This window comes from Pleurodeles waltl, chromosome 1_2 (assembly GCF_031143425.1).
Source record: "Pleurodeles waltl isolate 20211129_DDA chromosome 1_2, aPleWal1.hap1.20221129, whole genome shotgun sequence".
NCBI classification, from domain to species: domain Eukaryota; kingdom Metazoa; phylum Chordata; class Amphibia; order Caudata; family Salamandridae; genus Pleurodeles; species Pleurodeles waltl.
In genome coordinates this window covers 1,350,780,251-1,351,068,608 of record NC_090437.1, presented here as the reverse complement: position 1 = coordinate 1,351,068,608, position 288,358 = coordinate 1,350,780,251, and the positions used below count along the sequence as shown (strand labels likewise).

The 288,358-nt window shown below is 49.7% G+C and overlaps 1 protein-coding gene across 1 annotated transcript; it reads left to right on the top strand.

The window, feature by feature from the left end:
* The first annotated feature begins 120,919 nt into the window (after positions 1-120,919).
* Positions 120,920-259,619, top strand: LOC138252828 (uncharacterized). Its single transcript, XM_069205770.1, has 10 exons — positions 120,920-121,030; positions 137,282-137,437; positions 172,579-172,819; positions 206,962-207,299; positions 214,261-219,722; positions 225,702-225,921; positions 227,368-227,639; positions 248,688-248,924; positions 252,477-252,583; positions 258,570-259,619. The coding sequence occupies exons 2-10, from the start codon at positions 137,348-137,350 to the stop codon at positions 258,797-258,799; spliced, it is 7,197 nt and encodes a 2,398-aa protein (XP_069061871.1). The 5' UTR covers positions 120,920-121,030; positions 137,282-137,347; the 3' UTR covers positions 258,800-259,619.
* The last annotated feature ends 28,739 nt before the right edge of the window (positions 259,620-288,358 follow it).

The window sequence follows — 288,358 nt, the reverse complement described above, 5'->3', positions numbered from 1 at the left end:
GGTTCACTCTTCTACTAAGTGCCAGTTGGGGTACTTCTTTGGGTGCTGCCTGCTTTTGTGAGGGCTCTCTCAGTTGCTGAGTGCCCCCTCTGTCTCCTCCTCCAAAAGGCGACATCCTGGTCTTTCCTGGTCCTCAGCAGCACCCAAAAACCTCTATCATAACCCTTGCCACTAACAAGGCTTTGTAGTATTTCAGCGCGGGAACACCTCTGCAAGCTTCATCGCGACGTGGGACATCCATCTTCCAAAGGAGAAGTTCCTAGTCCTCTTCTTTCTTGCAGAACTCCAAGCTTCTTCCATCCGGCGGCAGCTTCCTTGTACCTTCATCAGGGGTTTTCTGGGATCCTGCCCCCCCCGGACACTGTCGCGACTATTCTACTTGGTCCCCTTGCCTTGCAGGTCCTCAGGTCCAGAAATCCGTTGTCAGTGCACTGCTGGTGTTTGTTGTTCTTGCAAAATACACCTATCACGACTATTGTGCTCTTTTGGGGTAGTAGGTGTACTTTACTCCTACTTTTCAGGGTCTTGGGGTGGGATATCTTGGACACCCTGACTGTTTTCTTACAGTCCCAGTGACCCTCTACAAGCTCACATAGGTCTAGGGTCCATTTGTGATTCGCATTCCACTTTTGGAGTATACGGTTTGTGTTGCCCCTATACCTATGCTTGCCTATTGCAACCTAATGTAATTCTACACTGTTTGCATTACTTTTCTTGCTCTTACTTACCTGATTTTGGTTTGAGTACATATAACTTGTGTATATTACTTACCGAGGGTACTCACTGAGATACTTGTGGCATATTGTCATAAAAATAAAGTACCTTTATTTTTAATAACTCTGGCCCTCATTACAACAGTGGCGGTAAAAGCCGCTTACCGCCGTGCAGAAGACCGCCAACAAACCGCTGCGGCAGCGGAATTCCGTCACGGTCATTATGACCCACTGCTCGGAAATCCGCCAAAATTCAGACACCCACAGAAGTCCGCCACACCAACGGTCAGTGATAAACTGGCGAAAACAAAACCTCCACCGTCACGCCAACAGAAATATGCCCACACTATCACGACACACGAATCCACGCAGCGGTCTTTCAACCGCGGTATTCCATTTGCGGTACACACCGTCGCGCTCAAAATACACACACATTTACAAAACACTACCACATTGGACAATTTGAAATACACACACCTGATACACATACACACACCACTCCCACACACCAATTACAAGATAAAACACACACCCACATCACCCACAAACCCCTACGACAAAATTACAGGGAGAAGGCCAGAGAGGGACACTACAAACAACTACCAAGCATCCACAGGCACACAAAACCATCACCCACATAACTACCACGCACCTCACACAACACACCACTACATATCACCCCACTTATCTCTACACACACCACCCCACACATCACCCACACCACCCCATGGCACGGCAAAGACACCCCAGGTTCTCTGAGGAGGAGCTCAGGGTCATGGTGGAGGAAATCTTCCGGGTAGAGCCTCAGCTATTCAGATCACAGGTGCAGCACACCTCCATGGCTAGGAAGATGGAGCTATGGTGAAGAATAGTGGACAGGGTCAACGCAGTGGGACAGCAACCAAGAAATAGGGATGACATCAGAAAGAGGTGGAACGACCTACGGGGAAAGGTGCATTCCGTGGTCTCAAGACACCACCTTGCGGTTCAGCGGACTGGCGGCGGACCCCCACCTCCTCCCCCACAACTAACAACATGGGAGGAGCAGGTCTTGGCGATTCTGCATCCTGAGGACCTCGCAGGAGTAGATGGAGGAAAGGACTCTGGTAAGTCAAATCTTAACTATTACATCCCCCACCCTACTTCCATGCTATCACATACGCCCACCCCCATCACTCCAACTCCTCACAAATGTCCCACTATCACAAACCACACATCCTAACACCAAGCCCTGCATGCAACAACAAAGCATGGACACCCATCACCAAAGCATGGCCACTGCACATACCCATACACACCCCTAAACCACCATCACACAAGGACCCACACAGGAATGCAAGCACTGGGGTACACGGTCACCAACCCATTGCACACCATGGCACACACAGATGTAATAAACATCATTTTGTACCCCTGCAGGACCCCTACCCAACGTCACCGGACAGGAGGGTCCACACATGTCCACACCACCAACAGAAGAGGCCCACAGTGATGACAGCAGCTCTGTCCAACTGGATCTAGATGGCCAGCCCGGCCCATCGGGGACCTCTAGTCAAAGGCCACCACAGAGCTTCCCTCCTCTGGAAACACCAGCACAGCACCCACCCAGGTGTCCCATACCTCTGTCCCCAGGACATGTCAATCAGCAATGTGTCCACCACTACAGGGAACCCAGGCTAACCCACCACCCCAACAACAACAGGGACTTGGGGGCAATGGCAGTGGGCACATGGTCCAGGGGACGGAGGCCCAGGAACACAGGGGAACTGGGAGGGCTGCTGTGCGACGGGGAGGACAGGCCAAGGGAACCCATGCTCCACAAGGCCCTCTCCAACATCATGGGAGCCTACCACCATTTCCAGGAGACGATGGCAACGGTACTGGCCAAGTTTCAGGAGACCCAGCGCCTGCAGGAGGAACAGTAGTTAGGCTTCAGGGAGGAACTCAGATCCCTCAATTCCACCCTGGGCACCATCATAGGGGTGCTGAAGGAAGTCCTCAACACCAGGAGGGACACTGTGGCACAACAAGGGGCCCCTGACACTAGCTTGGACGATGAACTGCCCACCACCTCCACAGGCACTAGTGGACAGGAGGCACCGCCACAGGACCACCAAACCAGCACCCCACCCCCTGCTGAGGGTGAACCACCCCTCAAACGGTCCCTGAGATCCAGGACAAAGACAGAGAACGGTGGCAAGACCCCCGCCAAGAAATGAGACCACCCTGAATGTCATTCTTCTGTCCCACTTTGTCACCCTGTCCATCCTCAAACTGCCCCAGCTCCACTTCCTATGCCCATTTGGGCAATGCACCTGTGAGACTAATAGACTGGACTCTGACATGGGCATTCCTCCACCATCACCCCTTACCATTTTACAACCCCCTCCAATATTTAGCACTTAAATAAACACCCTTTAAGCACAAAACAATCTGGAGTCAGTCTGTGATTTCAAAATAGTATATTAGCAATTTCAGTGTCAAAATGCTCTTTCAAATGTAATGTCAACATACCTATGTCACACAGCTCTAGTCCATGAGGAAACAAAGCAGATGTCACACAGTGGGACACACATCTGTGAAATCGTAAGGGAAAGTGACAACTCAGTGACCATGCACTGGGTGAAAACGACAGACAGTTGAGAATTAGTAGTGTTAAAGTACATGTATTAAGCAGGTTTGTATTTTTACCTGTGTCTTGCTGGAAATATTGCAGGATCACAGAGTTCCTGTTGTCGATGTCCTCTTCTTCTGCTTCCTCATCTTCCCTGTCCACAGGCTCCACAGCTGTAACAACACTGCCATCTGGACCATCCTCCTGCAGAAAAGGCACCTGTTGTCGCAAAGCTAAGTTGTGAAGCATACAGCAGTCCATGATGATCTGGCACACCTTCTTTGGTGAGTAGAATAGGGATCCATGAAACACAAAAGGAGAGTACTGGGAGTATTAGCTAACCCACACCACCTCCCAAAAGAAATCTATAGAACCACTAAGGGTGTGGGGTAGTAGAGGTTGAGGGTGGAACTTAACCAGTGTTTCCTCAAAGGGCGGTATCAATTAGGTCGCCTTAACGTACGGGTTGTAGAAGGCATGAGCAAAGAGTGCCCCAGGAATGAGAAACTGTGTTGTCCTGGGGGGGAGAGAGAAAGGGGGGAGTCCCCTTACAAACTAGGTGGTCTCACACACATAATAGTGTCTTGCTTCATCATTTGACCACCTATCCCCACCCAAGTAAGATGATACTACTTGGGCGGACTCCACCTCTTGGTTAAAAGAACCAGAGGGAGTGCTGAAATTAAACTAGCTGGATAAATACGGGGATCCAGATGAGGTGGAGATAAAATTCCCATACATGTCACCAATTAATACTAGTTAAATTTTAATGGAGGTGCATGTTGGTAAGGTTAAAAAATAGGGGGGAGGCTCACTGGAGAATAAAGTCTCCTAGAGTCTAAAAAGGAATACGTACAACCAAAATGTTTCTGCCCTCTCAAAGTGCTGGTAGGTGAGGGTCAGCACCCACTGCCGTAAGAGATAGGAGGACATTCCGCTGGAGCAAGAAGACGGCGGAGGCCCAGCTGGGGATGGCCTCCCAATGTGGAAGGGGTGCCGTCACACCATGACCCCCCTGATGTTCAGGATCCTGGCGGTGGCGTACCTGGAGTTAGATGGGCGCTTGAGGGCATCACAGCAGCCATAAGGGGGTGAGTACACTCTCATTCTGCTGATTTTGCGCGCAATGGAGGTGTCTGGGTGGGTGAGGTGGACTGTGGGTTTCCCTGGGTCAGGGCGAGTCTGCTAGATAGGTCCCTTTGTTCTGGCAGACCCTGTGGCACCCCAACCCACCTGTGTACAGTGCCAAGTACACCTAGTCAGTCCCCTGTGTCATCCATGTGTGCAGATGTCGGCCTTAGCCTTGTAGGCCATGTCCCAGGGATTGAACAGTGGAGCCCAAATGCGCGGTGTAGTGCAGGGTGTCTATCGTGTCCGCCAACGGTAGCGGTAATGCATGCACTCAACATGTCTTTCTTCTGTCGTCCCCCCCTTTTTGTGGTCTCCCTGTTCTTGTGTGCATTAGCATCATCAGGCGGAGGAGCAGTGGCACCAGAGCACGAGGGAGCTGCATCCCACATGGCCATGAAGGGGCACACTACAGACTCGGACTTCACCAGTGGGACGGAGGGCGACGGGAGCTCCACGGCGGGGACAGGAGCTGAGACCATCAACACGGACTCGTCCTCTGATGGGAGCTCCCTTGTGGTGGTGGCAACATCTGTGCCCCCGCAACTACAGGTACAGCCACCCCTATCAGCACCGCCCTCCCAGCAACCCCTCAGCCTTTATCCCGTGCCAGCTCACCCAGGAGGGTGGGCATCACCTTCACCCCAGGCACATCAGCCCCTGCCCCAGTCACCCCTGCTGCCCTTAGTGAGGAGGTTATTGAACTCATCAGGTCCCTCACTGGTGGGCAGTCTACCATTTTGAATGCCATCCAGGGTGTAGAAAGGCAGTTGCAACAAACAAATGCATTCCTGGAGGGCATTCATTCTGGTCAGGCGGCCCTTCAGCGAGCTTTTCAGACTCTGGCCTCAGCACTGATGGCAGCAATTGTACCTGTCTCTAGCCTCCCCCTCCAACTTCCTCCACCCAGACCCAATCCCCTCTACCTCAGCCTATCCCAAGCACACCTTCAGACCAGCATGCACACACATCAACACACAAGGGAAGCTCAGGAAAACATAAGCACCACACATCCCACAGGCACTCACGCAAGCATCACACACATGCAGACACACCAACATCCACTGCCTCCACTGTGTCCCCCTCCTCCTCGTCTCCCTCCTCCCTCCCAGTCTCATCTACACTCACACCTGCATGCACTACATCTACAGCCACTACTTCTATCACCAGCACACACACCACCACACCCCGCTCACGTGCAGTCACCACCCCCACTGCCATTCACATGTCCCCTGTGTCCTCTCCCAGTGTGTCTGTGACGCCACCTCCCAAGATACACAAACATAGGCACACACCCACCCAACAGCCATCCACCTCATGACAGCCTCCAGCGCATGCACCTTCACCCAAAGTCACCAAACGAACACCTCCTACAACCACAACCTCTTCCTTCACTCCCAAACCCCCTCCAGCTACCCGTCCCAGTGTTCCCAAGAAACTTTTCCTGTCCAACCTTGACGTCTTTCTCTCACCTCCCCCACCCCGTCAGTCTCCTAGGGCCCGACTCTCCAGGTCCCAACCTAGCACCTCAGCCACAACATCTCCGGAACCAGTGGTGCCTGTAGTCACTGGAATCTGGAGTGCACGGCCACCAGGGCAGCCAGTGTGGCACGGAGCCACAGCACGGACAGTCCCCCACCTGTCAAGCATCAAAAGATGGCCAGTGCCCGGCGGGAGAGGGGGAAGACTCCAGCCACTAAAGCCGCTCCCAGGGGTTACAGGTGGGAGTGTGGAGTCAGCTGCGACACCTTCCAAGGTGGGGAAGGGTCACAAGAAAGTCAGCAAGTGTGGGAAGAGCAGCACGTCGGAGAAGACCACCATCATCCCCGCTACCCAGGAGGCCCCTGCCATCAGCCCTGCTGCCCAGGAGGCCACCGCCAGCATCCTCGCTGCCCAGGAGGCCACCACCATCATCCCCGCTGCCCAGGAGGCCACCGCCACCAGCCCTGCTGCCCAGGAGGCCACCGCCAGCACCAGCCCTACAGGGCCCCTCCCATCTCCACACTAGTGTCCCTCCCATCTCCACACTAGGGTTCCTCCCTTCTCCACACTAGATTCCCTCCCATATCCACATTAAGGTCCCTCCCATTGCCACGCTAGGGTTCCTCCCTTCTCCACACTAGTGCCCCTCCCATATCCACACTAGGGCCCCTCCCATTCCCACACTAGGATTCCTCATTTCTCCACACTAGTGTCCCTCCCAACTTTGCACTAGGGTCCCTCCCTTCTCCACAGTAGGATCCCTCCCATCTCCACACTAGGGTCCCTCCCGTCTCCACCCCAGGGAGACTCCCATCTCTACATTAGGGTCTCTCCACTCTTCACAGTAGGGACCCTCTCTCCTCCAGACTAGGATCTCTCCATTTTTCACACTAGGGTCCTTCCCCTCTCCACACAAGGGTCCCTCAGCATCTTCACACTACAGAGTCTTCCCTCTCCACACTAGGGATCCCCACATCTCCACACTAGTGTCCCTCCAATTTCCACACTAGAGATCCTCCCATCTCCACACTAGTGTCTCTCCCATCTCCACACCAGTGTCCCTCCCATTTCTAGGGTTCCTCCCTTCTCCACACTAGGGTTCCTCCTGTCTCCACACTAGAGTTCCTCCCATCTCCACACTAGGGTCCCTCACCACTCCACACTTCAGAGTCTCCTCTCACCACACTAGGGTCCCTCTTATCTCCGCACTAGTGTCCCTCCCATCTCCACACCAGAGATCCTCCCATCTCGACACTAGTGTCCCTCCCATCTCCACACTAGTGACCCTCCCATTTCTAGAGTTCCTCCCTTCTCCACACTAGTGTCCCTCCCATCTCAACACTAGCGTCCCTCCCATCTGCACACTAGTGTCCCTCCCATCTTCACTCTAGGGTCCTCCCTCTCCACACTAGTGTCCCTCCCATCTCCACACTAATGTCTCTCCCATTTCCACACTAGGGTTCCTCCGTTTTCCACACTAGGGTTCCTCCCATCTCCACACTATGGTCTCTCCCATCTTCACACTAGTGTCTCCCCATCTCTACACTAGTGTCCCTCCCTTCTCACACCAGTGTCCCTCCCATCTCCACACTAGGGTTCCTCCGTTTTCCACACTAAGGTCCCTCCCATCTCCACACTAGGGTCCCTCCCATCTCCACAATAGGATCCCTCCCTTCTCCACACTAGGGTCCCTCCATTCTCCACACTAGTGTCCCTCCCATTTCCACACTAAAGTCCCTCCCATTTCCACACTAGGATTTCCCCCTTCTCCACACTAGGGTCCCTCGCATCTCCACACTAGGGTTAATCCCTTCTCCACACTAGTGTCCCTCCCATCTCCACACTAGGGATCCTCACATCTCCACAGTAGGGTCCCTCCCATCTCCACACTAGTGTCCCTCCCATCTCCACACTAGGGTCACTCCCATCTCCACACTAGTGTCCCTCCCATTTCTAGGGTTCCTCCCTTCTCCACACTAGTGTCCCTCCCATCTCCACACTAGTGTCCCTCCCATCTGCACACTGGTGTACCTCCCATCTTCACTCTAGGGTCCCTCCCATCTCCACACTAGTGTCCCTCCCATCTCCCCACTAATGTCTCTCTCATTTCCACACTAGGGTTCCTCCGTTTTCCACACTAGGGTTCCTCCCATCTCCACACTAGGGTCCCTCCCATCTTCACAATAGTGTCCCCCCATCTCCACACTAGTGTCCCTCCCATCTCCACACTAGGGTTCCTCTCTTCTCCACGTTAGGGTACTTCCCACCTCCTCACTAGGGTTCCTCCCATCTCCACACTAGGGTTCCTCCCTTCTCACACTAGTGTCCCTCCCATCTCCACACTAGGGTTCCTCCCTTATCCACACTAGTGTCCCTCCCATCTCCACACTAGGGATCCTCACATCTCCACACTATGGTCCCTCCCATCTCCACACTAGGGTTCCTCCCATCTCCACACTAGGGTCCCTCCCATCTCCACACTAATGTTCCTCCCATCTCCACACTAGTGTCCCTCCCATCTCCACAATAGGGTTCCTCTCTTCTCCACGTTAGGGTCCTTCCCACCTCCTCACTAGGGTTCCTCCCATCTCCACACTAGGGTTCCTCCCTTCTCACACTACTGTCCCTCCCATCTCCACACTAGGGTTCCTCCCTTCTCCACAGTTGGGTCCCTACCCTCTCCACATTAGGGATCCTCCCATCTCCACACTAGGGTCCCTCCCCTCTCCACACTAGAGTTCCTCCTATCTCCACACCAGGGTTCCTCCCATCTCCACACTAGTGTCCCTCTTATCTCCACAAAGTCTCCCTCCCTTCTCCACACTTGTGTCCCTCTCATCTCCACACTAGGGTCCCTCCCATCCACATTAAGCTTCCTCCCTTCTCCACACTAGTGTCCATCCCATCTCCACACTAGTGTCCCTCCCTTCTCCACATTAGTGTCCCTCCCATCTCCGCACTAGTGTCCCTCCCATCTCCACACTAGTGTGCCTCCCATCTCCACACTAGTGTCCCTCCCTTCTCCACACTAGTGTCCCTCCCATCTGCACACTAGTGTCCCTCCCATCTCCTCACTAATGTCCCCCCCATCTCCACACTAGGGTTTCTCCATGTTCCACAGTAGGGTTCCTCCCTTCTCCACAGTAGGGTTCCTCCCTTCGCCACACTGGGGTCCCTCCCACCTCCACACTGGAGTCTCCCCTCTCCACACTAGGGTTCCTCTATTATCCAAACTAGGGTCCCTCCCATCTCCACACTAGGGTTCCTCCCTTCCCCACTCTAGGGTTCCTCTGTTCTCCACACTAGGGTCTTCCCTCTCCCCACTAGGGTCCCTCCCATCTCCACACTAGAGTCTCCCCTCTACACACTACGGTTCCTCCCTTCTCCACACTAGGGTCACTCCCCATCTCCACACTAGAGTCTCCCCTCTCCACACTAGGGTTCCTCCCTTCTCCACACTAGGGTCCCTCCCTTCTCCACACTAGGGTCCCTCCCAATTCCACACTAGGGTTCCTCCCTTCCCCACTCTAGGGTTCCTCTGTTCTCCACACTAGGGTCTCCCCTCTCCACACTAGGGTCCCTCCCATCTCCACACTAGAGTCTCCCCTCTCCACACTAGGGTTCCTCCCTTCTCCACACTAGGGTCCCTCCCATCTCCACACTAGAGTCTCCCCTTTCCACACTAGGGTTCCTCCGTTTTCCACACTAAGGTCCCTCCCATCTCCACACTAGGGTCCCTCCATTCCCACTCTAGGGCTCCTCTGTTCTCCACACTAGGGTCTCCCCTCTCTACACTAGGGTCCCTCCCATTTCCACACTAGAGTCTCCCCTCTCCACACTAGGGTTCATCCCTTCTCCACATTAGGGTCCCTCCATTCCCACTCTAGGGTTCCTCTGTTCTCCACACTAGGGTCTCCCCTCTCTACACTAGGGTCCCTCCCATTTCCACACTAGAGTCTCCCCTCTCCACACTAGGGTTCATCCCTTCTCCACACTAGGGTCCCTCCCTTCCCCACACTAGAGTCTCCCCTCTCCACACTAGGGTTCCTCCGTTCTCCACAATAGGGTCTCTCCATCTCCACACTAGGGTTCCTCCCCTCCCTACTCTGGGGTTCCTCCGTTCTCCACACTAGGGTCTCCCCTCTCCACACAAGGGTCTTTTCCTCTCTCTTAACTAGTATCCCTTCCCCTCTTAACAGTAGGGTTCATTCCATCCCCACACTAGGGTATCTCTCCTCCTCACACTAAGGTTTTTTCCCATCTCCACACTATGGAGGCTCCCATCCCCACAAAAGGGTCCCTCCCCTCTCCATTTGAGTCCCTCTCCTCTCCAAAATAAAGTCTCTCCACTTTCCACACTAGGGTCTCTCCAACCTTCAAACTAGGGTCCCTCCCCTCTCCACACTAGAGGCCCTCCCTTCTCCACTGTAGGGTCTCCCTTCTCCACACTAGGGTCTCTCCCCTCGCTACACTAATGTCCCTACTCTTTCTACCCTAGGGCCTCCCCACTCCACACTAGGGTTCCTCCCTTCTTCACACTAGGGTTCCTCCCTTCTTCACACTAGTGTCCCTCCCATATCCACACTAGGGTCCCTCTCATTTCCACACTATGGTCCCTCCCTTCTCCACACTAGTGTCCCTCCCATCTCCACACTAGGGTTCCTCCCTTCAAGTACACACTAGTGTCCCTCCCATATCCGTACTAGGGTCCCTCCCTTCTCCACAGTAGAATCCCTCCCATCACCACACTAGGGTCTCTCCCATCTCCACCCTAGGGAGACTCCCATATCCACACTAGGGTCCCTCCCATCTCCACACTAGGGTCTCTCCACTCTTCACACTAGGGACCCTCTCTTCTCCACACTAGGGTCTCTCCACTCTCCACACTACGGGTCGTCCCATCTCCACACTAGTGTCCTTTGCCTCTCCACACTACAGAGTCTCCCCTCTCCACACTAGGGTCCCTCACATCTCTACACTAGTGTCCCTCCCATCTCCACACTAGAGACACTCCCATCTCCACACTAGTGTCCCTTCCATCTCCACACTAGTGTCCCTCCCATTTCTAGGGTTCCTCCCTTCTCCACACTAGGGTTCCTCCCGTCTCCACACTAGAGTTCATCCCATCTCCACAATAGGCTCCTTCCCGTCTCCACACTAGTGTGCCTCCCATCTCCACACTAGGGTCCCTCCCTTCTCCACACCAGTGTCCCTCCCATCTCCAATCTAGGGTCCCTCCTGTCTCCACACTAGTGTCCCTCCCATCTCCACACTAATGTCCCTCCCAACTCCACTCTAGGGTTTCTCCATTTTCGCACACTAGGGTTCCTTCCATCTCCACACTAGGGTCCCTCCCATCTTCACACTAGTGTCCCTCCCATCTCCACACTAGGGTAACTCCCATCTCCACACTAGGGTTCCTCCATTCTCCACACTAGGGTCCCGCCCATCTCCTCACTAGGGTTCCTCCCATCTCCACATTAGGGTTCCTCCCTTCTCCACACTAGTGTCCCTCCTGTAGGAGGCTGGCCTGGCTTGTAGTGGGTACCAAAGGTACTTACACCTTGTGCCAGGTCCAGTTATCCCTTATTAGTGTAGAAGAGGTGTTTCTAGCAGCTTAGGCTGATAGAAGGTAGCTATGGCAAAGCAGCTTAGGCTGAACTAGGAGACATTCAAAGCTCCTACTATACCACTTATATCATCTGCACAATATCATAAGAAAACACAATACACAGAGTTACTAGAAATAAAGGTACTTTATTTTCATGACAATATGCCACAAGTATCTTAGTGAGTACCCTCAGTAAGAAGGTACATAATATACACAACTGATATGTACACAAACCAAAATCAGGTAAGTAAGAGCAAGAAAAGTAATACAAACAGGGGCAAAACAAACCATATACTCCAAAAGTGGAATGCGAATCACGAATGGACCCCAGACCTACGTGAGCTTGTAGAGGGTCGCTGGGACTGTAAGAAAACAGTCAGGGTGTCCAAGATACCCCACCCCAAAACCCTGATAAGTAGGAGTAAAGTACACCTACTACCCCAAAAGGGCACAATAGTCATGATAGGGGGATTTTGCAAGAACAACAAACACCAGCAGTACACTGACGACGGATTTCCGGACCGGAGGACCTGCAAGGCAAGGGGACCAAATCCAATAGTCGCGACAGTGTACAGGGGGGCAGGAGCCCAGAAAACCACAGATGAAGGTGCAAGGAAGCTGCCTCCAGATGGAAGAAGGTTGGAGTTGTGCAAGAAAGAAGAGGACTTGGAACTTCTCCTTTGGATGGAAGATGTCCCACATAGCGATGAAGCTTGCAGAGGTGTTCCACGCAGAAATACCGCAAACAAACCTTGCTAGCGGCAAGGTTCGTTGTAGAGGTTTTTGGGTGCTGCTGAGGACCAGGAAGGACCAGGATGTCGCCTTTTGGAGGTGGAGACAGAGGGGATACCCAGCAACTCAGAAAGCCCTCAAAGAACCAGGCAGCACCTGCAGAAGTACCCCAACAGACATTTAAAAGAAGAGTGAACCGGAGTCCACACGAAGTTACAAAAGAGGGTCCCACGATGTCAGAGGCCAACTCAGAGGGTTGTGCACTGCAGGACAGAGTGCTGGGGACACAGGCTAGACTGTGCACGAAGGAAATCCTGGAAGAGTGCACAGGAGCCAGAGCAGCTGCAAATCACGCAGTACACAGTTTTGCAGTCTCGCGTGGGGAGGCAGGGACTTACCTCCACCAAACTTGGACTGAAGAGTCACTGGACTGTGGGAGTCACTTGGAAAGAGTTGCTGAGTTCCAGGGACCACACTTGTCAGGATGAGAGGGGACCCAGAGGACGGGTGATGCAGTCTTTTGGTGCCTGCGTTAGCAGGGGGAAGCTTCCGTCGACCCACAGATTTCTTCGGAACTTCTGGTGCAGGGTGAAGGCAGGCAACCCCCAGAGCATGCACCACCTGGAAACAGTTGAGAAAGCCGGCAGGATTAGGTGCTACAATGTTGCTGGTAGTTGTCTTGCTACTTTGTTGCGGTTTCACAGGCGTCCTGGAGCAGTCATCAGTCGATCCTTGGTAGAAGATGAAGAGGGAGATGCAGATGAACTCTGGTGAGCTCTGGCATTCGTTATCTGAAGAATTCCCCAAAGCAGAGACCCTAAATAGCCAGAAAAGGAGGTTTGGCTACCAAGAAAGGAGGATTGGCTACGAAGACAGGTAAGAGCCTATCAGAAGGTGTCTCTGACATCACCTGATGGCACTGGCCACTCAGAGCAGTCCAGTGTGCCCCAACACCTCTGTTTCCAAGATGGCAGAGGTCTGGAGCACACTGGAGGAGCTCTGGACACCTCCCAGGGGAGGTGCAGGTTAGGGGAGTGGTCACTCCCCTTTCCTTTGTCCAGTTTCGCGCCAGAGCAGGGCTGGGAGATCCCTGAACTGGTGTAGACTGGCTTATGCAGAGATGGGCACCATCTGTACACATTAAAGCATTTCCAGAGGCTGGGGGAGGCTACTCCTCCCCAGCCCTTCATACCTATTTCCAAAGGGAGAGGGTGTAACACCCTCTCTCAGAGGAAGTCCTTTGTTCTGCCTTCCTGGGCCATTGCTGCCTGGACCCCAGGGGGGCAGAACCTGTCTGAGGGGTTGGCAGCAGCAGCAGCTGCAGTGGAAACCCCAAAAAGGCAGTTTGGCAGTAGCCGGGTTCTGTGCTAGAGACCGGGGGGATCATGGAATTATCCCCCTAATACCAGAATGGTATTGGGGTGACAATTCAATGATCTTAGACATATTACATGGCCATGTTTGGAGTTACCATTGTGACGCTATACATAGGTAGTGACCTATGTATAGTGGACGCATGTAATGGTGTCCCCGCACTCAAGTCCGGGAAATTTGCCCTGAACGATGTGGGGGCACCTTGGCTAGTGCCAGCGTGCCCATATACTAAGTAACTTTGCACCCAACCTTCACTAAGTGAAGGTTAGACATATAGGTGACTTATAAGTTACTTATGTGCAGTGGTAAATGCCTGTGAAATAATGTGGGCAATATTTCACGCAGGCTGCAGTGGCAGGCCTGTGTAAGAATTCTCAGAGCTCCCTATGGGTGGCAAAAGAAATGCTGCAGCCCATAGGGATCTCCTGGAACCCAAATACCCTGGGTACCTCAGTACCATATACAAGGGAATTATATGGGTGTGCCAGTATGCCAATGTGAATTGGTTAATTTAGTCACTAGCCTGTAAGTGACAAATTTGGAAAGCAGAGAGAGCATAACCACTGAGGTTCTGGTTAGCAGAGCCTCAGTGAGACAGTTAGGCATCACACAGGGAACACATACAGGGCACATACTTATGAGCACTGGGACCCTGCCTGGCAGGGTCCCAGTGAAGCATAGACTAAAACAACATATATACAGATAGATAGTGAAATATGGGGGTAACATGCCAGGCAAGATGGTACTTTCCTACACAACACCCACCCAAACGAAGGACAATAAGACTATCCATGACCTGATGAGTCATCATTGTCTAAGTGGAAATATCTGGAGAGACCATCTGCATTGGAGTGGGTACTCCCAGGTCTATGTTCCACTGTATAGTCCATTCCCTGTAGAGATATGGACCACCTCAACAATTTAGGGTTTTCACTTTTCATTTGTTTTAGCCAAAGTAGAGGTTTGTGGTCTGTCTGAACAATAAAGTGAGTGCCAAACAGGTATGGCCTCAACTTTTTCAGTGCCCGGACCACAGCAAAGGCCTCCCTCTCTATGGCAGACCAACACTTTTCTCTAGGGGTCAACCTTCTACTGATAAAAGCAACTGGTTGATCCTGGCCCTTCGAATTCAGTTGTGATAAGACTGCACCTCCCCCTAATTCAGATGCATCAATTTGAACAATGAATTTCTTGGAGTAACATGGGCTTTTTAGGACAGGTGCAGAGCACATGGCCTGTTTGAGATCCTCAAAAGCTTTCTGACAGCTAGCTGTCCATAGTACCTTTTTAGGCATTTTCTCACTTGTTAGATCTTTAAGAGGGGCTGCTATGGAGCCATAGTTTTTAATGAATCTCCTGTAATACCCTGTGAGGCCTAAGAAGGCTCTCACCCGGGTCTGTGTTGTAGGGGGAACTCAATCCATGATTGTCTGGATTTTCCCCTGAAGTGGTGCAATCTGTTCTCCACCTACCAGGTTTCCCAGATAATCCACCTTACCCTGCCCTATCTGGCACTTTGAGGCCTTGATAGTGAGGCCTGCCTTTTGCAGGGCCTCTAAAACTTTCCAAAGGTGGACCAGGTGCTCGTCCCAGGTGGAGCTAAATACAGCAATATCATCTAGATATGCTGCACTAAAAGCCTCCAACCCCTGCAGGACTGTGTTCACCAACCTCTGAAAAGTTGCAGGTGCATTTTTCAAACCAAAGGGCATCACTATAAATTGGTAGTGCCCTCCTATAGTTGAAAATGCAGTCTTGAGTTTAGCATCTTCGACCAATTTGATCTGCCAATACCCTGCAGTCAAATCAAAAGTGCTAAGATACTTGGCAGATGCCAGTGTATCAATGAGCTCATCTGCCCTGGGTATAGGGTGAGCATCAGTTTTGTGGGTACCAGAGGTACTTACACCTTGTGCCAGGTCCAGTTATCCCTTATTAGTGTAGAAGAGGTGTTTCTAGCAGCTTAGACTGATAGAAGGTGGCTATGGCAAAGCAGCTTAGGCTGAACTGGGAGACATGCAGAGCTCCTACTATACCACTTATATCATATGCACAATATCATAAGAAAACACAATACACAGAGTTACAAAAAATAAAGGTACTTTATTTTTATGAAAATATGCCAAGAGTATCTCAGTGAGTACCCTCAGTAAGAAGGTAAGTACTATACACAAGTTATATGTACCCAAACCCAAATTAAGTAAGTAAGAACAAGAAAATGAATTCAAACAGTGTAGAATTACAATAGGTTGCAATAGGAGCACATAGGGATAGGGGCAACACAAACCATATACTCCAAAAGTGGAATGCGAACCACGAATGGACCCCAGACCTATGTGAGCTTGTAGAGTGTCGCTGGGACTGTAAGAAAATAGTGAGGGTTAGAAAAATACCCCGCACCAAAACCCTGAAAAGTAGGAGTAAAGTACACCTACTACCCCCAGAGAGCACAGATGACGTGAGAGGGGGTTTCTGCAGGAAGAACAAACACCAGCAGTGCACTGACAACGGATTTCCGGACCCTCAAAAGCTTTCTGACAGCTAGCTGTCCATATACCTTGTTAGGCATTTTCTTACTTGTGAGATCATTAAGATGGGCTGCTATGGAGCCATAGTTTTTAATGAATCTCCTGTAATACCCAGTGAGGCCTACGAAGGCTCTCACCTGGGTCTGTGTTGTAGGGGGAACCCAATCCATGATTGTCTGGATTTTCCCCTGAAGTGGTGCAATCTGTTCTCCACCTACCAGTTGTCCCAGATAAACCAGCTTATCCTGCCCTATCTGGCACTTTGAGGCCTCGATAGTGAGGCCTGCCTTTTGCAGGGCTTCTAAAACCTTCCAAAGATGGTCCCGTTCCTCGTCCCAGGTGGAGCTAAAGACAGCAATATCATCTAGACATGCTGCACTAAAAGCCTCCAACCCCTGCAGGACTGTGTTCACCAACCTCTGAAAAGTGGCAGGTGCATTTTTCAAACCAAAGGGCATCACTGTAAATTGGTTGTGCCCTCCTATAGTTGAAAATGCAGTCTTGGGTTTAGCATCTTCTGCCAAGATGATCTGCCAATACCCTGCAGTCAAATGAAAACTGCTAAGGTACTTGACAGATGCCAGTGTAGCAATGGGCTCATCTGCCCTGGTGTAGGAGGCTGGCCTGGCTTGTAGTGGGTACCAAGGGGTACTTACACTCTGTACCAGGTGCAGTTATCCCTTATTAGTGTAGAAGAGGTGTTTCTAGCAGCGTAGGCTGATAGAAGGTAGCTATAGCAGAGCAGCTTAGGCTGAACTAGGAGACGTGCAAAGCTCCTACTATACCACTGGTGTCATATGCACAATATCATAAGAAAACACAATACACAGATATACTAAAAATAAAGGTACTTTCTTTTTATGACAATATGCCAAAAGTATCTCAGTGAGTACCCTCATTATGAGGATGACAAATATACACAAGATATATGTACACAATACCAAAAATATGCAGTAATAGCAAAAGGAAGTAATGCAAGCAATGTAAAGTTACAGTAGATTGCAATAGGAGCACATACGTATAGGGGCAACACAAACCATATACTCCAAAAGTGGAATGCGAACCACGAATGGACCCCAAACCTATGTGAGCTTGTAGAGGGTCGCTGGGACTGTAAGAAAACAGTGAGGGTTAGAAAAATAGCCCACCCCAAGACCCTGAAAAGTAGGTGTAAAGTGCACCTATATTCCCCAGAGAGCACAGAAGTCGTGATAGGGGGTTTCTGCAAGGAAGACCAACACCAGCAATGCAACCAAAGTGGATTTCCAGACCTGAGTACCTGTGGAACATGGGGACCAAGTCCAAGAGTTGCGACAATGTCGAGAGTGGGCAGATGCCCAGGAAATGCCAGCTGAGGGTGCAAAGAAGCTGCCACCGGATGGTAGAAGCTGTGGATTCTGCAAGAACGAAGAGTGCTAGAAACTTCCCCTTTGGAGGATGGATGACCCACGTCGTGAAGAAGCTTGCAGAGGTGTTCCCATGCAGAGAGACCGCAAACACGCCTTGCTAGCTGCAAGGGTTGCGGTTAGGGTTTTTGGATGCTGCTGTGGCCCAGGAGGGACCAGGATGCCGCCACTTGGATGAGGAGACAGAGGGGGCATCCAGCAAGTCAGGGAGCCCTCACAGAAGCAGGCAGCACCCACAGAAGAACCGGAACAGGCACTTGGAAGAGGAGTGAACCGGAGTCCACCCGAAGACACAAAAGGGATTCCCATGACGCCGGAGGACAACTCAGAAGGTTGTGAACTGCAGGTTAGAGTGTCGGGGATGCAGGCTTGGCTGTGTATGAAGGAAATCCTGGAAGAGTGCACAGGAGCCGGAGCAGCTGCAAATCACGCGGTATCCAGCAATGCAGTCTAGCATGGGGAGGTGTAGGAGGCTGAACTGGCTTGTAGTGAGTACCAAGGGGTACTTACACCTTGCACCAGGCCCAGGTATCCCTTATTAGTGTATAGGGTGTCTAGCAGCTTAGGCTGATAGATAATGGTAGCTTAGCAGAGCAGCTTAGGCTGAACTAGGAGACGAGTGAAGCTCCTACAGTACCACTGGTGTCACTTGCACAATATCATAAGAAAACACAATACACAGATATACTAAAAATAAAGGTACTTTATTTTTATGACAATATGCCAAAGTATCTCAGAGTGTACCCTCAGTAAGAGGATAGCAAATAAACACAAGATATATGTACACAATACCAAAAATATGCAGTATAGTCTTAGAAAACAGTGCAAACAATGTATAGTTACAATAGGATGCAATGGAGACACATAGGGATAGGGGCAACACAAACCATATACTCCAAAAGTGGAATGCGAACCACGAATGGACCCAAACCTATGTGACCTTGTAGAGAGTCGCTGGGACTATTAGAAAATAGTAAGGGTTAGAAAAATAGCCCAGCCAAAGACCCTGAAAAGTGAGTGCAAAGAGCACTAAAGTTCCCCAAAGGACATAGAAGTCGTGATAGGGGAATTCTGCAGGAAAGACACACACCAGCAATGCAACAACGATGGATTTTCAGTCGAGGGTACCTGTGGAACAAGGGGACCAAGTCCAAAAGTCACAAGCAAGTCGGAGATGGGCAGATGCCCAGGAAATGCCAGCTGTGGGTGCAAAGAAGCTGCTACTGGACAGTAGAAGCTGAGGATTCTGCAGGAACGACAAGGGCTATAGATTTCCCCTTTGGAGGATGGATCCCACACGCCGTGGAGAGTTGTGCAGAAGTGTTTTCCCGCCGAAAGACCGCCAACAAGCCTTGCTAGCTGCAAATCGTGCAGTAAGGGTTTTTGGATGCTGCTGTGGCCCAGGAGGGATCAGGATGTCGCCAATTGCGTCTGGGGACAGAGGGGGCGTCGGGCAAGAAAATGAGCCCTCTCAAAAGCAGGCAGCACCCGCAGAAGTGCCAGAACAGGCACTACAAAGAGGAGTGAAACGGTGCTCACCCGAAGTTGCACAAAGGAGTCCCACGTCGCCGGAGACCAACTTAGAAAGTCGTGCAATGCAGGTCACAGTGCCGTGGACCCAGGCTTGGCTGTGCACAAAGTATTTCCACCGGAAGTGCACAGAGGCCGGAGTAGCTGCAAAAGTCGCGGATCCCAGCAATGCAGTCTGGCGTGGGGAGGCAAGGACTTACCTCCACCAAACTTGGACTGAAGAGTCACTGGACTGTGGGAGTCACTTGAACAGAGTTGCTGGAATCAAGGGACCTCGCTCGTCGTGCTGAGAGGAGACCCAGGGGACCGGTAATGCAGTTCTTTGGTGCCTGCGGTTGCAGGGGGAAGATTCCGTCGACCCACAGGAGATTTCTTCAGAGCTTCTAGTGCAGAGAGGAGGCAGACTACCCCCACAGCATGCACCACCAGGAAAACAGTTGAGAAGGCGGCAGGATCAGCATTACAGAGTTGCAGTAGTCGTCTTAGCTACTTTGTTGCAGTTTTGCAGGCTTCCAGCGCGGTCAGCAGTCGATTCCTTGGCAGAAGGTGAAGAGAGAGATGCAGAGGAACTCTGATGAGCTCTTGCATTCGGTATCTGAAGAATTCCCCAAAGCAGAGACCCTAAATAGCCAGAAAAGGAGGTTTGGCTACCTAGGAAGGAGGATAGGCTAGTAACACATGTAAGAGCCTATCAGAAGGAGTCTCTGACATCACCTGCTGGCACTGGCCACTCAGAGCAGTCCAGTGTGCCAGCACACCTCTGTTTCCAAGATGGCAGAGGTCTGGAGCACACTGGAGGAGCTCTGGGCACCTCCCCTGGGAGGTGCAGGTCAGGGGAGTGGTCTCTCCCCTTTCCTTTGTCCAGTTTCGTGCCAGAGCAGGGCTGGGGGATCCCTGAACCGGTGTAGACTGGCTTATGCAGAGATGGGCACCATCTGTGCCCATCAAAAATTTCCAGAGGCTGGGGGAGGCAACTCCTCCCCATCCCTGACACCTTTTTCCAAAGGGAGAGGGTGTAACCCCCTGTCTCTGAGGAAGTCCTTTGTTCTGCCTTCCTGAGCCAGGCCTGGCTGGACCCCAGGAGGGCAGAAACCTGTCTGAGCGGTTTGCAGCAGCTGCAGTGAAACCCCGGGAAAGGCAGTTTGGCAGTACCCGGGTCTGTGCAAGAGACTCGGGGATCATGGAATTTTTCTCCCCAATGCCAGAATGGCATTGGGGTGACAATTCCATGATCTTAGACATGTTACATGGCCATGTTCGGAGTTACCTTTGTGACGCTATACATAGGTAGTGACCTATGTATAGTGCACGCATGAAATGGTGTCCCCGCACTCACAAAGTCCAGGGAATTTGCCCTGATCGATGTGGGGGCACCTTGGCTAGTGCCAGGGTGCCCACACACTAAGTAACTTAGCACCCAACCTTCACCAGGTGAAGGTTAGACATATAGGTGACTTATAAGTTACTTAAGTGCAGTGGTAAATGGATGTGAAATAACATGAACGTTATTTCACTCAGGCTGCAGTGGCAGGCCTGTGCAAGAATTGTCAGAGCTCCCTATGGGTGGCAAAAGAAATGCTGCAGCCCATAGGGATCTCCTGGAACCCCAATACCCTGGTATCTCAGTACCATATACTAGGGAATTATAAGGGTGTTCCAGTATGCCAATGTGAATTGGTGAAATCGGTCACTAGCCTGTTAGTGAAAATTTGGAAAGCAGAGAGAGCATAACCACTGAGGTTCTGATTAGCAGAGCCTCAGTGAGACAGTTAGGCATCACACAGGGAACACATACAGGGCACATACTTATGAGCACTGGGGCCCTGTCTGGCAGGGTCCCGGTGACACATAGACTAAAACAACATATATACAGTGAAATATGGGGGTAACATGCCAGGCAAGATGGTACTTTCCTACAGTGTTCCAGTATGCCAATGTAAATTGGTGAAATTGGTCACTAGCCTGTTAGTGACAATTTGGAAAGCAAAGAGAGAGCATAACCACTGAGGTTCTGGTTAGCAGAACCTCAGTGAGACAGTTAGTTATCACACAGGGAACACATACAGGGCACACTTATGAGCACTGGGGCCCTGGCTGGCAGGGTCCCAGTGACACATACACTAAAACAACATACATACAGTGAAATATGGGGGTAACATGCCAGGCAAGAAGGTACTCTCCTACATATGGGTGTACCAGTATGCCAATGTGAATTGGTAAATTTAGTCACTAGCCTGTTAGTGACAATTTGGAAAGTAAAGAGAGAGCATAACCACTGAGGTTCTGGTTAGCAGAGCCTCAGTGAGACAGTTAGGCTTCACACATGGGAACACATACAGGGCACATACTTATGAGCACTGGGGCCCTGCCTGGTAGGGTCCCAGTGACACATACACTAAAACAACACATATACGGTGAAATATGGGGGTAACATGCCAGGCAAGATGGTACTTTCGTACACAACCCACCCCCCAAACGAAAGACAATAAGACTAGCCATGACCTGATAAGACTTCATTGTCTAAGTGGAAATATCTGGAGAGTCCATCTGCATTGGAGTAGGTACTCCAAGGTCTATGTACCACTGTATAGTCCATTCCCTGTAGAGATATGGACCACCTCAACAATTTAGGGTTTTCACCTTTCATTTGTTTTAGCCAAAGTAGAGGTTTGTGGTCTGTCTGAACAATAAAGTGAGTGCCAAACAGGTATGGCCTCAACTTTTTCAGTGCCTAGACCACAGTAAAGGCCTCCCTCTCTATGGCAGGCCAATGCTTTTCTCGAAGGATAAACCTTCTGCTGATAAAAGCAACTGGTTGACCTTGGCCCTCAGAATTCAGTTGTGATAAGACTACCCGTACCCCTAATTCAGATGCATCAGTTTGAACAATTAATTTCTTGGAGTAGCATGGGCTTTTTAGGACAGGTGCAGAGCACATGGCCTGTTTGAGCTCCTCAAAAGCTTTCTGACAGCTAGCTGTCAATAACACCTTCCTAGGCATTTTCTTACTTGTGAGATCATTAAGAGGGGCTGCTATGGAGCCATAGTTTTTAATGAATCTCCTGTAATACCCTGTGAGGCCTAAAAAGGCTCTCACCTGGGTCTGAGTAGAAGGGGAACCCAATCCATGATTGTCTGGATTTTCCCCTGTAGTGGTGCAATCTGTTCTCCACCTACCAGGTGTCCCATATAAACCACCTTACCCTGCCGTATCTGGCACTTTGAGGCCTTGATAGCGAGGCCTGCCTTTTGCAGGGCCACCAAAACTTTCCAAAGGCGGACCAGGTGCTCATACCAGGTTGAGCTAAAGACAGCAATATCATCAATATATGCTGCACTGAAAGCCTTCAACCCTTGCAGGACTGTGTTCACCAACCTCTGAAAAGTGGCAGGTGCATTTTTCAAACAAAGAGCATCACTGTAAATTTGTAGTGCCCTCCTATAGTTGAAAATGCAGTCTTTGGTTTAGCATCTTCTGCCAATTTGATCTGCCAATACCCTGCAGTCAAATCAAAAGTGCTAAGATACCTGGCAGATGCCAGTGTATCAATGAGCTCATCTGCCCTGGGTATAGAGTGAGCATCAGTTTTTTTTACATGATTGAGACCTCTGTAGTCTACACAAAACCTCATCTACCTTTTTCCATCTTTTGTGTGAGGCTTTGGTACAAGCACCACTGGGCTAGCCCATGCGCTTTTAGAAGGCTCAATCACTCCCAGATCCAACATCTTCTGTACCTCTTGTTTAATGCAGTCCCTGACATGGCCAGGCTGCCTATAAATCTTACTTTTGACAGGCAGGCTGTCTCCAGTATCAATTGTGTGTTCACACCAGGATGTTGTACCTAGCACAATTGAAAAGAGGTCAGAAAATTGTCCTAGGAGACTGATGCAGTTGTCTTTCTGTTCTGCAGTCAGACAATCTGCCAAAACTACTCCCTCCACTAAGGCATCTGCTTCAGTGGTGGAGAAGAGATCAGTTAGAGGGTCACTCTCTTCTTTCTGTCCCTCGTCTGTTACCATGAGCAGGGTGATATCAGCCCTGTCATAGTAGGGTTTCAGGCGGATGACATGAATCACCCTAAGGGGACTCCTGGCAGTGCCCAGGTCTACCAAATAGGCAACCTTACCCTTTTTATCAACAATTAGATGGGGTCCACTCCATTTGTCCTGGAGTGCTCTTGGGGCCACAGGCTCCAATACCCACACCTTCTGTCCTGGTTGGTACTGGATCAGAACAGCCTTCTGGTCATGCCATTGCTTTTTGCAGCTCCTGGCTGGCCTGAAGGTTTTTACTGGCCTTTTTCATGTACTCAGCCATTCTGGATCTTAGGCCAAGTACATAAACCACTATGTCCTACTTAGAAACGTTTAAAGGTTGTTCCCAACCCTCCATCACAAGAGTAAGTGGACCTCTTACAGGGTGTCCAAAGAGGAGTTCAAAGGGGCTGAAGCCCACTCCTTTCTGGGGTACCTCCCTGTAAGCAAAAAGGAGGCAAGGTAACAGGACATCCTGTAGGAGGATGGCCTGGCTTGTAGTGGGTACCAGAGGTACTTACACCTTGTGCCGGGTCCAGTTATCCCTTATTAGTGTAGAAGAGGTGTTTCTAGCAGCTTAGGCTGATAGAAGGTAGCTATAGCAGAGCAGGTTAGGCTGAACTAGGAGACATGCAAAGCTCCTACTATACCACTGGTGTCATATGCACAATATCATAAGAAAACACAATACACAGATATACTAAAAATAAAGGTACTTTATTTTTATGACAATATGCCAAAAGTATCTCAGTGAGTACCCTCAGTATGAGGATGCCAAATATACACAAGATATATGTACACAATAGGATGCAATGGAGACACATAGGGATAGGGGCAACACAAACCATATACTCCAAAAGTGGAATGCGAACCACGAATGGACCCCAAACCTATGTGAGCTTGTAGAGGGTCGCTGGGACTGTAAGAAAACAGTGAGGGTTAGAAAAATAGCCCACCCCAAGACCCTGTAAGGTAGGTGTAAAGTGCACCTTCAACCCCCAGAGAGCACAGAAGTCGTGATAGGGGGATTCTGCAAGGAAAACCAACACCAGCAAAGCAACAACAGTGGATTTCCGGACCTGAGTACCTGTGAAACAAGGGGACTATGTCCAAAAGTCGCGACAGTGTCGACAGTGGGCAGATGCCCAGGAAATGCCAGCTGAGGGTGCAAAGGAGCTGCCACTGGATGGTAGAAGCTTGGTGTTTTGCAAGAACAAAGAGGACTAGAAATTCCCCTTTGGAGGATGGATGTCCCACGTCGTGAAGAAGATGGAAGAGGCATTCCCACACAGAAAGACTGCAAACAAGCCTTGCTAGCAGCAAGGGTCGTGGTTAGGGTTTTTGGATGTTGCTGTGGCCCAGGAGGGACCAGGATGTCGCCACTTGGATGAGGACACAGAGGCTCGCCCAGCAAGTTAGGGAGCCCTCACAGAAGCAGGCAGCACCCGCAGAAGTACCAGAACAGGCACTTAGAAGAGAAGTGAACCGGAGTCCACCCGAAGTCACAAAAGGGACTCCCACGACGGCGGAGGACAACTCAGAAGGTTGTGCACTGCAGGTTAGAGTGTCCGGGACCCAGGCTTGGCTGTGCACGAAGTAAATCCTGGAAGAGTGCACAGGAGCCGGAGCAGCTGCAAATCACGCGGTACCCAGCAATGCAGTCTAGCGTGGGGAGGCAAGGACTTACCTCCACCAAACTTGGACTGAAGAGTCACTGGACTGTGGGAGTCACTTGGACAGAGTTGCTGGATTCAAGGGACCTCGCTCGTCGTGCTGAAAGGAGACCCAGGGGACCGGTAATGCAGTCTTTTGTTGCCTGCGGTTGCAGGGGGAAGATTCCGTCAACCCACGGGAGATTTCTTCAGAGCTCCTGGTGCAAGAAGGAGGCAGGCTACCCCCAGAGCATGCACCACCAGGAAACAGGCGAGAAAGCCGTCAGGATGAAGCGATACAAGGTTGCAGTAGTCGTCTTTGCTACTTTGTTGCGGTTTTGCAGGCGTCCTGAGCAGTCAGCGGTCAATCCTTTGGCAGAAGGTGAAGAGGGAAATGCAGAGGAACTCTGGTGAGCTCTTGCATTCGGTATCTGAAGAATTCCCCAAAGCAGAGACCCTAAATAGCCAGAAAAGGAGGTTTGGCTACCTAGGAAGGAGGATAGACTAGTAAGACAGGTAAGAGCCTATCAGAAGGAGTCTCTGACGTCACCTGCTGGCCCTGGCCACTCAGAGCAGTCCAGTGTGCCAGCACCCCTCTAAATCTAAGATGGCAGAGGTCTGGGGCACGCTGGAGGAGCTCTGGGCACCTCCCCTGGGAGGTGCAGGTCAGCGGAGTGGTCACTCCCCTTTCCTTTGTCCAGTTTCGCGCCCGAGCAGGGCTGGGGGATCCCTGAACCGGTGTAGACTCGCTTATGCAGAGATGGGCACCACCGGTGCCCATCAGCGCATTTCCAGAGGCTGGGGGAGGCTACTCCTCCCCAGCCCTGACACCTTTTTCCAAAGGGAGAGGGTGTAACACCCTCTCTCTGAGGAAGTCCTTTGTTCTGCCTTCCTGGGCCAGGCCTGGCTGGACCCCAGGTGGGCAGAAACCTTTCTGAGAGGTTGGCAGCAGCAGCAGCTACAGTGAAACCCCGGGAAAGGCAGTTTGGCAGTACCCGGGTCTGTGCTAGAGACTGGGGGGATCATGGAATTGTCTCCCCAATGCCAGAATGGCATTGGGGTGACAATTCCATTATCTTAGACATGTTACATGGCCATGTTCGGAGTGACCTATGTATAGTGCACGTGTGAAATGGTGTCCCCGCACTCACAAAGTCTGGGGAATTTGCCCTGAACGATGTGGGACCACCTTGGCTAGTGCCAGGGTGCCCACACACTAAGTAACTTTGCACCCAACCTTCACCAGGTGAAGGTTAGACATATAGGTGACTTAAAAGTTACTTAAGTGCAGTGGTAAATGGCTGTGAAATAACGTGGACGTTATTTCACTCAGGCTGCAGTGGCAGGCCTGTGTAAGAATTGTCAGAGCTCCCTATGGGTAGCAAAAGAAATTCTGCAGCCATAGGGATCTCCTGGAACCCCAATACCTTGGGTACCTCAGTACCATATACTAGGGAATTACAAGGGTGTTCCAGTATGCCAATGTGAATTGGTGAAATTGGTCACTATCCTGTTAGTGACAATTTGGAAAGCAGAGAGAGCATAACCACTGAGCTTCTGGTTAGCAGAGCCTCAGTGAGACAGTTAGTCATCACACAGAGAACCCATACAGGGCACACTTATGAGCACTGGGGCCCTGGCTGGCAGGGTCCCAATGACACATAACAAACACACTGAAAACATAGGGTTTTCACTATGAACACTGGGCCCTAGCTAGCAGGATCCCAATGAGACAGTGAAAACACCCTGACATATACTCACAAACAGGCCAAAAGTGGGGTAACAAGGCTAGAAAGAGGCTACTTTCTCACACTTACGTCCAGCTTTAAAGGACTCCATTGCGCACAGCTCCTGGAGCACCAACTCGCCCTGCATCAGGCCGCCCTGTGCCATGCAACGAGGAACCAGCTGTGCCCCACCGTTCCGTTACCCTTTGCAACCTTGACAGCCCAAGGGGACCCCAAGGCATCACCTTTAAGTCTTCAAACCCCCATCTCCTTTTCCAGGTGTCCCCTCCAAGTGGCCCTGTGCCTGTGCCAAGAGACTTTGCAGCTCTGCTTATGCCAGAGCAGGGAACCGGGCGAGGCTATTCACTGGCACAACATGCCCACTGACTGCTTCAACCATCCTGCAAAAGAAGAGACTGGTAACCCAACTGCACTATTTTTAATGCATTTTAAAAAGTGACTACCTACTGATTCCTATGGTGCATAATTATGCACAGAAAGACTAACTTTATTAAAAGTTTGAAGAATCATAACTCAAAAAGTACGTATTTTGATCATCTTGGTCCTAAAAATTATATTTATTTATTTAAGTATTTGTATAGAATTGGTCTCGAGTTATTCCTTGAGTGTGTGTGGTGCACGATTGATGCTGTGAGTACAACAAATACTTAGCACATTTCCTGGTTTGGCCTAACTGCTCGACCAAGGTACCTCAGAAATGTGAGCATCAGGTGATCTGATTTTTGCCTCTGGAAACCAACATGTGGTTGCCCGGACCCCCTGCACAGTGCCCTAGCTTAGCACACTACGTAGGCCAGCCTCCTACAGCAGGTGGCATGATGCATGCTTTTGACCCTACCCCAGATTTACAAGGAATCGTAAATCTGAGGCAGCGCCAAGTACTAATGCCACCCCAGGGGTGGGGATAGAATGGCGTAATAAGTAGAAATACTTTTATTCCTCCTTGCTTTTGCTTTTTTTATGTGCGCTGCGTTCTGCAGCATGCATTGAAAGAGCACATGAACGATTGTTTATGTACAGGAAGTGTGCTTTCCTGCGCATAAACAATCATTCAAGAAGGACGATTTGCTTTGTGCAGAGCCCATGGAAGTAACAAATCGCCATTGTAGATTGTTAGGGAAACCTTCTGTGAGAAGGTAGCCTCTTTCTAGCCTTGTTACCCCCACTTTTGGCCTGTTTGTGAGTGTATGTCAGGATGTTTGTCACTGTTTTCACTGTCTCACTGGGATCCTGATAGCCAGGCCTCAGTGCTCATAGTGAAAACACTATGTTTTCAGTATGGTTGTTATGTGTCACTGGGATCCTGCTGGTCAGGACCCCAGTGCTCATAGGTTTGTGGCCTATATGTATGTGTCACTTGGACCCTGTCACACAGGGCCCCAGTGCTCATAGGTGTGCATGTATATGTTCCCTGTGTGGTGCCTAACTGTCTCACTGAGGCTCTGCTAACCAGAACCTCAGTGGTTATGCTCTCTCATTACTTTCAAATTGTCACTAACAGGCTAGTGACCATTTTTACCAATTTACATTGGCTTACTGGAACACCCTTATAATTCCCTAGTATATGGTACTGAGGTACCCAGGGTATTGGGGTTCCAGGAGATCCCTATGGGCTGCAGCATTTCTTTTGCCACCCATAGGGAGCTCTGACAATTCTTACACCGGCCTGCCACTGCAGCCTGAGTGAAATAACGTCCACGTTATTTCACAGCCATTTTACACTGCACTTAAGTAACTTATAAGTCACCTATATGTCTAACCTTTACCTGGTAAAGGTTAGGTGCAAAGTTACTTAGTGTGAGGGCACCCTGGCACTAGCCAAGGTGCCCCCACATTGTTCAGAGCCAATTCACTGAACTTTGTGAGTGCGGGGACACCATTACACGCGTGCACTACATATAGGTCACTACCTATATGTAGCTTCACCATGGTAACTCCGAATATGGCCATGTAACATGTCTATGATCATGGAATTGCCCCCTCTATGCCATCCTGGCATTGTTGGTACAATTCCATGATCCCAGTGGTCTGTAGCACAGACCCTGGTACTGCCAGACTGCCCTTCCTGGGGTTTCACTGCAGCTGCTGCTGCTGCCAACCCCTCAGACAGGCAGCTGCCCTCCTGGGGTCCAGCCAGGCCTGGCCCAGGATGGCAGAACAAAGAACTTCCTCTGAGAGAGGGTGTGACACCCTCTCCCTTTGGAAAATGGTGTGAAGGCAGGGGAGGAGTAGCCTCCCCCAGCCTCTGGAAATGCTTTGTTGGGCACAGATGTGCCCAATTCTGCATAAGCCAGTCTACACCGGTTCAGGGACCCCTTAGCCCCTGCTCTGGCGCGAAACTGGACAAAGGAAAGGGGAGTGACCACTCCCCTGACCTGCACCTCCCCTGGGAGGTGTCCAGAGCTCCTCCAGTGTGCTCCAGACCTCTGCCATCTTGGAAACAGAGGTGCTGCTGGCACACTGGACTGCTCTGAGTGGCCAGTGCCACCAGGTGACGTCAGAGACTCCTGCTGATAGGCTCCTTCAGGTGTTAGTAGCCTTTCCTCTCTCCTAGGTAGCCAAACCCTCTTTTCTGGCTATTTAGGGTCTCTGTCTCTGGGGAAACTTTAGATAACGAATGCATGAGCTCAGCCGAGTTCCTCTGCATCTCTCTCTTCACCTTCTGATAAGGAATCGACCGCTGACCGCGCTGGAAGCCTGCAAACCTGCAACATAGTAGCAAAGACGACTACTGCAACTCTGTAACGCTGATCCTGCCGCCTTCTCGACTGTTTTCCTGCTTGTGCATGCTGTGGGGGTAGTCTGCCTCCTCTCTGCACCAGAAGCTCAGAAGAAATCTCCCGTGGGTCGACGGAATCTATCCCCTGCAACCGCAGGCACCAAAAAGCTGCATTACCGGTCCCTTGGGTCTCCTCTCAGCACGACGAGCGAGGTCCCTCGAATCCAGCGACACCGTCCAAGTGACCCCCACAGTCCAGTGACTCTTCAGCCCAAGTTTGGTGGAGGTAAGTCCTTGCCTCACCTCGCTGGGCTGCATTGCTGGGAACTGCGACTTTGCAAGCTACTCCGGCCCCCGTGCACTTCCGGCGGAAATCCTTCGTGCACAGCCAAGCCTGGGTCCACGGCACTCTAACCTGTATTGCACGACTTTCTAAGTTGGTCTCCGGCGACGTGGGACTCCTTTGTGCAACTTCGGCGAGCACCGTTTCACGCATCCTCGTAGTGCCTGTTTCTGGCACTTCTCCGGGTGCTACCTGCTTCAGTGAGGGCTCTTTGTATTGCTCGTCGTCCCCTCTCTCTGCAGGTCCAACTTGCGACCTCCTGGTCCCTCCTGGGCCCCAGCAGCGTCCAAAAACGCCAAACGCACGATTTGCGTGTAGCAAGGCTTGTTGGCGTCCATCCGGCGGAAAAACACTTCTGCCCAACTCTCCAAGGCGTGGGGGATCCATCCTCCAAAGGGGAAGTCTCTAGCCCTTGTTGTTCCTGCAGTATTCACAGTTCTTCAGCCTAGTAAGAGCTTCTTTGCACCAACCGCTGGCATTTCTTGGGCATCTGCCCATCTCCGAGTTGCTTGTGACTTTTGGACTTGGTCCCCTTGTTCCACAGGTACCCTCAGTCAGGAGTCCATCGTTGTTGCATTGCTGATTTGTGTTTTCCTTGCATTTTCCCTCTAACACGACTATTTTGTCCTTAGGGGAACTTTAGTGCACTTTGCACTCACTTTTCAGGGTCTTGGGGAGGGTTATTTTTCTAACTCTCACTATTTTCTAATAGTCCCAGCGACCCTCTACAAGGTCACATAGGTTTGGGGTCCATTCGTGGTTCACATTCCACTTTTGGAGTATATGGTTTTTGTTGCCCCTATCCCTATGTTTCCCCATTGCATCCTATTGTAACTATACATTGTTTGCACTGTTTTCTAAGACTATACTGCATATTTTTGCTATTGTGTATATATATCTTGTGTATATTTCCTATCCTCTCACTGAGGGTACACTCTAAGATACTTTGGCATATTGTCATAAAAATAAAGTACCTTTATTTTTAGTATAACTGTGTATTGTGTTTTCTTATGATATTGTGCATATGACACTAAGTGGTACTGTAGTAGCTTCACACGTCTCCTAGTTCAGCCTAAGCTGCTCTGCTAAGCTACCATTATCTATCAGCCTAAGCTGCTAGACACCCTATACACTAATAAGGGATAACTGGGCCTGGTGCAAAGTGCAAGTACCCCTTGGTACTCACTACAAACCAGTCCAGCCTCCTACATTGGTTGTGCAGTGGTGGGATAAGTGCTTGAGACTACTTACCACTCTTGTCATTGTACTTTTCATAAGAGAAAAATATACAAAACAAGGTCAGTGTATATACACATAGCCAAAAAGTTTTGCATTTCCTCTTTTCACTCTTTTCTAAGTGCTGAAAAGTACTTCTAAACTTTCAAAAAGTTCTTAAAAGTTTAAAAAGTTTTTTTCTGTCTTTCCAAAAAGTTCTGAAAACTTTTTTCTCTTTTTCTATCACTTTAACTCTCTCTAAAAAATGTCTGGCACAGGAAAAAATGTTGAACTGTCCAAACTTGCATATGATCACCTTAGCTGGAAAGGAGCAAGGAGTCTCTGCATAGAGAGAGGTTTGAGTGTAGGGAAGAATCCTTCCTTAGAACTGTTAATTAATATGCTTAGAGTACAGGATAAGGCCATAAGTGCCCAATCTGTAGAAAAAGTAGCTAATGGTTCTCAATCTGATCCAGGGACTCCCCCAGGAAAAGGTTCAGGAAAGAAACTTCTCAGCCTGCCCATTACTAGACAGTCTAGCATAGTTGGTACAGAGGTTGAATCACACCATACTAATGGTGTGCTCTCACATTATACTGGTAGCCAAGCTGTTAGGGTGCCCTCTGTAAGGGACAGGTCTCCTTCTGTTCATTCCCATCATACCTCTGTATCTAGAAATGTCCCTCCCACCCACCCTGATGACAGATTGTTAGAAAGGGAGCTCAATAGATTGAGAGTGGAACAAACCAGACTGAAGCTCAAGAAGCAACAGCTGGATTTGGATAGACAGTCTTTAGAAATAGAGAGGGAAAGACAGAAGTTGGGTTTAGAAACCCATGGTGGCAGCAGCAGTATTCCCCATAGTCATCCTGCAAAAGAGCATGATTCCAGGAATCTGCACAAGATAGTTCCCCCTTATAAGGAGGGGGATGACATTAACAAGTGGTTTGCTGCACTTGAGAGGGCCTGTGCTGTACAGGATGTCCCTCAAAAGCAGTGGGCTGCTATCCTATGGCTATCATTTAGTGGAAAAGGTAGGGATAGGCTCCTTACTGTGAAAGAAAATGATGCCAATAATTTTACAGTTCTTAAGAATGCACTCCTGGATGGTTATGGCTTAACCACTGAACAGTACAGGATAAAGTTCAGAGAGACCAAAAAGGAGTCTTCACAAGACTGGGTTGATTTCATTGACCAGGCAGTGAAGGCCTTGGAGGGGTGGTTACATGGCAGTAAAGTTACTGATTATGAAAGCCTGTATAACACAATCCTGAGAGAGCATATACTTAATAATTGTGTGTCTGATTTGTTGCACCAGTACCTGGTAGACTCTGATCTGACCTCTCCCCAAGAATTGGGAAAGAAGGCAGACAAATGGGTCAGAACAAGGGTGAACAGAAAAGTTCATACAGGGGGTGACAAAGATGGCAATAAGAAGAAAGATGGTGAAAAATCTCAAGATAAGCATGGGGATAAGGGTAAAACCAAAGATCCCACTTCAAATCTTAAACACTCTTCAGAGGGTGGGGATAAAACAAATTCTTCCTCTTCTTCCCAACCTGCACACATTAAAAAGCCTTGGTGCTTTGTGTGTAAAAACAGAGGCCATAGGCCAGGGGATAAGTCCTGTCCAGGTAAACCCCCTGAGCCTACCACCACTAATACATCAAGCTCTAGTGCCCCTAGCAGTAGTGGTACTAGTGGTGGGACTGCTGGCAACAGTCAAGCAAAGGGTGTAGTTGGGTTCACTTATGGGTCCATAGTGGAAACTGATGTCATCAGTCCCAAGACAGTTTCTGTCACACCTAGTGGCATTGGCCTTGCCACACTTGCTGCTTGTCCCCTTACAATGGATAAGTACAGGCAGACAGTTTCAATAAATGGTGTCGAGGCCTTGGCCTACAGGGACACAGGTGCCAGTTTCACTTTGGTGACTGAAAACCTAGTGCCTCCTGAACAACACATCATTGGACAACAGTATAAGATTATTGATGTCCATAACTCCACTAGCCTTAGCTATAATTCAGTTTAGTTGGGGTGGAGTTACTGGCCCTAAGCAGGTGGTGGTATCACCTAGCTTACCTGTAGACTGTCTCTTAGGTAATGACCTAAAGGCCTCAGGGTGGGCTGATGTAGAGTTTTATGCCCATGCAGCCATGCTGGGCATCCCTGAGGAATTGTTCCCTCTCATTTCTACTGAAATGAAAAAGCAAAGGAGAGAAGGCCTGAAAACTCAGGATCCCTCTCCATCAACAGGTAAAAAGGGTATCACAGTATCCCCTAACCACCCTACCATTCAGGATACCATTCCTGTGGTGGGAGAAACCTCTCCTGGGGTGGCACCTGTTCCAAGGGAATCATCAGCTGGCATAGCTGGACTCCCTGAGGTAGAAGTACCTCTCTGTGGGATAACTAACATTGGTGACAAAAAGAGCACCATTTTAGTTAACATGGAGCATCCCTCCAACCCTCCCAGAGAAACTTTAGTGCAGAAACCCTGCACTGCCTCACAACACTTAGGACAGCATCCCTGCCCTAGTGTGGAGCTCATAGGACAGCATCCCTGCCCTGCTCCAACTCAAGAGAAACAGCATCCCTGTTCTCTCTTCCAGCCATATGGACAAAGTTTTTGCCCATCTATGGCTTTATTGAGACAGCATCCCTGTCTGGCATTTCCATCACTACAAATAGGTTCAGTGGACAATTCCCACTGCTCTAAACTAAAACTTACTGATAGAAACTCTGAAAATACATCTTCACATTGTTGGTTAGCTAAAAAACTTCAAACAGGGTGGTTTACATCCCCACAGGGAAGTAACCATATAGTGGATGATAAAGGGAGTAACCAGTCTATTGTAGAGCTACTCTCTACTTATCACCACTTAGACAATAAAGTCTCAACTGGCCAAGGTTAGCCTTATTGTCCTTCGTTTGGGGGGGGGGTTGTGTGAGAAGGTAGCCTCTTTCTAGCCTTGTTACCCCCACTTTTGGCCTGTTTGTGAGTGTATGTCAGGATGTTTGTCACTGTTTTCACTGTCTCACTGGGATCCTGATAGCCAGGCCTCAGTGCTCATAGTGAAAACACTATGTTTTCAGTATGGTTGTTATGTGTCACTGGGATCCTGCTGGTCAGGACCCCAGTGCTCATAGGTTTGTGGCCTATATGTATGTGTCACTGGGACCCTGTCACACAGGGCCCCAGTGCTCATAGGTGTGCATGTATATGTTCCCTGTGTGGTGCCTAACTGTCTCACTGAGGCTCTGCTAACCAGAACCTCAGTGGTTATGCTCTCTCATTACTTTCAAATTGTCACTAACAGGCTAGTGACCATTTTTACCAATTTACATTGGCTTACTGGAACACCCTTATAATTCCCTAGTATATGGTACTGAGGTACCCAGGGTATTGGGGTTCCAGGAGATCCCTATGGGCTGCAGCATTTCTTTTGCCACCCATAGGGAGCTCTGACAATTCTTACACCGGCCTGCCACTGCAGCCTGAGTGAAATAACGTCCACGTTATTTCACAGCCATTTTACACTGCACTTAAGTAACTTATAAGTCACCTATATGTCTAACTTTTACCTGGTAAAGGTTAGGTGCAAAGTTACTTAGTGTGAGGGCACCCTGGCACTAGCCAAGGTGCCCCCACATTGTTCAGAGCCAATTCACTGAACTTTGTGAGTGCGGGGACACCATTACACGCGTGCACTACATATAGGTCACTACCTATATGTAGCTTCACCATGGTAACTCCGAATATGGCCATGTAACATGTCTATGATCATGGAATTGCCCCCTCTATGCCATCCTGGCATTGTTGGTACAATTCCATGATCCCAGTGGTCTGTAGCACAGACCCTGGTACTGCCAGACTGCCCTTCCTGGGGTTTCACTGCAGCTGCTGCTGCTGCCAACCCCTCAGACAGGCAGCTGCCCTCCTGGGGTCCAGCCAGGCCTGGCCCAGGATGGCAGAACAAAGAACTTCCTCTGAGAGAGGGTGTGACACCCTCTCCCTTTGGAAAATGGTGTGAAGGCAGGGGAGGAGTAGCCTCCCCCAGCCTCTGGAAATGCTTTGTTGGGCACAGATGTGCCCAATTCTGCATAAGCCAGTCTACACCGGTTCAGGGACCCCTTAGCCCCTGCTCTGGCGCGAAACTGGACAAAGGAAAGGGGAATGACCACTCCCCTGACCTGCACCTCCCCTGGGAGGTGTCCAGAGCTCCTCCAGTGTGCTCCAGACCTCTGCCATCTTGGAAACAGAGGTGCTGCTGGCACACTGGACTGCTCTGAGTGGCCAGTGCCACCAGGTGACGTCAGAGACTCCTGCTGATAGGCTCCTTCAGGTGTTAGTAGCCTTTCCTCTCTCCTAGGTAGCCAAACCCTCTTTTCTGGCTATTTAGGGTCTCTGTCTCTGGGGAAACTTTAGATAACGAATGCATGAGCTCAGCCGAGTTCCTCTGCATCTCTCTCTTCACCTTCTGATAAGGAATCGACCGCTGACCGCGCTGGAAGCCTGCAAACCTGCAACATAGTAGCAAAGACGACTACTGCAACTCTGTAACGCTGATCCTGCCGCCTTCTCGACTGTTTTCCTGCTTGTGCATGCTGTGGGGGTAGTCTGCCTCCTCTCTGCACCAGAAGCTCAGAAGAAATCTCCCGTGGGTCGACGGAATCTATCCCCTGCAACCGCAGGCACCAAAAAGCTGCATTACCGGTCCCTTGGGTCTCCTCTCAGCACGACGAGCGAGGTCCCTCGAATCCAGCGACACCGTCCAAGTGACCCCCACAGTCCAGTGACTCTTCAGCCCAAGTTTGGTGGAGGTAAGTCCTTGCCTCACCTCGCTGGGCTGCATTGCTGGGAACCGCGACTTTGCAAGCTACTCCGGCCCCCGTGCACTTCCGGCGGAAATCCTTCGTGCACAGCCAAGCCTGGGTCCACGGCACTCTAACCTGTATTGCACGACTTTCTAAGTTGGTCTCTGGCGACGTGGGACTCCTTTGTGCAACTTCGGCGAGCACCGTTTCACGCATCCTCGTAGTGCCTGTTTCTGGCACTTCTCCGGGTGCTACCTGCTTCAGTGAGGGCTCTTTGTCTTGCTCGTCGTCCCTTCTCTCTGCAGGTCCAATTTGCGACCTCCTGGTCCCTCCTGGGCCCCAGCAGCGTCCAAAAACGCCAAACGCACGATTTGCGTGTAGCAAGGCTTGTTGGCGTCCATCCGGCGGGAAAACACTTCTGCCCAACTCTCCAAGGCGTGTGGGATCCATCCTCCAAAGGGGAAGTCTCTAGCCCTTGTTGTTCCTGCAGTATTCACAGTTCTTCAGCCTAGTAAGAGCTTCTTTGCACCAACCGCTGGCATTTCTTGGGCATCTGCCCATCTCCGAGTTGCTTGTGACTTTTGGACTTGGTCCCCTTGTTCCACAGGTACCCTCAGTCAGGAGTCCATCGTTGTTGCATTGCTGATTTGTGTTTTCCTTGCATTTTCCCTCTAACACGACTCTTTTGTCCTTAGGGGAACTTCAGTGCACTTTGCACTCACTTTTCAGGGTCTTGGGGAGGGTTATTTTTCTAACTCTCACTATTTTCTAATAGTCCCAGCGACCCTCTACAAGGTCACATAGGTTTGGGGTCCATTCGTGGTTCACATTCCACTTTTGGAGTATATGGTTTGTGTTGCCCCTATCCCTATGTTTCCCCATTGCATCCTATTGTAACTATACATTGTTTGCACTGTTTTCTAAGACTATACTGCATATTTTTGCTATTGTGTATATATATCTTGTGTATATTTCCTATCCTCTCACTGAGGGTACACTCTAAGATACTTTGGCATATTGTCATAAAAATAAAGTACCTTTATTTTTAGTATAACTGTGTATTGTGTTTTCTTATGATATTGTGCATATGACACTAAGTGGTACTGTAGTAGCTTCACACGTCTCCTAGTTCAGCCTGAGCTGCTTTGCTAAGCTACCATTATCTATCAGCCTAAGCTGCTAGACACCCTATACACTAATAAGGGATAACTGGGCCTGGTGCAAGGTGCAAGTACCCCTTGGTACTCACTACAAACCAGTCCAGCCTCCTACACCTTCCTGCACATAAACAATCATTCTCTTCTAAGCAGACACCCCTGTGCTATGATGCCAGGGTGCCTGCATTGGCGTTGGCAGCTAACTATGATGCCAGGATGCCTGCGTTGTCATTGACAGCTAACTATGGTGCCAGGATGCCTGCGTTGGCAGCTAACCATGATGCCAGGATGCCTGCGCTGGCAGCTAACTATGGTGCCAGGATGCTTGCGTTGTCATTGACAGCTAACTATGGTGCCAGGATGCCTGAGTTGGCATTGGCAGCTAACTATGGTGCCAGGATGCCTGCATTGGCGTTGGCAGCTAACTATGGTGCAAAGATGTCTACGTTGGCAGCTAACTATGGTGCCAGGATGCCTGCGTTGGCAGCTAACTATGGTGCATGAATGCCTGCGTTGGCAGCTAACTATGGTGCATACATGTCTGCGTTGGCAGCTAACTATGCTGCCAGGATGCCTGCGTTGGCGTTGGCAGCTAACTATGGTGCATAGATGTCTGTGTTGGCAGCTAACTATGGTGCCAGGATGCCTGCGTTGACAGCTAACTATGGTGCCAGGATGCCTGCGTTGGTGTTGGCAGCTAACTATGGTGCCAGGATGCCTGCGTTGACAGCTAACTATGGTGCCAGGATGCCTGCGTTGGCAGCTAACTATGGTGCCAGGATGCCTGAGTTGACATTGGCAGCTAACTATGGTGCCAGGATGCCTGCGTTTGCATTGGCAGCTAACTATGGTGCCCGGATGCCTGCGCTGGCAGCTAACTATGGTGCCAGGATGCCTGCGTTGGTGTTGGTAGCTAACTATGGTGCCAGGATGCATGCGTTGGCGTTGGCAGCTAACTATGGTGCCAGGATGCCTGCATTGGCAGCAAACTATGGTGCCAGGATGCCTGCGTTGGCAGCTAACTATGGTGCCAGGATGCCTGCGTTGGCATTAGCAGCTAACTATTGTGCCAGGATGCCTGCGCTGGCAGCTAACTATGGTGCCAGGATGCGTGCGTTGGTGTTGGCAGGTAATTATGGTGCCAGGATGCCTGCGTTGACAGCTAACTATGGTGCCAGGATGCCTGCGTTGGCAGCTATGGTGCCAGGATGCCTGCGTTGACAGCTAACTATGGTGCCAGGATGCCTGGGTTGGCAGCTAATTTTAGTGCAGGGGTACTACGGCGCATCCCTGTGTTAGTGAACTGGCGCAGCGCAGGACCGCTGCCTCGTAAATCTGTCCCAAAGTCCACAGAAACGTTAGGACGGGGCTGGGTGGCACCTGCGCCGCCCTACATTCCCATGGAGCAGTGAATGCCAAGTAAACAAGCCTTGACAAGGCCAACAGGAGTGGCTTTAGTGTGGTAGGTGAAGTAAGCAGCACTCAGTGTGCCTGTGTTTGCACAGCTCGCTCAGTAACCTCAGGGCTGTTTGCACTGGGGGGGGTGGCGGGGGGGGGGGGTATCTCGGCACTGCACACACAGCACTTACGCACACACAGCACTTACGCACTTACCCTCTCTAGAGCGCACTGCTGGACGGCAGGTGTACCCGGGAGAGCCCCTGTGAGGCCCCGAGGGGAGTGACCGGCCCCAGACACTGATAGCACCACAGGTGCAGGCAGGGTCACTAATTCCCACAGCGCTCCTTCTCACCGGGGAGGCCTCCAGGCGCTAGGACTCTCCCCGAAGGGAGTGACCGGGTCCAAGCAGAGATAACATCACAGGTGCAGACAGGGTCGCTCACTCCCACAGCGCTAATTGTCCCCTGACGCCTCCAGGCGCTACGGCGCGCCCTCTAAGGCAGAGGTCTTCAAACTGCGGGGCGGGCCCCCCTTGGGGGGGCCTCAAGTGATCCCAGGGGGGCGCCAGGCTCTGGACAAAGGAAGCCTTATGCTGATGTCAGTGTTTTGTTTTAGTGAGGGGCAGTAGGCAGCTCTGAAATGGGCCATCAATGACCCCCCATGTCATCTACATTCTGGGCCCTAGAAGGTGTCACAAGAGAAGGGGCTTCAAACATTCTCCAAACCCCTCACCCCAATCTCCAATAATCACACTGTGGATACCTTCGCACAGTTAGTGAAGCTTGCCTGACCAGAATAATAAGTTTGCCAATCATGTATTTGATTGCATTTCTAAATCGGTAACAGAACCCAACCGCAAGGTTTACATATGTCTAGACCTATTTAAACTTTGCAGTTTAATAAAATAATTGTGAAAAATGTTGCGGGGGGTCCCCATGTCCGGGGGGAGGGGGGAGGGGGGTGGGGGTCGCCATTGGGGCGTGACATGCACTTTGACCTGGGGGGCTGAGGTGGGCTTCATACACGTGTCCAGATTCCAGCGGGAGACTCCCGAGGTTTGAAGCCAAAAGTGGCTTCTTCTAGATGTCTCACGCCTAAATCTGCATTTGTTTCAAACTAATTCAGTGAGGAAAATCTATGCTCTTGATTTTTAGAGTTCTGTCCCTTCTGTGGTTGTTATCTCGAAATGACGTCGGAAGGCGGCCCCGCCATAATATTTCTCACACTCGCTTATTCACTTTAGGTTTTCTGTGGTGACCTTTCTACAGCCGCGGTTCAATACGCTCCATATTATATATGAATAACCGCTATCCCTGAGGTTAAATCTTTAGTTTTGATAGCGCCTTGATTCCCGGCTCACATGGCATGCAGTCATCAGCTACGTCCGGCAAGCCTTTAATGTAGGTTTCTGGGGTGTTGCCTTTAATGTAGGTTTCTGGGGTGTTGCCTTTAATGAAGGTTCCTGGGGTGTTGTCTTTTAATGTAGGTTTCTGGGGTGTTGCTTTTAACGTAGGTTTCTGGGGTGTTACCTTTAATGAAGGTTCCTGGGGTGTTGTCTTTTAATGTAGGTTTCTGGGGTGTTGCCTTTAATGAAGGTTTCTGGGGTGTTGCCTTTTAATGTAGGTTTCTGGGGTGTTGCCTTTAATGTAGGTTTCTGGGGTGTTGTCTTTTAATGTAGGATTCTGGGGTGTTGCCTTTAATGTAGCTTTCTGGGGTGTTGTCTTTTAATGAAGGTTTCTGGGGTGTTGCCTTTAATGAAGGTTTCTGGGGTGTTGTCTTTAATGTAGGTTTCTGGGGTGTTGCCTTTTATTTAAGGTTTCTGGGGTGTTGCCTTTAATGAAGGTTTCTGGGGTGTTGTCTTTTAATGAAGGTTTCTGGGGTGTTGCTTTTAATGTAGGTTTCTGGGGTGTTGCCTTTTATTTAAGGTTTCTGGGGTGTTGCTTTTAATGAAGGCTTCTGAGGTGTTGCCTTTTAATGAAGGTTTCTGGGGTGTTGCCTTTAATGAAGGTTTCTGGGGTGTTGCCTTTTAATGAAGGTTTCTGGGGTGTTGCCTTTTAATGAAGGTTTCTGAGGTGTTGCCTTTTAATGAAGGTTTCTGGGGTGTTGCCTTTAATGAAGGTTTCTGGGGTGTTGCTTTTAATGTAGGTTTCTGGGGTGTTGCCTTTTATTTAAGGTTTCTGGGGTGTTGCTTTTAATGAAGGCTTCTGAGGTGTTGCCTTTTAATGAAGGTTTCTGGGGTGTTGCCTTTAATGAAGGTTTCTGGGGTGTTGTCTTTTAATGTAGGTTTCTGGGGTGTTGTCTTTTAATGTAGGTTTCTAGGGTGTTGCCTTTAATGTAGGTTTCTGGGGTGTTGCCTTTGATGTAGGTTTCTGGGGTGTTGAGTTTAATGTAGGTTTCTGGGGTGTTGCCTTTAATGTAGGTTTCTGGGGTGTTGCCTTTAATGTAACTTTCTGGGGTGTTGAGTTTAATGAAGGTTTCTGGGGTGTTGCCTTTAATGTAGGTTTCTGGGGTGTTGCCTTTGATGTAGGTTTCTGGGGTGTTGAGTTTAATGTAGGTTTCTGGGGTGTTGCCTTTAATGTAGGTTTCTGGGGTGTTGCCTTTAATGTAAGTTTCTGGGGTGTTGAGTTTAATGAAGGTTTCTGGGGTGTTGCCTTTAATGTAGGTTTCTAGGGTGTTGCCTTTAATGTAGGTTTCTGGGGTGTTGTCTTTTAATGAAGGTTTCTGGGGTGTTGCTTTTAATGTAGGTTTCTGGTGTGTTGCCTTTAAATTAAGGTTTCTGGGGTGTTGAGTTTAATGTAGGTTTCTGGGGTGTTGCCTTTAATGTAGGTTTCTAGCGTGTTGAGGTTAATGTATGTTTCTGGGGTATTGAGGTTAGTGTAGGTTTCTGGGGTGTTGCCTTTAATGTAGGTTTCTGAGGTGTTGCCATTAATGTAGGTTTCTAGGGTGTTGCCTTTAATGTACGTTTCTGGGGTGTTGAGTTTAATGTAGGTTTCTGGGGTGTTGCCTTTAATGTAGGTTTCTGGGGTGTTGAGTTTAATGTAGGTTTCTGGGGTGTTGCCTTTAATGTAGGTTTCTGGGGTGCTGCCTTTAATGTAGGTTTCTGGGGTGTTGTCTTTAATGTAGGTTTCTGGGGTGTTGCTTTTAATGTAGGTTTCTAGTGTGTTGCCTTTTATTTAAGGTTTCTGAGGTGCTGCCTTTAATGTAGGTTCCTGGGGTGTTGCCTTTAATGTAGGTTTCTGGGGTGTTGTCTTTAATGTAGGTTTCTGGGGTGTTGTCTTTTAATGTAGGTTTCTGGGGTGTTGCCTTTAATGTAGGTTTCTGGGGTGTTGTCTTTTAATGAAGGTTTCTGGGGTGTTGCCTTTAATGTAGGTTTCTGAGGTGTTGTAGGAGGCTGGACTGGCTTGAAGTGAGTACCAAGGGGTACTTGCACCTTGCACCAGGCCCAGTTATCCCTTATTAGTGAATAGGGTGTCTAGCAGCTTAGGCTGATAGATAATGGTAGCTTAGCAGAGCAGCTTAGGCTGAACTAGGAGACGGGTGAAGCTACTACAGTACCACAAGTGTCACTTGCACAATATCATAAGAAAACACAATACACAGTTATACTAAAAATAAAGGTACTTTATTTTTATGACAATATGCCAAAGTATCTTAGAGTGTACACTTAGTGAGAGGATAGCAAATATACACAAGATATATGTACACAATACCAAAAATATGCAGTATAGTCTTAGAAAACAGTGCAAACAATGTATAGTTACAATAGGATGCAATGGGGACACATAGGGATAGGGGCAACACAAACCATATACTCCAAAAGTGGAATGCGAACCACGAATGGACCCCAAACCTATGTGACCTTGTAGAGGGTCGCTGGGACTATTAGAAAATAGTGAGAGTTAGAAAATTAGCCCTCCCCAAGACCCTGAAAAGTGAGTGCAAAGTGCACTAAAGTTCCCCCAAAGACAAAGAAGTCGTGATAGAGGAATAATGCAGGAAAGACACAAACCAACAATGCAACAACTGTGGATTTCCAATCTAGGGTACCTGTGGAACAAGGGGACCAAGTCCAAAAGTCACAAGCAAGTCGGAGATGGGCATATGCCCAGGAAATGCCAGCTGTGGATGCAAAGTAGCTTCTACTGGACAGAAGAAGCTGATGTTTCTGTAGGAACGAAAAGGGCTAGAGACTTCCCCTTTGGTGGACGGATCCCTCTTGCCGTGGAGAGTCGTGCAAAAGTGTTTTCCCGCCGAAAGAATGCCAACAAGCCTTGCTAGCTGCAAATCGTGCGGTTAGCGTTTTTGGACGCTACTGTGGGCCAGGAGGGACCAGGAGGTCGCAAATTGAACCAGGAGAGAGAGGGAACGTCGAGCAAGACAAGGAGCCCTCTCAGCAGCAGGTAGCACCCAGAAAAGTGCCAGAAACAGGCACTACAAGGATGCGTGAAACGGTGCTCACCCGAAGTTACACAAAGGAGTCCCACGTCGCCGGAGACCAACTTAGAAAGTCGTGCAATGCAGGTTAGAGTGCCGTGGACCCAGGCTTGGCTGTTCACAAAGGATTTCCGCCGGAAGTGCACAGGGGCCGGAGTAGCTGCAAAAGTCGCGGTTCCCAGCAATGCAGTCTCGCGAGGTGAGGCAAGGACTTACCTCCACCAAACTTGGACTGAAGAGTCACTGGACTGTGGGGGCCACTTGAACAGAGATGCTGGATTCGAGGGACCTCGCTCGTCGTGCTGAGAGGAGACCCAAGGGACCGGTAATGCAGCTTTTTGGTGCCTGCGGTTGCAGGGGGAAGATTCCGTCGACCCACGGGAGATTTCTTCGGAGCTTCTAGTGCAGAGAGGAGGCAGACTACCCCCACAGCATGCACCACCAGGAAAACAGTCGAGAAGGCGGCAGGATCAGCGTTACAGAGTTGCAGTAGTCGTCTTTGCTACTTTGTTGCAGTGTTGCAGGCTTCCAGCGCGGTCAGCAGTCGATTCCTTGGCAGAAGGTGAAGAGAGAGATGCAGAGGAACTCTGATGAGCTCTTGCATTCGTTATCTAAAGTTTCCCCAGAGACAGAGACCCTAAATAGCCAGAAAAGAGGGTTTGGCTACCTAGGAGAGAGGATAGGCTACTAACACCTGAAGGAGCCTATCAGAAGGAGTCTCTGACGTCACCTGGTGGCACTGGCCACTCAGAGCAGTCCAGTGTGCCAGCAGCACCTCTGTTTCCAAGATGGCAGAGGTCTGGAGCACACTGGAGGAGCTCTGGACACTTCCCAGGGGAGGTGCAGGTCAGGGGAGTGGTCACTCCCCTTTCCTTTGTCCAGTTTCGCGCCAGAGCAGGGCTAAGGGGTCCCTGAACCGGTGTAGACTGGCTTATGCAGAAATGGGCACATCTGTGCCCATGAAAGCATTTCCAGAGGCTGGGGGAGGCTACTCCTCCCCTGCCTTCACACCATTTTCCAAAGTGGGAGGGTGTAACACCCTCTCTCAGAGGAAGTCCTTTGTTCTGCCATCCTGGGACAAGCCTGGCTTGACCCCAGGGGGGCAGAAACCTGTCTGAGGGGTTGGCAGCAGCAGCAGCTGCAGTGAAACCCCTGAAAAGGCAGTTTGGCAGTACCAGGGTCTGTGCTACAGACCACTGGGATCATGGGATTGTGCCAACTATGCCAGGATGGCATAGAGGGGGCAATTCCATGATCTTAGACATGTTACATGGCCATATTCGGAGTTACCATTGTGAAGCTACATATAGGTAGTGACCTATATGTAGTGCACGCGTGTAATGGTGTCCCCGCACTCACAAAGTCCGGGGAATTGGCCCTGAACAATGTGGGGGCACCTTGGCTAGTGCCAGGGTGCCCTCACACTAAGTAACATTGCACCTAACCTTTACCAGGTAAAGGTTAGACATATAGGTGACTTATAAGTTACTTAAGTGCAGTGAAAATGGCTGTGAAATAATGTGTGCATTATTTCACTCAGGCTGCAGTGGCAGGCCTGTGTAAGAATTGTCAGAGATCCCTATGGGTGGCAAAAGAAATGCTGCAGCCCATAGGGATCTCCTGGAACCCCAATACCCTGGGTACCTCAGTACCATATACTAGGGAATTATAAGGGTGTTCCAGTAAGCCAATGTAAATTGGTAAAATTGGTCACTAGCCTGTTAGTGACAATTTGAAAGAAATGAGAGAGCATAACCACTGAGGTTCTGGTTAGCAGAGCCTCAGTGAGACAGTTAGGCACCACACAGGGAACACATACATATAGGCCACAAACTTATGAGCACTGGGGTCCTGACTAGCAGGGTCCCAGTGACACATAACAAACATACTGAAAACATAGGGTTTTCACTATGAGCACTGGGCCCTGGCTAGCAGGATCCCAGTGAGACAGTGAAAACACCCTGACATACACTCACAAACAGGCCAAAAGAGGGGGGAACAAGGTTAGAAAGAGGCTACTTTCTCACACCCCCCCCCCCCCCAAACGAAGGACAATAAGGCTAACCTTGGCCAGTTGAGACTTTATTGTCTAAGTGGTGATAAGTAGAGAGAATCTCTGCAATAGACTGGTTACTCCCTTTATCATCCACTATATGGTTATTTCCCTGTGGGGATGTAAACCACCCTGTTTGAAGTTTTTTAGCTAAGCAACAATGTGAAGATGTATTTTCAGAGTTTCTACCAGTAAGTTTTAGTTTTGAGCAGTGGGAATTGTCCACTGAACCTATTTGTAGTGATGGAAATGCCAGACAGGGATGCTGTCTCAGTAAAGCCATAGCTGGGCAAAAACTTTGTCCATATGGCTGGAAGAGAGAACAGGGATGCTGTTTCTCTTGAGTTGGAGCAGGGCAGGGATGCTGTCCTATGAGCTCCACACTAGGGCAGGGATGCTGTCCTAAGTGTTGTGAGGCAGTGCAGAGTTTCTGCACTAAAGTTTCTCTGGGAGGGTTGGAGGGATGCTCCATGTTAACTAAAATGGTGCTATTTTTCTCACCAATGTTAGTTATCCCACATAGAGGTACTTCTACCTCAGGGAGTACAGCTTTGCCAGCTGATGATTCCCTTGGAACAGGTGCCACCCCAGGAGAGGTTTCTCCCACCACAGGAATGGTATCCTGAATGGTAGGGTGGTTAGGGGATACTGTGATACCCTTTTTACCTGTTGATGGAGAGGGATCCTGAGTTTTCAGGCCTTCTCTCCTTTGCTTTTTCATTTCAGTAGAAATGAGAGGGAACAATTCCTCAGGGATGCCCAGCATGGCTGCATGGGCATAAAACTCTACATCAGCCCAACCTGAGGCCTCTAGGTCATTACCTAAGAGACAGTCTACAGGTAAGCTAGGTGATACCACCACCTGCTTAGGGCCAGTGACTCCACCCCAACTAAACTGAATTATAGCTAAGGGAAGAAACTTTGTGGAGTTATGGACATCAATAATCTTATACTGTTGTCCAATGATGTGTTGTTCAGGATGCACTAGGTTTTCAGTCACCAAAGTGATACTGGCACCTGTGTCCCTGTAGGCCAAGGCCTCAACACCATTTATTGAAACTGTCTGCCTGTACTTATCCATTGTAAGGGGACAAGCAGCCAGTGTGGCAAGGCCAATGCCACTAGGTGTGACAGAAACTGTCTTGGGACTGATTACATCAGTTTCCACTATGGACCCATAAGTGAACCCAACTACACCCTTAACTTGACTGTTGCCAGCAGTCCCACCACTAGTACCACTACTGCTAGGGGCACTAGAGCTTGATGTATTAGTGGTGGTAGGCTCAGGGGGTTTACCTGGACAGGACTTATCCCCTGGCCTATGGCCTCTATTTTTACACACAAAGCACCAAGGCTTTTTAAATTGTGTAGGTTGAGAAGAAGAGGAATAATTTGTTTTATCCCCACCCCCTGAAGAGTGTTTAAGATTTGAAGTGGGATCTTTGGTTTTACCCTTATCCCCATGCTTATCTTGAGATTTTTCACCATCTTTCTTCTTAGTGTTCTCTTTGTCACCCCCTGTATGAACTTTTCTGTTCACCCTTGTTCTGACCCATTTGTCTGCCTTCTTTCCCAATTCTTGGGGAGAGGTCAGATCAGAGTCCACCAAGTACTGGTGCAACAAATCAGACACACAATTATTAAGAATATGCTCTCTCAGGATGAAGTTATACAGGCTGTCATAATCAGTAACTTTACTGCCATGTAACCACCCCTCCAAGGCCTTCACTGAATGGTCAATGAAATCAACCCAGTCTTGTGAAGACTCCTTTTTGGTCTCTCTGAACTTTATCCTGTATTGTTCAGTGGTTAAGCCATAACCATCCAGGAGTGCATTCTTAAGAACTGTAACATTATTGGCATCACTTTCTTTCACAGTAAGGAGCCTATCCCTACCTTTTCCACTAAATGATAGCCATAGGATAGCAGCCCACTGCCTTTGAGGGACATCCTGTACAACACAGGCCCTCTCAAGTGCAGCAAACCACTTGTTAATGTCATCCCCCTCCTTATAAGGGGGAACTATCTTGTGCAGATTCCTGGAATCATGCTCTCTTGCAGGATGACTATTGGGAATACTGCTGCTGCCACCATGGGTTTCTAAACCCAACTTCTGTCTTTCCTTCTCTAGTTCTAAAGACTGTCTATCCAAATCCAGCTGTTGCTTTTTAAGCTTCAGTCTGGTTTGTTCCACCCTCAACTTATTGAGTTCCCTTTCTAACAATCTGTCATCAGGGTTGGTGGGAGGGACATTCCTAGATACAGAGGTATGATGGGAATGAACAGAAGGAGACCTGTCCCTTACAGAGGGCACCCTAACAGCTTGGCTGACAGTGTAATGTGAGAGCACATGATCTGTATGATGTGACTCCACCTCAGTAACAACTATGCTAGACTGTCTTGTAATGGGCAGGCTAAGAAGTTTCTTTCCTGAACCTTTTCCTGGGGAGTCCCTGGATCAGATTGAGAACCATTAGCTACTTTTTCAACAGATGGGGCACTTATAGCCTTATCTTGTTCTCTAAGCATGATAATTAACAGTTCCAAGGAAGGATTCTTCCCTATACTCAAACCTCTCTCTATGCAGAGACTCCTTGCTCCTTTCCAGCTAAGGTGATCATATGCAATCTTAGACAGGTCAACATTTTGGCCTGTGCCAGACATTTTTTTTTAGAGAGAGTTAAAGTGATAGAAAAAGAGACAAAAGTTTTCAGAACTTTTTAGAAAGACAGAAAAAAAAACTTTAAAAACTTTTAAGAACTTTTTGAAAGTTTAGAAGTACTTTTCAGCACTTTAGAAAAGAGTGAAAAGAGGAAATGCAAAACTTTTTAGCTATGTGTACACACACTGAACTTGTTTTGTATATTTTTCTCTTATGAAAAGTACAATGACAAGAGTGGTAAGTAGTCTCAAAGCACTTATCCCACCGCTGCACAACCAATGTAGGAGGCTGGACTAGCTTGTAGTGAGTACCAAGGGGTACTTGCACCTTGCACCAGGCCCAGTTATCCCTTATTAGTGTATAGGGTGTCTAGCAGCTTAGGCTGATAGATAATGGTAGCTTAGCAGAGCAGCTTAGGCTGAACTAGGAGACGGGTGAAGCTACTACAGTACCACAAGTGTCACTTGCACAATATCATAAGAAAACACAATACACAGTTATACTAAAAATAAAGGTACTTTATTTTTATGACAATATGCCAAAGTATCTTAGAGTGTACCCTCAGTGAGAGGATAGCAAATATACACAAGATATATGTACACAATACCAAAAATATGCAGTATAGTCTTAGAAAACAGTGCAAACAATGTAAAGTTACAACAGGATGCAATGGGGACACATAGGGATAGGGGCAACACAAACCATATACTCCAAAAGTGGAATGCGAACCACGAATGGACCCCAAACCTATGTGACCTTGTAGAGGGTCGCTGGGACTATTAGAAAATAGTGAGAGTTAGAAAATTAGCCCTCCCAAGACCCTGAAAAGTGAGTGCAAAGTGCACTAAAGTTCCCCCAAAGACAAAGAAGTCGTGATAGAGGAATAATGCAGGAAAGACACAAACCAACAATGCAACAACTGTGGATTTCCAATCTAGGGTACCTGTGGAACAAGGGGACCAAGTCCAAAAGTCACAAGCAAGTCGGAGATGGGCATATGCCCAGGAAATGCCAGCTGTGGATGCAAAGAAGCTTCTACTGGACAGAAGAAGCTGAGGTTTCTGCAGGAACGAAAAGGGCTAGAGACTTCCCCTTTGGTGGACAGATCCGACTTGCCGTGGAGAGTCATGCAGAAGTGTTTTCCTGCCAAAAGAACGCCAACAAGCCTTGCTAGCTGCAAATCATGCAGTTAGCGTTTTTGGATGCTGCTGTGGGCCAGGAGAGACCAGGAGGTCGCAAATTGGACCAGGTGAGAGAGGGGACGTCGAGCAAGACAAGGAGCCCTCTCAGCAGCAGGTAGCACCCGGAGAAGTGCTGAAACAGGCACTACAAGGATGCGTGAAACGGTGCTCACCCGAAGTTACACAACGGAGTCCCACGTCGCCGGAGACCAACTTAGAAAGTCGTGCAATGCAGGTTAGAGTGCCGTGTACCCAGGCTTGGCTGTGCACAAAGGATTCCCGCCGAAAGTGCACAGGGGCCGGAGTAGCTGCAAAAGTCGCGGTTCCCAGCAATGCAGTCTAGTGAGGTGAGGCAAGGACTTACCTCCACCAAACTTGGACTGAAGAGTCACTGGACTGTGGGGGCCACTTGAACAGAGTTGCTGGATTCGAGGGACCTAGCTCGTCGTGCTGAGAGGAGACCCAAGGGACCGGTAATGCAGCTTTTTGGTGCCTGCGGTTGCAGGGGGAAGATTCCGTCGACCCACGGGAGATTTCTTCGGAGCTTCTAGTGCAGAGAGGAGGCAGACTACCCCCACAGCATGCACCACCAGGAAAACCGTCGAGAAGGCGGCAGGATCAGCGTTACAGAGTTGCAGTAGTCGTCTTTGCTACTTTGTTGCAGTGTTGCAGGCTTCCAGCGCGGTCAGCAGTCGATTCCTTGGCAGAAGGTGAAGAGAGAGATGCAGAGGAACTCTGATGAGCTCTTGCATTCGTTATCTAAAGTTTCCCCAGAGACAGAGACCCTAATTAGCCAGAAAAGAGGGTTTGGCTACCTAGGAGAGAGGATAGGCTACTAACACCTGAAGGAGCCTATCAGAAGGAGTCTCTGACGTCACCTGGTGGCACTGGCCACTCAGAGCAGTCCAGTGTGCCATCATCACCTCTGTTTCCAAGATGGCAGAGGTCTGGAGCACACTGGAGGAGCTCTGGACACCTCCCAGGGAAGGTGCAGGTCAGGGGAGTGGTCACTCCCCTTTCCTTTGTCCAGTTTCGCGCCAGAGCAGGGCTAACGGGTCCCTGAACCGGTGTAGACTGGCTTATGCAGAAATGGGCACATCTGTGCCCATGAAAGCATTTCCAGAGGCTGGGGGAGGCTACTCCTCCCCTGCCTTCACACCATTTTCCAAAGGGAGAGGGTGTAACACCCTCTCTCAGAGGAAGTCCTTTGTTCTGCCATCCTGGGACAAGCCTGGCTTGACCCCAGGGGGGCAGAAACCTGTCTGAGGGGTTGGCAGCAGCTGCAGTGAAACCCCTGAAAAGGCAGTTTGGCAGTACCAGGGTCTGTGCTACAGACCACTGGGATCATGGGATTGTACCAACTATGCATGGATGGCGTAGAGGGGGCAATTCCATGATCATAGACATGTTACATGGCCATATTCGGAGTTACCATTGTGAAACTACACATAGGTAGTGACCTATGTGTAGTGCACGCGTGTAATGGTGTCCCCGCACTCACAAAGTCCGGGGAATTTGCCCTGAACAATGTGGGGGCACCTTGGCTAGTGCCAGGGTGCCCCCACACTAAGTAACTTTGCACCTAACCTTTACCAGGTAAAGGTTAGACATATAGGTGACTTATAAGTTACTTAAGTGCAGTGGTAAATGGCTGTGAAATAACGTGGACGTTATTTCACTCAGGCTGCAGTGGCAGGCCTGTGTAAGAATTGTCAGAGCTCCCTATGGGTGGCAAAAGAAATGCTGCAGCCCAGAGGGATCTCCTGGAACCCCAATACCCTGGGTACCTTAGTACCATATACTAGGGAATTCTAAGGGTTTTCCAGTAAGCCAATGTAAATTGGTAAAATTGGTCACTAGCCTGTTAGTGACAATTTGAAAGAAATGAGAGAGCATAACCACTGAGGTTCTGGATAGCAGAGCCTCAGTGAGACAGTTAGTCATAACACAGGTAACACAGTCAGGCACACTTATGAGCACTGGGGCCCTGGCTGGCAGGGTCCCAGTGACACATACAACTAAAACAACATATATACAGTGAAAAATGGGGGTAACATGCCAGGCAAGATGGTACTGATGGTTTGTTGGTTTGTGTCTTTCCTGCATTATTCCTCTATCACGACTTCTTTGTCTTTTGGGGAACTTCAGTGCACTTTGCACTCACTTTCCAGGGTCTTGGGGAGGGCTATTTTTCTAACCCTCACTATTTTCTAATAGTCCCAGCGACCCTCTACAAGGTCACATAGGTTTGGGGTCCATTCGTGGTTCGCATTCCACTTTTGGAGTATATGGTTTGTGTTGCCCCTATCCCTATGTGTCCCCATTGTATCCTATTGTAACTATACATTGTTTGCACTGTTTTCTAAGACTATACTGCATATTTTTGGTATGGTGTACATATATCTTGTGTATATTTCCTATCCTCTCACTGAGGGTACACTCTGAGATACTTTGGCATATTGTCATAAAAATAAAGTACCTTTATTTTTAGTATAACTGTGTATTGTGTTTTCTTATGATATTGTGCAAGTGACACTAGCGGGACTGTAGGAGCTTCACTCGTCTCCTAGTTCAGCCTAAGCTGCTCTGCTAAGCTACCATTATCTATCAGCCTATGCTGCTAGACACCCTATACACTAATAAGGGATAACTGGGCCTGGTGCAAGGTGCAAGTACCCCTTGGTACTCACTACAAGCCAGTCCAGCCTCCTACACTGGGACCCTGCCAGCCAGGGCCCCAGTGCTCATAAGTGTGCCCTGTATATGTTCCCTGTGTGATGACTAACTGTCTCACTGAGGCTCTGCTAACCAGAACCTCAGTGGTTATGCTCTCTCTTTGCTTTCCAAATTGTCACTAACAGGTTAGTGACCAATTTCACCAATTCACATTGGCATACTGGAACACCCTTATAATTCCCTAGTATATGGTACTGAGGTACCCAGGGTATTGGGGTTCCAGGAGATCCCTATGGGCTGCAGCATTTCTTTTGCCACCAATAGGGAGCTCTGACAATTCTTACACAGGCCTGCCACTGCTGCCTGAGTGAAATAACGTCCACGTTATTTCACAGCCATTTACCACTGCACTTAAGTAACTTATAAGTCACCTATATGTCTAACCTTTACCTGGTAAAGGTTGGGTGCTAAGTTGCTTAGTGTGTGAGCACCCTGGCACTAGCCAAAGTGCCCCCACATTTTTCAGGGCAAATTCCCCGGACTTTGTGAGTGCGGGGATACCATTACCGCGTGCACTATACATATGTCACTACATGTGTGTAGTGTCACAATGGTAAGTTCGAACATGGCCATGTAACATGTCTAAGATCATGGAATTGTCACCCCAAATGCCATTCTGGCATTGGGGAGACAAATCCATGATCCCTTGATTCTCTAGCACAGACCCGGGTACTGCCAAACTACCTTTCCCTGGGTTTCACTGCAGCTGCTGCTGCTGCCAACCCCTCAGATGGGTTTCTGCCCTCCTGGGGTCCAGCCAGGCTTGGCCCAGGAAGGCAGAACAAAGGACTTCCTCAGAGAGAGGGTGTTACACCCTCTCCCTTTGGAAAAAGGTGTCAGGGCTGGGGAGGAGTAGCCTCCCCCAGCCTCTGGAAATGCTTTGATGGGCACAGATGGTGCCCATTTCTGCATAAGCCAGTCTACACCGGTTCAGGTATCCCCCAGCCCTGCTTTGGCGCGAAACTGGACAAAGGGAAGGGGAGTGACCACTCCCGTGACCTGCACCTCCCAGGGGAGGTGCCCAGAGCTTCTCCAGTATGCTCCAGACCTCTGCCATCTTGGAAACAGAGGTGCTGCTGGCACACTGGACTGCTCTGAGTGGCCAGGGCCAGCAGGTGATGTCAGAGACTCCTTCTGATAGGCTCTTACCTGTGTTGCTAGTCTATCCTCCTTCCTAGGTAGCCAAACCTTCTTTTCTGGCTATTTAGGGTCTCTGCTTTGGGGAATTCTTTAGATAAGGAATGCAAGAGCTCATCAGAGTTCCTCTGCATCTCTCTCTTCAGCTTCTGCCAAGGAATCGACCGCTGACTGCTGTTGACGCCTGCAAAACCGCAACAAAGTATCAAAGACGACTACTGCAACCTTGTATCGCTGATCCTGCGGCCTTCTCGACTGTTTTCCTGGTGGTGCATGCTGTGCGGGTAGTCTGCCTCCTCTCTGCACTAGAAGCTCCAAAGAAATCTCCAGTGGGACGACGGAATCCTCCCCCTGCAATCGCAGGCACCAAAAAGACTGGATCACCGGTGTAGGAAAGTACCATCTTGCCTGGCATGTTACCCCCATTTTTCACTGTATATATGTTGTTTTAGTTGTATGTGTCACTGGGACCCTGTTCTCCAGGGCCCCAGTGCTCATAAGTGTGCCTGAATGTGTTACCTGTGTAGTGACTAACTGTCTCACTGAGGCTCTGCTAATCAGAACCTCAGTGGTTATGCTCTCTCATTTCTTTCAAATTGACACTGACAGGCTAGTGACCAATTTTACCAATTTACATTGGCTTACTGGAACACCCTTATAATTCCCTAGTATATGGTACTGAGGTACCCAGGGTATTGGGGTTCCAGGAGATCCCTATGGGCTGCAGCATTTCTTTTGCCACCCATAGGGAGCTCTGACAATTCTTACACAGGCCTGCCACTGCAGCCTGAGTGAAATAACGTCCACGTTATTTCACAGCCATTTTACACTGCACTTAAGTAACTTATAAGTCACCTATATGTCTAACCTTTACCTGGTAAAGGTTAGGTGCAAAGTTACTTAGTGTGAGGGCACCCTGGCACTAGCCAAGGTGCCCCCACATTGTTCAGGGCCAATTCCCCGGACTTTGTGAGTGCGGGGACACCATTACACGCGTGCACTACATATAGGTCACTACCTATATGTAGCTTCACAATGGTAACTCCGAATATGGCCATGTAACATGTCTATGATCATGGAATTGCCCCCTCTATGCCATCCTGGCATAGTTGGCACAATCCCATGATCCCAGTGGTCTGTAGCACAGACCCTGGTACTGCCAAACTGCCCTTCCTGGGGTTTCACTGCAGCTGCTGCTGCTGCCAACCCCTCAGACAGGCATCTGCCCTCCTGGGGTCCAGCCAGGCCTGGCCCAGGATGGCAGAACAAAGGACTTCCTCTGAGAGAGGGTGTTACACCCTCTCCCTTTGGAAAATGGTGTGAAGGCAGGGGAGGAGTAGCCTCCCTCAGCCTCTGGAAATGCTTTCTTGGGCACAGATGTGCCCAATTCTGCATAAGCCAGTCTACACCAGTTCAGGGGACCCCTTAGCCCTGCTCTGGTGCGAAACTGGACAAAGGAAAGGGGAGTGACCACTCCCCTGACCTGCACCTCCCCTGGGAGGTGCCCAGAGCTCCTCCAGTGTGCTCCAGACCTCTGCCATCTTGGAAACAGAGGTGCTGCTGGCACACTGGACTGCTCTGAGTGGCCAGTGCCACCAGGTGACGTCAGAGACTCCTTCTGATAGGCTCCTTCAGGTGTTGCTAGCCTATCCTCTCTCCTAAGTAGCCAAACCCTCTTTTCTGGCTATTTAGGGTCTCTGTCTCTGGGGAAACTTTAGATAACGAATGCAAGAGCTCATCCGAGTTCCTCTGCATCTCTCTCTTCACCTCCTGCCAAGGAATCGATTGCTGACCGCGCTGGAAGCCTGCAAACCTGCAACATATTAGCAAAGACGACTACTGCAACTCTGTGACGCTGATCCTGCCGCCTTCTCGACTGTTTTCCTGGTGGTGCATGCTGTGGGGGTAGTCTGCCTCCTCTCTGCACTAGAAGCTCCGAAGAAATCTCCAGTGGGTCGACGGAATCTTCCCCCTGCAACCGCAGGCACCAAAAAGCTGCATTACCGGTCTTACAATTCTTACACAGGCCTGCCACTGCAGCCTGAGTGAAATAACGTCCACGATTGTGTCTTTCCTGCATTATTCCTCTAACACGACTACTTTGTCCTTAGGGAAACTTTAGTGCACTTTGCACTCACTTTTCAGGGTCTTGGGGAGGGTTAGTGCCAGGGTGCCCTCACACTAAGTAACTTTGCACCTAACCTTTACCAGGTAAAGGTTAGACATATAGGTGACTTATAAGTTACTTAAGTGCAGTGTAAAATGGCTGTGAAATAACGTGGACGTTATTTCACTCAGGCTGCAGTGGCAGGCCTGTGTAAGAATTGTCAGAGCTCCCTATGGGTGGCAAAAGAAATGCTGCAGCCCATAGGGATCTCCTGGAACCCCAATACCCTGGGTACCTCAGAACCATATACTAGGGAATTATAAGGGTGTTCCAGTAAGCCAATGTAAATTGGTAAAAATGGTCACTAGCCTGTTAGTGACAATTTGGAAAGAAATGAGAGAGCATAACCACTGAGGTTCTGGTTAGCAGAGCCTCAGTGAGACAGTTAGTCACTACACAGGTAACACATTCAGGCACACTTATGAGCACTGGGGCCCTGGGTTACCAGGGTCCCAGTGACACATACAACTAAAACAACATATATACAGTGAAAAATGGGGGTAACATGCCAGGCAAGATGGTACTTTCCTACACAACCCCCCCCCCAAACGAAGGACAATAAGACTAGCCATGACCTGATGAGTCTTCATTGTCTAAGTGGAAATATCTGGAGAGTCCATCTGCATTGGAGTGGCTACTCCCAGGTCTATGTTCCACTGTATAGTCCATTCCCTGTAGGGATATGGACCACCTCAACAATTTAGGATTTTCACCTTTCATTTGTTTTAGCCAAAGTAGAGGTTTGTGGTCTGTCTGAACAATGAAGTGAGTGCCAAACAGGTATGGCCTCAACTTCTTCAGTGCCCACACCACAGCAAAGGCCTCCCTCTCTATGGCAGACCAACGCTTTTCTCTAGGGGTCAACCTCCTACTAATAAAAGCAACAGGTTGATCCTGGCCCTCAGAATTAAGTTGTGATAGGACTGCCCCTACTCCTAATTCAGATGCATCAGTTTGGACATATAATTTTTTAGAGTAACAAGGGCTTTTCAGGACAGGTGCAGAGCACATGGCCTGCTTCAGCTCCTCAAAAGCTTTCTGACAGTTTGCTGTCCATAATACCTTTTTAAGCATTTTCTTGGATGTGAGGTCATTAAGAGGGGCTGCAATGGAGCCATAGTTCTTAATGAACCTCCTGTAATACCCAGTGAGGCCTAGGAAGGCTCTCACCTGAGTCTGAGTGGTAGGGGGAACCCAATCAATAATAGTTTGGATTTTCCCCTGAAGTGGTGCAATCTGTTCCCCACCAACAAGGTGTCCCAGATAAACCACCTTACCCTGCCCTATCTGGCACTTTGAAGCCTTGATAGTGAGGCCTGCCTTTTGCAGGGCCTCCAAAACTTTCCATAGGTGGACCAGGTGATCATCCCAGCTGGAGCTAAAGACAGCTATATCGTCCAAATATGCTGCACTGAAAGCTTCCAGCCCTTGCAGGACTGTGTTCACCAACCTCTGAAAAGTGGCAGGTGCATTTTTCAAACCAAAAGGCATTACAGTAAACTGGTAATGTCCTCCAATGGTAGAAAATGCACTCTTAGGTTTAGCATCTTTTGACAATTTGATCTGCCAATACCCTGCAGTCAAATCAAAAGTGCTTAGATACTTGGCAGATGCCAGTGTATCTATAAGCTCATCTGCCCTGGGTATAGGGTGAGCATCAGTTTTGGTTACCAAGTTGAGACCTCTATAGTCTACACAAAACCGCATTTCCTTCTTTCCATCTTTAGAATTGGGTTTTGGTACCAGTACCACAGGAGAAGCCCATGGACTGTCAGAGTGCTCAACCACTCCTAGTTCCAACATTTTCTGAACTTCATGCTTTATGCAGTCCCTGACATGGTCAGGCTGCCTATAGATCTTAATTTTGACAGGTAAACTGTCTCCAGTATCTATAGTGTGCTCACACCAAGAAGTGGTGCCTGGCACAGTAGAGAAGAGTTCTGAAAATTGTCCTAGGAGATTTATGCAATGGTCTTTCTGCTCAGCAGTAAGACAATCTGCCAAAACTACACCTTCCACAAGAGCATCTTGTTCTGTGGAAGAGAAGAGATCAGGTAGAGGATCACTGTCTTCTTCCTGTCCCTCATCAGTTGCCATGAGCAGGGTGAGATCAGCCCAGTCATAGTAGGGTTTCAGGCGGTTGACATGGAGCACCCTAAGGGGACTCCTGGCAGTGCCTAAGTCAACTAAATAGGTGACTTCTCCCTTCTTTTCAACAATTGTGTGGGGACCACTCCATTTATCTTGGAGTGCTCTTGGGGCCACAGGCTCCAAGACCCACACTTTCTGCCCTGGTTGGTACTGAACCAAAACAGCCTTCTGATCATGCCATTGCTTCTGGAGCTCTTGGCTGGCCTGAAGGTTTTTACTGGCCTTTTTCATGTACTCAGCCATCCTTGATCTGAGGCCAAGTACATAGTCCACAATATCCTGCTTAGGAGCTTTTAAAGGTTGTTCCCAACCCTCCTTTACAAGTGTGAGTGGACCCCTAACAGGGTGTCCAAAAAGAAGTTCAAAGGGGCTGAAGCCCACTCCTTTCTGGGGTACCTCCCTGTAGGCAAAAAGGAGGCATGGTAGAAGGATATCCCATCTCCTGCGGAGTTTTTCAGGGAGACCCATAATCATGCCTTTGAGAGTTTTATTACATCTCTCCACCAGTCCATTTGTTTGTGGATAATAGGGTGTTGTGAACTTGTACGTTACACCACACTCCTTCCACATGGCCTTTAAGTATGCAGACATGAAATTCCTTCCTCTGTCTGATACTACTTCCTTTGGGAAGCCCACCCTGGAAAATATTCCCAGGAGGGCCTTTGCCACTGCAGGAGCTGTAGTGGTCCTTAAAGGAATTGCTTCAGGATATCTTGTGGCATGGTCCACTACCACCAAGATAAACCTATTGCCTGAAGCAGTAGGAGGGTCAAGGGGGCCAACTATGTCAACCCCTACCCTTTCAAAGGGAACCCCAACCACAGGCAGTGGGATAAGGGGTGCCTTTGGGGTGCCACCTGTCTTGCCACTGGCTTGACAGGTTTCACAGGACTTACAAAATTCCTTTGTGTCCTCAGACATCCTAGGCCAATGAAACAGGGGAACAAGCCTGTCCCAAGTTTTCATTTGTCCTAGGTGCCCAGCTAAGGGAATATCATGTGCCAGTGTTAGGAGGAACTTTCGGTACTCCTGAGGAATCACTAATCTCCTGGCAGCTCCAGGTTTAGGATCCCTATTCTCAGTGTACAAGAGGTTGTCCTCCCAGTAAACTCTGTGAGAGTCACTGACATCCCCATTAGCCTGTTTGACAGCTTGCTGTCTGAGACCCTCTAATGTGGGACAGGTTTGCTGTGCCACACTCAGCTCCTCTCTGGCAGGCCCCCCTTCACCCAAAAGCTCAGCAGTGTCTGCTTCCTCTGGTGTAGGTTCTGCACAGGGAGGGAATTCTTCTTCCTCAAAAGTAGAATCCACTGTAGAGGGAGGGATAGTAGGAAGTGGTTTGCTTCTACTACCCCTAGCTTTAGGGAGCACTTGGTCCATTGTTCCAGGATCCAAGCTTCCCTGTCCTTTTTGCTTTTTGGCCTGAGCCCTTGTCAAAGCAAAAATATGCCCTGGGATGCCCAGCATTGCTGCATGGGCCTCCAACTCCACATCTGACCAAGCTGATGTCTCCAAATCATTCCCTAATAGACAGTCTACAGGTAAATCTGAAGCTACCACAACTTTCTTTGGACCAGTTACCCCCCCCCCCCCAGTTGAGATTTACAACAGCCATGGGGTGGCTTTGTGTTATGTTGTGAGCATTGGTTACTTGGTACTGGTGTCCAAGTATGTGTTGTTCAGGGTGCACCAGTCTCACAATCTCCATTGTGACACTGGCACCTGTGTCCCTGTAGGCCTGGACCTCAACACCATTTATTAGGGTTAGTTGCTTGTACTTCTCCAAGTTATGGGGGCAAGCAACCAAAGTGGCTAAATCAATAGCCCCTTCAGAGACTAAAGTAGCCTCTGTGGTCTCCCTAATCAGACCAACCCCAACTAAGTTACCAAAAGTGAGCCCAGCTACTCCCTTGGATTGGCTATTAGTAGGTTTCCTCCCACCACCACTGCTATTAGTAGGGACACTAGGTGTAGCAGTAGGGGTTGTAGTGGTAGGAGCTGTGGTGCCTTTCTTTGGACAACTGGGATCTGTTGTCCAATGGCCTTTTATTTTACATAAATAGCACCATGGTTTCTTTTCCTTGTTCTGATTAAAGGAGGATTTGGACCCACCACCCCCACCAAAGTGTTTTTGTGGGCCTGATGAAGACTCATTTTTAGATTTGTCCCCACCCTTGTCAGAAGACTTACCATCCTTCTTTTTGTTGCCATCTTTGTCACCCCCTGTATGAACTTTTCTGTTCACTCTTGTTCTGACCCATTTGTCTGCCTTCTTTCCCAATTCTTGGGGAGAGGTCAGATCAGAGTCCACCAAGTACTGGTGCAACAAATCAGACACACAATTATTAAGAATATGATCTCTCAGGATCAAGTTATACAGGCTGTCATAATCAGTAACTTTACTGCCATGTAACCACCCCTCCAAGGCCTTCACTGAATGGTCAATGAAATCAACCCAGTCTTGTGAAGACTCCTTTTTGGTCTCTCTGAACTTTATCCTGTACTGTTCAGTGGTTAAGCCATAACCATCCAGGAGTGCATTCTTAAGAACTTGGAAATTATTAGCATCATTTTCTTTCACAGTAAGGAGCCTATCCCTACCTTTTCCACTAAATGATAGCCATAGGATAGCAGCCCACTGCCTTTGAGGGACATCCTGTACAACACAGGCCCTCTCAAGTGCAGCAAACCACTTGTTAATGTCATCCCCCTCCTTATAAGGGGGAACTATCTTGTGCAGATTCCTGGAATCATGCTCTTTTGCAGGATGACTATGGGGAATACTGCTGCTGCCACCATGGGTATCTAAACCCAACTTCTGTCTTTCCTTCTCTAATTCAAAAGACTGTCTATCTAAATCCAGCTGTTGCTTTTTAAGCTTCAGTCTGGTTTGTTCCACCCTCAACTTATTGAGTTCCCTCTCTAACATTCTGTCATCAGGGTTGGTGGGAGGGACATTTCTAGAAACAGAGCTATGATGGAAATGAACAGAAGGAGACCTGTCCCTTACAGAAGCCACCCTAACAGCTTGGTTTACAGAAACATTACTACCAGTATGGTGAGAATAAATGCTTTTGCTATGATGTGAGACAACACTATTTATTTGGTGTGGCTCATCATCATTACCATCTATGCTAGATTGTCTAGTAATGGGCAGGCTAGGAAGTTTCTTTCCTGAATCTTTTCCTGGGGGAGTCCCTGAATCAGATTGGGAACTATTAGGTACTTTTTCAACAGATGGGGCACCTATGGCCTTATCCTGTTCTCTAAGCATGTTAAGTAACAGTTCCAAGGAAGGATTTTTCCCTACACTCAAACCTCTCTCTATACAGAGACTCCTTGCTCTTTTCCAGCTAAGGTTGTCATATGCAAGTTTGGACAGATCAACAGTTTGGCCTGTGCCAGACATTTTTTTGAGAGAGTTAAAGTGATAGAAAAAGAGAAAAAAGTTTTCAGAACTTTTTGGAAAGACAGAAAAAAACTTTTTAAACTTTTAAGAACTTTTTAGAAAGTTAGAAGTACTTTTCAGCACTTAGAAAAGAGTGCAAAGAGGAAATGCTAAACTTTTTGGCTATGTGTATATACACTGACCTTGTTTTGTATATTTTTCTCTTATGAAAAGTACAATGACAAGAGTGGTAAGTAGTCTCAAGCACTTATCCCACCACTGCACAACCAATGTAGGAGGCTGGACTGGCTTGTAGTGAGTACCAAGGGGTACTTGCACCTTGCACCAGGCCCAGTTATCCCTTATTAGTGTATAGGGTGTCTAGCAGCTTAGGCTGATAGATAATGGTAGCTTAGCAGAGCAGCTTAGGCTGAACTAGGAGACGTGTGAAGCTACTACAGTACCACTTAGTGTCATATGCACAATATCATAAGAAAACACAATACACAGTTATACTAAAAATAAAGGTACTTTATTTTTATGACAATATGCCAAAGTATCTTAGAGTGTACCCTCAGTGAGAGGATAGGAAATATACACAAGATATATATACACAATAGCCAAAATATGCAGTATAGTCTTAGAAAACAGTGCAAACAATGTATAGTTACAATAGGATGCAATGGGGAAACATAGGGATAGGGGCAACACAAACCATATACTCCAAAAGTGGAATGCGAACCACGAATGGACCCCAAACCTATGTGACCTTGTAGAGGGTCGCTGGGACTATTAGAAAATAGTGAGAGTTAGAAAAATAACCCTCCCCAAGACCCTGAAAAGTGAGTGCAAAGTGCACTAAAGTTCCCCTAAGGACAAAAGAGTCGTGTTAGAGGAATAATGCAGGAAAGACACAAACCAGCAATGCAACAACTGTGGATTTCCAATCTAGGGTACCTGTGGAACAAGGGGACCAAGTCCAAAAGTCACAAGCAAGTCGGAGATGGGCAGATGCCCAGGAAATGCCAGCTGCGGGTGCAAAGAAGCTTCGACTGGACAGAAGAAGCTGAGGTTTCTGCAGGAACGAAAAGGGCTAGAGACTTCCCCTTTGGTGGACGGATCCCTCTCGCCGTGGAGAGTCGTGCACAAGTATTTTCCCGCCAAAAGAACGCCAACAAGCCTTGCTAGCTGCAAATCGTGCATTTGGCGTTTTTGGACGCTGCTGGGACCCAGGAGGGACCAGGAGGTCGCAAATTGGACCTGAAGAGAGAGGGGACATCGTGCAAGACAAAGAGCCCTCACTAAAGCAGATAGCACCCGGAGAAGTGCCAGAAACAGGCACTACAATGATGCGTGAAACGGTGCTCACCGAAGTTGCACAAAGGAGTCCCACGTCGCCGGAGACCAACTTAGAAAGTCGTGCAATGCAGGTTAGAGTGCCGTGGACCCAGGCTTGGCTGTGCACAAAGGATTTCCGCCGGAAGTGCACAGGGGCCGGAGTAGCTGCAAAGTTGCGGTTCCCAGCAATGCAGCCCAGCGAGGTGAGGCAAGGACTTACCTCCACCAAACTTGGGCTGAAGAGTCACTGGACTGTGGGGGTCACTTGGACAGAGTCGCTGGATTCGAGGGACCTCGCTCGTCGTGCTGAGAGGAGACCCAAGGGACCGGTAATGCAGATTTTTGGTGCCTGCGGTTGCAGGGGGAAGATTCCGTCGACCCACGGGAGATTTCTTCGGAGCTTCTGGTGCAGAGAGGAGGCAGGCTACCCCCACAGCATGCACAAGCAGGAAAACAGTCGAGAAGGCGGCAGGATCAGCGTTACAGAGTTGCAGTAGTAGTCTTTGCTACTATGTTGCAGGTTTGCAGGCTTCCATCGCGGTCAGCAGTCGATTCCTTATCAGAAGGTGAAGAGAGAGATGCAGAGGAACTCGGCTGAGCTCATGCATTCGTTATCTAAAGTTTCCCCAGAGGCAGAGACCCTAAATAGCCAGAACAGAGGGTTTGGCTACCTAGGAGAGAGGATAGGCTAGCAACACCTGAAGGAGCCTATCACAAGGAGTCTCTGACGTCACCTGATGGCACTGGCCACTCAGAGCAGTCCAGTGTGCCAGCAGCACCTCTGTTTCCAAGATGGCAGAGGTCTGGAGCACACTGGAGGAGCTCTGGACACCTCCCAGGGGAGGTGCAGGTCAGGGGAGTGGTCACTCCCCTTTCCTTTGTCCAGTTTCGCGCCAGAGCAGGGGCTAAGGGGTCCCTGAACCGGTGTAGACTGGCTTATGCAGAATTGGGCACATCTGTGCCCAACAAAGAATTTCCAGAGGCTGGGGGAGGCTACTCCTCCCCTGCCTTCACACCATTTTCCAAAGGGAGAGGGTGTCACACCCTCTCTCAGAGGAAGTTCTTTGTTCTGCCATCCTGGGCCAGGCCTGGCGGGACCCCAGGAGGGCAGCTGCCTGTCTGAGGGGTTGGCAGCAGCAGCAGCTGCAGTGAAACCCCAGGAAGGGCAGTTTGGCAGTACCAGGGTCTGTGCTACAGACCACTGGGATCATGGGATTGTGCCAACTATGCCAGGATGGCATAGAGGGGGTAATTCCATGATCATAGACATGTTACATGGCCATATTCGGAGTTGCCATTGTGAAGCTACATATAGGTAGTGACCTATATGTAGTGCACGAGTGTAATGGTGTCCCCGCCCTCACAAAGTTCAGGGAATTGGCTCTGAACCATGTGGGGGCACCTTGGCTAGTGCCCGGGTGCCCTCACACTAAGTAACTTTGCACCTAACCTTTACCAGGTAAAGGTTAGACATATAGGTGACTTATAAGTTACTTAAGTGCAGTGTAAAATGGCTGTGAAATAACGTGGACGTTATTTCACTCAGGCTGCAGTGGCAGGCCTGTGTAAGAATTGTCAGAGCTCCCTATGGGTGGCAAAAGAAATGCTGCAGCCCATAGGGATCTCCTGGAACCCCAATACCCTGGGTACCTCAGTACCATATACTAGGGAATTATAAGGGTGTTCCAGTAAGCCAATGTAAATTGGTAAAAATGGTCACTAGCCTGTTAGTGACAATTTGGAAAGAAATGAGAGAGCATAACCACTGAGGTTCTGGTTAGCAGAGCCTCAGTGAGACAGTTAGTCACTACACAGGTAACACATTCAGGCACACTTATGAGCACTGGGGCCCTGGGTTACCAGGGTCCCAGTGACACATACAACTAAAACAACATATATACAGTGAAAAATGGGGGTAACATGCCAGGCAAGATGGTACTTTCCTACACATCCTGTGTAGGAATGTACCATCTTTCTTGGCATGTTACCCCCATATTTCACTGTGTATATGTTGTTTTAGTCTATGTGTCACTGGGACCCTGCCAGGCAGGGCCGCAGTGCTCATAAGTGTGCCCTGTATGTGTTCCCTGTGTGATGACTAACTGTCTCACTGAGGCTCTGCTAACCAGAACCTCAGTGGTTATGCTCTCTCTGCTTTCCAAATTGTCACTAACAGGCTAGTGACCAATTTCACCAATTCACATTGGCATGCTGGAACATCCTTATAATTCCCTAGTATATGGTACTGAGGTACCCAGGGTATTGGGTTCCAGGAGATCCCTATGGGCTGCAGCATTTCTTTTGCCACCCATAGGGAGATCTGACTATTCTTACACAGGCCTGCCACTGCAGCCTGAGTGAAATAACGTTCACGTTATTTCACAGCCATTTACCACTGCACTTAAGTAACTTATAAGTCAACTGTATGTCTAACCGTCACCTGGTGAAGGTTGGGTGCAAAGTTACTTAGTGTGTGGACACCCTGGCACTAGCCAAGGTGCCCCCACATCGTTCAGGGAAAATTCCCCGGACTTTGTGAGTGCGGGGACACCATTACACGCGTGCACTATACATAGGTCACTACCTATGTACAGTGTCACAATGGTAACTCCGAACATGGCCATGTAACATGTCTAAGATCATGGAATTGTCACCCCAATGCCATTCTGGAATTTGGGGGGACAATTGCATGATCCCCGAGTCTCTAGCACAGAACCCGGATACTGCCAAACTGCCTTTCCGGGGTCTCCACTGCAGCTGCTGCTGCTGCCAACCCCCCAGACAGGTTTCTGCCCTCCTGGGGTCCAGGCAGCCCTGGCCCAGGAAGGCAGAACAAAGGATTTGCTCTGAGAGAGTGTGTAACACCCTCTCCCTTTGGAAATAGCTGTGAAGGCTAGGCAGGAGTAGCCTCCCCCAGCCTCTGGAAATGCTTTGATGGGCACAGATGGTGCCCATTTCTGCATAAGCCAGTCTACACCGGTTCAGAGATCCCCCAGCCCTGCTCTGGCGTGAAACTGGACAAAGGAAAGGGGAGTGACCACTCCCCTGACCTGCACCTCCCTTGGGAGGTGCCCAGAGCTCCCCCAGTGTGTCCCAGACCTCTGCCATCTTGGAAACAGAGGTGTCTGTGGCACACTGGTCTGCTCTTATTGGCCAGTGCCAGCAGGTGACGTCAGAGGCTCATTCTGATAGGCTCTTACCTCTCTTGGTAGCCAATCCTCCTTCCTAGGTAGCCAAACCTCCTTTTCTGGCTATTTAGGGTCTCTGCTTTGGGGAATTCTTTAGATAACGAATGCAAGAGCTCATCAGAGTTCCTCTGCATCTCTCTCTTCACCTTCTGCCAAAGGATCGACCACTGACTGCCCAGGACACCTGCAAAACCGCAACAAAGTAGCAAAGATGACTACTGCAACCTTGTATCGCTGATCCTGCCGCTTTATCACCTGTTTCCTGGTGGTGCATGCTCTGGGGGTAGCCTGCCTCCTTCTTGCTCCAGGAGCTCTGAAGAAATCTCCTGTGGGTCGACGGAATCTCCCCCCGGCAACCGCAGGCAACACAAGACTGCATCACCGGTCCTCTGGGTCCCCTCTCAGCACGACGAGCGTGGTCCCTGGAACTCAGCAACTCTGTCCAAGTGACTCCCACAGTCCAGTGACTCTTCAGTCCAAGTTTGGTGGAGGTTAGTCCTTGCCTCCCCACGCTAGACTGCATTGCTGGGTACTGTGTGATTTTCAGCTGCTCCTGTGCACTCTTACAGGATTTCCTTCATGCACAGCCAAGCCTGGGTCCCCGCCACACTAGCCTGCAGTGCACAACCATCTGAGTTGTCCTCCAGCGTCGTGGGACCCCCTTTTGTGACTTTGGGTGGACTCTGGTTCACTTTTATTCTATTTGCCTGTTCAGGTACTTCTGCGGGTCTGTCTGCTTCTGTGAGGGCTCCCTACGTTGCGGGCGCCCCCTCTGTCTCCTCATTCAAATGGCGACATCCTGGTCCCTCCTGGGCCACAGCAGTATCCAAAAACCCTAACCGCAACCTTTGCAGCTAGCAAGGTTTGTTTGCAGTCTTTCTGCGTGGGAATACCTCTGCAAGCTTCTTCACGACATGGGACATGCATCCTCCAAAGGGGAAGTTCCTAGCCCTCTTCGTTCTTGCAGAACTCCAAACTTCTTCCAACAGGTGGCAGCTTCATTTCACCCTCAGCTGGCATTTCCTGGGCTCCTGCCCACTCTCGACACTGTCGCAACTATTGGACTTGGTCCCCTTTTCTTACAGGTACTCAGGTCCGGAAATCCACTGTTGTTGCATTGCTGGTGTTTGTTCTTCCTGCAGAAACCCCCTATCATGACTTCTGTGCTCTCTGGGAGTAGTAGGTGCACTTTACACCTACCTTTCAGGGTCTTGGGGTGGGCTATTTTTCTAACCCTCACTGTTTTCTTACAGTCCCAGCGACCCTCTACAAGCTCACATAGGTTTGGGGTCCATTTGTGGTTCGCATTCCACTTTTGGAGTATATGGTTTGTGTTGCCCCTATCCCTATGTGCTCCTATTGCAATCTACTGTAACTTTACATTGCTTGCATTACTTCCTTTTGCTATTATCTGCATCATTTTGGTTTGTGTATATATCTTGTGTATATAACTTATCCTCATACTGAGGGTACTCACTGAGAAACTTTTGGCATATTGTCATAAAAATAAAGTACCTTTATTTTTAGTACTTCTGTGTATTGTGTTTTCTTATGATATTGTGCATATGACACCAGTGGTATGGTAGGAGCTTTACATGTCTCCTAGTTCAGCCTTTGCAACTTTGTTGCAGTTTTGTAGGCTTCCAGCGCGGTCAGCAGTCAATTCCTTGGCAGAGGTGAAGAGAGAGATGCAGAGGAACGCTGATGAGCTCTTGCATTCGTTATCTAAGGAATTCCCCAAAGCAGAGACCCTAAATAGCCAGAAAAGGAGGTTTGGCTACTTAGGAGAGAGAATAGGCTAGCAACACCTGAAGGAGCCTATCAGAAGGAGTCTCTGACGTCACCTGCTGGCCTTAGCCACTCAGAGCAGTCCAGTGTGCCAGCAGCACCTCTGTTTCCAAGATGGCAGAGGTCTGGAGCACACTGGAGGAGCTCTGGACACCTCCCAGGGGAGGTGCAGGTCAGGGGGGTGGTCACTCCCCTTTCCTTTGTCCAGTTTCGCGCCAGAGCAGGGCTGGGGGATCCCTAAACCGGTGTAGACTGGCTTATGCAGAGACTGGGGCTACTCCTCCCCAGCCCTGACACCTTATTCCAAAGGGAGAGGGTGTAACACCCTCTCTCTGAGTAAGTCCTTTGTTCTGCCTTCCTGGGCCAAGCCTGGCTGGACCCCAGGAGGGCAGAAACCTGTCTGAGGGGTTGGCAGCAGCTGCAGTGAAACCCCGGGAAAGGCAGTTTGGCAGTACCCGGGTCTGTGCTAGAGACTCGGGGAATCATGGGATTGTCTCCCCAATAGCAGGATGGCATTGGTGGGGCAATTCCATGATCTTAGACATGTTACATGGCCATATTCGGGTTACCATTGTAAAGCTACACATAGGTAGTGACCTATGTGTAGTGCACGCGTGTAATGGTGTCCCCGCACTCACAAAGTCTGGGGAATTGGCCCTGAACAATGTTGGGGCACCTTTGCTAGTGCCAGGGTGCCCTCACACTAAGTAACGTAGCACCCAACCTTTACCAGGTAAAGGTTAGACATATAGGTGACTTATAAGTTACTTAAGTGCAGTGTAAAATGGCTGTGAAATAACGTGGACGTTATTTCACTCAGGCTGCAGTGGCAGGCCTGTGTAAGAATTGTCAGAGCTCCCTATGGGTGGCAAAAGAAATGCTGCAGCCCATAGGGATCTCCTGGAACCCCAATACCCTGGGTACCTCAGTACCATATACTAGGGAATTATAAGGGTGTTCCAGCATGCCAATGTAAATTGGTGAAATTGGTCACTAGCCTGTTAGTGACAATTTGTACAGAGAGAGCATAACCACTGAGGTTCTGGTTAGCAGAGCCTCAGTGAGACAGTTAGGCATCACACAGGGAACACATACATATAGGTCACAAACGTATGAGCACTGGGGTCCTGGCTAGCAGGGTCCCAGTGACACATAACAACCATACTGAAAACATAGGGTTTTCACTATGAGCACTGGGCCCTGACTAGCAGGATCCCAGTGAGACAGTGAAAACACCCTGACATACACTCACAAACAGGCCAAAAGTAGGGGCAACAAGGCTAGAAAGAGGCTACTTTCTCACACAACCCCCCCCCCCCCAAACGAAGGACAATAAGGCTAACTTTGGCCAGTTGAGACTTTATTGTCTAAGTGGTGATAAGTAGAGAGTAGCTCTGCAATAGACTGGTTACTCCCTTTATCATCCATTATATGGTTACTTCCCTGTGGGGATGTAAACCACCCTGTTTGAAGTTTTTTTGGTAAGCAACAATGTGAAGATGTATTTTCAGAGTTTTTATCAGTAAGTTTTAGTTTAGAGCAGTGGGAATTGTCCACTGAACCTATTTGTAGTGATGGAAATGCCAGACAGGGATGCTGTCTCAGTAAAGCCATAGCTGGGCAAAAACGTTGTCCATATGGCTGGAAGAGAGAACAGGAATGATGTTTCTCTTGAGTTGGAGCAGGGCAGGGATGCTGTCCTATGAGCTCCACACTAGGGCAGGGATGCTGTCCTGAGTGTTGTGAGGCAGTGCAGAGTTTCTGCACTAAAGTTTCTCTGGGAGGGTTGGTGGGATGCTCCATGTTAACTAAAATGGTGCTCTTTTTCTCACCAATGTTAGTTATCCCACAGAGAGGTACTTCTACCTCAGGGAGTACAGCTTTGCCAGCTGATGATTCCCTTGGAACAGGTGCCACCCCAGGAGAGGCTTCTCCCACCACAGGAATGATATCCTGATTGGCAGGGTGGTTAGGGGATACTGTGATTCCCTTTTTACCTGTTGTTGGAGAGGGATCCTGAGTTTTCAGGCCTTCTCTCCTTTGCTTTTTCATTTCAGTAGAAATGAGAGGGAACAATTCCTCTGGGATGCCCAGCATGGCTGCATGGGCATAAAACTCGACATCAGCCCAACCTGAGGCCTCTAGGTCATTACCTAAGAGACAATCTACAGGTAAGCTAGGTGATACTACCACCTGCTTAGTAACTCCACCCCAACTAAACTGAATTATAGCTAAGGGAAGAAACTTAGTGGAGTTATGGACATCAATAAACGTATACTGTTGTCCAATGATGTGTTGTTCAGGAGCCACAAGGTTTTCAGTCACCAAAGTGATACTGGCACCTGTGTCCCTGTAGGCCTGAGCTTCAACAGCATTTATTGAAACTGTCTGCCTGTACTTATCCATTGTAAGGGGACAAGCAGCCAGTGTGGCAAGGCCAATGCCACTAGGTGTGACAGAAACTGTCTTGGGACTGACTACCCCAGTTTCTATTATGGACCCATAAGTGAACCCAACTACACCCTTAACTTGATTGTTGCCAGCAGTCCCACCACTAGTACCACTACTGCTAGGGGCACTAGAGCTTGATGTATTAGTGGTGGTAGGCTCAGGGGGTCTACCTGGACAGGACTTATCCCCTGGCCTATGGCCTCTGTTTTTACACACAAAGCACCAAGGCTTTTTAAATTGTGTAGGTTGAGAAGAAGAGGAAGAATTTGTTTTATCCCCACCCCCTGAAGAGTGTTTAAGATTTGAAGGAGGATCTTTGGTTTTACCCTTATCCCCATGCTTATTTTGGGATTTCTCACCATCTTTCTTCTTGCCATCCTTGTCACCACCTGTATGAACTTTTCTGTTCACTCTTGTTCTGACCCATTTGTCTGCCTTATTTCCCAATTCTTGAGAAGAGGTCAGATCAGAATCCACTAGATACTGGTGCAACAAATCAGACACACAATTATTAAGAATATGCTCTCTCAGGATTATGTTATACAGGCTTTCATAATCAGAAACTTTACTGCCATGTAACCACCCCTCCAAGGCCTTCACTGAATGGTCAACAAAGTCTACCCAGTCTTGTGAAGACTCCTTTTTGGTTTCTCTGAACTTCATCCTGTACTGTTCAGTGGTTAAGCCATAACCATCTAGGAGTGCATTCTTAAGAACTGTAAAATTATTGGCATCACTTTCTTTAACAGTAAGGAGCCTATCCCTACCCTTTCCACTGAAAGATAGCCATAGGATAGCAGCCCACTGCCTTTGAGGGACCTCCTGTACAACACAGGCCCTCTCAAGTGCAGCAAACCACTTGTTAATGTCATCCCCCTCCTTGTAAGGGGGAACTATCTTGTGCAGATTCCTAGAATCATGCTCTTTTGCAGGATGACTATTTGGAATACTGCTGCTGCCACCATGGGTTTCAACACCCAATTTCTGTCTTTCTCTTTCTATTTCCAAGGACTGTCTATCTAAATCCAGCTTTTGCTTCCTGAGCTTCAGCCTGGATTCTTCCACTCTCAATCTATTGAGCTCCCTTTCTAACACTCTGTCATCAGGGTGGGTGGGTGGGACATTGTAGGAGGCTGGACTGGCTTGTAGTGAGTACCAAGGGGTACTTACACCTTGCAAAAGGCCCAGGTATCCCTTATTAGTGTATAGGGTGTCTAGCAGCTTAGGCTGATAGATAATGGTAGCTTAGCAGAGCAGCTTCGGCTGAACTAGGAGACGAGTGAAGCTCCTACAGTACCACTAGTGTCACTTGCACAATATCATAAGAAAACACAATACACAGATATACTAAAAATAAAGGTACTTTATTTTTATGACAACATGCCAAAGTATCTCAGTGAGTACCCTCAGTATGAGGATAGCCAATATACACAAGATATATGTACACAATACCAAAAATATGCAGTATAGCAATAGAAAACAGCGCAAACAATGTATAGTTACAATAGGATACAATGGGGGCACATAGGGATAGGGTGTAGGAGGCTGGACTGGCTTGTAGTGAGTACCAAGGGGTACTTGCACCTTGCACCATGCCTAGTTATCCCTTATTAGTGTATAGGATGTCTAGCAGCTTAGGCTGATAGATAATGGTAGCTTAGCAGAGCAGCTTAGGCTGAACTAGGAGACGTGTGAAGCTACTACAGTACCACAAGTGTCACTTGCACAATATCATAAGAAAACACAATACACAGTTATACTAAAAATAAAGGTACTTTATTTTTATGACAATATGCCAAAGTATCTTAGAGTGTACCCTCAGTGAGAGGATAGGAAATATACACAAGATATATGTACACAATACCAAAAATATGCAGTATAGTCTTAGAAAACAGTGCAAACAATGTATAGTTACAATAGGATGCAATGGGGACACATAGGGATAGGGGCAACACAAACCATATACTCCAAAAGTGGAATGCGAACCACGAATGGACCCCAAACCTATGTGACCTTGTAGAGGGTCGCTGGGACTATTAGAAAATAGTGAGAGTTAGAAAATTAGCCCTCCCCAAGACCCTGAAAAGTGAGTGCAAAGTGCACTAAAGTTCCCCCAAAGACAAAGAAGTCGTGATAGAGGAATAATGCAGGAAAGACACAAACCAGCAATGCAACAACTGTGGATTTCCAATCTAGGGTACCTGTGGAACAAGGGGACCAAGTCCAAAAGTCACAAGCAAGTCGGAGATGGGCATATGCCCAGGAAATGCCAGCTGTGGGTGCAAAGAAGCTTCAACTGGACAGAAGAAGCTGAGGTTTCTGCAGGAACGAAAAGGGCTAGAGACTTCCCCTTTGGTGGACGGATCATACCCGCCGTGGAAAGTCGTGCAGAAGTGTTTTCCCGCCGAAAGAACGCCAACAAGACTTGCTAGCTGCAAATCGTGCAGGTAGTGTGTTTGGATGCTGCTGTGGCCCAGGAGGGACCAGGAGGTCGCAAATTGGACCAGAAGAGAGAAGGGACGTCGAGCAAGACAAGGAGCCCTCTCAGGAGCCGGTAGCACCTAGAGAAGTGCCAGAAACAGGCACTTCAACGATGCGTGAAACGTGCTCACCCGAAGTTACACAAAGGAGTCCCACGTCGCCGGAGACCAACTTAGAAAGTCGTGCAATGCAGGTTAGAGTGCCGTGGACCCAGGCTTGGCTGTGCACAAAGGATTTCCACCGGAAGTGCACAGGGGCCGGAGAAGTTGCAAAAGTCGCGGTTACCAACAATGCAGTCTGGCGTGGGGAGGCAAGGACTTACCTCCACCAAACTTGGACTGAAGAGTCACTGGACTGTGGGAGTCACTTGAACACAGTTGCTGGATTCAAGGGACCTCGCTCGTTGTGCTGAGAGGAGACCCAAGGGACCGGTAATGCAGCTTTTTGGTGCCTGCGGTTGCAGGGGGAAGATTCCGTCGACCCACGGGAGATTTCTTCGGAGCTTCTAGTGCAGAGAGGAGGCAGACTACCCCCACAGCATGCACCACCAGGAAAACAGTCGAGAAGGCGGCAGGATCAGCGTTACAGAGTTGCAGTAGTCGTCTTTGCTACTTTGTTGCAGTGTTGCAGGCTTCCAGCGCGGTCAGCAGTCGATTCCTTGGCAGAAGGTGAAGAGAGAGATGCAGAGGAACTCGGATGAGCTCTTGCATTCGTTATCTAAAGTTTCCCCAGAGACAGAGACCCTAAATAGCCAGAAAAGAGGGTTTGGCTACTTAGGAGAGAGGATAGGCTACTAACACCTGAAGGAGCCTATCAGAAGGAGTCTCTGACGTCACCTGGTGGCACTGGCCACTCAGAGCAGTCCAGTGTGCCAGCAGCACCTCTGTTTCCAAGATGGCAGAGGTCTGGAGCACACTGGAGGAGCTCTGGACACCTCCCAGGGGAGGTGCAGGTCAGGGGAGTGGTCACTCCCCTTTCCTTTGTCCAGTTTCGCGCCAGAGCAGGGCTAAGGGGTCCCCTGAACCGGTTTAGACTGGCTTATGCAGAATTGGGCACATCTGTGCCCATGAAAGCATTTCCAGAGGCTGGGGGAGGCTACTCCTCCCCTGCCTTCACACCATTTTCCAAAGGGAGAGGGTGTAACACCCTCTCTCAGAGGAAGTCCTTTGTTCTGCCATCCTGGGACAAGCCTGGCTTGACCCCAGGAGGGCAGAAACCTGTCTGAGGGGTTGGCAGCAGCAGCAGCTGCAGTGAAACCCCAGGAAAGGCAGTTTGGCAGTACCAGGGTCTGTGCTACAGACCACTGGGATCATGGAATTGTGCCAACAATGCCAGTATGGCATAGAGGGGGCAATTCCATGATCTTAGACATGTTACATGGCCATATTCGGAGTTACCATTGTGAAGCTACATATAGGTAGTGACCTACATGTAGTGCACGCGTGTAATGGTGTCCCCGCACTCACAAAGTCCGGGGAATTGGCCCTGAACAATGTGGGGGCACCTTGGCTAGTGCCAGGGTGCCCTCACACTAAGTAACTTTGCACCTAACCTTTACCAGGTAAAGGTTAGACATATAGGTGACTTATAAGTTACTTAAGTGCAGTGTAAAATGGCTGTGAAATAACGTGGACGTTATTTCACTCAGGCTGCAGTGGCAGGCCTGTGTAAGAATTGTCAGAGCTCCCTATGGGTGGCAAAAGAAATGCTGCAGCCCATAGGGATCTCCTGGAACCTCAACACCCTGGGTACCTCAGTACCATATACTAGGGAATTATAAGGGTGTTCCAGTATGCCAATGTAAATTGTTGAAATTGGTCACTAGCCTGTGTAGGAGGCTGGACTGGCTTGTAGTGAGTACCAAGGAGTACTTGCACCTTGCACCAGGCCCAGTTATCCCTTATTAGTGTATAGGGTGTCTAGCAGCTTAGGCTGATAGATAATGGTAGCTTAGCAGAGCAGCTTAGGCTGAACTAGGAGACGTGTGAATCTACTACAGTACCACAAGTGTCACTTGCACAATATCATAAGAAAACACAATACACAGTTATACTAAAAATAAAGGTACTTTATTTTTATGACAATATGCCAAAGTATCTTAGAGTGTACCCTCAGTGAGAGGATAGGAAATATACACAAGATATATGTACACAATAGCAAAAATATGCAGTATAGTCTTAGAAAACAGTGCAAACAATGTATAGTTACAATAGGATGCAATGGGGACACATAGGGATAGGGGCAACACAAACCATATACTCCAAAAGTGGAATGCGAACCACGAATGGACCCCAAACCTATGTGACCTTGTAGAGGGTCGCTGGGACTATTAGAAAATAGTGAGAGTTAGAAAATTAGCCCTCCCCAAGACCCTGAAAAGTGAGTGCAAAGTGCACTAAAGTTCCCCAAAAGACAAAGAAGTCGTGATAGAGGAATAATGCAGGAAAGACACAAACCAACAATGCAACAACTGTGGATTTCCAATCTAGGGTACCTGTGGAACAAGGGGACCAAGTCCAAAAGTCACAAGCAAGTCGGAGATGGGCATATGCCCAGGAAATGCCAGCTGTGGATGCAAAGAAGCTTCTACTGGACAGAAGAAGCTGAGGTTTCTGCAGGAACGAAAAGGGCTAGAGACGTCCCCTTTGGTGAACGGATCTCTCTCGCTGTGGAGAGTCGTGCAGAAGTGTTTTCCCACCGAAAGAATGCCGACAAACCTTGCTAGCTGCAAATCGTGCGGTTAGCGTTTTTGGACGCTGCTGTGGCCCAGGAGGGACCAGGAGGTCGCAAATTGGACCAGGAGAGAGAGGGGACGTAGCGCAAGACAAGGAGCCCTCTCAGAAGCAGGTAGCACCCTGAGAAGTGCCAGAAACAGGCACTACGAGAATGCGTGAAACGGTGCTCGCCTGAAGTTACACAAAGGAGTCTCACGTCGCCGGAGACCAACTTAGAAAGTCGTGCAATGCAGGTTAGAGTGCCGTGGACCCAGGCTTGGCTGTGCACAAAGGATTTCCGCCGGAAGTGCACAGAGGCCAGAGTAGCTGCAAAAGTCGCGGTTCCCAGCAATGCAGCCCAGCGAGGTGAGGCAAGGACTTACCTCCACCAAACTTGGACTGAAGAGTCACTGGACTGTGGGGGCCACTTGGACACAGTTGCTGGATTCGAGGGACCTCACTCGTCGTGCTGAGAGGAGACCCAAGGGACCGGTAATGCAGCTTTTTGGTGCCTGCGGTTGCAGGGGGAAGATTCCGTCAACCCACGGGAGATTTCTTCGGAGCTTCTGGTGCAGAGAGGAGGCAGGCTACCCCCACAGCATGCACAAGCAGGAAAACAGTCGAGAAGGCGGCAGGATCAGCGTTACAGAGTTGCAGTAGTCGTCTTTGCTACTATGTTACAGGTTTGCAGGCTTCCAGCGCGGTCAGCAGTCGATTCCTTATCAGAAGGTGAAGAGAGAGATGCAGAGGAACTCGGATGAGCTCTTGCATTCGTTATCTAAAGTTTCCCCAGAGACAGAGAACCTAAATAGCCAGAAAAGAGGGTTTGGCTACCTAGGAGAGAGGATGGGCTACTAACACCTGAAGGAGCCTATCAGAAGGAGTCTCTGACGTCACCTGGTGGCACTGGCCACTCAGAGCAGTCCAGTGTGCCAGCAGCACCTCTGTTTCCAAGATGGCAGAGGTCTGGAGCACACTGGAGGAGCTCTGGACACCTCCCAGGGGAGGTGCAGGTCAGGGGAGTGGTCACTCCCCTTTCCTTTGTCCAGTTTCGTGCCAGAGCAGGGCTAAGGGGTCCCTGAACCGGTGTAGACTGGCTTATGCAGAATTGGGCACATCTGTGCCCAAGAAAGCATTTCCAGAGGCTGGGGGAGGCTACCCCTCCCCTGCCTTCACACCATTTTCCAAAGGGAGAGGGTGTAACACCCTCTCTCAGAGGAAGTCCTTTGTTCTGCCATCTTGGGACAAGCCTGGCTTGACCCCAGGGGGGCAGAAACCTGTCTGAGGGGTTGGCAGCAGCAGCAGCTGCAGTGAAATCCCAGGAAAGGCAGTTTGGCAGTACCAGAGTCTGTGCTACAGACCACTGGGATCATGGGATTGTGCCAACTATGCTAGGATGGCATAGAGGGGGCAATTCCATGATCATAGACATGTTACATGGCCATATTCGGAGTTACCATTGTGAAGCTACATATAGGTAGTGACATATATGTAGTGCACGCGTGTAATGGTGTCCCCGCACTCACAAAGTCCAGGGAATTGGCCCTGAACAATGTGGGGGCACCTTGGCTAGTGCCAGGGTGCCCTCACACTAAGTAACTTTGCACCTAACCTTTACCAGGTAAAGGTTAGACATATAGGTGACTTATAAGTTACTTAAGTGCAGTGTAAAATGGCTGTGAAATAACGTGGACGTTATTTCACTCAGGCTGCAGTGGCAGGCCTGTGTAAGAATTGTCAGAGCTCCCTATGGGTGGCAAAAGAAATGCTGCAGCCCATAGGGATCTCCTGGAACCCCAATACCCTGGGTACCTCAGTACCATATACTAGGAAATTATAAGGATGTTCCAGTAAGCCAATGTAAATTGGTAAAATTGGTCACTAGCCTGTCAGTGACAATTTGAAAGAAATGAGAGAGCATAACCACTGAGGTTCTGATTAGCAGAGCCTCAGTGAGACAGTTAGGCACTACACAGGGAACACATACATATAGGCCACAAACTTATGAGCACTGGGGTCCTGACTAGCAGGGTCCCAGTGACACATAACAAACATACTGAAAACATAGGGTTTTCACTATGAGCACTGGGCCCTGGCTAGCAGGATCCCAGGGAGACAGTGAAAACACCCTGACATACACTCACAAACAGGCCAAAAGTGGGGGTAACAAGGCTAGAAAGAGGCTACTTTCTCACAGCCTGTTAGTGACAATTTGTACAGAGAGAGCATAACCACTGAGGTTCTGGTTAGCAGAGCCTCAGTGAGACAGTTAGGCACCACACAGGGAACACATACATATAGGCCACAAACTTATGAGCACTGGGGTCCTGACTAGCAGGGTCCCAGTGACACATAACAAACATACTGAAAACATAGGGTTTTCACTATGAGCACTGGGCCCTGGCTAGCAGGATCCCAGTGAGACAGTGAAAACACCCTGACATACACTCACAAACGGGCCAAAAGTGGGGGCAACAAGGCTAGAAAGAGGCTACTTTCTCACACAACCCCCCCCCCAAACGAAGGACAATAAGGCTAACCTTGGCCAGTTGGGACTTTATTGTCTAAGTGGTGATAAGTAGAGAGTAGCTCTGCAATAGACTGGTTACTCCCTTTATCATCCATTATATGGTTACTTCCCTGTGGGGATGTAAACCACCCTGTTTGAAGTTTTTTAGCTAAACAACAATGTGAAGATGTATTTTCAGAGTTTTTATCAGTAAGTTTTAGTTTAGAGCAGTGGGAATTGTCCACTGAACCTATTTGTAGTGATGGAAATGCCAGACAGGGATGCTGTCTCAGTAAAGCCATAGCTGGGCAAAAACTTTGTCCATATGGCTGGAAGAGAGAACAGGAATGATGTTTCTCTTGAGTTGGAGCAGGGCAGGGATGCTGTCCTATGAGCTCCACACTAGGGCAGGGATGCTGTCCTGAGTGTTGTGAGGCAGTGCAGAGTTTCTGCACTAAAGTTTCTCTGGGAGGGTTGGTGGGATGCTCCATGTTAACTAAAATGGTGCTCTTTTTCTCACCAATGTTAGTTATCCCACAGAGAGGTACTTCTACCTCAGGGAGTACAGCTTTGCCAGCTGATGATTCCCTTGGAACAGGTGCCACCCCAGGAGAGGTTTCTCCCACCACAGGAATGGTATCCTGAATGGTAGGGTGGTTACGGGATACTGTGATACCCTTTTTACCTGTTGTTGGAGAGGGATCCTGAGTTTTCAGGCCTTCTCTCCTTTGCTTTTTCATTTCAGTAGAAATGAGAGGGAACAATTCCTCTGGGATGCCCAGCATGGCTGCATGGGCATAAAACTCGACATCAGCCCAACCTGAGGCCTCTAGGTCATTACCTAAGAGACAATCTACAGGTAAGCTAGGTGATACTACCACCTGCTTAGGGCCAGTAACTCCACCCCAACTAAACTGAATTATAGCTAAGGGAAGAAACTTAGTGGAGTTATGGACATCAATAATCTTATACTGTTGTCCAATGTTGTGTTGTTCAGGAGCCACAAGGTTTTCAGTCACCAAAGTGATACTGGCACCTGTGTCCCTGTAGGCCAAGGCCTCAACACCATTTATTGAAACTGTCTGCCTGTACTTATCCATTGTAAGGGGACAAGCAGCCAGTGTGGCAAGACCAATGCCACTAGGTGTGACAGAAACTGTCTTGGGAGTGACTACCCCAGTTTCTACTATGGACCCATAAGTGAACCCAACTACACCCTTAACTTGACTGTTGCCTGCAGTCCCACCACTAGTACCACTACTGCTAGGGGCACTAGAGCTTGATGTATTAGTGGTGGTAGGCTCAGGGGGTTTACCTGGACAGGACTTATCCCCTGGCCTATGGCCTCTGTTTTTACACACAAAGCACCAAGGCTTTTTAAATTGTGTAGGTTGAGAAGAAGAGGAACAATTTGTTTTTTCCCCACCCCCTGAAGAGTGTTTAAAATTTGAAGTGGGATCTTTGGTTTTACCCTTATCCCCATGCCTATCTTGAGATTTTTCACCATCTTTCTTCTTATTGTTCTCTTTGTCACCACCTGTATGAACTTTTCTGTTCACCCTTGTTCTGACCCATTTTTCTGCCTTCTTTCCCAATTCTTGGGGAGAGGTCAGATCAGAGTCCACCACGTACTGGTGCAACAAATCAGACACACAATTATTAAGAATATGCTCTCTCAGGATCAAGTTATACAGGCTTTCAAAGTCAGTAACCTTACTGCCATTTAACCACCCCTTCAAGGCCTTCACTGAATGGTCAATGAAATCAACCCAGTCTTGTGAAGACTCCTTTTTGGTTTCTCTGAACTTTATCCTGTATTGTTCAGTGGTTAAGCCATAACCATCCAGTAGTGCATTCTTAAGTACTGTAAAATTATTGGCATCACTTTCTTTCACAGTAAGGAGCCTATCCCTACCTTTTCCACTAAATGATAGCCATAGGATAGCAGCCCACTGCCTTTGAGGGACATCCTGTACAACACAGGCCCTCTCAAGTGCAGCAAACCACTTGTTAATGTCATCCCCCTCCTTATAAGGGGGAACTATCTTGTGCAGATTCCTGGAATCATGCTCTTTTACAGGATGACTATGGGGAATACTGCTGCTGCCACCATGGGTTTCTAAACCCAACTTCTGTCTTTCCCTCTCTATTTCTAAAGACTGTCTATCCAAATCCAGCTGTTGCTTTTTAAGGTTCAGTCTGGTTTGTTCCACCCTCAACTTATTGAGTTCCCTTTCTAACAATCTGTCATCAGGGCTGGTGGGAGGGACATTTCTAGATACAGAGGTATGATGGGAATGAATAGAAGGAGACCTGTCCCTTACAGAGGCCACCCTAACAGCTTGGCTGACAGTGTAATGTGAGAGCACATCATCTGTATGATGTGACTCCACCTCAGTACCAACTATGCTAGACTGTCTAGTAATGGGCAGGCTAAGAAGTTTCTTTCCTGAACCTTTTCCTGGGGGAGTCCCTGGATCAGATTGAGAACCATTAGCTACTTTTTCAACAGATGGGGCACTTATAGCCTTATCTTGTTCTCTAAGCATGTTAATTAACAGTTCCAAGGAAGGATTCTTCCCTACACTCAAACCTCTCTCTATGCAGAGACTCCTTGCTCCTTTCCAGCTAAGGTGATCATATGCAAGTTTGGACAGATCAACATTTTGGCCTGTGCCAGACATTTTTAGAGAGAGTTAAAGTGATAGAAAAAGAGAAAAAAAGTTTTCAGAACTTTTTAGAAAGACAGAAAAAAAAACTTTTAAAACTTTTAAGAACTTTTTGAAAGTTTAGAAGTACTTTTCCGCACTAATAAAACAGTGAAAAGAGGAAATGCATAACTTTTTAGCTATGTGTACACACACTGAACTTGTTTTGTATATTTTTCTCTTATGAAAAGTACAATGGCAAGAGTGGTAAGTAGTCTCAAAGCACTTATCCCACCGCTGCACAACCAATGTAGGAGGCTGGACTGGCTTGTAGTGAGTACCAAGGGGTACTTGCACCTTGCACCAGGCCCAGTTATCCCTTATTAGTGTATAGGGTGTCTAGCAGCTTAGGCTGATAGATAATGGTAGCTTAGCAGAGCAGCTTAGGCTGAACTAGGAGACGTGTGAAGCTACTACAGTACCACAAGTGTCACTTGCACAATATCATAAGAAAACACAATACACAGTTATACTAAAAATAAAGGTACTTTATTTTTATGACAATATGCCAAAGTATCTTAGAGTGTACCCTCAGTGAGAGGATAGGAAATATACACAAGATATATGTACACAATACCAAAAATATGCAGTATAGTCTTAGAAAACAGTGCAAACAATGTATAGTTACAATAGGATGCAATGGGGACACATAGGGATAGGGGCAACACAAACCATATACTCCAAAAGTGGAATGCGAACCACGAATGGACCCCAAACCTATGTGACCTTGTAGAGGGTCGCTGGGACTATTAGAAAATAGTGAGAGTTAGAAAATTAGCCCTCCCCAAGACCCTGAAAAGTGAGTGCAAAGTGCACTAAAGTTCCCCCAAAGACAAAGAAGTCGTGATAGAGGAATAATGCAGGAAAGACGCAAACCAACAATGCAACAACTGTGGATTTCCAATCTAGGGTACCTGTGGAACAAGCGGACCAAGTCCAAAAGTCACAAGCAAGTCGGAGATGGGCATATGCGCAGGAAATGCCAGCTGTGGATGCAAAGAAGCTTCTACTGGACAGAAGAAGCTGAGGTTTCTGCAGGAACGAAAAGGGCTAGAGACTTCCCCTTTGGTGGATGGATCTCTCTCGCCGTGGAGAGTCGTGCAGAAGTATTTTCCTGCCGAAAGATCGCCAACAAGCCTTGCTAGCTGCAAATCGTGCGGTTAAAGTTTTTGGACGCTGCTGTGGCCCAGGAGAGACCAGAAGGTCGCAAATTGGACCAGGAGAAAGAGGAAATGTCAAGCAAGACAAGGAGCTCTCTCAGGAGCAGGTAGCACCCGGAGAAGTGCCAGAAACAGGCACTACAAGGATGCGTGAAACAGTGCTCACCCGAAGTTACACAAAGGAGTCCCACGTCGCCGGAGACCAACTTAGAAAGTCGTGCAATGCAGGTTAGAGTGCCGTGGACCCAGGCTTGGCTGTGCACAAAGGATTTCCGCCGGAAGGGCAGAGGGGCCGGAGTAGCTGCAAAGTCGCGGTTCCCAGCAATGCAGCCCAGCGAGGTGAGGCAAGGACTTACCTCCACCAAACTTGGACTGAAGAGTCACTGGACTGTGGGGGCCACTTGGACAGAGTCGCTGGACTCGAGGGACCTCGCTCGTCGTGCTGAGAGGAGACCCAAGGGACCGGTAATGCAGCTTTTTGGTGCCTGCGGTTGCAGGGGGAAGATTCCGTCGACCCACGGGAGATTTCTTCAGAGCTTCTAGTGCAGAGAGGAGGCAGACTACCCCCACAGCATGCACCACCAGGAAAACAGTCGAAAAGGCGGCAGGATCAGCGTTACAGAGTTGCAGTAGTCGTCTTTGCTACTTTGTTGCAGTGTTGCAGGCTTCCAGCGCGGTCAGCAGTCGATTCCTTGGCAGAAGGTGAAGAGAGAGATGCAGAGGAACTCGGATGAGCTCTTGCATTCGTTATCTAAAGTTTCCCCAGAGACAGAGACCCTAAATAGCCAGAAAAGAGGGTTTGGCTACTTAGGAGAGAGGATAGGCTACTAACACCTGAAGGAGCCTATCAGAAGGAGTCTCTGACGTCACCTGGTGGCACTGTCCACTCAGAGCAGTCCAGTGTGCCAGCAGCACCTCTGTTTCCAAGATGGCAGAGGTCTGGAGCACACTGGAGGAGCTCTGGACACCTCCCAGGGGAGGTGCAGGTCAGGGGAGTGGTCACTCCCCTTTCCTTTGTCCAGTTTCGTGCCAGAGCAGGGCTAAGGGGTCTCCTGAACCGGTGTAGACTGGCTTATGCAGAATTGGGCACATCTGTGCCCATGAAACCATTTCCAGAGGCTGGGGGAGGCTACTCCTCCCCTGCCTTCACACCATTTTCCAAAGGGAGAGGGTGTAACACCCTCTCTCAGAGGAAGTCCTTTGTTCTGCCATCCTGGGACAAGCCTGGCTTGACCCCAGGAGGGCAGAAACCTGTCTGAGGGGTTGGCAGCAGCAGCAGCTGCAGTGAAACCCCAGGAAAGGCAGTTTGGCAGTACCAGGGTCTGTGCTACAGACCACTGGGATCATGGAATTGTGCCAACAATGCCAGGATGGCATAGAGGGGGCAATTCCATGATCTTAGACATGTTACATGGCCATATTCGGAGTTACCATTGTGAAGCTAAATATAGGTAGTGACCTACTGTATATGTAGTGCACGCGTGTAATGGTGTCCCCGCACTCCCAAAGTCCGGGGAATTGGCCCTGAACAATGTGGGGGCACCTTGGCTAGTGCCAGGGTGCCCTCACACTAAGTAACTTTGCACCTAACCTTTACCAGGTAAAGGGTAGACATATAGGTGACTTATAAGTTACTTAAGTGCAGTGTAAAATGGCTGTGAAATAACGTGGACGTTATTTCACTCAGGCTGCAGTGGCAGGCCTGTGTAAGAATTGTCAGAGCTCCCTATGGGTGGCAAAAGAAATGCTGCAGCCCATAGGGATCTCCTGGAACCCCAATACACTGGGTACCTCAGTACCATATACTAGGGAATTATAAGGGTGTTCAAGTAAGCCAATGTAAATTGGTAAAATTGGTCACTAGCCTGTTAGTGACAATTTGAAAGAAATGAGAGAGCATAACCACTGAGGTTCTGGTTAGCAGAGCCTCAGTGAGACAGTTAGGCACCACACAGGGAACACATACATATAGGCCACAAACTTATGAGCACTGGGGTCCTGACTAGCAGGGTCCCAGTGACACATAACAAACATACTGAAAACATAGGGTTTTCACTATGAGCACTGGGCCCTGGCTAGCAGGATCCCAGTGAGACAGTGAAAACACCCTGACATACACTCACAAACAGGCCAAAAGTGGGGGTAACTAGGCTAGAAAGAGGCTACTTTCTCACATAGGGGCAACACAAACCATATACTCCAAAAGTGGAATGCAAACCACGAATGAACCCCAAACCTATGTGACCTTGTAGAGGGTCGCTGGGACTGTAAGAAAACAGTGAGGGTTAGAAAAATAGCCCACCCCAAGACCCTGAAAAGTGAGTACAAAGTGCACTAAAGTTCCCCAAAGAGCACAGAAGTCGTGACAGGGGAATTCTGCAGGAAAGACCAACACCAGCAATGCCTTTGGTCAAGGACTTACCTCCACCAAACGTGGACTGAAGAGTTACTGGACTGTGGGAGTCACTTGGACAGAGTTGCTGAGTTCAAGGGACCTCGCTCGTCGTGCTGAGAGGAGACCCAGAGGACCGGTGATGCAGTTCTTTGGTGCCTGCGGTTGCAGGGGGACGATTCCGTCGACCCACGGGAGATTTCTTCAGAGCTCCTAGTGCAGAGAGGAGGCAGACTACCCCCACAGCATGCACCACCAGGAAAACAGTCGAGAAGGCGGCAGGATCAGCGTTACAGAGTTGCAGTAGTCGTCTTTGCTACTATGTTGCAGGTTTGCAGGCTTCCAGCGCGGTCAGCAGTCGATTCCTTGGCAGAAGGTGAAGAGAGAGATGCAGAGGAACTCTGATGAGCTCTTGCATTCGTTATCTAAGGAATTCCCCAAAGCAGAGACCCTAAATAGCCAGAAAAGAGGGTTTGGCTACTTAGGAGAGAGGATAGGCTAGCAACACCTGAAAGAGCCTATCAGAAGGAGTCTCTGACGTCACCTGCTGGTCCTGGCCACTCAGAGCAGTCCAGTGTGCCAGCAGCACCTCTGTTTCCAAGATGGCAGAGGTCTGGAGCACACTGGAGGAGCTCTGGGCACCTCCCAGGGGAGGTGCAGGTCAGGGGGGTGGTCACTCCCCTTTCCTTTGTCCAGTTTCGCGCCTGAGCAGGGCTGAGGGGTCCCTGAACTGGTGTAGACTGGCTTATGCAGAAATGGGCACCAAAAGTGCCCATGAAAGCATTTCCAGAGGCTGGGGGAGGCTGCTCCTCCCCTGCCTTCACACCATTTTCCAAAGGGAGAGGGTGTAACACCCTCTCTCAGAGGAAGTCCTTTGTTCTGCCATCCTGGGACAAGCTTGGCTTGACCCCAGGAGGGCAGAAACCTGTCTGAGGGGTTGGCAGCAGCAGCAGCAGCAGCTGCAGTGAAACCCCAGGAAAGGCAGTTTGGCAGTACCAGGGTCTGTGCTACAGACCACTGGGATCATGGGATTGTGCCAACTATGCCAGGATGGCATAGAGGGGGCAATTCCATGATCTTAGACATGTTACATGGCCATATTCGGAGTTACCATTGTGAAGCTACACATAGGTATTGACCTATGTGTAGTGCACGCGTGTAATGGTGTCCCCGCACTCACAAAGTCCGGGGAATTTGCCCTGAACCATGTGGGGGCACCTTGGCTAGTGCCAGGGTGCCCACACACTAAGTAACTTAGCACCCAACCTTTACCAGGTAAAGGTTAGACATATAGGTGTCTTATAAGTTACTTAAGTGCAGTGGTAAATGGCTGTGAAATAACGTGGACGTTATTTCACTCAGGCTGCAGTGGCAGGCCTGTGTAAGAATTGTCAGAGCTCCCTATGGGTGGCAAAAGAAATGCTGCAGCCCATAGGGATCTCCTGGAACCACAATACCCGGGGTACCTCAGTACCATATACTAGGGAATTATAAGGGTGTTCCAGTATGCCAATGTAAATTGGTGAAATTGGTCACTAGCCTGTTAGTGACAATTTGGAAAGAAATGAGGGAGCATAACCACTGAGGTTCTGGATAGCAGAGCCTCAGTGAGACAGTTAGTCATAACACAGGTAACACTTACAGGGCACACTTATGAGCACTGGGGCCCTGGCTGGCAGGGTCCCAGTGACACATACAACTAAAACAACATATATACAGTGAAAAATGGGGGTAACATGCCAGGCAAGATGGTACTTTCCTACAGACATTCTTTGACACAGAAGTATGGTGAGAATGAACAGAGGGAGACCTGTCTCTAACAGATGGCACTCTAACAACCTGGCTAACAGAAGTAACACTCCTACTATGATGGGAAGGAACACTCACTGTGATGTGAGATAACACTATTACTGTGGTGTGAAATCACATCAGTACCAGTTATGCTAGGTGGTCTGCTAATGGGCAGGTTGGGAAGGTTCCCTTCTAAAACCTTTGCTAGGGGTGCCCCAGGGTCAGATTGGGAACCATCAGCTAATTTCTCAACAGAAGTGCCAACTCTGGTCTTATCTTGTTCAATGAGCATATTAACCAACAGTTCTCTACAGAGATTCTTCCCTACCCCTAAACCTCTTTCAATGCAGAGACTCCTTGCTCCTTTCCAGCTAAGGTGATCATAAGCAAGTTTGGACAGATCAACAGTTTGGCCTGTGCCAGACATTTTAGAAAGTGTTTATGGGATAGAAAAAGAAAGAAAAAGTTTTTAGGACTTTTTAAAGAACAGAAAAAAAACTTTTAAAACTTTTTAAGAACTTTTTAGAAAGTTTAGAGGTACTTTTCAGCACTTAGCAAAGAAGTGAGAGAAGAAAAGCAAAACTTTTTGGTTAGGTGTACATACACTGAACTTGTTTTGTATATTTTTCTCTTATGAAAAGTACAATGACAAAAGTGGTAAGTATTTGCAAAGTACTGATCCCACCGCTGCACAACCAATGTAAGAGGCTGGACTGGCTTGTAGTGAGTACCAAGGGGGACTTACACCTTGCACCAGGCCCAGGTATCCCTTATTAGTGTAGAGGGGTGTCTAGCAGCTTAGACTGATAGAAAAGATAGCTTAGCAGAGTAGCTTAGGCTGAACTAGGAGACAAGTGAAGCTCCTACAGTACCACTAGTGTCATTTGCACAATATCATAAGAAAACACAATACACAGATATACTAAAAATAAAGGTACTTTATTTTTATGACAATATGCCAAAGTATCTCAGTGAGTACCCTCTGTATGAGGATAGCAAATATACACAAGATATATGTACACAATACCAAAATATGCAGTAATAGAAAACAGTGCAAACAATGTATAGTCACAATAGAATGCAATGGGGGCACATAGGGATAGGGGCAACACAAACCATATACTCTAGAAGTGGAATGCAAACCACAAATGGACCCCAAACCTATGTGACCTTGTAGAAGATCGCTGGGACTGTAAGAAAACAGTGAGGGTTAGAAAAATAGCCCACCCCAAGACCCTGAAAAGTGGGTGCAAAGTGCACCTAAGTTCCCCAAAGAGCACAGAAATCGTGATAGGGGAATTCTGCAGGAAAGACCAACACCAACAATGCAACAACAATGGATTTCCAGACGAGAGTACCTGTGGAACACGGAGACCAAGTCCAAAAGTCACGATCATGTCGGTAGTGGGCAGATGCCCAGGAAATGCCAGCTGTGGGTGCAAAGAAGCTGCCACCGGATGGTAGAAGCTGAGGATTCTGCACAAACGACAAGGGCTAGAAACTTCCCCTATGGAGGATGGATGTCCCACGTCGTGAAGAGTCGTGCAGAAGTGTTTTCCCGCAGAAAGACCACAAACAAGCCTTGCTAGCTGCAAGGGTTGCGGTAAGGGTTTTTGGATGCTGCTGTGGCCCAGGAGGGACCAGGATGTCACCAATTGCGTGAGGGGACAGAGGGGGCGTCCAGCAAGCCAAAGAGCTTACTCAGAAGCAAGCAGCACCCGCAGAAGTGCCGGAACAGTCACTACGAAGTGGAGTGAATCAGTGCTCACCCAAATGTGGCACAAGAGAGTCCCACACCGCTGGAGGACAACTCAGGAGGTCGTGCAATGCAGGTTAGAGTGCCGGGGACCCAGGCTTGGCTGTGCACGAAGGAAATCCTTGGTGAGTGCACAGGAGCCGGAGTAGCTGCAAAACACGGGGTTCCCAGCAATGCAGTCTAGCGTGGGGAGGCAAGGACTTACCTCCACCAAACTTGGACTGAAGAGTCACTGGACTGTGGGAGTCACTTGGACAGAGTTGCTGAGTTCAAGGGACCTCGCTCGTTGTGTTGAGCGGAGACCCAGAGGACCGGTGAAGCAGTTCTTTGGTGCCTGCGGTTGCAGGGGGAAGATTCCGTCGACCCACGGGAGATTTCTTCGGAGCTTCTAGTGCAGAGAGGAGGTAGACTACCCCCACAGCATGCACCACCAGGAAAACAGTCGAGAAGGCGGCAGGATAAGCGTTACAATGTCGCAGTAGTCGTCTTTGCTACTTTGTTGCAGTTTTGCAGGCTTCCAGCGCGGTCAGCAGTCGATTCCTTGGCAGAAGGTGAAGAGAGAGATGCAGAGGAACTCTGATGAGCTCTTGCATTTGTTATCTATGGAATTCCCCAAAGCAGAGACCCTAAATAGCCAGAAAAGGAGGTTTGGCTACTTAGGAGAGAGGATAGGCTAGCAACACCTGAAGGAGCCTATCAGAAGGAGTCTCTGACGTCACCTGCTGGCCTTGGCCACTCAGAGCAGTCCAGTGTGCCAGCAGCACCTCTGTTTCCAAGATGACAGAGGTCTGGAGCACATTGGAGGAGCTCTGGGCACCTCCCAGAGGAGGTGCAGGTCAGGGGAGTGGTCACTCCCCTTTCCTTTGTCCAGTTTCGCGCCAGAGCAGGGCTGGGGGATCCCTGAACCGGTGTAGACTGGCTTATGCAGAGATGGGCACCATCTGTGCCCATCAAAGCATTTCCAGAGGCTGTGGGAGGCTACTCCTCCCCAGCCCTGACACCTTATTCCAAAGGGAGAGGGTGTAACACCCTCTCTCTGAGTAAGTCCTTTGTTCTGCCTTCCTGGGCCAAGCCTGGCTGGACCCCAGGAGGGCAGAAACCTGTCTGAGGGGTTGGCAGCAGCAGCTGCAGTGAAACCCCGGGAAAGGGAGTTTGGCAGTATCCGGGTCTGTGCTAGAGACCCGGGGAATCATGGGATTGTTTCCCCAATACCAGGATGGCATTGGTGGGGCAATTCCATGGTCTTAGACATGTTACATGGCCATATTGGGAGTTACCATTGTGAAGCTACACATAGGTAGTGACATATGTGTAGTGCACGCGTGTAATGGTGTCCCCGCACTCACAAAGTCCGGGAATTGGCCCTGAACAATGTGGGGGCACCTTGGCTAGTGCCAGGGTGCCCACACACTAAGTAACTTAGCACCCAACCTTTACCAGGTAAAGGTTAGACATATAGGTGACTTATAAGTTACTTAAGTGCAGTGTAAAATGGCTGTGAAATAACGTGGAGGAATTGTCAGAGCTCCCTATGGGTGGCAAAAGAAATGCTGCAGCCCATAGGGATCTCCTGGAACCCCAATACCCTGGGTACATCGGTACCATATACTAGGGAATTATAAGGGTGTTCCAGTATGCCAATATAAATTGGTGAAATTGGTCACTAGCCTGTTAGTGACAATTTGTACAGAGAGAGCATAACCACTGAGGTTCTGATTAGCAGAGCCTCAGTGAGACAGTTAGGCACCACACAGGGAACACATACATATAGGTCACAAACTTATGAGCACTGGGGTCCTGGCTAGTAGGGTCCCAGTGACACATAACAACCATACTGAAAACATAGTGTTTTCACTATGAGCACTGGGCCCTGACTAGCAGGATCCCAGTGAGACAGTGAAAACACCCTGACATACACTCACAAATAGGCCAAAAGTGGGGGTAACAAGGCTAGAAAGAGGCTACTTTCTCACAGGGTTCTGCTCCAAATCTGCCGCTTAGCAGACCACCTAGCAATGCTGGTAGTAATAGAAACTCCCATCATAGTAGGGGTGTTTTTATTCCTGGGGGCCAGGTTGTTAGAGTCCAGTCAGTTAGGGACAGACCTCCCTCTGTGGTTCCCAATTTATCTTCTGTGTCCAAGCATTCCCAAACCACCCACCCTGAAGACAACATGTTAGAAAGGGAACTCAAGAAGTTGAGAGTGGAAGAGACCAGGCTGAAGCTTAAACAGCAACAGCTGGCTCTAGATAGGGAATCCCTAGACCTGGAGAAGGAGAGACAGAGGTTGGGGTTTGGACCACATGGTGGCAGCAATAGCAGTGTTCCTGATAGTATTCCTCTTAGAGAGCATGATTCCAGGAATCTGCACAAGATAGTCCCCCCTTACAAGGAGGGGGATGACGTCAACAAGTGGTTTGCTGCACTTGAGAGGGCCTGTATGGTACAGGGGGTCCCTCAAAGGCAGTGGGCTGCTATATTGTGGCTATCTTGTGGCTATCTTTCAATGGAAAGGGTAGGGATAGGCTCCTTACTGTTAGTGAAAGTGATGCTAACAATTTTGCAGTTTTGAGGGATGCACTCTTGGATGGATTTAGCTTAAACACTGAACAATACAGGATTAAGTTCAGAGACACCAGAAAGAAATCCTCACAAGACTGGATAGACTTTGTTGACTGTTCAGTGAAGGCCTTGGAAGGTTGGTTACATGGCAGTAAGGTATCTGACTATGAAAGCCTGTATAATCTTATTCTGAGAGAGCATATTCTGAACAACTGTGTGTCTGACTTGTTGCACCAATACCTAGTGGACTCGGATCTGACCTCTCCCCAAGAATTGGTAAAGAAGGCAGACAAATGGGTCAGAACAAGAGTGAACAGAAAAGTTCATACAGGGGGTGACAAGGATCGCAAGAAGAAGGATGGTAAGTCTTCTGACAAGGGTGGGGACAAAAGTAAAAATGAGTCTTCATCAGGCCCACAAAAATCCTCTGGTGGGGGTGGTGGGTCCAAATCCTCTTCAAATCAAGTTAAAAAGCCTTGGTGTTATTTGTGTAAAGTCAAAGGCTATTGGACAACAACTGATGCCAGTTGTCCAAAGAAAAACACCAAACCTCACACTACCACAACCCCTACTGCAAATTCTAGTGCCCCTAGTAATAGCAGTGGTGGTGGGAGCAAACCTAGTAATAGCCAATCCATGGGAGTAGCTGGGCTCACTTTTGGTAATTTAGTTGGGGTTGGTCTTGTTAGGGAGACCACAGAGGCTGTGTTAGTCTCTGAAGGTCCCATTGATTTGGCCACCTTGGTTGCTTGTCCCCTTAATATGGATAAGTACAAGCAACTTCCCCTAATAAATGGTGTTGAGGTTCAGGCCTACAGGGACACAGGTGCCAGTGTTACCATGGTAATAGAGTAACTGGGTCACCCTGAACAACACCTACTTGGTCACCAGTACCAAGTGACAGACGCTCATAACAACAGTCTTAGCCACCCCATGGCTGTTGTGAATCTCAACTGGGGGGGGGGTTACCGGTCCAAAGAAAGTTGTGGTTGCCTCAGATTTACCTGTAGACTGTCTACTAAGGAACGATTTAGAGACATCAGCTTTGGCAGAAGTGGAGTTAGAGGCTCATGCAGCAATGCTGGGCATTCCTGGGCATATTTTTGCTTTGACAAGGGCTCAGGCCAAAAAGCAAAAAGGACAGGGTAACTTAAAGCCTGGAACAATGGACCAAGTGTTCCCTAAAGCTAGGGGTAGGAAGGGTAAATCCCTACACACTATCCCTCCCTCTACAGATGATTCTCCTTCTGAGGAAGAAGAATTTCCTCCCTGTGCAGAACCATCTACAGATGAGCTGGCAGCAGACACTGCTGAGCTCTTGGGTGGAGGGGGGCCTGCCGGGGAAGAGCTGAGTGTGGCACAGCAAACCTGTCCCACATTAGAGGGTCTCAGATAGCAAAATGGGGATGTCAGTGACTCACATATGGTTTACTGGGAGGATAACCTCTTGTACACAGAGGCAAGGGACCCAAAACCTGGAGCAGCCAGGAGATGGGTCATTCCCCTGCAGTACAGAGAGTTCCTCCTAACTCTGGCACATGACATTCTTTTGGCTGGGCATTTGGGCCAGGTCAAAACATGGGAAAGGCTTGTCCCCCTGTTCCACTGGCCTAGGATGTCAGAGGACACACAAGATTTTTTTAAGTCTTGTGTGACCTGCCAAGGCAGTGGCAAGACTGGTGGCACACCAAAGGCTCCCCTTATTCCACTATCTGTGGTTGGGGTCCCCTTTGAAAGGGTAGGGGTTGACATAGTTGGCCCCCTTGACCCTCCTACCGCTTCAGGCAATAGGTTTATCTTGGTGGTTATGGACCATGCCACAAGATATCCTGAAGCAATTCCTCTAAGGACCACTACAGCACCTGCAGTGGCAAAAGCCCTCCAGGGAATCTTTTCCAGGGTGGGTTTCCCAAAAGAGGTTGTATCAGACAGAGGTAGCAACTTTATGTCTGCATACTTGAAAGCTATGTGGAACGAATGTGGTGTAACCTACAAATTCACCACACCTTATCATCCACAGACTAATGGACTGGTAGAGAGATTTAATAAAACTCTCAACGGTATGATAATGGGACTGCCTGAAAAACTCAGGAGGAGATCGGATGTCCTGTTACCTTGCCTCCTTTTTGCTTACAGGAAGGTACCCCAGAAAGGAGTGGGCTTCAGCCCCTTTGAACTCCTTTTTGGGCATCCTGTAAGAGGTCCACTAACACTTGTGAAGGAGGGTTGGGAACAACCTTTAAAGATCCCAAACAGGACATAGTGGACTATGTACTTGGCCTAAGATCCAGAATGGCTGAGTATGTTGCGCCACGAGCACGGGCCGCCGCGGCGCAGCACTCAGAGGCTGCGGCGGGCCGCGGTCGGACCGCGGGGGAAGCCGCGGCTCGGGTCAGGGGTCGCGGCACTCGCCACGCTCCTTTTCTCCGGCCGCGGATTCCTGGATGCACGCAGCAGGGCCAGAGGACCCAAATTGGGTCACGGTCCTTGCCGCGAGGGCAGCGTTTGCCGCGCTTAGGCGCACACATGGATTAAAACATCGGAATTCTTGGTATCACTCTTTCCACCACTTACCGGTCACAACAGGCAAAAGCCGGATGCCTGCACATGGTGGTGTTTTTATGCATGCCTTTTTCCTTTCCCAGCATGCTGCTCACTTCCTCTCTTCCCAGCATGCATTGTTTTTCTTTGTTTGGACACATGTTCTTTAGTCACTGTTATACTCTTTTCCCCAATCCAAGATGGTGGTGTTTCTACTTCCTGTTTCCTACTTCCTGTCTAGGGGTATATAAGGGGAATTCAGCTTCTTGCTCATTGCGTTGCAACACTCCTTTGGTGCTAGTCACGCTTCGGCTGATTTCCTCTTGTGGATCCGGTATTTCCTGACCTGTCTTCATCTCCAGTTTTTCCTGTACTCTCGGACCTTCAGTTCTAACGCCCTTGTGTCCTCCTTCTGTTTCAGGGAGTTCCTGTTGGAGGATTTTTACCCTTTTGGGGTTTTTCCTCTGGACTCCTTCTGGAGGGCACGGACTGTAGTAGCTTGCTATTGTCAAACAGCACCGTGGCTACCGGAAGGGGTCGCCCCTACCTCGGCCAGAGCAGAACCTGCTGGAATCGGGGTCGCTCCCCAACCCTCATCATTCTTGACGGTAAGCCCAGTGAAAACCGTGACAGAGTACATGAAAAAGGCCAGTAAAAACCTTCAGGCCAGCCAAGAGCTCCAGAAGCAATGGCATGACCAGAAGGCTGTTCTGATCCAATACCAACCAGGACAGAAGGTGTGGGTATTGGAGCCTGTGTCCCCAAAAGCACTCCAGGACAAATGGAGTGGACCCCATCTAATTGTTGAGAAAAAGGGTGAGGTTACCTATCTGGTTGACCTGGGCACTGCCAGGAGTCCCCTTAGAGTGATTCATGTCAACCGCCTAAAACCCTATTATGACAGGGCTGATCTCACCCTGCTCATGGCAACAGATGAAGGACAGGAAGAAGACAGTGACCCTCTCCCTGATTGTAGGAGGCTGGCCTGGTTTGTAGTGGGTACCAGAGGTACTTACACCTTGTTCCAGGTCCAGATATCCCTTATTAGTGTAGAAGAGGTGTTTCTAGCAGCTTAGGCTGATAGAAGGTAGCTATGGCAAAGCAGCTTAGGCTGAACTAGTAGACATGTAAAGCTCCTACTATACCACTGGTGTCATTTGCACAATATCATAAGAAAACACAATACACAGATATACTAAAAATTAAGGTACTTTATTTTTATGACAATATGCCAAAAGTATCTCAGTGAGTACCCTCAGTATGAGGATGACAAATATACACAAGATATATGTACACAATACCAAAATTATGCAGTAATAGCAAAAGGAAGTAATGCAAGCAATGTAAAGTTACAGTATATTGCAATAGGAGCACATAGGTATAGGGGCAACACAAACCATATACTCCAAAAGTGGTATGCGAATAACGAATGGACCCCAAACCTATGTGAGTTTGTAGAGGGTCACTGGGACTGTAAAAAAACAGTGAGGGTTAGAAAAATAGCCCACCCCAAGACCCTGTAAGGTAGGGGGAAACTGCACTTACAACCCCCAGAGAGCACAGACGTCGTGATAAGGGGATTCTGCAAGGAAAACCAACACCAGAAATGCAACAACAGTGGATTTCTGGACCTGAGTACCTGTAAGACAAGGGGCCAAGTCCAAGAGTCGCGACAGTGTCGAGAGTGGGCAGGAGCCCAGGAAATGCCAGCTGAGGGTGCAAGGAAGCTGCCACTGGATGGAAGAAGCTTGGTGTTTTGCAAGAATGAAGAGGACTAGGAACGTCCCCTTTGGCGGATGGATATCCCAAGTAGTGAAGAGGCTTGCAGAGGTATTCCTACGCAGAAAGATCCCAAACAAGCCTTGCTAGCTGCAAGGGTTGCGGTTAGGGTTTTTGGATGCTGCTGTGGCCCAGGAGGGACCAGGATGTCACCACTTGGATGAGGAGACAGAGGGGGCGCCCAGCAAGTCAGGGAGCCCTCTCAGAAGCAGGCATCACACGCAGAAGTCCACCCGAAGTCAGAAAAGGGAGTCCCACAACGCCGGAGGACAACTCAGAAGGTTGTGCACTGCAGGTTAGAGTGTCGGGGACCCAGGATTGGCTGTGCACAAAGGAAATCCTGGAAGAGTGCACAGGAGCCGGAGCAGCTGCAAATCACGCAGTACCCAGCAATGCAGTCTAGCGTGGGGAGGCAGGCACTTACCTCCACCAAACTTGGACTGAAGAGTCACTGGACTGTGGGAGTCACTTGGACAGAGATGCTGAGTTCCAGGGACCACGCTCCTCATGCTGAGAGGGGACCCAGAGGACCGGTGATGCAGTCTTTTGTTGCCTGCAGTTGCAGGGGAAAGATTCCGTCGACCCACAGGAGACTTCTTCAGAGCTCATGGTGCAAGAAGGAGGCAGGCTACCCCCCAGAACATGCACCACCAGGAAACAGGTGATAAAGCGGCAGGATCAGCGATACAAGTTTGCAGTAGTCGTCTTTGCTACTTTGTTGCAGTTTTGCAGGCGTCCTGAGCAGTCAGCAGTCGATCCTTTGGCAGAAGGTGAAGAGAGAGATCCAGAGGAACTCTGGTGAGCTCTTGCATTCGGTATCTGAAGAATTCCTCAAAGCAGAGACCCTAAATAGCCAGAAAAGGAGGTTTGGCTACCTAGGAAGGAGGATAGGATAGTAACACAGGTAAGAGCCTATCAGAAGGAGTCTCTGACGTCACCTGATGGCACTGGCCATTCAGAGCAGTCCAGTGTGCCAACAACACCTCTGTTTCCAAGATGGCAGAGGTCTGGAGCACACTGGAGGAGCTCTGGGCACCTCCCTGGGGAGGTCAGGGGAGTGGTCACTCCCCTTTCCTTTGTCCAGTTTCGCGCCAGAGCAGGGCTGGGGGATCCCTGAATCGGTGTAGACTGGCTTATGCAGAGATGGGCACCATCTGTGCCCATCAAAGCATTTCCAGAGGCTGGGGGAGGCTACTCCTCCCCAGCCCTGACACCTTTTTCCAAAGGGAGAGGGTGTAACACTCTCTCTCCGAGGAAGTTCTTTGTTCTGCCTTCCTGGGCCAAGCCTGGCTGGACCCCAGGAGGGCAGAAACCTTCCCTGACGGGTTGGCAGCAGCAGTAGCTGCAGTGAAACCCCGGGAAAGGTAGTTTGGCAGTACCCGGGTCTGGGCTAGAGACTCGGGGGATCATGGAATTGTCTCCCCAATGCCAGAATGGCATTGGGGTGACAATTCCACGATCTTAGACATGTTACATGGCCATGTTCGGAGTTACCATTGTGACGCTATACATAGGTAGTGACCTATGTGTAGTGCACAGGTGAAATGGTGTCCCCGCACTCACAAAGTCCGGGGAATTTGCCCTGAACAATGTGGGGGCACCTTGGCTAGTGCCAGGGTGCCCTCACACTAAGTAACTTTGCACCTAACCTTTACCAGGTAAAGGTTAGACATATAGGTGACTTATAAGTTACTTAAGTGCAGTGTAAAATGGCTGTGAAATAACGTGGACGTTATTTCACTCAGGCTGCAGTGGCAGGCCTGTGTAAGAATTGTCAGAGCTCCCTATGGGTGGCAAAAGAAATGCCGCAGCCCATAGGGATCTCCTGGAACCCCAATACCCTGGGTACCTCAGTACCATATACTAGGGAATTATAAGGGTGTTCCAGTATGCCAATGTGAATTGGTGCAATTGGCCACTAGCCTGTTAGTGACAATTTGAAAGAAATGAGAGAGCATAACCACTGAGGTTGTGGTTAGCAGAGCCTCAGTGAGACAGTTAGTCATCACACAGGGAACACATACAGGGCACACTTATGAGCACTGGGGCCTTGGCTGGCAGGGTCCCAGTGACACATACACTAAAACAACATACATACAGTGAAATATGGGGGTAACATGCTAGGCAAGATGGTACTTTCCTACACTGATGTTGGGGAATGTGTGCTACATTGGATTGCACTGATGGTCCTAGCAGTGTTCCATTTCCGCTTATGACTGTGCGGGTGTGTTTAACTAGCTCGACACATATGTCCTCTCCCTCAATGCTGTTGTCTTAGCACTATGGCACTTGAGATGTTGCATGGTGGCATCGCAGCTATTGTAACACAGGCACAGGGGAGACCCTGACATGTGCAGCATGGGTATGACATTATTGCTGTGTACCTCATAATGGTAATTACAATACCTGATGTTTGTAGCACCTATGGACACGAGCATTTGACAGGTTTTGCACATTTCTATTAATTACAGGGGATTGATAACGTTGTCATCCTGAACCCTCTGTTTTGGGTGTGTTTGATCCATGGGCACGTAACTGCCATTGGCTACTTGACCTGCACACACAGCAGAGGTGGTAGTGGCAACTGTTGTCAATGGTAAATACCACTTGCGGATATGGCCTGAGACTGTTAATTGAGCCCTAGTTCATGTAGCGAGAATACCAGCTGTGATGTGACAGCAGGCCTGTTTTACGTTGTACCCTACCCTCCAAGACTGGTGTTTGCCTTTCCAACATCCTTGGCATGGCAGGGTACCCCCAGGCAAAGGTTGTTGGTGTAGTGTTGTGCTGTGCCCCAGGTTTCTCCTGCACAGCCCATGCACCCGTGCCGTGCCCCTTTGCCCTTTCCACTACCTGATTATCATGGCTTACATGCATTGTGTAGTAGGTATGCCCCCCTGTTTGCAGTTAACAATTAGGCATTTTTGTTCCCCATGCCACGTACCCTGCATCTGTGTTGTATCCTGGTTGTCTGCGCTGTCCTGTCCTTGAATCCCTGTGACGATCTCCTCAGGGATGATGGCTGCCACCATCTCCTCCATGTGGTCCAGGGCCTCCTGGTGTGCTGGACTCCCACCTCCAGTCTGCAGTGCTGCCTTCCTGTTCCTGGCCATCTTTTCCTTGGTCCTGCGCTTGCAGCCATGCCAGCGTTTCTTGCACTCAGTGAGTGTTCTCCGTACTTCTGCCACGCTGTTGATCTTATCGACAATTTGTTACCAAATTGCCTCTGTCCTCCTAATTGGCAATTTAGAGGTGACAAATAGTTGGTGCCGGTGTTCCGTCACCTCTTTCACCAGTATTTCCTGCTCCTCTGCACTGAACCGACAGTTCCTTTTCTTCTTCTCCCTCTCCTGGGTCTTGTCTGGGTCCTCCTGGCTGGTTCCTGCTCGGTTGTCATCTTCCTGGGGTCTCTCATGGCTCCTGGGATCCATTTTGGGGCTCCATAGAATATTTTGCTGTGTTTGCGCCGCTTTTTGACGCTATTGACCAGTGGTTTGCGCCGCCGAGCATCAAAGTATAAATTTGACGCCCGGGTGGCACAGGGAAATGTTGTTAGTCGGCGTTAAATGTTTTAATGCAAAACTGCGTTGCCTCAGTTTTGCGCCCAAAAATATAAATATGGGCCCTGGTTTGTGCGCCGGTACCTGTAAACATACTCAGCAAAGGCCAAAGACGGGGCTTCTGGTTCAGTTTCAACCGGTTATCCCAGGTATAAATCCATCAGGGTAGACGACTGGGTTTTAGATTGAAACATAAATATACATACAATGTATTCTTTCAATGGCAGCAGATGCCCACCTTCCTCCGGTAGAACCAGTGTCCGGCACAAAACATTCATTCACAAATGAGACACATTTTAAATGAAAGGCAACTCTTCCATTTTCAGCAAATCCGGCTGCTCTAGACGGAGCAATCTCAACTTCTATTGTCTTGTTAAACACTGCGGAGATTACTTATGGGGAGTTGGCGTGTGAAAGCACCACAAGCCTTCTTGGGGCGCTGCCCTAGGCCAATGTGAAGGGGCAGGAATGCACCGTTGTTATGCAATACGGTGCATTTGTGTCCTTTCGCCCAGTACTGGCGCACAATTGGCTTAAAATCTGACTTAGCGTCCACCTTCGGCTGGAGTATGTTGGATATGCAATAACATAGGTTATGAAAAAAAAATCTGACTTTCAATGTAATAAAGTTCCCAAATGTTATCCAGTGGGAGAGGTAGGCCTCACAGTAGTGAAAAACTAATTTGGGAGGTTTTCACTAACAGGACACGTAAAACCTAAAAGTTCATATCCAACTGTCTAAATGCAAAGTACCCCCATATGGGCTGTTTTTGGCCTACTTTAAGGGTGACCTATATATAATAAAAGGAAAGTTCCAGACCTGGCAAGGGGTTTACTTTGCCAATTCCAAATAGCAGTTTAAAACTGCTAACAGGTTGTAGTGACAGGCCGGGGACAAGTTTCGAGGTGCTACTCAAGTGGGTGGCACGACACGTGCATCATGCGCACTGTGGCACTTAATTTATCAGCCCTCGGCATACGTAATACCACTCTACAAGAGACTTCTAGGTAAACTAAATATGCCAGTCAGGTGTAATCCAGTGTTACCATGCTTTAGGGAGAGAGCACAAGCACTTCAGCAGGGGTCAGCAGTGCTAAAGAGCAGAGTCCAAAGGCAACAAAAACCTCTTAAGCACAACAGCAGGGTGAAGGCAAAGCTCTGGGTCTGAGGCTGCAGAGAGGGCCAAGTGCAAGAAAAGGTGAAGAGAGAGGGGAAGATGGAGGGGAGGTAGACATACAGAGAAGAGGAGGGGGAGGCAGAGAGAGACGGGTGGAGAAGAAGGAAGAGGAGAAGATGTCAGGGAGGGATCCTGAAAGGAAGAGGGATGAATGGAGAGGGGAGGGTGGGGGGGTGGAGAGAAGAGGTTAGCAAGGGATCCTGTGAGGAAGAGGGATGAATGGAGAGGGGAGGGTGGAAGGAGGGGGAGGAGAAAGTTCAGGGAGGGATCCTGTGAGGAAGAGAGATGAATGGAGAAGGGAGAATGGAGGGGTGGAGAGAAGAGGTCAGGGGGGGATCCTGTGAGGAAGAGGGATGAATGAAGAGGGGAGAGTGGAGGGGTTTGGGAGAAGAGGTCAGGGAGGGATCCTGTGAGGAAGAGAGATGAATGGAGAGGGGAGGGTGGAGAGGTGGGGAGAAGAGGTCAAGGAGGGATCCTGTGAGGAAGAGGGATGAATGGAGAGGGGAGGGTGGAGAGGTGGGGAGAAGAGGTCAGGGAGGGATCCTGTGAGGAAGAGGGATGAATGGTGAGTGGAGGGTGGGGAGAAGAGGTCAGGGAGGGATCCTGTGAGGAAGAGGGATGAATGGTGAGTGGAGGGTGGACGGGTGGGGAGACGAGGTCAGGGAGGGATCCTGTGAGGAAGAGAGATGAATGGAGAAGGGAGAATGGAGGGGTGGGGAGAAGAGGTCAGGGAGGGATCCTGTGAGGAAGAGGGATGAATGAGAGGGGAGAGTGGAGGGGTGTAGGAAAGTACCATCTTGCCTGGCATGTTACCCCCATTTTTCACTGTATATATGTTGTTTTAGTTGTATGTGTCACTGAGACCCTGGTAACCCAGGGCCCCAGTGCTCATAAGTGTGCCTGAATGTGTTACCTGTGTAGTGACTAACTGTCTCACTGAGGCTCTGCTAACCAGAACCTCAGTGGTTATGCTCTCTCAGTTCTTTCCAAATTGTCACTGACAGGCTAGTGACCATTTTTACCAATTTACATTGGCTTACTGGAGCACCCTTATAATTCCCTAGTATATGGTACTGAGGTACCCAGGGTATTGGGGTTCCAGGAGATCCCTATGGGCTGCAGCATTTCTTTTGCCACCCATAGGGAGCTCTGACAATTCTTACACAGGCCTGCCACTGCAGCCTGAGTGAAATAACGTCCACGTTATTTCACAGCCATTTTACACTGCACTTAAGTAACTTATAAGTCACCTATATGTCTAACCTTTATCTGGTAAAGGTTAGGTGCAAAGTTACTTAGTGTGAGGGCACCCTGGCACTAGCCAAGGTGCCCCCACATTGTTCAGAGCCAATTCCCTGAACTTTGTGAGTGCGGGGACACCATTACACGCGTGCACTACATATAGGTCACTACCTATATGTAGCTTCACAATGGTAACTCCGAATATGGCCATGTAACATGTCTATGATCATGGAATTGCCCCCTCTATGCCATCCTGGCATAGTTGGCACAATCCCATGATCCCAGTGGTCTGTAGCACAGACCCTGGTACTGCCAAACTGCCCTTCCTGGGGTTTCACTGCAGCTGCTGCTGCTGCCAACCCCTCAGACAGGCAGCTGCCCTCCTGGGGTCCAGCCAGGCCTGGCCCAGGATGGCAGAACAAAGAACTTCCTCTGAGAGAGGGTGTGACACCCTCTCCCTTTGGAAAATGGTGTGAAGGCAGGGGAGGAGAAGCCTCCCCCAGCCTCTGGAAATGCTTTGTTGGGCACAGATGTGCCCAATTCTGCATAAGCCAGTCTACACCGGTTCAGGGACCCCTTAGCCCCTGCTCTGGCGCGAAACTGGACAAAGGAAAGGGGAGTGACCACTCCCCTGACCTGCACCTCCCCTGGGAGGTGTCCAGAGCTCCTCCAGTGTGCTCCAGACCTCTGCCATCTTGGAAACAGAGGTGCTGCTGGCACACTGGACTGCTCTGAGTGGCCAGTGCCACCAGGTGACGTCAGAGACTCCTTGTGATAGGCTCCTTCAGGTGTTGCTAGCCTATCCTCTCTCCTAGGTAGCCAAACCCTCTTTTCTGGCTATTTAGGGTCTCTGTCTCTGGGGAAACTTTAGATAACGAATGCACGAGTTCCTCTGCATCTCCCTCTTCACCTTCTGATAAGGAAACGACCGCTGACCGCGCTGGAAGCCTGCAAACCTGCAACATAGTAGCAAAGACGACTACTGCAACTCTGTAACGCTGATCCTGCCGCCTTCTCGACTGTTTTCCTGCTTGTGCATGCTGTGGGGGTAGCCTGCCTCCTCTCTGCACCAGAAGCTCCGAAGAAATCTCCCATGGGTCGACGGAATCTTCCCCCTGCAACCGCAGGCACCAAAAAGCTGCATTACCCGTCCCTTGGGTCTCCTCTCAGCACGACGAGCGAGGTCCCTCGAATCCAGCGACTCCGGCCAAGTGACCCCCACAGTCCAGTGACTCTTCAGTCCAAGTTTGGTGGAGGTAAGTCCTTGCCTCACCTCGCTGGGCTGCATTGCTGGGAACCGCGACTTTGCAGCTACTCCGGCCCCTGTGCACTTCCGGTGGAAATCCTCTGTGCACAGCCAAGCCTGGGTCCACGGCACTCTAACCTGCATTGCACGACTTTCTAAGTTGGTCTCCGGCGACGTGGGACTCCTTTGTGCAACTTCGGCGAGCACCGTTTCACACATCCTTGTAGTGCCTGTTTCTGGCACTTCTCCGGGTGCTACCTGCTTCAGCGAGGGCTCTTTGTCTTGCTCGACGTCCCCTCTCTCTTCAGGTCCAATTTGCGACCTCCTGGTCTCTCCTGGGCCCCAGCAGCGTCCAAAAACGCCAAACGCACGATTTGCGTGTAGCAAGGCTTGTTGGCGTCCTTCCGGCGGGAAAACACTTCTGCACGACTCTCCAAGGCGAGAGGGATTCGTCCACCAAAGGGGAAGTCTCTAGCCTTTTTCGTTACTGCAGAAACCTCAGCTTCTTCTGTCGAGTCGAAGCTTCTTTGCACCCGCAGCTGGCATTTCCTGGGCATCTGCCCATCTCCGACTTGCTTGTGACTTTTGGACTTGGTCCCCTTGTTCCACAGGTACCCTAGATTGGAAATCCACAGTTGTTGCATTGCTGGTTTGTGTCTTTCCTGCATTATTCCTCTAACACGACTACTTTGTCCTTAGGGGAACTTTAGTGCACTTTGCACTCACTTTTCAGGGTCTTGGGGAGGGTTATTTTTCTAACTCTCACTATTTTCTAATAGTCCCAGCGACCCTCTACAAGGTCACATAGGTTTGGGGTCCATTCGTGGTTCGCATTCCACTTTTGGAGTATATGGTTTGTGTTGCCCCTATCCCTATGTTTCCCCATTGCATCCTATTGTAACTATACATTGTTTGCACTGTTTTCTAAGACTATACTGCATATTTTTGCTATTGTGTATATATATCTTGTGTATATTTCCTATCCCCTTACTGAGGGTACACTCTAAGATACTTTGGCATATTGTCATAAAAATAAAGTACCTTTATTTTTAGTATAACTGTGTATTGTGTTTCCTTATGATATTGTGCATATGACACTAAGTGGTACTGTAGTAGCTTCACACGTCTCCTAGTTCAGCCTAAGCTGCTCTGCTAAGCTACCATTATCTATCAGCCTAAGCTGCTAGACACCCTATACACTAATAAGGGATAACAGGGCCTGGTGCAAGGTGCAAGTACCCCTTGGTACTCACTACAAGCCAGTCCAGCCTCCTACATTGGTTGTGCAGTGGTGGGATAAGTGCTTGAGACTACTTACCACTCTTGTCATTGTACTTTTCATAAGAGAAAAATATACAAAACAAGGTCAGTGTATATACACATAGCCAAAAAGTTTTGCATTTCCTCTTTTCACTCTTTTCTAAGTGCTGAAAAGTACTCCTAAACTTTCAAAAAGTTCTTAAAAGTTTAAAAAGTTTTTTTTCTGTCTTTCCAAAAAGTTCTGAAAACTTTTGTCTCTTTCTCTATCACTTTAACTCTCTCTAAAAAATGTCAAGCACAGGCCAAAGTGTTGATCTGTCCAAACGTGCATATGACAACCTTAGCTGGAAAAGAGCAAGGAGTCTCTGTATAGAGAGAGGTTTGAGTGTAGGGAAGAATCCTGCCTTGGAACTGTTAATTAACATGCTTAGAGAACAGGATAAGGCCAGAGGTGGCCCATCTTTTGAAAAAGTACCTAATAGTTCCCAATCTGATTCAGGGACTCCCCCAGGAAAAGATTCAGGAAAGAAACTTCCTAGCCTGCCCATTACTAGACAATCTAGCATAGATGGTAATGATGATGAGCCACACCAAAGAAATAGTGTTGTCTCACATCATAGCAAAAGCATTTATTCTCACCATACTGGTAGTAATGTTTCTGTAAACCAAGCTGTTAAGTTGGCTTCTGTAAGGGACAGGTCTCCTTCTGTTCATTCCCATCATAGCTCTGTTTCTAGAAATGTCCCTCCCACCAACCCTGATGACAGAATGTTAGAGAGGGAACTCAATAAGTTGAGGGTGGAACAAACCAGACTGAAGCTTAAAAAGCAACAGCTGGATTTGGATAGACAGTCTTTTGAATTAGAGAAGGAAAAACAGAAGTTGGGTTTAGATACCCATGGTGGCAGCAGCAGTATTCCCCATAGTCATCCTGCAAAAGAGCATGATTCCAGGAATCTGCACAAGATAGTTCCCCCTTATAAGGAGGGGGATGACATTAACAAGTGGTTTGCTGCACTTGAGAGGGCCTGTGTTGTACAGGATGTCCCTCAAAGGCAGTGGGCTGCTATCCTATGGCTATCATTTAGTGGAAAAGGTAGGGATAGGCTCCTTACTGTGAAAGAAAATGATGCTAATAATTTCCAAGTTCTTAAGAATGCACTCCTGGATGGTTATGGCTTAACCACTGAACAGTACAGGATAAAGTTCAGAGAGACCAAAAAGGAGTCTTCACAAGACTGGGTTGATTTCATTGACCATTCAGTGAAGGCCTTGGAGGGGTGGTTACATGGCAGTAAAGTTACTGATTATGACAGCCTTTATAACTTGATCCTGAGAGAGCATATTCTTAATAATTGTGTGTCTGATTTGTTGCACCAGTACTTGGTGGACTCTGATCTGACCTCTCCCCAAGAATTGGGAAAGAAGGCAGACAAATGGGTCAGAACAAGAGTGAACAGAAAAGTTCATACAGGGGGTGACAAAGATGGCAACAAAAAGAAGGATGGTAAGTCTTCTGACAAGGGTGGGGACAAATCTAAAAATGAGTCTTCATCAGGCCCACAAAAACACTCTGGTGGGGGTGGTGGGTCCAAATCCTCCTTTAATCAGAACAAGGAAAAGAAACCATGGTGCTATTTATGTAAAATAAAAGGCCATTGGACAACAGATCCCAGTTGTCCAAAGAAAGGCACCACAGCTCCTACCACTACAACCCCTACTGCTACACCTAGTGTCCCTACTAATAGCAGTGGTGGTGGGAGCAAACCTACTAATAGCCAATCCAAGGGAGTAGCTGGGCTCACTTTTGGTAATTTAGTTGGGGTTGGTCTAATTAGGGAGACCACAGAGGCTACTTTAGTCTCTGAAGGGGCTATTGATTTAGCCACTTTGGTTGCTTGCCCCCATAACTTGGAGAAGTACAAGCAACTAACCCTAATAAATGGTGTTGAGGTCCAGGCCCACAGGGACACAGGTGCCAGTGTCACAATGGTGATTGAGAAACTGGTGCACCCTGAACAACACATACTTGGACACCAGTACCAAGTAACCGATGCTCACAACATAACACAAAGCCACCCCATGGCTGTTGTAAATCTCAACTGGGGGGGGGTAACTGGTCCAAAGAAAGTTGTGGTAGCTTCAGATTTACCTGTAGACTGTCTATTAGGGAATGATTTGGAGACATCAGCTTGGTCAGATGTGGAGTTGGAGGCCCATGCAGCAATGCTGGGCATCCCAGGGCATATTTTTGCTTTGACAAGGGCTCAGGCCAAAAAGCAAAAAGGACAGGGAAGCTTGGATCCTGGAACAATGGACCAAGTGCTCCCTAAAGCTAGGGCTAGTAGAAGCAAACCACTTCCTACTATCCCTCCCTCTACAGTGGATTCTACTTCTGAGGAAGAAGAATTCCCTCCCTGTGCAGAACCTACACCAGAGGAGCTGGAAGCAGACACTGCTGAGCTTTTGGGTGAAGGGGGGCCTGCCAGAGAGGAGCTGAGTATGGCACAGCAAACCTGTCCCACATTAGAGGGTCTCAGACAGCAAGCTGTCAAACAGGCTAATGGGGATGTCAGTGACTCTCACAGAGTTTACTGGGAGGACAACCTCTTGTACACTGAGCATAGGGATCCTAAACCTGGAGCTGCCAGGAGATTAGTGATTCCTCAGGAGTACAGAAAGTTCCTCCTAACACTGGCACATGACATTCCCCTAGCTGGGCACCTGGGTCAAATGAAAACTTGGGACAGATTGGTTCCATTGTTTCATTGGCCTAGGATGTCTGAGGACACAAAAGAATTTTGTAAGTCCTGTGAAACCTGTCAAGCCAGTGGCAAGACAGGTGGCACCCCAAAGGCACCCCTTATCCCACTGCCTGTGGTTGGGGTTCCCTTTGAAAGGGTAGGGGTTGACATAGTTGGCCCCCTTGACCCTCCTACTGCTTCAGGCAATAGGTTTATCTTGGTGGTAGTGGACCATGCCACAAGATACCCTGAAGCAATTCCTTTAAGGACCACTACAGCTCCTGCAGTGGCAAAGGCCCTCCTGGGAATATTTTCCAGGGTGGGCTTCCCAAAGGAAGTAGTATCAGACAGAGGAAGCAATTTCAGGTCTGCATACTTAAAGGCCATGTGGAAGGAGTTTGGTGTAACGTACAAGTTCACAACACCCTATCATCCACCAACAAATGGACTGGTGGAGAGATTTAATAAAACTCTCAAAGGCATGATTATGGGACTCCCTGAAAAACTCCGCAGGAGATGGGATATCCTTCTACCATGCCTCCTGTTTGCCTACAGGGAGGTACCCCAGAAAGGAGTGGGCTTCAGCCCCTTTGAACTTCTTTTTGGACACCCTGTTAGGGGTCCACTCACACTTGTAAAGGAGGGTTGGGAACAACCTTTAAAAGCTCCTAAGCAGGATATTGTGGATTATGTACTTGGCCTCAGATCAAGGATGGCTGAGTACATGAAAAAGGCCAGTAAAAACCTTCAGGCCAGCCAAGAGCTCCAGAAGCAATGGCATGATCAGAAGGCTGTTTTGGTTCAGTACCAACCAGGGCAGAAAGTGTGGGTCTTGGAGCCTGTGGCCCCAAGAGCACTCCAAGATAAATGGAGTGGTCCCCACACAATTGTTGAAAAAAAGGGTGAAGTCACATACTTGGTTGACTTAGGCACTGCCAGGAGTCCCCTTAGGGTGCTCCATGTCAACCGCCTGAAACCCTACTATGACAGGGCTGATCTCACCCTGCTCATGGCAACTGATGAGGGACAGGAAGAATACAGTGATCCTCTACCTGATCTCTTCTCTTCCACAGAACAAGATGCTCTTGTGGAAGGGGTAGTTTTGGCAGATTGTCTTACTGCTGAGCAGAAAGACCATTGCATAAATCTCCTAGGACAATTTTCAGAACTCTTGTCTACTGTGCCAGGCACCACTTCTTGGTGTGAGCACACTATAGATACTGGAGACAGTTTACCTGTCAAAAGTAAGATCTATAGGCAGCCTGACCATGTCAGGGACTGCATAAAGCAAGAAGTTCAGAAAATGTTGGAACTAGGAGTGGTTGAGCACTCTGACAGTCCATGGGCTTCCCCTGTGGTACTGGTACCAAAACCCAATTCTAAAGATGGAAAGAAGGAAATGAGGTTTTGTGTAGACTATAGAGGTCTCAACTTGGTAACCAAAACTGATGCTCACCCTATACCCAGGGCAGATGAGCTTATAGATACACTGGCATCTGCCAAGTATCTAAGCACTTTTGATTTGACTGCAGGGTATTGGCAGATCAAATTATCAGAAGATGCTAAATCTAAGACTGCATTTTCTACCATTGGAGGACATTACCAGTTTACTGTAATGCCTTTTGGTTTGAAAAATGCACCTGCCACTTTTCAGAGGTTGGTGAACACAGTCCTGCAAGGGCTGGAAGCTTTCAGTGCAGCATATTTGGACGATATAGCTGTCTTTAGCTCCAGCTGGGATGATCACCTGGTCCACCTATGGAAAGTTTTGGAGGCCTTGCAAAAGGCAGGCCTCACTATCAAGGCTTCAAAGTGCCAGATAGGGCAGGGTAAGGTGGTTTATCTGGGACACCTTGTTGGTGGGGAACAGATTGCACCACTTCAGGGGAAAATCCAAACTATCATTGATTGGGTTCCCCCTACCACTCAGACTCAGGTGAGAGCCTTCCTAGGCCTCACTGGGTATTACAGGAGGTTCATTAAGAACTATGGCTCCATTGCAGCCCCTCTTAATGACCTCACATCCAAGAAAATGCCTAAAAAGGTATTATGGACAGCAAGCTGTCAGAAAGCTTTCGAGGAGCTGAAGCAGGCCATGTGCTCTGCACCTGTCCTGAAAAGCCCTTGTTACTCTAAAAAATTCTATGTCCAAACTGATGCATCTGAATTAGGAGTAGGGGCAGTCCTATCACAACTTAATTCTGAGGGCCAGGATCAACCTGTTGCTTTTATTAGTAGGAGGTTGACCCCTAGAGAAAAGCGTTGGTCTGCCATTGAGAGGGAGGCCTTTGCTGTGGTCTGGGCTCTGAAGAAGTTGAGGCCATACCTGTTTGGCACTCACTTCATTGTTCAGACAGACCACAAACCTCTACTTTGGCTAAAACAAATGAAAGGTGAAAATCCTAAATTGTTGAGGTGGTCCATATCCCTACAGGGAATGGACTATACAGTGGAACATAGACCTGGGAGTAGCCACTCCAATGCAGATGGACTCTCCAGATATTTCCACTTAGACAATGAAGACTCATCAGGTCAATGGCTAGTCTTATTGTCCTTCGTTTGGGGGGGGGTTGTGTAGGAAAGTACCATCTTGCCTGGCATGTTACCCCCATTTTTCACTGTATATATGTTGTTTTAGTTGTATGTGTCACTGGGACCCTGGTAACCCAGGGCCCCAGTGCTCATAAGTGTGCCTGAATGTGTTACCTGTGTAGTGACTAACTGTCTCACTGAGGCTCTGCTAACCAGAACCTCAGTGGTTATGCTCTCTCAGTTCTTTCCAAATTGTCACTGACAGGCTAGTGACCATTTTTACCAATTTACATTGGCTTACTGGAGCACCCTTATAATTCCCTAGTATATGGTACTGAGGTACCCAGGGTATTGGGGTTCCAGGAGATCCCTATGGGCTGCAGCATTTCTTTTGCCACCCATAGGGAGCTCTGACAATTCTTACACAGGCCTGCCACTGCAGCCTGAGTGAAATAACGTCCACGTTATTTCACAGCCATTTTACACTGCACTTAAGTAACTTATAAGTCACCTATATGTCTAACCTTTACCTGGTAAAGGTTAGGTGCAAAGTTACTTAGTGTGAGGGCACCCTGGCACTAGCCAAGGTGCCCCCACATTGTTCAGAGCCAATTCCCTGAACTTTGTGAGTGCGGGGACACCATTACACGCGTGCACTACATATAGGTCACTACCTATATGTAGCTTCACAATGGTAACTCCGAATATGGCCATGTAACATGTCTATGATCATGGAATTGCCCCCTCTATGCCATCCTGGCATAGTTGGCACAATCCCATGATCCCAGTGGTCTGTAGCACAGACCCTGGTACTGCCAAACTGCCCTTCCTGGGGTTTCACTGCAGCTGCTGCTGCTGCCAACCCCTCAGACAGGCAGCTGCCCTCCTGGGGTCCAGCCAGGCCTGGCCCAGGATGGCAGAACAAAGAACTTCCTCTGAGAGAGGGTGTGACACCCTCTCCCTTTGGAAAATGGTGTGAAGGCAGGGGAGGAGAAGCCTCCCCCAGCCTCTGGAAATGCTTTGTTGGGCACAGATGTGCCCAATTCTGCATAAGCCAGTCTACACCGGTTCAGGGACCCCTTAGCCCCTGCTCTGGCGCGAAACTGGACAAAGGAAAGGGGAGTGACCACTCCCCTGACCTGCACCTCCCCTGGGAGGTGTCCAGAGCTCCTCCAGTGTGCTCCAGACCTCTGCCATCTTGGAAACAGAGGTGCTGCTGGCACACTGGACTGCTCTGAGTGGCCAGTGCCACCAGGTGACGTCAGAGACTCCTTGTGATAGGCTCCTTCAGGTGTTGCTAGCCTATCCTCTCTCCTAGGTAGCCAAACCCTCTTTTCTGGCTATTTAGGGTCTCTGTCTCTGGGGAAACTTTAGATAACGAATGCACGAGTTCCTCTGCATCTCCCTCTTCACCTTCTGATAAGGAAACGACCGCTGACCGCGCTGGAAGCCTGCAAACCTGCAACATAGTAGCAAAGACGACTACTGCAACTCTGTAACGCTGATCCTGCCGCCTTCTCGACTGTTTTCCTGCTTGTGCATGCTGTGGGGGTAGCCTGCCTCCTCTCTGCACCAGAAGCTCCGAAGAAATCTCCCATGGGTCGACGGAATCTTCCCCCTGCAACCGCAGGCACCAAAAAGCTGCATTACCCGTCCCTTGGGTCTCCTCTCAGCACGACGAGCGAGGTCCCTCGAATCCAGCGACTCCGGCCAAGTGACCCCCACAGTCCAGTGACTCTTCAGTCCAAGTTTGGTGGAGGTAAGTCCTTGCCTCACCTCGCTGGGCTGCATTGCTGGGAACCGCGACTTTGCAGCTACTCCGGCCCCTGTGCACTTCCGGTGGAAATCCTCTGTGCACAGCCAAGCCTGGGTCCACGGCACTCTAACCTGCATTGCACGACTTTCTAAGTTGGTCTCCGGCGACGTGGGACTCCTTTGTGCAACTTCGGCGAGCACCGTTTCACGCATCCTTGTAGTGCCTGTTTCTGGCACTTCTCCGGGTGCTACCTGCTTCAGCGAGGGCTCTTTGTCTTGCTCGACGTCTCCTCTCTCTTCAGGTCCAATTTGCGACCTCCTGGTCTCTCCTGGGCCCCAGCAGCGTCCAAAAACGCCAAACGCACGATTTGCGTGTAGCAAGGCTTGTTGGCGTCCTTCCGGCGGGAAAACACTTCTGCACGACTCTCCAAGGCGAGAGGGATTCGTCCACCAAAGGGAAAGTCTCTAGCCTTTTTCGTTACTGCAGAAACCTCAGCTTCTTCTGTCCAGTCGAAGCTTCTTTGCACCCGCAGCTGGCATTTCCTGGGCATCTGCCCATCTCCGACTTGCTTGTGACTTTTGGACTTGGTCCCCTTGTTCCACAGGTACCCTAGATTGGAAATCCACAGTTGTTGCATTGCTGGTTTGTGTCTTTCCTGCATTATTCCTCTAACACGACTACTTTGTCCTTAGGGGAACTTTAGTGCACTTTGCACTCACTTTTCAGGGTCTTGGGGAGGGTTATTTTTCTAACTCTCACTATTTTCTAATAGTCCCAGCGACCCTCTACAAGGTCACATAGGTTTGGGGTCCATTCGTGGTTCGCATTCCACTTTTGGAGTATATGGTTTGTGTTGCCCCTATCCCTATGTTTCCCCATTGCATCCTATTGTAACTATACATTGTTTGCACTGTTTTCTAAGACTATACTGCATATTTTTGCTATTGTGTATATATATCTTGTGTATATTTCCTATCCCCTTACTGAGGGTACACTCTAAGATACTTTGGCATATTGTCATAAAAATAAAGTACCTTTATTTTTAGTATAACTGTGTATTGTGTTTCCTTATGATATTGTGCATATGACACTAAGTGGTACTGTAGTAGCTTCACACGTCTCCTAGTTCAGCCTAAGCTGCTCTGCTAAGCTACCATTATCTATCAGCCTAAGCTGCTAGACACCCTATACACTAATAAGGGATAACAGGGCCTGGTGCAAGGTGCAAGTACCCCTTGGTACTCACTACAAGCCAGTCCAGCCTCCTACATTGGTTGTGCAGTGGTGGGATAAGTGCTTGAGACTACTTACCACTCTTGTCATTGTACTTTTCATAAGAGAAAAATATACAAAACAAGGTCAGTGTATATACACATAGCCAAAAAGTTTTGCATTTCCTCTTTTCACTCTTTTCTAAGTGCTGAAAAGTACTCCTAAACTTTCAAAAAGTTCTTAAAAGTTTAAAAAGTTTTTTTTCTGTCTTTCCAAAAAGTTCTGAAAACTTTTGTCTCTTTCTCTATCACTTTAACTCTCTCTAAAAAATGTCAAGCACAGGCCAAAGTGTTGATCTGTCCAAACGTGCATATGACAACCTTAGCTGGAAAAGAGCAAGGAGTCTCTGTATAGAGAGAGGTTTGAGTGTAGGGAAGAATCCTGCCTTGGAACTGTTAATTAACATGCTTAGAGAACAGGATAAGGCCAGAGGTGGCCCATCTTTTGAAAAAGTACCTAATAGTTCCCAATCTGATTCAGGGACTCCCCCAGGAAAAGATTCAGGAAAGAAACTTCCTAGCCTGCCCATTACTAGACAATCTAGCATAGATGGTAATGATGATGAGCCACACCAAAGAAATAGTGTTGTCTCACATCATAGCAAAAGCATTTATTCTCACCATACTGGTAGTAATGTTTCTGTAAACCAAGCTGTTAAGTTGGCTTCTGTAAGGGACAGGTCTCCTTCTGTTCATTCCCATCATAGCTCTGTTTCTAGAAATGTCCCTCCCACCAACCCTGATGACAGAATGTTAGAGAGGGAACTCAATAAGTTGAGGGTGGAACAAACCAGACTGAAGCTTAAAAAGCAACAGCTGGATTTGGATAGACAGTCTTTTGAATTAGAGAAGGAAAGACAGAAGTTGGGTTTAGATACCCATGGTGGCAGCAGCAGTATTCCCCATAGTCATCCTGCAAAAGAGCATGATTCCAGGAATCTGCACAAGATAGTTCCCCCTTATAAGGAGGGGGATGACATTAACAAGTGGTTTGCTGCACTTGAGAGGGCCTGTGTTGTACAGGATGTCCCTCAAAGGCAGTGGGCTGCTATCCTATGGCTATCATTTAGTGGAAAAGGTAGGGATAGGCTCCTTACTGTGAAAGAAAATGATGCTAATAATTTCCAAGTTCTTAAGAATGCACTCCTGGATGGTTATGGCTTAACCACTGAACAGTACAGGATAAAGTTCAGAGAGACCAAAAAGGAGTCTTCACAAGACTGGGTTGATTTCATTGACCATTCAGTGAAGGCCTTGGAGGGGTGGTTACATGGCAGTAAAGTTACTGATTATGACAGCCTTTATAACTTGATCCTGAGAGAGCATATTCTTAATAATTGTGTGTCTGATTTGTTGCACCAGTACTTGGTGGACTCTGATCTGACCTCTCCCCAAGAATTGGGAAAGAAGGCAGACAAATGGGTCAGAACAAGAGTGAACAGAAAAGTTCATACAGGGGGTGACAAAGATGGCAACAAAAAGAAGGATGGTAAGTCTTCTGACAAGGGTGGGGACAAATCTAAAAATGAGTCTTCATCAGGCCCACAAAAACACTCTGGTGGGGGTGGTGGGTCCAAATCCTCCTTTAATCAGAACAAGGAAAAGAAACCATGGTGCTATTTATGTAAAATAAAAGGCCATTGGACAACAGATCCCAGTTGTCCAAAGAAAGGCACCACAGCTCCTACCACTACAACCCCTACTGCTACACCTAGTGTCCCTACTAATAGCAGTGGTGGTGGGAGCAAACCTACTAATAGCCAATCCAAGGGAGTAGCTGGGCTCACTTTTGGTAATTTAGTTGGGGTTGGTCTAATTAGGGAGACCACAGAGGCTACTTTAGTCTCTGAAGGGGCTATTGATTTAGCCACTTTGGTTGCTTGCCCCCATAACTTGGAGAAGTACAAGCAACTAACCCTAATAAATGGTGTTGAGGTCCAGGCCTACAGGGACACAGGTGCCAGTGTCACAATGGTGATTGAGAAACTGGTGCACCCTGAACAACACATACTTGGACACCAGTACCAAGTAACCGATGCTCACAACATAACACAAAGCCACCCCATGGCTGTTGTAAATCTCAACTGGGGGGGGGTAACTGGTCCAAAGAAAGTTGTGGTAGCTTCAGATTTACCTGTAGACTGTCTATTAGGGAATGATTTGGAGACATCAGCTTGGTCAGATGTGGAGTTGGAGGCCCATGCAGCAATGCTGGGCATCCCAGGGCATATTTTTGCTTTGACAAGGGCTCAGGCCAAAAAGCAAAAAGGACAGGGAAGCTTGGATCCTGGAACAATGGACCAAGTGCTCCCTAAAGCTAGGGCTAGTAGAAGCAAACCACTTCCTACTATCCCTCCCTCTACAGTGGATTCTACTTCTGAGGAAGAAGAATTCCCTCCCTGTGCAGAACCTACACCAGAGGAGCTGGAAGCAGACACTGCTGAGCTTTTGGGTGAAGGGGGGCCTGCCAGAGAGGAGCTGAGTATGGCACAGCAAACCTGTCCCACATTAGAGGGTCTCAGACAGCAAGCTGTCAAACAGGCTAATGGGGATGTCAGTGACTCTCACAGAGTTTACTGGGAGGACAACCTCTTGTACACTGAGCATAGGGATCCTAAACCTGGAGCTGCCAGGAGATTAGTGATTCCTCAGGAGTACAGAAAGTTCCTCCTAACACTGGCACATGACATTCCCCTAGCTGGGCACCTGGGTCAAATGAAAACTTGGGACAGATTGGTTCCATTGTTTCATTGGCCTAGGATGTCTGAGGACACAAAAGAATTTTGTAAGTCCTGTGAAACCTGTCAAGCCAGTGGCAAGACAGGTGGCACCCCAAAGGCACCCCTTATCCCACTGCCTGTGGTTGGGGTTCCCTTTGAAAGGGTAGGGGTTGACATAGTTGGCCCCCTTGACCCTCCTACTGCTTCAGGCAATAGGTTTATCTTGGTGGTAGTGGACCATGCCACAAGATACCCTGAAGCAATTCCTTTAAGGACCACTACAGCTCCTGCAGTGGCAAAGGCCCTCCTGGGAATATTTTCCAGGGTGGGCTTCCCAAAGGAAGTAGTATCAGACAGAGGAAGCAAATTTCAGGTCTGCATACTTAAAGGCCATGTGGAAGGAGTGTGGTGTAACGTACAAGTTCACAACACCCTATCATCCACCAACAAATGGACTGGTGGAGAGATTTAATAAAACTCTCAAAGGCATGATTATGGGACTCCCTGAAAAACTCCGCAGGAGATGGGATATCCTTCTACCATGCCTCCTTTTTGCCTACAGGGAGGTACCCCAGAAAGGAGTGGGCTTCAGCCCCTTTGAACTTCTTTTTGGACACCCTGTTAGGGGTCCACTCACACTTGTAAAGGAGGGTTGGGAACAACCTTTAAAAGCTCCTAAGCAGGATATTGTGGATTATGTACTTGGCCTCAGATCAAGGATGGCTGAGTACATGAAAAAGGCCAGTAAAAACCTTCAGGCCAGCCAAGAGCTCCAGAAGCAATGGCATGATCAGAAGGCTGTTTTGGTTCAGTACCAACCAGGGCAGAAAGTGTGGGTCTTGGAGCCTGTGGCCCCAAGAGCACTCCAAGATAAATGGAGTGGTCCCCACACAATTGTTGAAAAAAAGGGTGAAGTCACATACTTGGTTGACTTAGGCACTGCCAGGAGTCCCCTTAGGGTGCTCCATGTCAACCGCCTGAAACCCTACTATGACAGGGCTGATCTCACCCTGCTCATGGCAACTGATGAGGGACAGGAAGAATACAGTGATCCTCTACCTGATCTCTTCTCTTCCACAGAACAAGATGCTCTTGTGGAAGGGGTAGTTTTGGCAGATTGTCTTACTGCTGAGCAGAAAGACCATTGCATAAATCTCCTAGGACAATTTTCAGAACTCTTGTCTACTGTGCCAGGCACCACTTCTTGGTGTGAGCACACTATAGATACTGGAGACAGTTTACCTGTCAAAAGTAAGATCTATAGGCAGCCTGACCATGTCAGGGACTGCATAAAGCAAGAAGTTCAGAAAATGTTGGAACTAGGAGTGGTTGAGCACTCTGACAGTCCATGGGCTTCCCCTGTGGTACTGGTACCAAAACCCAATTCTAAAGATGGAAAGAAGGAAATGAGGTTTTGTGTAGACTATAGAGGTCTCAACTTGGTAACCAAAACTGATGCTCACCCTATACCCAGGGCAGATGAGCTTATAGATACACTGGCATCTGCCAAGTATCTAAGCACTTTTGATTTGACTGCAGGGTATTGGCAGATCAAATTATCAGAAGATGCTAAATCTAAGACTGCATTTTCTACCATTGGAGGACATTACCAGTTTACTGTAATGCCTTTTGGTTTGAAAAATGCACCTGCCACTTTTCAGAGGTTGGTGAACACAGTCCTGCAAGGGCTGGAAGCTTTCAGTGCAGCATATTTGGACGATATAGCTGTCTTTAGCTCCAGCTGGGATGATCACCTGGTCCACCTATGGAAAGTTTTGGAGGCCTTGCAAAAGGCAGGCCTCACTATCAAGGCTTCAAAGTGCCAGATAGGGCAGGGTAAGGTGGTTTATCTGGGACACCTTGTTGGTGGGGAACAGATTGCACCACTTCAGGGGAAAATCCAAACTATCATTGATTGGGTTCCCCCTACCACTCAGACTCAGGTGAGAGCCTTCCTAGGCCTCACTGGGTATTACAGGAGGTTCATTAAGAACTATGGCTCCATTGCAGCCCCTCTTAATGACCTCACATCCAAGAAAATGCCTAAAAAGGTATTATGGACAGCAAGCTGTCAGAAAGCTTTCGAGGAGCTGAAGCAGGCCATGTGCTCTGCACCTGTCCTGAAAAGCCCTTGTTACTCTAAAAAATTCTATGTCCAAACTGATGCATCTGAATTAGGAGTAGGGGCAGTCCTATCACAACTTAATTCTGAGGGCCAGGATCAACCTGTTGCTTTTATTAGTAGGAGGTTGACCCCTAGAGAAAAGCGTTGGTCTGCCATTGAGAGGGAGGCCTTTGCTGTGGTCTGGGCTCTGAAGAAGTTGAGGCCATACCTGTTTGGCACTCACTTCATTGTTCAGACAGACCACAAACCTCTACTTTGGCTAAAACAAATGAAAGGTGAAAATCCTAAATTGTTGAGGTGGTCCATATCCCTACAGGGAATGGACTATACAGTGGAACATAGACCTGGGAGTAGCCACTCCAATGCAGATGGACTCTCCAGATATTTCCACTTAGACAATGAAGACTCATCAGGTCATGGCTAGTCTTATTGTCCTTCGTTTGGGGGGGGGTTGTGTAGGAAAGTACCATCTTGCCTGGCATGTTACCCCCATTTTTCACTGTATATATGTTGTTTTAGTTGTATGTGTCACTGGGACCCTGGTAACCCAGGGCCCCAGTGCTCATAAGTGTGCCTGAATGTGTTACCTGTGTAGTGACTAACTGTCTCACTGAGGCTCTGCTAACCAGAACCTCAGTGGTTATGCTCTCTCAGTTCTTTCCAAATTGTCACTGACAGGCTAGTGACCATTTTTACCAATTTACATTGGCTTACTGGAGCACCCTTATAATTCCCTAGTATATGGTACTGAGGTACCCAGGGTATTGGGGTTCCAGGAGATCCCTATGGGCTGCAGCATTTCTTTTGCCACCCATAGGGAGCTCTGACAATTCTTACACAGGCCTGCCACTGCAGCCTGAGTGAAATAACGTCCACGTTATTTCACAGCCATTTTACACTGCACTTAAGTAACTTATAAGTCACCTATATGTCTAACCTTTACCTGGTAAAGGTTAGGTGCAAAGTTACTTAGTGTGAGGGCACCCTGGCACTAGCCAAGGTGCCCCCACATTGTTCAGAGCCAATTCCCTGAACTTTGTGAGTGCGGGGACACCATTACACGCGTGCACTACATATAGGTCACTACCTATATGTAGCTTCACAATGGTAACTCCGAATATGGCCATGTAACATGTCTATGATCATGGAATTGCCCCCTCTATGCCATCCTGGCATAGTTGGCACAATCCCATGATCCCAGTGGTCTGTAGCACAGACCCTGGTACTGCCAAACTGCCCTTCCTGGGGTTTCACTGCAGCTGCTGCTGCTGCCAACCCCTCAGACAGGCAGCTGCCCTCCTGGGGTCCAGCCAGGCCTGGCCCAGGATGGCAGAACAAAGAACTTCCTCTGAGAGAGGGTGTGACACCCTCTCCCTTTGGAAAATGGTGTGAAGGCAGGGGAGGAGAAGCCTCCCCCAGCCTCTGGAAATGCTTTGTTGGGCACAGATGTGCCCAATTCTGCATAAGCCAGTCTACACCGGTTCAGGGACCCCTTAGCCCCTGCTCTGGCGCGAAACTGGACAAAGGAAAGGGGAGTGACCACTCCCCTGACCTGCACCTCCCCTGGGAGGTGTCCAGAGCTCCTCCAGTGTGCTCCAGACCTCTGCCATCTTGGAAACAGAGGTGCTGCTGGCACACTGGACTGCTCTGAGTGGCCAGTGCCACCAGGTGACGTCAGAGACTCCTTGTGATAGGCTCCTTCAGGTGTTGCTAGCCTATCCTCTCTCCTAGGTAGCCAAACCCTCTTTTCTGGCTATTTAGGGTCTCTGTCTCTGGGGAAACTTTAGATAACGAATGCACGAGCTCATCCGAGTTCCTCTGCATCTCCCTCTTCACCTTCTGATAAGGAAACGACCGCTGACCGCGCTGGAAGCCTGCAAACCTGCAACATAGTAGCAAAGACGACTACTGCAACTCTGTAACGCTGATCCTGCCGCCTTCTCGACTGTTTTCCTGCTTGTGCATGCTGTGGGGGTAGCCTGCCTCCTCTCTGCACCAGAAGCTCCGAAGAAATCTCCCGTGGGTCGACGGAATCTTCCCCCTGCAACCGCAGGCACCAAAAAGCTGCATGACCGGTCCCTTGGGTCTCCTCTCAGCACAACGAGCGAGGTCCATCGAATCCAGCGACTCTGTCCAAGTGACCCCCACAGTCCAGTGACTCTTCAGTCCAAGTTTGGTGGAGGTAAGTCCTTGCCTCACCTCGCTGGGCTGCATTGCTGGGAACCGCGACTTTGCAAGCTACTCCGGCCCCTGTGCACTTCCGGCGGAAATCCTCTGTGCACAGCCAAGCCTGGGTCCACGGCACTCTAACCTGCATTGCACGACTTTCTAAGTTGGTCTCCGGCGACGTGGGACTCCTTTGTGCAACTTCGGCGAGCACCGTTTCACGCATCCTCGTAGTGCCTGTTTCTGGCACTTCTCCGGGTGCTACCTGCTTCAGCGAGGGCTCTTTGTCTTGCTCGACGTCCCCTCTCTCTTCAGGTCCAATTTGCGACCTCCTGGTCCCTCCTGAGCCCCAGCAGTGTCCAAAAACGCCAAACGCACGATTTGCGTGTAGCAAGGCTTGTCGGCGTCCTTCCGGCAGGAAAACACTTCTGCACGACTCTCCAAGGCGAGAGGGATGCGTCCACCAAAGGGGAAGTCTCTAGCCCTTTTCGTTCCTGCAGAAACCTCAGCTTCTTCTGTCCAGTCGAAGCTTCTTTGCACCCGCAGCTGGCATTTCCTGGGCATCTGCCCATCTCCGACTTGCTTGTGACTTTTGGACTTGGTCCCCTTGTTCCACAGGTACCCTAGATTGGAAATCCACAGTTGTTGCATTGCTGGTTTGTGTCTTTCCTGCATTATTCCTCTAACACGACTACTTTGTCCTTAGGGGAACTTTAGTGCACTTTGCACTCACTTTTCAGGGTCTTGGGGAGGGTTATTTTTCTAACTCTCACTATTTTCTAATAGTCCCAGCGACCCTCTACAAGGTCACATAGGTTTGGGGTCCATTCGTGGTTCGCATTCCACTTTTGGAGTATATGGTTTGTGTTGCCCCTATCCCTATGTTTCCCCATTGCATCCTATTGTAACTATACATTGTTTGCACTGTTTTCTAAGACTATACTGCATATTTTTGCTATTGTGTATATATATCTTGTGTATATTTCCTATCCCCTCACTGAGGGTACACTCTAAGATACTTTGGCATATTGTCATAAAAATAAAGTACCTTTATTTTTAGTAGAACTGTGTATTGTGTTTGCTTATGATATTGTGCATATGACACTAAGTGGTACTGTAGTAGCTTCACACGTCTCCTAGTTCAGCCTAAGCTGCTCTGCTAAGCTACCATTATCTATCAGCCTAAGCTGCTAGACACCCTATACACTAATAAGGGATAACTGGGCCTGGTGCAAGGTGCAAGTACCCCTTGGTACTCACTACAAGCCAGTCCAGCCTCCTACAAGGGGTTTGGGAGAAGATGTCAGGGAGGGATCCTGTGAGGAAGAGGGATGAATGGAGAGGGGAGGGTGGAGGGGTGGAGAGTATAAGAGGTCAGGGAGGGATCCTGTGAGGAAGAGGGATGAATGGAGAGGGGAGGGTGGAGGGGGGGAGAGAAGAGATCAGGGAGGGATCCTGTGAGGACGAGAGATGAATGGAGAGGTGAATGGAGAATGGAGGGGTTGAAGAGAAGAGGTCAGGGAGGGATCCTGTGAGGAAGAGGGATGAATGGAGAGGGGAGGGTGGAGGGTGGAGAGGTGGGGAGAAGAGGTTAGGGAGGGATCCTGTGAGGAAGAGGGATGAATGGTGAGTGGAGGGTGGAGGGTGGGGAGAAGAGGTCAGGGAGGGATCCTGTGAGGAAGAGGGATGAATGGTGAGTGGAGGGGTGGGGGGAAGAGGTCAGGGAGGGATCCTGTGAGGAAGAGGGATGAATGGTGAGTGGAGGGTGGAGGGGTTTGGGAGAAGAGGTGAGGGAGGGATCCTGTGAGGAAGAGAGATGAATGGAGAGTGGAGGGTGGAAAGGATAAGAGGTCAGGGAGGGATCCTGTGAGGAAGAGGGATGAATGGAGAGGGGAGGGTGGAGGGGTTTGGGAGAAGAGGTCGGGGAGGGATCCTGTGAGGAAGAGAGATGAATGGATAGGGGAGGGTGGAGAGGATAAGAGGTCAGGGAGGGATCCTGTGAGGAAGAGGGATGAATGGAGAGGGGAGGGTGGAGGGTGGAGAGGTGGGGAGAAGAGGTTAGGGAGGGATCCTGTGAGGAAGAGGGATGAATGGTGAGTGGAGGGTGGAGGGTGGGGAGAAGAGGTCAGGGAGGGATCCTGTGAGGAAGAGGGATGAATGGTGAGTGGAGGGGTGGGGAGAAGAGGTCAGGGAGGGATCCTGTGAGGAAGAGGGATGAATGGTGAGTGGAGGGTGGAGGGGTTTGGTAGAAGAGGTGAGGGAGGGATCCTGTGAGGAAGAGAGATGAATGGAGAGTGGAGGGTGGAAAGGATAAGAGGTCAGGGAGGGATCCTGTGAGGAAGAGGGATGAATGGAGAGGGGAGGGTGGAGGGGTTTGGGAGAAGAGGTCGGGGAGGGATCCTGTGAGGAAGAGAGATGAATGGATAGGGGAGGGTGGAGGGTGGAGAGGATAAGAGGTCAGGGAGGGATCTTGTGAGTAAGAGGGATGAATGGTGAGTGGAGGGTGGAGAGGTGGGGAGAAAAGGTCAGGGAGGGATCCTGTGAGGAAGAGGGATGACTAGAGAGGGGAGAGTGGAGGGGTTTGGGAGAAGAGGTCAGGGAGGGATCCTGTGAGGAAGAGAGTTGAATGGGGAGGGGAGGGTGGAGGGGATAAGAGGTCAGGGAGGGATCCTGTGAGGAAGAGGGATGAATGGTGAGTGGAGGGTGGAGGGGTGGGGAGAAGAGGTCAGGGAAGGATCCTGTGAGGAAGAGGGATGAATGGTGAGTGGAGGGTTGACGGGTGGGCAGAAGAGGTCAGGGAGGGATCCTGTGAGGAAGAGAGGTGAATGGAGAGTGGAGGGTGGAGAGGATAAGAGGTCAGGGAGGGATCCTGTGAGGAAGAGGGATGAATAGAGAGGGGAGAGTGCAGGGGCAGGTTGGAGATACAATGGAGGATGTAGACATATGGGTCCAAGGGGAGGTGAAGAGATAGGGGTCGGGGAGGAGCATGAAAGGGAGAAGAGAAGGAGGGAGAAGGCAGAGCCACTGGGGGGATGGAAACATCGGTGGAGAGGGACGGGGACGGAAGGGGAGAGACAGAAGGTGGCGGCGAGGAGAGAAAACTAAAGGAGTGAGCTAGGGAGTGAAATGAGAGGCCGCGGTTGAAGATGTTCAGGGGCGCCGGGGCGGAGAGGTACCTGAAGGCAGGGCCATAGCTCTCAAGAGTGCAGCAGGTGCAGTGGCACCGGGGCACCGGCCAATCAGTTACCGCTGTTTTACTGCCTATTCATGTTTTCTATGCTTTGATTGGGGCCCGTGGTGCCCTGGCTGCGCCACTGAAAGCCCGTGTGGCACTGGGGCCCCATCACTCCCTGGCACCATCACTTCCTGGCACTGGGGCCCAATCACTCCCTGGCACCGGGGCCCCATCACTCCCTGGCACCATCACTCCCTGGTACTGGGGCCCAATCACTCCCTGGCACTGGGGCCCCATCACTCCGAGGCTCCGTGACACTGGGGCCCCATCACTCCCTGGTACTGGGGCCCAATCACTCCCTAGCACTGGGGCCCCATCACTCCCTGGTACCATCACTCCCTGGACCCTGCCCCTGTTTGGAACCACAGACGGGCTGGCTCGGCCTTTCCTCCTCCAGGTGATGAGATGAGGAGTCGGGGGTGTTAATGGCGGTCAGTGCTCAGGCTCCCCGCGGTAGCTCAGTGGGTCGGAGGTGAGTGCACATGGTCAGTCAGGTCTGACAGGTTTTCCTTCTTCCTGCCCTCTCAGTGCCCCTCCCCCCTCCTCGGGGCCCTGCCTCCCTCCCACCCCTCCAGAAGTGGTGGGACCGGTCTGGGGGGGCAGGGGGGATGCATGTGGGGGGCCGCCCTTACAGCTCTCCGGGGGTATAAAGGGCACTTGGAGTCGGGGCAGCTCCCTCTGACCCTCCGCAGGAGCAGCCGACATCGTCCATCAGCTGAGGTAAGGACAAGAGCACCCCCTTCACTCCTGCCCAAGAGCCCCTGCTGCCCAGGAGCCTCCTCTCCTGCCCAGGATCCCTCCTGCCCAGGAGCCCCCTCTCCTGTCCAAGAGCCCCCTCTCCTGCCCAGGATCCCTCCTGCCCAGGAGCCCCCTCTCCTGTCCAAGAGCCCCCTCTCCTGCCCAGGAGCCCCCTCTCCTGTCCAAGAGCCCCCTCTCCTGCCCAGGAGCCCCATCCTGCCCCAAGAGCCCCCTCTCCTGCCCAGGATCCCCTCCTGCCCAAGAGCCCCCTCTCCTGCCCTAAGAGCCCCCTCTCCTGCCCAAGAGCCCCCTCTCCTGCCCAGGATCCCCTCCTGCCCAAGAGCCCCCTGTCCTGCCCTAAGAGCCCCCTCTCCTGCCCAAGAGCCCCCTCTCCTGCCCTAAGAGCCCCCTCTCCTGCCCAAGAGCCCCCTCTCCTGCCCTAAGAGCCCCCTCCTGCCCTAGAGCCCCCTCTCATGCCACAGGAGCCCCCTCTCCTGCCCAGGAGCCCCCCTCCTACTCGAAGGCCCTCTCGTCTACCCACAGAATAATGTTTCGCTGTGCCCCCACCACCACCCTCCTCTCCCCCTTATTTGATATAATTTGGCTCTATAGGGGTGTGGGTTTGATTTCTTTCATGGGTTTATCATGCTGTATTGTTACTCTGTGTTTTCAGGACATGTGTCCCAACAAACATACTGCCTATTGTTACTTTAGTTACTGTGGAGCCAGTCCTGGGTTTTTGTTGAGAAGCAGTGCATTCTGGGAGTTGTAGTCTTGCTGCAGTTGATGGGAGTAGCACACCTGAGACCACATGTTCTGTGACAAGTGCGTGTCCTGGTGAGATGGTGATACCCCCCCCCCCCCCCCCCACCCCCAGTGAGACGGAGATAATGAATTGCTGTGAAGTCTGGAGGGGTTGAGGAGGGGTTACCTGCTCGGGGGGGGGTTGTTGTTAGGTATGTACACTCCTTGTCCGTGGGTTGAGCGATGGGCGGAGCAGCCACAATGTAAACAAGGATGGCCAGCGTCCCGTCTGGCCCCGCTTCAATTACAAGCTGGCCCCAGGGGTCGTAGCTTTCATGGGCGCAGCAGGTGCAGTGGCACCAGGGCCGGCGGGAGGCCTGCGGGGCCCATTGAACCCCGGTTATCGCTGTATTGTATCATTCAAACAGCAGCACCTTTCCTTCTATGCGCTAGGGCCCAGGACACACTGCTGCCCCCTCCTCCCCATCACAGCCTGGGCTTTGAATCCCGTTGGAACTGGATCACGGACGCTCTATAACACTCTTCATTATATAGTCCAGTGACATCATTTAAATACTGATATTAAATAGGCACCGACTTGGAGCTTCCACGTCCACACTCTGATGCAGCAGAGCAGTAATGCATGAACCCCCCGAGCTACCTTACTGGCTCTGCAGCCTGGGATACCCAGAGCAGTAATGCATGAACCTTCCCTGCTACCTTACTGGCACTGCAGCCAGTGATACCCAGAGCAGTAATGCATGAACCCCCCGAGCTACCTTACTGGCTCTGCAGCCTGGGATACCCAGAGCAGTAATGCATGAACCTCCCAAGCTACCTTACTGGCTCTGCAGCCTGGGATACCCAGAGCAGTAATGCATGAACCCCCCGAGCTACCTTACTGGCTCTGCAGCCTGGGATACCCAGAGCAGTAATGCATGAACCTCCCGAGCTACCTTACTGGCACTGCAGCCTGTGATACCCAGAGCAGTAATGCATGAACCTCCCAAGCTACCTTACTGGCTCTGCAGCCTGGGATACCCAGAGCAGTAATGCATGAACCCCCGAGCTACCTTACTGCCACTGCAGCCGGCGATACCCAGAGCAGTAATGCATGAACCTCCCAAGCTACCTTACTGGCACTGCAGCCTGGGATACCCAGAGCAGTAATGCATGAACCTCCCAAGCTACCTTACCAACACTGCAGCCTGCGGTTCCCAGAGCAGTAATGCATGAACCTTCCCTGCTACTGTTCTGACACTGCAGCCTTCGATACCCAGAGCAGTAATGCATGAACCTTCCAAGCTACCTTACTGGCACTGCAGCCTGCGATACCCAGAGCAGTAATGCACGAACCTCCCAAGCTACCTTACTGGCTCTGCAGCCTGGGATACCCAGAGCAGTAATGCATGAACCTCCCAAGCTACCTTACCAACACTGCAGCCTTCGATACCCAGAGCAGTAATGCATGAACCTTCCCTGCTACTGTTCTGACACTGCAGCCTTCGATACCCAGAGCAGTAATGCATGAACCTTCCACACTACCTTACTGACACTGCAGCCTGTGATACCCAGAGCAGTAATGCACACACCTTCTAAGCTACCTTACTGGCACTGCAGCCTGTGATACCCAGAGCAGTAATGAATGAACCCCCCGAGCTACCTTACTGGCACTGCAGCCTGCGATACCCAGAGCAGTAAAGCATGAACCTCCCAAGCTACCTTACTGGCTCTGCAGCCTGGGATACCCAGAGCAGTAATGCATGAACCCCCCGAGCTACCTTACTGGCACTGCAGCCTGTGATACCCAGAGCAGTAATGCACGAACCCCCCAAGCTACCTTACTGGCACTGCAGCCTGCGATACCCAGAGCAGTAATGCACGAACCTCCCAAGCTACCTTACTGACACTGCAGCCTGTGATACCCAGAGCAGTAATGCATGAAACCCCCGAGCTACCTTACTGGCTCTGCAGCCTGCGATACCCAGAGCAGTAATGCATGAACCCCCGAGCTACCTTACTGGCACTGCAGCCTGCGATACCCAGAGCAGTAATGCATGAACCCCCCGAGCTACCTTACTGTCTCTGCAGCCTGGGATACCCAGAGCAGTAATGCATGAACCCCCCCGAGCTACCTTACTGGCACTGCAGCCTGGGATACCCAGAGCAGTAATGCATGAACCTCCCAAGCTACCTTACTGGCACTGCAGCCTGCGATACCCAGAGCAGTAATGCAGGAACCTCCCGAGCTACCTTACTGGCACTGCAGCCTGCGATACCCAGAGCAGTAATGCATGAACCCCCGAGCTACCTTACTGGCACTGCAGCCTGCGATACCCAGAGCAGTAATGCATGATCCCCCCGAGCTACCTTACTGGCTCTGCAGCCTGGGATACCCAGAGCAGTAATGCATGAACCCCCCGAGCTACCTTACTGGCACTGCAGCCTGGGATACCCAGAGCAGTAATGCATGAACCTCCCAAGCTACCTTACTGGCACTGCAGCCTGTGATACCCAGAGCAGTAATGCATGAACCTCCCAAGCTACCTTACTGGCTCTGTAGCCTGTGATATCAGTGGGTGTCTCAGTCCTGGCACAGCGGTGTGGGTTGCTGGCAGGGATAGAGGTGCAGCGTGGGAGCTCTGTGGGTCTGTCCTGGCACAGTGGTGTGTTTTGCTGGTTGGGATAGAGGTGCTTCATGAGAGATCAGTGGGTGTCTCAGTCCTGGCACAGTGGTGCGTGGTGCTGGCAGGGATAGAGGTGCTCCGTGGGAGCTCTGTGGGTGTCTGTCCTGGCACAGCGGTGCGTGGTGCTGGCAGGGATAGAGGTGCACCGTGAGATCCCTGTGGGTGTCTGTCCTGGCACAGTGGTGTGTGGTGCTGGCAGGGACAGAGGTGCTCCGTGGGAGCTCTGTGGGTGTCTGTCCTGGGACAGCGGTGAGTGGTGCTGGCAGGGATAGAGGTGCACCGTGAGATCCCTGTAGGTGTCTGTCCTGGCACAGTGGTGTGTGGTGCTGGCAGGGACAGAGGTGCTCCGTGGGAGCTCTGTGGGTGTCTGTCCTGGCACAGCGGTGCGTGGTGCTGGCAGGGACAGAGGTGCACCGTGGGAGCTCTGTGGGTGTCTGTCCTGGCACAGCGGTGCGTGGTGCTGGCAGGGATAGAGGTGCAGCGTGGGAGCTCTGTGGGTGCCTCAGTACCTCTATAGCGGTGTGTGGTGCTGGCAGGGATAGAGGTGCTCCGTGAGAGCTCTGTGGGTGTCTGTCCTGGCACAGTGGTGTGTGGTGCTGGCAGGGACAGAGGTGCACCGTGGGAGCTCTGTGGGTGGCTGTCCTGGCACAGCGGTGCGTGGTGCTGGCAGGGATAGAGGTGCAGCGTGGGAGCTCTGTGGGTGCCTCAGTACCTCTACAGCGGTGTGTGGTGCTGGCAGGGACAGAGGTGCTCCGTGGGAGCTCTGTGGGTGTCTGTCCTGGCACAGTGGTGTGTGGTGCTGGCAGGGACAGAGGTGCACCGTGGGAGCTCTGTGGGTGGCTGTCCTGGCACAGCGGTGCGTGGTGCTGGCAGGGATAGAGGTGCAGCGTGGGAGCTCTGTGGGTGCCTCAGTACCTCTACAGCGGTGTGTGGTGCTGGCAGGGATAGAGGTGCTCCGTGAGAGCTCTGTGGGTGTCTGTCCTGGCACAGTGGTGTGTGGTGCTGGCAGGGACAGAGGTGCACCGTGGGAGCTCTGTGGGTGGCTCAGTACCTCTACAGCGGTGTGTGGTGCTGGCAGGGATAGAGGTGCTCCGTGAGAGCTCTGTGGGTGTCTGTCCTGGCACAGTGGTGTGTGGTGCTGGCAGGGACAGAGGTGCACCGTGGGAGCTCTGTGGGTGGCTGTCCTGGCACAGCGGTGCGTGGTGCTGGCAGGGATAGAGGTGCAGCGTGGGAGCTCTGTGGGTGCCTCAGTACCTCTACAGCGGTGTGTGGTGCTGGCAGGGATAGAGGTGCTCCGTGAGAGCTCTGTGGGTGTCTGTCCTGGCACAGTGGTGTGTGGTGCTGGCAGGGACAGAGGTGCACCGTGGGAGCTCTGTGGGTGGCTCAGTACCTCTACAGCGGTGTGTGGTGCTGGCAGGGATAGAGGTGCTCCGTGAGAGCTCTGTGGGTGTCTGTCCTGGCACAGTGGTGTGTGGTGCTGGCAGGGACAGAGGTGCACCGTGGGAGCTCTGTGGGTGGCTCAGTACCTCTACAGCGGTGTGTGGTGCTGGCAGGGACAGAGGTGCACCGTGGGAGCTCTGTGGGTGTCTGTCCTGGCACAGCGGTGCGTGGTGCTGGCAGGGATAGAGGTGCTCCGTGAGAGCTCTGTGGGTGTCTGTCCTGGCACAGTGGTGTGTGGTGCTGGCAGGGACAGAGGTGCACCGTGGGAGCTCTGTGGGTGCCTCAGTACCTCTACAGCGGTGCGTGGTGCTGGCAGGGACAGAGGTGCAGCGTGGGAGCTCTGTGGGTGTCTGTCCTGGCACAGCGGTGTGTGGTGCTGGCAGGTATAGAGGTGCTCCGTGAGAGCTCTGTGGGTGTCTCAAATATTAAGGAGTGTTGGGGCAGGTGTACCCCATAGAACCTGCAGTGCTGAGAAGCGCCCCGCTTTCTACTTGGGGACCTTGGGGTCCTTGGAATAGAAACCCTGTCTGCACATCACTGCTGCACCCAGGATCTTGCGAGGAACACAAGCCCAGTGGTGGTGGAGATATTTGGGGGTTGCGACGGCTTCTGAGCCAGCACATTCATGAAGAGAAGGTGAGTGATCTGTGTGGGGCCATGGGTGTCATCTTTAAGGAGGTTGGCGTTTTGGGCTACTGGAGTTAGTACAGGCAGGGCAGCCCACAAAGTGCACATGTGGCCCGGACGAGAGGCGGGCAGGAGCCGCAGGGAGCCTGTTAGAGGGATCCCCTGGCATCGGTGCCCCAACACCCCTGGTGGGTTGGCACAAGTCCCCTAACATGTCGCATACAGGAGCCATCTGGGCAGGGTAGGGTGAGCGCCCTCGCCCAGCCATCCGTTGTCCCTGGTGAAAGGCTCAAGGACAGCATTTGTCCCTAATTTTAGCCTTTCACAAAACTAATCAGGACAGATGAGTTCCCCAGCTGGAGTCCAAGGGAGGGAGTCTCCTGTGCTTGGAGGGAGGGAAGGGCAGACAGATAAGAAACAGACCTTCTTGCCAGGGGGTCTCCTTCCCTAAAGAAATGCAAATGTGTGCAACTGGTAAATCTGCAAATACAAAGGGGCTTGGAAACCTGCACTGACTTCCACCAAAGGAGTCACTTGAAGCTTTCTGATGGCAAAGATATTCTCTTTTAGAGAGGTACTTTAAGGGTGCTCCAAGGTGAGCTGTGGAGTGTGTGGCTTTTATGGAGTGTTATAAAAAGTGTTAGCATTAGGTATAAACTATACATTATTCAATCTGTATTTTAGAAGGACTTTGTTTTACTTAACCGAAATGTATTTGCTTTTGTAGCAGCCTATATTATGATGTGTGTAATGCATGTTTAAAATAAGGACTTACACATTCACAGTTCTTTCAGGGACCTCGGTACCTCATAGTACTATCAAACCTTGGCAAAGCCAATAGGTCTCATCTACGCAAGAGTTATTGGCTTTGCCAATGCGTTTTAGCCATGTTATACACCAGAGTGGCTGCTGTTCAGCATGGCTAAAAGTTAGTGGAATAGTAGTGTAAAGTGAAGTAAAGTGGCTTGCAAGCAGTGGCGTAGAGCACAGTGGTGCAGAACAAAGTGGAGTACAGTGCAGTTGGCATAGAGTGCAGTGGTTTACAGTGCAGTGGCATGGCGTGGTGTGGTGTGGGGCAGAGTAGAGTGGCATAGAGTGCAGTGAAGTAGAGTGGTGCAGAGTGGAGTAGTGTAGAGTGGTGCAGAGTAGAGTATAGTGCTGTAGAGTGCAGTGGCATAGACTGGAGTGATGCAGAGTAAAGTGGTGTACAGTACAGTGACGGAGAGTGCAATGCTGCAGAGTAGAGTGTCAGTGCAGTGGTGTGGAGTATAGTGGTGCAGAGTAGAGGGCAGTGGTGAACAGTGCAGTTTAGAGTGCATTGGCATAGAGTGCAGTCGCACAGAGTGGCATGGGGCAGACTAGAGTGGCATAAAGTGCAGTGGAGTAGAGTGGCATACAACAGAGTGTCAGAGTGCAGTAGGTTAGAGTGGTGAAGTGGCATAGAGTGAGAGGTGCAGGGTAGAGTGGAGTGGCATAGAGTGTGATGGCATAGAGTAAACTGGTGTAGAGTGCTGTGGCATACAGTAGTTTAGAGTGACGTACAATGAACTGATGTAGAGTGCAGGGGCATAGAGTTGAGTGTTATAGAGTAAAGTGCACTAGCATAGAGTGTACTAGCTTAGAGTGCTGTGGCGTACAGTGCAGTGTTGCAGAGCGGCATAGAGTAGATCTGTGCAGACTAGATTGGTGTTGCCTAGACCGGAGTGGTATAGCGTGCAGAGGTGCAGAGCGCAGTGGTGTAGAGAGGCGTAAAGTGCATTGGCATAGAGTAGAGTGGTACAGAGCAGAGTAGAGAGGCATAATGTGAAGTAGCATATAGTGCAGTGCCATACAGTGGAGTGGAGAAGAGTGCAGTGAGTCCCACAGTGCAGTGGCATGGAGTGATGCAGAGTGGGGTGCAGTGGTGTGGAGTGGTGCAGAGCAGAGTGGAGTATGCATGGTGTGGTAACGCACTGCCATTACAAACAACACGTTTTTGATCGAAATGTCCATTACATTGCACAGACATAGTTTTTCAAATAAAATTATGTAGTGGACAGACGATGATGTGCGGAAATTGCATCACCTAATGCAATTTTTTTAATCATATAAAGGTATTGTTCCCAGCACAGTTCAGAATTAACAAAAATTTGCTTTATTTGTACTCCTAATTCTGATATATTCTGAAGTTTACTTAAATGTTGTAAAGTGATCTTGTAAAGTAAAGTGTAAAACTTTCCTAACACCAGTATCCAGCAAGATTGTTGCATAAATCCTCTCACTTTGAAGTAAGAGAAAGAAAAGTAAACACTAAGGTCCTCACTATGACTTCGGCGGTCTTTTTAGTAGACTGCCGAAGTCATGCCCGCTATATAACAACCAGTGTTGGCGGTCTTCATACCGCCATATTATGGCTGCTGGCTGCTATCTGCCACTATTTGGCGGGGAAGCCGCCAGCAGCCATACTGGAGGACGGCGGCCTAGTGGAGCTTGCTCCGTCGCCACCACCACATTACCACAACACTGCCCGGCATATTACAACACTGTAAACGGCGTGGCAGTGTTGTGTTGGCGGGGCGTTGGTGGTGGAGCAAGCTCCATGGACCCTGGTCCCTCCCGGATGACCACCACCACCACCAGTTAAGGTGATCGTCTGACAGGGGAGGGGAGATGTTGAGTGTTTTGTGCATGAATAGGGGTGTGTGAATGGAGGGGCGTGTTTTGTGTATTTGTGTGCGTGTGTGTGCAAGTCTCTGTGTGCTTGTGTGAATGAATGTGTGTATGCGGGGGTGGGGGGAGTATGTGTGCGTGTATGCGGGAGGTGGGGAGAGTATTGTGGCCATGTGTGCATGTGTGTGTGAATGAGTGAGCGTGGATGTGTGCATGTCTGTATGTATGTGTGCGTGTGTGTGTGCGGGGCAGTCGGGTCACTACAGGTATCGGGGGAGGAGTGGGTCAGTATGCGAATCGGGGGGAGGAGGGGTGTCGCTGCTTGTGGGGATGGGGGCTCCTGATGGGGTGGGGTGGCTTCTACATGGATGGGGGATTGGGGAGTCCTGTAGTGGCGACAGGAATTAGTATTCCTGTCGCCAGTATCTTTACCGCCAGGGATTTCATGGCGGGGCTGCCACCACGGAATTCCTGTCGGTAAGGATACTCGTTAGAGTGCGGGTGGTGTTAGGTGGACGGCCGGGTCGAAAGTGGTCAACCTTTGGCCAGGCAGTCTCACCCCCCTGGCGGTACAGGCGGTGAACTGGCTGCAATGCAGCCAGTTCACTACATTGGTCATAATTTGGCGGTCCTGAACCGCCACGCTGTCGGCGGTCTGACTGCCACTGCCGGCGTGGCGGGGCAGGACCGTCAGGGTCATAATGACCCCCTAAGTTCTCACTGAAGACAGAGCCTGACATTTGACATTCTTCTTTGAATGCACAGCAAATGTGATGAGATAAGAACAAGATTTACAGGCCTGTTTAAAGAAAGGGAGCACTTGGAAGAATACTATAAATAAGGTTTGGGCAAAGGAGGGGATAAACTCAAGCTGCATAACCTAAAACAAATGAAGCCAGCAAATTGAAAGCAACAAAATTTGAGTTACAAACCACAAAGCCAATGGCAAGCAATGGGCGGAATACATTCCCAAGGAAGCTCTATGAATGTACTTAAAGTGACAGCCATGGGATACTTTATGGGGAAAGTCCAGTATTTTAGTCCAGTCCGTATCTTGCAGAGGTTTGGCCACATCAATCACCCAGGTAGGTAGTATGACGAGAAGACCTGGAGTGGTCTCAATGTTGCAAGAAATGTTTGTACACCTATTCTAAAAAATTTCCAATTTGTAGAGCTTCTGGCACACCTCATGTAGGGTTAGTGCTAGGTGGCAGACATGAAATAGGGCATTTAATGATTATTTAAGGTGGTTGTAAGTAAGGAGTTGACTGGGGTGAAAGTGGTAGTCTGACACAAGGGTTTGGAAATTTAGTAGCTCGCCGTCCAGAAACAAATCCCCCAGTTTTAAGACACCTGCAGCCCCTGATGGAGTTGCTCTGAGCACAGCCATCCTGTGCGAGTGGGAAAGCTTAGCAAAGGTAGTGCAGGAGCACAGGGTTTCTTTGTGTCAGTGAGTTTACAGGTTCTAGCAAGGCAAGAGAAAGCTGTGCATGATAACCCCGGAGGGTGATCCATAGAATGGTCAGTAGGAATCAATGAGCAGTGCAGTAAGCCCTCCAGAAAAGTCTTTACGGATAAACCCCATCTCATGCAGGGAGGTGGGGAGCCACCCATTGGACTTGTGAAGCTGAATAATAGCATTCTAAGTCCAGAAGGCCTAATCCAATCGTAGCTTTAGCGTGGAAAGAGCTACCCAACGGTGCCCCAGTGACCAAATCAGATGTGTAGCATGTCTGAAGAAGGAATGAAGGATGAGCAGGGGAAGGTTTGTAAAATAATTCTATCATTGGGGTAGCACACCATCTCCTCTAGTGCCACGTGGCCCACGACAGAAAGCAGAAGAGAAGACCGAAAAGCAAACTGGGCTCGGAGGGACCGTGACACTCCATCCTGGAAATCAGTGTAAGAATGGTAGATATTAATCACTAGGTATTGAAAGGTAACTGCCTCCCAGTTCAGTCTGAGGTCTAATTGTATATAAAGGGGAAAACAGTGCCATATGTTTAAGAAACACAATTACATTACATTTTAAAATGTTTACGTTTTGTTTGTGCAATTTACATCCCAAATATTTTGAAGATTCTATGTGTACTTGAGACTTAGAGATAACCCAGATCACTAGTTTGGCTTTTGCTCAATTTCAAAACCATTTTAAGACGTGGACAAAGCGGGCAATTGCCTTGCACAGTCACGCAAGTGGTCTGGCCCCTGCTCACCCGTCACAAGCACAAACAGCGAACCATTGCACCAGAAGAGTTTGCCAAGGTGGATGAGTGCTGCTTGTTCAACTACTTGACAGTGCCCCTTCTGTTTCTCTCCTGTCTGCAGAGACAACTCTTCAGCTACCCAGTACCCTCCGATAGTCTTGGTGGACCCATCTTGTCTGATTTTTGGAATTGTCCCACCTTGTTTTTCTCTTCCTCATTTATCCGGTTCTTAGCAGCAATCTCCCATTTGATCTTAATTTCATCCTCCTCGTTTATTATCTTTCATTGGTAGTCCGGGCTCCCATTTCTGAGATAAATGTAGAGTCCCAGACATACACTCTCGTGCTGTGAGACTATAGACATGTTGTGGGCACCTCACATTCTGACATTAGGTGTGAGATTGTCACCTGCACCATCTGCCCTGCCCTGGGCGGTTGGGGTGAGCCAGATGTTTTTTGTTCAATTTGTTTAAACTTGCATAAGGTTAATTACCTTAATGTTTCCCAAACTGTTACCAGTGGTTTTAAAATGTTCAGAAGCATAATCAAAATGTTGTTGTTACTTTCTCTTTAAGAAAGTTTGGGTAGCTTTGGGTGGGGGTGATGACCTTGACACAGTGCTGAAGGGCATTAATTTACTACTGAACAAGGACATAATGTGACACCTGAATGTAGCATACCAGGAGGCAATCACAAAAAGACCACGGTGAAGAAATAGTGCTATGTTAAAAAAGAGTAAATAAATGCACTGATAAAATAGTGAGGAATGGCCTCTCTTGAGTGTGTCTGTAAAACTGACGTTTGCTCTTTAATTTTTGTCCTGAATTTGGACCCTTGGTCCTGAATTTTTTACAGTCCTGTCCAGAATTTGCCTCAATGCCAGGTGGTCACCCTAGCGCGGAGGGTATGGGGCTGAAACAAGAGGCAATAAACCAACATAAGAATGAGCCACCAGGGCCAGGGGTGTAATCCGGCCCGAGAGGCGCCAAAGCACTATGACCCCGCCGGAGCTGTCAAGTTCCGTGGTGGGTGGACTACGGGGGCAGCGAGCACCTTCTCAGTTCGAGACGCGTCCACAAAGGCTCACAAAGTCTGGTAACAAGTGTTTCTCCCCGGCGGTGCCCCCGTGGTCCGCTTCTGTCGGGGTCGAGGGCCAAGGCGCACTCTACAGCAAAACAAGATAAAGAGCGCCCCTACACCTGGTAGTAGGAGGCAGGTGTAGATTTCAGAGACAGGTGGAAGTCGTCTAGGGTGACCACCTGACATGGATGTAAATTCTGGGCAGGACTGTGAAAAATTCAGGACCAAAACTCAGGAAAAAAGATCAAGTTTCCGGATAAGTGCAAGGGGATGCCATGCCCACTACTTTATCAGTGCATCCTGGGGTGGCTTCTTAGGAGCTTGCTCCCAGCCTTCTTTCACTAGACTCAGAGGTCCTCTGACCGGGTACCCATACAACAGTTCAAAGGGGCTAAAGCCAACCCCTTTCTGTGGTACTTCCCGGTAGGCAAAGAGAAGGCATGGTAAGAGGACGTCCCACTTACGCCTCATGGAGTCTGACAGACCCCCAATCATGCCTTTCAGGGTTCAGTTGAATCCCTCAACCAACCCATTACTTTGGGGGCGGTAAGGAGTGGTGAATTTGTAGATCACTCCACATTCCTTCCACATGGTTTTTATGTACATAGACATGAAGCTGGTACCCCTGTCATAAGCCATCTCCTTGGGGAACCCCACTCAGGTAAAGGTCTCGATCAGTGTCCGGGCCACAACGAGCACCGTAACTGTCCTCAGAAGGATAGCTTCTGGGTACCGGGTGTCATGGTCCACCAAGACCAGGATGAACCCGTTGCCTAGTGCTGTCTTGGGGTCCAGAGGCCCCACTATGTCGATGTCCACCCGCTCAAAAAGTGTGCTCCCGACAGAAAAGGGTTGGAGGGGGGCTTTACATTTCCTTCCATTTTGCCACTTGCTTTACAAGTCTGACAGTATCTACAGAACGCACCTGAATGCTTCCTCATTTGGGGCCAATAGAAGTGGGTGACAAGTCTGTCAAAGGTCTTGCCCTGCCCTAAATGTTCTGCCAGAGGCACACCATGAGCCAAGCCCAGTAGGAAGGCTCTGAAGCGCTGGGATATCACCAGCACACGGGCTGGCCCAGGCTCAGCAACCTTAGGCCCGCTATAAAGGAGATCATTTTCTCAGTATATCAGGTGATCCTTTGGCTCAGCGCCAGCTGCCTGGTCTTCGGCCTGCTGCCTAAGACGCGCAAGAGTAGGGCACACCTTTACTCTGCCAATGGGTCAGCTCAGGCAGTTCTCCCAGTTCGGCCACTTGTTCCCCTGTAGGTGCCGGGGCTTCCCCCTTGAGGTCAGCCTCATCCTGGACCGTGGAAACCTGTGGGGTGGGTTTCCCATGCCCCCTGGCTTTTCACTTGGCAGTCACTTGGGCCACTGTTTCAGGTTCCATGTCTGTCTGATCACCCTCTCTGGCTGCCATGGACCAAGTGGTCACAAATGCCCACTCTGACAACCCCAACATTACCATGTGCGACCTGAGCTTCACCTCCTTCCAGGCATGTAGTGACCGCTTCCTGGGGGAGTGGGTCATTTTCCTACCCAGAATCCACTAAACCTAAGGGTCGCCATGATGGCAGAACCCTTCCTTGGCTGTACAAGCCTCCTGCATAGCGAATTTTCCCACCTGTCGGGCTGGACAGGGCGGTAAGGGCTTTGTCCTCCACCAGGGGACAAATAATTTAGGCCCATATTGATACTTTTTGACGCAAACCTGCGCAAGAGCAGATTTGCGTCAAAAAGTTTAACGCCGGCTACCACCATTCCAGCGCGCCAGCCGGGCGTCATATTTAAGGAATGACGATAGCCGGTGCTGCAGCCTGGTTAGCGTAAAAAATAAATGACGCTAGCCGGGCAGCGGAGGCGTAGGGAAAACTGGGGGTTGTGCATCAAAGAATGGTGCATTGACCCTAACCTGACTAGCGTCATTTTTTGACACACAACCCCCACGGAAATTACTCCTGTCTTAGCAAAGACAGGAGTCATGCCCCCCTGCCCAATGGCCATGCCCAGGGAACTTCTGTCCCTTGGGCATGGCCATTGGGCACAGTGGCATGTAGGGGGGCCCAAGTTAGTCCCCCCTATGCCACTTTAAAATAAAATATATAATACTTACTTCTACTTACCGTAGATGGGTCCCCCCATCCATGGGTGTCCTCCAGGGGTGGGCGAGGGTGGCAGGGGGTGTCCCTGTGTGCAGGGAAGGGCACCTGTGGACAGCTTCCATGGTCAGAGATCATGGAAATGAGTCCACAGGTCCCCTAACGCCTGCCCTGACCCAGGCATTAAAAAATGGCGCAAATCAGGATTAGCCCCATTTTTTAAGGCCCGCCTCCTCCTTTGCGTCATTTTTATGCCAGAGGATAAATAAGGCGCAAATGCCTTAGAGTCATTTTTTGCACAGGAACGCCTACCTTGCATGTTATTAGCGCAAGGTAGGTTTCCACGTACAAAAAATGGCGCACACTCCATGACTTTGACGCTAGACGGGTCTAGCGTCAAAGCATAAATATGGAGTTAAGTTTGCGCCGGATTTGTGTAAAAAAACAATGACGTAAATCCGGCAAAAACAGAGTATAAATATGGGCCTAAATTTCAAACGCTGGTTTAGCCTGTGAGGCTCAACGCCTTGATTACCTTTTCACACTAGCCAGCCTGGGAGCGAGGAGGTGTGACCTCTGTCTCCATCCTGTAGAAGTGCTAGCTCAACCAGCAGGAGGGCAGACTTCTGTCTGTGGTGGCCGAGGCTCGAGAGAGCCCACCAAAACAGCAGAGAGCTTGTAACTCGGTGGGCACTCTCTAAGGGTGGCACCTGGGCACATGCTAGTTAATTCTGAGCATGGGCATCATGCTCAAGGTTAAAAAGAAAGGTTTGTGATACCAAACATGGGGGAAAACAGCCAGGCCGTCATTGAGCTGGACATCTGGGAAGTGTCCGGGTGCCAGCTATGTAATCCTATGGATCGTCAGTTACTCGTGGTAGCATTACGTTGTAAATGCTATTACAGGGCCATACATGCTCATGCACATATTTCCTCACTCATAGTACAGTGCACCACCTGCCTCCTGGCCTATAGGAGGCCTGCCTGACACATACTATGGGCAGTAATGGGGACTTTGTCTGCATTTTGCGTGGGCAGAGTCTCAGTCGAGCAGCAGGCTTCTTGTGAAGGCAGACATTGCAGCTCTGCACTCTCACTTTTACTCGGATCACACAGGGTGGCACAATTAGTGCTGCAACCCCTTTACCACCCTTGTCCTGGGTACCACTGGTACCAAGTACTAGGGATTTACAGCAATGGTAAAGTCCTTGCAAATTGGCCTATGCAATTCAACAGACAGTTTAAGTGAAAGAGCATAAGTGCTGAGGTCTGATGGGCCTTAGAACACGAAGATGTCACGAACAACAGCATCAAGCCGCAAAAAGTAGGGAGGTGACCATCCATAAAGGGCACTTTTCAACAACACCTAACTCATTCATGCAATAAGCCACAAGAAACTGCAGTAAATACATGGATTTATTTACTTGACAGCACAAGGGTAGTCTCAGTAACCAACAGTAACTGCTAACCTTCAGCACTGTGCTGCCCGACATAACGTTCTTCAATGCCTCATCAGGAGTAGAAAGTGGCAGGGGAGTCCCTTAAACCAATAAAGTACAATACTGCAGGTTTCTGCTTGCACTCATGGTGTTGTGTTGAGTTTTTCAGTACTTGCTGGAGTGACAGATTCTTGTGGTGCTGCGCCTGTTGTGCAGTTCTGGTGCTGGAGTGGCATGTTCCTGTGGTGCTGCGCCTGTTGTGCAGTTCTGGTGCTGGAGAGGCAGATTCCTCTGACAAGGGGATGTCTGGAAGGGTCGAGGGGACAGTGTCAGTGTGCCTCGTGACAGCTTCTTTGTCTCTGCGCCCACCTCTAAAATACGGCGAGGGTGCAGAGCCGACTGATTCCCTCATTTGCATGGGGTCACGCCCCCATATAAATGAGGGAACACCCTTTGACGATAGTGCCGGCGCTATATGTATATGAGCGCTACAGAAGTTACAGAAGGAGTCGCACAAGCATTTGTGGCCCCTTCTGTAATACCAAAGTGCCCCAGGGGCATGCAAAGCAGGAGCAAATCCCTATTGCGGACCCGGGGCACTTCTATAATCCGGCCCATGGTGTAATGTCGGGACTGTCAACTAGGAATATCTCAGGTGCCGGAGCTGCTGGGTTTGTGTTTACTTTATTCTTCTGGTGTTTTGCTGTCTTGTGAGGTTGCCTTACAGGTTTGTGGGTGATTTGTAGGTTTCATCCCCTGCTTTTGTTCCAGTCACTGTCTTGGTTATTACTGGTTTTGTGCAGGTTATCAAGGTGCTGGGGCTGCTTTCAGCTCTCCTCCTGGGCTGCGGATGCTGTGCGCAGGCTGTTCCATCATTTATTGTATTCCTCTCCTGTTGGGGTCTGTGTGCAGCTTTCACATCTGGGGCACTGGTTTTTGTGTCTTCCGGTCCTATCTATTAATCTATTAATCAGTTAGGGCCTGATTTAGAGTTTGGTGGATGAGTTACTCCATCACAAACAGGACAAATATCCTGTCCGCGATATTACAATCTCCATAGGCTATTATGGCATCATAATACAGCGGGTGGGAGATTCGGCCCATTTATGACAGAGTAACCCCCATCTGCCAAACTTTAAATCAGGCCCTTTGATTCTTACAGACAGTTTTGCAAGTTCTGTTATTAAATCACTGCCCTGTCTCCTCTCCTTGTGCCCTCCCCCACTTCATCATTTGTCATGTGTCCATGTCTTGATACCACAGGGACCCCTGGCCTGTAGCAGCCACAGCATCCTCGGAGCACCAGAGTTGTGAAGCTGGGCGCCCACCATGGGGAACTACTGCGTGACATTGGTCAACGAGACCCCCTATGAGTTCAGCTACGGACGCTCCTATCTGGGCAGCGAGTGGGACATTCGGGTGAGTATCTGCCTGCAAGGCACAGCAACGCTGCTCATTCAGTTCAGAAATGAATACAAGTGGAAGAACATGGTTAGGCCTAGATTGTGAGAGGGGGGTGTTTATAAATTCTTCAAGATGGGGAGCAGTGGAAGGGGTGCAGTCTGCAATAAAGGATGTGAGACATGTAATATAAGATCAAGATATGTATCCGGTAATGTTTTGTAACATTTACTTAGCACTTAATACCTCTATGTGGGGCACTGAAGTGCTCGCCTACATAGGGAGCAGGCTACACGTTCTAGGATGGGAGGTTGGAAAGGTGTTGTCTTTAATTTGGATCCTGTCATGTGTGATAAATTGGTATCCAAGCTGTGGGCAGAGGAGTTGCAGTGTATCTATTGTGTAGAAGGTGCTTTTCATGACCTTTTTGATATGTGGTATGAAGAATAGTTCTGAATCCATGTTTATTCCTAGGTTTCCAGCTTCTCATGAAGTTGGACATATCTGGAGCTCCTTGGGCCATAAGGCGGTTGGCTGGTATTTTCCCATTGTCCACCAGTCATTATCTCTGTTTTTATGGTGTTGAACTCTAGGTCCCTACTCATCATCCATTGGTTTATGTTGCAAAGGTAATCATTAGGTTTATCAATTTAGCCATCTTGGTTTGGGAGGAAGTGGATTGTTTTGTATTAAGGCGCCACCATCTTGGACCAGGTGAAATGCCAATGCATGCATGAAGGTGCCAGTGAGTCTGACAATTGCATGCAGGTGTTCAAATTTCCGATGACCACTACGTTCCTATAAACCCCCAACCTTTCATTGTGTTTGGACAAGGGGTTTGCTTGGGTGATGATGACCCCCCCAAAAGCAAAGTTTTTGTAGTCAGGACCTCACCAAAATATCTGGCACAACTTATGACAAGGATTGAGGTGTGAGAGACAGGGCTGTGTGCAGCAGATGGGGATTATGGGATTAATCTAGGAGACTGTACTTTATAAAAGACAATACCTGTGAGACTTGTTACAGATCAAATTCATCAAACAAAAACAGAATTTGACGAAGAAACCCTGCTCCCCATTAATGCTGCACCCGCTGCATTAATGAGAGCATAAGTCCTGAGCAGCAGGCTGCCCCCTCTCTCATTCACCCCTTCCACACCAGGCCCGACCATTGCTTTAATCTTGAAACTAGTTAATCTCTAAGTATAAAGGTTGTTTGGGAACCAGAACCAGAACCAGAACCAGATGGAGTCACTTGGATCTGCGCGGTAACAAAGATGTATTCTTCTTTGAAAGGTAATGTGAGGGTTCTGGAGAGTCCTTTCACTCAAACTTTCTTTATGGGATTTTCTCAATATATCAGATACTAATACAACATGTCAGAGGAATTGACATCAACATAAAGGTGTAGTGCTAACGTTTTTTACAGTTTCCAAGAAGATTGGTGTCAATTTCCAAAAAATACGTCAAGTATTCTTATCTTGGATGGAAAAAGAAAGAAGGAAAAAGGAATTGCAAACACAAATATAATCATAACAAAAAATAATATAATGTACACCATGAATAGAAGCATTTAACAGCCTTCATTGAGCGCCCAGTTAAGGAGGCATGTAGTCTATAGTCTCCTAGTTCTGGAGGCAAAAAGCCCCGGGAGTCATAAATACTTTATATCTGGAGAGGAGGAGTGCCAGGGTGTGAGTCAGGCAGGCCGTAAGGGGCAGACCTCTGGAGAGAAAAGACACCAGTGGTCCCCATTGGTATTCAACGTTTTTGAAACTATCTTCAAGAATAGCCTTCCATGCTCAAAGCCTGCCAGAGTCTTCCATGTCATTCAGTAATCGAGGAAGCTGCAAGCTTCTTCCATGCCGCCACCAGAGCCGGCATGGCCGTCCCCAGGCAAAGCCACGGAATCGCCCTATCACTTGCGGTTAAGGGCTTTGTCTATAAGCCCTAGGAGGTGAGTCCAGGACCGGGTTACCAAACATGTCCTTTATTTGGGCTAACATTTCGGACCAATATGGTCGGATCAAAGGGCAGTACCACCATATATGCATGAAGTCCGCTAACGGATCACAGCTTCTCCAGCAGGTATCAACAGTATTGGGGAAGATGTTTTCGAGTTTCGTTGGGTGTAAGTACCAGACGTAAAAACGTTTTGTAGTGAGCTTCTGTAGGAGGCTGGACTGGCTTGTAGTGAGTACCAAGGGGTACTTGCACCTTGCACCAGGCCCAGTTATCCCTTATTAGTGTGTAGGGTGTCTAGCAGCATAGGCTGATAGATAATGGTAGCTTAGCAGAGCAGCTTAGGCTGAACTAGGAGACGAGTGAAGCTCCTACAGTACCACTTAGTGTCATATGCACAATATCATAAGACAACACAATACACAGTTATACTAAAAATAAAGGTACTTTATTTTTATGACAATATGCCAAAGTATCTTAGAGTGTACCCTCAGTGAGAGGATAGGAAATATACACAAGATATATATACACAATAGCAAAAATATGCAGTATAGTCTTACAAAACAGTGCAAACAATGTATAGTTACAATAGGATGCAATGGGGAAACATAGGGATAGGGGCAACACAAACCATATACTCCAAAAGTGGAATGCGAACCACGAATGGACCCCAAACCTATGTGACCTTGTAGAGGGTCGCTGGGACTATTAGAAAATAGTGAGAGTTAGAAAAATAACCCTCCCTAAGACCCTGAATCACCCACAATCGGGTCCACAGGTCCACGGGTCCACTGGTCATCTGATATCTGTTCACCCAAGAGCTTGGACCAGAACTCTACATGGCAGTGAGTAGTGCAGGGAATCGCGTCTAGTGAAGTTGATAGAGAGATGATATTGCCCCTCTGGAGTCTGCATGTGTTTTCACAAATTCTTCTATGGGAGAGAGGTCTCACGTTGCTGCTTCTCTAATGTCGGGGCGCGGGACCCAGTGTTGTAACTGTGTATAGTGATATCTTTCATTGAGTGGTAGTCCAAAGTTCCTCTGACAATTTTCAAACGTGAGTATGTCGGGCCCATGGAATAGGTCAGATATCACTAGACATTCTCCTATCCATCTCTCAAAGGGCCCCTGGGGAAGCACTGGCGGGATAGCCGGATTGAAGTGGATGGACGTAAATGGTGATGGAAATTGGGCCATGCTCCGTACTTATTGACAGTGTCCCAAATGTTTAGAGTTGTTTTCGTGGGGGCGCTATGGTACACATTGCTGGGTCAATCTGGCTTGGGTTTTCACAACAGGTCCCAAATAGAGCGCCCTGTCACTGCACGGTCCATGTGGAGCCAGTGTTTATCCGACTCTCTAAGAGACCATCCATTATCACCCGTAATTGTGCCATCTTGTAATTCATTTGGAAGTCCGGCTGTTCTTGATAGCTGAAGTAACCAAAATGGGAACCCAGCCCTGCCCTTTTGCCAAGCGAATTTAGTCAGCAGAGTCCTCAGGGTGGAGAAAATCCAATTTTGCATCAAGATGGGCAGTCCCTGAAAAAGATACAAAAAGTGCAGCAGCACTATCATCTTGAGGGCGTGAATGTGACCTAACCAGGTCTTATATAAAGGTCCCCGTCTCTTTAGCTTAGTCCTAAATTGTTGAATCAATGGAGGGTAGTTGGCTCTGTAGAGGTTTGCGGTGCTGGGGTGAGTCTAATATTTATATATGTTAGTTCCTTCCTTGCCCACTGGAAGGAGAAGCTGAGTCTCAAATGTTCCATCTCAGTAGAGGCTAGGGTGAGATTTAAAAGGTAGGATTTGGACAAATTAATCCAGTATTCTGTCACTCCCTCAAATTTAGCAGTTTGAGGTTGCAAAGCTTGGAGCGAGGTCTTTGGTGATGTCAGGGATAAGAGGACGTCGTCTGCAGAAAGAGAGATCTTGTGGGTGGTGGAACCAAAAGGTATATCCTGGATCTCCTCATCCTGTCGCCCCTGCATTGCCAGAGGAACAGGAGAGGAGAGCGGGCAACCCTGGTTGGTGCCCCTTTCAACTGAAAAGTCTCTGAGCCAATTCCATTTACCAACACCCTGGCAACCGAGGCAAAATAATTGGCCTGTACCATTGTGATGAATCTCTTGTCAAAACCAAAGTGTCTGATGGTTTGGAACATAAAAGATCAGTCAACGCCTTCTCTGCATCTAAAGTGAGCAGTATTGCCAGAGTCTGTTTCTTGGTCACTCTCTCTCTCAAGTGTATCACCCGCCTCAGTTAGCATGAGTTTGTCTCCCCGTTATAAATCCAGACTGATCTGGGTGGATCAGGTCTGGCAAGATTCTCCGGCAGCCAAAATTTTAGAATACAATTTGGCATCAAAGTTTATTAAGGCGATGGGTCTATAGGAGGAACAGAGGTGTGGGTCCTTTCCTGGTTTAGGAATGACTGATATCAGTGCTTCGCTCATCGAGCGTGTAACGCCCAGTTCAGTGGCTATGTGGTTAAACAGCTTAGTCAAGTGCGGTATAAGTTCCGGGGCAAACGTTTTCTAAAACTGGGCTGTAAAGCCATGTGACCCTGGTGACGTGTGCAGTTTTAGTGCCAGTATCCTTGCACTGACCTCCTCCTCACCGATGGGATTGCCCAAAATCTCATTCTGTTCCTGAGTGACTTGTGGTAGGGAGACCTTTTCCAAATAGTGTAACTGGTCAGACTTCACTGTGTAGAGATCTTTGTAAAAAATTGCTAAAGGCAGTCGCTTTTTCTCATTTTGTCTTGGCCTCTCCCCTGTGTCCCATGTTGAGGCTACGGATATACTCTCTGTCTTTTATTTTACCCTCAGTTGCCGGACCAGTCTGGGCCCTATTTTGATGCACTGCATATATGCCTCATATCGAAGGCGAGGCGTGGTAAACTTCGCTCTCTTTGTGTCTAGTGCTTGTAATTTCCCTCTGAGTGTTGTGACTTTTCCTTGTGTTTGTAAGGAGGGGGAATCTTTGTGTGCCTGCTCTGCCTTTGCTGGGTTAGAGTAGACATCAGCAAAACACATCTCCCCCTAATGACCGCCTTAAAAGCGTCCCAATTATTGGCCACGTCAATATCTTGAGGGTCCCTCAGAATAGAGAACTCCACCATTATTTTGCAAATGTCATTGCGTACCATCGCATCTCGAGTGAGAGGAGTAGGGAAGAACCCCCTCCGCTCACAGGGATCAATCCAAATTCAGCTGTCCTGGGTCTGGTCAGAAGTGATTATGGAATGAAACTGCAATGAAAGTATACTCTGGGCAAGGCACTGACTTGTAAATATGTAGCCAAGTCGGGAGGAAGGGCCAGATGTAGCAAAGGTTTTTCCCCATTCTGTGTCTATGGGAAAAAGTGTTCGTACATATGGCCCTAAGTACGGTGAAAGTGAGAGAAAAAGGTATAGCCCCTAGTGTCTGGGTGCACGTGTTTCCAAGCATCAAGTAGCCCTAATTCAGCAACAGTTTTTCCAAAATTTGGAGAAGCTGGCTGATGGAGCCCGTGCTGGGTCAGAGCGATGTACATCTTGGTCCCATATCAAATTTAAATCACCCAGTAAGGTAACATCTCCCTCTGCAAATTCCACTGGCTGCTGGAGACAGGATTGGATAAATATCGCTTGAGCCGTGTTGGGAACATACATGGTGGCTGTCGTACAGCTGCGGCCAGCTATTGTACCTTTCACCATCAAAAATCTCCCTCCTTTGTCAGGTTTATGTGCACGAGGCTGAAAGGCCAAGGATACATGGAAAAAGAGGCCACCCATTATGTTTTGTGTTATGGGAGCTCCTATTTCGAAGTCTGCCCTCTTCACTGATTTCAGATGGGTTTCCTGCAAGGCTACAGTGTGATGCCTCGCATCTAGCAGATATTGCCATATCTTGTCTCTTAGAGGGGAATCGAGCCCCCTCACATTCCACGTTTATGTGACTAACATCGGGTCTGTCTGGTAGTTTCATTCATCTCAGCCCCCACCTCTACTCCCACACTCCCCATTCCTGTCCAGGATACTGACCCTGGGAGCATCCTCTCAAATATCCCTGTGTGACCCACTCAAGGTTAGCAAGGAACAGCATCGCAAACAAGTATGGACTCTGGTCCCATAAGTAATCTATCATTTAAATAACAGTTGAACATTATAGGCGTTCTGGCAAAACCCGCCTTAGTAATCTAAATGGATGATTATATGTATGAGGTTAGGGGTACACCATGGGACAAAGAACTGTAGCAAAACGCTGCTGTGGTCCAGAGGTCCGAATGTCTCCTAGATGTGGGCGCTCTCAAAAATATACAGGGCTATCAGAAGACATTTCCTCGGACCCCAAAGGACCAAAAGGATATTGTCTGGTAAGGCATAAGTTCATGTAGAGGGGTCACTGGTCCTCGGTCTAGTGTTGTCGGGAACCGCTGTGCCCAGCAGGTGTACTCCCTCGTCCACCTCAGTGAATGGTGCACTTTGTTCTGATAGGAAAAGGCCCGTCCAAGTGGGAAGGTCCAGCGGTATTGCACGTTGCTCTTGCGGAGACAGTCCATAATCGGTCTAAACTGAAGTCTTCTTGCTAACATGGCGGGAGCTATGTCCAGATAAACCGAGCATGTCGCTCCTTGAAAGGAGACAGTGTCCACCTTCCAGGCCGCCTCCAAGATCACTTACTTCATCTTAAGTGAGGGTAGTTTATCAGCACATCACGAGGCCATCTTCCTTCCGCTGTCGACGGAGGACCCACCTGGTGAGCTCTCTCCACCCTATGAGTTTGCCAAGGAGACCCAAGACAAATGCTTCAAGGTCAGGACCCTCCTCTCCCCTTCCACATTTTTGAGATGGACGTTGTCCCTTTGGGAGCGATTTTCAAGATCTTAACACTTCACCGGGGTTGGGATGTTGGAATCTTCCAGTTTCTCCAAGCACTGTTCCTTAGACGCGTATTGTGTTTCCAAATCTAGTGTGCTTTCCCCACTGAACCCACTTCTTATTGGAGGGACTTGATTCCTGTGCTTGGTCACAGCGCAAGGCATCGAGGGAGCTTGTCATGTCCAGCTTTAACTCTACTCTCAGTTCCTTTTTGAACTCTTGCAACGAGGCTAGCAGATGGCCATGGCTGAGCGCTGCGAGTGCCGTGCACGGGCCCCCCTGGCCTCCGCCGGCTGGACGTAGCTGGACACTCTATTGGGTGTATGTAGTGCCTCCCTGCCGTCCTTCTACATCCAAGAACACCGCCAGAACCAAAGCAAATGCCACCTAGGCGCCCGTGGATATGCATGCACATGGCTCTCTGTGCCAGCAGATACCCCAGAACTCCGGGGCGGGGGGGGGGGCAGTGGTATCCCGAGGCTGTGCGTCCCCCCGCAGCCACTCTCTCCAGCATAACTGGGTGGTACCCCCATCGCAGGACCGATGAGTACTTGCCAGTGATGTGCAGCCACACTTTACGTGGAGGTCTGGGGCCTTGTCCTGTCCCCTATACGCTCCCTAGATGGTGTCTGTGGGGGGATTGCCAATAGCAGTCCTCCGGATGGCAGTTACTCCTTGAGCCCCAGTCTGTGCGCCCGCTGTCAGGGCCCGGAAGGTCCCTCGGCCACCATGTCAGGGTCCTGTGGGGGCCTGTAGAACCGACCCCGCTCTCCAGGAGTCCAGCGAAAGAGGGAGAGACCACCCCAACTCCGACCCCCGTCCGTGGGCCCTCAGGCCGCCACTCACCCAGGGGCTCTGGCGGCGCAGACTGGATGGATGATGTCCACATGGCCATGTCCCCGAGTCACACCTTATAAATGAATACTTCTAAATATGTTTCCTAGGTATAGGCTGATTACTCATAACCAGGAACATTGAAATTATGTGGCAGGGGAGGACAAAATTATTCTATAGAGTTGATTAAATTTTGCTGCAAAAAAGCCAAATTATGCTGCATATTCTGTGATATTATTACTTCATTATTTTGTTTTGTTTTTTGCTCATGGCAACAGTGTGGGCAAAGATTTCACCTCTTTAGTTTCCAGTTCAACAACCAAATACAGCAATAAGCAACGGGCAGCTGATCAATCAACTGAAAGATGGTCAGTCACCTTCGGATGAGGGCCTTGCATTGCGCAGGAACACACGTTGAGACATTTTTTGTAACAATCTGTTTGCGCTAGAAACAAATGTTTTCTTAAAATTTGCAGATTATGCAGCAGATGATGGATTATGTGGCAAATGTTGCAAATCCACAAATATGTGGAAATGCAACTGACACAGAATGGCATTATTACAGTGGCCCTGCGGAACACTAAAATATATAGATATACATATTGACTTGCATATTCACAGTGCGTCCTTACACAACTGAGGCTTCACACCCTAAAGGAGTACATTTTCTCCTCTTTAGTTTCACGGGCATTGACTTTTCATTTAGCATGTTTTACTCTTTCTAGCCACATCTTTGACCTCACTCACTGAGCCTCACTCCATGGCAACAAGGGTCAACCCTTCAACTGCTGCATCTCAATGAAGACATTCTGTCCCAAAACAGTCACTCTCCAGTCCATCTTCATTTACAAATAGCTGCAGAGTCTGGTGCGCTCCCTGGGAAAACAGCCAGGGACCCCTGGAAGACCTCTGCCCCCCAGTGTGGACCTGCCTGCTTCTTCTTAGCGCTCTCTTTTTTATAAACTTTTCTAATAAGTGTCCTGCCACATTCCACGCACTTTTAAGATCATTCTTCTTGTGGGCAATATTTTGCAATCTCATATTCTCCCTTTAGAGGAAAGACTTGAGACATTCAGTGCATTTATATGGTTTCTCCCTGTAGGAAAGTAGTCTCTTTCTTGGCATGGTTACCCCCTTTTTCTGCCTGATGTCCGTGTGTTTTGACTGTGTTCACTGGGATCTTGCTAACCAGGACCCAGTGATTATGATCTTGCTCCCAAAAGTCTGTATTTCATCCACAATTGGCACACTGGTACACCCATATAATTCCCTAGTATATGGTACCTAGGTACCCAGGGTATTGGGGTTCCAGGAGATCCCTATGGGCTGCAGCATTTCTTTTGCCACCCATAGGGAGCTCAGACAATTCTTACACAGGACTGCCCTGCAGCCTACGTGAAGAGGTGCAAGCACCCTTTCACTGCCACTTTTCACTGCACCAGGCCTCTTATAAGTCATCCCTGTGATAGGCCATCCATCCCAGAGGGCAGAGTGCACAGTACCTGTGTGTGAGGGCACCCCTGCACTAGCAGATGTGCCCCTACAAACTCCAGGCGCATTTTCCCAGACTTTGTGATTGCGGAGATGCCATTTTACGCATGTACTAGACATAGATGACTACCTATGTCCAGCTACATAATGGTAACTCCGAATATGGTCATGTTTGGTATCAAACATGTTGGAATCATATCCCAAGGCTTTTGCAAGCATTGGTTGTATGATTCCATGCACTCTGAGGGCTTCTTAGTGGACCTCCAGCACTGCTCCAACAGCCTTTTGAGGTTTTCCAGGCAGCCCAAGCTGCTGCCACCTCACTGACAGGTTTCTGCCCTCCTGTGGCTTGAGCAGCTCAAGCCCAAGGAAGGCATAACAAAGGATGTCCTTTGGGAGAAGGGTGTTACACCCTCTCCCTTTGGAAATAGGTGTTACAGACTTGGGAGGGGTAGCCTTCCCAAGCCACTAGAAATGCTTTGAATGGCACTTTTTGTGCCCTCCTTGCATAAACCATTTTACACCGGTTCAGGGGGGCGACCAGTTCCTGCTCTGGTGGCAAACTAGACAAAGGAAAGGGGAGTGACCATTCCCTATCCATCACCAACCCAGGGGTGGTCATCAGAGCTCCTCCAGAGGGTCCCTGGTTTTTGCCATCTTGGATTCAAGGTTGGCAGGGAACTATGGGAGCATCTAAGTGGTCAGTGCAGTCAGGTGATATCAAAGCCCTCTCCTGATAGGTGGTCACCCAGCTAGGTGAACAATGCCCCTTTCAGGCCTATTTAGGGTCTCTCTCTTGGGTGGTTCCTCATATTCGGATTTCAAGACTCCATCAGGATTCCCCTGCAACCTCCACTTCGACTTCTGACCAAAGAAACTGCACCTGGATGTTCCAAGACCCAACAAGCCTCAACAAAGAAGCAAGACGCTGCCTGCAACATTGTATCCACGGCTCCTTCCAGCAACTGCAACATTTCCCCGGACGTGCATCCTCTGAGGACAGCCAGTCTTCAGCCTGAACTAGAAAGAAGAAGGAAACTCCCTTGTAGTGAAGGAGTCACTCCCCTGCATCTGCAGACACCAACTGAAATGACGACTGGCTGTCTGGATCCCCTCTCCTGCATCACGGGTGAAGATGTCTTTTAGCTGTCCACTTTAGGTTGAAGTAAGCCCTTTCCTTCCCATGCAGGATGGTACCCTCATGCACTGCGTCATTTGCAGCTGCCAAGGCTTGTTGGCATCCTTTCCAAGGGATATTCAGGCATCTTGAAGCTCCAGCCCTCAGCACTCCATCCTGCGACACCCAGCTTCCTGAGTGGCTCCCCTGCGGCGTGGGACTCCTTTTCCTAGTGCTGCATGGGCTCCTTCTTCGACTTCTGTGTCCCCATCCTGTGGGACTCCTGTGGGTGCTGTCTGTGCTTCTCTGGGCTCTCTGCATTGCTGAGGACCCCCTCTGACTTCACCTCCTGGGTAAAGTCCACCTGGTTCTTCCTGGTCCCCGGCAGCACCACTTTCCACAAACCGCAAGTTTTATGTGTGTCAAGGCTTGTTGGTGGAATCCGAAGACACAAACCCAACTACAATTTTCCTTCCAGCGTGGGACATCACCTGCATCCTCCAGGAACTCGACTCCATCTTCTAGGGTGCAGTGCTCACCATTGACTCATTTCTTGCACCTTCAGTCTGGTGGGTAGGGGCTCCTGCCCTTCCTGGACTCTGCTGTGGTTGTTGGACTAGGTCACCTTCTTCCACTGGTCCTCTTGTCCAGGAATCCACTGTTGTTGTCTTACAGTCTCTTCTGGGCTTTGCATTATTCTTCTCCTCTTCTAAGTGGGTTTTCTGGGGAATTTACAGTGATTTGCTCCTGCTTTCCTGGTCGCTAGGGTTGTTGTGGTACTTACCTTTTGGTTTTCCTAGTACTCCCAGCTCTCCTCTACACACTCCACTTACCTAGGTGGGGGACCAAATCTTTCATTCCATTTTTTTAGTATATGGTTTGTGTCACCTTAGGGCCATTATTCTCTATTGTGATTTTCACTATTTTGCAACTGTTTTCTAACAGTTTTTATGCCTATTTCTGCATACTAGTGTATATAACTTGTGTATTACTTACCCCCTAAGGGAGTATAGCCTCTATGGTGTTTTTGGTATTTGTGTCACCAAAATAAAGTACCTTTATTTTTGTAACACTGAGTGTTTTCTTTCATGTGTGTAAGTACTGAGTGTGACTACAGTGGTATGGCATGAGCTTTGCATGTCTCCTAGATAAGCCTTGGCTGCTCATCCACAACTACCTCTAGAGAGCCTGGCTTCTAGGCACTGACTACACTACACTAATAAGGGATACCTGGACCTGGTATAAGGTCTAAGTACCTTGGGAACCCAGCACACACCAGGCCAGCCTCCTACATTGGTGGTGCAGCAGTGGGATAAGTACTTGCAATTGCCTTATCACTCTGTCACCTGGTGCTTTCCACAGGAAAGACCACTCCTTACCTAGAAGTATACATAGTACCTAGTGTAGAAATCTAGGGCCTTATTATGAGACTGGCAATCTTCAGACAGCCAGACCCACGGTGGCGATCAGACCACTGCGGTCGTGGCGATCCAACCACCTCATTATGACCGTGGCAGAGCCGCCACGGTCCGACTGCCGACACAGCCAGGCTGCCGCCACCCTGCATCCTGGCAGTCCCAGCGGTTATAATCTGCCAGGGCAGTGCTGCAAACAGCGCTGCCCTGGGGATTATGAGTCCCCATACTGCCAGCCTTTCTATGGCTGTTACACCACCATGGAAAGGCTGGCTGAATGAGGGCTTAGGGGGCCCCTGGGGGCCCCTGCACTTCCCATGCACTTGACATGGGCAGTGCAAGGGGCCTCAATGCACAGCCCCGTTGCTCATTCCGCTGCCCGAATTATAGGCAGTGGAATGCTCGATGGGTGCTGTTGCACCCACCTCACCGCCACATTGGCGCCGGCTCCTGATATGCCGGTGTCAATGTTAAGGCCCTGTTCACCACAGGGCTGGCCGGCGGAAATGCCGTTTCCACCCACTGGCCCTGCTGTGTACTCTTAATGGGGCCGGCGGTGTTCAGGCCACACAGGCGGTGTGATAGAGGAACGAGTTTGGTGGGCAGACTCCGCTGCCCACCAAACTCATGATGAGGCCCTTAGTCTCTAAAGTTTAGGTACGCTAGGGTCTAGGTATAGCCCCTGCTCTAAACTCCTTTCAGAGAGACTAGGAGTTAGGTAGGTTAGGTACACCCTACACTATCCTAACACACACCATGTCTGCCACTGGACACACCTCTGAGGTCATGGACAAGGAATTGAAGGGGTTCTGTGCAGAGAGAAAGTTAGACATGGGGAGGAACCCTAATAAGAGTATGCTCTTGGGCCTTCTCCTCCCGGATGACAAGGTTCAAGCTAGTGGCCAGGAGGAGGAGGAGGAATAAGTAGACCCTAACCCCTCTGAGGTAGAACATGATATTCTAGATCTAGGGGAGGGTACCTCAAAGGATCTAAAGGTTCCTAGCACACCCACTAACATAGCTGGAAGTGGGAAGGGAAGCCATACTGGTAGCTCTCCCTTTACACCCAGAGGGCAAGTAGAAAGGGTTACTAAGCCTAGGAATAGATCCCCCTCTGCTCACTCTCATATCACCTCCGTGTCTGAGGGACCACACTGCAAAACTCCAGGGGATGACTCTATAGATAGGGAGCTCAGGAAACTGAGACTGGAGGATGCCAGTCTGAGGCTGCAGCAGCAACAGCTAGCCCTAGATAGGGAGGCCTTGGCAGCATAGAGAGAGGGGCAGGGGTTGGGGCTAACACACCACGGTAGCAGCAGCTCAGGCTTCAGGGGCCAAAGGATCAGGGAGGACTCCTTTGATTCCAGAAACCTGCACAAAATTGTTCCCTCATATAAGGTGGAGGATGATATCTACAAGTGGTTTGCTGCATTTGAGAGGGCCTGTAAAATTCAGAGGGTCCCTCAAAGGCAGTGAGCTGCTTTCCTCTGGTTGTCCTTCTCTGATAAGGGGAGGGACAGTCTTCTCACTGTCAGAGAAGAGGATGCAGACAATTACACAATTCTCAAATCTGCACTCTTAGATGGTTTTGTTCTCACCACTGAGCAATATAGAATAAACGTCAGGGAGACCAGAAAAGAGTCCTCACAGGATTGGGTAGACTTTGTGGACTGTTCTGTGAAAGCTTTGGAAGGCTGGTTACATGGCAGCAAAGTGTCTGACGATAAGGGCTTGTACAATTTACTTCTGAGAGAGCATATTTTGAATAATTGTGTTTCTGATTTCTTGCACTAATACTTGGTAGACTCAGATCTGATCTCTCCCCAAGAACTGGGAAAGAGGTAGACAAATGGTTCAGAACAAGGACGAGCAGAAAGGCTCATAGAGAGGGTGACAAAGAAAAGAAAAAGGAAGCAGGTAAGTCTTATGACAAGGGTGAGGACAAAGATAGAAAAGGGTCTTCATCAGGCCCACAAAACTTTTCTGGGGGTGGGTCTAAAACCTCTTCCAATAACAATCAGACCAAAAAGTCTTGGTGCTATGTTTGTGAAAGCGAAGGTCATAAGGTAGGAGACAGCTCCTGTCCTAAGAAAAGCACCAAACCTCCCACCACTACAACCCGCACTCCTACAACTAGTGTCCCTAGTAATAGCAGTAGTGGTGGGAAGACTAATACTAGCAATAGTCAGTCCAAGGGTGTAGCAGTGTTGACCCCAGAAATTGTAGTGGGGGCTGGTTTAGTTAGGGAAACCACTGAGGCTGTTTTAGTCTCTGATGGTGGCATTGACCTTGCCACCCTTGTTGCTTGTCCCCTTAATATGGATCAGTACAAGCAACAACCCCTAATCAATGGTGTTCAGGCTGAGACCTGCAGGGACACAGGTGCTATTGTCACCAAAGTGACTGAAAAACTGGTGTCTCCTGATCAACACGTACTTGGTCACCAGTACCTAGTGACTTATGCCCACAAGAATACTGTGAACCACCCCATTGCAGTTGCTGATCTCAGCTGGGGGGGGGGGAGGGGTTACTGGTCCTAAAAAAGTTGTAGTGTCCACAGACCTACCTGTAGAGTGTCTACTAGGGAATGACTTAGAGACTTCTGCTTGGGCTGAAGTAAATGAAGTAGAGTTGGAGGCCCATACAGCAATGCTGGGCATTCCTGGACAGATCTTTGCTTTGACTAGGGCTCAGGCCCAGAAGCAAAGAGAACAGGGGAACTTGGATTCTAAAAGTATAGACCAAGAACTTACCTAAAGCATAGGTAGAAAGGGTACGAAGGTATTCCCTATCCCTCCCTCCACTGATGATTCCCCCTTTGAGGAGGAAGAATCTACTCCTTGGACAGAACCAACACCTAAAGAACTCCAAGCTGACATAGCTGAGCTCTTAGGTGCGGGGCCTGCCAGGGAGGAGTTGAGTGTGGATCGAAAGACTTGTCCCACACTTGACGGTTTGAGACAGCAAGCTGTCAAACAAGAGACCAAGGATGTCAGTGGCACCCACAGGGTGTATTGGGAAGATAACCTCCTGTATTCAGAACCTAGAGAACCCAAACAGACTGGTCTCTCACTTTCACTGGTCCCATATGTCTGAAGACACAAAGGAGTTTTGTGGCTCCTGTGTCACTTCTGAAGCCAGTGGCAAGACAGGTGGCACCCCAAAGCCCCCTTAATTCCACTGCCAGTGGTTTGGGTACCCTTTGAAAGGGTAGAGGTTGACATTGTTAGTCCCCAGACCCTTCCACAACTTCTAGAAACAGATTTATTCTGGTGGTGGTGGACCATGCCACCAGGTATCCGGAAGCCATACCTCTTGGGACCACTACAGCTCCTGCACTGGCCAAAACCCTCCTGGGAATCTTTTCCAGGGTGGGTTTCCCAAAAGAGGTAGTATCAGACAGAGGTAGCCACTTATGTCTGTGTACTTAAAAGCTATGTGGAAAGAGTGTGGTATAACTTATAAAGTCACCACACCTTACCATCCCTAAACAAATGGGTTGGTTGTGTGTTTTAATAAATCACTCAAAGGTGTGATTATGGGACTCTCTGAAAAACTCAGGAGGAGATGGGATGTCCTATTGCCATGCCTCTTCTTTGCCTACAGGGAGGTACCCCAGAAGGGAGTGGGCTTCAGCCCCTTTGAACTCCTTTTTGGTCACCCTGTTAAGGGTCCACTTGCTCTTGTGAAAGAGGGATGGGAACAACCCCTCAAGCCTCTTAAACAAGACATAGTGGATTATGTACGTGGCCTCAGATCAAGGATGGCTGAGTACATGAAGAAGGCCAGTAAAAACCTTCAGGCCAGCCAAGAATTGCAAAAGCAATGGCATGACCATAAGGCTGTCCTAACTGTGTACCAAGCAGGTCAGAAAGTGTGGGTCCTAGAAACTGTGGCTCCCAGGGCACTCCAGGAGAAATTGAGTGGACCACACTCCATAGTGGGAAAAAAGGGTGAGGTCACTGATTTAGTAGATCTTTGCACTCCAAGACGTCCCCTCAGAGTATTTCATGTGAACTGCCTAAAGCCCTACTATTACAGGGTTGACTTAACCCGGCTCATGGCCACTGATGAGGGACAGGAAGAAGAGAGTGACCCTCTCCCTGATCTCTTCTCAAACTCTGCAGCTGATGGCTCAGTGGAGTGGGTAGTCTTAGCAAATTGCCTCTCTGAGTCTCCAAAGAAAGACTGCAGAAACCTCCTAGGACAGTCCTCTGAACAGTTTTCACTTACAACTGGTCAAAGCACATGGTGTGAACACTCCATTGACACAGGGGACAGCCTATCTGTTAAGAGTAAAACGTACAGGCAGCCTGACTGTGTTAGGACTGCATCAAAGCAGAGGTGCAAAGGCTAGCCCAGTGGTGTTGGTCCCAAAACTACACCCTCAAAATGGGAAAAGAGAGATGAGGTTTTGTGTTGATTATAGAGGACTCAATACAGTATTCAAAACTAAAGCTCATCCTATCCCCAGAGCAGATGAGCTCATTGATACACTGGCATCTGCCATGTATCTTAGCACTTTTGACCTTACTGCTGGCTATTGGCAGATTAGGTTGTCAGAAGAGGCTAAACCCAAGACAGCATTTTCAACCATTAGAGGGCACTACCAATTCACAGTCCTCCAAGGTCTGGAAGCCTTCAGTGCAGCATATCTAGATGATATTGCTGTCTTTAGATCCACCTGGGAGCTTCACCTGGTCCACCTCTGGAATTTTTTACAGGCTCTCCAAAAGGCAGGCCTCACTATCAAATCTTCAAAGTGCCAGATAGGGCAGGGGAAGGTGGTTTATCTGGGACACCTGGTAGATGGGAACAGATTCGACCACTACAGGTAAAGATCCAAACAATTTTGGATTGAACTCCCCCTACCACACAAACCCAGGTCAGAGCCTTCTTAGGCCTCACTGGGTATTACAGGAGATTCATTAAGAACTATTGCTCCATTGTTGCCCCTCTTTATTACTTCACCTCCAAGGAGATGTGTATTATGGACAGCAGGCTGCCAAAAAGCTTTGAGGAACTTTAACAGACCATGTGCCCTGAATCTGTTCTAAAAAGCCCTAACTACTCCAAGAAGTTCATAATACAAATGGATGCTTCAGAGGTAGGGTTTAGGGCAGTTCTTTCACAACTCAATACAAAGGGCCAGGACCAACCACTACCTTTAATTAGCAGAAGGTTGACCCCCAGAGAAAAGTGTTGGTCAACCATAGAGAGGGAGGCCTTTGCTGTGGTCTGGGCCTTGAAGACGTTGAGACCATGCCTCATAGGTACTCACTTATTTGTTCAAACAGACCACAAACCTCTCTTATGGCTTAAATAGATGAAAGGAGAAAACCCCAAATTGTTAAGGTGGTCCATTTCGCTACAGAGGATGGATTTTACAGTGGAATATAGACCTGGGAGTACCCACTCCAATGCAGATCAATTGTCCAGATCTTTCCACTTAGACAATTACAACTCATTTGGGCAAGGTTAGCCTTCTTATCCTTTGTTTGGGGGTGTGTAGGAAAGTACCCTCTTTCTTGGTATGGTTACTCCCTGTGTTTGACTGTGTTCACTGGGATCCTGCTAACCAGGACCCCATTGATTATGCTATCTCTCCCCAAACTCTATTTTATCCCACAATTGGCACACAAGTGCCCCACTGTAAGTCCCAAGTATATGGTACCTAGGTACCCAGTGCATTGGGGTTCCAGGGAATCCCTATGGGCTGAAGCATATATTTTGCCACCCATAAGGAGCCCAAACAAAGGGTTCTGCAGGACTGCCATTGCAGCCTGCGTGAAAAGGTTCAAGCACCTTTCACTGCCACTTTTCACTGCACCAGGTCACTTATAAGTCACCCCTATGGCAGGCCTTCTAGCCCAGAGGGCATTGTGCACAGTACCTGTGTGTGAGGGCACCCCTCCTCTAGCAGAGGTACCCCCACGAACTCCAAGGCCCATTTTCCTGGACTTTGTGAGTGCGGGGACGCCATTTTACGCGTGTACTGGACATGGGTCACTACCTATGTCAGGCTACATAATGGTAACTCGGAACATAGACATGTTTGGTATGAAACATGTTGTAATCACACCCCAATGATTTTGCAAGCATTGGTTGTATGATTCCATGCACTCTGGGAGCTCCTTAGAGGACCCCCAGCATTTCTCCTACAGCCTTCTGAGGTTTTCCAGGCAGCCCCAGCTGCTGCCACCTCACAGACAGGTTTCTGCCCTCCTGTTGCTTGAGCAGCTCAGGCCCAGGAAGGCAGGACAAAGGATTTCCTTTGGGAGAGGGGTGTTACACCCTCTCCCTTTGGAAATAGGTGTTACAGGCTTGGGAGGGGTAGCCATTGGTAATGCTTTGAAGGGCACATTTGGTGCCCTCCTTGCATAAACCAGTCTACAACGGTTCAGGGAACCCCAGTCCCTGCTCTGATGCAAAACTGGACAAAGGAAAGGGGAGTGGTCACTCCCCTTTCTATCACCACCCCAGGGGTGGTGCTCATAGCTCCTCCAGAGGGTTCCTGGGTTTTGCCATCCTGGATTCAAGGTTGGCAGGGAACTCTGGGAGCAGCTGAGTGGACAGTGCAGGCAGATGACGTCAGAGCCCTCCCCTGATAAGTGCTTACCTGGTTAGGTGACCAATCCCCCTTTCAGGGCTCTCTAGGGTCTCTCCTTTGGGTGGTTCTTCAGATTCGAATTGCAAGACTCCAGTAAGAATATTACACACTCTCCACTTCAACTTCTCACCCAAGAAACTGCATCTGGACCCTTCAGGAACTCTACAAACTGCAACAAATAAGCAAGACGCCTTCTGCAACATTGTATCTTCAGCTCCTGCCAGCAACTGCAGCTATTTCCCAGTTGTGCATCCTCTGAGGACAGCCTGTCTTCAGCCTGCACCAGAAGAGTGAAGGAATCTCCCTTGAGGTGAAGAAGTCACTCCCCTGCTTCAGCAGGCACCTACTGCAATGACTACCAGCTGCATGAATCCTGGATCACGGGTGGTGGACTGATGTAGTCTCAATGGTCCTGATGTCCTTCTGTCCAACTTTGGTGGAGGTAAGAGCTTGCCTCCCCACGCAAGACAGTACCTCGTGCACCGCACATTTTGCATTTGCCAAGGCTTGTTGGCATCCTTCCACGAAGTTCTTCATGCATCGTTCAGCTCTGGCCCCCAGCACTCTTTCCTGTGATGCACATCTTCCTGAATTGTTGTCTGGCAGCGTGGGAGCCTTTGTCCTAGTGCTGCATGTGCCAATTCTTGCACCTCCTTTGTCCCCGTGCTGTGGGACTCCTGTGCGGGCTGCCTGGTCTCCTGTGGGCTCTCTGAGTTGCTGCGAGCCCCCTCTGACTTCCACCTCCTGGGTAGAGTCCACCTGGTCCTTCCTGGTCCCGGGCAGTGCCATTTTCCTCTAACCGCGAGCATTGCGTGTGCCAAGGCTTGTTGGTGGACTCCAGCAAAGCAAACCAGACTGCAATCTTCCATCCGGCATAGGACATCATCTGCACCAACCAGGAACCCAACTCCGTCTTCTTGGGTGCAGTACTGACTGTTCTTCTTCACCGGTGGTTCTTCTTTCGCAGCTTCATCCGGGATAGCAAGGGCTTCTGTTCTCCCTGGACTCTTCTGTGTTTCTTGGACTTGGTCCCCTTCTTCCACAGGTCCTCCAGTCCAGGAATCTACTGTTGGTGTCTAGCAGTCTCTTCTGGTTCTTGCATAATCTTCTTTCTTGTTTCTGTGTGTGTTCTGGGAAAGTTACTGCGTTTTACTCCTGCTTTCCTGGGCACTGGGGTGGGTTCTAGTACTTACCTTTAGTATTTTCTAGTACTCCCAGCGCCCCTCTACACACTACACTTGCCTAGGTGGGAAACCGACATTTGCATTCCACGTTCTTAGTATATGGTTTGTGTTTCTCCTAGGCCCATTTCTAACTATTATGATTTTCACTAATTGCACTGTTTTCTAACTGTTTTTTATGCCTAAATTACTATGTATAATTTACGCATTACTTACCTCCTAAGGGAGTATAGTCTCTATGGTACTTTTGGTATTTCTGTCACAAAAAAAAAGTACCTTCATTTTTGTAACACTACAGTGGTATTGCATGAGCTTTGCATGTCTAATAGATAAGCCTTGGCTGATCAGCTACAGCTACCTCCAGAGAGCCTGGCTTCTAGACACTGACTACAATACACTAATAAGGGATAACTGGACCTGGTATAACGTGTAAGTACCATAGGTACCCACTACAAACCAGGCCAGCCTCCTACAGTTATCCCTTTTTCTCCACATAAATTGTCATCATCTTTGTCCCGGAGCCGATATCGATAGACTATCCTGCTAACTTAGTCCCATGTACCGTGCAGAGCTTCCCCTGGTTACAGGATAGCATGTCTCTGTGATGCTGCGGCACTGGTAAATTAATGCAACTGTGTTTTGTCTTGAGTATTGTCTTTTGTCGATGACCCAATAAGCTATATGAAAACGTTGCTAGTTCTCACAAATTGCTATTTGATAGCAAAGTAAATTGCTATTTTTATGCCAAACTACATGATGCTCGAGTTAACAATTGCACTTCTATTAGGTTGTGACCCTTCATATGCACTGTAATTTGAGTTTGTGAAATGTTCATTTGGACGTATCTTTAAAGTTTAAAGAACTCTAAGCTCATAGAAAAGTAGTTAGAACTAGTAATCCCTGTGTAAATAGGTCCCCACAACTAGAGTAGAATTTAAGATTCCCTAAAAAACAGAAAAGGCTAGACATGTATAACTAAAGATTCCCGAAAACTGTAAAAACAAGAAGCATATCTGTCCCCTAAAAGCTGCCCAACTAACCATATAGTTGCCACTAGAACACATGCAAACTAGGTTCCCCACACAGGCTAAAAAACTTTATAAGTATTTCCACAAATGGCACATTCACGCATTTCCACGGCCAAAGGAACACCGACATAATAGAACATATTGAGTACACACGTACGGACCAAGTACGAAGGGCTAAAGAAGGGCAGGAGAGAAGCATTATTAGAATTATAATCCATCTTCGAGGAGGCCCAGACCGATAAGCCTATAGCACAGTCAACTAGCAGGGCGTCCGCACCTCTCCTGCCATATGCAGGAATGGAGAGGCTCTTCCCGATGTCTGCTATCCCTACATTGGGTTACCCCAATCTGCTAGTTGAGGGAGCCGAAGGGGCCCCTACTGAACAACAAACTGTTAGATCCAGACATGACAGACTAACAGGCCAGCAGGCAATCCCAGCTCCCCGAAGTCCGACACCCATGCCCCCATCTGTCACGTTTAACCCATCAAACCCAGGGGCACGGAGAACATTCACTCCCATTGGTTCTGGTGAACCCACTTGAGTGACAGGAAGATTCATAGAGGTTCTGGACAATGACACAGCTAGAGGGGGTGAGGAAAGGTGTCCCAGTCCCCCAGGATGTGATGACAAGGGGGGAGCCACAGGGTTTGCTCAGATAACCGAAGAAACAATAGAAAGCAGGTTTGAGTCCCTTCCAAACAGAACAGCGCATAGTTCAGAATGAAGGAGGCAACCTAAGTGGGATTTAGAGGTAGCCTGGTGCAAACTCAACTTAGGCACAGAAGAACCAAAATGACACATTTCCTTGTGACGTCTCACCTCCCCAGCAGTAAGGAACCAATGCCTCACCTCCCCGGTAGCAGTAAAGAACCAACACCATACCGACTCCATAGAAGCCTCACCTCCCCTCCCCTCTGTGCAACGTATTTGTTTCCGCATCATTTCCTAGGTACTGTACCTGGGGTCCGTACAACTCTGTGACTGTCCCGCACTCCCTCGCAAGTGGCGTCGGACTGTTGGAAATGACTCCGTCAAGATGCCGTGATAGCCTCAGTTGGAGCTATTGAGTTTCTAAGAGCTATACTAAGATTTAATCTTTGAAAATTTCTATCTTTACTTGTGTATGATGAATTTTGCCGATTCTTGTTTTATTCAGATAAATATTGGCCATTTTTCTAAACTTGAGATAAGCCTGACGGCTTGAACCAAGCTATCAAGGAGTGAGCAGGGGTTATCGTAGCTGTGTGGCTCCCTTACCCTGAATAGAGTGAGGGTCCCTACTTGGATAGGATGCAAGCCACTGCCAACTAGAGACCCCATTTCTAACAGGGTTCTACTGTGTTGGGCTAATTATACATAGGTATAGGTGGAGAAGACATTTTGCTTAATCAGGGGCTATCTCTTGGGACAAATAAAGCATATCTGTGCCTCCTGCATGTGCTATCAGCAAACAGTTGTAACATGACCTGGCTGATGTCTTGGAGCCCACAGCTGTCATGTGCTGATACCATGTGTTGTGGAAGAGTACTCTGTGTAGTGTATGTGGGTTTCTAGTGTTGGGTGTTGCTTAATTATAGGTAGCATGGGTGAGGTCCTTACGAAAGCAGGGTCATGATTTCTGAAAAGAGTCCATTAGACTAGTCCACTCTTTGGTAATGCATGGATGCATCAGCAGCCCTAATAAACAGAGGGTATGTCTGTAGTCCTCTGGCGATGGGAGTTTCTTAGTTGCAACAATTCACAAAAAGTTTGTGGAGCAGTTTGTAGTTCTTGATCCAGTTGGGAGTATTGATGTGGAAAGTTCTTAGGGTGGTTTCTAGCTCTTGATCCTGTAGGGAATATTGTTACGGCCACCGAATAAGGGATGGTCTGTTGTACAGGTGGGACTTGGCGGCTCGATTGGCGACCTGTTGGATAAGAGATAGGTTTGGATGGTTATTGTAGAAAAATACATTGCATCCTTGCAATTTACCAATGATTTCTTAGGGGTTCCTGTGCTTTTTATTGGGGATGTGTTTTACCACGCTTCATTCATCTGTTGTAGTTAGGCACTGGAGGGTGGCCCCCCCTCAGGTTATCCAAATGAAAAAAGCTGGGTTACTGTTCATGGGTTTATTCATTTTTATGGGTTACTGGGCCTCCCCCTTATCCGTGGCTGACTAGGTGTACAGTGGTAAGCATCTTTCTTTTCACAGGGTGATCTTGGAGCATGTGGGTGTTTTTAGTTATTAATTTGCAATTTGTGGGTGTTGCCAGCCCTCCAATATCCTAGTGTATGCATGGGGGTGTCATTGCTGCAGCCGGTGTCCTTCAACCTACACATGCACAGGGAGATGCATAAAGGGGGGATGCGTTGCAACCGAATGTTGTTTGTCGATGTTAGAAATGGCGTCTCTGGTTGGCGGAGAAATCCTGGGCGTGCTGGAAGAAGACACAGGCATTGCGCCCATTCAGTAGGACGATGTGTTGAATTTTCTGTTGCACAGCAGGCGCTGCATCAATTTTCCACTCGCAGAATCGGCAGCGTTGTTCCGGTTCGGCTGTGCGTTGATCCAGTAGGGCGGTGCTTCGAATTGTCTGTCGCAAGGCAGGCGCTGCGTCAAACTTCCACTCAGGAGGTTGGGCTGCTTCGTTCCGGTTTAGCTGTGAGGCAATTTCTCTGTCGCAAGGCAGGCTGTGTGTCATTTCCGGCAGGCTGTGCGTCGATTTTCGGAGCACAAGGAGTTTCCTGAAGAGATGAAGTCTTTTTGGCCCTGATACTTCAGAAAACAGGAGGCAAGCTCAATCCAAGCCCTTGGAGAGCACTTCCCAGCAAAGTCAGAGGTCAGCAGGGCAGCTGGGCAGCAGTCCTTCTCAGCAAAGCAGTCCAGATGAGTCCTTTGGGCAGCTAGGCAGTTCCTCTTGGCAGGTTGCAAGTTCAGGTCTAGAAGTGTCTGAGCTGGTGGGGTCAGGGACCCAGTTTATATACCCCAAAGTGCCTTTGAAGTGGAGGAGACTTCAAAGAGTGGTTTAGAACTGCACAAGTTCCCCTTTCAGTACAGGTCTGTCTCCCAGGGTCCCAGTACGGGGTTTGGCAGTCCTTTGTGTGACGGCAGGCCACTAGCCTTTGAAATGTAAGTGTTCGGCCCGCCACCCTTCCACCCCTGGAAGTGTGACTGAGTGTCCTGTGTTTGTGGTTGTCTGGGTGAAATTCACAAGGGAGCTGTCAACCAGCCCAGCCCAGACGTTGACTGGAGACAGGCTGTAAGGCACAGATGGTTTTTAAGTACAGAGAAATGCTCACTTTCAAAAAGTGGCATTTCTAAAATAGTAATAAAAAATCCAACCTCGCCAATAAGCAGGATTTTGTATTACCATTCTGGCCATAAAAAATCTGATCTGGTTACCCCTTTCTGATCAGAATCTACCACTCAAACAGTATATGAGGGCAGTCCTAATGCTAGTCTATGAAAGGAGCAGGCCTCACACTAACAGGACATATAAAACACACAGGTACATGTCCCGCCTTTTACCTACATAGCACCCTAACCTATTGGTTACTTCGGGCCTACCTTAGGAGTGACTTATTTGTAGAAAAAGAGGAGTTTAAGTCTTGGCAAGTACTTTTAAATGGCAAGTCGAAGTGGCAGTAAAACTGCGCAAACAGGCCTTGCAATGGCAGGCCTGAGACATGGTTGAGGTGCTACTTGAGTGGGTGGCACAATCAGTGATACAGGCCCACTAGGAGCATTTCATTTACAGGCCCTGGGCACATGTAGTGCACTTTAATAGGGACTTACAAGTAAATCAAATATGCCAATTGGGAATGAGCCAATGTTACCACATTAGCATATGCACTTTAGCACTGGTTAGCAGTGGTAAAGTACGCAGAGTCCTGAAACCAGCAAAAACAGTGTCAGAAAAGTGGAAGGAGACAGGCAAAAAGTTGGGGGATGACCATCCTAATGCTGTCAGGTCTAACATGTGTCCCCCCCCAGCTGAAAGTGGGGAGAGCTACCCAACCCCTTGGGAGCTCTCATCGCTAAGGCAGAAGATTCTAGAGAGACTACAAGCATTGGCATGGTCAGTCCCTAGGCGATGCTGTACAGTAAAGTCCATTGTCTGTAGGGAAATGAACCACCTCTATAGTTTAGGATTTTCACCCCTTATTTGCATGAGCCATTTGAGGGGCCTGTGGTCTGTATGAACCCGGAAGTGAGTCCCAAACAGGTATGGTCTCAGCTTCTTCAGTGCCCAGACCACAGCAAATGCTACTCTTTCAATGGCACTCCACCTCCGTTTCCGTAGTAATAGCCTTCTGCTAATAAAGGCTACTGGTTGGTCTAGGGCCTCCTCATTCAGCTGTGCTAGAACCGCCCCATGCCATGCTCTGAAGCATCTGTCTGCACAATGAACTCCTTGGAGTAGTCAGGTGCCCTGAGCACTGGTGCCGTGCATATGGCTTCCTTTAGAGAGTCAAAGGCTTTATGACAAGCCTCTGTCCAAATGACCTACCTAGGTTGCTTCTTGGATGTTAGTTCTGTTAAGGGGGCCACTACGGTGCCATAACCCTTAACAAACCTCTGGTAGTATCCAGTAAGGCCTAAAAAGGCTCTCACTTCTGTTTGGGTTCTAGGTGGTTGCCAGGACATGATTGTCTCAATCTTGGCTTGGAGGGGCTGGACCTTGCCATCATATACCAGGTGTCCCAAGTACACCACAGAACTGTGCCTAATCTGGCACTTACTGGCCTTCATTGTCAGGCCTGTCTGTTGCAGGGCCTGGAGCACCTCTTGGAGGTAGAATAGGTGTTCTTCCCAGCTGGAACTGTAGACGGCAATGTTGTTTAGTTAGGCAGTGCAGGACGCATCCTTACCAGTTAGGACCCCGTTAACCAGCCGTTGGCATTTTTTGACCCAAAGAGCATCACTCTGAACTGGTAATGTCAGGAGTGGAAAAAGCAGATCTCTCTTTCACACCCTGTAGGAAAGTGCCAGCTTTCTTGGCATGGTACCCTCAATTTTACCTGTATGTCAGTATGTTTTTGCCTGTCTCACTGGGATCCTGCTGGTCAGGACCCCAGTGCTCATAGTTTATGGCCTAATGTGCGTGGTGTGTATAGTGTTTGACTGTGTCACCGAGGCTCTGCTAACCAGAACCTCAGTGCTTATGATCTCTCTACTTTTAAATTTGTCGCTATAGGCTAGTGACTTCATTTAACAATTTCAATTGGCACACTGGACCCCCCTTATAAGTCGCTAGTATATGGTACTTAAGTACCCAGGGCATTGGGGTTCCAGGAGATCCTTATGGACTGTAGCATTTCTTTTGCCACCCATAAGGAGCTCACACAAACACTCCCTCAGGACTGCCACTGCAGCCTGCTTGAAATAGTGCACACATTATTTCACAGCCATTTTTCACTGCACTTAAGCAACTTATAAGTCACCTATTTGTCTAACCTTCATTTACTGAAGGTTAGGTGCAAAGTTACTAAGTGTGAGGGCACCCTTGCACTAGCAAAGGTGCCCCAACATAGTTCAGGGCCAATTCCTGGAACTTTGTGAGTGCGGGGACGCCATTACACGCGTGGACTACATATAGGTCAATACCTATATGTAGCTTCACAATGCTAACCCCGAATATGTAAGGTGTCTAAGATCATGGAATTGTCCACCCCATTCCAAATATGGTATTGGGGAGCCAATTCCATGCATCCCGGGGGCTCCACCATGGACCCCCTGTACTGCCAAACCAGCTCCCTGAGGCTTGCAATGCAGCTACAGCTGCTGCGACCTCACAGACAGGGTTCTGCCCTCCTGGGGACTGAGCAGCTCAGTCCCAGGAAGGCAGAATAAAACATTTCCTTTGGGAGGAGGGTGTTACATCCTCTCCCTTTGGAAATAGGTGTAACAGGCTGGGGAGGGGTAGCCTCCCTCAGCCTCTGGAAATGCTTTGAAGGGCACAGATGGTGCCCTCCTTGCATAAGCCAGTCTACACCGGTTTAGGGAACCCCCAGTCCCTGCTCTGGTGCGAAACTGGACAAAGGAAAGGGGAGTAACCACTCCACTGTCCATAACCACCATGGGGGTGGTGCCCAGAGATCCTCCAGTGTGTCCCAGACTTCAGCCATCTTGCTTTGCAAGGTGTGGAGACACTCTCAAGGCCCCTGAGTGGCCAGTGCCAGCAGGTGACGTCAGAGACCTGATAGGTCCATACCTGATAAGGTAGCCAATCCCCCTGTCAGGGATATTTAGGGCCTCTCCTGTGTGTTCTTTTCAGATTCTACTTGCAAGTTTTCAGCAGGAATCCTCTGCAACTGCTACTTCATCCTCTGACCTCGGATCAACCGCAGCCTGCTCCAGGAACCGCTGTAACAACAACAAAGTATCCAGAAGGGATACTTTTCATCTGCAACTTCAGCTCCAGCCAGCAACTGCAACAGTTTCCATGGTGTGCACACTCTGAGGACTCCCTGTCTTCACACTGCACCAGTAGGACCGAAGAAATCTCCCGTGAGGTGACGGAGTCACTCCCCTGCTCATGCAGGCACCTTCTAAGTCGATGACTGGTTCTCTTGGACTCCTCTCCTGGCGACAAGCGTGCTTCTTGGAACACGGAGGGTGGACCCCATCGACACACACTGTCCTGAGGTCCTGCTGTTGCAATGTGGAGTAGGTAAGACCTTGCCTTCCCCCAGAATGACAGTACCCCTGTGCACCGCGTCTCCTTCTCCTCCTGAGGCCTCTGTGCACTATTTGCAAAATTCCGTCATGCACAGCCTGGCCCAGGTCCCCAGCACTCTATCCTGCGACGCTCAACTCGCTGACTTGTTCTCCGGCGGCGTGGGACCTTCCTTTGTAGTGCTGCATCAACCGCATTTTGCACCTCCTTTGTCCCTATATCCTGGGACACCCGTGGGTGATATCTGGTGTTCTGAGGGCTCTCTGAAGTGCTGCGAACCCCCTCTTCCTCCTCACATAGAGTTGAGGCCCCCAGGTCCCTCCTGGGTCCAGATAGCACCTAGTTGACACAAAATGCGACTTTGCCGGAACCAACACTTGTTGGAAGAATCCAGTGCCAAAACTTGCCTGCATCCAACTTCACAACGTGGGACATCCTTTGCATCACACAGGAACCCGCTGGCATCTTCCTAGGGAGCAGTTCTGCAGTCTTCGCCCAACCGGGGACTCTTCTTTTGCACTCTCTTCTGGGTTGGCAGGGGCTCCTGTCCCTGGAACTTCTTTCGACTTCTGGACTTGGTCTCCTTCATTTGCAGGTCTTGAGGTCCAGGAATCCACTGTTTGTTGTTTGCAGACTTAGTTGGTTCTTGCAATAACTCTAATCACGACTTGTAGTGTGTCCTAAGGAAACTTGCAGTACTTTACTCCTGCTTTTCTGGGCTCTGGGGTGGGGTAATTTACTTACCGTTACTGTATTCTTACTCTCCCAGCGATTCTGCACACACTACACTTGTCTAGGGGGGAATTCGTGATTCGCATTCTACTTTCTTAGTATATGGTTTGTGTTGCCCCTAGACCTATTTTCTCCCATTGCATTCATAGCATTTCCTATTGTTTGCACTATCCTATATCTAATTACTTACCTTAGTTTGGTGTCTAGTGTATATATTGTGTATAATACTTACCTTCAGAAGGAGTATTGTCTCTAAGATATTTGTGGTACTGTGTCACCCAAATAAATACCTTTATTTTTGGTAACATTGAGTATTGTCTTTACTTGTGTATAAGTACTGTGTAACTATAAGTGGTATTGCAGGAGCTTTGCATGTCTCCTAGTTCACCCTAAGCTGCTCTGCTATAGCTATCTCTATCAGCATAAGCTGCTAGAACACCACTACTTCACTAATAAGGGATAACTGGACCTGGTATAAGGTGTAAGTACCCAAGGTACCCACTACAAACCAGGCCAGCCTCCTACACCCCCTCAGTCAAGGTGATCTGCCAGTACCTTGATGTGAGATCAAAAGTACTGAGGAATTTGGCAGCGCCTAGCCTGTCTACGAGCTCATCAGCTTGGGGGACGGGGAGAGTATCTGTCTTTGCGACAGAATTAAGACCCCAGTAGTCCACACAGAACCTAAGTTCTGGCTAGGAACCAGATGCGGCAGCCTTGGGTACCAGCATCAGATATCTTTGGTATCAATTACCCCAAGAGCCAGCATCTCGGCAACTTCCTCCTTGATGCTGGCCTTCACCCTGCCTGACAACCTGAAAATATTGTGCTTTACAGGGGGACTGTCTTCCTTGTCAATGTGATGGACGCACAAGTGGGTGAATTCAGGGGTGACGGAAAACAGGGAGGAGTACTACTCCAGTAACTGGTAGCAGTCCCCTCGCTGGTCCAGGGTCATAGTCAGCGAGACTGACACCCTCCACTGATCCATCGCCTTCTTTGGCAGAGAGGAGGTCGGGGTCAGGGTGCCATGCCCACAACCCACTGCCTGTGGCATAGGTAAGTCACCCCTCTAGCAGGCCTTACAGCCCTAAGGCAGGGTGCACTCTACGACAGGTGAGGGCATAGCTGCATGAGCACTATTCCCCTACAGCCAATTTTTAGACATTGTAAGTGCAGGGTAGAATAAAGAGTATATGGTCTGGGAGTTTGTCAAACACGAACTCCACAGTCCAGTATTCTTTCCCTAAAAACAGTACCTTTGTCTTAACTATTGGCACAGCCCTGGCACACAGATAAGTCCCTTGTAAATGGCACCCTGGCACCAAGGGCCCTGTGGCCAGGGAAGGTCTCTAAGGGCTGCAGCATGTATTATGCCACCCCTCGGACCCCTCACTCAGGACATGCACACTGCCTCACAGCTTTTGTGTGCTGGTGGGGAGAAAAAGACTAAGTTGACATGGCACTCCCCTCAGGGTGCCATGCCCACAACCCACTGCCTGTGGCATAGGTAAGTGACCCCTCTAGCAGGCCTTACAGCCCTAAGGCGGAGTGCACTCTATGGCAGGTGAGGGCATAGCTGCATGAGCACTATGCCCCTACAGCCAATTTTTAGACATTGTAAGTGCAGGGTAGGATAAAGAGTATATGGTCTGGGAGTTTGTCAAACACGAACTCCACAGTCCCATAATGGCTACACTGACTACTGGGAAGTTTGGTATCAAACTTCTCAGCACAATAAACCCACACTGATGCCAGAGTGGGATATATTGAAAAATGCACACAGAGAGCATCTTAGAGATGTCCCCTGTATGTTAGCCCAACTACTAGTGTAAGGCTGACCTTACGGTGTATGACAGCCTGCCACTTCCAGAGTACCTTACAATTTGTGTCTTTACTTGACTTCTGAATCTTGTGGTTCTAAAATGAATTAAGAAAATAATATTTTTCTATATAAAAACCTATTGGCCTGGAGTTAAGTCTTTGAGTGTGTGTTTCTCATTTATTGCCTGTCGGTGCACAACAAATGCTTAACACTACCCTCTGATAAGCCTACTGCTCGACCACACTACCACAAAATAGAGCATTATAGTGATCTATTTTTGCCACTATCAACCTCTAAGGGGAACCCTTGGACTCTCTCTGCACATTATCTCTCACTTTGCGATGGTATATACAGAGCCAGCTTCCTACACTGAGCATGATGGGCCACATTCAATTCATAGAGGCACCAAATATGGACAGCCCAGAGGGAAGTTGTCAATAACTGCCCAGATGTAGGAGGGTGAATAGTAGAAACCTTGAAACCTGGGGAGAGCATAACCAATTTCGTGGATAGGATGAGAGAATGATGGGGGCAAGAGGCAGGACAATACACTGATAGAGGCCCACAGGTTGTATTCTTTTATAATGTCCTCAAAAAGGGGCTGTCCACCGAAATACAAAGCAGATTGGACAGTGTAGTGAAACTAGGCACCAAGCCCTTGCCAACGTACCCCACATAAAGAAATCTTTCACCTACCTGGCAGCAAAAAGTTGGAACACCTTACCTCGAAGACCTGGCTCTTCGACTGAACCCTGAGGACACACCCCTCAGCACCTTGAGACTCTATGGGTGAGTAGCGAGCTCTAAAAATATTTGATTGATTGATTGACTTGCCTTCAAACTTGATCTTGGTAGTTTCTTCACCTACCTGAGCAAACCCTGTGGCTACCCCCTCATCATCAGATCCTGGGGGACTGGGACCTCTCTCCTCACCCCCACTAGCTGTGTCACTGTCCAAAACGTCTATGAATCTCCCCGCTACTTGAGTGTGTTCATTGGTACCGGTGGGAGTCCAAGTTCTCTGTGCTACCGAGGTTTGAGAGGCTGAACGCGACCGATGGTGGGTGGGGCAGTGAACTCCAGGGAGCTCTAGTCCAGGACTGGGGTGGTGCTGTGATTTCCTGGGCCTTTTGGCCTGTTAGGCGGTCCTGCCTAGACCTAACAGTTTATTGTTCGGTAGGTGACCCATCAGCTCCCTCGACCTGCAGATTTGTATAACCTATTGCGGGGATAGCAGGCATCAGGGAGAGCACCTCCATTCTTGCATATGGCGGAGGAGGTGCGGACACCTGCTTGCTGACTGTGGGTTAGGTTTATCAGTCTGGGCCACAGTTCTAGCAGTGCTTCTCTTCTGATCTCCCTGTGCCCTATGCACTTAGTTTGTATGTGTGTTCTTATGTGTTTGAATGTGTTAGTGTCAAAGGTTCCCTCCTTTGGCCATGGATACATGTGTTCCTTAGTGTGTGTGTGCCATACTTGTTGAGGGTTTTAGTCTTTGTGGGGAACCTGGTTGCATGTGTTCTAGTGGCAACTCCATGATAAGTTGGACAGTTTTAGGGGACTGATGCACTTCTAGCTTCTCTAGCTTTTAGGGAATCTTAGTTATACATGTCTGTTTCTTTCATTTTTTTTGTAATGTTTTACTCATCTAGTTCCAATAAAATGTTAAGGGAATCAAGTTCTATTCTGGCCGTGGGGAAATATATACTCGGGGATCACTAGTTCTAGCTCCTTACTATGAGCTCAGCGTTATTTACAGATACAAACAACAATGCAAGGGGAAGTGCAATTGTTAACTCAAACTCATGAAATATGGCATCAGAGCAGCAGCTTATTCTGGTATTGAATAGCAATTCATGAGAATTATCAACCTACTCATGAGCACATTAAATCATCGACAAAACACAGTACTCAAAACAAAACCCAGTTGCATTAATTTACCAGCGTCGTAATATCAAAAAGACACCGTTTCAACTGGCACAAAGAGAACTGTCGGACCGCACAAAAATCATGACTCCGCCAAAGATACCTTAGCCCTCTCCTAGCGCATGCTGTCCTGTAACCAGGGGAAACTCTGCGGTACATGGGACTGAGGGCCAGGTATACAACCCAGAGCTTTGCGACTCGCAAATTGCGACTCATTTGCGAGCCGCAAAACCATATGTACAACAGTGTTCTTTACACTGTTTGCAATTCCCAACGGGGTCGCAAATGACCTATCTCATTAATATTCATGAGGTAGGTCGCAATTTGCGACCCCATTGGGAATGGCTGCACTCATTGGGATGGTGACCTGTTGGAGACAGCAGACCACCATGTCAGTGACTGCTTTTAAATAAAGCATTTTTTTTTTTTCAATGCAGCCCGTTTCCTTGAAGGAAAACGAGATGCATTTCAAAAACTAAAATGAAAAGTTTTCTTTTTTCATTTTTTCAGAGCAGGAAGTTGTCCATGCGACCACTGCCTGCCCTGAAAACGTATTTTCGCTACAATTCACAAAGGGGAAGGGGTCCAATGGGACCCCTTCCCATTTGAGAATGGGTTAGCACCAATTTGAAATTGATGCTAACTGCGATTGTTTTGTGACCGCATTCACGGTCACAAAACAATCCTACATCGCACTGCGACTCACAAATTAGGAAGAGAATGCCCCTTCCTAACTGTGACTCGCAAACTATTTTTGCGATTCGGTAAATAAATTACCTAATCGCAAACAAGGGTCTGTACATCGCAAAATGCTTTTTTCTCGTCGCAAACAGCACAATTCTGCGAATCAGGCCGTTTGCGACATGAAAAAAGCTTTGTACATGTGCCCTAAGTGAACCTGACAGTCCATCACATATTCGGACAAAGATAACAATTTGTGCAGAGAAAAAGGATAACTCGACCACCATAGGCCCTTCTTGGCCAAACACAAGCTACGCCTAATCTCCCAGATCCAAATCTTTTACTTCCCTAACGTTCGGATCACACCCAGGGGTCATGCGTACCATCTGTCATGCATGTGGTCCAAGCGTAAAACTACATTCACCGTCCCAGCCTGCTATCTCTGAGACCGTCCTGTGGTTACTCAGTTTGGACACATAAAATAGGTAACATGCCAGACTGTCCAGTAGGTTCTCAATATCCTAATGAGACTACTGGATTTAGGTGGCAGAATCACTTGTGCTGCGCGGGACTTAGTCTTGTCCCACACCATGTGACGCCTGTCGGCCTAATCCGGGTTTTGTTCCAGCTAACTAGCAATGCCTCATCTCCACCCAAGAGCAGGGATGATTGGGCAACCGGGCGCATGACATAAATGACTCCACAGGGGAATTGTGGTCACTCAGATCTCATCTCTTTCTCTCAGTTACATTAGTCTCACATATGCAAGGACAATCAGAGGCAGAGTATAGGTCAATAAGTTTTTATTGAAGCAACTGCATCTTAGATAATAAGGCATGTATTGCAATAACTAAAACAATGAAGCACAACAAGATTAAAACTGTGACAAGGAGAGTAAAACACAAAAATAACACTACCATTTTGTCACTAAGATTGTGACGGATAGTTCCTACCTAGGCTATGTTAGAGCACAGCATGTTAAGCTCGAATTCTGCCCTTCAGGTTCCCCCTGGAAAGACATCATCCCTCATACCTGAGCAAGAGGCCTGTAGTCTTCATAAGCAGTTGCAGCGAAGAACTCAGCAATCAGCATACAGTTGTGGTCATCTGGCTGGAATCTCCCTCTAATGTACATGGGTCAAAGTAATGTTTTTATAATAAAACAGCTGATGTTCCAAGAAAGGATCCCTACGTAAGAGTGTATATGTTTCTGTGAAAATTGGAGACAAGGCATACCACTTTTCCCAGCAACCTATCTTACTGCAGCCTTGAGAAAGCACAGAGTGAAAGAAATGTCTTGCTGACCTAGGCGAAGAACAGCTAGATAGAGAAAATAAAACAAGACCGCAAAATGTGACTGTTGTTAAAATAATATAACAAAGCTAGAATAAAACGTATGTAGGTTAAAGTGCACAGTGGCAGGCCTGGTTTACTAAAATAATGTGTCTAAAACTATAGCTAAAATGGCGACACAACAAGACGTCTGTTAGCGGCAGGGTGCTCAGCTTAAATTGTTGCTTTTTCCTTCTTTGCCATAAGCATACTGCTGGGACTGAGGCCCTATTGTAGTCTCTTAGCCACTGATGGCAGCTTCAGGACAGACCTCTGCCCTGTGGATTCAGCAGAACTTTCATTCAGTTGCAGCTTCTGCTCACCTTTCTTTGTTACGCAGATATGAATCTCTCTGGGCCCGCTTCCTTCAGCTACAGTCAGTCTGAGGTGCCAATCAGCGCCAAAATGTTGCTCGGATGTGAATTTACCTTGGAAAAAAGAAGACAAGAGTAATTTGGCAAAGTAGGCACAGTTTGTTTAAATAAACATTACGGCCGGGAGAAACTTAACAGAACCAGTGTCTGATGACTGTCTCAGCATACAAGTCTTCCGAGCTGTGTTTTTATACACTTCTCATCATAAAGCAATTAAAAAATTCCTTTATTGGTGAAGAATGTGAGCGGTTGCCTTGGAGTCATAACTAAGGCCCTGATAACAAAGGCAGGTGGGCCTCAACCTTGCATGGACACAATGAAGGCCATTGCGAGGGGCGCGTGATCACTGAGTGTTGCTGTGTTCTGATTGTCTATGTGTTCCAAACTACATGTGACATCTGACTTTTATGGTGTTTGGGAATGTGCACATCCCTCTAGCCTTGTGTGTTTTATTGGGGCTAATCTCCTGGGAGCATTGTGGTGTTGCTGCGCCTATCTGTGGGATTGACTTGAGTTTATTCTTCACGCGTTTGCCTGCCAGCTACGTGCTGCCACACCTGCGACCAGTCAATCAGTAACCGCAGGCCTAGGTCTCAGAGCCTGCCTGACCACGTGCTTTGGGCTTGGCGTTGAGGGAGAGTTCATGACGGGAATTCAACAATATTGATGCGACTTCGCTACTTTGTGCAAACGTATCATGGTGTACATCACCACTGATTTTTCCAACATTAACATTTTAATTAAACAAACTGTTCTCCTTTGCCAAACACCTTTTGTCTTTTCATTTTTTCACTGTAAATTTTTATTCAAGCAACAAGATGTTACAGTGAAATATTTCAAATACGGATATTGGCTGCAGTGATTGGAAGAAGCTACAGAAATACTGATTCGTGGTATGGATGGTGACTGGAGTGTCAGATGGCACAGTTACACATTTCTACTATGAGCAGTGATGGGGAGATATTACAGTAAGCAATTCCTAGTAGGGATAGTGACTGTGATGACAGATGTTACAGTAACTGAATTCAAAGTTTACATCATGATTGTAGTGATGTGATAAAGATGTTATCTACCAGTAATGAGCATAAGTAACTCAGGACACGTCCCTCATATCTCTCTCCTAGGATCAAGCTGTCCTTGCGCCTGGTCAGACCATTGTGTCTGGGCAGCGAGAGATTATTAGTCGCATGTATGTGAAATTTGGATGCCATGATGGAAGTACTTGTCGTCAATACGCTGATCTATGGCGCCAATACACCGGCATCGACAGTCCAACATTCTATATCCGTGAGATCAACTGGGATCGGTCGGAGATACAACTTGTGTGTAATCGTGGAGGAGAGGCCCCTGTGTGTCCCAACTATGGTAAGTCTTTCTGTATCAGTGACACAGCCACATTTTGAATTGGTGTTCTAAAGCTCACTGCAATCCCCAGGAACCTCATTATAAAATGTGCAGTCTCCCTTTCTATTTGATCCAATCAATGTCTGCTTTAAGATGATAAATGGGAATTCCCGGAAGCAAGCCATGGGTCTTCCTCGCATGTCAAGCACTGGATGTCCACAGCTCACTAAATCCAATCTCCTGCCACTGGTACGTCCATGAGCGTGTAGGTCCTTCAATTCCAGATGCCCGACAGTCTTTGTCATCAAGCTGTGCAAACACCACATGTGCACCAACTTTAGAGCAACTACATTGGATTCTCTCCCCTTTCCATAGATACTATGCAAAGTACTTACAGTTCATGTGCAACATCAGTCAGACTAAACAACTGACACAATTTAATCCGGTTGAAGGAATTCCCAGATCCTTGATCACCAGTTACAGATCATAGATCACATCTTATCCTATGGCACCAAGAGCATCATTCGTAAGCGAGAGTGCCTGGCAGAGCATGAGGGGCAGAGGGTTGACTGAACTGCCACAACATCTCTCTCCAGGGGTTCATGAATATTGACATGTGTAATGTCTTGGTTTTCCCTTAGCACGCCAAATTCAAGGATTTACATTCCCAGAAGCAAGTTTAATATCTTTACACTTATTCATCTCTTAGAGTAAGACTTGCTGAAAAATCAGGATAAGCAGGGGTTTTGGAAAAGAGAAAAGTAAAAGGGAGCAGAATTGGAAAAATAGTAAAAGAAAACTGAAGAATAGATACAAATGGATGAAAAAGTACTACGGAGAAACATGAAGGGATCAAAAATGTGAAAACAAAAAAATGAGAAGTAATATGGTACATGGAATAACAACCAGCTACCTGAATGTCAGAGTTAACAGTAAAAGAACTTGAAACGTTTAAGAAAAAATAGTTAACATGCACAAACTAAAAAACTACTTGGTTAAGACATTGGTGTCAACGGAAACTAACGTTATGGTTTTCCTTGATTTATAAATATTATGAGGTCTTGGTGCTGGCACCTTGCGTGGCCCTGCGTTGGTTCAGAAATCTCAAGTAATATAAAGCATTGCAAATCGCTTTCTTCCATTACTCTGTGCCAATGAGGCGTTAACATGGGTGTGGGTGTTCCATGCAACATCCGTAGATTTTGATGCATTCCCAGATTTACAAGAACATGTATACCTGCGAATACGTCAAAAAGATACCCCTCCCCAGGTAAGGCGTAACAAGGATAAATCTTTATTTTTCATATTTCTTTCCTCTTTCTATGTGCGCTGCGTGTAGGAGGCTGGCCTGGTTTGTAGTGGACACCACAGGTACTTACACCTTATACCAAGTCCAGTTAACCCTTGTTAGTGAATGTAGTCAGTGTCTAGAAGCCAGGCTGTCGAGAGGTAGCTGTAGCAGAGCAACCAAGCCTGTGCAAACCTGTGCAAAGCTCTTGCAATACCACTGTAGTCACACAGTACTCACACACATGAAAGACAATACTCAGTGTTACCAAAACTAAAGGTACTTTATTTTAGTGACACAATGCCAAATATATCTTAGAGGCTATACTCCCTTAGGAGGTAGGTATTATACACAAAATATACACTAGTAACCAAAATCAGGTAAGTAAACAGTCATAAAATGGTGGAAGTAGTGAAAATCACAATAGGTTGCAATGGGCTTAGGGGAAAACAAACCATATACTAAAATAGTGGAATGCGAAAGTCGGTTTCCCACCTAGGCAAGTGTAGTGTGTAGAGGGGTGCTGGGAGTGTAAGAAAACACCAAAGGTAAGTAAAATACCCCACAGAGAGCCCAGGAAAGCAGGAGTAAAGTACAGCAAGTTTCCTCCGAACACACTAGAAGTCGTGATAAAGAATGATGCAAAAAACAAGCAACACTGCAAGACACCAATGATGGATTCCTGGACCTGAAGACCTGCGGAGAGAGGAGACCAAGTCTAAGAGTCTCTGAAGAGTCCATGAAGAACAGGAGCCCCTGCTAACCCGGGTGAAGGTACAAAAGTGAAACCTCTGGTTGGAAGAAAAAGTCAGAAATGCACCAAAGAAGATAACTGCGGGGTCCTGCATGGTGCAGATGTCCCACATCGAGTAGATGAATGTAGACTTATTTTCATTACTGGATTCCGCCAACAAGCCTTGGCTCACGCAAGAAACATGTTTGACAGGAAAAGGCGCTGCTCTGGCCCATGAGGGACCAGGGGGTCTCAACTTAGGATGAGGAGAGAGAGGGGACTCTCAGCACTTCAGATAGCCCTCAGAAGACCAGGCAGCACCCACATGAGTCCCAGCACATGGGGCAAAGGAGTTACAAATGGCGGTCACTGCAGCACTACACACCGCCAGAAAACAACTCAGAGAGCTGAGTGTCACAGGATAGAGTGCTGGGAACCTGGGCTAGGCTGTGCATAAAGGATTTCTTGGAAAAGCGCACAGAAGCCCTAGGAGCTGCAAAACACGCAGTGCACAGGGGTACTGTCTGGCACATAGAGGCAAGCTCTTACCTCCACCAAATTTGAACAGCTGGACCTTTGGACAGTCAGGATTACTTTAGTCCACCACCTGTTTTCCGGGATCCACGCTCGTCGTCAGGAGAAGGGACCCAGAGTACCAGTCGTCGTTGCAGAGAGGTGCCTGCAGAAGCAGGGAAGTAACTCCGTCACTCCAAGGGAGATTCCTTCAAATCTTCTGGTGCAGGCTGAGCTTGCACGACCTGGAAATTGTTGCAGTTGCTGGCAGGAGCTGGAGTTACAGAGTTGTAGTAGTCGCCTTGGATACTTTGTTGCAAGTTGTAGAGTTCCTGGTGCAGTTCTGCACTTGATCCGATGGTAGAAGGTTGAAGCAAAGGATGCCCACAGGAGAGACCCTAAATAGCCCTCAGAGGGGGATTGGCTACCTTATCAGGTAAGGACATATCAGAAGGGGTCTCTGACGTCACCTGCTGGCACTAGCCACTCAGATGCTCCCTGAGTATCCCAACACCTTGGAATCCAAGATGGCTGAAGTCTGGGACACTCTGGAGGAGCTCTGAGCACCACCCCTGGGGTGGTGATGGACAGGGGAGTGGTCGCTCCCCTTTTCTTTGTCCAGTTTCGTGCCAGAGCAGGGACTGGGGGTCCCTGAACTGGTGTAGACTGAATTATGCAAGGAGGGCACCATCTGTGCCCTTTAAAGCACTTCCAGAGCCTCTGGGAGGATACCCCTCCCATGCCTGTAACACCCTGTGTCCCAGACCTCTGCCATCTTGAATGCAGAGGTGTGAGCGGCCAGTGCCAGCAGGTGACGTCAGAGACCCCTCCTGATAGGTGCTTACCTCTCTCTGTAGCCAATCCTCCTCTGAGGGCTATTTAGGGTATCTCCTGTGGGTTTCTCTTCAGATAACGAATGCAAGAGCTCACCAGAGTTCCTCTGCATCTCCCTCTTCGCCTTCTGCCAAGGATTGACCGCTGACTGCTCCAGGAGGCCTGCAAAACTGCAACAAAGTAGCCAGAAAACTACTAGTGACATTGTAGCGCCTACTACTGCCGACTTTCTCAACTGTTTCCTGGTGGTGCATGCTCTGAGGGCCATCTGCCTTCACCCTGCACTGGATGCCAAGAAGAAATATCCCATGAGTTGACGGAGTCTTCCCCCTGCTACCGCAGGCACCAAACGTCTGCTTCACTGGTCCTCTGGGTCCCCTCTCATCTTGACGAGCGTGGTCCCTAAAACAAAGGAGCTGGATCCAAGTGACCCCCACAGTCCAGTGGTCCTTCTGTCCAAATTTGGTGGAGGTAAGTCCTTGCCTCTCCACGCCAGACAGTAATCCTGTGTTCTGCGTGAACTGCAGCTTGTAGGAAAGTACCATCTTGCCTGGCATGTTATCCCCATATTTCACTGTATTTCACAGTTATTTCACGTTATTTCACAGCCATTTACCACTGCACTTAAGTACCTTATAAGTCACCTATATGTCTAACCTTCACCTGGTGAAGGTTGGGTGCAAAGTTACTTAGTGTGTGGGCACCCTAGCACTAGCCAAGGTGCCCCCACATTGTTCAGAGCCAATTCCCTGAACTTTGTGAGTGCGGGGACACCATTACACGTGTGCACTGTACATAGGTCTCCAACTATGTACAGCGTCACAATGGTAACTCCGAACATGGCCATGTAACATGTCTAGGATCATGGAATGGTCACCCCAATGCCATTCTGGCATTGGGGAGACAATTCCATGATCCCCCGAGTCTCTAGCACAGACCCGGGTACTGCCAAACTAGCTTTCCCGGGGTTTCACTGCAGCTGCTGCCAACCCCTCAGACAGGTTTCTGCCCTCCTGGGGTCCAGCCAGGCCTGGCCCAGGAAGGCAGAACAAAGGACTTCCTCAGAGAGAGGGTGTTACACCCTCTCCCTTTGGAAATAGGTGTCAAGGCTGGGGAGGAGTAGCCTCCCCCAGCCTCTAGAAATGCTTTGATGGGCACAGATGGTGCCCATCCCTGTGCCCATCTCTGCATAAGCCAGTCTACACCGGTTCAGGGATCCCCCAGCCCTGCTCTGGCGCGAAACTGGACAAAGGAAAGGGGAGTGACCACTCCCCTGACCTGTACCTCCCAGGGGAGGTGCCCAGAGCTCCTCCAGTGTGCTCCAGACCTCTGCCATCTTGGAAACAGAGGTGCTGCTGGCACACTGGACTGCTCTGAGTGGCCAGTGGCAGCAGGTGACGTCAGAGACTCCTGATAGGCTCTTACCTGTGTTGCTAGCCTATCCTCCTTCCTAAGTAGCCAAACCTCCTTTTCTGGCTATTTAGGGTCTCTGCTTTGGGGAATTATTTAGATAACGAATGCAAGAGCTCATCAGAGTTCCTCTGCATCTCTCTCTTCACCTTCTGCCAAAGGATTGACCGCTGACTGCTCAGGACGCCTGCAAAACTGCAACAAAGTAGCAAAGACGACTACTGCAACCTTGTATCGCTGATCCTGCCGCCTTCTCGACTGTTTCATGGTGGTGCATGCTCTGGGGGTAGCCTGCCTCCTCTCTGCACCAGGAGCTCTGAAGAAATCTCCCGTGGGTCGACGGAATCTTCCCCCTGCAACCGCAGGCAACAAAAGACTGTATCACTGGTCCTCTGGGTCCCCTCTCAGCACGACGAACATGGTCCCTGGAACTCAGCAACTCTGTCCAAGTGACTCCCACAGTCCAGTGACTCTTCAGTCCAAGTTTGGTGGAGGTAAGACCTTGCCTCCCCACGCTAGACTGCATTGCTGTGTATCGCGTGATTTGCAGCTGCACCGGCTCCTGTGCACTCTTCCAGGATTTCCTTCCTGCACAGCCAAGCCTGGGTCCCTGACACTCTAACCTGCAGTGCACAACCTCCTGAGTTGTCCTCCGGCGTCGTGGGACTCCCTTTTGTGTCTTCGGGTGAGCTCTGGTTCACTCCTCTTTGTAGTGCCTGTTCCGGCACTTCTGCGGGTACTGCCTGCTTCTGTGAGGACTCCCTGACTTGCTGGGCGCCCCCTCTGTCTCCTCATGCAAGTGGCGACATCCTGGTCCCTCCTGGGCCACAGCAGCATCCAAAAATCCTAAAGGGGAAGTTTCTAGCCCTCTTCGTTCTTGCAGAATCCACAGCTTCTACCATCTGGTGGCAGCTCCTTTGCACCCTCAGCTGGCATTTCGTGGGCATCTGCCCACTCTCGACTTTGTCGCGACTCTTGGACTTGGTCCCCTTGTTCCACAGTTACTCTCATCCAGAAATCCACTTTGGTTGCATTGCTGGTGTTGGTCTTTCTTGCAGAATTCCCCTATCACGACCTCTGTGCTCTCTGGGGAATATAGGTGCACTTTACACCTACTTTTCAGGGTCTTGGGGTGGGCTATTTTTCTAACCCTCACTGTTTTCTTACAGTCCCAGCGACCCTCTACGAGCTCACATAGGTTTGGGGTCCATACGTTATTCGCATTCCACTTTTGGAGTATATGGTTTGTGTTGCCCCTATACCTATGTGCTCCTATTGCAATCTACTGTAACTTTACATTGCTTGCATTACTTCCTTTTGCTATTACTGCATATTTTTGGTATTGTGTACATATATCTTGTGTATATTTGGCATCCTCATACTGAGGGTACTCACTGAGATACTTTTGGCATATTGTCATAAAAAAAGTACCTTTATTTTTAGTATATCTTTGTATTGTGTTTTCTTATGATATTGTGCATATGACACCAGTGGTATAGTAGGAGCTTTGCATGTCTCCTAGTTCAGCCTAAGCTGCTCTGCTATAGCTACCTTCTATCAGCCTAAGCTGCTAGAAACACCTCTTCTACACTAATAAGGGATAACTGGACCTGGTACCCCTTGGTACCCACTACACGCCAGGCAGCCTCCTACACAGCTGCTAGGGCTTCTGTGCACTCTTGCAAGGATTCCTTCATTCACAGCACAGCCCAGGTCCCCATCACTCCGTCCTGCATTGCTCAACTCGCTGAGTAGACCTCCGGCTTCGTAGGACCCTCCTTTGCAGTGCTGAGATGACCCCGTCCTCACATTTCTTGAATGCCTGTTCAAGTGCTTCCGCAGGTGCTGCCTGCTTCTGCATGGGCTCTCTGTATTGCTGAGCTCCCCCTCTGTCTCCTCATCCAAGTGGCGACCTCCTAGTCCTTCCTGGGCCCGGGCAACTCCCTTTTTCTTTAACCACGACTCTTGCAGCTAGCAAGGCTTGTTTGCAGTTTTTCTTCATGGAAACAACTCTGCATCCTCCAGCACACCATGGGACATCTTCTGACCAAAGGAGAATGTCCTGGCACCTTCCGTTGTTGCAGAATCTTCAGCTTCTTCCATCCAGAGGCAGCCCTTTTGCACCTTCATCCGGGGTTTAGTGGGCTCCTGCCCTCCCTGGACACTTGCGTGACTCTTGGACTTGGTCCCCTTCCTTTGCAGGTCCTCAGGTCCAGGAATCCGTCTTCAGTGCTTTGCAGTCAGTTGTTGTCTTTGCAGAATCCCCTATCTCGACTTTACTGTCTTTCTGGGGTAGTAGTGTAACTTTACTCCTACTTTTTAGGGTCTTGGGGTAGGGTATATTGGACACCCTTAGTGTTTTCTTACACTCCCAGCGACCCTCTACACACTACACTAGGCCTGGGGTCTCTTCGTGGTTCGCATTCCACTTTCAGGGTATATGGTTTGTGTTGCCCCAGGCCTATTGCATCCTATTGTGTTCTATAGTGTTTGCACTATTTTTCTGTTTACTTACCTGATTTTGGTTTGTGTGTATATTTTGTGTATTTTACTTACCTTCTAAGGGAGTATATCCTGTGAGATACTTTTGGCATATTGGCACTAAAATAAAGTACCTTTATTTTCAGTAACTCTGAGTATTGTGTTTCTTATGATATAGTGCTATATGATATAAGTGGTATAGTAAGAGCTTTGCATGTCTCCTAGTTCAGCCGAAGCTGCTCTGCTATAGCTACCTCTATCAGTCTAAGCTGCTAGAACACCTCTAATCTACTAATAAGGGATTACTGGACCTGGCACAAGGTGTAAGTACCACTAGGTACCCACTATAAGCCAGGTCAGCCTCCTCCAGTACCCCCATATAAGTTCCTAGTATATGGTACCTAGGAAACCAGGGTATTGGGGTTCCAGGGGATCCCTATGGGCTGCAGCATTACTTTTGCCACCATAGGGAGCACATGCAAAGGCTTCTGCAGGACGGCCACTGCAGCCTGTGTGAAATGGTGCTTGCGCCCTTTCACAGCCATTTTCACTGCACCAGGTCACTTATATGTCACCTATATGTCAGACTCTCCAACCCTGAAGGCTGGCTGCAAAGTAACTGAGTGTAAGGGCACCCCTGCACTAGCAGAAGTGCCCCCACATTGTCCAGGACCATTTTCCCAGACTTTGTGAGTGGGGGGACGCCATTTTACGTGTGCACTGGACATAGTTCAATACCTATGTCCAGCTTCACAATGATAACTCAGAATATGGCCATGTAAGGTGTCTAACACCTGGGAATTCTACCCCAATACTGATCCCAGTATTGGTTTTACAATTCCATGCACTCTGGGGGCTCCACAATGGACCCCCAGTACTGCTATACCAGCCTTCAGAGGTTTTCCAGACAGCCCCAGCTGCTGCCACCTCGCAGACAGGTTTCTACCCTCCTGTTGCTTGAGCAGCTGAAGCCCAGGAAGGCAGAACAAAGCATTTCCTTTAGGAGAGGGGTGCTACGCCCCCCCCCCCCTTTGTAAATAGGTTTTACAAGCATGGAAGGGGTAGCCTCCCACAGCCTCTGGAAATGCTTTGAAGGGCACAGATGGTGCCATCCTTGCATAATCCAGTCTACACCGGTTCAGGGACCCCCAGTCCCTGCTCTGGTGCGAAACTGGACAAAGGAAATGGGAGTGACCACTGCTCTGTCCATCCCCACCCCAGGGATGGTGCCCAGAGCTTCCTGAGTTTTGCCATATTGGATTCCAAGATGGTGGGGCACTTGCAGGAAAGTACCATCTTGCCTGGCATGTTACCCCCATTTTTCACTGTATATCTGCTGTTTTAGTTGTATATGTCACTGGGACCCTGTTCTCCAGGGCCCCAGTGCTCATAAGTGTACCTGAATGTGTTACCTGTGTAGTGACTAACTGTCTCACTGAGGCTCTGCTAATCAGAACCTCAGTGGTTATGCTCTCTCATTTCTTTCAAATTGTCACTAACAGGCTAGTGACCAATTTTACCAATTTACATTGGCTTACTGGAACACCCTTATAATTCCCTAGTATATGGTACTGAGGTACCCAGGGTATTGGGGTTCCAGGAGATCCCTATGGGCTGCAGCATTTCTTTTGCCACCCATAGGGAGCTCTGACAATTCTTACACAGGCCTGCCACTGCAGCCTGAGTGAAATAACATCCACGTTATTTCACAGCCATTTTACACTGCACTTAAGTGACTTATAAGTCACCTATATGTCTAACCTTTACCTGGTAAAGGTTAGGTGCAAAGTTACTTAGTGTGAGGGCACCCTGGCACTAGCCAAGGTGCCCCCACATTGTTCAGAGCCAATTCACTGAACTTTGTGAGTGCGGGGACACCATTACACGCGTGCACTACATATAGGTCACTACCTATATGTAGCTTCACCATGGTAACTCCGAATATGGCCATGTAACATGTCTATGATCATGGAATTGCCCCCTCTATGCCATCCTGGCATTGTTGGTACAATTCCATGATCCAAGTGGTCTGTAGCACAGACCCTGGTACTGCCAGACTGCCCTTCCTGGGGTTTCACTGCAGCTGCTGCTGCTGCCAACCCCTCAGACAGGTTTCTGCCCTCCTGGGGTCAAGCCAGGCTTGTCCCAGGATGGCAGAACAAAGGACTTCCCCTGAGAGAGGGTGTTACACCCTCTCCCTTTGGAAAATGGTGTGAAGGCAGGGAAGAGTAGCCTCCCCCAGCCTCTGGAAATGCTTTCATGGGCACATTTGGTGCCCATTTCTGCATAAGCCAGTCTACACCGGTTCAGGGACCCCTTAGCCCTGCTCTGGCGCGAAACTGGACAAAGGAAAGGGGAGTGACCACTCCCCTGACCTGCACCTCCACTGGGAGGTGCCCAGAGCTCCTCCATTGTGCTCCAGACCTCTGCCATCTTGGAAACAGAGGTGCTGCTGGCACACTGGACTGCTCTGAGTGGCCAGTGCCACCAGGTGACGTCAGAGACTCCTTCTGATAGGCTCCTTCAGGTGTTGCTAGCCTATCCTCTCTCCTAGGTAGCCAAACCCTCTTTTCTGGCTATTTAGGGCCTCTGTCTCTAAGGATTCTTTAGATAACGAATGCAAGAGCTCATCCGAGTTCCTCTGCATCTCTCTCTTCACCTTCTGCCAAGGAATCGACTGCTGACCGCGCTGGAAGCCTGCAAAACTGCAACATAGTAGCAAAGACGACTACTGCAACTCTGTAACGCTGATCCTGCCGCCTTCTCGACTGTTTTCCTGGTGGTGCATGCTGTGGGGGTAGTCTGCCTTCTCTCTGCACTAGAAGCTCCGAAGAAATCTCCCGTGGGTCGACGGAATCGTCCCCCTGCAACCGCAGGCACCAAAGAACTGCATTACTGGTCCCTTGGGCCTCCTCTCAGCACAACGAGCGAGGTCCCTCGAATCCAGCAACTGTGTCCAAGTGACCCCCACAGTCCAGTAACTCTTCAGTCCAAGTTTGGTGGAGGTAAGTCCTTGCCTCCCCACGCCAGACTGCATTGCTGGGAACCGCGACTTTTGCAGCTACTCCGGCCTCTTTGCACTTCCGGCGGAGATCCTTTGTGCACAGCCAAGCCTGGGTCCACGGCACTCTAACCTGCATTGCACGACTTTCTAAGTTGGTCTCCGGCGACGTGGGACTCCTTTGTGGAACTTCGGGTGAGCACCGTTTCACGCATCCTCGTAGTGCCTGTTTCTGGCACTTCTCCGGGTGCTGCCTGCTGCTGAGAGGGCTCCTTGTCTTGCTCGACGTCCCCTCTGTCCCCTGACGCAATTGGCGACATCCTGGTCCCTCCTGGGCTACAGCAGCATCCAAAAACACTAATCGCACCATTTGCAGCTAGCAAGGCTTGTTGGTGGTCTTTCGGCGGGAAAACACATCTGCACGACTCACCACGGTGTGAGGGATCAGTCCTCCAAAGGGGAAGTCTCTAGCCCTTGTCGTTCCTGCAGAAACCTAAGCTTCTACTGTCCAGTAGCAGCTTCTTTGCACCCACAGCTGGCATTTCCTGGGCATCTGCCCATCTCCGACTTGCTTGTGACTTTTGGACTTGTTCCCCTTGTTCCACAGGTACCCTCGACTGGAAATCCATCGATGTTGCATTGCTGGTTTGTGTCTTTCCTGCAGAATTCCCCTATCACGACTTCTATGTCCTTTGGGGAACTTTAGTGCACTTTGCACTCACTTTTCAGGGTCTTGGGGTGGGCTATTTTTCTAACCCTTACTATTTTCTAATAGTCCCAGCGACCCTCTACAAGGTCACATAGGTTTGGGGTCCATTCGTGGTTCGCATTCCAATTTTGGAGTATATGGTTTGTGTTGCCCCTATCCCTATGTGTCCCCATTCCATCCTATTGTAACTATACATTGTTTGCACTGTTTTCTAAGACTATACTGCATATTTTTGGTATTGTGTACATATATCTTGTGTATATTTGCTATCCTCATACTGAGGGTGCACTCTGAGATACTTTGGCATATTGTCATAAAAATAAAGTACCTTTATTTTTAGTACAACTGTGTATGGTGTTTTCTTATGATATTGTGCAAGTGACACTAGTGGTACTGTAGGAGCTTCACTCGTCTCCTAGTTCAGCCTAAGCTGCTCTGCTAAGCTACCATTATCTATCAGCCTATGCTGCTAGACACCCTATACACTAATAAGGGATAACTGGGCCTGGTGCAAGGTGCAAGTACCCCTTGGTACTCACTACAAGCCAGTCCAGCCTCCTACATTGGTTGTGCAGCAGTGGGATAAGTGCTTTGAGACTACTTACCACTCTTGTCATTGTACTTTTCATAAGAGAAAAATATACAAAACAAGTTCAGTGTGTGTACACATAACTAAAAAGTTTTGCATTTCCTCTTTTTACTCTTTTCTAAGTGCTGAAAAGTACTTCTAAACTTTCTAAAAAAAAGTTTTGAAAAGTTTAAAAAGTTTTTTTTTCTGTCTTTCTAAAAGTTCTGAAAACTTTTCTTTTTCTTTTTCTATCACTTTAACTCTCTCTAAAAATGTCTGGCACAGGCCAAAATATTGATCTGTCCAAACTTGCATATGATCACCTTAGCTGGAAAGGAGCAAGGAGTCTCTGCATAGAGAGAGGTTTGAGTGTAGGGAAGAATCCTTCCTTGGAATTGTTACTTAACATGCTTAAAGAACAAGATAAGGCCAAAAGGGCCCCATCTGTTGAAAACGTAGCTAATGGTTCCCAATCTGATCCAGGGACACCCCTGGGAAAAGATTCAGGAAAGAAACTTCAGAGCCTGCCCATTACTAGACAGTCTAGCATAGTTGGTACTGATGTTGAGTCACACCATACAGATAGTGTTGTCTCACATCATAGCAAAAGCATTCATTCTCACCACAGTAGAAGTGATGTTTCTGTTAACCAAGCTGTTAGGGTGCCTTCTGTAAGGGACAGGTCTCCTTCTGTCCATTCTCACCATACTTCTGTTTCAAGGCATGTCCCTCCCACCCACCCTGATGACAGATTGTTAGAAAGGGAGCTCAATAGATTGAGAGTGGAACAAACCAGACTGAAGCTCAAGAAGCAACAGCTGGATTTGGATAGACAGACCTTAGAAGTAGAGAAGGAGAGACAGAAACTGGGTTTAGAAACCCATGGTGGCAGCAGCAGTATTCCCCATAGTCATCCTACAAAAGAGCATGATTCCAGGAATCTGCACAAGATAGTTCCCCCTTATAAGGAGGGGGATGACATTAACAAGTGGTTTGCTGCACTTGAGAGGGCCTGTGCTGTACAGGATGTCCCTCAAAGGCAGTGGGCTGCTATCCTATGGCTATCATTTAGTGGAAAAGGTAGGGATAGGCTCCTTACTGTGAAAGAAAGTGAAGCCAATGATTACAAAGTTCTTAAGAATGCACTCTTGGATGGTTATGGCTTAACCACTGAACAATACAGGATAAAGTTCAGAGAGACCAAAAAGGAGTCTTCACAAGACTGGGTTGATTTCATTGACCATTCAGTGAAGGCCTTGGAGGGGTGGTTACATGGCAGTAAAGTTACTGATTATGAAAGCCTGTATAACTTGATCCTGAGAGAGCATATTCTTAATAATTGTGTGTCTGATTTGTTGCACCAGTACTTGGTGGACTCTGATCTGACCTCTCCCCAAGAATTGGGAAAGAAGGCAGACAAATGGGTCAGAACAAGGGTGAACAGAAAAGTTCATACAGGGGGTGACAAAGATGGCAACAAGAAAAAGGATGGTAAGTCTTCTGACAAGGGTGGGGACAAATCTAAAAATGAGTCTTCATCAGGCCCACAAAAACACTCTGGTGGGGGTGGTGGGCCCAAATCCTCTTCTAATCAAAACAAAGAAAAGAAACCATGGTGCTATTTATGTAAAATAAAAGGCCATTGGACAACAGATCCCAGTTGCCAAAGAAAAGCACCAAGCCTCCTACCACTACAACCCCTGCTGCTACACCTAGTGTCCCTACTAATAGCAGTGGTGGTGGGAGCAAACCTACTAATAGCCAATCCAAGGGAGTAGCTGGGCTCACTTTTGGTAACTTAGTTGGGGTTGGTCTGATTAGGGAGACCACAGAGGCTGTGTTAGTCTCTGAGGGGGCTATTGATTTAGCCACCTTAGTTGCTTGTCCCCTTAATATGGATAAGTACAAGCAACTACCCCTAATAAATGGTGTTGAGGTTCAGGCCTACAGGGACACTGGTGCCAGTGTGACTATGGTCATAGAGAAACTGGTCCACCCTGAACAACACCTACTTGGTCACCAGTACCAAGTAACCGATGCTCACAACAACACACTTAGCCACCCCATGGCTGTTGTAAATCTCAACTGGGGGGGGGGGGGTTACTGGTCCAAAGAAAGTTGTGGTAGCCACAGATTTACCTGTAGACTGTCTACTAGGAAATGATTTGGAGACATCAGCTTGGTCAGATGTGGAGTTGGAGGCCCATGCAGCAATGCTGGGCATCCCAGGGCATATTTTTGCTTTAACCAGGGCTCGGGCCAAAAAGCAAAAAGGACAGGGAAACTTGGATCCTGGAACAATGGACCAAGTGTTCCCTGAAGATAGGGCTAGTAGAAGCAAACCACTTCCTACTATCCCTCCCTCTACAGTGGATTCTACTTCTGAGGAAGAAGAATTTCCACCCTGTGCAGAACCTACACCAGAGGAGCTAGAAGCAGACACTGCTGAGCTTTTGGGTGAAGGGGGGCATGCCAGGGAGGAGCTGAGTGTGGCACAGCAAACCTGTCCCACATTAGAGGGTCTAAGACAGCAAGCTGCCAAACAGGCTAATGGGGATGTCAGTGACTCTCACAGAGTTTACTGGGAGGACAACCTCTTGTACACTGAAGCAAGGGATCCTAAACCTGGAACTGCCAGGAGGTTAGTGATTCCTCAGGAGTACAGAAAGTTCCTCCTAACTCTAGCCCACGACATTCCCCTAGCTGGACATCTGGGACAAATGAAAACTTGGGACAGGCTTGTTCCCTTGTTTCATTGTCCTAGAATGTCTGAGGACACAAAGGAATTTTGTAAGTCCTGTGAAACCTGTCAAGCCAGTGGCAAGACAGGTGGCACTCCAAAGGCACCCCTTATTCCACTGCCTGTGGTTGGGGTTCCCTTTGAAAGGGTAGGGGTTGACATAGTTGGCCCCCTTGACCCTCCTACTGCTTCAGGCAATAGGTTTATCTTGGTGGTAGTGGACCATGCCACAAGATATCCTGAAGCAATTCCTTTAAGGACCACTACAGTACCTGCAGTGGCAAAGGCCCTCCTGGGAATATTTTCCAGGGTGGGCTTCCCAAAGGAAGTAGTATCAGACAGAGGAAGCAATTTCATGTCTGCTTACTTAAAGGCCATGTGGAAGGAGTGTGGTGTGACTTACAAGTTCACTACACCCTATCATCCACAAACAAATGGACTGGTGGAGAGATTTAACAAAACTCTCAAAGGCATGATTATGGGTCTCCCTGAAAAACTCCGCAGGAGATGGGATATCCTGTTACCATGCCTCCTTTTTGCCTACAGGGAGGTACCCCAGAAAGGAGTAGGCTTCAGTCCCTTTGAACTCCTCTTTGGACACCCTGTTAGGGGTCCACTAACACTTGTCAAGGAGGGTTGGGAACAACCTTTAAAAGCTCCAAAACAAGATATTGTGGATTATGTACTTGGCCTCAGATCAAGGATGGCTGAGTATATGAAAAAGGCCAGTAAAAACCTTCAGGCCAGCCAAGAGCTCCAGAAGCAATGGCATGACCAGAAGGCTGTTTTGGTTCAGTACCAACCAGGACAGAAAGTGTGGGTCTTGGAGCCTGTGGCCCCAAGAGCACTCCAAGATAAATGGAGTGGACCCCACACAATTGTTGAGAAAAAGGGTGAAGTCACCTATTTAGTTGACTTAGGCACTGCCAGGAGTCCCCTTAGGGTGCTCCATGTCAATCGCCTGAAACCCTACTATGACAGGGCTGATCTCACCCTGCTCATGGCAACTGATGAGGGACAGGAAGAAGACAGTGATCCTCTTCCTGATCTCTTCTCTTCCACAGAACAAGATGCTCTGGTGGAAGGGGTAGTTTTGGCTGATTGTCTTACTGCTGAGCAGAAAGACCATTGCATAAATCTCTTGGGTCAGTTTTCTGAACTCTTCTCTACTGTGCCAGGTACCACTTCTTGGTGTGAGCACACTATAGATACTGGAGACAGCTTGCCTGTCAAAAGTAAGATCTATAGGCAGCCTGACCATGTCAGAGACTGCATAAAACAAGAGGTGCAGAAAATGTTAGAACTGGGAGTGGTTGAGAACTCTGAAAGTCCATGGGCTTCTCCTGTGGTACTTGTACCAAAACCCCATTCCAAAGACGGAAAGAAGGAAATGCGGTTTTGTGTAGACTACAGAGGTCTCAACCAGGTAACCAAAACTGATTCTCACCCTATACCCAGGGCAGATGAGCTAATAGATACACTGGCATCTGCCAAGTATCTAAGCACTTTTGATTTGACTGCAGGGTATTGGCAGATCAAATTATCAGAAGATGCTAAACCTAAAACTGCATTTTCAACCATTGGAGGCCATTACCAGTTCACAGTAATACCTTTTGGATTGAAAAATGCACCTGCCACTTTTCAGAGGTTGGTGAACACAGTCCTGCAAGGGCTGGAAGCTTTTAGTGCAGCATATTTAGACGATATAGCTGTCTTTAGCTCCAGCTGGGATGATCACCTGGTCCACCTATGGAAAGTTTTGGAGGCCCTGCAAAAGGCAGGCCTCACTATCAAGGCTTCAAAGTGCCAGATAGGGCAGGCTAAGGTGGTTTATCTGGGACACCTTGTTGGTGGGGAACAGATTGCACCACTTCAGGGGAAAATCCAAACTATTATAGATTGGGTTCCCCCTACTACTCAGACTCAGGTGAGAGCCTTCCTAGGCCTCACTGGGTATTACAGGAGGTTCATTAAGAACTATGGCTCCATTGCAGCACCTCTTAATGACCTCACATCCAAGAAAATGCCTAAAAAGGTATTATGGACAGCAAACTGTCAGAAAGCTTTTGAGGAGCTGAAGCAGGCCATGTGCTCTGCACCTGTCCTGAAAAGCCCTTGTTACTCTAACAAATTCTATGTCCAAGCTGATGCATCTGAATTAGGAGTAGGGGCAGTCCTATCACAACTTAATTCTGAGGGCCAGGATCAACCTGTTGCTTTTATTAGTAGGAGGATGACCCCTAGAGAAAAAGCGTTGGTCTGCCATTGAGAGGGAGGCCTTTGCTGTGGTCTGGGCACTGAAGAAGTTGAGGCCATACCTGTTTGGCACTCACTTCATTGTTCAGACAGACCACAAACCTCTACTTTGGCTAAAACAAATGAAAGGTGAAAATCCTAAATTGTTGAGGTGGTCCATATCCCTACAGGGAATGGACTATACAGTGGAACATAGACCTGGGAGTAGCCACTCCAATGCAGATGGACTCTCCAGATATTTCCACTTAGACAATGAAGACTCATCAGGTCATGGCTAGTCTTATTGTCCTTCGTTTGGGGGGGGTTGTGTAGGAAAGTACCATCTTGCCTGGCATGTTACCCCCATTTTTCACTGTATATATGTTGTTTTAGTTGTATGTGTCACTGGGACCCTGTCAGCCAGGGCCCCAGTGCTCATAAGTGTGCCTGAATGTGTTACCTGTGTAGTGACTAACTGTCTCACTGAGGCTCTGCTAATCAGAACCTCAGTGGTTATGCTCTCTCATTTCTTTCAAATTGTCACTAACAGGCTAGTGACAAATTTTACCAATTTACATTGGCTTACTGGAACACCCTTATAATTCGCTAGTATATGGTTCTGAGGTACCCAGGGTATTGGGGTTCCAGGAGATCCCTATGGGCTGCAGCATTTCTTTTGCCTCCCATAGGGAGCTCTGACAATTCTTACACAGGCCTGCCACTGCAGCCTGAGTGAAATAACGTCCACGTTATTTCACAGCCATTTTACACTGCACTTAGGTAACTTATAAGTCACCTATATGTCTAACCTTTACCTGGTAAAGGTTAGGTGCAAAGTTACTTAGTGTGAGGGCACCCTTGCACTAGCCAAGGTGCCCCCACATTGTTCAGGGCCAATTCCCCGGACTTTGTGAGTGCGGGGACACCATTACACGCGTGCACTACATATAGGTCACTACCTATATGTAGCTTCACAATGGTAACTCCGAATATGGCCATGTAACATGTCTATGATCATGGAATTGCCCCCTCTATGCCATCCTGCCATAGTTGGCACAATCCCATGATCCCAGTGGTCTGTAGCATAGACCCTGGTACTGCCAAACTGCCTTTCCTGGGGTTTCACTGCAGCTGCTGCTGCTGCCAACCCCTCAGACAGGTTTCTGCCCTCCTGGGGTCAAGCCAGGCTTGTCCCAGGATGGCAGAACAAAGGACTTCCCCTGAGAGAGGGTGTTACACCCTCTCCCTTTGGAAAATGGTGTGAAGGCAGGGGAGGAGTAGCCTCCCCCAGCCTCTGGAAATGCTTTCATGGGCACATTTGGTGCCCATTTCTGCATAAGCCAGTCTACACCGGTTCAGGGACCCCTTAGCCCTGCTCTGGCGCGAAACTGGACAAAGGAAAGGGGAGTGACCACTCCCCTGACCTGCACCTCCCCTGGGAGGTGCCCAGAGCACCTCCAGTGTGCTCCAGACCTCTGCCATCTTGGAAACAGAGGTGCTGCTGGCACACTGGACTGCTCTGAGTGGCCAGTGCCACCAGGTGACGTCAGAGACTCCTTCTGATAAGCTCCTTCAGGTGTTGCTAGCCTATCCTCTCTCCTAGGTAGCCAAACCATCTTTTCTGGCTATTTAGGGTCTCTGTCTCTTAGGATTCTTTAGATAACGAATGCAAGAGCTCATCCGAGTTCCTCTGCATCTTTCTCTTCACCTTCTGCCAAGGAATCGACTGCTGACCGCGCTGGAAGCCTGCAAAACTGCAACATAGTAGCAAAGACGACTACTGCAACTCTGTAACGCTGATCCTGCCACCTTCTCGACTGTTTTCCTGGTGGTGCATGCTGTGGGGGTAGTCTGCCTCCTCTCTGCACTAGAAGCTCCGAAGAAATCTCCCGTGGGTCGACGGAATCGTCCCCCTGCAACCGCAGGCACCAAAGAACTGCATTACTGGTCCCTTGGGTCTCCTCTCAGCACGACGAGCGAGGTCCCTCGAATCCAGCAACTGTGTCCAAGTGACCCCCACAGTCCAGTGACTCTTCAGTCCAAGTTTGGTGGAGGTAAGTCCTTGCCTCCCCACGCCAGACTGCATTGCTGGGAACCGCGACTTTTGCAGCTACTCCGGCCTCTGTGCACTTCCGGCGGAGATCCTTTGTGCACAGCCAATCCTGGGTCCTCGGCACTCTAACCTGCATTGCACAACTTTCTAAGTTGGTCTCCGGTGACGTGGGACTCCTTTGTGCAACTTCGGGTGAGCACCATTTCACGCATCCTCGTAGTGCCTGTTTCTGGCACTTCTCCGGGTGCTGCCTGCTGCTGAGAGGGCTCCTTGTCTTGCTCGACGTCCCCTCTGTCCCCTGACGCAATTGGCGACATCCTGGTTCCTCCTGGGCCACAGCAGCATCCAAAAACACTAACCGCACGATTTGCAGCTAGCAAGGCTTGCTGGCAGTCTTTTGGCGGGAAAACACTTCTGCACAACTCTCCACGGTGTGTGGGATCCGTCCTCCAAAGGGGAAGTCTCTAGCCCTTGTCGTTCCTGCAGAAACCTAAGCTTCTACTGTCCAGTAGCAGCTTCTTTGCACCCACAGCTGGCATTTCCTGGGCATCTGCCCATCTCCGACTTGCTTGTGACTTTTGGACTTGGTCCCCTTATTCCACAGGTACGCTCGACTGGAAATCCATCTTTGTTGCATTGCTGGTTTGTGTCTTTCCTGCAGAATTCCCCTATCACGGCTTCTATGTCCTTTGGGGAACTTTAGTGCACTTTGCACTCACTTTTCAGGGTGTTGGGGTGGGCTATTTTTCTAACCCTTACTATTTTCTAATAGTCCCAGGGACCCTCTACAAGGTCACATAGGTTTGGGGTCCATTCGTGGTTCGCATTCCACTTTTGGAGTATATGGTTTGTGTTGCCCCTACCCCTATGTGTCCCCATTGCATCCTATTGTAACTATACATTGTTTGCACTGTTTTCTAAGACTATACTGCATATTTTTGGTATTGTGTACATATATCTTGTGTATATTTGCTATCCTCATACTGAGGGTGCACTCTGAGATACTTTGGCATATTGTCATAAAAATAATGTACCTTTATTTTTAGTATAACTGTGTATGGTGTTTTCTTATGATATTGTGCAAGATACACTAGTGGTACTGTAGGAGCTTCACTCGTCTCCTAGTTCAGCCTAAGCTGCTCTGCTAAGCTACCATTATCTATCAGCCTATGCTGCTAGACACCCTATACACTAATAAGGGATAACTGGGCCTGGTGCAAGGTGTAAGTACCCCTTGGTACTCACTACAAGCCAGTCCAGCCTCCTACAGCACTCTGGGAGCATCTGAGTGGCCAGTGCCAGCAGGTGACATCAGAGTCCTCCTCTGATACGTGCTTACCTGTGCAGCTAGCCAATCCCCTTGCAGGGCTATATAGGGTCTCTCTTCTGGGTCATTCCTCAGATTCGGATTGCAAGACTCCAGCAGGAATCCTCTGCATCCTTTACTTCTTCTTCTACCGACAGAACCGCAGCTGAACCCTCCAGGAACTCTACAAACTGCACCAAAGAAGCCAAGAAGACTTCTGCAACATTGTATTTTCAGCTCCTGCCAGCAACTGCAACTGTTTCCAGGTTGTGCATCCTCCGAGGACTGCCTGTCTTCAGCCTGCACCAGAAGAACCGGAGGATTCTCCCATGGAGTGACGGAGTCACTTCCCTGCTTCAGCAGGCCCCTATCTGCAGCAATGACTGGTGGCGTTGGTCCCTTCTCCAGACGACAGGCAGTGGACTAAAGTGACACCGACAGTCCCAAGGTCTAGCTGTCCAACTTTAGTGGAGCTAAGAGTTGCCTGACGCACGACAGTGTCCCCATGCATCGCGTGACTTGCAGTTGCCAAAACTTGTGTGCTACCTTCCAAGAGGTTCTTCGTGCAGAACACAGCTTAGGCCCAGAGCACTCCATCCTGCAACGCACATCTTCCTGAGTGGATCTCCAGCGGCATGAAATCCCTTTGTGTCGTGCTGCATGAACCTCCATTTGCACCTTCTTTGTCCCCATGCTGTGGGACTCCTGTGCATACTGCCTGGTCTTCTGAGGGCTCTCTGCGTTGCTGAGAGCCCCGTCTGTCTCCCCCTCCTTGGTAGAGGCCACCAGGTCCCTCCTGGTCCCGGTCATGGCCATTTTCTGCTAACGGCAAGCTTTGCGTGTGCCAAGGCTTGTTTGAAGAAGCCAGCGACGCAAACAAGACTGTAGTCATCCATCTGGCGTGGGACATCTTCTGCATCAACCAGGAACCGGCATCTGTCTTCTTGGGCGCATAACTGACTTTGGCCCTCATTTTGACATTGGCGGTAAAAAACGCCTACCGCCGCGGCGAGGGCCGACAAAAGACCATCAACGTAGCTACCAGCCATCCGCTGTATTATGACCAGAAGGATGGTGGAAATCCAGCTGTGGCCATCCCAGCGGTAAGGTGGTGCTGCTGCCACCAGCTGCGCCACGCCAGTAGATACGGCCTGGCGGTGTTCTGCTGACCGATGCTGCTGGTGGCAGCAGCGCCCTATTCCGTCTCCAGCCGGAGGACCCCCTGAACACAGGTAAGTCGGGTCTCCGACAGGGGAGGGGAAAGGGAGATTTGTGTGTGTGTGTGCGGGGGGTGTGTGTATGTTTGTGTGTGCATGGATGCTGGTGTGTGTTGCGTGTTGCAAGTGTTTATGTATTGAGGTGTGTGCATGTATGTTGTGTTTTGTGACTGCGTGTCTGCGTGTCTGCGTGTATGTTTAAAAGTGTGTGCGGGTGTGTGTGAGTGGATGTGTGCATGCGTGGATGTTTGTGGGAAAAGGGTGTGTGTATGTGTGTGAAGGGGGCGTGAATGTAGAGAGGGTGAGGGGGGCTTTGGAGAGGCAGATGGGTGGGAGGGTAACTGGAGGGGTGGGAGACCCCTATCGGTGACAGGGAAGGGATTACCTGTCACTGATAGTGCCTACCGCCATGGTTTTCGTGGTGGTAAGGAAGCCACGAAAAATATGGTGGTAGGTGGGTCTACCACAGGCAGAACAGTGACGGCTGCCGGGCTGGAGATGTATATCTCCAGCCCTGCTGATGTTACCGTTATGGCGGTCGGAGTGGAACATTGGCAGATTGACTTCAGCCAACTTGCCAATGTCATAATATGGCGGTAAGTACCGCCAGCCTGTTGGCAGTACTTCCCGCCATGTTACCGCCGACCGCCGTGGTCGTAATGACCCCATTAGTCTTCTCACCCGTGGTTCTTCTTTTGCACCTTCATCCAGGTTAGCAGGGGCTCCTGTTCTCCCTGGACTCTTCACTGCTTCTTGGACTTGGTCCCCTTCTTCCACAGGTCTTCAGGTGCAGGCGTCCATTGTTGGTGTTTTGCAGTCTCTTCTGGTTCTTGCATAATCTTCTATCACGTGTTCTTGTGTGTTCTAAGAAACTTACTGTGATTTACTCCTGCTGTCCTGGACTCTGGGGTAGGTTTTATTACTTACCTTGGGTGTTTTCTTAAACTACCAGCGCCCCTCTACACACTACACTTGCCTAGGTGGGAAACAGACTTTCGCATTCCACTATTTTAGTATATGGTTTGTGTTCCCCCTAGGCTCATTGCAACCTATTGTGATTTTCACTATTTACACTGTTTTCTAACCATTTTTACAGCTATTTCTGCATTCTAGTGTATATACTGTGCATATTACTTACCTCCTAAGGGAGTATAGTCTCTAAAGTATTTTTGGCATTGTGTCACTAAAAATAAAGTACCTTTATTTTTGTAACACTGAGTATTTTCTTTCATGTGTGTGAGTACTGTGTGACTACAGAGGTATTGCAAGAGCTTTGCATATCTCCTAGATCAGCCTTGGCTACTCAGCTACAGCTACCCCTAGGCAGCCTGGCTGCTGGACACTGACTACATTTCACTAATAAGGGATACCTGGACCTGGTACAAGGTGTAAGTACCTCTGGTGCCCACTACAAACCAGGCCAGCCTCCTACACTATCCCAGCTGTGTTGTGATCGCATGATGCAGTATTCGGAGATCACCTGCTGGAAGAGCTGGAGCATGATTGGCCTTTGTCATTCCGACCAGTCTCATGGTGTAGGAGGCTGGACTGGCTTGTAGTGAGTACCAAGGGGTACTTGCACCTTGCACCAGGCCCAGTTATCCCTTATTAGTGTATAGGGTGTCTAGCAGCTTAGGCTGATAGATAATGGTAGCTTAGCAGAACAGCTTAGGCTGAACTAGGAGACGTGTGAAGCTACTACAGTACCACAAGTGTCACTTGCACAATATCATAAGAAAACACAATACACAGTTATACTAAAAATAAAGGTACTTTATTTTTATGACAATATGCCAAAGTATCTTAGAGTGTACCCTCAGAGTGAGGATAGCAAATATACACAAGTTATATGTACACAGTACTAAAAATATGCAGTATAGTCTTAGAAAACAGTGCAAACAATGTATAGTTACAATAGGATGCAATGGGGACACATAGGGATAGGGGCAACACAAACCATATACTCCAAAAGTGGAATGCGAACCACGAATGGACCCCAAACCTATGTGACCTTGTAGAGGGTTGCTGGGACTATTAGAAAATAGTGAGAGTTAGAAAATTAGCCCTCCCCAAGACCCTGAAAAGTGAGTGTAAAGTGCACTAAAGTTCCCCCAAAGACAAAGAAGTTGTGATAGAGGAATAATGCAGGAAAGACACAAACCAACAATGCAACAACTGTGGATTTCCAATCTAGGGTACCTGTGGAACAAGGGGACCAAGTCCAAAAGTCACAAGCAAGTCGGAGATGGGCATATGCCCAGGAAATGCCAGCTGTGGATTCAAAGAAGCTTCTACTGGACAGAAGAAGCTGAGGTTTCTGCAGGAAAGAAAATGGCTAGAGACTTTCTTTTTGGTGGACGGATCCCTCTTGCCGTGGAGAGTCGTGCAGAAGTGTTTTCCCGCCAAAAGAACGCCAACAAGCCTTGCTAGCTGCAAATCATGCAGTTAGGGTTTTTGGATGCTGCTGTGGCCCAGGAGGGACCAGCAGGTTGCAAATTGGACCAGGAGGTAGAGGGTATGTCGAGCAAGACAAGGAGCCCTCTCAGCACCAGGTAGCACCCAAAGAAGTGCCAGAAACAGGCACTACAAGGATGCGTGAAACGGTGCTCACCCGAAGTTACACAAAGGAGTCCCACGTCGCCGGAGACCAACTTAGAAAGTCGTGCAATGCAGGTTAGAGTGCCGTGGACCCAGGCTTGGGTGTGCACGAAGGATTTCCGCTGGAAGTGCACAGGGTCCGGAGTAGCTGCCAAAGTCGCAGTTCCCAGCAATGCAGTCTAGCGAGGTGAGGCAAGGACTTACCTCCACCAAACTTGGACTGAAGAGTCACTGGACTGTGGGGGTCACTTGGACAGAGTTGCTGGATTCGAGGGACCTCGCTCGTTGTGCTGAGAGGAGACCCAAGGGACCGGTAATGCAGCTTTTTGGTGCCTGCGGTTGCAAGGGGAAGATTCCGTCGACCCACAGAAGATTTCTTCGGAGCTTCTAGTGCAGAGAGGAGGCAGACTACCCCCACAGCATGCACCACCAGGAAAACAGTCGAGAAGGCGGCAGGATCAGCGTTACAGAGTTGCAGTAGTCGTCTTTGCTACTTTGTTGCAGTGTTGCAGGCTTCCAGCGCGGTCAGCAGTCGATTCCTTGGCAGAAGGTGAAGAGAGAGATGCAGAGGAACTCTGATGAGCTCTTGCATTCGTTATCTAAAGTTTCCCCAGAGACAGAGACCCTAAATAGCCAGAAAAGAGGGTTTGGCTACTTAGGAGAGAGGATAGGCTACTAACACCTGAAGGAGCCTATCAGAAGGAGTCTCTGACGTCACCTGGTGGCACTGGCCACTCAGAGCAGTCCAGTGTGCCAGCAGCACCTCTGTTTCCAAGATGGCAGAGGTCTGGAGCACACTGGAGGAGCTCTGGACACCTCCCAGGGGAGGTGCAGGTCAGGGGAGTGGTCACTCCCCTTTCCTTTGTCCAGTTTCGCGCCAGAGCAGGGCTAAGGGGTCCCTGAACCGGTGTAGACTGGCTTATGCAGAATTGGGCACATCTGTGCCCAAGAAAGCATTTCCAGAGGCTGGGGGAGGCTACTCCTCCCCTGCCTTCACACCATTTTCCAAAGGGAGAGGGTGTAACACCCTCTCTCAGAGGACGTCCTTTGTTCTGCCATCCTGGGACAAGCCTGGCTTGACCCCAGGGGGGCAGAAACCTGTCTGAGGGGTTGGCAGCAGCAGCAGCTGCAGTGAAACCCCAGGAAAGGCACTTTGGCAGTACCAGGGTCTGTGCTACAGACCACTGGGATCATGGAATTGTGCCAACAATGCCAGGATGGCTTAGAGGGGGCAATTCCATTATCTTAGACATGTTACATGGCCATATTCGGAGTTACCATTGTGAAGCTACATATAGGTATTGACCTATATGTAGTGCACGCGTGTAATGGTGTCCCCGCACTCACAAAGTTCAGGGAATTGGCTCTGAACAATGTGGGGGCACCTTGGCTAGTGCCAGGGTGCCCTCACACTAAGTAACTTTGCACCTAACCTTTACCAGGTAAAGGTTAGACATATAGGTGACTTATAAGTTACTTAAGTGCAGTGTAAAATGGCTGTGAAATAACGTGGACGTTATTTCACTCAGGCTGCAGTGGCAGGCCTCTGTAAAAATTGTCAGAGCTCCCTATGGGTGGCAAAAGAAATGCTGCAGCCCATAGGGATCTCCTGGAACCCCAATACCCTGGGTACCTCAGTACCATATACTAGGGAATTATAAGGGTGTTCCAGTAAGCCAATGTAAATTGGTAAATTGGTCACTAGCCTGTTAGTGACAATTTGGAAAGAAATGAGAGAGCATAACCACTGAGGTTCTGATTAGCAGAGCCTCAGTGAGACAGGTAGTCACTACACAGGTAACACATTCAGGCACACTTATGAGCACTGGGGCCCTGGTGAACAGGGTCTCAGTGACACATACAACTAAAACAACATATATACAGTGAAAAATGGGGGTAACATGCCAGGCAAGATGGTACTTTCCTACAGAACCCCCCCCCAAACGAAGGACAATAAGACTAGCCATGACCTGATGAGTCTTCATTGTCTAAGTGGAAATATCTGGAGAGTCCATCTGCATTGGAGTGGCTACTCCCAGGTCTATGTTCCACTGTATAGTCCATTCCCTGTAGGGATATGGACCACCTCAACAATTTAGGATTTTCACCTTTCATTTGTTTTAGCCAAAGTAGAGGTTTGTGGTCTGTCTGAACAATGAAGTGAGTGACAAAGAGGTATGGCCTCAACTTCTTCAGAGCCCAGACCACAGCAAAGGCCTCCCTCTCTATGGCAGACCAACGCTTTTCTCTAGGGGGTCAACCTCCTACTAATAAAAGCAACAGGTTGATCCTGGCCCTCAGAATTGAGTTGTGATAGGATTGCCCCTACTCCTAATTCAGATGCATCAGTTTGGACATAGAATTTTTTAGAGTAACAAGGGCTTTTCAGGACAGGTGCAGAGCACATGGCCTGCTTCAGCTCCTCAAAAGCTTTCTGACAGTTTGCTGTCCATAATACCTTTTTAGGCATCTTCTTGGAAGTGAGATCATTAAGAGGGGCTGCAATGGAGCCATAGTTCTTAATGAACCTCCTGTAATACCCAGTGAGGCCTAGGAAGGCTCTCACCTGAGTCTGTGTTGTAGGGGGAACCCAATCAATAATTGTTTGGATTTTCCCCTGAAGTGGTGCAATCTGTTCCCCACCAACAAGGTGTCCCAGATAAACCACCTTACCCTGCCCTATCTGGCACTTTGAAGCCTTGATAGTGAGGCCTGCCTTTTGCAGGGCCTCCAAAACTTTCCATAGGTGGACCAGGTGATCATCCCAGCTGGAGCTAAAAACACCTATATCGTCTAAATATGCTGCACTGAAAGCTTCCAGCCCTTGCAGGACTGTGTTCACCAACCTCTGAAAAGTGGCAGGTGCATTTTTCAAACCAAAAGGCATTACAGTGAACTGGTAATGTCCTCCAATGGTTGAAAATGCAGTTTTAGGTTTAGCATCTTCTGACAATTTGATCAGCCAATACCCTACAGTCAAGTCAAAAGTGCTTAGATACTTGGCAGATGCCAGTGTATCTATGAGCTGATCTGCCCTGGGTATAGGGTGAGCATCAGTTTTGGTTACCAAGTTGAGACCTCTGTAGTCTACACAAAACCGCATTTCCTTCTTTCCATCTTTGGAATGGGGTTTTGGTACAAGTACCACAGGAGAGGCCCATGGACTTTCAGAGTGCTCAACCACTCCTAGTTCTAACATTTTCTGGACCTCTTGCTTTATGCAGTCCCTGACGTGGTCAGGCTGCCTATAGATCTTACTTTTGACAGGCAAGCTGTCTCCAGTATCTACAGTGTGCTCACACCAAGAAGTGGTACCTGGCACAGTAGAGAAGAGTTCAGAGAATTGATTTAGGAGATTTATGCAATTATCTTTCTGCTCAGCAGTAAGACAATCAGCCAAAACTACACCTTCCACAAGAGCATCTTGTTCTGTGGAAGAGAAGAGATCAGGTAGAGGATCACTGTCTTCTTTCTGTCCCTCATCAGTTGCCATGAGCAGGGTGAGATCAGCCCTGTCATAGTAGGGTTTCAGGCGGTTTACATGGAGTACCCTAAGGGGACTCCTTGCAGTGCCTAAGTCAACTAAATAGGTGACTTCACCCTTTTTCTCAACAATTGTGTGGGGCCCACTCCATTTATCTTGGAGTGCTCTTGGGGCCACAGGCTCCAAGACCCACACTTTCTGCCCTGGTTGGTACTGAACCAAAACAGCCTTCTGATCATGCCATTGCTTCTGGAGCTCTTGGCTGGCCTGAAGGATTTTACTGGCCTTTTTCATATACTCAGCCATCCTTGATCTGAGGCCAAGTACATAATCCACAATATCCTGCTTAGGAGCTTTTAAAGGTTGTTCCCAACCCTCCTTTACAAGTGTGAGTGGACCCCTAACAGGGTGTCCAAAAAGAAGTTCAAAGGGGCTGAAGCCCACTCCTTTCTGGGGTACCTCCCTGTAGGCAAAAAGGAGGCATGGTAGAAGGATATCCCATCTCCTGCGGAGTTTTTCAGGGAGACCCATAATCATGCCTTTGAGAGTTTTGTTAAATCTCTCCACCAGTCCATTAGTTTGTGGATGATAGGGTGTAGTGAACTTATAAGTCACACCACACTCCTTCCACATGGCCTTTAAGTATGCAGACATGAAATTGCTTCCCCTGTCTGATACTACTTCCTTTGGGAAGCCCACCCTGGAAAATATTCCCAGGAGGGCCTTTGCCACTGCAGGAGCTGTAGTGGTCCTTAAAGGAATAGCTTCAGGATATCTTGTGGCATGGTCCACTACCACCAAGATAAATCTATTGCCTGAAGCAGTAGGAGGGTCAAGGGGGCCAACTATGTCAACCCCTACCCTTTCAAAGGGAACCCCAACCACAGGCAGTGGAATAAGGGGTGCCTTTGGGGTGCCACCTGTCTTGCCACTGGCTTGACAGGTTTCACAGGACTTACAAAAATCTTTTGTGTCCTCAGACATTCTAGGCCAATGAAACAGGGGAACAAGCCTGTCCCAAGTTTTCATTTGTCCCAGATGCCCAGCTAGGGGAATGTCGTGTGGCAGAGTTAGGAGGAACTTTCTGTACTCCTAAGGAATCACTAATCTCCTGGCAGCTCCAGGTTTAGGATCCCTATGCTCAGTGTACAAGAGGTTGTACTCCCAGTAAACTCTGTGAGAGTCACTGACATCCCCATTAGCCTGTTTGACAGCTTGCTGTCTTAGACCCTCTAATGTGGGACAGGTTTGCTGTGCCACACTCAGCTCCTCTCTGGCAGGCCCCCCTTCACCCAAAAGCTCAGCAGTATCTGCTTCAAGCTCCTCTGGTGTAGGTTCTGCACAGGGAGGGAATTCTTCTTCCTCTGAAGTTGAATCCACTGTAGAGGGAGGGATAGTAGGAAGTGGTTTGCTTCTACTAGCCCTAGCTTTAGGGTGCACTTGGTCCATTGTTCCAGGATCAAAGCTTCCCTGTCCTTTTTGCTTTTTGGCCTGAGCCCTGGTTAAAGCAAAAATATGCCCTGGGATGCCCAGCATTGCTGCATGGGCCTCCAACTCCACATCTGACCAAGCTGATGTCTCCAAATCATTTCCTAGTAGACAGTCTACAGGTAAATCTGTGGCTACCACAACTTTCTTTGGACCAGTAACCCCCCCCCCAGTTGAGATTAACAACAGCCATGGGGTGGCTAAGTGTGTTGTTGTGAGCATCGGTTACTTGGTACTGGTGACCAAGTAGGTGTTGTTCAGGGTGGACCAGTTTCTCTATGACCATAGTCACACTGGCACCAGTGTTCCTGTAGGCCTGAACCTCAACACCATTTATTAGGGGTAGCTGCTTGTACTTATCCATATTAAGGGGACAAGCAGCCAAGGTGGCTAAATCAATAGCCCTCTCAGAGACTAACACAGCCTCTGTGGCCACCCTAACAAGGTCAACCCCAACTAAGTTACCAATAGTGAGCCCAGCTACTCCCTTGGATTGGCTATTAGTAGGTTTGCTCCCACCACCACTGCTATTAGTAGGGACACTAGGTGTAGCAGTAGGGGTTGTAGTGGTAGGAGGCTTGGTGCTTTTCTTTGGACAACTGGCATCTGTTGTCCAATGGCCTTTTACTTTACATAAATAGCACCATGGTTTCTTTTCTTTGTTTTGATTAAAGGAGGATTTGGACCCACCACCCCCACCAGAGTGTTTTTGTGGGTCTGATGAAGACTCATTTTTAGATTTGTCCCCACCCTTGTCAGAAGACTTACCATCCTTCTTTTTGTTGCCATCTTTGTCACCCCCTGTATGAACTTTTCTGTTCACCCTTGTTCTGACCCATTTGTCTGCCTTCTTTCCCAATTCTTGGGGAGAGGTCAGATCAGAGTCCACCAAGTACTGGTGCAACAAATCAGACACACAATTATTAAGAATATGCTCTCTCAGGATCAAGTTATACAGGCTTTCAAAGTCAATAACCTTACTGCCATTTAACCACCCCTCCAAGGCCTTCACTAAATGGTCAATGAAATCAACCCAGTCTTGTGAAGACTCCTTTTTGGTTTCTCTGAACTTTATCCTGTATTGTTCAGTGGTTAAGCCATAACCATCCAGGAGTGCATTCTTAAGAACTGTAAAATTATTGGCATCACTTTCTTTCACAGTAAGGAGCCTATCCCTACCTTTACCACTAAATGATAGCCATAGGATAGCAGCCCGCTGCCTTTGAGGGACATCCTGTACAACACAGGCCCTCTCAAGTGCAGCAAACCACTTGTTAATGTCATCCCCCTCCTTATAAGGGGGAACTATCTTGTGCAGATTCCTGGAATCATGCTCTTTTACAGGATGACTATGGGGAATACTGCTGCTGCCACCATGGGTTTCTAAACCCAACTTCTGTCTTTCCCTCTCTATTTCTAAAGACTGTCTATCCAAATCCAGCTGTTGCTTTTTAAGCTTCAGTCTGGTTTGTTCCACCCTCAACTTATTGAGTTCCCTTTCTAACAATCTGTCATCAGGGCTGGTGGGAGGGACATTCCTAGATACAGAGGTATGATGGGAATGAACAGAAGGAGACCTGTCCCTTACAGAGGCCACCCTAACAGCTTGGCTGACAGTGTAATGTGAGAGCACATCATCTGTATGATGTGACTCCACCTCAGTAACAACTATGCTAGACTGTCTTGTAATGGGCAGGCTAAGAAGTTTCGTTCCTGAACCTTTTCCCAGGGGGAGTCCCTGGATCAGACTGAGAACCATTAGCTACTTTTTCAACAGATGGGGCACTTTTAGCCTTATCTTGTTCTCTAAGCATGTTAAGTAACAGTTCCAAGGAAGGATTCTTCCCTACACTCAAACCTCTCTCTATGCAGAGACTCCTTGCTCCTTTCCAGCTAAGGTGATCATATGCAATCTTAGACAGGCCAACATTTTGGCCTGTGCCAGACATTTTTAGAGAGAGTTAAAGTGATAGAAAAAGAGAAAACAGTTTTCAGAACTTTTTGGAAAGACAGAAAAAAACTTTTTAAACTTTTAAGAACTTTTTGAAAGTTTAGAAGTACTTTTCAGCACTTTAGAAAAGAGTGAAAAGAGGAAATGCAAAACTTTTTAGCTATGTGTACACACACTGAACTTGTTTTGTATATTTTTCTCTTATGAAAAGTACAATGACAAGAGTGGTAAGTAGTCTCAAAGCACTTATCCCCCCGCTGCACAACCAATGTAGGAGGCTGGACTGGCTTGTAGTGAGTACCAAGGGGTACTTGCACCTTGCACCAGGCCCAGTTATCCCTTATTAGTGTATAGGGTGTCTAGCAGCTTAGGCTGATAGATAATGGTAGCTTAGCAGAGCAGCTTAGGCTGAACTAGGAGACGTGTGAAGCTACTACAGTACCACAAGTGTCACTTGCACAATATCATAAGAAAACACAATACACAGTTATACTAAAAATAAAGGTACTTTATTTTTATGACAATATGCCAAAGTATCTCAGAGTGTACCCTCAGAGTGAGGATAGCAAATATACACAAGTTATATGTACACAGTACTAAAAATATGCAGTATAGTCTTAGAAAACAGTGCAAACAATGTATAGTTACAATAGGATGCAATGGGGACACATAGGGATAGGGGCAACACAAACCGTATACTCCAAAAGTGGAATGCGAACCACGAATGGACCCCAAACCTATGTGACCTTGTAGAGGGTCGCTGGGACTGTAAGAAAACAGTGAGGGTTAGAAAAATAGCCCACCCCAAGACCCTGAAAAGTGAGTGCAAAGTGCACCAAAGTTCCCCAAAGAGCACAGAAGCCTACACAGGTAGTTCTGCATCTGAGGTCTCTCCACACTTCAGATCTGTGGGTACATCTGCCAATACAATGGTTAATCTGCCACCTGCCGGAGTGAAGTCCTTCCTGGACGTTCTGCCCTTTGATGACTTTGGTGACCTTCTCCAGGATCACAATTACTGTTAAATTCGACCATTGGCTTTTTGAAAATGTAAAATGTGACACCAAGTTGCCTTTTTGATTCCGCCTGTCTGTTGGCCTGCTTTGCTTGTCACTGTTGATATTATGGCCCTCATTACAACCCTGGCAGTCCAATGACCACAAGGGTTATGGTGGCGGTTTGACCACCACGTTACAACCGTGGCGGTAGCACCAAGGTTGGCCCGCAGCACCGCCACCTTTCGTCAGCCAGTGGTGCTGGCGGTCCTAATCCGCAAGGGCAGCACTGCAAGCAGCGCTACCCTGGGGATTACAACTCCCTTCGCCGCCAGCGGTTTTATGGTGGATAGAATGGCAGAGATGAGGTGCAGGGGGCCCCTGCACTGCCCATGCACTTGGCATGGGCAGTGCATGGACCCCCCCTGGCCAGCCCTATCGCAATTTTCACTGTCTGCAAAGCACTACATTACGAGACTGAGACAATGCTATAGGTCATTTCCTATTGGGCCGTTTCCTGCTCGTAATGAAGCTGGCAGGGAGGCAGCCGCACTGGTGGCAACCTCACCGTCGGAACTTCGGCAGACAGGCTTTTCCGTCCACCGAAGTCAAAATGAGGGCCTGTCTCTTATGGGTGGTTTTAGCTTAGCTTTTAACTTACTTTGCTTTTAGGGTTTTAGTTCAGAGCATGTTTAGATTTGGGCTCTTCCATCCTCAGTACACATTGATTAGCACCCTTGTTTTATCAATTGGGGGAGTGCTGTGGGTCCATTTTTAGTTCCTGGTCACAGGAATTAGCTTAGCATTAGTCTTGTTGGACTGTTGCCTTCTTCACCTAGTAACCTTTGTGCTACTTATCATGCTCTGTTTTACTTCATTTGTTTTATTATTTCTTATTGGACTGCCTGCAGATGCTTGCATTTTAGAGAAATGTTTTTGTTTTCTTAATCAGTGTCATTCAGAGAAAGCATCATTATCAGTCATGTATGTGGGGTATTGTCATCATGTTCTTTTGCTGTACGTGGACAAGAACAAGAGTGTGAACATGTCAGGTAATTGTTATGTAATTGCCGGCACAAAGCCACGTACAGAATCTGATGTTTAGGTACATACCCGCGTCAGGATTCCTGCACAAACAATAACACGTGCCTTATAGAAACACCTTGAGAGACCAAGGTCGTTAGAGGGGATGCCACCCAGGATGCCATCTAGACTGCAGGTTACTCTGCAGCAGACCACAGCTTTCTGACTCCACAGGATTTGGGGGTGCTTCGCATGATCACTGTACTGGCAGATTAGGTTTTTCATGCCAAGCTCTCGCTTAGGGTAGGGATTAAGCCTTTTTATTAGGAATTGCATATTTCCTGTTTATTGCAATATCTTAGGGGGTTTCATATTCTCAACTCTCATTTTCACAAATTCTGATTTTGTTGTTGCTCATTATCTTAATCATTGAAGCTCATGCATTTTATCGTAGATTGCAGTCTTTTCAATAAATGTAGTGTAAACGTTCCTGCATCTCCGTTATTACCTATATGTTGTGTAAGAGACGTATTACTCAGGAGAGAAAGAGGTAAGATTCGTTCACTACGACTTCCGTGAGAGGTCTCATTGAGAGTGCATGCCCCATGCTGCAGAAATGACCTTTACTGTATGAGTGTTGGTGAGGTGCTGCTACTGAGCCGGGAGGGTTGGGTCGGCAGCTGGGAACTGGTGCAGGAGTGAGTCAGTCGGCTACAAGCAGAAGTGCTGCTGCCCCTAAACCAGCAGTCTCGCTGAGAGTCCTTTTCACAACATTGAAGAATGTGGTGGTAAGGGGCAGTGAAAACGTTTAAATGACCCTCACATCATGGTAAGGGGATCCTTCTTTGGGATTTTATTTTTGGAAAAAAAGTAGTAACTTTGATGTATGGCTCCATCATGTTGATGGAGCCGTCCATCAAACTTACAATGCATTTCCAGGAACCGCCTTGGCGGCAGCTCCTTGAAGGGTTAGAGGTGTCCTCAGGGGCAGTGGGCATCTGTAAATACAGTGGCCTAAGTACCCTCTTTGTGGCAGGGGTAAAGTACTGCAACATGGTGACAGTAATAACTCCGTGCGCCAATAATTAAATCAGCCCCAAAGAGTGGACGGCTCGCACATTGCGATGCAGACTGTATCTAGTCCTAAGCAAATCTCTACAAAATTATAGGGTGTGTTAAACTATTGGATCCAATGGCAGTAAACAAAGGTAAAACTCCAAGAATACAGTGAAAAATAAACATGTTGTTCCTCAGGGAAGCAGAAATCTGGCAATGTTTACACTGCAGTCTACATGCATTCACTTTATAAGGTGTGAACATTTTACTCCTTAAGAGGTGTAAATGTAGCCAGCGTTGTGATCCTCCCGCCAATTTTATAACGCTCTAGCTCAGGAAAACTCATAAATCATGCAGTGGTTACAGCATCATTAAATGCTAATACATGTCTGTTAGTAAATGCTACTTTGTGGCTATTTTATGTATTCGCTGACTGCAATAAGACCATCAGCATGTGTTTTTTCTCACTCCATTTTGAAGGGAAACAGGAGGCAGACCGGATAGACAGGGAACGCGAGGAGGCGGAGAGAAGGCAGCGAGAAGAAGCAGAGAGAAGGCAGCGAGAAGAAGAACGGCAGAGAGAAGAAGAACGAAGGCAGCGGGAAGAGGAGAAGCGACAACAGGAACGTCTGGAAAGGGAGAAACGGATTGCTGAAGAGATTGAGAGAGAAAGCAGATCCCTGGAGGAGAAGTTGTCAAAAGTATCTGAAAAGTTAAAACAAAGAAGCCACCAGCGAGGGCGATCCAACCTACAAGAGCGCTCGCACATCATGCAGTACGCCGTGGAAGATGATGCTGGTGGCATCGAAACCCATGAGGTACAGTGCACCCTACGTGTCACCCCAAACCTCTCTTTAGCTTGAAAGAAACTGAGGAACATGACTTCAGAGTGGGAGAAATAAGGGGACCAAGTGTAGAAGTGTCAAAAAAGTGGTCTATGATCAACGAGATGGGCCTCATTCTCAGGGGACCAAGAGAAAGAAAATTGGAAATCTTCTCTCATCCAATTACTTTTGCTAGGTATCATCTTTTTAAGGATTTGAAATACTCCCCTGAGTACTGTGGGACATCTTGGATAGTCATAGCTTTCTTGGGGCGCTCCAGTATTTAAAAAAGAATGTTCTGTGTGGGTTTGGTAGCCCAGGGATTGATCTATAGGCTACACCTTGGTTCAGAAGACCACCGGAGAATCATAAACTGTTGCTTGGTATAAGAAGCTCTGTCGTTGTGCTGTCCTGTTTCTAGCCTCTGTGAATTCACATTTTTAAGCGCTGCATTTAACATCAGACTCCATATCAAAGTTCGAGCCCATCAACATTTGCAACCCTGCTCCAGCACAGGCTTCACAACTGTTTTCCAAGGTTAAGAAGCAATGTGTTTTCAGTGATGCGATATTCAGTGCCCTGTAGACTGACATATTACATAGTGTGTTAGAACTTGGGTTTTTTGTAGGCAGGGGTATGCACCGTGTCCAAGCAGGAACAATCCTACTCATGGTAAGTCACAAGTACACCTTAAGTTAATCCGTGCTCACTGTGATAGGCTTGCCTGGTGCGAGGTGGGTACCCAAGGTACTTACACCTTATACCAGGTATCCCTTATTAGTGTAGTGTAGTCAGTGTCTAGAAGCCAGGCTCTCTAGAGGTAGCTGTGGATGAGCAGCCAAAGCTTATCTAGGAGACATGCAAAGCTTATGCAATACCACTGTAGTCACACAGCACTCACACACATGAAAAAATCACACAGTGTTACAAAAATAAAGGTACTTTATTTTGGTGACACAAATACCAAAAATACCATAGAGACGATACTCCCTGGATGGATGGAGTAGAGGGCTGGAGCTTCAAGGTGCCTGAAGATCCCTTGGAAAGGATGCCAACAAGCCTTGGCAGCTGCAAATGACAAGGTGCACAGGGGGTACTGTCCTGCATGGGAAGGCAAGGACTTACTTTCATCCAAATTGGACAGCTGGAAGAGAGGACCATCGGGACCACTTCAGTCCACCACCCATGTTGCAGGATCCACACAGCTCAGCAGGAGAGGGGATCCACACAGACGGTCGGCGTTGCAGTTGGTACCTTCGGATGCAGGGGAGTGACTCCTTCACTCCAAGGGAGATTCCTTCTTCTTTCCTGTGCAGACTGAAGATGGGCTGTCCTCAGAGGATGCACGACCAGGAAAATGTTGCAGTTGCTGGAAGGAGCCATGGATACAATGTTGCAGGCAGAGTCTTGCTACTTTGTTGCAGCTTTTCGGGTCCTGGAGCATCCAGATGCAGTTTCTTCAGTCGGAAGTTAAGGTAGAGGTTGCAGAGTAATCGTGCTGGAGTCTTGCAAGCCGAATCTGGGGACCCACCCAAGAGAGAGACCCTAAATTGTCCTGAAAGGGGGATTGGTCACCTAGCTGAGTGACCACCTATCAGGAGGGGACTCTGATGTCACCTGCCTGCACTGGCCACTCAGATGCTCCCAAAATTCCCTGCCAACCTTGAATCCAAGATGTCAAAACCCAGAGACTCTCTGGAGGAGCTCTGAGCACCACCCCTAGGGTGGCGATGGACAGGGGAGTGGTCACTCCGCTTTCCTTTTTCCAGTGTCACGCCAGAGCAGGGACTGTGGGTCCCTGAACTGGTGTAGACTGGTTTATGCAAGGAGGGCACCAAATGTGCCCTTCAAAGCATTTCCAGGGTGTGACACCCTTCTTCCAAAGTAAATCCTTTGTTCTGCCTTCTTAGGCTTGAGCTGCTCAAGCAAAGGGAGGGCAGAAACGTGTCTGTGAGGTGGCAGCAGCTTGGGCTATCTGGAAATCCTCAGAAGGCCGCAATGGCAATCCTGGGGGATCCTATAAGGAGCCCCAGAGTGCATGGAATCTTACAACCAATGTTTGCAAAAGCATTGGGGTATGATTCCAACATGTGTGATACCCAACATGCCTATGTCCCTAGTTACCCTTATGGAGCTGGACATAGGTATTGACCTATGTGCAGTACACACGTGCAATAGTGTCCCCGCACTCACAAACTCTGGGAAAATGGTCCTGGAGTTTGAGGGGGCACCTCTGCTAGTGCAGGGGTGCCCTCACACACAGGTGCTTTGCACCCTGCCCTCAGGGCTGGAGGGCCTGTTATAGGGGTGACTTATAACTGACCTGGTGCAGTGTAAATGGTAGTGAAAGGGTGCTTGCATGTTTTTCGCAGGCTGCAATGGCAGTCCTGCAGAAGCCTTTGCTTGGGCTCCCTATGGGAGGCAAAATATATGCTGCAGCCCAAAGGGATCCCTGGAACTCCAATGCCCTGGGTACCGAAGTATCAAATACTAGGGACTTATAGTGGGGTACCAGTGTGCCAATTGTGGTATGAAATACAGAGTTTTGGGAGAAAGGGCATAATCACAGGGGTCCTGGTTAGCACCCCAGTGAACACAGTTAAACACACTGACATCAGGAAGAAAAGAGGGGTAGCCATACTAAGAAAGAGGATACTTACCTACAATCACCCACTGGTAGCGAGGCACAGAACTGTCAGGCTTAACTTAAGAGGCAATGTCTAAAGTATTTGTGCAACACTTCAAACAGTGAAAACACCGTACAAAACAATACCACACCTGGTTAGAAAAATAGACTTTATTAATGAACAAAATAAGACCAAAACGACAAAAGTCTAATAAGTAGAACAAGAGTTTTGCATTTTATAAGAATAAACTGAAATGTAGTGCTTAAAAGAAAAAAGCTCCAACCCTGGTCTATCGGGTCATGCTAGACCAGGTCAAATCTGAAAGTTCAGGCTGACCATGATGGAGTGTAGGTTGGATACAGGGACCGGTCTTGACTGGCTATTAAGTATCTTGTTTGTGTCGATGTTGAGAGAGAGTCGAGTAGCAGAGGAGGCGATGGGTCACTATCGATCCTCAGGATGGAGAAGATGCATCTGCTCCAATGCGTACAACGTCGGTGATGCAATGCACTCATTCTTAGCAGCAACGGTGATGCAATGGCATCAATGGAGAAGCACCAGTTCTGAGCGGCACAACAGCGTATATGTGTGGATTCTTGATAGAGCAGCATTTTATACCCACTTCCAAGGGCCCAGGGCTGGAATAGCACCACTTGGCAGGGCAAGACCCACAGATGCCAGAGTCCAGGTGCTGTAGGAGGTAGGTTAAAGTCATTTGTGTCCCTGAGACTTCAGAAAACAGGAAACCAGTCAGCTGCCCCTTTGAGTCACTCTGGGTGTTGGGTTCAAGTGATGTGGGTCCAGTCCTTCTTACCTAGGCAAGGAGGACAGCGGGCAGCAAGTCAGCATAGCAAGAAAGCAGTACTTCCAGAGCAGCATTCCAGCAGAGTGGCAATCCTTTTAGCGGCACAACAGTCCTTCTTCCTTGCAGAGTATCCACTGGTCCAGTAGTGTACTGAGTTGGTAGGGTCAGAATTTCAGTTCTCATACTTAGTGGTGCCTTTTAAGTAGGGGAGACTTCCTTCAAAGAAGCGCTTTGAAGTCCACAAAGGTCCTTCCTTGTGCCCTGGCTCTAGACTAACTACAGGGGGTTAAGCAGTCCTTTGTGTTGAGACAGGATACAGTCTATTCAGGTGTAAGTGTGAGGCTGTAACAAGCTCCTCCCTCCCATCCTGCCCAGGATGGCCTATTAGGATATGGATGGCCCATCAGTAACACCTATGCTGCGTTTGTGTGGGGCTGTCTAGAGGTAATGCACAAAGCTCAGCAGTTTCTAAAAGTGCCATTTTCAAAATTTATCATACAAATCCATAGTTACTAAACTCCCAATCGGGAATTGCAGCTTATTAAATGTAATAAGGAATCCTCAATGTGATCCTTTGAGAGGGGTAGGCCTCACTGCAGTGAAAAACTAATTTCAGAGTTTTCACTTCCAAGACATATGAAACTTAAAAATATATGTCCTAACTTTTAATTACATAGCACCCTGCCCTATGGGCTACCTACGGCCTACTTTAGGGGTGACATGTATGGAATAAAAAGAGAGTTTAAGGCTTGACAAGGGGTTTTAAAAAATGCCCAGCCGACATAGCAGTGTAACACTACAATCAGGCTGCAAAGGCAAGCCTGGGACATCTTTTAAAGTGCTACTTCAGTGGGTCGTACATGCAGTGCTGAATGGCTTCTGGCAGCATTTCATTTACAGGCCCTGGGCACAAGTAGTGCACTTTAACAGGGATTTATAACTAAATTAAATATGCCAATTAGCTATATACCAATCAAACCATGTTCTAGAGAGAGAGGGAGCACAAATACTTTAGCACTAGTCAGCAGTGCAAAAGTGCACAGAGTCCTAAGGCCAACAAGCAAAAATCCAGCAAAAAGTAGGAGAAGGAAGGCAACAATTTTGTGGAAGACCACCCTAAGGCTGTCAGGTCTAACATAGTGCAAACAAATATATAAATACTGGGGAAAGTATACTGCATGAAATAACACTAAAGTCTCATCAACTGACAAGGCATTTCCTGGAATGAAAACAACATGCACACTTCTGGCATTCATCCAACTTGATGAGTGCACTCTCAGTGGAGACAGAACACACAGCTTGAAGCCCCAAAAATATTAGGAATATGACCTGTACCAGCCACGGTGATGTCATTCACAAGTCAAGATGGCGTCTTCATGCAAGGGTGGACCATCCATCAAATACAAATGGTCTGATGTGGCCTGTGTCTGGGACATGAGAAGGGTGTGTTTGAAGTCCAAGTGAGCACAATCAGGATGTGACTGACCCAGGAAGGAATCATGTTAGGGGTGTCCTTAAGGCAAGGTGTATCACTCACTAGATGACTTGTACGCTCTGTTAGTTGAGATGTCCTTTGGAAGAAGGATGTTTGATAATGGGATTGGAAGGTTGTTAAATATGGCCTCTAAACACACTGTAGCCCTCACAAGAACACTGCTCTGAATAAATTGGGATAAAATCAATAATTTGACACTTACCCCACTCCTTATCACACCCAATAGGAAGTGACATTAAATCATTCTGAACTTTCTCCTGGGCTCCAGCCCAGTGGTCACTACTTTTTTGATCCTCAGATAGTTTTGTGCTATATAAGTACTCTTACAAACATACATTAAGTCCCTCATTACGACCCTGGCGGTCGGTGGTAAAGCGGCGGTAAGACCGCAAACAGGCCGGCGGAAAAAAAAAATGGAATTATGACCGCGGTGGTCGCCACTTCACCATTCTGACCGCCATGGCGGTGAAGAGCGCTGGGATGGAGATTGCGGTCTCCAGCCGGGCGGTCATCACTAGACGGTATCAGGACCCTGCATACCGCCATGGATCTCGGGTGGTTGGGAACCGTCATGAGATCCATGGCGGTAGGCACTATCAATGCCAGGGAATTCCTTCCCTGGCACTGATAGGGGTCTCCCCCACCCCCCGCTACCCCACACAAATCCTCCCCCTACACCCCACACCCCCCTGACACCCTCCAAAGGTGGCACAACCCCCCTCCCCACCCTGACCCGAACATGCACATATGCACACCCCTACACGCACACACCCCCAACATGCACATATACACACCCCTACATGCACGCATACACCCCGACAACACATACCCGCACACAGACATGCACACCGTCCGACACACACACATTTCCCATACACACAACACCCCCGCACGCGTACACTCACTCACTCACCCCCTCTACACTCCCACACGCACACCCCCATGCGCGCACACAACACCCCCCACCCCCTTCCCTAACGGACGATCAACTTACCTTGTCCGTTGATCCTCAGGGAGGGGACGGGATCCATGGGGGCAGCTCCGCCACCAGAACACCGTCACCAGAACACCACCACACCGAATCATGGGACGTGATTCAGTGGGCGGTGTTCTGTTGACGGGGTGGTGGAGGTTGAGCAACCTCCACTTTCCCGCCTTCCGCCAGTATGGCTTCTGGCAGCTTTCCGTACGAAAAAGGACGACGGGCTGCCAGCGGTCATAATACGTGGCGCAGAAGACCGCCACCACTGGCGGTCTTCAGACCGGCGGTACCTCGGCGGTCTTGCGAAAAGACCGCAGAGGTCGTAATGACCCCCTAAATTCTTTGTTATCCCCATGGTGACTCACATGCTTAGCACAAGGATGCTTGCCTTTCTTGGTGGAGTGTGGTAGCCTGGATCTCCTGCCACCTGATGTTATAAGTTACTATGTAGAGGAAGCTGGGTGGATGAGAAATGATAGGAGGAAAAGGTGAGGATAATCCTGTGAAATGAGGAAAAGGCAGAAAAGGAAGAACAGGGAGATGGTGATATGAAGTCTACTACAAGAGACCCCTCTGCAATCGAAGGTGCCCGGGCCACAGATCAATAGGGCCTGGGTAGGTGGATGGGCTCTAGAAGCAGAGCTTGAAACTGCATCTACCGCAGACATAGTGAAGTGCACACAATACAGCTGATCTCTCTTGGGGCTCTTCTTCCACTCACCCCCATTTGGAGGGATGTTGGGAACCCTCTGGGACACTGTACTTCATGAGACAGGTTTTCATGATATCACATTCCATGAGCAGCAACGCATGACATACCTGGACATAACTGATGGTATATGCTGAACCACAACCCTCAATGCTCTAGCTTTGGGACAAACATGATTACTCAAGGGAAACAGAGGGAGCATAGGTTTTTAGGTGCAGGCACCAAGTGAAGGTTAAAGTGTTGCCTCTGTCATGGGGCAGGGAGGGGTGGTTTGCTCTCTGATGGCATCCTGCATTCGTAGAGGCAAAAGTAACCAATCACTTTAACTTTATTTTAGGAAGAGGACACCGAGAAGAAATTTAACCAGCTCCTACTTGATATCAACATGAAGGAAGAGGATGGTCTGGCACCCCAGGACACTGGTGAGCGGATGAAAGCACTACAGCAACAGCTCATTGCTCAGTACTTCATGGAAAAGGACATACCCATCTGGGGCCAAGCAAGTCTGGATAAGGCCTTTGATTATGACAACTTGTCGCTAACTGAACACCTGAGTCTCCTTCAGGCAACAGTCCAAGTGACACTGAACAGTGCTGGACTAGAGATGATTAACCTTCTGCAGTATAAGGAGGAACTGGATGGTAAATCCAGCTGCCTTATCCGTATCCTGGACATACTCTACAAAGCAAACAAGACTTTGGCTGGGAAACTATCAAGAGTTGTCTTTTCAAAGCTCTCCAGCACTACCCAAGATCTTCTTGGACATATATTATTCAGTGGAATCTGGACCCCAATTCAGGCAGTTCTCTTTGCTCTAAAGGTGCAGGAGTGCAGCATTCCACAAGAGAAGGTGGAAGCCATACTCCAACGTGTGCAGACATACCAGATCGATATAAACACAACCATCGCATCACTGAAGGACCAGGATCCTATGCTGCTTCTACAGCAACATGTGAAGAAAGAGAAGGACAAGGATTTAAAAACCATACTGGCAGAAATGAGAAAATACAATTATCCTGAAAAGATGCTTTCTATCCTCGAACAAGTGCTTAGTGAAGTTGTCAATCAACTTCCAGTATATCAAACCCTAGATCTGGATGAAACGATGAAGACAGGAGGCATAGCAATGACTAGATCAATAGACTTTGAAAATCCTGATATTGAGACACTGGTTAAAGTTCTGATCGGCTTGTGTGTGGCTGTTCAGGACACTACGACTATTGTAAGCCAGTCAGGAGAGAAGATTGAGGGCTATTTCCCTCGCATGACCCAGCTCGCATCTGTGTTGACCCTGCTCATTTCTAAAGCCCCTGACTGCAGCGGTTGTCTTTTGGAGATATTTACTGGCGAGGGCAAATCTTCCATTGTGGCCATGCTCGCCCTTGTTCATGCCATCCGTGGGAAGAAGGTTGATGTTATCACAAGTTCACCAGTACTTGCCCGTCGTGATCAAGAGGAATGGAGCAAACTGTACAAGATGTTTGATGTGTCTTGTAGTGTTGTACCACCTCCAGGGTTAGATGAATGCACTGATTCAAGAGAAAGTGACAAATTAATTAAAAAGGCTTATGCAGCTGATATTGTGTACGGTACTGTCGGGAACTTTGCTGCTGACATTCTGCGCCAGGAGTTTGAAAAGTACAAGACCAGAGGAGATCGTACTTTTGACATGGCCATTGTGGATGAGGTGGACTATATGACCCTGGACAGCGGTGTTCAAGTCACATACCTTTCACATGCCGCAACAGGAATGCGGCACTTAGAACAACTACTGGCAGCCATCTGGGCGAAGATATGCACTTGCCAACGCATCCAGGAGGCCAAAACTGATGACATTCTTTGGGCAACAGGATCACAATACTTTCACAAAGTTGCTGCAGCAGCTGTCATGGGACCGAAGACATCAGAGCATTTTTCTCCCCTCGATATTCTCATGCCAGGACTACAGCTGGGGTTCTTCACTGAAGATGATGTGAAGCAGATTCAGTCCACTCTGGATAAGTCTGAGCAGCCAATCACTGAAGCGCCGAAAGACTCTGCACTCAAAGAACTCATGGATAAACTTGGACCTGCACAGCAGCGAGATCTATTGTCAATATTTCAGAAAGTCTTTGAAGACGCAGTTGTTTTTGAATATTATGAGATAAAGGATGGTAAAGCCTCTGAATTTGAGATCAATACATCATTGGATAGCTCCTCATCAGAGAAGAAGTCCACACTTGATCATGACAAGGTTCAAATTCTTCTCCTGGAAAATGGCCGTGCCTGTGAGTTGATGAGCGAAAAGGCTTTGGTGGAAGGAGCGGTGACTGAACTGGAATCCAGAATCCGGTACTCAGACACTTATGAGCCACCAGATAAACAAGAGAGCAGTGATGAGAACTTTATTCTCCTGCCAGCCTACCTGAAGGAATATATCCAGAACCGAATGAAGATCTTGGTGGAAAATGCATTGAAGGCCCTCGTAATGGAGAAGGATCGGGAGTACATGATAGAATCAGCCACAGACTCAGGACAAGTGAAGACCACCACACCCATACATGAATACCACACCATCATCCCTGTGGACTTCAAAGCCACTGGTGTGCTTGAGAAGAATAAGCGCTGGGGTGACGGCTTACAGCAGTTCCTGGAGATGAAGCATCAACTGGCAATATCTCCACTGTCCAATGTCACCAACTTCATGTCAAATTTCCATTTCCTTAAACGATATACTAAAGGCACAGGCATGTTTGGGGTCTCTGGAACCCTAGGAGATGAGGCAGATGTTGAATTCCTTAAAAAACACTACAAGGTGTCTAGTTACATCATGCCTACTCATCGCTACACCAAGAAGACTGAGCTACCTATTCTCCAGGTCAAAGGAGGGCGCGACGCATGGATCAAAAGTATTTGTGAACATGTGAAGGAGCGCACAAGTCCAAACCAATGGGGCAAAGGTCAAGCGACTTTAGTTGTCTGTGAAGATGTGAAAACATCTGAAAGGCTGCAAAAAGACCTAATAGAATTAAAGGTGTCCAATCCAGACAAAATAACCTTGTACACCAGAAGTGATAAACACAATATTGAGAAGAGGACCTTTGATGCAGGAGATGTTATCATTGCCACAAACCTCGGTGGAAGAGGCACTGATGTTAAAATCACTAAAGATGTCAATGAAAGTGGCGGACTCTTTGTAATTCTCACCCACTTCCCCACAAACATGAGAGTCGAAAAACAAATATTTGGTCGAACCTCTCGTAAAGGAAACCCTGGGATGGTCCAGATGATATTAAATCACAATGACCTGTCACCATCGTACCAAGGCCAATCCATTGAGGTTATGAGACAGCTCAGAGCGGATTATGAAAGGAAGCGAATTGCAGACATGGAAAACGATGAGCTCTTGGAAGTACAGATGCGGGAGGAACTCTTTGAGAACTTTTGTGGACATCTAAATCTTTTTCAAGGTCATTACAATAAGGAGGAAAAACGAGATATCTATATGACTTCTGATTTGATGATACATGAAGGCACCTTTGATTACTCCAAGACAAAGCTAGACTACCGCCCAGCCCTCAATGCATTAAAGGAGAGCTGGGCCCTTTGGCTCACACTACATGAGAAGGACATTGAAGATCATAAAAACATCAATGAACTCAAGAAAGACCTTGACCAAGTGATCCAGAAGAGGGCAGACAGCCTCCTACGAGGGGAATCAGATAACTTCTACGACTTCATCAAACAAGCTATGGATCGCATGTATCTCCACACTCGGATGAAAACATCGGATTATGGAGCACTATCATTCTGGCAGAAAGCAGAGAAGACTGATCGGGTGTACCGTGCTGTCTCACTCTATAATCAAGCCTACATTACAATCAATCTGGAACAGGACGGATGCATGCAGAAGGCAGTGGATCTCTTGAAAGAATCCAAAAAAATGATCGATGTCTATGTAGCCGAGGTGTCCAATGCCACAGTTTATTGCCAGATGTCCTGCATAGCAAAGTTTGAACCTCACAACAAGGATGATCCCAACTTTACAAAACAAATGCAGACCCGCAAGAGCCTGTTCAAGTCCTGGATCGATTACATTGACAAGTCTGTAGAAAAGTTAACTGAGCTTCAAAACAGCAAAAGTAATGCTATAACCAAGGACCAGGCTGTTTTCTCATTGTCAACGGATCATGGCCTTATAACCACTGATGAGATGACTGTGCTGTATGACTATGGCCTTTCTTTTGTGTTTGAAGTTGAGAAGAAGCCAGAATTCTGCATTGATGCTCTCATTTGCTTTATCCTTGGAGCTTTGCAGGTCCTTGCTGGGATTCTTGTGTGCGTTCTCACAGTAGGAACAGCTAGTCAAATCGGCATGGGTCTGATTTCTGAGGGTGTCTCGGACATGATATCTGGAATCGAAGGGATGATTAAAGGCACCTTTGACTGGGCAGAATGGGCCATATCAAAAGCTATAAGTATTGGGCTATCCCTGGTAACTGCAGGATTTAGCACTATAAAAAAAGTAGCTGAAACTGTCATCAAAGTGGCAAAAAGCCTGATAACCGGAGCCAAAACCTTTGCATCTGTTGCTGATGATATAATTCGTTCAGGGAAAGCTCTAATTTCTGCAATTACTTCTTCAGCAAAATCAACAGCCTCGGCTGTGACCAAAGAGTCTCTAACAATGTCCATCAAGACCCTTGCCTCAAATTCAGCCTTAAAAAAAAATTTTGTGCATGCAGCAAAGTATGCTGGTCAAGAGATCGCCAAGCAAGGGGCACTAAAAGGCCTGGAATACGGCATGGACAAAGGGCTCGAAGCCGCCTTCAAAGGTATCTTTGAGAAAGCATTCAAAGAGATGATCACAAAATCAGTCAAGGGAGATCAATCTTTGAACGAGATGATGATCAAGTTTGTGATAGTCAGCGGAGTTCCAGAAAAAGCTCTTCTGACGGAAACCCCGACCACCTTTCAGGTGAGAGCAGCCAATAGAGAGATCATGAAGAATATAATGGCAAAGGTTTGTCAATCTGCAGTGGCTGATGTTAACGGTGACTACGACACCATGAGTAAAGTGTTTACTTATCTCCAGACCATGGAAAGTGGCATCCTTGAAATTATGGAGAAAGCTAAGGTGAAAGGAGCCATCCAGAAAGGCTTTAAGCTCAGTGTTGAGATTGGTAAAAGCACTGTTGAGTTTGTGCAAATGATAAATTCTGCCCCAACTCAAGACATGATCGAAAAGAGAGTCATCCCTTTTATGGTTCAGAGGTGTGGTGAGGTTTCATCTGCATCTGAATATAAGGAAGATGGACGCCACAACTTCCCCGATGTACAGACAGTGAAAACTGAATTATTAGATATGGTAGCTGAGTTATTAAATGATGAATTTCTTAGCATATTTACCAATCGATTAACAACTTTGGTAAACAATCCTATCCGCAAAGAAATGAATCAGCATGTTGGGAAAACCATTGACAATATCCTGGGGAGAAACAAGACTGAGCGGTTCTTCATTGAACAAAAGCACAAAAGGAAAATGAAGACACCAGTTACTGGAGAAAAACTTAAACTAACAGAGGCCGAGCAGAAGGAGGTGAATGACTATGTGAAGAAAATGGAGGACAGAAGCAGTCCGGCCACAGAGCTGGACTTGAACGTCCTCACCAAGAGTGACCTTCTGGAGGGGAAAGGTATCAAGGTCATCATGGTGGATGAGAATCAGAAGAACATCTCCACGGAGATCTACCCAGGCAAAGATTCCTCCGCTGGTGTCATCACCCTCCAGCTGCAGAAAGTAAAGAACGGGGATGAAAGGTAAGGTGCCAAGCATCTGCTGTTTATTCATTCATATGTCTGTGTTCACATTTCATACAACAAGTTCTCGAAAGGAGACTGTGGCAAGTGTCATAGATCATAAATCAGTTTGGGATGGCCCATAGACAGCTCACGTCCTCCTGACAGTCTGGTTTTTGCAACATTTCAGGGGTCTCCCGGAATCCAAATATCTACTCCCTGAGGCAGATGGCGACCTACTCACCACCTCCTCATTACAACACATCCTGTGGTCTTCTCTCTCCATATGTATATGTTATGTGTGTTTGTAAAAGCACACTATCACCCGGAAGGAAATCCTGGTAGATGTGTTTGCCTAGCCCTGCCTATGGTAGGACAGTTAATTGAAAGCCTTTTCAATATAGCACCCTGATGTCCTGGAAGGTGTGGCCTAAGTCTCTCTCATTACAAAGACAGAGTCCAGATCTTATGTGGGTGGATTTTGAAAGATAAACTTTATTAAGGTACCCACTACAAACATTTTGTGTTGTAGTGGGTACCTAAAGTACTTACACCTTATACCAGGTCCAGGTATCCCTTATTACTGAAATGTTGTCAGTGCGTAGAAGCCAGGCTCTCTAGGGGTAGTGTGGATGAGCAGCCAAGACCTAACTAGGAGACATGCAAAGCTCATGCAACACCACTGTATAGTCACACTGTACTCACACACATGAAAGAAAGTACTCAGGTATAAAGGTACTTTATTTTGGTGACACAAATGCTGAAAATACCATTGGGACTATACCCCCTTAGTAAGTAAGTAAGTAAAATACATTACAATAAAGGAATAGGTGTAAAAACAGTTTGAAAATAGTAAAAATAGTGAAACTCACAATAGTTAGAAATGGGCCTGGGGGAACACAACCCATATACAAAAATAGTGGAAAGCAAAAGTCGGTTTCCCACCTGGGCAAGCATAGTGTGTAGAAGGGTGCTGGGAGTATTAGAAAACACCAAAGATAAGTAATAATAATAGAACCCACCCCAGAGCTCAGAAAAGCAGGAGTAAATCACAGTAACTTTCATGAAACACACAAGAACATGTTATAGAAGATTTAGCAAGAACCAGAAGAGACTGCAAGACACCAACAATGGATTCCAGGACCTGAAGACCTGTGGAAGAAGGGGACCAAGTCTAAGAAGCACTGAAGAGTCCAGGGAGAACAGGAGCCCCTGCTTACCCGGATGAAGGTTCAAAAGAAGAACCACCAGTGAAGAACAACAGTCAGTACTGCACCCAAGAAGATGAATGAGGGTTTTTTGGTTGGTGCAGATGATGTCCCATGCCGAATGGGTGATTGCAGTCTGGTTTGTGTCACTGGATTCCGCCAACAAGCCTTGGCATATGCAAAAGCTTGCGGTTAGTGGAAAATGGCACTGCCCGGGACCAGCAGGGACCTGGTGGCCTCTACCTAGGACAGGGAGCCAGAGTGGGCTCTTAGCACCCCAGAGAGCCCTCAGAAGACCAGACAATTAGCACAGGAGTCCCACAGCATGGGAACAAAGGAGGTGAAAAAGGAGGCCCACGCAGATCTACATAAAGGGATCCTACGCCACTGGAGAACCACGCAGGAGGCTGTGCGTCGCAGGATAGAGTGCTGGGGGCTGGAGCTGCATGGTGCATTAAGAACTTCAAGGAAGGATGCCAACAAGCCTTGCCAACTGCAAAACACGTGGTGCACGGGGGTACTGTCTTGCGTGGGGAGGCAAGCTCTTACCTCCACCAAAGTAGGACAGTAGGACGTCAGGACCGTCAAGATCACTTCAGTTCACCACCCGTGAAGCTTGATCCAGGCAACTCGTCAGTAGAGGGGACCCACACCGCCAGTCGTCGATGCAGGGAGGTGCCTGCTGAAGCAGGGGAGTGACTCCTTCACTCCAAGGGAGATTCCTTTGTCCTTCTGGTGCAGGCTGAAGACTGGCTGTCCTCTGAGGATGTACGACCGGAACACAGTTGCAGTTACTGGCAGGAGCTTAAGATACAGTGTTGCAGAAGTAATCTTTGCTTTTTGTAGCAGTTTGTACAGTTCTTGGAGGGTCCAGATGCAGTTTCTTCAGTGAGAAGATGAAGTAAAGGAAGCAGAGGACTCCTACTGGAGTCTTGCAATACGAATCTGAGGAAACACCCAGAGGAGAGACCCTAATTAGTCCTGAAAGGGGGATTGGTCAGCTACACAGGTAAGCACGTATCAGGGGAGGGATCTGACGTCACCTGCTGGCACTGGCCACTCGGATGCTCCCAGAGTTCCCTGCCGCCTTGGAATCCAAGATGGCAAAACCCAGGGACCCTCTGGAGGAGCTCTGGGCACCTCCCAGGGGAGGTGCAGGTCAGGGGATTGGTCACTCCACTTTCCTTTGTCCAGTTTCACGCCAGAGCAGGGACTGGGGGTCCCTGAACCGGTGTAGACTGGATTATGCAAGGAGGGTACCAAAGGTGCCTTCAAAGCATTTCCAGTGGCTTGGGGAGTCTACCCCTCCCATGTCTTTAACAAATATTTCCAAGGGGAGAAAATGTAATATCCCTCTCCCACAGGAAATCCTTTGTTCTGCCTTCCTGGGCTTGAGCTGCTCAAGCAACAGGAGGGAGGAAACCTGTCTGCGAGATGGCAGCAGCTGGGGCTGCCTGTAAAACCTCAGAAGGCTGTAATGGCAGTACTCGGGGTCCTATAAGGAGCCCCCAGAAAGCATGGAATCAAACAACTTATGCTTCCAAATGCCTTTGGGTATTCGGAGTTACCATTGTGAAGCTGCACATAGGTAGTGACCTATGTACAGTGCACATGTAAAATAGCGTCCCTGCACTCACGAAGTCCGGGAAAATGGTCCTAGAAGTCGTAGGGGCACCTCTGCTCTTGCAGGGGTGCCCTCACACAAAGGTACTCTGCACCCTGCCCCCAGGGGTGGGACTGGCATGAAGTGGGTACTCCTCCTAATTTACCTAATTTCCCACCAGTCCTGCCACCAAAAGTGGTGTCAGGAACTGGCGGTCGGCCTCCTCCACTATTTGGAGAGGACTAGGTTGCTTGTCAAAGGTTGCAAGGCCTTTGAAGCTCCCTACCCTGGAATGTCCACCCTGCTTGGGAGAGAAGGTCACCTCTTCCCAAAGCAGGCCTTTAGTTTGAGCCCTCAAGAGCACTGGTTCTCACCTCAGGGGGGCAGAACTCTCTAAAGTGGCTACATTGGTTCTGTCCAGTCAGTGCCCACTCTGGGAATTGGTAGGTTTTAAGGGGGCACCTCTAAGGTGCCCTCTAAGTGCATGTATTAATAAATCCATCACTGGATTCAGTGAAGGTTTATTAATACGAGATTTTTGATACCAAACATACATATTGTCAGTGAAGCCATCATGTAGCTGGGGAACTCGTAATGACCATTGTCCAGCACATGTACTTAAAATGGCTTCTCTGTTCACTTACTATGTCTGAGAATCGAAAACAGGCGTAGCAGGATAATATCTGCTCATGCAGGTATGACCTCGCATGTATCAGAATGCACCCTGCCTTTGGGACTGGAAGGCCTGCTACAGGGGTGACTTACAAATATCGCATGGTATGTGCAGGGGAGAGGACACGCAGGCTGTGTGCCACATTGTGTTTTCATTTTAGTTCTGCACCAAGACACGCAGTCTGCGAAGGCAGCACTGTCTGCACTTAGGTGGGAGGGTCCTGAGGGTGGCACAATTCGTGCTGCAGCCCTCAGGGGCCTTCCTATAGTACCCCATGCAGTAGGTGCCAGGGGTGCTATTTATTAGGTTTGCCAATTGGGAAAAATGACTGTGCAGTTTTAGGGAATGAGATCTGGCTCTGGGAACCTGTTTAGCGGGGACCCAGTGCACTTTCAGTTGAAATCGCACCAGAAACCAGGTAAAAAGTGAAGGGTCACCATGTCAAAAGAGGCACTTTCCTACACTTTTGTACACATGGCAATAAGTGTGGGGGTGACAGAGCAATGAATGTACATGCGGCATATCTACCAGTTAAAAATAGACATGCACAACACATTAACTTGCACATACCAACAAGAACTCAAAGCTGCTTCATGTCAATGAGAAAAACCCATATTATCCCAGTTCTGTCTGTCCGCTGTAAATTGGCTCCATGGAGAAGAGGCTGTTCAGAAGAATGATCTCTCCCGGAGCTCAGTAGCTACTGATATTTGCTTACTGTCTGTGTCCTCCACGCCAGCTCTCCTGCCAGGCGCACCACCCTTTCCCCAGTGAATTCAGAATGGGTACTCTCACTCAGCGCCTCGAAACCCTCATGTGTGATTGATTGACTGATTGATTTATTGACTCTGGCCTTCAAATCTGACCGGAAGGATGATGCAGCAAGCCACTCCGTGCTGTCCGTTGCCAAAAACGTCACATCCTGTCAGCAGAGACCAGACCTCTGGTGCCTGGCCAGCGAGTGCCCTGGTGGCAAACCATGAAGATGACAGTCCAGGGTAGCTCTTCTCTTTGAAAAAGACAAGTACTTTCCTACACCAAACTGCTCAATACTACACACTGAAATCAGCTGAGATGACCGACTTGTGGGTGCAAGTCCTGTGAGGGTTAAAGTGGGGTCCCAGTTTACCCAAGCTCCTCACCCTCACCCTCTCTGTCCTCACTGTCTCCCTCATGCTTGGGGTTCAGAGTCACTTGTGGTGCAGTCTCTAGATTCAGGTGCAGCACTCCCACCCCCCACCTCTCAGCTGGACCCCACTGGGCCTTCCCACAAGTCGGGGGACCAGTATGCTCAGCATGCGGTGCCCATGCTGCAGATGAATGCTGGCCACACAGCTCGTTTCTGGAGGGTCCTGGCCAGAGCAGGTCCTTCTAGGGTCGTCCTTCTTCTGGGCTGCGCCTAGTTGATCAGCACTGGGGGGCTAGTTCTGTCCCTCTGGTGAGGCTGTCCAAGCTGGTCCCTCGTGGGGGGAGTAGACTGGCAGTTCCCCGCACCAGGAGTGGGGCTCTGACGGAGAAGGCACTTCTTGTAGCTATACTGGGGCATGTTGGCAGTAGTCTAATCAGACACAGAGCACCATGCCTGGTAGGGATGCCTTGGTGGAGATTGCTTTGATCTTCAGAGTAGCGCTACCACGTGGGCACTGTGGGTGTAGAAGAGGGGCACTACCCACTGGAAGGATATGAGCTGCTATAGCAGGCTGGCACTCTTTATATCTAAGCTGTCAGAACCACCCAGCACAGCACCGGGCCAGGAGTGTTTCAGTCCCACTGACTGGGGTCACTGCAGCAAAGCAGACATCTAGACTATCTGTAGTCAAGGCGGCCCACTGGACACACCTGACGCAAGTGGCTTGGCCTCGACATGACAGCCTAGACTCTGAAACAGTGAAAACATCCACATTCTGAGCCTTTATCAGAAATGGGGCGAAGGACACTGGGGGTTAATAACAGTATACACCACAGCATTGGTACCCAGTGATCACCAGAAGTCATGTGCAGTGTAAGAGGGTGAAGAGGCACACAGAAGAGAAGCTAGTCATTCTAAAGAACCCTGGCCTCATCACTTCTGGCTACACTTTCTTGAGTGTGGGCTGCAGCCATGTGCAGTGAGTGTGTGGCTGTGGTCCCATGTATTGAGTGGAGTGCCATGGTTCCATGCAGTGAACATGGGGCACGCTCCCATGCAGTGAGTGTACGGCTGCAGCCACATGCATTGAATGTGGAGCCGTGATCCCATGCAGTAAGTGTGGGGCTGCTGTCCCATGCATTAAGTGTGGAGCCATGGCAACACGCATGGAGTGTAGGGCTGCAGCCACATGCATTGAGTGACAGCCACTGTCCCATGCAGTGATTGTGAGCTAATGGCTTCATGCAGTGAGGGTGAGGAAGTAATTCCATGAACTGAGCTTTGGGCCTTAGTCACATGCATTGAGTGTAGGGCCGCAGATCAGCCAGGGTATCACCTTTCAAAGTTATTTTTGTACAGATGGTCTAATATGTTTACATTTCTCCAGTGGATCAGGTTGGACAGACAAAGTTAAGAATCGTGTGAGAGGAAAAGAAGAATTATACAAGGGACAATTCAGCTTGGTAGCTGCTGACGGGTCTGTGATTCCAGACCGGTCTGAAGTGGGGAACTCCCTCTACCACGCTCTGACACTGGCCAAAGGGATCCAGGCAGACCAGGATATCACAAAGGCGGCTGGAGATTTCAAGCTGAGGGTTCACAAGGAGGTAATGTAACTTCAAAAAGTGTTTACTACTATTGACTCATCTTCCTGGGAACATGATTCAGTTGTGGTCTCAGAGTTTTAAGTCTTTGACCACTTGCTTCCATGTCAGTGTGTAATTAACCATTCCATTACTGGTCTTTGTGGTCTCACCATCTCCCGAATGCGTATAGCCAATGTCACTGGATTAGTTATAGTGCTTGAGGTTCTCTTACAGACAGAGCACTTGACCCTTCTGATGTCAGAGTGTGAGGGAGCCTGGGGGAAGGTAAGGTACTCCCAGCCTCTATAAGCACCACATTCTTCTTTCAGATGTACCTGTGTAAGGCAGTCTATTATTGGGTAGTCTGGTGCCTAAACAGAAGCACTGTGCCCCTTTGTGGAGTGTCACAAATCTTTGGACTTTGGTGTCAACCAGACTTCCTGCTGAATTAATCCTCCTTACCATTACACATTTAGATTAATTATTTTAGGTAGTTTAGGTAGGATTTAGATGCCCGTCATCTTCTATGCATACCCATTAGATCTTCTGATGCCAGGGATGAGACATCTTTCTGCAAGAGGAGTTTGGGGGGCTAGCCTTCCTCTCTTGTAACCTCCTTTGTTGATCTAGTTTTCCCGTCACCTCTTCTGTTGACCCAGTCCCACTTACATCACCTTCTGTTGACCAAGCCCCCTCTTGTCACTTCTTCTGTTGACCCAGCCCCCCTCTCCTGCCATGCCTTCTGTTGATCTAGCCTTGTCTATCCTTTCTTCTTCTGTGGACCAAGTCCGTTTATCCTACTGTATCTTCTGTTGACCCAGACTCCTCCTCTCCTGTCCTTCTCTGTTGACCCAGGTCAGATCTCCTATTGCCTCAGTCCTTTTTTCTTCCTCTGCCTCCTAAAGTTTTATTTTGCATTTCTTCTTCAGGAGGCTTGTTCTCTCAGCTTGGAGAGCACTTCCTACTAGTCTCTATAGATCTAGGTACATCATTCTCGTTCCTTTAGTCCGGGAACCCTGAGTGACCCCAGACTCCTTGGATTGGGGAACATGTGGCTGAGTCTTCAGATGTCCCAGGTCTGGGTTAAAGTGGTAGAAGAATACAATTCCAGAGTAGGTTCTCCAAGCATTTAAGTCAGGCTGTAAAGCATGGTCCATGCATCTGAAAAATGAGGCTCTTACTGTGCTGGAGCTACAGCACAAGCAACAAGCCTGTGAAGCACGGGCGTGACACATTCTCACTGTCTTCCCTTACGCTGCACTCATGAGAGAGCCCTATACATTGATACCCTCATTAAGCTTAGGATCAGAGATTGAAGCCGTATATCTACACTCACCTGCAGACCCTGCCTCCGACAGGTCCTTTGGGTCACATTGTTACATTTGGGTAATTCTTCTGAAGATTGACGGAGGCCCAGGTCTACATCTCCTTTGACTCCTGTTTCCTATTTGTTCCACCTTGTGGCAGGTGTCTGAGAACCTGGATCGTTATGGACGCTTGGTGAAGCAGCAGCTGGACTTTGAGAAGCTCTACACCACCGCAGGAAGGTTCACAGTCCAGGCAGCAAGCGCGCCTGCCTGGGGCATGGAGGACGGCAACAAACAAGGCTCCATCGTTAGTGAAATAGAGACTATCTACATACCACGAGACAAGAACAAAGGCTGCCTGAGCAGGATGAGCTCAGAAGAACAAGACATGGTGTTGATGCACATGCTGGGCAGAGCTGATGAATATTCTAGGTGGGTGATGAAAGAATGATTTACCTAACAGATCATACATAGAACATAGAGAGCATGTGTGTGACTTTTCGCCAAGTAGCGTTTTACTTGGCAGTGAAAGTAACCCTTTCATGTCTTGAGAGAGTCGACGTGAGATTACAGGTATCTCTTCTAACATCAGCATCTGAAAGTCATTCAATATGTGGATTTAGGCTGCAGGCTTTCAAATATTCAATCAATCAAGTCTTAAATAGCACAGATTTTCATCCAGGGGGCTCTCCAGGCACTGTAGGGGTAGGGCAGGCAAGTGCCGGGGGATCTTGGTTGAACAGCGAGGTCTTCAGCTGATTGCTGAACTCTTGCAGAGAAGGGCAGGTTTGTAAGTGGAGGGGTAGGTTGTTCCAGGCCATGAGTGCAATGTGGGAGAAAGGTGACCCGAGGCAGGGTGAGGGAGGAGGAGCAGGGTTCTCTCATAGGTTGGTGGAAGTGGAGGCGGTTGTTGAGATAGGCGGGACCTGAGTTGTGGAGGGCCTTATAGGTGTGGGTGACGCGCTTCAAGAGATCTCTCTGCTGGACGGGGAGCCAGTGGAGCGCTCTGAGGTGAGGGGTCATGCCGACTCTTCTGGGGAGCTCGATGATGAGTCTGGTGGCTGTGTTCTGAGCAGTCTGGAGGTGGTTTAGGAGACGATTCGAAGCTCCAGCATAGAGGGAGTTGCCGTAGTCGAGTCGGCTTGTGGTGAGGGCTTGTGTGGTTCTTTTCCTGGCTGATTGCGTGATCCATCCGAATATCTTGCTCAGCATGCGGAGTATGTTGAAGCAAGAAGCTGAGACTGTGTTTATTTGTTTCATGGTGAGTTGGGTGTCAAGGATGATTCCTAGGTTACATGCTTGGTTGGTGGGTGTGGGGCCGAGGGTGGGTAGCTACTGTGACTCATTCCAGGGTGAGGGCCTGTTTCTGACGATAAGAACTTATGTCTTCTCTGAGCTTAGATTGAGGCAGTTGGTCCTCATCCGTGTGGCGATGTCGGTCATGATGTTGTGGAAGTTTGTCTTAGAGGTGGGGGTGTCATCTGCAAGGGATAGGACCAGATGGGTGTCGCCGGCGCAGGAGATGATGTTGAGTTTTTATTGATTGATATTGATTATTTTAAGACAGCAATGTAGTTTTGTATGACTGTGGTCAATTTGTATACTAGATTTTTATTGCGCAGTTTGTATATGGTCCTTGAGGGGAGGTATTTTTATTCCAAGAGGAATTCTCAGTGTGGGGTGAAGCAAAGAGCTAGTGCCAGAAGGTTGAGGGCTGCATCTAGGCCATATTTAGGAACTGAGTCACCTGGAAAACGTGGGAGCTTTCAGCCCAGCTGGCCAGAAGCTGCCTGCAGTGTCCAAACCCAGTCCAGACCATCACATACCAGAACATCAGTTCATTTTCACTGGTAACCAGTAACATGGAGCTTCTCACTGCAGCTGTTCATGACGTGAGGTCCTGACTCTGGCCACAAAGAGACCTCTAAGAGTGTTTACCTTCCTGCCCAGCCCCATCAGCCTTCGATGTACTCAGAGGGACAGTGGATGTGCCGGTCTGTAGTCTTCACAATTCAATGATCTGCAACTCCTTCTCTTCCTCTTCAATTAGATCAAGTGACAAAGTAACTCACTGTCCACAGCTGAGGCGAAGAGACGATGAGACTTCCAGTCACCTTGGCCATCATTGGACAGTCCCTCCTCTGGCTCCATTAGACAACATCCCACACACCTCCCTTCTTAATAAAGAAACATCCTGAGGTTTTAAGCAAATTATTTAATCTCCCCGTGCCTACAAAAATGGGTCCTTCTGTAATGTAACCGGTGTTCGTGTAAAGTGCTAAATACCTTTGATTCCAGTTCACTCCATATAAAAACTGCAAGAAATAGCAATTGATTTAATATATTGATGCAAAAATCCCTTTTTAAATCAGCCCCCTAGTTGCCTGAATGCATGAATGCCTCGCCTAACTCCCACAAGCCCTTTCCACACCATCAGTCAATGTAAGTTGGGGTCCTCCCACAAGTCGAGGTAAATCGGGAGTCCTCCCATACTGGACCTGGTGAAATCACTCAGAATATTTCCACCTGAAATTCAACAACATTCAGAAGAACATGAATATCTTTCGCCCCACAGCCCAAACATATAAATCCTACTCAAGAAAGCTCCTCATGGATTGTTGCTTAGTCTTAAAACAGCCATAACCTTTGGATCTTCATGTGACATCTAATCAGGGAATCTTTGCCCCATTCCTCCATCAGTGGATTAATACATCTTTCTTCTTGCACTGTTTCAGATGCTCCAAACAGGTTGTGGTAACTCCTGCAAACATTGGGCAGATTTCAATCTAACCTTGCCACCAGGGTGATGGAGCCTGTTGCTACACTCCGGCTTGAATATTGGATTGGGACAAATGATTAGTTCAACTCCTGTCAGTCTGGGTTTGTTGGTAGGAGCTCTGATGTGGCAGACCTAGTGACTGTTCAGATGATGTAGCCGTCTGAGGGATGTAATATTAGATCCGTCATAGACGGTGACATCACTAGATCTACCAGGATGAGGTTCAGCCTGATCTCTTCCACTGCCAAGTTGGTTCAACCCAAACTTCTGACCTTGAGTGGCATGTTCTATGGAGGTCAGCCATGCTTCCCCTGGAACTTAACTTCCAGTTCCAACTTCTGATGCCCCTGCTCTTGTACTCCCAAAGTATTTCCCTCAGCAGATTCCTTCCAGTTTCTGTTTAGAGTTGGTTGCATGTTACCCATCACATGCCAACATTTCTTATTCTGCCTTTGAGGCCACTCTCTGCTGGATGAATACAGTAGCTCCAGTAAATCTCACCAAATCTGAAGCTTTTCCTACACGCTGGGATCCCATCCATTGCTCCAGCTTCCCTCTGTCTGGAAATGTGCTACTCCACTTGTTGCAGTGAGAAACGTGGGACACCGGCTCTAAACTACCATTTAAACCCAGGATTGCAGCGGAGCCCAGGACCGGCTCTTTCCTGCTGTGTTTCTACCTGGCATTTGAATCCAGGATATCAGGGTGCCCAAGACGTGCCTTCTCCTATTTGCTTATGAATATTAATATCCTAATTGGCGTTCAGTCTAGAAGAAACCTTAGTGGGCTCTTTCTGGCTCTTCTTGCCTAATCTATAGACTTCAGCATGTTCAGAATACTAACGCATGAGTTCTCCCTGTCTTGTATCCAGCATTAGAAGCCAGCAACGTCCAACAAGAGACCATTCAAACTCCAAGCACTGCCTCAAACAGCACCCATCCCCTCCGCAACAGTGGACCCTAAAGACCACCTGCAGTCAACTACACACCATCCATGCCCACCAACCAGAGAAGACTCCAGTCCACCACCCATCATGGCCCATGCTCCACACACCCCAAACCTAAGAGAGCACACCTCCAGTTCAAAGACTAATACTGAAGGTGAAGACTCAAGGCTCTGCCATGAACCATTAACCTAAACCAAACCAGCCAACAAACCTGGTCAGTTTATTTCTAGTCCTCTTGAAGAGTTAACACCTTTGGCCACTTAAAGGCTGACGACATAGAGGACAGCTTTCTGCAACATCACTCATGCACATGTACATCTATCCGCAAGTGCATGTACAGCTTCAGACACACCACTCTCAACTCACCAAACACAGGCATCAGAGGCTCTCACCAGAGACTCATGGTACCTGCGCCAAGTGGCACAAGAATCAGAGCCCCAAGACCCATGGTACCTGCGCTGAGTGGCACAAGAATCAGAGCCCAGAGACTCATGGTACCTGTGCTGAGTGGCACAAGAATTACAGCCTCCCACCAGAGACTCATGGTACCTGTGCTGAATGGCACAACAATCAGAGCCCAGAGACTCATGGTACCTGCGCCAAGGGGCACAAGAATCAGAGCCCAGATACTCTTGGTACCTGCGCCAAGAGGCACAAGAATCAGAGCCCAGAGACTCATGGTACCTGCGCTGAGAGGCACAAGAATCAGAGCCCAGAGACTCATGGTACCTGCACTGAGGGGCACAAGAATCAGATCCTCCCACCAGAGACTCATGGTACCTGCGCTGAGAGGCACAAGAATCAGAGCCCAGAGACTCGTGGTACCTGCGCTGAGGGGCACAAGAATCAGAGCCCAGAGACTCATGGCACATGCACTGAGTGGCACCAGACACAACCTCATATTCCCATTGTCACCCAACCACCACTCTACTCCTTGACATGAATCCACTGCCAGGTATCTGTTCCTGACAATAAAACAACCAAGAAATACTTTAGAAGACTCCACAGTGTGCCACGCTGCTGTCCTACAACTCTGCCAACCCTGACTGAGGAAGAAAGAACCAAACTAACATTCATGCAGGAAGACTTGCAAATCTACTGCACACAGGGTGAGCGGTGCAGAGACATAGGCTTCAGTCTGGGAATGACTATCATTCTGTGGCAGAGACACAGACTTCAGTCTGGGAATGACTATCATTCTGTCGTCTAGGAGCAGTGCAGACGTAGACTTCAGTCTGGGAATGACTATCATTCTGTGGCAAGGGTGTGGCAGAGACGTAGGCTTCAGTCTGGGAATGCCCATCATTCTATCATCCAGGAGCGGTGCAGAGATGTAGACTTCGGTCTGGGAATGACCATCATTCTGTCATCCAGGAGCGGTGCAGAGACGTAGGCTTCAGTCTGGGAATGACCATCATTCTGTCGTCTAGGAGCAGTGCAGACGTAGACTTCAGTCTGGGGATGACTATCATTCTGTGGCAAGGGTGTGGCAGAGATGTAGGCTTCAGTCTGGGAATGACCATCATTCTATCATCCAGGAGCGGTGCAGAGATGTAGACTTCAGTCTGGGAATGACCATCATTCTGTCATCCAGGAGCGGTGCAGAGACGTAGGCTTCAGTCTGGGAATGGCTATCATTCTGTGGCAGGGGTGTGGCAGAGACGCAGACTTCAGTCTAGGACTGACCATCATTCTGTCATTCTCTAATTTACTAGCGCAACTTCGCTTGGCAGAAGTCGAGCGCTTTACATAGATAAGTGCACTTTTTCGGCTTACGTACATAAATGCACTTTTGCCGATAGGTGAAAAGTCGGGTTAGGAGTTTACAACGCTATCAGCTCTAACATGAGCAAACGCGAGACCCGTTGCATTGCAAATGCTTGTTTTATTTATTGCTAAAAAAGCACAGACGCACGCTGCTTATTCACCACGCTTCTTCTTCCCCTCCGTGATAATTCCTGCCCTGCTCCCGTCCTGATGGACACGTTATATTTTTGATGAATTGTTTATGTTTTGTCCCAGCAGTTGCACAGTTGTGTTGCACTGTTTGCTTTCTTTGTTGTGCTTTGCGCGTGCTGCTTTTAGGTCGAGCAGAGCAGCGCGCAAGCGCTGACCTGTTGTTCTGTATCTGGGCTTCTAAGCACGCGCGCCGCACGCCCATCACTATCCTCTTTTCTGGGCTTGTCCTGCAAATATCCTTTATCTTCGTTGGTGAACGCTTTAGGCTTGTTTAGTTGCCGCCTTGGACATCGCCCCCGTTACATGGATATTTGCACTTCTGCGGATACGTTTGGCTGTGAGTGAACCTCTTTTTCCTTTTGTCTGCTGATGCCGTGGCGCTTTGAATCGGCTCCCTTATGTGAAACTGTTTTAATTTTCATTTTCAGTTTGTGTGGCAAGAAAAGTCCGGTTAGAAGTTCAATAGCTCTAACTCGAGCAAATGCGAGAGCCCTTGCATTGCAAATGCTTGTTTTTATCCCGTCCCTGGTGTAACCTCGCGGATGCCGCAGAGGAGCCGAGATGCTTCTGTTTTACTGTTCAATCGATCTGCGAGTGACTCGGGGTGACGCTGGGATCCCCGGGATGTTTCCTCTTCTTGACCTCAGTGTTTCCGAGGCTCTCTCATTCTATAAGGTGAGGTGAAGTCTGCAATCAGAGACTGGAAACTGCTCGGTAATTAGAGGCTTCAGGACAAACTGTGGAGCCAGAGATCAGCGACCTTAGTCTGGGGGTGCTCCAGGAGCGGTGCAGAGACCGAGGCTTCAGTCTGGGAATGACCATCATTCCGTCGTCTAGGAGCGGTGCAGAGACCTAGGCTTCAGTCTGGGACTGACTATCATTCTGTCGTCCAGGAGCGGTGCAGAGACCTAGGCTTCAGTCTGGGACTGACCGTCATTCTGTCGTCCAGGAGCGGTGCAGAGACCTAGGCTTCAGTCTGGGACTGACTATCATTCTGTCGTCCAGGAGCGGTGCAGAGACCTAGGCTTCAGTCTGGGACTGACTATCATTCTGTCGTCCAGGAGCGGTGCAGAGACCTAGGCTTCAGTCTGGGACTGACTATCATTCTGTCGTCCAGGAGCGGTGCAGAGACCTAGGCTTCAGTCGGGGAATGACCGTCATTCTGTCGTCCAGGAGCGGTGCAGAGACCTAGGCTTCAGTCTGGGACTGACTATCATTCTGTCGTCCAGGAGCGGTGCAGAGACCTAGGCTTCAGTCTGGGACTGACTATCATTCTGTCGTCCAGGAGCGGTGCAGAGACCTAGGCTTCAGTCTGGGAATGACCGTCATTCTGTCGTCCAGGAGCGGTGCAGAGACCTAGGCTTCAGTCGGGGAATGACCGTCATTCTGTCGTCCAGGAGCGGTGCAGAGACCTAGGCTTCAGTCTGGGACTGACTATCATTCTGTCGTCCAGGAGCGGTGCAGAGACCTAGGCTTTAGTCTGGGAATTACCATCATTCTGTCATCCAGGAGCGGTGCAGAGACGTAGGCTTCAGTCTGGGAATGACTATCATTCTGTGGTAGAGACCCAGACTTCAGTCTGGGAATGAATATCATTCTGTCGTCTAGGAGCGGTGCAGATGTAGACTTCAGTCTGGGAATGACTATCATTCTGTCGTCCAGGAGCGGTGCAGAGACGTAGGCTTCAGTCTGGGAATGACCATCATTCTGTCGTCCAGGAGCGGTGCAGAGACATAGGCTTCAGTCTGGGAATGACTATCATTCTGTGGCAGAGACACAGACTTCAGTCTGGGAATGACTATCATTCTGTCGTCTAGGAGCAGTGCAGACGTAGACTTCAGTCTGGGAATGACTATCATTCTGTGGCAAGGGTGTGGCAGAGACGTAGGCTTCAGTCTGGGAATGCCCATCATTCTATCATCCAGGAGCGGTGCAGAGATGTAGACTTCGGTCTGGGAATGACCATCATTCTGTCATCCAGGAGCGGTGCAGAGACGTAGGCTTCAGTCTGGGAATGACCATCATTCTGTCGTCTAGGAGCAGTGCAGACGTAGACTTCAGTCTGGGAATGACTATCATTCTGTGGCAAGGGTGTGGCAGAGATGTAGGCTTCAGTCTGGGAATGACCATCATTCTGTCGTCCAGGAGCGGTGCAGAGACCTAGGCTTCAGTCTGGGACTGACTATCATTCTGTCGTCCAGGAGCGGTGCAGAGACCTAGGCTTCAGTCTGGGAATGACCGTCATTCTGTCGTCCAGGAGCGGTGCAGAGACCTAGGCTTCAGTCTGGGACTGACTATCATTCTGTCGTCCAGGAGCGGTGCAGAGACCTAGGCTTAAGTCTGGGAATGACTATCATTCTGTCATCCAGGAGCGGTGCAGAGACCTAGGCTTCAGTCTGGGACTGACTATCATTCTGTCGTCCAGGAGCGGTGCAGAGACCTAGGCTTCACTCTGGGACTGACTATCATTCTCTCGTCCAGGAGCGGTGCAGAGACGTAGGCTTCAGTCTGGGAATGACTATCATTCTGTCATCCAGGAGCGGTGCAGAGACGTAGGCTTCAGTCTGGGAATGACCATCATTCTGTCGTCCAGGAGCGGTGCAGAGACATAGGCTTCAGTCTGGGAATGACTATCATTCTGTGGCAGAGACACAGACTTCAGTCTGGGAATGACTATCATTCTGTAGTCTAGGAGCAGTGCAGACGTAGACTTCAGTCTGGGAATGACTATCATTCTGTGGCAAGGGTGTGGCAGAGACGTAGGCTTCAGTCTGGGAATGCCCATCATTCTATCATCCAGGAGCGGTGCAGAGATGTAGACTTCAGTCTGGGAATGACCATCATTCTGTCATCCAGGAGCGGTGCAGAGACGTAGGCTTCAGTCTGGGAATGACAATCATTCTATCGTCTAGGAGCAGTGCAGACGTAGACTTCAGTCTGGGAATGACTAGGGTGTGGCAGAGATGTAGGCTTCAGTCTGGGAATGACCATCATTCTATCATCCAGGAGCGGTGCAGAGATGTAGACTTCAGTCTGGGAATGACCATCATTCTGTCATCCAGGAGCGGTGCAGAGACGTAGGCTTCAGTCTGGGAATGGCTATCATTCTGTGGCAGGGGTGTGGCAGAGACGCAGACTTCAGTCTAGGACTGACCATCATTCTGTCATACAGGAGCGGTGCAGAGACGTAGGCTTCAGTCTGGGAATGACCATCATTCTGTCGTCTAGTAGCAGTGCAGATGTAGACTTCAGTCTGGGAATGACTATCATTCTGTGGCAAGGGTGTGGCAGAGATGTAGGCTTCAGTCTGGGAATGACCATCATTCTATCATCCAGGAGCGGTGCAGAGATGTAGACTTCAGTCTGGGAATGACCATCATTCTGTCATCCAGGAGCGGTGCAGAGACGTAGGCTTCAGTCTGGGAATGGCTATCATTCTGTGGCAGGGGTGTGGCAGAGACGCAGACTTCAGTCTAGGACTGACCATCATTCTGTCATCCAGGAGCGGTGCAGAGACGTAGGCTTCAGTCTGGGAATGGCTATCATTCTGTGGCAGGGGTGTGGCAGAGACGCAGACTTCAGTCTAGGACTGACCATCATTCTGTCATCCAGGAGCCGTGCAGACACGTAGGCTTCAGTCTGGGAATGACCATCATTCTGTCGTCTAGTAGCAGTGCAGACGTAGACTTCAGTCTGGGAATGACTATCATTCTGTGGCAAGGGTGTGGCAGGGATGTAGGCTTCAGTCTGGGAATGACCATCATTCTATCATCCAGGAGCGGTGCAGAGATGTAGACTTCAGTCTGGGAATGACCATCATTCTGTCATCCAGGAGCGGTGCAGAGACGTAGGCTTCAGTCTGTAAATGACCATCATTCTGTCGTCCAGGAGCAGTGCAGAGATGTAGGCTTCAGTCTGGGAATGACCGTCATTCTGTCGTCCAGGAGCGGTGCAGAGACCTAGGCTTCAGTCTGGGAATGACCGTCATTCTGTCGTCCAGGAGCGGTGCAGAGACCTAGGCTTCAGTCTGGGAATGACCGTCATTCTGTCGTCCAGGAGCGGTGCAGAGACCTAGGCTTCAGTCTGGGACTGACCGTCATTCTGTCGTCCAGGAGCGGTGCAGAGACCTAGGCTTCAGTCTGGGAATGACCGTCATTCTGTCGTCCAGGAGCGGTGCAGAGACCTAGGCTTCAGTCTGGGAATGACTATCATTCTGTCATCCAGGAGCGGTGCAGAGACCTAGGCTTCAGTCTGGGACTGACTATCATTCTGTCGTCCAGGAGCGGTGCAGAGACCTAGGCTTCACTCTGGGAATGACTATCATTCTGTCGTCCAGGAGCGGTGCAGAGACGTAGGCTTCAGTCTGGGAATGACTATCATTCTGTGGTAGAGACGCAGACTTCAGTCTGGGAATGAATATCATTCTGTCGTCTAGGAGCGGTGCAGATGTAGACTTCAGTCTGGGAATGACTATCATTCTGTCGTCCAGGAGCGGTGCAGAGACGTAGGCTTCAGTCTGGGAATGACCATCATTCTGTCGTCCAGGAGCGGTGCAGAGACATAGGCTTCAGTCTGGGAATGACTATCATTCTGTGGCAGAGACACAGACTTCAGTCTGGGAATGACTATCATTCTGTCGTCTAGGAGCAGTGCAGACGTAGACTTCAGTCTGGGAATGACTATCATTCTGTGGCAAGGGTGTGGCAGAGACGTAGGCTTCAGTCTGGGAATGCCCATCATTCTATCATCCAGGAGCGGTGCAGAGATGTAGACTTCGGTCTGGGAATGACCATCATTCTGTCATCCAGGAGCGGTGCAGAGACGTAGGCTTCAGTCTGGGAATGACCATCATTCTGTCGTCTAGGAGCAGTGCAGACGTAGACTTCAGTCTGGGAATGACTATCATTCTGTGGCAAGGGTGTGGCAGAGATGTAGGCTTCAGTCTGGGAATGACCATCATTCTATCATCCAGGAGCGGTGCAGAGATGTAGACTTCAGTCTGGGAATGACCATCATTCTGTCATCCAGGAGCGGTGCAGAGACGTAGGCTTCAGTCTGGGAATGGCTATCATTCTGTGGCAGGGGTGTGGCAGAGACGCAGACTTCAGTCTAGGACTGACCATCATTCTGTCATCCAGGAGCGGTGCAGAGACGTAGGCTTCAGTCTGGGAATGACCATCATTCTGTCGTCTAGTAGCAGTGCAGATGTAGACTTCAGTCTGGGAATGACTATCATTCTGTGGCAAGGGTGTGGCAGAGATGTAGGCTTCAGTCTGGGAATGACCATCATTCTATCATCCAGGAGCGGTGTAGAGATGTAGACTTCAGTCTGGGAATGACCATCATTCTGTCATCCAGGAGCGGTGCAGAGACATAGGCTTCAGTCTGGGAATGGCTATCATTCTGTGGCAGGGGTGTGGCAGAGACGCAGACTTCAGTCTAGGACTGACCATCATTCTGTCATCCAGGAGCGGTGCAGAGACGTAGGCCTCAGTCTGGGAATGACCATCATTCTGTCGTCTAGGAGCAGTGCAGACGTAGACTTCAGTCTGGGAATTACTATCATTCTGTAGCAAGGGTGTGGCAGAGACGTAGGCTTCAGTCTGAGAATGACCATCATTCTGTCGTCCAGGAGCGGTGCAGAGACGTAGGCTTCAGTCTGGGAATGATTATCATTCTGTGGTAGGGACGCAGACTTCAGTCTGGGAATGACTATCATTCTGTCATCTAGGAGCGGTGCAGATGTAGACTTCAGTCTGGGAATGACTATCATTCTGTCATCCAGGAGCGGTGCAGAGACGTAGGCTTCAGTCTGGGAATGACCATCATTCTGTTGTCCAGGAGCGGTGCAGAGACGTAGGCTTCAGTCAGGGAATGACTATCATTCTGTGGCAGAGACGCAGACTTCAGTCTGGGAATGACTATCATTCTGTCGTCTAGGAGCGGTGCAGACGTAGACTTCAGTCTGGGAATGACTATCATTCTGTCATCCACGGGCGGTGCAGACGTAGACTTCAGTCTGGGAATGACCATCATTCTGTCGTCCAGGAGCGGTGCAGTCGTAGACTTCAGTCTGGGAATTACTATCATTCTGTGGCAAGGGTGTGGCAGAGACGTAGGCTTCAGTGTGGGAATGACCATCATTCTGTCGTCCAGTAGCGGTGCAGAGATGTAGGCTTCAGTCTGGGAATGACTATCATTCTGTGGCAGGGCTGTGGCAGAGACGTAGACTTCAGTCTAGGAATGACCATCCTTAAATCGTCCAGGAGCGGTGCAGAGACGTAGGCTTCACTCTGGGAATGACTATCATTCTGTGGCAAGGGTGTGGCAGAGACGTAGGCTTCAGTCTGGGAATGAGCATCATTCTGTCGTCCAGGAGCGGTGCAGAGACGTAGGCTTCCCTCTGGGAATGACTATCATTCTGTGGCAGGGGTGTGGCAGAGACGCAGGCTTCAGTCTGGGAATTACCATCATTCTGTCGTCCAGGAGTGGTGCAGAGACGTAGACTTCAGTCTGGGAATGACCATCATTCTGTCGTCCAGGACCGGTGCAGAGACGTAGGCTTCAGTTTAGGAATGACGATAATTCTGTGGCAAGGGTGTAGCAGAGACGTAGACTTCAGTCTGGGAATGACCATCATTCTGTCGTCCAGGAGTGGTGCAGACGTAGACTTTAGTCTGGGAATGACCATCATTCTGTCATCCAGGAGCGGTGCAGAGACGTAGGCTTCACTCTGGGAATGACTATCATTTTGTCATCCAGGAGCAGTGCAGAGACGTAGGCTTCAGTGTGGGAATGACTATCATTCTGTCGTCCAGGAGCGGTGCAGAGACGTAAGCTTCAGTCTGGGAATGACCATCATTCTTTCGTCCAAGAGCGGTTCAGAGACGTAGACTTCAGTCTAGGAATGACTATCATTCTGTCGTCCAGGAGGGGTGCAGAGACGTAGACTTCAGTCTGGGAATGACTATCATTCTGTGGCAAGGGTGTGGCAGAGATGTAGACTTTAGTCTGGGAATGACTATCATTCTGTGGCAAGGGTGTGGCAGAGACGTAGGCTTCAGTCTCGGAATGACTATCATTCTGTCGTCCAGGAGCGGTGCAGAGACGTAGACTTCAGTCTGGGAATGACCATCATTCTGTCGTGCAGGAGCGGTGCAGAGACGTGGACCTCACTGTGGGAATGACTATCATTCTGTGGCAAGGGTGTGGCAGAGACATAGGCTTCACTCTGGGAATGACTATCATTCTGTGGCAGGGCAGGCAGAGACGTAGGCTTCAGTCTGTAAATGACCATCATTCTGTCGTCCAGGAGCAGTGCAGAGATGTAGGCTTCAGTCTGGGAATGACTATCATTCTGTCGTCCAGAAGCGGTGCAGAGACGTAGACTTCAGTCTGGGAATGACCATCATTCTGTCGTCCAGGACTGGTGCAGAGATGTAGGCTTGTAGGAAGTTGGCTCTGTATGTGCTATTTCAAAGTAAGGAATAGCATGCACAGAGTCCAAGGGTTCCCCTTAGAGGTAAAATAGTGGTAAAAAGAGATAATACTAATGCTCTATTTTGTGGTAGTGTGGTCGAGCAGTAGGCTTATCAAAGGAGTAGTGTTAAGCATTTGTTGTACATACACATAGACAATAAATGAGGTACACACACTCAGAGACAAATCCAGCCAATAGGTTTTGTTATAGAAAAATATATTTTCTTAGTTTATTTTAAGAACCACAGGTTCAAATTTTACATGAAATAGCTCATTTGAAAGGTATTGCAGGTAAGTACTCTAGGAACTTTGAATCATTACTTTAGCATGTATACTTTTGTCATAAAACACAATAAGCTGTTTTAAAAGTGGACACTGCAATTTTCACAGTTCCTGGGGGAGGTAAGATATTGTTAGTTTTAACAGGTAAGTAAGTCACTTACAGGTTTCAGTTTTTGGTCCAAGGTAGCCCACCGTTGGGGGTTCAGAGCAACCCCAAAGTTATCACACCAGCAGCTCAGGGCCGGTCAGGTGCAAAGGTCAAAGAGGTGCCCAAAACACATAGGCTTCAATGGAGAGAAGGGGGTGCCCCGGTTCCGGTCTGCTTGCAGGTAAGTACCCGCGTCTTCGGAGGGCAGACCAGGGGGGTTTTGTAGGGCACCGGGGGGGACACAAGTTAGCACAGAAAGTACACCCTCAGCAGCGCGGGGGCGGCCGGGTGCAGTGTGGGAACAAGCGTCGGGTTTCCTTCAAATTTCAATGGGAGACCAAGAGGTCTCTTCAGCGATGCAGGCAGGCAAGGGGGGGGCTCCTCGGGGTAGCCACCACCTGGGCAAGGGAGAGGGCCTCCTGGGGGTCACTCCTGCACAGAAGTTCCGTTCCTTTAGGCGCTGGGGGCTGCGGGTGCAGGGTCTTTTCCAGCCGTCGGGAAATAGAGTTAAGACAGTCGCGATCAGGGGGAGCCTGGGGATTCCCTCTGCAGGCGTCGCTGTGGAGGCTCAGGGGGGACAACTTTGGTTACTCACAGTCGTAGAGTCGCCGGAGGGTCCTCCCTGAGCTGTTTGTTCTCCACCAGTCGAGTCGGGGTCGCCGGGTGCAGTGTTGCAAGTCTCACGCTTCTTGCGGGGAGTTGCAGGGGTCTTTAAATCTGCTCCTTGTAATAAAGTTGCAGTTCTTTTGGAGCAGTGCCGCTGTTCTCGGGAGTTTCTTGTCTTCTTCGAAGCGGGGCAGTCCTCAGAGGATTCAGAGGTCGCTGGTCCCTTGGAAAGCGTCGCTGGAGCAGGGTTCTTTGGAAGGCAGGAGACAAGCCGGTGAGTTCTGGGACCAAGGCAGTTGGTGTCTTCTGGTCTTCCTCTGCAGGGGTTTTTCAGCTTTGCAGTCCTTCTTCTTGTAGTTGCAGGAATCTGATTTCTAGGTTCAGGGAAAGCCCTTAAATACTAAATTTAAGGGCGTGTTCAGGTTTGGGGGGTTAGTAGCCAATGGCTACTAGCCCTGAGGGTGAGTACACCCTCTTTGTGCCTCCTCCCAAGGGGAGGGGGTCACATCCCTAATCCTATTGGGGGAATCCTCCTTCTACAAGGTGGAGGATTTCTAAAAGTCAGAGTCACCTCAGCTCAGGGAACCTTAGGGGCTGTCCTGACTGGCCAGTGACTCCTCCTTGTTTTTCTCATTATCTCTCCTGGACTTGCCGCCAAAAGTGGGGGCTGGGTCCAGGGGGCGGGCATCTCCACTAGCTGGAGTGCCCTGGGGCATTGTAACACGAAGCTTGAGCCTTTGAAGCTCACTGCTAGGTGTTACAGTTCCTGCAGGGGGGAGGTGTGAAGCATCTCCACCCAGAGCAGGCTTTTGTTTCTGTCCTCAGAGAGCACAAAGGCTCTCACCGCATGAGGTCAGAAACTCGTCTCTCAGCAGCAGGCTGGCACAGACCAGTCAGTCCTGCACTGAACAATTGGGTAAAATACAGGGGGCATCTCTAGGATGCCCTCTGTGTGCATTTTTTAATAAATCCAACACTGGCATCAGTGTGGGTTTATTATTCTGAGAAGTTTGATACTAAACTTCCCAGTATTCAGTGTAGCCATTATGGAGCTGTGGAGTTCGTTTTTGACAGACTCCCAGCCCATATACTCTTATGGCTACCCTACACTTACAATGTCTAAGGTTTTGCTTAGACACTGTAGGGGCATAGTGCTCATGCACCTATGCCCTCACCTATGGTATAGTGCACCCTGCCTTAGGGCTGTAAGGCCTACAAGAGGGGTGACTTACCTATGCCACAGGCAGTGTGAGGTTGGCATGGCACCCTGAGGGGAGTGCCATGTCGACTTAGTCATTTTCTCCCCACCAGCACACACAAGCTGGCAAGCAGTGTGTCTGTGCTGAGTGAGGGGTCCCTAGGGTGGCATAAGACATGCTGCAGCCCTTAGAGACCTTCCCGGGCATCAGGGCCCTTGGTACCAGGGGTACCAGTTACAAGGGACTTACCTAGGTGCCAGGGTTGTGCCAATTGTGGAAACAATGGTACATTTTAGGTGAAAGAACACTGGTGCTGGGGCCTGGTTAGCAGGGTCCCAGCACACTTCTCAGTCAAGTCAGCATCAGTATCAGGCAAAAAGTGGGGGGTAACTGCAACAGGGAGCCATTTCTTTACAAGGCTTCAGTCTAGGAATGACGATCATTCTGTGGCAAGGGTGTGGCAGAGACGTAGGCTTCAGTCTGGGAATGACCATCATTCTGTCATCCAGGAGCGGTATAGAGACGTAGACATTAGTCTAGGAATGACCATCATTCTGTCGTCCAGGAGCGGTGCAGAGACGTAGACTTCAGTCTAGGAATGACGATAATTCCGTGGCAAGGGTGTAGCAGAGACGTAGACTTCAATCTCGGAATGACCATCATTCTGTCATCCAGGAGTGGAACAGACGTAGACTTCAGTCTGGGAATGACCATCATTCTGTCGTCCAGGAGCGGTGCAGAGCCGTAGGCTTCAGTCTAGGAATGACTATCATTCTGTCGTCCAAGAGCGGTTCAGAGATGTAGACTTCAGTCTAGGAATGACTATCATTCTGTGGCAAGGGTGTGGCAGAGACATAGGCTTCAGTCTGGGAATGACCATCATTCTGTCCTCCAGGAGCGGTGCAGAGACGTAGGCTTCAGTCTGGGAATGACTATCATTCTGTGGCAGGGGTGTGGCAGAGACGTATGCTTCAGTCTTGGAATGACCATCATTCTGTCGTCCAGGAGCGGTGCAGAGACGTAGGCTTCAGTCTGGGAATGACTATCATTCTGTGGCAGGGCTGTGGCAGAGACGTAGACTTCAGTCTAGGAATGACCATCCTTCTGTCGTCCAGGAGCGGTGCAGAGACGTAGGCTTCACTCTGGGAATTACTATTATTCTGTGGCAAGGGTGTGGCAGGGACGTAGGCTTCAGTCTGGGAATGAGCATCATTCTGTCGTCCAGGAGCGGTGCAGAGACGTAGGCTTCCCTCTGGGAATGACTATCATTCTGTGGCAGGGGTGTGGCAGAGACGCAGGCTTCAGTCTGGGAATTACCATCATTCTGTTATCCAGGAGCGGTGCAGAGACGTAGGCTTCAGTCTGGGAATGACTATCATTCTGTCGTCCAGGAGCGGTGCAGAGACGTAGGCTTCAATCTAGGAATGACTATCATTCTGTCGTCCAAGAGCGGTTCAGAGACGTAGACTTCAGTCTAGGAATGAATATCATTCTGTGGCATGGGTGTGGCAGAGACGTAGGCTTCAGTCTGGGAATGACCATCATTCTGTCGTCCATGAGCGGTGCAGAGACGTAGACTTCACTCTGGGAATGACTATCATTCTGTGGCAGGGGTGTGGCAGAGACGTAGGCTTCAGTCTGGGAATGACCATCATTCTGTCGTCCATGAGCGGTGCAGAGATGTAGACTTCACTCTGGGAATGACTATCATTCTGTGGCAGGGGTGTGGCAGAGACGTAGGCTTCAGTCTGGGAATGACCATCATTCTGTTGTCCAGGAGCGGTGCAGAGATGTAGGCTTCACTCCTGGAATGACTATCATTCTGTGGCAGGGGTGTGACAGAGACGTAGGCATCAGTCTGGGAATGACCATCATTCTGTCGTCCAGGAGCGGTGCAGAGATGTAGACTTCAGTCTGGGAATGACCATCATTCTGTCGTGCAGGAGCGGTGCAGAGACGTGGACTTCACTCTGGGAATGACTATCATTCTGTTGCAAGGGTGTGGCAGAGACATAGGCTTCACTCTGGGAATGACTATGATTCTGTGGCAGGGCAGGCAGAGACGTAGGCTTCAGTCTGTAAATGACCATCATTCTGTCGTCCAGGAGCAGTGCAGAGATGTAGGCTTCAGTCTGGGAATGACTATCATTCTGTCGTCCAGGAGCTGTGCAGAGACGTAGACTTCAGTCTGGGAATGACCATCATTCTGTCGTCCAGGACTGGTGCAGTGATGTAGGCTTCAGTCTAGGAATGACGATCATTCTGTGGCAAGGGTGTGGCAGAGACGTAGGCTTCAGTCTGGGAATGACCATCATTCTGTCATCCAGGAGCGGTGCAGAGACGTAGACATTAGTCTAGGAATGACCATCATTCTGTCGTCCAGGAGCGGTGCAGAGACGTAGACTTCAGTCTAGGAATGACGATCATTCCGTGGCAAGGGTGTAGCAGAGACGTAGGCTTCAATCTCGGAATGAACATCATTCTGTCGTCCAGGAGTGGTACAGACGTAGACTTCAGTCTGGGAATGACCATCATTCTGTCGTCCAGGAGCGGTGCAGAGACGTAGGCTTCAGTCTAGGAATGACTATCATTCTGTCGTCCAAGAGCGGTTCAGAGACGTAGACTTCAGTCTAGGAATGACTATCATTCTGTGGCAAGAGTGTGGCAGAGACGTAGGCTTCAGTCTGGGAATGACCATCATTCTGTCATCCAGGAGCGGTGCAGAGACGTAGGCTTCAGTCTGGGAATGACTATCATTCTGTGGCAGGGGTGTGGCAGAGACGTATGCTTCAGTCTTGGAATGACCATCATTCTGTCGTCCAGGAGCGGTGCAGAGACGTAGGCTTCAGTCTGGGAATGACTATCATTCTGTGGCAGGGCTGTGGCAGAGACGTAGACTTCAGTCTAGGAATGACCATCCTTCTGTCGTCCAGGAGCGGTGCAGAGACGTAGGCTTCAGTCTGGGAATGACTATTATTCTGTGGCAAGGGTGTGGCAGGGACGTAGGCTTCAGTCTGGGAATGAGCATCATTCTGTCGTCCAGGAGCGGTGCAGAGACGTAGGCTTCCCTCTGGGAATGACTATCATTCTGTGGCAGGGGTGTGGCAGAGACGCAGGCTTCAGTCTGGGAATTACCATCATTCTGTCATCCAGGAGCGGTGCAGAGACGTAGGCTTCAGTCTGGGAATGACTATCATTCTGTCGTCCAGGAGCGGTGCAGAGACGTAGGCTTCAGTCTAGGAATGACTATCATTCTGTCGTCCAAGAGCGGTTCAGAGACGTAGACTTCACTCTGGGAATGACTATCATTCTGTGGCAGGGGTGTGGCAGAGACGTAGGCTTCAGTCTGGGAATGACCATCATTCTGTCGTCCATGAGCGGTGCAGAGATGTAGACTTCACTCTGGGAATGACTATCATTCTGTGGCAGGGGTGTGGCAGAGACGTAGGCTTCAGTCTGGGAATGACCATCATTCTGTCGTCCAGGAGCAGTGCAGAGATGTATGCTTCAATCTGAGAATGACTATCATTCTTTCATCCAGGAGCGGTGCAGAGATGTAGACTTCAGTCTGGGAATGACCATCATTCTCTCATCCAGGACCGGTGCAGAGATGTAGGCTTCATTCTAGGAATGACGATCATTCTGTGACAAGGGTGTGGCAGAGACGTAGGCTTCCGTCTGGGAATGACCATCATTCTGTCATCCAGGAGCGGTGCAGAGACCTAGACATCAGTCAAGGAATGACCATCATTCTGTTGTCCAGGAGCGGTGCAGAGACGTAGACTTCAGTCTAGGAATGACTATCATTATGTGGCAGGGGTGTGGCAGAGACATAGACTTCAGTCTGGGAATGACTATCTTTCTGAGTCAAGGGTGTGGCAGAGACGTAGGCTTCAGTCTGGGAATGACCATCAGTCTGTCATCCAGGAGTGGTGCAGAGATGTAGACTTCAGTCTAGGAATGACTATCATCCTGTTGTCCAGGAGTGGCGCAGAGCCGTAGACTTCAGTCTGGGAATGACTATCATTCTGTGGCAAGGGTGTGGCAGAGAAGGGCTAAGCAGTTATATTCCACAGAGAAGGAATGCTGTGCGGACCATCTTAGAGCATTGGAATGTGGGAGCTCCATTGCAGACACAGGGGTGCTCCCGGCTTCTAATGGCTTAAAAGCCCTCAACATGCTAATGTTCGTGGATCACAGCAACAGCTGTGAACGAAGACCTCCCAGTGTCTGAGGGGATTTTAATCCCCTTTGGCTCCCTGAGTACTTTGTGTTATTTATTAGCACATTCTTCCCTCTAGTGGCCGAATGATCTAATAGCCTTAGAACCCCTTGTACCTGGGCCTTCGGCTCAGACCTTTAACGCTGGAGAGGACCTTCAATGGCTGGTATAGCCCGCTACGTAGGGCTCTAAGGCTAAATTAAACTCCATTTATTTTCTGCTTCTTCTAAAATTCAGCATAGCACTCAGAAGTAGCGATAGGATGGTGGATTCTAGGAGCTTGCTAACTATGTTAGGAATGTTCATGTTGTTTTTACTGGCCATGGACGGCATTACTGCACTTATTCTCCCATTCTGTGTGATTAGCGTTCATATTTCATGCACTAGACTTGGAGTTCTTCCCCTGTTTCATAGGGCTGTTTTTAGGGCGTTATCCATTTAAGAGAGTGCTTGGAGTTCCACATTGTCCCTGAACTCATCAAGTTAGATTAATGACCAGAAAACCCCATCCACATAGTATTTATTGCTCAGTGGGCTGGGTATGTGTCACAGTCTACCTGGATTACTTACTCGTGTTGGCGCATTGAAGGTAGTCCTTTCACTAGGTGCTCAGAAACACAACCCCTGCAGCCCCAGAGACTGCATCCCAGATCCTGACACTTCCAGCCTTCTGAAATTAGTCTACTTGCGCCTCAAAAAAGGTAAATACCTACTTTGTTCCTCTGACGCCTTTTGTGTAGCAGAATATCTAACCCTAGTGCGGCTGGTGCAGTCGCACCAGTCCTCGGGTTGTGAGGGGTCCACTGCGTCCCTATTCAGTTTGTATTTTGCTACCCAACTGGAGGGGAGGGAATCCATTTTTTGCTGTATTGGTGCTACACCCCGCTGTTCTGTCCTACAGACATGGGCCCTCATTATGATACTGGCTGTATAAACCGCAGCCGTCTGCCGTAATATGACCACATCCAGACTTCTGCCAGAAGGATGGTGGTAATCCGGCTGTGGCCATGCTGGCAGATGGCAGTAAGGTGGCGCTGCTGCCTCCAGCAACGCCAAGCCAGTAGACCGCCACCAGCTATATTATGACCCATAATACGGCCTGGCGGTGTTCTGCTGGCGGACGCTGCTGGTGGCAACAGCGCCCCATCCCGTCTCCTGCGGGAGGATCCCTTGAACACAGGTAAGTGGGTGCTCTGACAGGGGAGGGAGGTGGAGGGAGCTGTGTGGTAGTGTGTGTGAATGTTTGTGTGTGCATGTATGTGGGTGTGTGTTTCGTGTTGAATGCGTGTGTTCAGGCATGGAGGTGTGAGTGCGTGTATGTTGTGTTGTGTGAATGCATGTCTGCGTGTATGTATGAAAGTGTCTGCGGATGTGTGTGTGGCTGGGTGTATGCATGCATGGATGCATGTGGGAACGGGTGTGTATATGCATGTGTGTGTGTGTGTGTGTGAAGGGGGCGTGAAAGTAGGGGGGTATTTGGAGGAAGGGGGGTTGGCGGGTGTCTGGAGAGGGGGTAGGGAAGACCTCTATCCGTGACAGAGAAAGGCGTTAAGGAAGCCACGGAAACCATGGCGATAGGCGGGGTCATAATCCCACAGGCGGGACAGTGACAGTCGCCGGGCTGGAGACTGATATCTCCAGCCCAGCGGCTGTTACTGCTGTAGCGATCGGTGTGGTACATTGGCGCTTTGGCTATGTCATAATATGGTGGAAAGTACCCCCAGCCTGTTGGCAGTACTTTCCACCATATCTCCACCAACCGCCAGGGTCGTAATGAGGGCCATGATTGTTTACCTGCGCTAGAGCCCCAATAGCTCTCCAGCACTCGAAGTAAACTGAATGTTTCTTTGCTCGATGCAGGTTGTCGACCTCCACCATTCGAGGGGATAATGACCAGCTCCTCGTAGAAGCCCAGTACATCCCTCCAAAGGCTGCGATCCTGCAGGCAGCAGAGCGTTCAACCAGCAGTAAAGGCCCCCTGATAGCACGTGCTTTGCAGGACCCCACTGGAAGCACACTGCCAGCAGTCAACGTGTTGTATGACCATTGCTGGGCATCACTGGCCAACAACTACAGCCCACCAGCGGCTAAGACCAGGTGAGTGTTTACCTAGCACCTTTTAACAAACGTGGAACATCGACTGCTTTGTATGTCTATCTCAAAGAGGACAGGTTTATGTGTGTGCTGAGGACTTCTGTGTATGTCTGGATCTTTAGCAGAGCAGCCTAGGAGGAAATGTCAACGATTAGAAACAGTGACAGGAGCAAAAGAAGTCTAATGTTAGGAACGGTGCTAGGAGGGGGAGACATCTAATGTTAGGAGGAGGAGACGTCTAATGTTAGGAACAGTGCTAGGAGGGGGAGACATCTAATGTTAGGAACACTGCTAGGAGGAGGAGACGTCTAATGTTAGGAACAGTACCAGGAGGAGGAGACGTCTAATGCTAGGAGGAGGAGCCGTCTAATATTAGGGACAGTACCAGGAGGAGGAGACGTCTAACATTAGGAACAGTGCTAGGAGGAGATGTTCAACATTCTTTTGAGGTGAGGATCTGCTTTACACTGTGTAGCTGTGTGTCATCATTTCTCCACACTGGACAAGTGGTTGTATGGCACTGGTATTTATCTTGATTTCTGGGCACTGAGGGAAGTGGAGTAAACCACACACCAAACTTTCTTTAAAATTAAAACTCTCTTCCAGGGCATTTCCCAGGCTTCATGAAGGCACAGAAGAAAGGCTGATATCTGCTGGTCAGGCTGTACATTGGCCACATCAAACCCAGTCTCTCTTGAGTCCTAAGGTGACACCCAGTATAACGCCAAAGGGGTATGAGGAAGTCAGGCTTAGCCACCGGGGGGACTTGGAAATTGAAAGAGTCTCTTCTCCTCTTAGATGTCCCCTTCTGCTAGGTTACATGTTTGTCAGCATGTTCTGCTGATTGCTAATTGGCTGCCACCAACAGATCCAGTCTAATCGCAGTGTGACCCAAAGGGCAGTAGCTGACTCCTGAGCAGCCTAGAACTACCATCAGGGTCTCTCCAGTGGATGTCAAGACTGAGTGCTGAAGTAAAACAAAGAGCAGACTAGATAGTCCAACATAGGTGTTAGACATTGGGTCTCCAGTTGGCAGAGGTATGCTCCCTGTCCAAGTAGGGGACACAAACCTAGTTTGGGTAAGTCACAACACAACCTAAATTATCCTGTGCTCACTCTGTGGTAGCTTGGCACAGAGCAGGCAGGCCTAACTTAGAAGGCAATGAGTAAAGTAGTTGTGCAATAACTCATACAGTAACACAGTAAACAAAGCACAAAAACCACTCCACATCAGTTAGAGGTAATATTTATCTGAATAAAATAGGACCAAAATGACAAAACAATATGCACAAGTCAAACTATCACTTTTTAAAGACTTAAATGAGTCTCAATTCTTAAGATCAGTGGTTGTATCCTTTTAACACACAGTACCTGGGATGCATCAAAAATAACAATGCAGAGGTGGAGATGTATCGAAAAGTGAAGCAATGCGTCAAGTTTTCCAGTGCAGCAAAGGTGACGCCTTGTTTCTTTCTACGCTGCAAGGCGATGTGTCAGTTTCCAGGAGCATTGCGATGCAGAGATATTTTGATGCCCAGTGACGATGCGATGAAAACCCAGAACTAGTTGAGCAGAGGCAAGCTGATGCTATGATTTTGTAGCCGAGGAGCAGGCGCTAGGTTGATTCGGCAGACGTTGCGTTGAATTTTGCAGGCATTGTGTCGATTTTTCGACGTGCTGGCTTTTCTTGTTTCTGAAGGCTTTGATTGCCCTGAGATCTCAGAACAGGAGGCAAGCTCAATCCAAGCCCTGGGAGAGCACTTGAGGAGGAAGGTAGAGTCTTTCCAGCAGAGTCAGGTTTAAGCAGGCAGCAGGGCAGCAAGCAGGAGAGCAGTCCTTTCATCAAAGCAGTCCAGATGAGTCCTTTGGGTAGACAGGCAGTCTCTCTGACAGAACCCAGTTGTAGGTCCCGAAGAGTCTGATTTGGTGGGGTCACAGACCCAGTATGTATACACAAAAGTGCCTTTGAAGTGGAATAAACATTTAGAAATGTGCAATTTCACCTTTCAACCCAGCCCTGGTTGCCAGGAGCCCCATGGGGGGTTATCAGTCCTTTGTGTGAGGGCAGGCTCCTGGCACTTGAAGTGTAAGAGATAGCCCCTCCACCCTTCCTGTCCAGGGAAGCCCATCTGTATACAGATGAATGTAGCTGCAGTAAGGATGTCCTCTGTTATTGGCTGTCTGGGTGAAATGCACAAGAGGAGCTGTCAACCAGCACAGATCAGACGTGGATTGGAGACAGGCTGTAAGGCACAGATGGCAGTCAGTGTAGAGAAATGCCCACTTTCTAAAAGTGGCATTTCTAAAATAGTAATATTAAATCTAACTTCACCAGTAAGTAGTATTTTTCTTACCGTACCAAATATGACGTCTGTTCCTCGCAGATCAGAAATTACCACTTAACAGCACATAAGAGAAATTCTAATGCTAGCCTATGAGAGGAGCAGGCTTCACAGTAGTGAAAAGCTACTTTGGGAGTTTTTCACCACCAGGACATGTAAAACGTATGTCCATGTCCTGCCTTCTACTTACATAACACGCTGCCCTATAGGTTACCTAGGGCCTACCTTACGGGTGACCAATATGGAAGAAAAGGGGAATTTAAGGCTTGGCAAGCAGTCAAAGTGCAAGTGAAACTACCCATACAGGCCTGGCAATGGCAACCTGTGACATGGTTAAGGGGCTACTTATGTGGGTGGCACAGTCCGTGCTGCAAGCCCACTAGTAACATTTCATTTGCAGGCTCTGAGCACATCTTGTGCACTTTACCAGGGACATAAGGGTAAATTAAATATGCCAATTGGTTATTAGCCAATGCTTCCATGTTTTAGAGAGAGAGCACATGCACGTTAGCACTTGTTAGCTGTGGTAAAGTACCCAGAGTCCTGAAGCCAACAAAAATGAGGTGAGAAAAAGAGGAGGAGGGAGGCAAAAAGTTTGGGGTGACTCCTTAGAGTGGGCCATTTTCCAACAGAAGGTTAGTCGGCGCAGTTTCTTTTGCCATGTGAGAACTTGCGTCCCGTAATGTGGTGTACATTGAGTGCTTACTTTTGAATAGGGTGAAAATGATCCCCAGACACAACAGTGATTTACCCATGTGGAGTGAATGTGCATGTGAACTCCGGGGCTGCTCCTTCTCCAGATTTGCCAATCCTGGGTCTGCAAAAAAAGCAAAATGTGATCCCTGAAATGTTTGAATTAATCTGAAACACTGGTAATTAGGCAACACTGCATTCCATTGCATCAGTTTTTTTATCCTGTACCATTACGGATTAGAGCCAGTGATGTGAGATTCAGTCAGTCTAGCAGCTACAGCACATCTCTTGAGCCTGAGTTTCTGCTCCAAGGCATTCGACTACTGCTCGCTCTGATGCACAGATGCTCTGCAGCCTGTTAAGTGCACCCCATATTCACCTCAGTTTACAGGGACCTGCAGTTTACTCATATTGGCTTTTATCCATGAATGAGGCAATCTGACTGTAGAGCATCAATGTTAACAGAAGCCTGGCCTCTGAGCTCTAGGTGGTCCTCACCATGTGTCTTTGTGATTGACAGAGATATGATCGCAGAAGAGATCGTGAGCGGAGACTGGGAGAAGGTCCTGAAGCTGTCCATGATCGCTGCTCATCCACTGGCATCAGCGAGCCTCAGGGAGGATGCAGGTATGTATTGGAGCGATTCCATGAAGCGTGAAATATTAGCACAGATGTGTGGGGTGTGCGTTTGAAGCCCCCTGGGTGGGTTTCTAGATGCAGTTACCAAAACCCGTGACACATGAAGCATTAACACTGATGTCCGTGCCCATGCGTGGGTTGGTTCCCAGGTAGGTTCTCCAGCTACAGTTGCTGAAGAATGTGACATGTGAAGCACCAATACATTTCTACATTCATGTGGTGAAGCTCCTGGGTCACATCACATGCAGATCATTAACAATCTTATCTCTACTTGAAGGAAAGTACTGTAGGAGGCTGGCCTGGCTTGTAGTGGGTACCAAGGGGTACTTACACTCTCTACCAGGTCCAGGTATCCCTTATTAGTGTAGAAGAGGTGTTTCCAGCAGCTTAGGCTGAACTAGGAGACATGCAAAGCTCCTACTATACTACTGGTGTCATATGCACAATATCATAAGAAAACACAATACACAGATATACAAAAAATAAAGGTACTTCATTTTTATGACAATATGCCAAAAGTATCTCAGTGAGTACCCTCAGTATGAGGATAGCAAATATACACAAGATATATGTACACAATACCAAAAATATGCAGTAATAGCAAAAGGAAGTAATGCAAGCAGTGTAAAGTTACAGTAGATTGCAATAGAAGCAGATTGGTATAGGGGCAACACAAACCATATACTCCAAAAGTGGAATGCGAACCACGTATGGACCCCAAAACCTATGTGAGCTTGTAGAGGGTCGCTGGGACTGTAAGAAAACAGTGAGGGTTAGAAAAATAGCCCATCCCAAGACCCTGAAAAGTAGGTGTAAAGTGCACCTATATTCCCCAGAGAGCACAGAAGTCGTGATAGGGGAATTCTGCAAGGAAGACCAACACCAGCAATGCAACAACAGTGGATTTCTGGACGAGAGTACCTGTGGAACAAGGGGACCAAGTCCAAGAGTCGCAACAAAGTCGAGATTGGGCAGATGCCCAGGAAATGCCAGCTGAGGGTGCAAAGAAGCTGCCACCGGATGGTAGAAGCTGTGGATTCTGCAAGAACGAAGAGGACTAGGAAATTCCCTTTGGAGGATGGATGTCACACATCGTGAAGAAGCTTGCAGAGGTGTTCCCATGCAGAAAGACCGCAAACAAGCCTTGCTAGCTGCAAGGGTTGCGGTTAGGGTTTTTGGATGCTGCTGTAGCCCAGGAGGGACCAAGATGTCGCCACTTGCGTGAGGAGACAGAGGGGGCGCCCAGCAAGACAGGGATCCCTCACAGAAGCAGGCAGCACCCGCAGAAGTGCCGGAGCAGGCACTACAAAGAAGAGTGAACCGGAGCTCACCCGAAGTCACTAAAGGAGATCCCACGACGCTGGAGGACAACTCAGGAGGTTGTGCACTGCAGATTAGAGTGTCGGGGACCCAGGCTTGGCTGTGCACAAAGGAAATCCTGGAAGAGTGCACAGGAGCCGGAGCAGCTGCAATCACGTGGTACCCAGCAATGCAGTCTAGCTATGGGGAGGCAAGGACTTACCTCCACCAAACTTGGACTGAAGAGTCACTGGTCTGTGGGAGCCACTTGGACAGAGTTGCTGACTTCCAGGGACCACGCTCGTCAGGCTGAGAGGGGACCCAGAGGACCGGTGATGCAGTCTTTTGTTGCCTGCAGTTGCAGGGGGAAGATTCCGTCGACCCACAGGAGATTTCATCGGAGCTTCTAGTGCAGAGAGGAGGCAGACTACCCCCACAGCATGCACCACCAGGAAAACAGTCGAGAAGGTGGCAGGATCAGCGATACAAGGTTGCAGTAGTCGTCTTTGCTACTTTGTTGCGGTTTTGCAGGAGTCCTGAGCAGTCAGCGGTCAATTCCTTGGCAGAAGGTGAAGAGAGAGATGCAGAGGAACTCTGATGAGCTCTTGCATTCATTATCTAAAGAATTCCCCAAAGCAGAGACCCTAAATAGCCAGAAAAGGAAGTTTGGCTACCTAGGAAGGAGGATAGGCTAGTAACACAGGTAAGAGCCTATCAGAATATGTCTCTGACGTCACCTGCTGGCCCTGGCCACTCAGAGCAGTCCAGTGTGCCAGCAGCACCTCTGTTTCCAAGATGGCAGAGGTCTGGAGCACACTGGAGGAGCTCTGGGCACCTCCCCTGGGAGGTGCAGGTCAGGGGAGTGGTCACTCCCCTTTCCTTTGTCCAGTTTCGCGCCAGAGCAGGGCTAAGGGGTCCCTGAACCGGTGTAAACTGGACAAAAGAAAGGGGAGTGACCCTTTCCTTTGTCCAGTTTCGCACCAGAGCAGGGCTGGGGGATCCCTGAACCGGTGTAGACTGGCTTATGAGGAGATGGGCAGCATCTGTGCCCATCAAAGCATTTCCAGAGGCTGGGGGAGGCTACTCCTCCCCAGCCCTGACACCTTTTTCCAAAGGGAGAGAGTGTAACACCCTCTCTCTGAGGAAGTCCTTTGTTCTGCCTTCCTGGGCCAAGCCTGGCTGGACCCCAGGAGGGCAGAAACCTGTCTGAGGGGTTGGCAGCAGCAGCAGCTGCAGTGAAACCCCGGGAAAGGTAGTTTGGCAGTACCCGGGTCTGTGCTAGCGACTCGGGGGATCATGGAATTGTCTCCCCAATGCCAGAATAGCATTGGGGTGACAATTCCATGATCTTAGACATGTTACATGGCCATGTTCGGAGTTACCATTGTGACGCTGTACATAGGTAGTGACCTATGTCCAGTGCACACGTGTAATGGTGTCCCCCGCACTCACAAAGTCCGGGGAATTTGCCCTGAACGATGTGGGGGCACCTTGGCTAGTGCCAGTGTGCCCACACACTAAGTAACTTAGCACCCAACCTTTACCAGGTAAAGGTTAGACATATAGGTGACTTATAAGTTACTTAAGTGTAGTGGTAAATGGCTGTGAAATAACGTGGACGTTATTTCACTCAGGCTGCAGTGGCAGGCCTGTTTAAGAATTGTCTGAGCTCCCTATGGGTGGCAAAAGAAATGCTGCAGCCCATAGGGATCTCCTGGAACCCCAATACCCTGGGTACCTCAGTACCATATATTAGGGAATTATAAGGGTGTTCCAGTATGCCAATGTGAATTGGTGAAATTGGTCACTAGCCTGTTAGTGACAATTTGGAAAGAGAGAGCATAACCACTGAGGTTCTGGATAGCAGAGCCTCAGTGAGACAGTTAGGCATCACACAGGGAACACATACATATAGGCCACAAACTTATGAGCACTGGGGTCCTGGCTAGCAGAGTCCCAATGACACATAACAAACATACTGAAAACATAGGGTTTTCACTATGAGCACTGGGCCCTGGCTAGCAGGATCCCAGTGAGACAGTGAAAACACCCTGACATATACTCACAAACAGGCCAAAAGTGGGGGTAACAAGGCTAGAAAGACGCTACTTTCCCACAAGTACCCTCTTTTTTGCATAGATACCCCCACTTTTTGCCTGCTATCAGTATGCTTAGACTGTTTGTACTAGTATCCTGCTAACAAAGACCCCGGTGTTCTCTCCCTCTAAATTTAGTCGCCTAGGGCTTTGTACGCTTCACAATTGGCATACTGGTGTCCCCATATAAGTCCTTAGTTTATGGTGGTTAGGTATCCAGGACATTATGGCACCAGCGGTTCCCCATGGGCTGTGCATTGTATTGTGCCACCCATGGGAGCCCATGCAAAATGTGTCTGCAGGCCTGCCATTGCACCCTGTGTGAAAAGGTGCATGCACCCTTTCACCACAGGTCACTGCACCAGGTCACTGTAAGTCACCCCTATGGTAGGCCTTCCTAGCTCAGAGGGCAGGTCCCTGTGCGTAAGGGCAGCCCTGCATGAGCAGAGGTGCCCCTGCGAATGCCAGTTCCACTGCACTGAACTTCGTAAGTGCGGGGAAACCATTTTACTGGTGTACTGGACACATGTCACTGCCTGTGTCCAGCTACATCATGGTAACTCTGAACCTGGGCATGTTTTGTATCAAACATGTAAGAATAATACCCCAATACTGCTGCCAGTATTGGTTGTATGATTCCATGCACTCTGGGGACTCCTTAGAGGATCCCCAGTAGTTCTCCTACCAGTCTTCTAGGGTTTTCCAGGCAGCCCGTGCTGCTGCCACCCGTCAGACAGGTTTCTGCCCCCCTGCTGCTTGACCAGCTCAAGCAGGAGAAGACAGAACAAAGGATTTTCTGTGGGAGAGAGAGGCAACACTCTCTCCCTTGGAAATAGGTGTTACAAGGCTTGGGAGGGGTAGCTTCCCCAAACCACGGCTTGCTTTGAGGGGCACATTTGGTGCCCTCCTTGCATAAGCTGGTTTGCACCAGTCCAGGGACCCCCAGTCCCTGCTCTGTTGTGAAACTGGACAAAGGAAAGGGAGTGACTACTCCCCTGTCCATCACCACCCCATGGGTGGTGCCCAGAGCTCCTCCAGGTGGCCATTCAATTCTGTCATCTTGTTTCAAGAGGCCCCTGGGGCATCTGAGTGGCCAGTTCAGGCAGGTGACGTAACAGATCCTTCATGATAGGTGGCCACCTTGCTAGGTGACCAATCCCCCTTTTAGTGCTATTTAGGGACTCCCTTGCAGGTGGTTCCCCAGATTCAATGTGAAAGACTCCACCAGGGCTCCTCTGCATCATTTACTTCAACTTCTGGCCACTGGAACCACAACTGGACTCTTCAGGAACCCACAAGACTGCAACTCCGACGATGACTTTGCTTTGCAACATAGTTTCACCAGCTCCTTCCAGCAAATGGAACATTTCTTAAGCTATGCATCCTCTGGAGACTCGGCCTCACTGTGACTTACTGTGCCTGCTGCCAATAGTTTGCCTGTAGGGGCTGCGACTGCTTCTGTTGGCTCTCCCAACTGCTGAGGGTCACCCTGGACTTTCCTCCAAGGGTCCAGTCCCCTGGGCCTTGCTGGTCCTCTTCATCCTTGCAAATCTTCTTTTGCTCCTCTTGCATTTGCCAAAGCTTTTTGGTGGTTCTCCTACACCACTGATCAACTTCAACCCGACAACCAACGTGGGACACCATCTGCACTGCTCCAAGGGCTCCTCTTCACCTCCTGGGCTCCACAGCTGGTCCTCTTCTCCCCTCATCGACCTGGTTCTGTATCCACAGAGGCGTGGGTAGTAGCTTCTTTCCCCACTGGACACTCCATCATGGACTGGGCTCCGTCTCCTTTTGCAGGCCCTCTTCTTTCAGAATCCACTATTAGTTTCTTCTAGACTGGTCGGGTTCTTGCACAATCCTTTTTCTAAGTCCTCCTGTTAGTCCTTGGGAAGACCTGGTACTTACCTCTGCTCTCCTGGTCACTAGGGGCCACTCAGGTACTCAACTCTTAGGGTCCCTAGTTCTTCCAGCTCCTCTTTAACAACTCCATATCCTTGGGTAGGGAACTTCACTTCGCATTCCACTTTCTTAGTATATGGTTTGGTTTTCCCCTAGGGCCTTCACTATTTTCTATAATTCTTGGTAATGCTTGTTGTTTCTATGCCAATCCATATTTGCTATTGTGTAATTATATAGTGTGTACTTACCTTCAGTTGGGGAAGCTGCGTATAAGTAATCTAGTATTGTGTTACTGTGATAAAGTACCTTTATTTTTGTAACACTGTGTGGTTCTTCCATGTGTGAGAAGTTGCTGTGTGACTATTATGGTATTGCATAAGCTTGCATGTCTCCTAGATAAGTGTTGCCTGTTTATCCACAGCTACCCCTAGAGAGCCTGGCTTCCTAGACACTGCCTACACTTCACTAATAGTGGTTGTCTGGATCTGGTATAAGGTGCCAACACCATAGGTGTCCACCACACACTAGGCCAGCTTCATACACTACTTATGTGTTGGAGGGTCTTGCGTGCTGACGATGTGAAGCGTTAACATTGATGCCCCTGGGTGGGTCCCCTGGATGCAGATGTTAAAGCCCATGGAACATCATGCATTAACATATGTGTTTCTCATTCACAGCCCTGCCGCCTCCACGCCTAAAGGTCTCATCTCCAGGACCCTTGTCGGATGAAGGCATCAAAGCCTATTACCAGATGGGCTTTTATCAGCTACTGAACAACTGCTGGGAGCTGACTGTCCTTCAGGCTGCGCAGCGGCAGGCACTTGAATCCTGGGTCGCACAAGAGTCCTACCTGCAGAAGGACATGCCTGAATACCAGCAGATTCTGGAGCGTCTCCGCCAGGAGTAGGACTGTCTCCCCCGAGACCCCATCTCACCAGAGACTGCTTAATGATGTGGCAAAGATCTAGAGCCCTTTCTCTCTGGATGATAGACGTGGCCTTTACTGGTGTCTTGTTTCCACCTGGGTATCCTTCACCTCCAACGAGGTGGTGGAGCAGAGGTGGAGTAGGTGGACCTCATAAGTCCAAGAGTTGGGGTAATATGTGTGGGTGCCAGAGGAGCATGAAGGAGGAAACAGCGATGAGACTTGCATGGGGCACATGGATGAGACACGTATGATCATTCCCACAGCCTATATACAAAGTGACTTGGGGACACAGCTGATGTGTCCCAGTGTTCACAATGCATCTCGTTGATGTCTGGGGTCCTGTCCTTTCTCTCGGAAGGTCCCATCAGATGCTCGCTGGCTGGAGGCTGTTGGACACTGCAAGCGGGACGAAAATGACCAACTGGGTAGTTAGGGTAGCAGTGTGCTCAATGAATAGTATTAACGCTACCTGCTGGGCTGGGACAATGTACCAATCACCTTCTGCATGAGCTGCCTGACATTCACTGTTTGGATGGTCCGGCAATCTCATTCGCTTCCTCCTCTTTGTTACCTTACTATGATTTGGGAGGGTTCATGGTGACCCCAAAGTTAGCAGGGTTGGTTTCATGTAGGCACAAAAAGAATCAATAAAAATAAAATGCATTCACTTGACACAAATATTGTGGAGCTAATTATCTTTAATTTACACCTAAATGTATTCATGCATGGACAGGGTTGCTCCAGATGGTGGTAAATAAAACCTGCATTGAGAAAGCCAAGAGGTCTGACTTATAATAAAGTGGTGCATTTCACTGTGTGTGGTACTGTGAGAGGGCAGTAGGGCAGAGGATGAATGAAATAATGAGCCAATGGGCGGAGGAACAGATGATTCCATCCATCCATTCACTATAATGACCGGATTCCTGGGATCCCAGGGCTTTAGTTGCACCAATTGGATTAATTCACCCCTCGTGTTCTCAGGCAGAACTACAGGACCCCAAACTGAATAATTAAGTACTTCACTGTGGTAACTCTGTCAGGTGAGTGGGACTGAGCACTGAAAGAGTATTTCAAAGAGGAGAGGGTGGTTAGACACTCCAAAGAATACAGAATACACATTATTACTAGTTAATAAGATCAACGTTCAGTCTATGCTCTACGTTATAAAAGTGTATCAAAACTGAGACACAGCAGAGTTGGAAATGGCTCTTTTTGAAGGGTTATCCCCAAACATTTTGTCCTCTTCCTCCGATTTTTTCAGGTCTGTTTTGCTGGTTTATTGTCTCTGCGCACTTTACCACTGCTAATCAGTGCTAAAGTGCAAGTGTTCCCTGGGTAAAATGTATTGGTGATTGGTTTATCCACGATTGGCATATTTGATTTACTAGTAAGTCCCTAGTAAAGTGCCCTAGTGGTGACCAGGGCCTGTAAATCAAATGCTACTAGTGGGCCTGCAGCACTGGTTGTGCCACCCACAGTAGTTAGCCCTGTAAACATGGCTCAGACCTGCCACTGCAGTGTCTGTGTGTGCAGTTTTAAACTGCCAATTCGACTTGGCAAGTGTACCCACTTGCCAGGCCTAAACCTTCCCTTCTCATACATATAAGGCACCCCTAAGGTAGGCCCTAGGTAGCCCTATGGGCAGGGTGCAGTGTATGTTTAAAATAGGACATACACTAATGTGTTTTATATGTCCTAACAGTGAAATACTGCCCGAATTCGGTTTTCAATCTGCAAGGCCTATCTCTCTCATAGGTTAATAATGGGGCTGCCTTTAAATGTTATTAAAGTAGATATTCCCTTTGGGAGCAGATAGAAATATGGAGTTTAGGGTCTCTAAGCTCACAATTTAAAAATACATCTTTTAGTGCAGTTGGTTTGTAGATTGTGTGTTTGAAAATGCCACTTTTAGAAAGTAGGCATTTTCTTACTTAAGCCATTCTGCGACTCTGCCTGTTTGTGTATTCCACATCTGGGTCAGACTGACAGTTGGGCTGTTGTGAATTCCCTCTAGACAATGACTCAAAGGGAGCTGGGGTGTAGCCTGCATATTCTGATGGGCCACCTGGGCTAGAGTGGGCGGAGGAGTGGTCACTTACACCTGAAACGGCTGTGCCTGCCTTCACACAATGCAGCCTCTAACACCCTGGAGTATGTCTGGGACCAGGCCTCAGCAAGGCAGGATCTTGTCAACAGCAGAGACTTTACTTTAAAGTATGTGTAAAGAAATGGCTCCCTCTTGCAGTTACCCCCCACTTTTGCCTGATACTGATGCTGACTTGACTGAGAAGTGTGCTGGGACCCTGCTAACCAGGCCCCAGCACCAGTGTTGTTTCACCCAAAATGTACCATTGTCTCCACAATTGGCACAACCCTGGCACCCAGGTAAGTCCCTTGTAACTGGTACCCCTGGTACCAAGGGCCCTGATGCCAGGGAAGGTCTCTTAGGGCTGCAGCATGTCTTATGCCACCCTAGGGACCCCTCACTCAGCACAGACACACTGCTTGCCAGCTTGTGTTTGCTGATGGGGAGAAAATGACTAAGTCAACATGGCACTCCCCTCAGGGTGCCATGCCAACCTCACACTGCCTGTGGCATAGGTAAGACACCCCTCTAGCAGGCCTTACAGCCCTAAGGCAGGGTCCACTATACCACAGGTGAGGGCATATGTGCATGAGCACTATGCCCCTACAGTGTCTAAGCAAAACCTTAGACATTGTAAGTGCAGGGTAGCCATAAGAGTATATGGTGTGGGAGTCTGTCAAAAACTAACTCCACAGCTCCATAATGGCTACACTGAATACTGGGAAGTTTGGTATCAAACTTCTCAGAATAATAAACCCACACTGATGCCAGTGTTGGATTTATTAAAAAATGCGCACAGAGGACATCTTAGAGATGCCCCCTGTATTTTACCCAATTGTTCAGTGCAGGACTGACTGGTCTGTGCCAGCCTGCTGCTGAGAGACGAGTTTCTGACCCCATGTGGTGAGGGCCTTTGTGCTCTCTGAGGACAGAAACAAAAGCCTGCTCTGGGTGGAGGTGCTTCACACCTCACCCCTGCAGGAACTGTAACACCTAGCAGTGAGCCTCAAAGGCTAAGGCTTCGTGTTACAATGCCCCAGGGCACTACAGCTAGTGGAGATGCCCGCCCCCTGGACAAAGCCCCCACTTTTGGCGGCAAGTCCAGGAGAGACAATAAGAAAAACAAGGAGGAGTCACTGGCCAGTCAGGACAGCCCCTAAGGTATCCTGAGCTGAGGTGACTCTGACTTTTCGAAATCCTCCATCTTGCAGATGGAGGATTCCCCCAATAGGATTAGGGATGTGCCCCCCTCCCCTCAGGGAGGAGGCACAAAGAGGGTGTAGCCACCCTCAGGGCTAGTAGCCATTGGCTACTAACCCCCCAGACCTGAACACACCCTTAAATTTTGTTTTTAAGGGCTCCCCAGAACCTAGGAAATCAGATTCCTGCAATCTATGAAGAAGAGGATTGCTGAACTGAAAAACCTGCAGAGAAGACGGAGACACCAACTGCTTTGGCCCCAGCTCTACTGGCCTGTCTCCCCACTTCTAAAGACACTGCTCCAGCGGCGCGTTCCCAGGGTCCAGTAACCTCTGAAGCCTCAGAGGACTACCCTGCATCTAGAAGGACCAAGAACTCCTGAGGACAGCGGCTCTGTTCACCAAAGACTGCAACTTTGCAACAAAGAAGCAACTTTGAAACAACACACGTTTCCCGCCGGAAGCGTGAGACTTTGCACTCTGCACCCGACGCCCCCGGCTCGACTTGTGGAGAACAAACACCACAGGGAGGACTCCCCGGCAACTACGAGACCGTGAGTAGCCAGAGTTGACCCCCCTGAGCCCTCACAGCGATGCCTGCAGAGGGAATCCCGAGGCACCCCCTGAACGTGACTGCCTGCTTCAAAGACCCGACGCCTGGTAAAGACTCTGCACCTGCAGCCCCCAGGACCTGAAGGATCCGACCTCCAGTGCAGGAGCGACCCCCAGGTGGCCCTCTCCCAGGTGGTGGCTACCCCGAGGAGCCCCCCCTTGCCTGCCTGCATCGCTGAAGAGACCCCTTGATCTCCCATTGAGTCCTATTGCGAACCCGACGCTTGTTTGCACACTGCACCCGGCCGCCCCCGTGCCGCTGAGGGTGTACTTTCTGTGTGGACTTGGGTCCCCCATGGTGCCCTACAAAACCCCCCTGGTCTGCCCTCCAAAGCCGCAGGTACTTACCTGCTGGCAGACTGGAACCGGGGCACCCCCTTCTCCATTGAAGCCTATGCGTTTTGGGCACCACTTTGACCTCTGCACCTGACCGGCCCTGAGCTGCTGGTGTTGTAACTTTGGGGTTGCCCTGAACCCCCAACGGTGGGCTACCTTGGACCCAAACTTGAACCCCGTAGGTGGTTTACTTACCTGCAAAAACTAACAAACACTTACCTCCCCCAGGAACTGTTGAAAATTGCACTGTCTAGTTTTAAAATAGCTATATGTCATTTATGTGAAAACTGTATATGCTATTGTAGGAGGCTGGACTGGCTTGTAGTGGGTACCAAGAGGTACTTACACCTTGCACCAGGCCCAGGTATCCCTTATTAGTGTAGATGGGTGTCTAGCAGCTTAGGCTGATAGAAAAGGTAGCTTAGCAGAGCAGCTTAGGCCGAACTAGGAGACGAGTGAAGCTCCTACAGTACCACTAGTGTCATATGCACAATATCATAAGAAAACACAATACACAGATATACTAAAAATAAAGGTACTTTATTTTTATGACAATATGCCAAAGTATCTCAGTGAGTACCCTCAGTATGAGGATAGCAAATATACACAAGATATATGTACACAATACCAAAATATGCAGTAATAGCAATAGAAAACAGTGCAAACAATGTATAGTCACAATAGGATGCAATGGGGACACATAGGGATAGGGGCAACACAAACCATATACTCTAGAAGTGGAATGCGAACCACGAATGGACCCCAAACCTATGTGACCTTGTAGAGGGTCGCTGGGACTGTAAGAAAACAGTGAGGGTTAGAAAAATAGCCCATCCCAAGACCCTGAAAAGTGGGTGCAAAGTGCACCTAAGTTCCCAAAAGAGCACAGAAGTCGTGATAGGGGAATTCTGCAAGGAAGACCAACACCAGCAATGCAACAACAATGGATTTCCTGATGAGAGTACCTGTGGAACAAGGGGACCAAGTCCAAGAGTCACGATCAAGTCGGGAGTGGGCAGATGCCCAGGAAATGCCAGCTGTGGGTGCAAAGACGCTGCCACCGGATGGTAGAAGCTGTGGATTCTGCAAGAACGACAAGGGCTAGAAACTTCCCCTTTGGAGGATGGATGTCCCATGTCGTGAAGTCGTGCAGAGGTGTTTCCGTGCAGAAAGACCACAAACAAGCCTTGCTAGCTGCAAGGGTCGCGGTTAGGGTTTTTGGATGCTGCTGTGGCCCAGGAGGAACCAGGATGTCGCCAATTGTGTGAGGAGACAGAGGGGGCGTCCAGCAAGACAAAGAGCCCACTCAGAAGCAAGCAGCACCCGCAGAAGTGCCGGAACATGCACTACGAAGTGGAGTGAACCGTAGCTCACCCGAAGTCACAAAGGAGGGTCCCACGGCGCCGGAGGACAACTCAGGAGGTCGTTCACTGCAGGTTGGAGTGCCGGGGACCCAGGCTTGGCTGTGCACAAAGGAAATCCTGGAACAGTGCACAGGAGCCGGAGCAGCTGCAAATCACGCGGCTCCACCAAACTTGGACTGAAGAGTCACTGGACTGTGGGAGTCACTTGGACAGAGTTGCTGAGTTCAAGGGACCTCGCTCGTCGTGCTGAGAGGAGACCCAGAGGACCGGTGATGCAGTTCTTTGGTGCCTGCGGTTGCAGGGGGAAGATTCTGTTGACCCACGGGAGATTTCTTCGGAGCTTCTAGTGCAGAGAGGAGGCAGACTACCCCCACAACATGCACCACCTGGAAACAGTCGAGAAAGGTGGCAGGATGAGGAGATACAAGGTTGCTAGTAGTTGTCTTGCTACTTTGTTGCGGTTTTGCAGGCTTCCAGCACGGTCAGCAGTCGATTCCTTGGCAGAAGGTGAAGAGAGAGATGCAGAGGAACTCTGATGAGCTCTTGCATTCGTTATCTAAGGAATTCCCCAAAGCAGAGACCCTAAATAGCCAGAAAAGGAGGTTTGGCTACCTAGGAGAGAGGATAGGCTAGCAACACCTGAAGGAGCCTATCAGAAGGAGTCTCTGACGTCACCTGCTGGCACTGGCCACTCAGAGCAGTCCAGTGTGCCAGCAGCACCTCTGTTTCCAAGATGGCAGAGGTCTGGGGCACACTGGAGGAGCTCTGGGCACCTCCCAAGGGAGGTGCAGATCAGGAGAGTGGTCACTCCCCTTTCCTTTGTCTAGTTTTGCGCCAGAGCAGGGCTGGGGAATCTCTGAACCGGTGCAGACTGGCTTATGCAGAAATGGGCACCATCTGTGCCCATCAAAGCATTTCCAGAGGCTGGGGGAGGCTACTCCTCCCCAGCTCTGACACCTTTTTCGAAAAGGGAGAGGGTGTAACACCCTCTCTCTGAGGAAGTCCTTTGTTCTGCCTTCCTGGGCCAAGCCTGGCTGGACCCCAGGAGGGCAGAAACCTGTCTGAGGGGTTGGCAGCAGCAGCAGCTGCAGTGAAACCCCGGGAAAGGTAGTTTGGCAGTACCCAGGTCTGAGCTAGAGACTCGGGGATCATGGAATTGTCTCCCCAATGCCAGAATGGCATTGGGGTGACAATTCCATGATCTTAGACATGTTACATGGCCATGTTCGGAGTTACCATTGTGACGCTATACATATGTCGTGACATATGTATAGTGCACGTGTGTAATGGTGTCCCCGCACGCACAAAGTCCGGGGAATTTGCCCTGAACAATGTGGGAGCACCTTGACTAGTGCCAGGGTGCCCACACACTAAGGCCCTCATTACGACCCTGGCGGTTTGTAACCGCCAGGGCCGCGGCACGCGGGAGCACCGCCGACAGGCCGGCGGTGCCCCGCGGGGCATTCTGACCGCGGCGGCTTAGCCGCGGTCAGAGAAGGGAAACCGGCGGTCTCCCGCCGGTTTCCCGCTGCCCCCAAGGAATCCTCCAAGCCGGCGCAGCTTGCTGCGCCGGCTTGGGGATTCCGACTCCCCCTCCCGCCATCCAGTTCCTGGCGGTTCTCCCGCCGGGAACCGGATGGCGGGAGGGGGAGTCACGGGGCCCCCGTAAGGGGGCCCCAAAATGTATTTCACTGTCTGCCTTGCAGACAGTGAAATACGCGACGGGTGCAGTAGCACCCGTCGCACCTTCCCACTCCGCCGGCTCGATTACGAGCCGGCATCCTCGTGGGAAGGGAGTTTTTCCCTGGGCTGGCGGGCGGTCTTTTGGAGACCGCCCGCCAGCCCAGGGAAAAACTCACAATACCCTCCGCGGTCTTCTGACCGCGGAGCGGTATTATGGAGGGCGGAATCCTGGCGGGCGGCCTCCGCCGCCCGCCAGGGTCGTAATGAGGGCCTAAGTAACTTAGCACCCAACTTTACCAGGTAAAGGTTAGACATATAGGTGACTTATAAGTTACTGTGGTAAATGGCTGTGAAATAAAGTGGACGTTAATTCACTCAGGCTGCAAGGGCAGGCCTGTGTAAGAATTGTCAGAGCTCCCTATGGGTGGCAAAAGAAATGCTGCAGCCCATAGGGATCTCCTGGAACTCCAATACCCTGGGTACCTCAGTACCATATACTAGGGAATTATAAGGGTGTTCCAGTATGCCAATGTAAATTGGTGAAATTGGTCACTAGCCTGTTAGTGACAATTTGGAAAGAAATGAGAGAGCATAACCACTGAGGTTCTGGATAGCAGAGCCTCAGTGAGACAGTTAGTCATAACACAGGTAACACATACAGGGCACCCTTATGAGCACTGGGGCCCTGGCTGGCAGGGTCCCAGTAACACATACAACTAAAACAACATATATACAGTGAAATATGGGGGTAACATGCCAGGCAAGATGGTACTTTCCTACACAACCCTCCCCCAAACGAAGGACAATAAGACTAGTCATTCCCTGATGGGTCTTCATTGTCTAAGTGGAAATATCTGGAGAGTCCATCTGCATTGGAGTGGGTACTCCCAGGTCTATGTTCCACTGTATAGTCCATTCCCTGTAGAGATATGGACCACCTCAACAATTTATGATTTTCACCTTTCATTTGTTTTGGCCAAAGTAGAGGTTTGTGGTCTGTCTGAACAATAAAGTGAGTGCCTACCAGGTATGGCCTCAACTTTTTCAGTGCCCAGACCACAGCGAAGGCCTCCCTCTCTATGGCAGACCAACGCTTTTCTCTAGGGGTCAACCTTCTGCTGATAAAAGCAATTGGTTGATCCTGGCCCTCAGAATTCAGTTGTGATAAGACTGCCCCTACCCCTAATTCAGATGCATCAGTTTGAACAATGAATTTATTGGAGTAACATGGGCTTTGTAGGACAGGTGCAGAGCACATGGCCTGTTTCAGCTCCTCAAAAGCTTTCTGACAGCTGGCTGTCCACAATACCTTTTTAGGCATCTTCTTACTTGTGAGATCATTAAGTGGAGCTGCTATGGAGCCATAGTTTTTAATGAATCTCCTGTGATACCCAGTGAGGCCTAAGAAGGCTCTCACCTGGGTCTGTGTTGTAGGGGGAACCCAATCCAGGATTGTCTGGGTTTTCCACTGCAGTGGTGCAATATGTTCTCCACCTACCAGATGTCCCATTTAAACCACCTTTCCCCGCAGTATCTGGCACTTTGAGGCCTTGATAGTGAGGCCTCCCTTCTGCAGGGCCTCCAAAACTTTCCAAAGGTGGACCAGGTGCTCATCCCAGGTGGAGCTAAAGACAGCTATATCATCTAGATATGCTGCACTAAAAGCCTCTAACCCTTGCAGGACTGTGTTCACCAACCTCTGAAAGGCGGCAGGTGCATTCTTCAAACCAAAGGGCATCACTGTAAATTGGTAGTGCCCTGCTATAGTTGAAAATGCAGTTTTAGGTTTAGCATCCTCAGCCAATTTGATCTGCCAATACCCTGCAGTCAAATCAAAGGTGCTTAGATACTTGGCAGATGCCAGTGTATCTATGAGCTCATATGCCCTGGGTATAGGGTGAGCATTGGTTTTTGTTTACCTGATTGAGACCTCTGTAGTCTACACAAAACCTAATCTCCCTTTTTCCATCTTTTGAGTGAGGCTTTGGTACAAGCACCACAGGACTCGCCACTGGGCTTTCAGAAGGTTCAACCACTCCTAGATCAAGCATTTTCTGAACCTCTTGTTTTATGCAATCCCTGACATGGTCAGGCTGCCTATAGATTTTACTTTTGACAGGCAAGCTGTCGCCAGTATCAATTGTGTGCTCACACCAGGATGTGGTGCCTGGCACAGTTGAAAAGAGTTCAGAAAATTGTCCAAGGAGATTTATGCAGTTGTCTTTCTGTTCTGCCAAAACTACCCCCTCCACTAAAGCATCATTTTCAGTGGTGGAAAAGAGATAAGGGAGAAGGTCACTCTCTTCTTCCTATCCCTCATCTGTTGCCATGAGCAGGGTGAGATCAGCCCTGTCATAGTAGGGTTTTAGGCAGATGACATGAATCACCCTAAGGGGACTCCTGACAGTGCCCAGGTCTACCAGATAGGTAACCTCACCATTTTTCTCAACAATTAGATGGGGTCCACTCCATTTGTCCTGGAGTGCTCTTGGGGCCACAGGCTCCAATACCCACATCTTCTGTCCTGGTTGGTACTGGATCAGAACAGCCTTCTGGTCATGCCATTGCTTCTGGAGCTCTTGCCTGGCCTGAAGGTTTTTGCTGGCCTTTTTCATGTACTCGGCCATTCTGGATCTTAGGCCAAGTACATAGTCCACTATGTCCTATTTGGGAGCTTTTAAAGGTTGTTCCCAACCCTCCTTCACACGTGTTAGTGGACCTCTTACAGGGTGTCCAAAGAGGAGTTCAAAGGGGCTGAAGCCAACTCCTTTCTGGGGTACCTCCCTGTAAGCAAAAAGGAGGCAAGGTAACAGGACATCCCATCTCCTCCTGAGTTTTTCAGGGAGTCCCAATATCAGACCTTTGAGAGTTTTATTAAACCTCTCTACCAGTCCATTAGTCTGTGGATGATAAGGAGCGGTGAACTTGTAGGTAACACCACACTCCTTCCACATTGCTTTCAAGTATGCAGACATGAAGTTGCTACCCCTGTCTGATACAACCTCTTTTGGGAAACCCACCCTGGAAAAGATTCCCAGGAGGGCTTTTGCCACTGCAGGAGCTGTAGTGCTCCTTAGAGGAATTGCTTCAGGATATCTTGGGGCATGGTCCACAACCACCAAGATAAACCTATTGCCTGAAGCAGTAGGAGGGTGAAGGGGGCCAACTATGTCAACCCCTACCCTTTCAAAGGGGACCCCAACCACAGGTAGTGGAATAAGGGAAGCCTTTGGTGTGCCACCAGTCTTGCCACTGGCTTGGTAGGTCACACAAGACTTGCAAAAATCTTTAGTGTCCTCTGACATCCTATGCCAGTGAAACAAGGGGACAAGCCTTTCCCATGTTTTGCCCTGGCCCAAATGCCCAGCCAAAGGAATGGCATGTGCAAGAGTTAGGAGGAACTCTCTGTGCTGCAGGGGAATGACCAATCTCCTGGCTGCTCCTGGGTTTGGGTCCCTTGCCTCGGTGTACAAGAGATTGTCCTCCCAGTAAACTCTATGTGAGTCACTGAAATCCCCATTTTGCTGTTTGACAGCTTGCTGTCTGAGACCCTCTAATGTGGGACAGGTTTGCTGTGTCACACTCAGCTCTTCCCTGGCAGGCCGCCCTCCACCCAAAAGCTCAGCAGTGTCTGCTGCCAGCTCATCTGGTGAAGGTTCTGCACAGGGAGGAAATTCTTCTTCCTCAGAAGGAAAATCATCTGTAGAGGGAGGGATAGTGGGTAGGGATTTACCCTTGCTACCCCTAGCTTTAGGGAGCACTTGGTCCATTGTTCCAGGATCCAAGTTACCCTGTCCTTTTTGCTTTTTGGCCTGAGCCCTTGTCAAAGCAAAAACATGCCCAGGAATGCCCAGGATTGCTGCATGAGCCTCCAACTTCACTTCTGCCCAAGCTGATGTCTCTAAATCGTTCCCTAGTAGACAGTCTACAGGTAAATCTGAGGCAACCACAACTTTCTTTGGACCAGTAACCCCCCCCCAATTGAGATTCACAACAGCCATGGGGTGGCTAAGAGTGTTGTTATGAGCGTCTGTCACTTGGTACTGCTGACCAAGTAGGTGTTGTTCAGGGCGCACCAGTTTCTCTATTACCATGGTAACACTGGCACCTGTGTCCCTGTAGGCCTGAACCTCAACACCATTTATTAGGGGAAGTTGCTTGTACTTATGCATATTAAGGGGACAAGCAACCAAGGTGGCCAAATCAATGGCACCTTCAGAGACTACCACAGCCTCTGTGGTCTCCCTAACAAGATCAACCTCAACTACATTACCAAAAGTGAGCCCAGCTACTCCCTTGGATTTGCAATTAGTAGGTTTGCTCCCACCACCACTGCTATTACTAGGGGCACTAGAATTTGCAGTAGGGGTTGTGGTAGTGGGAAGTTTGTTTTTTTGCTTTGGACAACTGGCATCAATTGTCCAATGGCCTTTGACTTTACACAAATAACACCAAGGCTTTTTAACTTGATTATTGGAAGAGGATTTGGACCCACCACCCCCACCAGAGGATTTTTGTGGGCCTGATGAAGACTCAGTTTTACTTTTGTCCCCAGCATTGTCAGAAGACTTACCATCCTTCTTCTTGCCATCCTTGTTACCCCCTGCTTGGACTTTTCTGTTCACTCTTGTTCTGGCCCATTTGTCTGACTTCTTTCCCAATTCTTGGGGAGAGGTCAGATCTGAGTCCACTAGATATTGGTGTAACAAATTAGACACACAGTTATTCAGAATATGCTCTCTCAGAATAAGATTATACAGGCTTTCATAGTCAGAATCTTTACTGCCATGTAACCACCCTTCCAAGGCCTTCACTGAACAGTCAACAAAGTCTATTCAGTCTTGTGAGGACTCTTTTCTGGTGTCTCTGAACTGAATCCTGTATTGTTCAGTGGTTAAAATCCATCCAAGAGTGCATCCTTCAAAACTGCAAAAGTGTTAGAATCACTTTCTCTAACAGTAAGGAGCCCATCCCTACACTTTCCAGTGAAAGATAGCCACAAGTCTGGTCTCTTCAACTCTCAACTTTTTGAGTTCCCTTTCTAACATATTGTCTTCAAGGTGGGTGGTTTGGGAATGGTTGGACACAGAAGATAAATTGGAAACAAAAGAGGGGGATCTGTCCCTAACTGACTGAACCCTAATAACTTGGCCTCCAGGAATACAGGCTCCCCTACTATGATGGGAACCTCTATTACTACCAAAATTACTAGGTGTCCTGATAGGGGGCAGATCTGTTTCAGAACCCTCCCCGCCTCCCTCAAGGAGATCCCCTGAGTCAGAATGGGAACCTTCTATTAACCTCTCATTTGAAGTGCCTGCTTGGGAGTCAACATTCACAATAAGCATGTTATATAGAAACTCTTTTGTAGGGTTCTTTCCTATCACTAAACCTCTATCTAAACAGAGACTGCTTAGGCTCTTGTAATTCAAATTGTCATAAGTAGTATTGACCATTTTTAGAGCAGACTCTACATCAGACATGATAGCTAAAGGTTTAGAGACAGTGAGAAGGAAGAAAAACTTTTAGAAGTTTTAGAATACTTGTCAGCACTTTGTAAAAAGTTTAAGAGGAGAAAAGCAAATCTTTTTGGTTAGGTGTACATACATTGAACTGTTTTGTATATTATTCTCTTATGAAAAGTACACGATGACAAAGTGGTAAGTAGTTACAAGTACTTATCCCACCGCTGCACAACCAATGTAGGAGGCTGGCCTGGCTTGTAGTGGGTACCAGAGGTACTTACACCTTGTGCCAGGTCCAGTTATCCCTTATTAGTGTAGAAGAGGTGTTTCTACCAGCTTAGGCTGATAGAAGGTAGCTATGGCAAAGCAGCTTAGGCTGAACTAGGAGACATGTAAAGCTCCTACTATACCACTGGTGTCATATGCACAATATCATAAGAAAACACAATACACAGAATTACTAAAAATAAAGGTACTTTATTTTTATGACAATATGCCAAAAGTATATCAGTTAGTACCCTCAGTATGAGGATAAGTTATATACACAAGATATATGTACACAAGCCAAAATTAGGTAAGTAATAGCAAGAAAAGTAATTCAAGCAGTGTCGAATTACAATAGATTGCAATAGGAGCACATAGGCATAGGGGCAACACAAACCATATACTCCAAAAGTGGAATGCGAACCACGAAAGGACCCCAAACCTATCTGAGCTTGTAGAAGGTCACTGGGACTGTAAGAAAACAGAGAGGGTTAGAAAAATAGCCCAAACCAAGACCCTGAAAGGTAAGTGAAAAGTGCACCTTCCACCCCCAGAGAGCACAGAAGTCCTGAGCAGTCAGTGGTCGATCTGTTGGCAGAAGGTGAAGAGGGAGATGCAGAGATGCTCTGGTGAGGTCTTGCATTAGTTATCTAGAGAATTCCCCAAAGCAGAGACCCTAAATAGCCAGAAAAGGAGGTTTGGTTACCAAGGAAGGAGGATTGGCTACCAAGAGAGGTAAGAGCCTATCAGAAGGAGTCTCTGACATCACCTGATGGCACTGGTCACTCAGAGCAGTCCAGTGTGCCAGCAGCACCTCTGTTTCCAAGATGGCAGAGGTCTGGAGCACACTGGAGGAGCTCTGGGCACCTCCCCTGGGAGGTGCAGGTCAGGGGAGTGGTCACTGTCCTTTCCTTTGTCCAGTTTCGCGCCAGAGCAGGGCTGGGGGATCCCTAAACCGGTGTAGACTGGCTTATGCAGAGATGGGCACCATCTGTGCCCATCAAAGCATTTCCAGAGGCTGGGGAGGCTACTCCTCCCCAGCCCTTAACACCTATTTCCAAAGGGAGAGGGTGTAACACCCTCTCTCAGAGGAAATCCTTTGTTCTGCCTTCCTGGGCCAGGCCTGGCTGGACCCCAGGAGGGCAGAAACCTGTCTGAGGGGTTGGCAGCAGCAGCAGCTGCAGTGGAGACCCCGGAAAGGCAGTTTGGCAGTACCCGGGTACTATGCTAGAGATCCGGGGGATCATGGAATTGTCTGGCATTGGGGTGACAATTCCATGATCCTAGACATGTTACATGGCCATGTTCGGAGTTACCATTGTGACGCTATACATAGGTAGTGACCTATGTATAGTGCACGCGTGTAATGGCGTCCCCGCACTCACAAAGTCCAGGGAATTTACCGTGAGCGATGTGGGGGCACCTTGGCTAGTGCCAGGGTGCCCTCACACTAAGTAACTTTGCACCCAACCTTCACCAGGTGAAGGTTAGACATATAGGTGACTTATAAGTTACTTAAGTGCAGTGGTAAATGGATATGAAATAACGTGGACGTTATTACACGCAGGCTGCAATGGCAGGCCTGTGTAAGAATTGTCAGAGCTCCCTATGGGCGGCAAAAGAAATGCTGCGGCCCATAGAGATCTCCTGGATCCCCAATACCCTGGGTACCTCAATACTAGGGAATTATATGGGTGTACCAGTATGCCAATGTGAATTGGTAAATTTAGTCACTAGCCTGTTAGTGGCAAATTTGGAAAGCAGAGAGAGCATAACCACTGAGGTTCTGGTTAGCAGAGCCTCAGTGAGACAGTTAGGCATCACACAGGGAACACATACAGGCACATACGTATGACCACTGGGGCCCTGCCTGGCAGGGTCCCAGTGACACATAGACTAAAACAACATATATACAGTGAAATATGGGGGTAACATGCCAGGCAAGATGGTACTTTCCTACATACCCCAGGCTCCCTGCCCCTGCCAGGACACTTCCTCCCCTGTACCCCAGGCTCCATGCTCCCGCCAGGGTACGTCTCCCTCTGTACCCCAGGCTTTATGACTCTGTCAGGGTACTTCATCCCCTGTACCCAAGGCTCCCTGCCCCTGCCAAGGTACTTCTTCCGCTGTGCCCCAAGCTCCCTGCTCCCCCCGCCACGGTACTTCTTCCCTTGTACCCCAACCTCCCTGTCCATGCCAAGGTCCTTCATCCGCTGTACCCCAGGCTCCCTGCCTCTGCCAGGGTACTTCTTCCCCTGTACCCCAGGCTCCCTGTCCCTGCCAGGGTACTTCCTCCCCTGTACCCCAGGCTCCCTGTCCCTGCCAGGGTACTTTTTCTTTTGTACCCCAGGCTCCATGTCCCTTCCAGGGTACTTCTTCCCCTGAACCCCAGGTGCCCTGCCTCTGCCAGAGTACTTCTTCCCTTGTACCCCAGGCTCCCTGTCCCTGCCAGGGTACTTCTTCCGCTGTACCCCAGGCTCCCTGTCCCTGCCAGGGTACTTCCTCCTCTGTACCTCAGGCTCCCAGTCCCAGAGAGCGTACTTCCTCCCCTGTACCCAAGGCTCCTTGTCCCTGCCAGGCTACGTCCTCCAGTGTACCCCTGCCTCCCTGCCTCTGCCAGGGCACTTCTTTCCCCATACCTCAGGCTCCCTGCCCCCACACCAGGGTACTTCCTCCCCTGTACCCCAGGTCCCTACCCCCACACCAGGGTACTTCCTTCCCTGTACCCCAGGCTCCGTGCCCCAGACAGGGTACTTCTTCCCCTGTACCCCAGGCTCCCTGCCTCTCCCAGGGTACTTCCTCCCTGTATCCCAGGCTCCCTGCCTCTGCCAGGGTACTTCCTCCCTGGTACCCCAGGCTCCCTGTCCATGCCAGGGTACTTCATCCCCTGTACCCCAGGCTCCCTGTTCCTGCCAGGGTACTTCCGCCCCTGTACCCAGGCTCCCTGCCTCTGCCAGGGTACTTCCTCCGGTGTACCCCATGCTACCTGCCCCTCCCAGGGAACTTCTTCCGCTGTACCCCAGGCTCCCTGCCCCCCGCCAGGGTACTTCTTCCCCTGTACCCCAGGCTCCCTGTCCCTGCCAGGGTACTTCTTCCCCTGTAACCCAGGCTCCTTGCCTCTGCCAGGGTACTTTCTCCCCTGTACCCCAGGCTCCCTGGCCCTGCCAGGGTATTTCTTTCGCTGTAACCCAGGCTCTGTGCTTCTGCCAGGTTACTTCTTCCCCTGTACACCAGGATCCCTGCCTCTGCCAGGGTACTTCCTCCCCTGTACCGCAGACTCCCTGCCTCTGCCACAGTACTTTTTTCCCTGTACCACAGGCTCCCTGTCCCTGCCAGGGTAATTCATCCCCTGTACCCCAGGCTCCCTGCCCCTGCAAGGGTACTTCTTCCCCTGTACCTCAGGTGCCCTTCCCCGCCAGGGTACTTCTTCCCCTGTACTCCAGGCCCGCTGCCTCTGCCAGGTTACTTCCTCCTCTGTACCCCAGGCTCCATGGCCCTACCAGGGTATTTCTTTTGCTGGAACCCAGGCTCTATGCTTCTGCCAGGCTACTTCTTGCCCTGTAACCCTGGATCACTTCCCCAGACAGGGTACTTCTTCCCCTGTACCCCTGGCTCCCTGTCCCTCCCAGGGTACTTCCTCCCCTGTACCCCAGGCTCCCTGCCTCTGCCAGGGTACGTCTTTCACTGTACCCAAGGCTCCCTGTCCCTGTCGGGGTACGTCTTCCCCCGTACCCCAGGCTCCCTGTCCATGCCAGGGTACTTCTTCCCTTGTACCTCAGGCTCCCTGTCCCTGCCAGGGTACTTCTTCCCCTGTACCCCAGGCTCCCTGCCTCTGCCAGGGTACTTCCTCCCCTGTACCCCGGGCTCCCTGTCCCTGCCAGGGTATTTCTTTCACTGTAACCCAGGCTCCCTGTCCCTGCCAGGGTACTTCTTCCCCTGTACCCCAGGCTCCCTGCCTCTCCCAGGTTACTTCTTCCCCTGTACTTCAGGTGCCCTGCCCCCGCCAGGGTACTTCCTCCCCTGTACCCCAGGCTCCCTGCCTCTGCCAGGGTACTTCCTCCCCTGTACCCCGGGCTCCCTGTCCCTGCCAGGGTACTTTTTCTTTTGTACCCCAGGCTCCATGTCCCTTCCAGGGTACTTCTTCCCCTGTACCCCAGGTGCCCTGCCTCTGCCAGAGTACTTCTTCCCTTGTACCCCAGGCTCCCTGTCCCTGCCAGGGTACTTCTTCCGCTGTACACCAGTCTCCCTGTCCCTGCCAGGGTACTTCTTCCCTTGTACCCCAGGCTCCCTGTCCCTGCCAGGGTACTTCTTCCCCTGTACCCCGGGCACCCTGCCCCCGCCAGGGTACTTCTTCCCCTGTACCCCAGGCTCCCTGCCTCTGCCAGGGTACTTCCTCCCCTGTACCCCAGGCTTTCTGTCCCTGCCAGGGTACTTCCTCCCCAGTACTCCTGGCTTCCTGTCTCTGCCAGGGTACGTCTTCCCCTGTACCCCAGGCTCCCTGCCCCCACACCAGGGTACTTCCTCCCCTCCACCCCAGGTCCCTTCCCCCACACCAGGGCACTTCCTTCCCTGTACCGAAGGCTCCCTGCCCCAGACAGGGTAGTTCTTCCCCTGTACCCCAGGCTCCCTGCCTCTGCCAGGGTACTTCCTCCCTGTACCCCAGGCTCCCTGCCTCTGTCAGGGTACTGCCTCTGCCAGGGTACTTCCTCCCTAGTACCCCAGGCTCCCTGCCCCTGCCAGAACACTTCCTCCCCTGTACCCCAGGCTCCCTACCCCCACCAGGGTACATCTCCCTATGTACCCCAGGCTTTCTGTCTCTGCCAGGGTACTTAATCCCCTCTACCCCAGGCTCCCTGCCAAGGTTCTTCTTCCGCTGTACCCCAGGGGTCCTTGCTCCCCCGCTACGGTACTTCTTCCCTTGTACCCCAGGCTCCCTGTCCATGCCAGGGTACTTCATCTGGTGTACCCCAGGCTCCCTGTTCCTGCCAGGGAACTTCTTCCCCTGTACCCCAGGCTCCCTCTCCCTGCCAGGGTACTTCCTCCCCTGTACCCCAGGCTTTCTGTCCCTGCCAGGGTACTTCTTCCCCTGTACCCAAGACTCCCTGTCACTGCCAAGGTACTTCTTCCGCTGTACCCCAGGCTCCCTGCCCCCCCTGCCAGGGTACTTCTTCCCCTGTACCCAAGGCTCCCTGTCTATGCCAGGGTAGTTAATCCCCTGTCCCCCAGGCTCCCTGTTCCTGCCAGGGTACTTCCTCCCCTGTACCGCAGACTCCCTGCCTCTGCCACAGTACTTTTTCCCCTGTACCACAGGCTCCCTGTCCCTGCCAGGGTAATTATTCCCCTGTACCCCAGGCTCCCTGCCCCTGCAAGGGTACTTCTTCCCCTGTACCTCAGGTGCCCTTCCCCGCCAGGGTACTTCTTCCCCTGTACCCCAGGCCCGCTGCCTCTGCCAGGGTACTTCCTCCTCTGTACCCCAGGCTCCATGGCCCTACCAGGGTATTTCTTTTGCTGGAACCCAGGCTCTATGCTTCTGCCAGGCTACTTCTTCCCCTGTAACCCAGGATCCCTTCCCCAGACAGGGTACTTCTTCCCCTGTACCCCTGGCTCCCTGTCCCTGCCAGGGTACTTCCTCCCCTGTACCCCAGGCTCCCTGCCTCTGCCAGTGTATGTTTTCCCCTGTACCCAAGGCTCCCTGTCCCTGTCCGGGTACGTCCTCCCCCGTACCCCAGGCTCCCTGTCCATGCAAGGGTACTTTGTCCCTTGAACCTCAGGCTCCCTGTCCCTGCCAGTGTATTTCTTCCCCTAAACCCCAGGTTCCCTGCCAGGGTACTTCCTCCCCTGTACCCCTGACTCCCTGCCTCTGCCAGGATACTTCTTCCCCTGTACCCGAGGCTCCCTTGTCCCCACACCAGGGTACTTCCTCCCCTGTACCCAAGGTCCCTATACCCACACCAGGGCACTTCCTTCCCTGTACCCCAGGCTCCCTGCCACAGACAGGATACTTCTTCCCCTGTACCCCAGGCTCCCTGCCTCTGCCAGGGCACTTCCTCCCTGTACCCCAGGCTCCCTGCATCTGCCAGGGCACTTCCTCCCCTGTACCCCAAGATCTCTACAACTGCCAGGACACTTCCTCCACTCTACCCCAGGCTCCCTGTCCCTGCCCGGGTACGTCTTCCCCTGTACCACAGGCTCCCTGTCTCTGCCAGGGTACTTCTTCCCTTGTACCCCAGACTCCCTGTCCCTGCCAGGGTATTTCTTCCCCTGTTCTCCAGGCTCCCAGCCAGGGTACTTCCTCCCCTGTAAACCTGGCTCCCTGCCTCTGCCAGGATACTTCTTCCCCTGTACCCCTGGCTCCCTGCCCCCACACCAAGGTACTTCCGCCCCTGTACCCCAGGTCCCTACCCCCACACCAAGGTACTTCCTTTGCTGTACCCCAGGCTCCCTGCCACAGACAGGGTACTTCTTCCCCTGTACCTGAGGAGCCCTGCCCCCACCAGGGTACTTCTTCCCCTGCTCCCCAGGCTCCCTGCCTCTGCCAGGGTACTTCGTCCCATGTACCCCAGGCTCCCTGTCTCTGCCAGGGTACTTCTTCCCCTGTACCCCAGGCTCCCTGCCTCTGCCAGGGTACTTCCTCCCCTGTACCCTGGGCTCCCTGTCCCTGCCAGGGTATTTCTTTTGCTGTAACCCAGGCTCCCTGTCCCTGCCAGGGTACTTCTTCCCCTGTACCCCAAGCTCCCTGCCTCTTCCAGGGTACTTCTTCCCCTGTACCTCAGGTGCCCTGCCCCCGCCAGGGTACTTCCTCCCCTGTACCCCAGACTCCGTGTTCCTGCCAGGGTACTTCCTCCCCTGTACCCCAGGCTCCCTGCCCCCCCCGCCAGGCTATTTTTTCCCTGTCCCCCAGGATCCCTTCCGCAGACAGGGTACTTCTTCCCCTGCACCCCTAGATCCCTGTCCCTGCTAGGGTACTTCCTTCCCGGTACCCCAGGCCCCCTGCCTCTGCCAGGGTACTTCTTCCCCTGTACACCAGTCTCCCTGTCCCTGCCAGGGTACTTCTTCCCTTGTACCCCAGGCTCCCTGTCTCTGCCAGGGTACTTCTTCCCCTGTACCCTGGGCACCCTGCCCCCGCCAGGGTACTTCTTCCCCTGTACCCCAGGCTCCCAGCCTCTGCCAGGGTACTTCCTCCCCTGTACCCCAGGCTTTCTGGCCCTGCCAGTGTACTTCCTCCCCTGTACTCCTGGCTTCCTGTCTCTGCCAGGGTATGTCTTCCCCTGTACCCCAGGCTCCCTGCCCCCACACCAGGGTACGTCCTTCCATCCACCACAGGTCCCTACCCCCACACCAGGGCACTTCCTTCCCTGTACCGAAGGCTCCCTGCCCCAGACAGGGTAGTTCTTCCCCTGTACCCCAGGCTCCCTGCCTCTGCCAGGGTACTTGCTCCCTGTACCCTAGGCTCCCTGCCTCTGTCAGGGTACTGCCTCTGCCAGGGTACTTCCTCCCTAGTACCCCAGGATCCCTGCCCCTGCCAGGACACTTCCTCCCCTGTACCCCAGGCTCCCTACCCCCGCCAGGGTACATCTCCCGCTGTACCCCAGGCTTTCTGCCTCTGCCAGGGTACTTCATCCCCTGTACCCCAGGCTCCCTGCCAGGGTTCTTCTTCCGCTGTACCCCATGCTCCCTGCTCCCCCACCACGGTACTTCTTCCCTTGTACTTCATCTGGTGTACCCCAGGCTCCCTGTTCCTGCCAGGGTACTTCCTCCACTGTATCCCAGGCTCCCTGCCCCCACACCAGGGTATTTCCTCCCCTGTACCCCAGGTCCCTCCCCCCATACCAGGGTACTTCCTTCCCTGTACCCAAGGCTCCCTGCCCCAGACAGGGTACTTCTTCCCCTGTACCCTAGGATCCCTGCCTCTGCCAGGGTACTTCCTCCCCTGTACCCCAGACTCACTGTCCCTGCCAGGGTACTTCTTCCCTTGTACCCCAGGCTCCCTGTCCCTGCCAGGGTACTTCATGCACTGTACACCAAGGGCCCTGCCCCCTCCAGGGTACTTCTTCCCTGTACCCCAGGCTCCCTGCCTCTGCCAGGGTACTTTTTCCCCGTTACCCCAGGATCCCTTCCCCAGACAGGGTACTTCTTCCCTTGTACCTCTAGCTCCCTGTCCCTGCCAGGGTACTTCCTCCCCTGTACCCCAGGTTCCCTGCCTCTGCCAGGATACATCTTCCCTGTACCTCAGGCTCCCTGTCCCTGCCGGAGTACGTCTTCCCCTGTACCCCAGGCTCCCTGTCCATGCCAGGGTACTTCTTCCCTTGTACCTCAGGCTCCCTGTCCTTGCCAGGGTACTTCTTCCTCTGTACCCCAGGCTCCCTGCCTCTGCCAGAGCACTTCCTCCCTGTACCCCAGGCTCCCTGCATCTGCCAGGGTACTTCCTCCCCTGTACCCCAGGCTCCCTGCCTCTGCCAGAGCACTTCCTCCCCTGTACCCCAGGATCTCTGCCACTGCCAGGACACTTCCTCCACTGTACCCCAGGCTCCCTGTCCGTGCCGGGGTACGTCTTCTTCTGTACCACAGGCTCCATGTCCCAGCCCGGGTACTTCTTCCCTTGTACCACAGGCCCCCTGTCCCTGCCAGGGTATTTCTTCCCCTGTTCTCCAGGCTCCCTGCCAGGGTACTTCCTCCCCTGTACCCCTGGCCCCCTGCCTCTGCCAGGATATTTCTTCCCCTGTAACCCTGGCTCCCTGCCCCCACACCAGGGTACTTCGGCCCCTGTACCCCAGGTCCCTACCCCCACACCAGGGTACTTCCTTCGCTGTACCCCAGACTCCCTGCCACAGACAGGGTACTTCTTCCACTGTACCTGAGGAGCCCTGCACCCACCAGGGTACTTCTTCCCCTGTACCCCAGGCTCCCTGCCTCTGCCAGGGTACTTTGTCCCCTGTACCCCAGGCTCCCTGTCTCTGCCAGGGTACTTCTTCCCCTGTACCCCAGGCTCCCTGCCTCTGCCAGGGTACTTCCTCCCCTGTACTCCAGGCTCCCAGTCCCTGCCAGGGTATTTCTTTCGCTGTAACCCAGGCTCCCTGTCCCTGCCAGGGTACTTCTTCCCCTGTACCCCAGGCTCCCTGCCTCTCCCAGGGTACTTCTTCCCCTGTACCTCAGGTGCCCTGCCCCCGCCAGGGTACTTCCTCCCCTGTACCCCAGGCTCCCTGTTCCTGCCAGGGTTCTTCCTCCCCTGTCCCACAGGCTCCCTGGCCCCCCTGCCAGGGTTCTTCCTCCCTGTACCCTAGGCTCCCTGCCTCTGCCAGGGTATTTCCTCCCCTGTACCCCAGGCTCCCTGTCCCTGCCAGGGTATTTCTTTTGCTGTAACCCAGGCTCTGTTCTTCTGCCAGGCTATTTCTTCCCCTGTCCCCCAGGATGCCTTCCGCAGACAGGGTACTTTTTCCCCTGCACCCCTAGATCCCTGTCCCTGTTAGGGTACTTCCTCCCCTGTACCCCAGGCCCCCTGTCCCTCGCAGGGTACTTCTTCCCTTGTACCCCAGGCTCCCTGTCCCTGCCAGGGTACTTCTTCCCCTGTAACCCAGGCACACTGCCCCCGCCAGGGTACTTCTTCCCCTGTACCCCAGGCTCCCTGCCTCTGCCAGGGTACTTCCTCCCCTGTACCCAAGGCATTCTGTCCCTGCCAGGGTTCTTCCTCCCCTGTACTCCTGGCTTCCTGGCTCTGCCAGGATACTTTTTCCCCTGTACCCCTGGCTCCCTGCCCCCACACCAGGGTACTTCCGCCCCTGTACCCCAGGTCCCTAACCCCGCACCAGGGTACTTCCTTCGCTGTACCCAGGCTCCCTGCCACAGACAGGGTACTTCTTCCCCTGTACCTGAGGAGCCCTGCCCCCACCAGGGTACTTCTTCCCCTGCTCCCCAGGCTCCCTGCCTCTGCCAGGGTACTTCGTCCCATGTACCCCAGGCTCCCTGTCTCTGCCAGGGTACTTCTTCCCCTGTACCCCAGGCTCCCTGCCTCTGCCAGGGTACTTCCTCCCCTGTACCCTGGGCTCCCTGTCCCTGCCAGGGTATTTCTTTTGCTGTAACCCAGGCTCCCTGTCCCTGCCAGGGTACTTCTTCCCCTGTACCCCAAGCTCCCTGCCTCTCCCAGGGTACTTCTTCCCCTGTACCTCAGGTGCCCTGCCCCCGCCAGGGTACTTCCTCCCCTGTACCCCAGGCTCTGTGTTCCTGCCAGGGTACTTCCTCCCCTGTACCCCAGGCTCCCTGCCCCCCCCCCCGCCAGGCTATTATTTCCCTGTCCCCCAGGATCCCTTCCGCAGACAGGGTACTTCTTCCCCTGCACCCCTAGATCCCTGTCCCTGCTAGGGTACTTCCTTCCCTGTACCCCAGGCCCCCTGCCTCTGCCAGGGTACTTCTTCCCCTGTACACCAGTCTCCCTGTCCCTGCCAGGGTACTTCTTCCCTTGTACCTCAGGCTCCCTGTCTCTGCCAGGGTACTTCTTCCCCTGTACCCTGGGAACCCTGCCCCCGCCAGGGTACTTCTTCCCCTGTACCCCAGGCACCCAGCCTCTGCCAGGGTACTTCCCTCCCCTGTACCCCAGGCTTTCTGGCCCTGCCAGTGTACTTCCTCCCCTGTACTCCTGGCTTCCTGTCTCTGCCAGGGTATGTCTTCCCCCTGTACCCAGGCTCCCTGCCCCCACACCAGGGTACGTCCTCCCATCCACCCCAGGTCCCTACCCCCACACCAGGGCACTTCCTTCCCTGTACCGAAGGCTCCCTGCCCCAGACAGGGTAGTTCTTCCCCTGTACCCCAGGCTCCCTGCCTCTGCCAGGGTACTTCCTCCCTGTACCCTAGGCTCTCTGCCTCTGTCAGGGTACTGCCTCTGCCAGGGTACTTCCTCCCTAGTACCCCAGGCTCCCTGCCCCTGCCAGGACACTTCCTCCCCTGTACCCCAGGCTCCCTACCCCCGCCAGGGTACATCTCCCGCTGTACCCCAGGCTTTCTGCCTCTGCCAGGGTACTTCATCCCCTGTACCCCAGGCTCCCTGCCACGGTTCTTCTTCCGCTGTACCCCATGCTCCCTGCTCCCCCGCCACGGTACTTCTTCCCTTGTACTTCATCTGGTGTACCCCAGGCTCCCTGTTCCTGCCAGGGTACTTCCTCCACTGTACCCCAGGCTCCCTGCCCCCACACCAGGGTATTTCCTCCCCTGTACCCCAGGTCCCTCCCCCCATACCAGGGTTCTTCCTTCCCTGTACCCAAGGCTCCCTGCCCCAGACAGGGTACTTCTTCCCCTGTACCCCAGGATCCCTGCCTCTGCCAGGGTACTTCTTCCCCTGTACACCAGGATCCCTGCCTCTGCCAGGGTACTTCCTCCCCTGTACCGCAGACTCCCTGCCTCTGCCACAGTACTTTTTTCCCTGTACCACAGGCTCCCTGTCCCTGCCAGGGTAATTCATCCCCTGTACCCCAGGCTCCCTGCCCCTGCAAGGGTACTTCTTCCCCTGTACCTCAGGTGCCCTTCCCCGCCAGGGTACTTCTTCCCCTGTACTCCAGGCCCGCTGCCTCTGCCAGGTTACTTCCTCCTCTGTACCCCAGGCTCCATGGCCCTACCAGGGTATTTCTTTTGCTGGAACCCAGGCTCTATGCTTCTGCCAGGCTACTTCTTGCCCTGTAACCCTGGATCACTTCCCCAGACAGGGTACTTCTTCCCCTGTACCCCTGGCTCCCTGTCCCTCCCAGGGTACTTCCTCCCCTGTACCCCAGGCTCCCTGCCTCTGCCAGGGTACGTCTTTCACTGTACCCAAGGCTCCCTGTCCCTGTCGGGGTACGTCTTCCCCCGTACCCCAGGCTCCCTGTCCATGCCAGGGTACTTCTTCCCTTGTACCTCAGGCTCCCTGTCCCTGCCAGGGTACTTCTTCCCCTGTACCCCAGGCTCCCTGCCTCTGCCAGGGTACTTCCTCCCCTGTACCCCGGGCTCCCTGTCCCTGCCAGGGTATTTCTTTCACTGTAACCCAGGCTCCCTGTCCCTGCCAGGGTACTTCTTCCCCTGTACCCCAGGCTCCCTGCCTCTCCCAGGTTACTTCTTCCCCTGTACTTCAGGTGCCCTGCCCCCGCCAGGGTACTTCCTCCCCTGTACCCCAGGCTCCCTGCCTCTGCCAGGGTACTTCCTCCCCTGTACCCCGGGCTCCCTGTCCCTGCCAGGGTACTTTTTCTTTTGTACCCCAGGCTCCATGTCCCTTCCAGGGTACTTCTTCCCCTGTACCCCAGGTGCCCTGCCTCTGCCAGAGTACTTCTTCCCTTGTACCCCAGGCTCCCTGTCCCTGCCAGGGTACTTCTTCCGCTGTACACCAGTCTCCCTGTCCCTGCCAGGGTACTTCTTCCCTTGTACCCCAGGCTCCCTGTCCCTGCCAGGGTACTTCTTCCCCTGTACCCCGGGCACCCTGCCCCCGCCAGGGTACTTCTTCCCCTGTACCCCAGGCTCCCTGCCTCTGCCAGGGTACTTCCTCCCCTGTACCCCAGGCTTTCTGTCCCTGCCAGGGTACTTCCTCCCCAGTACTCCTGGCTTCCTGTCTCTGCCAGGGTACGTCTTCCCCTGTACCCCAGGCTCCCTGCCCCCACACCAGGGTACTTCCTCCCCTCCACCCCAGGTCCCTTCCCCCACACCAGGGCACTTCCTTCCCTGTACCGAAGGCTCCCTGCCCCAGACAGGGTAGTTCTTCCCCTGTACCCCAGGCTCCCTGCCTCTGCCAGGGTACTTCCTCCCTGTACCCCAGGCTCCCTGCCTCTGTCAGGGTACTGCCTCTGCCAGGGTACTTCCTCCCTAGTACCCCAGGCTCCCTGCCCCTGCCAGAACACTTCCTCCCCTGTACCCCAGGCTCCCTACCCCCACCAGGGTACATCTCCCTATGTACCCCAGGCTTTCTGTCTCTGCCAGGGTACTTAATCCCCTCTACCCCAGGCTCCCTGCCAAGGTTCTTCTTCCGCTGTACCCCAGGGGTCCTTGCTCCCCCGCTACGGTACTTCTTCCCTTGTACCCCAGGCTCCCTGTCCATGCCAGGGTACTTCATCTGGTGTACCCCAGGCTCCCTGTTCCTGCCAGGGAACTTCTTCCCCTGTACCCCAGGCTCCCTCTCCCTGCCAGGGTACTTCCTCCCCTGTACCCCAGGCTTTCTGTCCCTGCCAGGGTACTTCTTCCCCTGTACCCAAGACTCCCTGTCACTGCCAAGGTACTTCTTCCGCTGTACCCCAGGCTCCCTGCCCCCCCTGCCAGGGTACTTCTTCCCCTGTACCCAAGGCTCCCTGTCTATGCCAGGGTAGTTAATCCCCTGTCCCCCAGGCTCCCTGTTCCTGCCAGGGTACTTCCTCCCCTGTACCGCAGACTCCCTGCCTCTGCCACAGTACTTTTTCCCCTGTACCACAGGCTCCCTGTCCCTGCCAGGGTAATTATTCCCCTGTACCCCAGGCTCCCTGCCCCTGCAAGGGTACTTCTTCCCCTGTACCTCAGGTGCCCTTCCCCGCCAGGGTACTTCTTCCCCTGTACCCGAGGCCCGCTGCCTCTGCCAGGGTACTTCCTCCTCTGTACCCCAGGCTCCATGGCCCTACCAGGGTATTTCTTTTGCTGGAACCCAGGCTCTATGCTTCTGCCAGGCTACTTCTTCCCCTGTAACCCAGGATCCCTTCCCCAGACAGGGTACTTCTTCCCCTGTACCCCTGGCTCCCTGTCCCTGCCAGGGTACTTCCTCCCCTGTACCCCAGGCTCCCTGCCTCTGCCAGTGTATGTTTTCCCCTGTACCCAAGGCTCCCTGTCCCTGTCCGGGTACGTCCTCCCCCGTACCCCAGGCTCCCTGTCCATGCAAGGGTACTTTGTCCCTTGAACCTCAGGCTCCCTGTCCCTGCCAGTGTATTTCTTCCCCTAAACCCCAGGTTCCCTGCCAGGGTACTTCCTCCCCTGTACCCCTGACTCCCTGCCTCTGCCAGGATACTTCTTCCCCTGTACCCGAGGCTCCCTTGTCCCCACACCAGGGTACTTCCTCCCCTGTACCCAAGGTCCCTATACCCACACCAGGGCACTTCCTTCCCTGTACCCCAGGCTCCCTGCCACAGACAGGATACTTCTTCCCCTGTACCCCAGGCTCCCTGCCTCTGCCAGGGCACTTCCTCCCTGTACCCCAGGCTCCCTGCATCTGCCAGGGCACTTCCTCCCCTGTACCCCAAGATCTCTACAACTGCCAGGACACTTCCTCCACTCTACCCCAGGCTCCCTGTCCCTGCCCGGGTACGTCTTCCCCTGTACCACAGGCTCCCTGTCTCTGCCAGGATACTTCTTCCCTTGTACCCCAGGCTCCCTGTCCCTGCCAGGGTATTTCTTCCCCTGTTCTCCAGGCTCCCAGCCAGGGTACTTCCTCCCCTGTAAACCTGGCTCCCTGCCTCTGCCAGGATACTTCTTCCCCTGTACCCCTGGCTCCCTGCCCCCACACCAAGGTACTTCCGCCCCTGTACCCCAGGTCCCTACCCCCACACCAAGGTACTTCCTTTGCTGTACCCCAGGCTCCCTGCCACAGACAGGGTACTTCTTCCCCTGTACCTGAGGAGCCCTGCCCCCACCAGGGTACTTCTTCCCCTGCTCCCCAGGCTCCCTGCCTCTGCCAGGGTACTTCGTCCCATGTACCCCAGGCTCCCTGTCTCTGCCAGGGTACTTCTTCCCCTGTACCCCAGGCTCCCTGCCTCTGCCAGGGTACTTCCTCCCCTGTACCCTGGGCTCCCTGTCCCTGCCAGGGTATTTCTTTTGCTGTAACCCAGGCTCCCTGTCCCTGCCAGGGTACTTCTTCCCCTGTACCCCAAGCTCCCTGCCTCTTCCAGGGTACTTCTTCCCCTGTACCTCAGGTGCCCTGCCCCCGCCAGGGTACTTCCTCCCCTGTACCCCAGACTCCGTGTTCCTGCCAGGGTACTTCCTCCCCTGTACCCCAGGCTCCCTGCCCCCCCCGCCAGGCTATTTTTTCCCTGTCCCCCAGGATCCCTTCCGCAGACAGGGTACTTCTTCCCCTGCACCCCTAGATCCCTGTCCCTGCTAGGGTACTTCCTTCCCGGTACCCCAGGCCCCCTGCCTCTGCCAGGGTACTTCTTCCCCTGTACACCAGTCTCCCTGTCCCTGCCAGGGTACTTCTTCCCTTGTACCCCAGGCTCCCTGTCTCTGCCAGGGTACTTCTTCCCCTGTACCCTGGGCACCCTGCCCCCGCCAGGGTACTTCTTCCCCTGTACCCCAGGCTCCCAGCCTCTGCCAGGGTACTTCCTCCCCTGTACCCCAGGCTTTCTGGCCCTGCCAGTGTACTTCCTCCCCTGTACTCCTGGCTTCCTGTCTCTGCCAGGGTATGTCTTCCCCTGTACCCCAGGCTCCCTGCCCCCACACCAGGGTACGTCCTTCCATCCACCACAGGTCCCTACCCCCACACCAGGGCACTTCCTTCCCTGTACCGAAGGCTCCCTGCCCCAGACAGGGTAGTTCTTCCCCTGTACCCAAGGCTCCCTGCCTCTGCCAGGGTACTTGCTCCCTGTACCCTAGGCTCCCTGCCTCTGTCAGGGTACTGCCTCTGCCAGGGTACTTCCTCCCTAGTACCCCAGGATCCCTGCCCCTGCCAGGACACTTCCTCCCCTGTACCCCAGGCTCCCTACCCCCGCCAGGGTACATCTCCCGCTGTACCCCAGGCTTTCTGCCTCTGCCAGGGTACTTCATCCCCTGTACCCCAGGCTCCCTGCCAGGGTTCTTCTTCCGCTGTACCCCATGCTCCCTGCTCCCCCACCACGGTACTTCTTCCCTTGTACTTCATCTGGTGTACCCCAGGCTCCCTGTTCCTGCCAGGGTACTTCCTCCACTGTATCCCAGGCTCCCTGCCCCCACACCAGGGTATTTCCTCCCCTGTACCCCAGGTCCCTCCCCCCATACCAGGGTACTTCCTTCCCTGTACCCAAGGCTCCCTGCCCCAGACAGGGTACTTCTTCCCCTGTACCCTAGGATCCCTGCCTCTGCCAGGGTACTTCCTCCCCTGTACCCCAGACTCACTGTCCCTGCCAGGGTACTTCTTCCCTTGTACCCCAGGCTCCCTGTCCCTGCCAGGGTACTTCATGCACTGTACACCAAGGGCCCTGCCCCCTCCAGGGTACTTCTTCCCTGTACCCCAGGCTCCCTGCCTCTGCCAGGGTACTTTTTCCCCGTTACCCCAGGATCCCTTCCCCAGACAGGGTACTTCTTCCCTTGTACCTCTAGCTCCCTGTCCCTGCCAGGGTACTTCCTCCCCTGTACCCCAGGTTCCCTGCCTCTGCCAGGATACATCTTCCCTGTACCTCAGGCTCCCTGTCCCTGCCGGAGTACGTCTTCCCCTGTACCCCAGGCTCCCTGTCCATGCCAGGGTACTTCTTCCCTTGTACCTCAGGCTCCCTGTCCTTGCCAGGGTACTTCTTCCTCTGTACCCCAGGCTCCCTGCCTCTGCCAGAGCACTTCCTCCCTGTACCCCAGGCTCCCTGCATCTGCCAGGGTACTTC

Bases quoted from the DNA above. Each gene is read 5' to 3' on its own strand.
- LOC138252828 (XM_069205770.1), top strand. From the start codon at position 137,348: ATGGGGAACTACTGCGTGACATTGGTCAACGAGACCCCCTATGAGTTC. The intron at 225,922-227,367 runs GTAATGTAACTT...ACCTTGTGGCAG, and splicing joins AGCTGAGGGTTCACAAGGAG to GTGTCTGAGAACCTGGATCG. The intron at 248,925-252,476 runs GTGAGTGTTTAC...TGTGATTGACAG, and splicing joins CCACCAGCGGCTAAGACCAG to AGATATGATCGCAGAAGAGA.